The sequence below is a fragment of the Anastrepha obliqua genome, chromosome 4 (genome assembly GCF_027943255.1).
Source record: "Anastrepha obliqua isolate idAnaObli1 chromosome 4, idAnaObli1_1.0, whole genome shotgun sequence".
Classification (NCBI taxonomy): Eukaryota; Metazoa; Arthropoda; class Insecta; order Diptera; family Tephritidae; genus Anastrepha; species Anastrepha obliqua.
Genome location: NC_072895.1, coordinates 79,460,464 through 79,748,821, shown reverse-complemented (window position 1 = coordinate 79,748,821; position 288,358 = coordinate 79,460,464). Strand labels below are relative to the sequence as shown.

The 288,358-nt window shown below is 36.0% G+C and overlaps 11 protein-coding genes, 3 long non-coding RNA genes and 8 other non-coding genes across 39 annotated transcripts; 15 read left to right on the top strand and 7 right to left on the bottom strand.

The window, feature by feature from the left end:
* Positions 1–6,059: 6,059 nt before the first annotated feature.
* LOC129244717 (protein windbeutel) lies at positions 6,060–7,716 on the bottom strand. The gene has a single exon (XM_054882512.1). It carries the CDS (start codon positions 7,465–7,467, stop codon positions 6,673–6,675), a length of 795 nt encoding a protein of 264 aa, XP_054738487.1. The 5' UTR covers positions 7,468–7,716; the 3' UTR covers positions 6,060–6,672.
* A 48,877-nt stretch (positions 7,717–56,593) lies between these two features.
* On the bottom strand, positions 56,594–168,487 carry LOC129246226 (protein 4.1 homolog). Of its 8 annotated transcripts, none has more exons than XM_054884863.1 (18): positions 168,443–168,487; positions 167,971–168,108; positions 167,610–167,905; positions 100,323–100,371; positions 79,415–79,620; positions 78,889–79,334; positions 78,669–78,821; positions 78,248–78,606; positions 78,051–78,178; positions 77,297–77,434; positions 71,277–71,451; positions 71,159–71,211; positions 67,540–70,548; positions 64,668–64,880; positions 64,260–64,370; positions 63,840–63,998; positions 57,501–57,611; positions 56,594–57,425 (listed from the first exon to the last, which is right to left on the bottom strand). In XM_054884863.1, exons 5-18 carry the CDS (start codon positions 79,553–79,555, stop codon positions 57,360–57,362), a joined length of 5,262 nt encoding a protein of 1,753 aa, XP_054740838.1. In that variant the 5' UTR covers positions 79,556–79,620; positions 100,323–100,371; positions 167,610–167,905; positions 167,971–168,108; positions 168,443–168,487; the 3' UTR covers positions 56,594–57,359. The 8 variants fall into 8 exon arrangements, with proteins under 8 accessions (XP_054740838.1, XP_054740842.1, XP_054740839.1 ...); XM_054884867.1 differs by having other exon boundaries at positions 167,610–167,791; XM_054884864.1 differs by having other exon boundaries at positions 168,041–168,108.
* Positions 168,488–172,575: 4,088 nt separating this feature from the next.
* Positions 172,576–181,784, bottom strand: LOC129244933 (polyadenylate-binding protein-interacting protein 1). 2 transcript variants are annotated; one of them, XM_054882847.1, is made up of 2 exons: positions 181,650–181,784; positions 172,576–175,455 (listed from the first exon to the last, which is right to left on the bottom strand). In XM_054882847.1, the coding sequence occupies exon 2, from the start codon at positions 175,341–175,343 to the stop codon at positions 173,784–173,786; it is 1,560 nt and encodes a 519-aa protein (XP_054738822.1). In that variant the 5' UTR covers positions 175,344–175,455; positions 181,650–181,784; the 3' UTR covers positions 172,576–173,783. The 2 variants fall into 2 exon arrangements, with proteins under 2 accessions (XP_054738822.1, XP_054738823.1); XM_054882848.1 differs by lacking the exon at positions 181,650–181,784 and adding an exon at positions 181,074–181,507.
* Positions 181,785–184,898: 3,114 nt separating this feature from the next.
* On the top strand, positions 184,899–186,467 carry LOC129245793 (proteasomal ubiquitin receptor ADRM1 homolog). The gene is made up of 5 exons (XM_054884183.1): positions 184,899–185,009; positions 185,064–185,278; positions 185,336–185,661; positions 185,723–185,895; positions 185,962–186,467. The coding sequence occupies exons 2-5, from the start codon at positions 185,087–185,089 to the stop codon at positions 186,396–186,398; spliced, it is 1,128 nt and encodes a 375-aa protein (XP_054740158.1). The 5' UTR covers positions 184,899–185,009; positions 185,064–185,086; the 3' UTR covers positions 186,399–186,467.
* Positions 186,468–187,408: 941 nt separating this feature from the next.
* LOC129243906 (anaphase-promoting complex subunit 5) lies at positions 187,409–190,066 on the bottom strand. The gene is made up of 3 exons (XM_054881344.1): positions 189,342–190,066; positions 188,849–189,279; positions 187,409–188,792 (listed from the first exon to the last, which is right to left on the bottom strand). Exons 1-3 carry the CDS (start codon positions 189,844–189,846, stop codon positions 187,452–187,454), a joined length of 2,277 nt encoding a protein of 758 aa, XP_054737319.1. The 5' UTR covers positions 189,847–190,066; the 3' UTR covers positions 187,409–187,451.
* Positions 190,067–192,574: 2,508 nt separating this feature from the next.
* LOC129243902 (protein argonaute-2) lies at positions 192,575–225,585 on the top strand. 6 transcript variants are annotated; one of them, XM_054881337.1, is made up of 11 exons: positions 192,576–193,286; positions 193,356–194,340; positions 208,406–208,597; positions 215,736–215,810; positions 218,921–219,697; positions 219,770–219,992; positions 220,069–220,480; positions 221,943–222,282; positions 222,339–223,024; positions 223,083–223,252; positions 224,146–225,585. In XM_054881337.1, the coding sequence occupies exons 3-11, from the start codon at positions 208,471–208,473 to the stop codon at positions 224,282–224,284; spliced, it is 2,949 nt and encodes a 982-aa protein (XP_054737312.1). In that variant the 5' UTR covers positions 192,576–193,286; positions 193,356–194,340; positions 208,406–208,470; the 3' UTR covers positions 224,285–225,585. The 6 variants fall into 6 exon arrangements, with proteins under 6 accessions (XP_054737315.1, XP_054737312.1, XP_054737311.1 ...); XM_054881336.1 differs by having other exon boundaries at positions 192,576–193,303; XM_054881335.1 differs by having other exon boundaries at positions 192,576–194,340.
* On the bottom strand, positions 207,595–207,797 carry LOC129243904 (uncharacterized). The gene has a single exon (XM_054881343.1). The coding sequence runs from the start codon at positions 207,795–207,797 to the stop codon at positions 207,615–207,617; it is 183 nt and encodes a 60-aa protein (XP_054737318.1). The 3' UTR covers positions 207,595–207,614.
* On the bottom strand, positions 207,879–209,343 carry LOC129243903 (39S ribosomal protein L53, mitochondrial). Its single transcript, XM_054881342.1, has 3 exons — positions 209,127–209,343; positions 208,131–208,258; positions 207,879–208,063 (listed from the first exon to the last, which is right to left on the bottom strand). Exons 1-3 carry the CDS (start codon positions 209,270–209,272, stop codon positions 207,879–207,881), a joined length of 459 nt encoding a protein of 152 aa, XP_054737317.1. The 5' UTR covers positions 209,273–209,343.
* Positions 225,586–230,202: 4,617 nt separating the features above from the next.
* LOC129243905 (uncharacterized) lies at positions 230,203–233,676 on the top strand. The gene is made up of 2 exons (XR_008582354.1): positions 230,203–230,635; positions 230,678–233,676. It is a non-coding gene; the product is annotated as an uncharacterized LOC129243905 (long non-coding RNA).
* Positions 233,677–236,354: 2,678 nt separating this feature from the next.
* On the top strand, positions 236,355–236,426 carry Trnaq-uug (transfer RNA glutamine (anticodon UUG)). Its single transcript has one exon. It is a non-coding gene; the product is annotated as a tRNA-Gln (tRNA).
* Positions 236,427–239,481: 3,055 nt separating this feature from the next.
* Trnaq-uug (transfer RNA glutamine (anticodon UUG)) lies at positions 239,482–239,553 on the top strand. Its single transcript has one exon. It is a non-coding gene; the product is annotated as a tRNA-Gln (tRNA).
* Positions 239,554–241,292: 1,739 nt separating this feature from the next.
* LOC129246086 (borealin-like) lies at positions 241,293–243,203 on the bottom strand. 2 transcript variants are annotated; one of them, XM_054884622.1, is made up of 4 exons: positions 242,756–243,203; positions 242,586–242,694; positions 241,946–242,363; positions 241,293–241,883 (listed from the first exon to the last, which is right to left on the bottom strand). In XM_054884622.1, the coding sequence occupies exons 1-4, from the start codon at positions 242,975–242,977 to the stop codon at positions 241,691–241,693; spliced, it is 942 nt and encodes a 313-aa protein (XP_054740597.1). In that variant the 5' UTR covers positions 242,978–243,203; the 3' UTR covers positions 241,293–241,690. The 2 variants fall into 2 exon arrangements, with proteins under 2 accessions (XP_054740597.1, XP_054740596.1); XM_054884621.1 differs by having other exon boundaries at positions 241,946–242,375; positions 242,756–243,201.
* A 4,503-nt stretch (positions 243,204–247,706) lies between these two features.
* On the top strand, positions 247,707–252,990 carry LOC129245600 (H/ACA ribonucleoprotein complex subunit 4). The gene is made up of 6 exons (XM_054883867.1): positions 247,707–247,840; positions 247,982–248,350; positions 248,415–248,666; positions 248,905–249,179; positions 251,911–252,330; positions 252,428–252,990. Exons 1-6 carry the CDS (start codon positions 247,828–247,830, stop codon positions 252,644–252,646), a joined length of 1,548 nt encoding a protein of 515 aa, XP_054739842.1. The 5' UTR covers positions 247,707–247,827; the 3' UTR covers positions 252,647–252,990.
* On the top strand, positions 249,453–249,588 carry LOC129246620 (small nucleolar RNA snoR639/H1). The gene has a single exon (XR_008582490.1). It is a non-coding gene; the product is annotated as a small nucleolar RNA snoR639/H1 (small nucleolar RNA).
* LOC129246619 (small nucleolar RNA snoR639/H1) lies at positions 251,695–251,833 on the top strand. Its single transcript, XR_008582489.1, has one exon. It is a non-coding gene; the product is annotated as a small nucleolar RNA snoR639/H1 (small nucleolar RNA).
* Positions 252,991–253,426: 436 nt separating the features above from the next.
* LOC129246624 (small nucleolar RNA Me28S-Gm1083) lies at positions 253,427–253,514 on the top strand. The gene has a single exon (XR_008582493.1). It is a non-coding gene; the product is annotated as a small nucleolar RNA Me28S-Gm1083 (small nucleolar RNA).
* Positions 253,515–253,680: 166 nt separating this feature from the next.
* On the top strand, positions 253,681–253,765 carry LOC129246627 (small nucleolar RNA Me28S-Gm1083). Its single transcript, XR_008582496.1, has one exon. It is a non-coding gene; the product is annotated as a small nucleolar RNA Me28S-Gm1083 (small nucleolar RNA).
* Positions 253,766–253,948: 183 nt separating this feature from the next.
* Positions 253,949–254,033, top strand: LOC129246625 (small nucleolar RNA Me28S-Gm1083). Its single transcript, XR_008582494.1, has one exon. It is a non-coding gene; the product is annotated as a small nucleolar RNA Me28S-Gm1083 (small nucleolar RNA).
* Positions 254,034–255,912: 1,879 nt separating this feature from the next.
* LOC129246626 (small nucleolar RNA Me28S-Gm1083) lies at positions 255,913–256,000 on the top strand. Its single transcript, XR_008582495.1, has one exon. It is a non-coding gene; the product is annotated as a small nucleolar RNA Me28S-Gm1083 (small nucleolar RNA).
* LOC129245598 (uncharacterized) lies at positions 255,934–257,572 on the top strand. Its single transcript, XR_008582418.1, has 3 exons — positions 255,934–256,116; positions 256,987–257,064; positions 257,268–257,572. It is a non-coding gene; the product is annotated as an uncharacterized LOC129245598 (long non-coding RNA).
* Positions 257,573–257,578: 6 nt separating this feature from the next.
* Positions 257,579–258,349, top strand: LOC129245599 (uncharacterized). The gene is made up of 2 exons (XR_008582419.1): positions 257,579–257,916; positions 258,120–258,349. It is a non-coding gene; the product is annotated as an uncharacterized LOC129245599 (long non-coding RNA).
* Positions 258,350–259,889: 1,540 nt separating this feature from the next.
* On the top strand, positions 259,890–287,438 carry LOC129245597 (uncharacterized). 4 transcript variants are annotated; one of them, XM_054883863.1, is made up of 9 exons: positions 259,890–259,983; positions 275,805–278,365; positions 279,445–279,503; positions 279,575–279,735; positions 279,810–281,019; positions 282,650–284,532; positions 284,653–286,928; positions 287,025–287,145; positions 287,219–287,438. In XM_054883863.1, the coding sequence occupies exons 2-9, from the start codon at positions 275,829–275,831 to the stop codon at positions 287,381–287,383; spliced, it is 8,412 nt and encodes a 2,803-aa protein (XP_054739838.1). In that variant the 5' UTR covers positions 259,890–259,983; positions 275,805–275,828; the 3' UTR covers positions 287,384–287,438. The 4 variants fall into 4 exon arrangements, with proteins under 4 accessions (XP_054739838.1, XP_054739841.1, XP_054739839.1 ...); XM_054883866.1 differs by lacking the exon at positions 259,890–259,983 and adding an exon at positions 259,997–260,160; XM_054883864.1 differs by lacking the exon at positions 259,890–259,983 and adding an exon at positions 269,433–269,495.
* Positions 287,439–288,358: the final 920 nt, after the last annotated feature.

The following is a 288,358-nucleotide window of genomic DNA, read 5'->3' as shown; positions in this document are numbered from 1 at the left end:
ACTTGGAATACACCGCACTGGTCGGGTAATCTGAACTTGAGTTTAAAGAGGGGATCCTCGCAGAATACTTCGCCGCCAATCACCTGCTTCTTGGACTCTCCTCTATACAGCTTCGTGTCCATCGTGAACAAGTTCCTCAAGCTCTGTCTCTAGATGCTGCACCCGGCTCACTTTCCTCTTCATGGAATGTGAGTGGAGAATGTCTCGCTCAGACTAAGCGAGGGGTACATCAATCAATTATGAGGGAGATGAACCCAAAGTTTCGGAGGATACTTGAATGTCGGTAAGTGAGGCCAAATCTCTAGCCTGAGCCTCGCCACGCGCAGCGACTGGTTTGTTTGTGATGCTCACAGACACAAAGGAGTGGTTCGAAGTGCTCCACTAATTCCAATGAAATCAGGCCTTTGAATTCTTTCCAGCTTCTTCAAAGACGTTGTCTGCTCCAGCGAGTTTCACCAGACTAATGGATTAGAATAACTTTAGGCGAAAAACCTCATTTTTACCAATTCCGCCCTTGCTTTCTTACAAGACAAATATTGATTTCTTATCTTCTCCTAAATGTTGGGTTTCCACGCTAACTTTATGTCAAGTATTAGATTTGGGTATTTTCCCTTCCCAGAACCCCTATTGTAGGAAGTTAGGCTCTGGACATTTTATATTTCCTCGTGAATAAGACGAGCTCCGCAAGATTGGTTCCGCCCCGCAGTTTATCCAGATACTTAATGATCTAATATAGGGACTCTTCCATATCTTTTACATCGTCCACAGGGTAGATTCTGCGTTTACAGTTATCTTGTTGTGTATGTGACAAACGCCTTAAACGGAATTCGACTCCATATGCGCATGTCAATTCTCCGAAAGGCTTTCAGTAAGAAGAGACTTATTGGCCTGCAATTCTATGGAAACACGTGTGAGCTTTTGCCTGCTTTGAGTAAACAACTTAGCCATATATTTATACATATCTAGGTATCTGTAATATTTTATATTACCCTCCACCGATCCTAATGAAGGCACTTTAGGCCCCTTCTTTTAAAACCATGTAATACAAATTACCATTCGGAAGTGCACGGATTCGAAACGACGGGACGAAACACCAAATGATGGAAAAGGTTTTCCTAACATTAGTCGCCCCTCGACAAGCAATGGCAAACCTCCGAGTGTATTTCCTCTTTGAAAAAGCTTCTCATGCCATTCGGAGACGGCATAAAACTGTAAGTACCACCATTTTATTGGAAAACATCAAGACGCACACCACAAATAGGAGGAGGAACTCAGCCAAACGCCCAATAAAAGGTGTAAGCACCAATTATATATAAAAATATTTATATAATAATGCAAATAATACAAATTAACAACTTAATGAACGATTTCAGTTCTTATGCCAAAATGACGATATCATTTTCATTCCAATACTTTTGATATATCAGACCCGCATTTTATCTCCAGGAAAGCAATGCTATCCCCTCTCAGTAAATTATTGACAATGGTATATTTTTAGCTTTTCAGCTGAGTTTAATAATAATAAAATATGACATTTTTCTCTGAAATATATCCCATAAAAATGTCATGAATTGACATTAAAAGGCGATGCCGATTTCACACCCCAAATTAAACCAAATCCTTCTCCATATATTTTTTCGAGCCCAAAGAAAATCTTCGTTTTTGTGCGCAAACCCAGCAGACTTTCAGAGTTATAGCCATTGTGTTAAATCGCACCCTGTCAAGTTCTTCTGCATTTTGAATAGCTCTATAACCGTCTTAAGAATATCGGTCGAGCTGCACATAGCTTGGTAGATTTTTATACTTGTTAGCTGACGCTATTTTAAATTAAAAATGTATGTAAACGTACATATTTTTAAAGCGCCGAAGCTGTTTGGTTTCATTTGGTATGATGCAAAACTTATTCAACTACTTAAAAGGACATTATTCCATATTTGTCCAAATTGGGGAGATCTTCTTCGAGCATGAAAAACTTGGAAAGCCACAAGTTAATAATAATTGAGTACCTGCAGTGTACCCAATGGCCGACACTTCGACCTAAAATACCTTTTTTGTCCACAATCTCAAGTTACTTGACATGCATTCCTCTCGTATTTTACTTCCTATACGAAGCTCAAGCTAATGCTTTAATAGGTTTGGTTTTCTTATTTTGTGCGCACATTTATTATCCGGTATTGCTGAAATAAGCACACCCGACACTGCTAATATATCGCACCCTAAATACAAAAGGGTCACAACTCAAAATTTTCTACACTCGAGCTTGACTTGTTTACAGTAGCACAGAAAACAAACTATGTGACATATCACGCTGAATTTTGCCATGTAAGCTTATAACAGTCCTACCAAAAAACAAAAAAATTATTTTTCATTCTCATTTCGTTCATATTTGAGCGAAGGTACATTTTGAGTTGTAACCCTTTTGTATTTAGGGTGCGATATGTATATACATACATGCACATATGAACTTCCCCAGAGAAACAAATTTCACGTATTTTATTACATGAAATATAATTCTTAATATAATATTAAATAGAAATAAATAATTCAAATATACTAAATTACTATTAATAAATTGTACTTTATAAGTAAAACAGAGCATGCAATGTTTTGACATTTGTATATCACAATTACTACATGCAACTCTCACGAGTATGAGTAAATATGTCTCCAGTAACTCCATCCGGTTAACGAATTTCGATTATTAGTGTATAACACTTCATATTTGTCTTCTTTTCTTTTACCGTTGCAAACAAACTCATTATCCGAAACATATTTCAGGGCATAACTTCCGTTTGACGTGCAGGTACAGGGTGAACGTCTGCCTGTAAAACATAAAGTTCCCAATGTAAGAGATTGCATACTTTGAGGCGCGATATTTTTCATAATTGGAAGTGGTAAACTGTATTATAAATTTTGACTAGTATATTCTGAGCAACAGAATTCGTTTAAAAATATTTCTGAATTGTTAGGTTGGTGAAAATTATTTAAGAAAAATATTTGCTGCTCTAATAAATTACGTATATATTCATGTAAGTATATTTTAGTTGATCCATTTTCGCCTTCGTAGATCAATAATGATTTTAATAAATTCAGCTTTATGCAAAATTAGATTCGGGTTTGGCTAATGCTGAACCATTCACGTGTTCTACAATCCATCACACGCATAGGAACACTTCTAAATATGTTTTTATCATTTTCTTTAATATTCCACTCAATTCTAATTGAATATTTCCCTATTTTTTGTATTGTTTCATATAAACAAAGCACCTACATGCACGCTTGCATACATACATACATCAGTATTTTACTGGAATAATTCTTTTTCACTTTTCCGAAATTTTTTTATATGAAGAAGAAGCACAAGGTCGCCACCAAGTTGTCAACAACTCGCTGTAAAACTTTAGGACCCTCCATTTGTGGAGCCAATAACCTGCACAAAGATTCAGTAGCTCCTGTGGCTAGGTCATGCCATCCGAAAGTATTCGGTACGATACCAGCTGGTTTTAGCTGAGGAAGAGAAAGACCTCGTTTTCGTTGAAAACATCAGGTGGAGAAGAACTCGGCTTCTCTTTGTTTCTCCAACTGGCGCCGGTTAGCACAAGAAAAAAGCGACTTGTGCGCTAAGCGGAGTTCTCGCAGGGATATTTTTAGTTTATTAAATAGTCAGAAGTCATATAAAACTAAATCAGGTGAATACGGCGGCCTTGGAACAATAGTTTTTTGGTAAGGGTACGAATCAATGTTGCGCGAAGTGAAAATTTATCTTCTTAATAAAATTTGTTTCATAAACAACCAAAAAAATCTCAAAATGAAGATATTTAAAAACAATTCCATGCCAAAAAATGTTTAGTGAAGATACATATTTGGCAGTACTTGAAGGCTCTTCTATTGCCTGGTTTTCATTATGTACTTAGTTGCTCTGCGAACTTCTCATTTTTGTCAATTATTAGATATCTACAAATCGCTCGTTTTCTTCAATGGCGACATGACCCAAAACAATAGCTAAGTTGCAGAAATGTCCACTGTGAGAAAATTAACTGATGGATTAGGTTATAGTGGTAGTCAGTCTGTACAGCCAACTCACTTAGACCTCACAGGTCCGTTGTGATACCACTGTGCGACACGGGAACCTCATTTATTTTTCTTCGTAGAAACATTTTGAGCAGGAATGGTTCCATCCCCACGCCAGACAGTTCTGTAAGCGAATTGAAAAAGTATTTACATAGACAACCTGCTCTGATTTTAGCTAAGGCTGAACAATTGCAAGTGCTCAACGGTTTCTTCCTCTTCATCTTCTTTATCTCTACAACTTCTACAATATTCATGGGAGAAAACTCCTAGTCTCAAGGAATGCCTGCCGAATTGCTAACGGTTATACAATCCATGATCTTCGAGATATCCTCTCTTGAGAAGCTAATCAGTTCCTTTGTCTTTTTCTTGTTTATTTGCGGCTATTCGACCTTTGGCCTCTTGCATAATGACCATGACCTTTTGGCCTCCTTTAAATGAACTGATATGTAAAAAAATAACATACATATGTATCTATTAACAGCACCTCATTAGATGAAAATATCTTAAATTTTACTTAGGATGGAAGAGTAAATTGCAAGGGTGGCAAAGTAACTTTGAAGCGAGTTTTCTCAATATTTTATTTTTTTTTTATTATGACTAACATTATAGTCGTATACATGTGTATGTATATTGTATATTTCATTTGTCTCGTAATCGGTGTTACGCCACTTTAAATAAAAAAATATGTCAAAACATTTTCACTCATATACATATATTATGATTTAGATTCAGTGCCAGAAGACTCTGCACGAAATAGGTTAAAAAAGATGGTCCAGCTTCACAAACACTGATTAAAATTTTCAGGGCAACTGTTTTAAATTGAAATAAAATGGACAATTCTTTCTTCAAATTCGAAAAATTTTAATGCTAAGGTACAATTTATAAAATTTAATCATTTTCGCCCAAAACATGACATTAATTCATCAATTTTTTCTATCTAAAATACATTCATATTTTTAAAATACAATCAATTGTTTTTGTGTAATAAATAAAATAGAATTTTTTGTATTAATCTTCCAAAAACAAATTTGCAGTGCAAAAATTATGCAAATTATGTTGGCCGAGCTCCTTCTCCTATTTGTGGTGTGCATCTTGATGTTTCTCCACAAATGGAGGGACCTACAGTTTCAAGCCGACTCCGAACGGCAGATATTTTTATGAGGAGCTTTTTCATGGCAGAAATACACTCGGAGGTTTGCCATTGCCTGCCGAGGGGCGACCGCTATTGGAGAAATGTTTTTTTTTTATTAATTTTGGTTTCACCGAGATTCGAACCAATGTTCTCTCTGTGAATTCCGAATGGTAATCACGCACCAACCCATTCGCTTACGGCGGCCAAATGCTCAATTACTAGCTATTCCTTCTCCTTGTATTTTCTTCATATCGCTAATAATAATTACCGTAAACAAACCAAAAATACTGAAATATTTCACCAAAATAGTTTCTGTGAAGAAAAACCTTTCAAAGCAGTATTGACAGCTGATTGTCAATTTCGCAGGTAATCTGCCATATGTGAACGGGTAGATTAGTTTTGTGGATTTATTGGTAATTAATGCATATTTGAACGTAATTTGAGATAATGAAGATGGCTTCGCTTGGCACATTTTTGACAATGTTTATCTGGCAACACTGCCAAGACATTGAATGAGATATCTCACCACAAACTGCCAAACAATAACATAGAAATTATAATGACAGTACTACTAACATTACAAAAAAACCAATTGATCCATATACCTGGGAATTTGTAATATTATAACAATTTTAAAATTTACTATATTTTAAATTTCGAATTATTATATTGCTTTTATTTGTTACATTATTTTTATTCGTTTTACTATTTTATTGTTTTTGTATATTATATTTATTATATTATATTATTTTAGCCAATAATTTGTGTGTCAATTTCACTCACAATCACTCGCTTATTTTACTGTAGTTTGGCAATAATTTCAGAAGTAATTTTCTCAAACGCTTCAATGGGCTATAGAGACATATATGCATAATATGTATGTACATATGTATGTAAAATAACTTGGATATGTTTAATTTTTAATGAAGGGTAGCCAACAGAAAAGTAACCAAAAACATTTCGTCTACTTATTTATTTATGTATGTATGTTCATATGTATGTGTGATGTTTCCATGCGCACCGTTTATTGCCGAATTGTTGGCCTTTTTGTTGACGTTGTCAATTGGGAATATCGAAAACTGGTTGCCATAGCGAAATGGTAAAAAGTTCCAAGTTTGTAGCACAACAAACAAAAGGAATAAAGAATATTTTTTTATATACATACAACTACTTAATAATTTATGTATTTATTGAAGCAGATATAAATTTGAACAACGTATTATATAATATACTACAAATGTATGTGTTAGCTAACGGATTATAATCGAAGAGCATATTGCCGCTTGCAGTGCAGAATTGTATTATTATTGCCTCTTTTGTCCCGCCACTCACTTTCACATCTTCACTATTGCATGCAGTTGGTCGTACACACACCTATACATTCTCGTCCATATGTATGTGTTTCACTTCAATTAATTTTCATAAACTTGATGTCACTCTCGCTACTTTCTGACTTACAAAGGCCCGTTTCAGAGTTCTTCATTTCTCGTCACCTTCGTCAGCTTGGTCACTCGAAATGCTTCCAGTATATTAAGTCTTTGCTGAAGCTCCAACTTCTTTGCATCCGTCACCTTACCCGCTTTCAGACGTTGCAGCCGCTTTGTCTCGTCCTCCACGTACTCATAGCCTTTCTCATTGATTTTCCGCATGAAAATGAGATATACTTTCGCGCTCACCTTTGCACTTTCACTGCTTAGCTCCTGCTTTAGTTTTTCCGCTTGTTCTATCAATTGTAACTGCTCTGCATCCTCTTTATTGGCATATTTCTTAACCAGTTCCTCAAAATCTTTCAAGCAACCATCACGTCCAATATACAACTCCGTATTCTGCGTAACAAAATTCTTCAAATTATCTAATGTCACATCCAAGTAAGCAGGGAAGCGCTCAAAGTTGTCCACATTGCCATCCTTGAAGAGCAAAATGCCGGGGAAGCTCTTGTCGTCCACATTAAACCTTAGGCCCAGCTCTTTATTTTCATTCTCACCGTAATCTTTGATGCCGACAGTGGCCACCAGTAGTTCCTTGGTGACTGTGTTCGCCACCTTTGAGAATGCCGCAAAAGCCTCGTGTTTTTCGCCATATGGAAAGGCAATGTCGAATTTGACTAGTGCATAGGGAAAACGCTCGATTATCTTATCGAAGCTCAGCACATCCAACTCCACGCAACCGGTGCAGGAACTGCCCTCAGCTGGCGACGCCCAAACGATAAGCAAAACAGTGGCAAGAAGATGGGCGAAATTCAGGTACTTTGTTGACGTTTGCATGTTTAATTAAAGTTATTTTTCCTATTACTCTGTAAAATTAATTCTAGTATATTCTGTATTTTATATACAGCAGAAGTGGAGCCGCTAAACTGCTGCCGTGCTCTTGTTACCCTGTCACCGCCGGCGAATTTTTCTTACTGAATAAACACACACTAGAAAAGAAAGGCGGATTAAACTGTTGCTATAACTACAACACAGCTGCGCTCACTAACTTCCCAAACGCCCTTCATAGCGCCTATCTACACTCCCGCTAACTCTATACATTGCTAGACGTAGCACACTCTTTCGGGAGTCAGTCGACAGCTTTTTATTTAAATTGACTTTTAATTCACGTATCTTTCTCTGACGCAGATCAACTTGTATGTCCATCGTTTGGCTTCTGCTAGTTCATCTGCGATATTGACTCTTTTTTAAATGTATGTATGTGCTTTAACTGTGTATTAATTTACCGCCGCTTCTCTGCAAAAAAACCAGCATTAAAGTTGAATGACTTCTAGCCAATGTTGATTTCCACGTCAGTATCTAGAACCTGGAGACCATAAACACACAAAGCATAACACTTGTATTTGCTTGGAGATAATTTACTGAGCAGAAATATAGTAGTGAGCCTCTCTGCGGGTATTTAGCGCTGAGCATTTTGGTGCTCTCTTAACTCGCTCTTAGTGATCGTATCAAAGTTTAGTAGAACTGAAAATTTTGTTTACTGTTCTTAGCCTGATTGCCCTTGGCTTATGGAAATGGACATGCTAAATAAGCCATACTTGTTTCTCTTATATTTGCTGATTGAATGTCGTTCATATTGGTTACTTTTTCCACGTGGTGCATGGTTTGTGGTTCATTTCATAAAAAAATAAAATGCAAATAAAAAACTATAATCATAATCGACGAATAATTGCGTTATAGATATTTAAGTATTGGACATATAACGCTTACAACGCGTGTTTATTTATGTAGCTGTTTTAGCCGATTGAGGCATCTGTCAAACCAGCGGTCCATATTTCTTATATTAGCACGCATTTTTAGGCATTTTTTCACTTCAGTCTGCAGAAAATGATATTACAGACTAATTTACTTAAATAAATCTGGCAAATTTTATTGACGTTGAACGTCGTTTACGTTACAATAATTATTACACAATCGCGCAAATCGTACTAGAGGTGCAATAAATGCATAATTAGCCGTATTATTAGAAAGGTTAAATAAACGATTAGTTCTTACGCTATAAAGTACGCCAAATGAGAAGTATGAGAAATATTTTCATCTAGCATGTAATGATTGCAAGTCAATTAATTTACGTCGACTTATATAAGGCACAGAATAACCTTGCCAGCTCGCTTCAATCAATACTATTTTTGCAAAAAAGTCATGTACCTTTCCGATTTTCCTCGAATGAACCTCATAGCAAGGGTTCCATATTAAAAAACAGCACTTAAGGCGAGATCGTATAAAATCAACAGAGGAGAGTTTCAAAGTTTGAGTTTCGTTAAAATCAGTAGAATTTCTTCTGATGAAACCATCCATTGCAAATGCATTAAAAACCACATAATCAATATTTTTGGTGAATGAAAGTTTAGTATAAAAAATTACACCAAAATCGTTCATTTCCCACTTCCGACTTAAGATGCAGTTGTTTAATTAAATTATTGTTTAATTTAATCAAAGGTCAAAGGAAGGGCTTGACAGATAAAAGTACAAATATATGGTATTACTGCTCAAACTTCGGCATAATAAATGTTTTGAGAAAGGAGTATTTTTCACAGGTAACTTGAGTGTAGATTTGGCCAATATACTTATACACTTTGGTGAAAAATTGAGTCAATGCTGTTTAATGATATAAAAATCATTTATAGCGAATCAGCCCATTATAGCGAAAATGTTAAATTTGGTATACAAATTTTTTATATGACTATTATAAGTATGATTATATGTATAATTGGCATTGGTATAGCCTTTATTGGGTGTTTGACCTCCTATTTGTAATGTGCATCTTGATGTTTTTGCACAAATGGGGGGACTTGCAGTTTTAAGCAGACTCCGAACGGCACATGGTTTTTGTTAGGAGCTTTGTTATGGCAGAAATACACTCGATTTGCCATTGCCTCCGAGCTCGAGCTTAAGCACTTCCAAATAGCAGTAACGCGCCAACCGATTCGGCTACGGTTAAAGAGAACATTTGTACATTCCTTAATATATAGAAGTATTAAAACATTTTATCAGTTTTAAAAGTTTAATTTAACTGCTAATTATAATAAAACCGACAGACTCACGTCAATTTGAAGCTAGGAAAACAAAATATAATTACTAAACCAGTAGACCGTTACAAAAAATATATATATATAAAATAATTCATACCTACATATATTAATTAGGAGAAAATAATTTATTTCAGCTTAACATTTTTTATTCAGAGGCTATTCACTTTATTATTAAAAGCTCATTTAGCCTATAATACTTTCACATGGAGTGCTTCTAGATAAATATTGAAAATAATTTGGAATTTTATCAAATATTCTGTTTTGCTGCAGTATATTCCGAAAAAGTATTCAATGCTCAAAAGTTAATTTTTAATTGCAGCTGCCTTGAAATAGATATTAAGGGGGTTAAATAATATGGTTCTTCAAGCATACAATTTTTAATTTTTTATTTAACCAAATCCATACATAATTGACAAATCTATGGTTCACGCTGGCCATTTGGTCCTCCATGGAACCATTGGAAATAACAGTAATAATATACTTCACGTGGAACTCTAGAATTTATGATACTATAGCTCATATAAGATGGAAAATTGTTCGGATATTTCGAAATTTTCTTTTGAAAAATTTATAAAACTTACTTAGTTCTAAAAATTTAAAAATTAGCACAATTAAAATAAAGTACAATAAAAGTAATACAAAGTATGAACCCTTCAATGCAGTGCAATTATGAAGAAGAAACAGCTGTGAAATATTGAACCATTGCCGTTTTGTTTATAAACGTCAAAAGTTTTTTACAGTGCCATGAAATTCTCCTAATTTGGTCTGAAGTTGATCTTCACTATTTGGAAAAACTCGTATTAAACTACATTTAGCATTTATATTATCTTTAAGAGCTTATAAAAAAAATTATTGTGAAAAAAGTCTTGCGGTATTTTTATTGAATTTTCAATTGTTCATAAAATTGGTTATAATAATGCGATTTAAGTCAAATATGCGCCGTTTTGTTCGATGACGAGTTCCCAACGAGATGCCAACTTCATATTGCCCCTCTTATAGAAGCTCGCTTCCCTATTGTCAAAAAACTCGGAGAGCCAATTTTCACAGGACTCTCTTGTGGACAACTTCCGACTACCAAGCTCGTTCGCCATGGACAGAAATAGGTGGTAATCACTTGGTGCGAGATCCGGACTATACGGTGGATGCAAAAGAACCTCCCATCCGAGCTCCCGGAGCTTCTGGCGCGTCACCAAAGATATGTGTGGCCTGGCGTTGTCCTGATGGAAGACAATTCGGCCTCTGTTGATCAAAGATGGCCTCTTCTGCATGAGGGCTGCATTCAAGCGGTCCAGTTGTTGGCAGTGCAGGTCCGAATTGAGCGTTTGGCCATAGGGGAGCAGCTCATAGTGGAGGATTCCCTGCCAATCCCACCAAACACACAGAAGAACCTTCCTGGCCGTCAATCCAGGCTTGGGCACCGTCTGGGCAGCTTCACCGCTTTTCGACCACGACCGTTTGCGCTTCACGTTGTCGTAAGTGACCCACTTTTCATCGCCAGTCACCATCCGCTTCAAAAACGGGTCGATTTTGTTGCGATTCAGAACCGATTCGCATGCATCCATACGGGCAAAAATGTTTTCTTGCGTCAAATCGTGTGGCACCCATACATCGAGCTTCTTTTTGAATCCAAGCTTCTTCAAATGGTTTATAACGGTTTGATGACTTATGCCCAGCTCTTGGCCGATGCTACGGCTGCTACTATGCCGGTCTCTTTCGATCAATTCAGCGATTTTATCGCAATTTTCGACGACAGGCCTTCCGGACCGTGGCGCACCTTCGATCACCTCTGCACCAGAACGAAAACGTTGAAACCATCGTTGTGCGGTGAAATGGAAACTGTATCGGGTCCATAAACTGCACAAATTTTATTGGCAGCATGAGATGCATTTTTGCCTTTATCGTAGTAGTACTGTAAAATATGCTGTATTTTCTCTTTATTTTGCTCCATGTTTGCGACGCTATAACTCACGAACGACTAAAAGCAAACAACAATTAATCAAACACGTGTTAGCACGTGAAAAGAGCTTTCCAAAAAGCTCTAGCGTGAACCGATGCGACGAATACAACTAGAACTACGCGCTTGGAAAGACAAGTTTGCGGAAATACCGCAAGACTTTTTTGACAACCTTTATATGTGTTGATAATTTTAAGCGAATATTTCTCTTCCGTGGTGGTCAACAGAGTTTGATGCTTATTTTTAAAAATATGAAATATATTAAGTTTCTAAAGATGATGGAAGGCTAAAATGTGCCACACAAATTTTTCGCCGAAAGTTTCAGTAAGGGTCTTACCAGACACAAATATTATGCGATGAAGGACAAAAGTACGCCGTTAATTAGGTCTAATAAAACATGGTAATATGTTTCGAATTTGCTAAAAACTTTCGTTTACATAAGAAGTTCTCAAGTTTCAGTGACAAGTGAGTCGCAAAGTGACCAAAAAAATTTAATAAAAAACAAACTTAAATTAATTTTTTTATTTATTAAGCTACGAAATGTAAAAAGATTCTCAAAACCTATACTGTTATTGCTGCATATGTTGGAAAGTTTGTGCAAAAGCAAAACGGCGGTCAATTAGTCAGCAAATGATACACATTTAGAATCAATATTTCCAATACTCCTGGAAAAAGTTGTTTCATGGGCGCAGCTATTTATTCGATGATGGATTTATCCCAGCTATTGTCTGCCAATTGTGATTCACTTGTTTTTGGTCTACAGTAAGCAAACGCAATGCACGGCACCCATTTTGAGCAGAGCTTCTCATAATCAAATGCTCCTGCAATATAAAGCCAACACGTTCCTTTAATATCTTTACGATATCACTTTTCAATAACTTAATTCGATTTTGTGGATTTTTAGACGTGAGTATTCTATAAGACTGAACATACTCTCGTCAGCCGATTATTTGCATTTAATTAAAATCTTGAGTTACTTTCTCTCTATTATTAAACGCGAGACATATGTGCATATTAGGGCGGGTCAATTTAAAAATCGCTCATTGCTCTGTGAAAATCGTATTTTAGGGATCAAAATAAGAAACTTTGCCAAAGGAACCATACCTCTAAAACGAATTCTGATGTCCCCCAATTTGGGTCGAACGAAAAATCCCACTTTGACCCATTTAGAGTGCTCCAATCGAGTCCAAATGTATGAGCGACCCCCACTAACTTTGGACGGCCGATCCACAGATGCCAGTGGCACACTCCCTGGGGTTCCCCATACAATCATTTCAAAATATCACCATTTTTGGCCTTTACATAAGAAAAGAAACTAGAAAGTTCGACCCAAATTGGGGGACATCAGAATTCGTTTTAGAGGTATGGTTCCTTCGGCAAAGTTTCTTATTTTGATCACTAGAATATGATTTTCACAGAGCAATGGGCGATTTTTTTGCCTCCCCACAAATCAACCCGGCCTAGTGCATATGTATTACAATATTTTGACTAATTTTTTTTTATTTAGAAAAGTATAGTTCGTTCTACAATAAAAGCCATATAACTTAAAGTTTCTAACCTTTTATAAGTTTGTAACCAAATTTAAAATTTCAAACTCTTTTTCAAAATTTCGTATATTTTGTCGCCCATTCTGATTTGGTATTATAAGTACAATTTTTTTTTGTGCTGACGGCCTTTTGCATTTTCTCCATATAAAATCAGTTTCTAGGATTGTCTGACATCGCAAACAAAAAAATATTTAAAAAAATCACCCCGAGTTTTGAGCTACTTTAAACTGCCTCAATATAACCTCAAAAATAAAACTGCATACCCAGAATTTTTCTAAAAAATGCTACTAAATAGTTTGAAATCTTTGTTTTAATTCTGGCTAAAGAGTTTGAAATTTTAATGAAAATGTTTCCATATTTTAGAATTTTGTACAAATTTTGAAATTTTGAGTTGTATGGTTTTTGTTGTAGAATGAAATATATTTTAACAAAAATTAATATATAAATTATTATAAAAAAAATATAAGAAAAAAAAACCAGTTAAAAATTTTCAATATAACGACCGCCGTAGCCGAATGGGTTGGTGCGTGACTACCATTCGGAAGTTCACAGCTTCGTGTACCCGTGCATAAAACACCAAATGTTAGAAAAAGAAAAATCTGCCATTCGGGGTCGGCTTAAAATTGTAGATTCCTCCATTTGTAGAAAATATAATATTAGGATGCACAGTACAAATAAGAGGAGGCGCTCGGTCAAACACCAAATAAAATACACTCGCCAATAATATATATATATGTATTGTATATACATATGTGTATATTGGAAAAAAGTGCCAATAAACTCTACAAATAGATAAGGTTAGGTTTATTGTAAAAAAACTCATGGAAGTTCTTGAGAAGGAACTATTACAATAATTACATCAATCCAATAATATGGTCCTTTTTAAAATCGAAAAACTACAACGTAATTCTGCTACCGAAGGACAAAATGAACTGCGTAAAAACAACTACTTAAAGATTTTTACCTGACTGCACACATACATAATTGTATCCTCAAAAAAAAAACTAATAGTTTTGGCCATTTTGCGGTTATAAAGAATGATTTGTTATTTTACTATTCATTAGACGTAATTGTCATGGCCAAATTGTTGTAGTTGTAGTCAAAATTCATATATACTAAATAAGTGGTATGTACTTAGCAAATTGTCAAACTTTTTTAATAATGCATGAACACCTGAAGCGCGTTATTATCGTCCCCACCTTCTCCAGCCCTCGAAAACCCAATGTTGACTGCGTAATGAAAGAGTTCCATGTCAACGTTGTAGCATTGTATACATAGAGCCCAAAATGTAGTTCATTTGTTTCATTTATTTGTCCTGTTCGTAGCAAGTTTTGGCGTTGTTTTAGTGTTTCGATATTGTTTTTTTTTTTTTTTGTTTTGAAATTCTATATTTAACTTATTTTTATGCGGTCCTTTTTAAGTATCGTTCATGTATAAACCTCATACCGTCCTTGTCCTAAATCCGCACTACCCATCCACTTTGTTATTATCTATAAATAATAATGTGTGCGTGCTTTACTCAACTGTCCATCTCACACCCACCTGCCGACTAACAACTGTCATTGAGCGACTAACGAACGTACAAGTCTTGTGACACAAAAAAACTATTATCATTAGCTGCAATGTTCGAATCTTTCGGACCTCCTACCAAGTGATTAGTTACACAAAACGGATATTAAAATTAGGTGACGAAGTTCTAGGACTCGAGCTTTTATGTCCAAGGTTAGTGTAAATGATTATGTGTACGTATTGATAGATGGGTGTATCAGCCTATTACTCTAAACATCCTCTATTCCAATCTAGCAGATATACTATACATTACTAATGCATTGGAGTATGTATTACAAGTTTGTCCATATAACTGGGGCTTGCTATAGCACAGCAGTACTCAGATATGACAGAAGTAGATATTTTCAGATATGAATGTGCACATATATTTTTCCATGCCTCTGTGATAGCCGTGAATTATTTTTATAAAAAATTATTTTTTTAATTTGTATATTAACAAAATAGTTTAGAAAATTGATTAAGGGGTATTGATAAAAGTACAATCAACTCCTTTTTACACGATAGATAAGTTCCTTAGAAATATGTGGTAAATTTGGGAAAATGTTCCACAACTTTCAAAAATGGTGTAAGATGAAAAACACTCTAAATATTTTCCCGAAAAGCCTTGCAATAGAAGTAATAATTAAATCTATATTACATACAACAAAAACAATGATTTTGTATTACAAAAAAATTGAAATTAGGGTGCAGTGAAAATTTAATCCATAAGTACAAAATATATAAAAATTCCGATTGAAATTACCATAGGAATAAAATCAATTATGCATAACTAACGCTACTTGATAACAAGGGCTCACGTTTATTACGGACTGTACCAAAAATGCTGCAATCAGTAAATATGTCAGATATGTCCAGCCTATCTGTCGAGTTTTATTCACATTATTAACGGTTTCTATGGGTGTTTTCGTTGTAACAAAATCTTTTATTACCGACTGTTTTTTGCTGCTCGAGTTGCTTACACAAGGTGGGCAAAATTAATCACCCTATCGGAAAATTTATTATATTATATAATTTTTGCAAATAGTGTATTTGACACTTGTCATACAAACAGAAAAGCAATGGAGCGCGAAAGGTCAAAGAAATATTTCAATCACTCAAGGCTATTTATTTTATTCAGTAAAATAATACGCTCACCACATTTCATTCATTCCACCATCAAAATTAAAATTAAATATTTTGTTACATGAATAACTTTCGTAAAGATAAAAAAGGAAACATTTTGCGCTACAGAATTTTGTGTTGGTGTTTTTTTCTTTTTTATTCTTATTTGAAAGGTATGCAGTATGTCAAGAATGAGTTTTGACATAGAAAATAAATTCAATTTTTCGACTTCAATACCAACATATCTTTGACTTATTGTTTGCACTGATTCATATTTATTCACAGCATTTAACGGCAATTAATAAAAAAAACTTGAATTTTTTTGGAAAAACAATAACTAAAGCTTACTTTTCCAATTCCTTTAGAAAGTGTTGCGCGCTTAACTTCGATTTACCGTTATCTCTGTTTTGCCGTGATCACTTTGATGCTTTCGTTTTATCACTCAGTAAAAAATTTTTACTTACTTCACTCGGACTTCAAATTTAAAAGCTGAGATTTTAAAAAGCTTGGCAAAAGAGTATCCTTTGATATTCCTCAATTATTATATTATAGGGATTGCCAATGACAGATGTTACAGGTGAACGGATTGCGCTATCGAGAGATGATTAACGATTTTTTATGTATGGAATTGGATGGTATTGATCTGGGCAACGTTTATTTTCAACAAGACGGCGCTACGTGCCACACAAGCAACGAAACCATTGATCTTTTACGGGAAAAGTTTGCGGACCGTGTTATCTCTCGAAGAGGTGATCACAATTGGCCACCAAGATCTTGTGTTTTAACACCTTGTGACTTTTTTCCTTGGGGTCACGAGAAAGAGAAGGTCTACGCCAACAGCCCAGGGTCGATTCAAGACTTCAAAGATGGAATTCATGAGGCTATCGAGGACAAAGGGCAAACACTTTGCAATTCGGTTATGGAAAATTTCATGAAAAGGGTATTGTCCTGTAAGCGTGGTCATGGTGGTAATTTGCCTGATGTTATTTTCCACTATTAACGGCATACCTTCTTCTACATAACGAAATAAAAATCCGATAATTTATATTAGAAAATAGCATTTTTCTTTGAATATCAAAATAACACCTCTTATTGGAAAACCTTTTAAAAAGAATGCTATTTTGGGCATTGAAGTCGAATAGTTGAATTTATTTCCTATGTCAAAATTCATTCTTGACGTACTGTATGTCTCTTGACGTACTGTATGTCTCTCATTAATCAACGCAAAACTAAAAACTTAAATAGTAAATTTACCTTTATCTTTACTTTTTATTTTTCGCATATTTATTTTTATTTTTATCTTTGCCTTTTCTTTTTCTCCATCTACGTATTAAACTTAATCTAAATTTTTACTCGTTTCTTTAATTCAGCATCAATATTAAAGCATACATTTAGGAGGAAGCACACATGTTTTGTATTAGTATTATTGTGTTTTTTTTTTGTTAAATTAATTCGAAATTTGACTGCACTTCTTCTCTGTAGCATCAAATTACCTTTCGAAGAATATATATATTAATTTTTTACACCTTAGAAATATATTATATTTTAGCGGCAAACGCGGTGAAAGCATTGCTGTTTACATATAAAATAATCAAGAATGATAGAACAAAATATTGCGCCTTTCGAATTCGCTGTGCCGTCAGCTCTGCAGATAATCTAACAGAAGGAAAAAAAAATTACTTAGTTGTGAAGAGGAAGACTAAGCGAAAGCAATAGAAACTGCTAGATACAAAAACTTATATATACACACACACAATCTCTAGCCACGGCGTAATCGGCAAGAAAAAATCATTTGAAGGTATTTTTAGAATTCATGTTTTCACACTTTAACACGCGACAATTCTTTTTTAATGGTTTGCTTAATTTAAAAATCATAAATCTTAAAATCGCAATATTTCCATTCAAAAATATTCTTACTCGGCTTCACCAAAGCTGTTTTTTCATTATTGCTACGAGGCTGTGGATTTCAAATCCTGAATCTGTCAAGGCTGTTATCGGTAGAAGTAACTACAAAGAGATAATACTCGATTGCTGTAATTCTGTGAAATGGATGGTAATCACATTTTACCAGTTGTACTATTTATCATCATCTTGTATGTTTCTATTTATATGTCTAACCATTCCTATATTTTTTCTAGGTTTATTTTAATCTTAGTTTCAATTATACAATTAAATTTAAAAGTAAAGAATTATTAGAATTGACTTAGGTTTAGGAACAACTGAGTACACTCATAAACGCTCGATCCCTACATTACTTGCAAATTTATCTATTTTGTGAATAATTGAAACTCGAAAAATTCGAAAATAATGCCGTAGCAGAATAAAATTTTAGATTCAGAGTTAAGTTAAGTTCCATTGCATTAATATTTCTAGAGCAATTATTGAGTTTAACTCTAAAAAAATTAAAAACGTTTATAACTGCGACAAATAAATGAAATATGTAAAGCAATCAATTTATAGAAATAGAACTTCATGATTTTCTTACTGCGAACACAATTGACTTCTCTGAGACGTTTGGCATTTCCACACAATTTCTTGATGTGAGTGCTCTATACGCGAACGGAGCGTTTACGATTCGCTTGCAGGTAATTTAGCACATTTTAGCGCAATACTATGCGCGGAATTATCATAAGACAAAACTTAAATATTTTTGCCTTTATTCAATACATTTACATACAACTAAAAACTATTTCATTTGTAATACAACAGTTTATAAAGCGATGATAATACTAAATAAAAATTAAAAACTAAAAACTTTAAGCCAAAAATTCGAATGTTTCTGTACTACATTCGGTATTCCATCATTTCCACTCAAGGGGTTAAAGAACATAAAATAATATTGAAGACTAATTAACAAGAAAAACAATAATTGTTATTGTAATCAAATCTTAACAATTATAACAATTTATAATAATATTTCATATGCAGAATTTAAAATTTTATTATAGGAACCTCTGTTTTGAAGTAATACTTCAAAATATTTTATCATAAGAAATAATTTGTCAGCTTGAAGGATTTTTGTTTGATATATTTTTATTTTAGAAAAGTAAACATTTATAAGTGCTAAGAACAAAGCATCGGTCTTGTCCTGATTTTCTACTTCCCGGTAAATATTTTTTTCGTACTCGAAACGCTCTTCGTCCAAATATTTTGTAAAAGCTTTGCTATTCTTGGGGAAGAGGGAAACCCGGCCCCACTTCTTTTTTTTTTTTGTTTTTTTGTGTGACTATTTACATAGCCGTGGATGATGAACCAAATAAGATTTCAATACAATAGTTACGTCACATCTGAACTATACAAAATAAGCATTTGAAACACAGGTAAATCAATTATTGCAGTTGCTACTCATATCTTGATTTTGTATACAGGTATGTCCAATGCATGCATATGTACGAGTATGTTGTATAAAATAATTGACTTTCCACTTTGGAAGTTCCAACCAGATGATGTATTATAAGAAACTGAAAAGTCTTACAGATACAGCTCATTTAATAAATAAATAAAAAAACAATAACACTACCACATTCAAACAAGAAACATCTCTTCATTTTCTTTGTTTATCTGCAGATATGACGTCATCGGTTGTCGAAATCGTGAAAAATTAAGTAGCTGTTTGCTGAAGGACCTCCCTCTTGTATTCTGTACACGGCCTAATGCGCATTGCGGTAGAATAAATGTATTCTAATAAGTTGGAAACGAGTAAAGGGCCTCATGGATTGCATTTCTTAGAGACCCCAATGTTATTAGTACGTTTCTGACTATTCGTGGCCGACAGTAAATATTATAAAAAGTTCTTATTTCTTCGCTTAAAGTTAAGTGAAACTGCGTAATTTGCTCCACATGTTAGCTGCATAATGTCTTAAAACTTGAGCGTACACGTACATATGTGTCACTGTGACTCTCCCAAATCAATCAATGGATCGCGCCGCCGTAGATCGTACATTGTTAATTTAACTAACTGCATAGATGATTGCCGAAAATTGAACAATTTCCTCGGACTAGCAACGCAGTTGAAGAGAAAAATAAAAAAACCAAGCCTTGAACGGAGTGACCGCATGGTTCGGGGTGCGCAAACTGCGAATCGAAGACTAGCATGTGTGCCGTGCATGAATTTTTAATTGACTCCAAGGCCATTCGACCACCACAGCACCAACGCCGCATCTGCTACAAATGCCACCTTCCAAATTCTATAACTACATACGAACTGGCTCAAGCCAGCACCATTGACGTATGGTGTCCATCTATATATGCATGCATGTGAGTGCTGGGCATTACAACCAATACAAAATTTCCAATTCACTGTAATTTTCTTCTTCCACTCCGCCCACATACAATTCTGCCTTCAAACACAATTTTTGGTAACCATGAAAGTAATTTCGGCTAAAACACATACAATTTGGCGAAATAGAGCATTGGTGGGGGCGCGAGGAAGTGGGCCACGAAAATAATGTAATACACGTTAATCACCACGAATTTCACCCACTTCACACTGGCGTCGACATGACAGGTGCAACTTCTCGTGCGTGTGCATTAACGCGGAAGGACAATTTTTCGGACAATTGCAAATGACAACATACACTCGCACATTTACCATGTCCACAATTCCTAATACGCATATGGAAGCCTATTCTCAACCCTTCGTACAAACCCCAGGTACAAAGTGCGTATGCAAACAAACACGCATTTTTCGACAGTGGACAATCAGTTTAGTCCTCCCCGTTAGTTTTGTTGTCAACTATTGTCACTGCCTTTGTGCAATGTCCTTCATTTGCCTTTCCACTCTGCATTCGGGGCAATTAAGTGGCCAATTGTCATTAGCGGTACACAATTGCAAAGCAATCAGAAATAAAAGATAAATAGACATATGAATATGGGTATGCATGTATGACCGTGCACGCACACAATTTACACAAACTCTTGCATACACACATACATTAATGTACGTAGTATTTGCATTTGCGTATGTCGTTAAATTCGCTGCTCATTCGCTTGTAAGTTTGGTACAATCATCAAATGACATTTTGGCCGACAAACAGACGGACTCACGCAGTAAAATCGTTCGCGCTCTATTAACCACACATCGTTCACTTGCCTATTCAACCGACTACCTGTTCATTTGTCCATTTGAACACATACCTACATACATACACACCTACATATATTCTTCTAACCCTCTCCATCATCCCATTGTGGGTTCACTTAGGTTGATTTGACCGCGCGTGCAATAAATGTTTTTTATTTAATTTTTTCAGTTTTTTTTTTTTGGGGGGGGGGGGGGGGGGGGGGGGGAGATAGCAATTGTGGTTGCTTATACGCCTGCGGAACTTCAAAAGAGATGCGGTCGAAAGTCAATATTATTTGCGCGCGGTCTTATATTTGTGTGTCCAACACATACATATATCCATTCTTATCAATTCAAGTACATCTCAAACAACATCAATTTCGCTAAAATTATTTAGATAATTTTCGGAAATTATTTTCGCTACTATGATGTATTTATTTCTGTATATGTAATGTACTTTTACCTACTTACATGTGGTAAGGTTAACAGTGATTGTATGTAGGAGTAATTTGTAACAGAATTGAATAGAATGATCAGCACTAAATTTCATAATTCCTTACTATTAATAAAGTCTTTGAATTGACAGAGGTTAGACTATCTTAAATTATTGGGCTAGGGAAAAATGCTCCAAGTATTTTATGAAGACGGCATATGGCATCTTGCCATGCGTCTACAGAAAAACAAATTTAATTCAGCCTTCTCTATTCAGACTCAAATCAGATATTTAAGGTTTCAAACTGTCGGATATTCTTGTACAGAAAGTTAAATTTAATTTTCTTCAAAAGGGGAGAGTAATCGATACTCCCAGAAATTATACTAACTACAAAAGATCAAAAGAGAATGGATCTTTTGCGTTCAAGTGTTTCTAGGTAAATCAATAAAATCAAGAACGATGCAATGGTCAAGGTGCTGAAAAGTTGAATGAATAAAGAGCAAATCTAAAAAATCCCTTAATTGCACGGGGAGTGAAATTATCAACCAAAGAGTGTTTATTGGATTAATATGAATCGATCCATGATAAAAAATAGAGTGGAAACTGATTAATGCGAGCTTAAGAAGAGATGAAGTATCGGTGGTATACATCGTCGAAAGCCTTAGAGGAATCAGTATAGATTGTATTAAGGGATTGTGGTTAAAATGTGATGTTTACAATTATGTACAAAATAACTTTTTTCAACAGAGAATTCAATAATTCACTAGGTTCTATCAAGGTTACCTTTTTTATCATCTATCACATTATCGGCGATTGCAATTATTGTTGAAGTTGGTGATTGTTCGCGTTTGTTATTTGTGTGTCACATTTCTTCACTTAATTTCAGTTTTTTTTTCGAATTTTGATCTTCTTCGCCTTCTTCGAGCAGTCATATCTCTCTCTCGCAACTGCAGTGTTGCCTAGTTTTGGATATAAAAAACACTAAAATGCTCATTTAAAGAAAATGAAGTACCCAATTTTGATGAAATTACTTAAAGAACTTTGTATGTGTGACATATTGTAGTGCGCGGTTTTTAAAATAAATGTGTTATGGTCAAATGCGTTATGTATTGAAAAAACTGAGTTTTATAAATCCATCCTTGTATATAAAACTTATGTTCAGAGAATTTCTTTAAGAAAAAGGCTGAAAAACTCGTTCTTGCTATATTTGAGGTTATGTACCAAGATAAGGCACTGCTTTTCCAGAAAGGTTGTTATGGTTGCTCTAGTATTATCTGCAATTTTTTTCCTTTTTTTTTCTATGAATACACTTCTATGCATTTAATTAGTATTCAGTGGATTCAAAGGCTTTTTTTTAATTTATAAAACTGTTTTAAATGTTAAGATGAGTTTAGAGTAGAAGATCCAATATTCTTGCATAACCTCAAAAGGAGAAAAACATTTGATTTGCACTTTCAAAATCAAATTCTATAAAAATCAACCAATTTTTAATAACACTGAATCTCTCAGCATACCCTTTAAATGCAAGAGTGGCCTCTTTTAGCCGTTTTTTTTTTAATTAGTAGTAGTAGTAATATAGCACTGAAATCTCTCAGCATACCCTTTAAATGCAAGAGTGGCCTCTTTTAGCCGTTTTTTTAATTAGTAGTAGTAGTAATATATTTATTTATTCAATACATAAAATATATTTAACAATATTGGAAATTCATATAAATTCAATTTTAAACTAAGTAACTTCATTCACAATTAGTTCTCTATACTTCAAACAATTACAAATGTATTTATAAAGAACAAAAAAATTATTTCCTCTTAAAATATTATACTTAATACCTGCGGTAGATCTAAAACTTTCTCACCAAAACACTTTACACGATTATTTACATAAATAGGACACACATCGATAAAACGGAACGCATCTTCAAAAACATTTAAGCTGCAAACAGTACAAGTTAACGATGTAGCATTGGTAAAAGCTCTCGCATTAAGCTTTAGTAAACCGCCTCTAGCTCTAATAATCAAGTTCATAGCCTACGCCGAAAGCGAATAGAAATGCGAATAAAAATAATGTGTCAATGCCTTTTGAGCACCTTCAGCGAAGGCTACCAGTTCCTCCTAACCAATTTATCCATTAATACGGGCAATCTAATCTTAATAGACGAGGGGCAAAAATTTAGGGGGATCCATATCTACACCATTGTATATTTTAGTCCACTTCTTAACCCAATGCAATCCCTGCCTTACTGCTTATTTAATCAAGATGCAAGGGAGTCTGCTTGCCGGTAGACTAAGACTCCGTGCAATAAAAGTCATATGGGTATAGAGAATATTGAAAAACTGCGGTAACAATCCTGTTTTCTAGGTGGACCTGCTTCAAACTGTATGGCGTGTTTGGAGGTAGAAAATTAAATTTTTTAGAAATATCGCAGAAGTTTCTCTATTGGCTCATATTTATCAACGCCTCATATCTGAACACCGTAAAACATTATCGACCTGGACGCAGCGTAGAAAATTTTCGAAAATATTTATGTATTCCAGCCACGCAGCATTTATTGCAAGTTTTGCCTCAAAAAGTTTTTTATCTAAATGTTTATAGTTTAACATAATACCAAGATAATTACATTCATTGACGATTTCAATGGGAACACTACCGTAAATCCAATGACAGCCAGCAGGAATTCATTACATACATTCTCTGAAAACCATAACTTTAGATTTAATCAGGTCTACGTTTAGACCCCACTGCGTGCAGCGTAAAGTTCAGTAATCGTTTTTTGAATTGGCACATGAAAAATCTACAAAGAACACAAAAGTTTCCTTTTTTACACAAAAATTGAGATGGACGATACTAGTCAAATTGAACAAATTATCTGTAGTAGAGTAATTCTTATGAAAACCCGCTTGAAATTGACTTAAAACATTATTAGATTCTAACCACGCATTTTTTTAATTAAACGATTTTTTTAAACTTACAATTTTGGTAGCTTTAAATTAAAAATTAGAACAAACACCAAACTCAAAAATTTTCGCATTTTGGATATAACAAAGCACTAAATTTATCGAGAAGAGCAAAAGGCAACACTGCACAACTACACTAATGTGACGTCACACACCCTCTGATGGGCGCAATCTTGTTTGCATCATTCTTATAGCTGATGTACTAACTGTAGCTCCTATGAGCTTTTATTACAAGGTGAAGTCCAAAATACACAAGACTAGCGTCAAAAATGTTTTTGATGGCGCCATCTATTTAATGAGTAAGTGTGTTAGAAGTTACATCCCTAGCTGACTTCCAGTGAAAGCTTGGTGGCATTCGGCTCAGTGGAGGCGAAGTTAATGCTTCTAAAGTGTCAGTATGTTTGTGTCATCGGTAAGAAAATGGTTTTCGAACAAAGAGCTAATATTAAACTTTGTTTTAAAATCGGAAAAACGTTTACCGAAACATTTGAATTAATGAAAAAAGTGTATAGTGATAATTGTCTATCTCGTGCCAGAGTTCATGAGTGGTTTACACGTTTCAGAGATGGTTGTGAGGACATAAGTGACAATGAACATACGGGCCGCCCAAAATCCGTAATCACCGAAAACTTCATCGAAATTGTTCGTCAATTTATCAAAAATTAAACGAAATCATCCTTGTGATTCATGGAATCGGAGTTGAATATCTCCAAAACATCAATTTATCGCATTTTAACTGATCATTTGGGCTTACGAAAGGTCTTGCCCGTTTCATTCCGCTCAAGTTAACTGAGGACCAAAAATTTCTCAGAATTCAACATTCGAAAGAACTCATTAAAAAGGCGAGAAAAGACGAGAACTTCCTTTATAACATTGTAATTTGTGACGAAACGTGTGTTTCGAATATAAGCCTGAAACTAAGCGTCAAAGTGCCGAATGGAAAGACCCAGACGAGCCACCACTCAAAAAATCGCGTTTGAAGTAATTAAAAATCAAATCGATGCTCATTTGTTTTTATGATTCCAAAGGAATTGTCCACAAAGAGTTCGTGCCAATAGGCCAAACCGTCAATGCAATTTGCTATCTTGGAGTTTTGTTTGTTGCATCGCATTCGTTCATAAGGTTCGCCATGAAGTAGAAGCATCAAACGACGATGAAGATCTGTTGCAAAACGCAAAAAATACGAGAAACGTTCTGAATTCGTCCGATATGCAGAATTTATTCAACAAGTACAAGTGACGAGTACGCTGCACAATCAATGAGGGGCCTTGCGAGGGAGCTTAATGTTTCTGAGGGTCTTATCCGTGGAGTTTTTCATGAATATCTTCGATTTAAATCCTAGTTTAAGCGCGGAAAACAGTTTATGTCGGAGCAAACACGAGAACAGCGAACACCGATCAAAACGCCTTATAAATAAAATTAAACACCCTGAAGCGCCTGAGATGTTATGGTTTTTTTTTTTTTGACGAAAAAAATACTTAACATCTGCGGTAAATCTAAAACCAACACCAAAAAACCAACCGTAGAAATGACAATGGTTACATTCCAATGCTACAGAGATTCCTGTTGTCATCCCCACGAAGTTTCTAGGCACTGTTATTCCCTTAGGTGTTGTGAATAACAAAGGCAAGTCATGCCACCATATTTTTTTATTCAAGAATATTCGAGGTTCTGGAAACAATAATGAAATCCTGGATAAAGCCATATTTCAGCAAGACTCTGCTCCTTCACACAAAACGATGGTGACACAAGTTTCGATGGCTGAAAACTTCCATGACTACATAACAACGGACATATTTATGGCTGCCTAACTCACCAGACGTTAATCCCCTGGATTCCTACGTATTGAATGCAGTTGAGCGTGAAACCAATGAGCATCTTCATAATACCATTTCTTCTATGAAGGCTGGAATTAATTCCGTTGTGCTAAAATGAATATGGAGCATGATTCGTGCAAGCTATCGTTTTCGGACCCGGATCGAGAAAATTATTGCTGCTAATAGAATTGAGTAAAAAATGCGTTTCATTCAATTTGGTTTAAAATAAAAGCTAATTCATCAAGACACACACCACAAATATGATGAGGAGCTCGGCAAAACACCTAACAGAAGTATACGCGCCAATTATTTATTAATTTTATAGTTTTTTTTTAGAATTCGATGCGTTTTGGTAAAACATTTACTAAGTTTATCACACAAATCAATCACAACTCTTTGTTTGAAACTCATTTTTCGACCGCTGTACAAAACATATGTATGTAACACATGGGCTGAAAAGTTCCGGGTCTAACACATAGATGGCACTAGTTTTATTGCATTCTCCTCTTTTTCAGTTTGTCAAAACAATGGGAAAACAATTCCGTGCTTTAATTTTACACTGTTTCAAAAATAACGTTCAAACGATGCAATGGCTTGAAAAGTGTAATGGGGACTCCGTTCTATCCGAAACAACAATAAAACGATGGTTTGCTGACTTCAGACGTGGACGTACAGACACCGATAATACACAACCCAGTGGACGTTCAAATGAGGCGGTAACACAAGAAAACATACAAAAAAATCCACAAAATCGAATGAACGAAAAGTGAAGTTGCGTGAGTTAGCTAACATCGTAAAAATATCAAATATTTGACTATGAGAAAGTGGGTGATGCGTTTGCTCACCATCGACCAAAAACAAGAACGACTTGATTATTCAAAGCAATGGCAAAGCTAAATGAATTGAACTTCAAATTTCTCCCAGATCCACCGCTTTCACTAGATTTGGCGCCCCGCGACTACTGGCCGAAAAAAATGCTCGCTGGTAAGAAATGCTCGAATGAAGAGGTTATCGCTGAAACTGAAACCTATTTGAAGCAAAAGATAAATCGTTCTACAATAGTGGTATTGAAATGTATTTGGTTTGTTAGGCCCGGGAATTTTCGGCCCATGTGTTATGTATCTACTAACAAACATGAGCCAATATCCAAATGATGTAAAACTTACTTCACACAATGACAATGCTGAACTAGTATAGCGGGTTCAAAAATTGTTCAAAGGTAAATGTGCACGAGCAACGCAAACGCAATTCTTCCTTCCTTTTTATCTACTTTATGAAAGCCTTTGGCAAAAAATAGAAATGACACTGCCTGCAGGGACTCCCGATGACCGAATCATTCAATCTGCGTGAAAGCCTATTGTCAAAGGAATGCGAAGAGAAGAAGAAAAGTGAAGGAGGAACAGCACCCACTGACGAGAGCTACTTGATTTTACGTATTAGAAGGTCTAACAAAAATTACCAAATTGTGTTTTTCCCACAGTTCATTTTAGAATAATAAGCCAATTGTACAAATATATTTTCTAAGTTTTGGCATACTAAATTACCAATTCAATAACTACATTTTTTTCCTGTACACTTCTAATAATGGGCGTGCAATATACCTATGAATGTACAAACGAGTACACATACATATGGCCTATAAACCGAATCAATAAAATAACAGTTTTGGAAATAAACTCTTAAAATTTAAATTTACATGCAAGGAAAGAGAAGCTCATAAGTAGATTTGTACGTTTGTATGTGTGTATGAATACTTGAAGAGCTTCAGTGATATTTTATGACAGTATTCGATAGAAATGTGTGCTTTCGTATTGTATATATGGATGTGTGCGCTTTTAAAATTGCGTGTTGCACAATTGACCGCAACCTCAAATGCGTGTCGATGGACTTGCAACTCCGGCGCATTTAAAATGAAAAGGACTACAAAAATAAAAAGTTTATATGAATAAAGGTGTAAAGCATTGCGAGGGTAGATACAAATTTATATAACAAAGTCCGATTAATATAATTACACCTTACGAGAAGGGTGACGCCCGAAAAGTAAAATATGGAGCAGTGGTAACAAAAAAACAAAAAAAAAAATCCAAATAATAAAGAGGGGAACCGAAAGGGATTTTAAATATTCATAGACAAATTACTAACATTGTTTAATGTATTGTAAGACAGCGGAGGTAGTTCTATGCCCGGACATATGGGTCAGTAGTGCCAAAAAATGTCATTGTAAGGGATTCGATACAATTTTATTCCAAATACACACAAATACACAAATTACAATGAAAGTGAAAACAAACTTGAGAATGACTACATTGAACGGCAGGTAAAATTATAACCCTTAAAATTCCACTCGTACGGGAAATTTAATTACATACAAACCGGAAAGAGTTACAAATAATTTTATGCTTTCAGATATTTGTGTACATATTTACATCAAAAATAAAATAAATAATTGGCGCTTACATCCTTTTTGGGTATTTCGCCGAGCTCCTCCTCCCATTTGTGATATATATCTTAATATTTTCCACATAAAGAGTGGCCTTTAGTTTTAAACCGATTGGTTTATGCGGAGCTTTTTCTTGGCGGAAATACACTCGGAGGTTTATCATTGCCTGCCGAGAGCGACCACTATTAGAAAAAAACTTGTTCTATCATTTTGGAGTTTCATGCACGAAGATTCGAACTTACGTACATTCAAATGGTAGTCACGCACCAACCAATTCGGCTAAAAAACACAATTTTATGATTTTATTATTCAGTATAGTCTCCCTGAACTGCAATACACTTGTTCCAACGAGATTCCAATTTATGAATTCCATCCCTGTAGTGAGAATCTGGAAGGGCTGCAAAATACGCTTCCATAGTTGTTATGATCTCATCATTTGATGAAAAATGCTTTCCACGCATGCATTTTTTTAGGTCTGGAAACAGATGGAAATCGCTAGGGGCAAATCTGGTGAATATGGTGGGGGCTCTAACAATTCGAACTTTAATTTGTGGATTTTAGCTATTGTCAAAATGCTCTTGTGACACGGTGCATTGTCCTGATGAAAAATATTTTTTCTTTTGCAATCTGGGTCTTTTTTCATAAATTTTTCCTTTAGCTAGTTTAAAAGGTTACAATAAAATTCCGAATTAATTGTCTTACCAGTTTGCAAGAAATCTCCAAACAAAATTTCTGATGCTAAAACCTTCTTGGCTGATTTCGGAGCCGAAGATCCAGGTCACACCACTCTTTAGCCTCTTGTTTTGATTTAGGAATAAAGTCTCATCCATACAGGCTCTCAAAGGACCAAGTCTCATCCATAGTCGACGCACAAAATCCACTTTATCCTTTCGAAAGCGCTCTTGTTGCTGGTTGCTGACAAAGTCGCATTACGAATGTGTTTTTGTTCCATTGTTAGCAAATGCGGCACACAGCTTTCTTAAACCTAATGCTTCAGTCAAAATATTACTTACATTGCCCAATGGGGTGCATATGACTTCTACTCAATCTCTTTCAGTCACTCCACAAATTTCCAATACGTCATCCTGTATTTTTCCACGATTTCTGGTGCTGTTGTTGTTGCTATTTTTGGACTCCTTGACGTGGATCGTCTTCAAGGCGGGTACGACCACATTTACCCAAGCCATCTTTCTAGTGCACTGATTGATGGCGAAAAATCCTTATACACTTTGAACATTCGTTCATAAATTTACTTGGTTTTTAAACCTTTCAAAAATAAAAATTCAATCACTGCATACTGATACTTGATATTTTCATTGCAGAAAATTCTGTGACACGTAACAAAATAAATTTAGGCTAGTAGCAACGGCCTCTCTTATCGAATCGCAAAACTTATTGAGCAACCTGGTATAATCAGCACTTTGCAGTAAATGCGAATGTATGATACTAGGAATAAAAGTAATAGCTTTTATTAACTGTGCAATTGTTAAAAGGAAAACAATTCACTGTACAAAGCTTCAGCAAACAAACACTGACCTCAAACACCATCGCAAATACATCCCTCTACCTTAGACTACAAAAACAACATAAAGACTTTGCTTGGTAAGTTAGGTCGCCAAACAGAATCCCCCTTGCAATAACACTCATTATATTATGGCAGATATTGAAAATTATTGCAAAAACTGGCCCACTAACAACATCCCCATATTTACCATCAAGCGGCTGGTACAACAAGATGACCTACCGAATCGAATTTTATTGACCACATTCGATTAAGAGGAAGGTGGTGGTGAGCTTTTCATATTTTTATATTTGCTTGAATGATGATTTGAATTTATTGAAAGGGTCTTAACTAAAATAAGAAAAACGGAATTGTAGCATTCCTTACAAATTGGCAATAAACGCATTTTCAGTGATAACCCATTGAGTAGCCTGCATTTAGAATTTTATCTTTCTAAAGCCTATCAGTAAGATTATCGCACATTTAACGACTATTTACCCTTTAGTTTTCGGTTATCACTTACAAAACCAAATCAATTGGCGTTATTGCCATTTTTATGTGAATTTAGCGATTCCAATCATTTAGTGTGCTTAGGAAAACGTAAAGACGGGAGAGGACGGCGAGAATTTCGGTTAAGGCAAATACAGTAGAGGCAATTTCGTCGAAGTACCAATTTGCATGACCAGCCTGATATTTGATTCTGCGCGCGTTACGCATTTTAGGCTAATCGAAATATGCAGCCACTTATTTTTTATGATACCTGTTATTATCTGTATCCTTCCATTGTGTTTTATTGCGAAAAAAGGATGCAGTTTTTATTACAAATGAGTTTTGAACTTTCACTTGTGAGAAGAATTTTAATTGTGTGCGGAATATATGGGGTGATTTTTTTAACTGCATGAGAACTAAAATTATCGATAACTTTGGTTTGACAGCTGAGAATGGCAAACTGTGTTGACATTTCTGTTCAGCAAGGTTTGGCAAGTCAATGAGTTGCCTAACGCCAGAACAACGATTACAAATTCTGGAATTTTACTTAAAAATAAATAAAAACAAAAAATCTGTTCGCGAAGTTCATAGAGCAGCGGTGGCAGCATTGGTTCTTATTTCAATCATCATAAATCAGGAAAGAGCTGCCATTACCTTGAATGGCGAGCGCTATCGGCCCATGCTAACTGAATTATTGTTCCAAAAATTAATCAGCAATTTCCCATACAGCGCGCTTTACAATCGATTTATTTCAATATTCAAGTCACCATTGACGCCATACTGTCAGTTTTATTGGAAAAATAAGTGAAAAGTTGGACTGAGAGAATGAACCATGCAACTCGTATCTACGAGGGATATATGCCGGAAATCCTATTCGAGAAATAAATGTTACAAAATAGTCTTCCAGATTATAATTTAAAAAAATTGATGCCAACGATATTTCAGTTTATGTTATCATTTTAAGCTCTGAAGCTCTGAAGCTCTTAAAAAAACACCCGATAAAATAAATAGTTCTCTTTGCTGTTAAAATAACTTTTGTTTACCTGTGTTTATATATAATATGTATTTTATTACAGAGCTATGTAAACCGAGCCATGGAGAGGAAGGCCATCGGGGACATCTCGTCCAGGTTCGTAGCTCTCGCGGAGAATCAATGCTGTAGTGTAATTATCAAAAAAAAGTTATTTAAATATTAACAATTTAAAGTAACTTTATTGAATTTTTGACGGTTTTAATTATAAAATATCTTTGGGAATTTAAAGGTGTCTAAAACCTTCAAATTGCCACACGATTAAATATTTTTAACTAAAGTCGCCCCCCGGTGCTCCTAATATTAGACTCTTAGAAAGATTTTTAATTGATAGCTAATTATTTTTAAATTAAAGTAATAGTCCTAAAAATAAACAGCATGATATCCACTAATTCTGGATATGTGAGATATCAAACGCCTGCTGATTTTTACATTTTTAAGCGAATCTATTATTCAATTAAGTTATTTGAAGCGCATCTAATTTTAGAAGTTCACTGCGGTTTATATTAAGAAATTACGTTATTTCGCATGTGTGTTTGTACTTATACATTGTTATTTTTATAAAACTCTTTATTGGCCTAGTACTCGAAGAATGTATAAATTTTATGTATACATTTTCTACCGATAAACTTCAAAAAAAGGATGTACAAAATTTAAAATATTAGAAGAATTTCAAGAGGGAGGGAATCTGATTTTTACCCCTGTGTCCTGATTTTCTCTTGGCGTCAATAAAAAATCAACGACATAAACCATTCTAACCCGCTTCAGAAATAATAAGTAATAATTCAGCAGGTTTTTTTATGTAATGTAAAAATAAAACATGGCATCTCTGTTATATAAAAGTTGAAATTACTCAAATTTTGTACAAATAGTGAAACCAAACCAGGAAACAACACGACGCAGGTAATATTTTGAAAAATGAACGGTGCCATGCCCACTTTTAGGTAAATGCGGATATCTCGCTAACGACTTACTAAAGTTTCCATCCGCCTGCTTGATGTTGCAAGCTATAGCTTGTCTAGATGTTCGTTTAACTGTGAGGAAATTGCCTGAGACAAGGCTTGTGGAATCCGTCCACGTATACAAGACCCTCTACTCTCTTTTTTTTTTTTGTTTTTGTAGGATAACTAGCAAGTACATCACTCAGACAACATTAAGTCCATTTTACTGCACTCGGGTTCCCTTTTAAATTTTCTTTAGATCAACCCGACCTCCGAATAAATCTGAGTTTATTTTGAGGTGCCAAGGAGCCAAGGAAGTCGCTTCTTAATATATCAGTGCCAAATGCCTCAAGCCTGATTCGAGCAAGGCGGGACAGACCCACACAAAGTGGTCCGCCATCTCATCCTCCACTCCACATGTTGGGCAGAGTGCATTATCTGAGATGCCTACCTTTTCCATGTGCTTCGCACATAATATTATTGTCTACCAACATAATTCAGCCACAATTTACAGGATTCAATCACCCCTGAAATGGTTGGACGGCTGTCTAAGGTCATGAACTCAGCTTTGCTGTCGCTGCAGACACATCCAGATCTGGCTCTCCACCTGTTTTCCACAAAAAAGTTCATTGTTTTTTGAATAGCATACACCTCCGCTTGAAAAACAGATGCGTACATTCCAAGAGCAAAGTGTAGTTTTGTCCCGCTGGATTCATAGACGTAGACACCAGAGCCGGGACCGTGTTAGGTCCCGAAGCCATCCGTGAAATGCGAAAGCAGTGTTTGCCGGGCTCATTTTCAGAGTTTGTCCACAATTGGCAGCAACACATTGTATCTCTTTTGAAGTACGACTCCTGAAGGCATGGAGTCAAGCGGTATGGAGAGAACCGTTGGATCGAGGTCCATGCCTTCACTGTTGTCCAAAGCGGAATAACTCATTACTCTAGAGACAAGGAAGAGGTACACCCCATTCAACTCTTTCTGTGAACAAATGGCTTATATTACGAACACTTCGAAGAATACGCTTTGGATTTTTTGGGGATTAGATTATCCCATATGTTATGTTATCGGCTTCGGCTATCGATAAAAGTGAAACAATTACAGGTTAACCCTTAGCTTTTGCAATAAACAGTGTAAAAAGAAAAACCAATTTTCTTTTACAATTCTTTTAACTTTGTTCGTTCGTTTCAAGTGATTGATAAAAGCATTGCGAACGTAATCTACTATTGTAGAAAATTGTATGGAATGAACATAGAAGAACTATATTATTATTAATATTTTGTTTTCAGATACTTCTCATATAAGCAATTAAAAAACTAATAAAACTTACTTATTTGATTTGTTTCTTTGAATAGTCTCCATCCGTTTTAGGCAAGAAATATTCGTTCGGGATTAGTAGCTTAAAGTTGCTCTTGCTCAGATCTCTTTTCCATATTGTCATTTCAGCAAGTACTTCTGGAGATCTGTCAATAAGAAATTGTTCATAAAACTAAAGAATTTTCAGGTACTTCATCGACATCAAAAGACTCATGTTAAAGAGCACCTCGAACTCTTTAAGAATATGTTCTCGATTGGTGAACCTTTCTTCAAGACCGGTCATGCAGAAGCCCAGAAATAAACTGAATATGGTTACGCGGATGAAGTTATTGCCTGAACATTTTTCCTGGCATATTCCTTGCTCCGTCATACATGTGATTGTCCACTTTCGATTCCCATTTCATCGCCACATTTTAATTTTTTTGGGTGGAGGAAAACCAACGAAAGCGAGGATGCCAACAAAAAGCAATATTGTTCAATAGTTTCAATATCTGTGGCATCATTTACCATGAATATTAGAGAACGACCGAGCTTCGGTAACAAAATCTGATTTCGGCCAAAAAAGAGCGGAACTTTGGCTAAACATTTCTATAAATTTGTGTTCAAAAATTTTATAAAATTTTAATTTTTGTAACATTTTTTGAATTCTGGTATCAAAATGCACTGTTTTTTTAAATCGCTTTGAAATATCGTTACTGCTCCATCCATACCAGCAGAAAGTGGCACTAGCAAATGAAAATGCCGATAAGCTAATGTTCCTACATTACAATATAAAATTACCTATTCAACTATTAAAATAAGCCTTTTTTGTTATTTTTACAAAAAAAAATTATATGTTGGGAGCTTATGTACCGATTTGCATTTCTATCAATAAAAACACTGGGTTTTTAAAAAATGAATTACCTGTTTAATACTGGCCCTTTAAAATGTTCTTTTCGGTTTCGCTTCGGCTCCGACTGAAATTGGTCGAAGTTCGTTTCGGTTCCGTTCGACCTTGAGAAACGATGGTGCATATGTTTCTGCAGGTCGAACGAACAACTTCCTTGTTGGCGTCCAGGAGCGGCTACGGGCACTGGCATTCCTTGAGCGGTTTAAGCTCGCCGAACAGGGTTGGATCTTGCCCTACGGCAACACACCGCCCTAATTCAGTGTAGTGATTGAAGTATCCGGCACTGCCTATATGGACATATAAATAATAATTTAGTTTTTGTGGCGGCGCCAATGGACGACACTTCGATCTAAAAGATCTTTTGTGTACATACATATATATGGGCATATATTCACAAGGTGAATACACTCATATAATTCTAAAATATAAAAAAATCGGAATATTATGGCTTTATCAGAAAGCCCAAAAGCATATCCGATTTTATTCACATTGCATCCACCTTTCAGTTCCTTAAAAAAGTGTATGCCAAAGGCTTTTCTAACCACACGCATCAGACTAATTACATATATTTTATGGTGCGTTATAGACTAGCATAAGAAAAAAATTAGTTTTGTTTTAAATCCTACTATTCTGGTGTGCACCAAATTTTATCTTTTTTGGACAATATTTTCTGTCAAGAACTGAAAAATAAACGACAAATGAAAACTGTAGAGTTTTGTTGCAAGATAGAGTCCTAGTGTGTGGCTAATACCCCCACGGTAGTTTTTAAGACTCCAAGGGAGTTCTTTTTCTTCCGGTCCTCAAACTCTCGTGGGACATATGGCATCAACCACGCCGTCTCACCATCTTGAGTGATTTTTGGTAATGTATTTACTTTAATCCCCTTCGAATATTAGTCTTCAGGTTTCCATTGGTCTACCAGTTCCTTTCACGGAATGCATTTATCGTCTTTGCGTAGAGTATGACACATCCAACAGGAGCACTTCAGCACATCGACTGGCTCCATTCTTAGAAAATCAGAATTTGCTATCGGGTTGGGCTAAAAAATACTGAAAATTTTCCTCTGAAAGTGATTTAAGAAAAGTTGGGAGCTCGAAGAGATGGATTTGATCACTTGTCATGTGCGTAAAACAGAGCCGATACCACGTTGAATCTATAAAACCTCAATTTTGTGTGAGCGTTAGGGTTGTTATTGCGCGACACAAAAGAGAGTATACCAAAGGCGACTCTTGCCTTGCCAATGCGATATTTTACATCTTCATCCGTACCACCAAAAGCTGGTAGGATTTTTAATTGCTTAACACTTCCCACTGAAGCATGCGAAATATTTGCAATTGCTTCTCAATTGCTAGATAAATTTAAAATTTTTGTTTTCTTCAGTTAATTTTTAAGCCTGCAGTGATTGCACTTTCTCTTCTGCCTCGACCACGCTGTTCAATTCCGGTATTTTGTGTGCCAGGAAGCAAACGTCAATAGCATAATCGAGATGTTGAAAATAGCCAAGGCGCTGGTACGACAATATTTGTGTTTTTGTTTTTCAGTAAAATATTGAATATTTCAGACCACCCAACCCAACCCAAGATAGGAGATATTGTCCAAGCATGGTCAGAAGTCGAAACATCACATCAGCGAACGTACCACTCGCCACTGAAATATGCATATTTTGTACTATGGCATATGTGAATGAGTGCTGATCTGTCATTCGAACACCGACAGCCGCCCGTAAACAATCGAATTTAACCAAAGATGTAAGTAAATCGTAAAAATATTAAAATATGTGACCTGGTCTATGAAAAGGTACCTTACGTGTCAAAAAACCATTTTTCACTTTTTTGTTGATTCGAATAGTGTGTCATAATTTGTTTAAAAGTTTCTTAGAAGTAAAAAAAAAGAAAAGTACAAATACGAAAAAGACTGATTTTTTTGTCGTGATACAAATGAGAATAACGAATACAATAATTTGTGCAAATTAAAAACTGAACCATTCTTGGACAGTCTGAGGTGTAATGAATACGATACTGAAGTCTATTCGAACTAACATCATCGTCTTCATCCTTTTTAGGAAAATATTTACTGCAAACTGTATTTTGTGAACAAAAGACTAACAGAAATGATTACATAAACGTAGTAACAGAAAAGCCACGAAGTAGAATTAGGAGACGTAACGCATCTGTCAACTGTAAAATTGTCAATTTGACATCATATTCGTAGTCAGTGGCTTTAAAAACCTTTACAAACATGTGTCACTTATTTATAGTTATTGTTGCTATTTGGAAAACTTAAATTATTTTTTGTTGGAGCGCCATCTTGGATATGTCATTTAAATATTTTCAAATTTGACACCAGAATCGTATTCAGAACTTCGAAAAATTTTTGTCACCGGGTCTTATAAGTTTTTTTTGGCATGGATGTCGGTACAAAAGCTAACTTATTTTTTAAACGATTTCTGCGATTTGCATTAACTTTTTCTTATTTATTTATATATAAAAAAAATGTTTTTCACTGCTTCTGTGATTTTATTGATACTGTGATCTATACCGAAGAAAATAAGCCAAACCGGATTGAAAAAAAGTTACAAGGGTTTTTAGAAGTTTAAACTTTAATTGCTGTTTCCTCGAAAACTTGTTTTCGCACGTAAGGTACCTTTTCGTAGACCAGACCACATATGTTTATTTATTAATAACTTTATTATAGGACGAATTTTAATAAAGTCCACCCCACCCAAAAAGATGTCATGGTATGGGCAACAAAGACTGCAATTAGCAGTCCTGGGCAATAACATAGGGAAATAAGTACCTATGAATTTGAAGAGAAAGTGGAGAATTTTTAATTTTATATGTAAGTTGTTGTGGATTTCTTTTGTATTCTTTAGTATTTAAGTGTTTATAGATGACGAAACATTTTTATGTGATAAATGCTACAAGTGACCATTAATGAAGGATGGGATAAAAATGCATTTGCATGAGTATTATCTTTTTATTTCACCTTGAGTATAGTACAAAGGCTTGCCACTTCAGTTAAAAAATATTTTAGATACTATTTACAATAAGTTCCCGGTGTTTGTCAATAGATGTCGCCAGCAGTGTGTGCTAGTCGATTCTAACATAACCTAAACGTCATAAACCAAGCTTAGACATATAGTTAACAAACTGCTTCGACACATTAGTGATTTTGTTTTGGTATCATATACTTTTGGTTTTTGATAATGTCTGATTTTGTGCCGAATAACGTCATTTGCGAGAAGTGTTGATTTTCCTCTTTCATTCGAGTGTATGCTTTGGGAATGATTCAGAAACATGGGACTTGGGTTCCTTATAAGTTAAAACCAAGGGATGTTGAACGTCGTTTTTTCGCTTGTGAACAACTGCTCCAGCGGCAAAAAAGGAAGGGTTTTCTTCATCGCATCGTGACGGCTGGACTGCCTGGTCATGCTTGTACGTCGTCGCCTCGGCCGAATTTTCACGCTGCGAAGGTTATGCTATGTATTTGGTGGGACCAAGTTGGTGTTATTTATTATGAACTGTTAAAATCAAGCGAAACCATCATTGGGGATCGGTATCGACTTCAATTGATGCGATTGAGCCGAGCACTGCGCGAGAAGCGGCTGCAATACGCGGAGAGGCATGAAAAAGTGATTCTACAGCATGACAACGCTCGGCCTCATGTTGCCAAACCCGTTGAAACCGACCGCAAACACTGAAATGGGAAACCCTTCTCCACCCGCCATATTCTCCAGATATTGCGCCGTCCGATTATCACCTGTTCCGATCGATAGCACATGGTCTAGCTGACCAGCAGTTCCATTCATATGAAGACATGAAAAAATGGCTTGATCCGTGGATAGTCTCAAAAAATGAACAGTTTTACCGCGACGGTATACGAGATCTACCAGAAAGATGGGGAAAAAGTAGTAGCCAGCGATAGGCAACAGTTTCAATGATTCACTTGTAACCATTTTTTTCAAAAAAACAGCGAGAAATTAGTTGCGCAACTAATATAATTCAAGTTTCGAGAAAAATGCAATAAGGAATGTCTTATTTGGTCTCTTCTTGTTTGGTCGTTTCAGGAATATGCATGAGAAAGTTTGTAAATAAACTAGAATAACTAACCATTTACGTATTTACGTTGTGTTTGGGAGTGCCAAAGGATTGCTCTCTTCTCTTAGCTGCCTCCGCACAAGAAAACCAAAGTCGGATCTATAGTTATATTTTAGATGTATTTAATATATTAAATTTTACAACAGTGTTAACAGTTCCAAGTCATTATGACCTAAAAATAGAATACGATCCAAAGCATTGTGGAACTTGGAAACTATTTTGAATGGAAAATGAGTTACGATCCGTTTTGCATTCGTTGGTTTGTCTGCGATTCAACTTATACGATTAACGTATCACGTAATTTTCTTTCGTATGGTTGTTGATGATTCGACCCCAGTTTTATAAGTTGTTCACATCAAAAACGACTAATGGCATTTAATCGCTCGTTATATGTAGCCAATTGATGTGGCTATACTGCGAATTATCGCTTAACTCCGATATGAGCAAAAATCAAACAATCAGCCAGTAAAATGCCACATTTGCACCTAAGCTCAAGTAATTCCAATTTTTTTTACAGTTTTCTTTGCCCTTAACAAACGCACTACAAAAATCAGGCGAAAGGAAATGGCATTCACTTTGGCGGGAAAATCTAAAAGGCATTGATTTGATGGATGGGAAACTTATGCCCTGGTAAAGAGAATTCTTTTCGAAGGGTGATTATTTGGTACAATTTATTTGCATCAGAGAGGGGAACAGTGTTGAAAGCACTTGTGCTCCTTCGTATAACAGTTAACAACGAACAAATTTCCATAAACACATCCCTTAGTACTACGCAGGCGTGAGAATCGACAAACTCTTCAAGTTTCTCTATTAATGAGCGATTTCAAAAACGGGGGTGTTGATTTGAAAGTCATGCGTGCTTTGTTTCCTTTCTGATTTTCTAGTTACAATTCCATACCAAAGGGATGAGTTTGTTTACTAACAAAGATTTCGTATGTGGAAATGGAAAGGATACAAACGTAAATAAAACTTACCCCGTTCAATTGGTTGTACGAAGTTACAAGTATAAAATATGCTAATGCCTACATACATACACTCATTCATACATGCGTACGTACGTAGCAACTTGTTGCTTGGCGCCAAATGACCGCTTCACCTAAGTGCTGGCAGTGAGTAATTTCAATGAAATTTTCAAAACTAGGTGAAGGTTAATAATACATATGGACAATGTGCATTTGTAAATGTACGCGCATGTATTTGTTGAGAATTTCAGATTTGATTCAGTCATTTACGAGTCCTATTTTATTAAAATATGTTTAAAAAAAATACGGGTTTGTCTGTATACTCAAACTAAATGTGAAAATATACAGTTTTCTATGTACATACATACATATTTTAGGCATCCTTCTCTACTCCGACTACATTCCTGGAATGGCACCGTATCCTAACTCAGCCTGCCTCTACTCTCAATAGACAAAATGCGATTGTAATAGTATATATGGTATACACTTTTATGTGTGTATGTGTATGTATTTATATACCATACATATGGCATGTCAATTTGCAAAAAAGTTCAGCTACATAATGCGTATAAAAGCGTTTTAAAATATATAGAAGGAAGTATGTATGAAGAATTAAAATAAGTGTGCATTGGCAGCTTGAGGCTACGATTCCTCCGTTTCCCGTGCTATACACTGGGGAATTGGTTTGGTTTGGAGTCACTGCATTTGCATGCTTCTCACAAAATGGAGCAATCGTGCAATTATTCTGGCAATCGAAATCGTAAATCTAATCGCAATTACTTGTCCGCTGATGGACATGCAAATGTTCCTTGACGACTGTTACACATTCCCAATCATTTTATCGCCCTGGAGCTCCACCATCGCAGGGTTGTCGCTGTGGTAAATGTTTTGCCAACTTTTCGCCGTTTTTCGCGCAACCCCTACTCCGCTGCCGCATCATGCGATTCGTCATCGGTGGTATTTTATATTTATTTCTCATTTTTGTTTTTATAAATATTGTACTTACAGCACTTAAGCAATTTCTGTCAATTCCTCCAGGCAGACATATACCACACATCACACATGCACATATGTACCTATATACGAACAAGGTGCCAGGGGAAGAGAAACGGGTTGCAAGTGACCAAGGCTGACGATGGAAAAATTGCATTGCAATGTTTTGAAGTCATCTTTTTTATCGTTTTACGGTGCACTTTTTGCTGTTTTCCAACCGCTTTCCACCCTCTCGGCGGCATTTAAAGTGGAAAATCGAATATTTTTTTGTTTTGTTGCTGCAATTTTATTGTCATTGCTTGTCGCTGATTTTACAGTTGCTCGAGTTTTGTTTTTGTTTTGCTCTTGCTGTATTTTTTTTGAGTTTTTTAAGTGTTTTTTTTACTTCAGTGCAGTGTTATTCTTGCGTGCCAGCGCCAACTTGTGTGTTGTGCGCAACCACCACCCTTCACAACCACGGCCACGATTTCAGTTTTAGTTTTTAATTTTTCAATTACAGGTAATTTCGCAGAATTGGCAGTTTCATGCAAGTTTGGCGTCCGGTGTCTAGTGACTAGTGACCATCGTTGTGTCGTTGCTCTGATGAGCTTTTAGCCGCTGCAACTCCCACTCGGTAAATACAAAAACATTTAAGCGAAAATTGTTTCAAATTGCACATCAGTGCAATTTTACTCAATATTGAAAACGTTTTAGTGGTCTTTGATTCTAATTTAATTACTTTTAATAGTAACCTGGTTCACAATGTTTTATTGATGGCATTAAACATGTGATGAAATCAGTAAAATTCCGTAATTAAGTAAGTTATATTATAGGGTGTATTTTTTTTAATTTAAGGAAAAAAATTGATTTCATGTTTTAACTTATGTAAAAGGTTTTCCAATAAGAGGTGTTATTTTGATATTCAAAGAAAAATGTAATTTTTTAATATAAATGCGATGTTCTCGTAAGAAGTGAACTGCTCTCCAATAAAGGCTGTTTGCATTGATCGGAACAGATGGTAATCCGAAGCGGCAATGTCTGGGGAATACGGCGGGTGGGGCAAGATTTCTCAATTCAGTCCCTCTAAATATTTCTGAACCAATTTCTCACCATGTGGCATGGCGTTATCATATAGCAAAATCAGTTTGCCATGTCTACCGTCCCATTCCGGCAGCATTAGCTGCAGTCGATTACGATCATCAGTGATGGTTTCAGATGGTTTAAGGAGTTCACGCTTCAAACGAATGTCAACTACTGCGATCGAGACCACACTTATACACCTTCAAATCACTAGTATATTATTAGAGCGAACACAAAAATAATATCTGCAGCGACACCTCTTTTATGAGGATGGAAACTAATTCCCATACCCAATATTAAAAAGATCGCAATAAATAAATGGATAATAAAACAACAAAAGTTATGTCCGAAGGGGAATCTCGGAACTAATATAGTTTATATTTTTTGTTTGTTTATTTTATTTAAAATCCGATTCCTCTAAATTAATCACCCTTTATGTCTAAAGGCCCTTGAAGAGGCTCACTTCCGTCATGGCATACTACTAATAGACCCTACCTCAGGGCGCAGATGTTCAGCAGCAGATTATAGCGGGCACTTACAGCGAATACCTCTCTGGACGACAGCTGCACTAAGGCTTCCACATCATCGCAAGTGGCTCGTAAAAATATTTGCGTGCAAGCAAGCCACAAAATTAAAAATTTCGCTCATAAAATGCAGAAAGAACCTCAATAACGGCATCGAAATTCGTTTGTCACTTCTAGTGCGATAAAAATACTGAAATACCTAGTTACTATGTACTTCTATGTAGCTTTGAATGTTGCTAACTAATAGCATGAAATGCATTTGCAATCTCGCTTTCCATAAACTGAACCGCAAGGGATTCCTGCTCTAATATGTATTCCTTCACATATTCCTACACATGCATGTATGTATGTATGTGCGCGGGTCTAAAAAAGAAAAATGCAATCACACGCGTAACCACTAAAGCCCTTAAGGTTAGTGGTTTCGTGCATTGACGGCTAGAGCCAACTTTTTCCATTGCTGTTTTGATTGTTGCAAATTGTTAAAATTGCAATTCGTGACCCGTACCGAAGGAAGAAAAATTACTCTGGCACAAGCGACATTGTAACTAGTGCGATAAAATAATTAAAAACCGCAAACCATATCGTAATGAATAGTCATGCGGCTGTATACGTATTTATGTACTTTTATGTGAATAACTGTATATATATATTGTATTTACGTACATATATAATTGGCGCATTCATGCTTTGTTAGATGTTTGGCTGAGTTCCTCTTCCAATTTGCGGTGTGCGGCTTGGTGTTGCTCCACATGCGGGTAATACAATTTTGTACAAGTACGAGTACATAGGTACATTCAAGTATACACACATACAGTGTGATTAGTAATTCTATACAATCAATGCAGAGGTTTATATAATTGCAGCATACTTTTTAATGCAAAGGATTTCTCGCAATGCTCAAAACTGTATCATGACTTTTTCCAGCGATTAATTAACCGAAATTTTAACGATTCTGGTCAAAGTAATTCCAAATGTTCATCTAATCTAAGCAAGTTATTTTAAGGCTTTTTAAAAATTTTAGCACATTCTGGTGTTTATTGTTACATAATTTATATGAATGTACGGCAATACCACCAATTCTGCCTAGTGCAGGACATTGACAAAGAATGTCAGTTTCCATTCCACAAAATCAGCTGATGATGGCCTCTGAAAAACCAATTTTGTTTAAGTGATATTTTTGGCGACAGTATCCTGTAAAGTAAGCAGTTAAAAGTTTTAAGTGGACTCTGCTGGCGAAAGTAGTTTATTACAAATTCTTCTGGCCGGCGTTAGGAATTGTTTCGCTAATCCCTGGCCGATAAAATCTCGTAAGTGTCCAACAAATTTCTTCTGCTTTCCTCCCACTTTTTGAGAAATTCTTTAATGTGACCATTAGTAAGTCCACAGAAAGGCTCAGGACCAATTAGAAGCATTCAGAAGATATTGGGGGTAAGATAATTGCATACGCCGTAATTGCACTCCTTCCAAGATTGTGTGATCTGCTACAAAAAAGATCTCTCAATAGATTGTTCATGTGGTGTACTATGAGTGAACCCGTAGAAAATGGTCAAAGGTCATTGTTAGCCGTGCCTTAGAAAACTCTATATGCGAACCTTCCAGTAGATCTGCCAGTACAAATACTCGTATGTTATATCACAAGCAGTGCGTAATAAACATGGCTACAGTCAAGATAAGATCCTAACTAGTATTTCGGAGCTTTCCGAAATGGTGGAATATGCACTCCCGCATCCAATTGCAATCACATCGCTCACGACCATCATACCCCAAGGAAAGAGTAGGAACGAGATATTATAAGACAAGTTCATCCGTGCATACCACGATAAATTAAAGCTCGAACATCTGGTTAAATCTTTTATTTTTTGGATACCCGAATATTGTAGTGAAGATTATATCACTTCATTCACTCTTTGTCAGACGGTGATAACATCCCTAACAAAACAGTCGACAACCTCCGATACAGCCACAAAATGCCAGTGATAGCTGAGTCACTTCCCCCAAAAGCTTCATTGGAGTGGAATTGTATGAACAAACGAGACTCAGCACCAAACTTCCTACCGAGCTTAGAAGCTCGGAATCTACTTATTTTTGTTAAATTTGATTTATGTAGATAATTCTTTAATAAATCGGAAGATATCCGCACTATGGATGTATTTAAGTTTGTGATCAGGATAAGTTCTCCATACGACATTAAAATCGGTTTTAAACCTGATTCCATCCCGCTGCAACATAACCTAACCTAAGCAAGTATTTGAAATTGAATATATAATTTTGCTGTGTTTAATGAATAAGAAGGGTTCGAAGTAATACATACGTATTTACATATGGATGTGTGTAACTCGAGACAAATGCAGATTTTATTTTTGCTTTAACAAAAAACAAAAAACGAGAATCGGTTCGAGATAGCGGCTCCAACAGTTACAGATTGACTTGCGGAAAATATTATCAGTAGGTTTAGAATTAAAGGATTGCTCTAGAAACTGCATGTAGATAAGAAGGACCTGGAAGATCAACATAGAGTATTGTAATAAGTGTTAGAACCAAACGCAGGAGGCTAGACAAATAAGTACGAGCAACGCGACGAGAAAAATAGGGAGAAGCTGTATCGAGATTCATTGTTTCACTCATAGAATAACAATATGGGCATACTGGTGACGGCAATTTTTTCGAAAACTTCGCACAATCCTATCCGACCACATCAGTAATATCCAGGGAAAAATGAAAAACATTACACACCATAAAATTAACTTTTTTGTTTGTTATTAGCTTTTAAATACATTTTTACGGAAAGAAAAGTTTAAAAATGTTTATTTTTATCATATTTTAACAAAACAACATTTACTCAGAATCCCATTTTATTCACCAATACCCGTAGTGCACAAAGGCAACCGATGAATGTCGCAAACCAGGCTTTTGGAAGCCAAGCATCCAGCATGTGTTTTTTTGTCCTTCTTTCGATCACATACCGCGCATCTCCACGCTGAATCGAAGGTAACTTTTTCAAGGTCACCTATTTCTGGGTTGGAGTCAATTTCTAAGATGCTCTTCATGATCATTTGCAGCTCTTTCCGAAGAAATTGCCCTTCCAATCTCTCGCGTAGATGAGCAATCAGTATTTTCAAAACGATAATCGCAGAAGTGGATTCCCGTGTGCCATTGACCTTGAGTTTCCACATAATGCGGGAATTGACAGCTGCGTGATCGAGCATCCCAAAGAAAATCCGCATCGGCCACCTGTGCGTTTTTCGAGCCACTGAGTAGGCGTGGCACAATTGATCGAAGGTATCCGCCCCTCCTTTCGTATCATTATAGTGGAAAATGATATTTGGCTTTCCATCCGTTATCTGTTCGGTATGGAGATAAGTCGAAGTCAGCAAGACGATTTTGTTCTTTTTTGGTGTATGGGAAAGTAAAGTTACGTCTTTGGTGTGATAAAACTTTGTTTCAGGAGGATATTTAATCGCTATCTTCATCTCCATGGGAATTTATCTTTTATTTTTCCTGATTGTTCCAGTCACAGACATACATATTAAAAGGATGACCGAGCATTATGGTCGGCAGAGGGACCGTGGTAAACCAATACATTTTTACGTGAAAATAGATGACAGCAAAAGCAACACGCAGTAATAAAAAAAAAGTCTTTTTCATTTCTCGCGTGTAGATGCAAGTTTTTTTTAGTCAATATAATTCAATTTTTTATTTATGTGTATTTGAGACATAAAAATAGTTTATAGAGATGAAACTAAGTTTGCAAGTCGTATGTTTATATAATAACTAAAAACCCACGTTTTATTGTATAATATAAATGAAGTATACTAGATTTATGTAGTAAACAATATCATATAAAAATAAAATAAACAATCAAGATTCAACAATTATTAGAACCGAAAGATTTTTTTAATTAACAAAATATCAAAAACTTACCTTTATTTGGTTTATTGACACTGCAAACAAGTCGATTTAAACAAAAAAAAATCTATGTCGAGCAACGATTGCGGCCACACTGGGGTAACTAGTTACCCCATGTCGATAAAACTGATGCTCACCATGCCGCTACGCATTTTTCCCACTTCTTATGTAATGGAGTTAAATCTCACACTCGTTAACTATTGACAGATGTCGTTACTTGTATCAATTTTTAAATTATTAGACCCGTTATTCCACTTTCTTGAGCCTGGGGTAACTATTTACCCCTGTGGCCGGTAAGGGTTAACATACATATGTGGAAAACTTACGCAAGAATAAGACTTGCGTTCCAGAAGATTTCCGATACAATAATATGAAACTGGCATAGACTCGATGGGTCAAATGCTTGGAACGTACACACACAAACGCAGTACTCGACGCTGGCCCTACGCATACTTATTTGACATTTTGGACGTAGCTGCCCTAGCAACACGCATTATATATGCGACCCTAAAAATGGAGGCTCGGCGTGAAAGCTTACATTCGCTGTTCAAGAAGCTTGTGCAAAAAAAATTAGATCTTCGGCATTGTGAGCGGATTATTAATCAAAACAACTGTTGCCTTTGTTTTTGGCACTTTGTTTCTCCCTTGATTTATGATCACCATTAATTCGAAAAGTTATGAAATAACATTTATAATATCCATCCAGCATATGAAGTAAAATAAATTCTTCGAAAATTTATTTTTTTTTTTTTGTCGGCACAGACTAGCAAATACAGCACTCAGACCCAATGAAGTCCATTGTATTGCACTCGAGTTCCCTTTTTAATTTTCTTTTAATCTACCCGACCTCCAAAGAACTCTAAGTAGATCTTGTGGTGCCATCAGTGCCAAAGCCCTCAAGCCTGATTCGAGCGAAGGCCGGCAGATGCACCGAAATTGGTCCGCCGTCTCATCCACCTCTTCACATGCTAGGCAGAGTGCAGTGTCTGAGATGCCTACCTTTTCCATGTACTTCGCCCATAAAAAGTGGCGCGTCATCAGTCCAACCAGCCGCCTATTATCCCTACTACTTAGTGATAGGAGGATCTGCGACAGTCGGTCGGACATGACAGGTAACATCAGTTTTGTGAAAAATCATTGATAAAAATCTAAAAAATCGACACAAAATCAATCCATGGGTAGAACCCTTTGGGGAGCTTGCCACTTATAATCACCTGATAGCAAAGGAAATCCTCGCCTTCCAAAATATATTTTCGCACAATGGCACCAATCGCCCTGTTCATGTTTGCTTTTAAGGGTTCGAATTGCCATAAATCCTATTGCACACAAAATAAAACTGACATTGTTAATATAGGGCCGAATTGGAGAGCGGGTTGGTAGAGTTATGAATGTGTATCCACTGGTCAGCAGGTGAAGGAAGGTCTGTCGTTCTAGCGTGTGGCAACGGCGCGTCATAATCCAATAAAAAAGTAATATGTGCAACTTGTAAAAGACCATGAAAGTTGCAAATGCACACGACAAGTATAAAAAAGTATTTGCGTTATATTATATGTACTCGAGTGTCTAGTTATGTATGTGTGTATATGCATACAAACACTACTCACCGAGGCTTAATGGAGCGGTCACCAGTGCAGAATTTTATTCCGCCCCTCTTCAATTATAACTATTGGAGTAGTTGCACTTTACTTTTTGTTTTACCCTTGATGCAGCGACCGTCGGCATTATAAAATATTCACGAACCAAAATCATTTTGCGAATTTGTGACTCGATTGCGACATACGGCTATAACCACAATAACAGCTATAATCTAATAGCCACAGCAGTAATATGAACATGAACAACAACAATCAAATAAAGTGCTAAAAACTTAGTATTTTGTAGGAAGTTCTGGCATTTTATACTGTGCAAAGTGTTGACATGCAAGACGCCGCACAAACTTGAGTGTGTTTATAAGTTTATAAGTAACAACATTTGTGAGGTCGAACTTTTTGCAATCATAACACAAATAAATGTTGACAATCCCAATGCCCCCCAGTAAATAAGTTCGATAAACCCAAATATGAACCTGTCATAAGTACATTGCCCGTTTCTTGCATGGCTTTGAATTAGTAGTCAACTGGCGTTAATGTTTTTGTATACTTGGTTTGGGAGACTGAAATTTGTATTAATTCAGATTATATAAGGGCAAGTTCGAAAAACATGTCTAAGGGAGAGACTGTCAATGAATTATTTAAAGAAGCTGCGGGAGGTGCGGGTGATCAATTTAGAGGTATTGGATTTTAAATTAAAATAAAATAACGACAATTCAAATTGGGCAGTCTCTGTTATTGTGTACAACCATTCAAGATGTTGGCCGCAACTGCCTCGTAATTCGGTCATCTGTAAACACCAATTTTGGTCGGTATCTTGTGAATAACTTTAGTAATGTTGCCATCCAATTATCCACAAGTAAAAGTACAAAGGTGTGATATCAAACGATCTTCTTAGCCAATCCACTGGTCCGAAACGAGAGATAAATTGCTCACCGAAACGACGACGCAGTAAATCCATTGATTCACGGGCTGTATGGCACGTAGCGCCGTCTTGTGGGAACCAAATGTTGTTTCAATTTCCGGGGTCAAAACGTATTTTATCATGGCGCGATAGCGTTCGCCATTCACTGTTACATTGGCGCCAGCCACGCCTTTGAAGAAATATGGGCCGATGATTCCTCCTTCAGTGGATGTAATGCCTGTTGTTGAATGGGTTGCTCTTCAGAGCAAGTATGGCAATTTTGCTTAATGACGTAGCCATTAAGCAAAACTGGGCTGAATCGCTGAATAAAATTCGCGTCCCAACGCGCGCGATGAACTCTTTTCACAGAGCGTCGACATTTCGTAACATGGTAGAATTGTACAAATTGTAAGCGTTGCTGAGGCGTAAGTCTTTCTATGATGAAATGTCAATGAATACTAAAAAAACTTATGTATTTAGTTTGACAGAAGTCACGCGTGATCGCCAAACAAAAAACCGCTACTGGAAAAAGTAAGTCCAATCTGATCACTCTCTACTTTGGACCCCAGATGCGAACGAATTCACTTCTTATTCAAAAAAAGTCCAAAAGATTAGAGAGCTTGTTACATCACTGAGATATCGTGATTGGGAGATCTGGGCGAAATTTCGAGACCTATAGCGACATCAATTTCAGTCGTAAAGAGTAACCCGCCGGCACAATGGGAACACCTTTATAAAATAGCAAACAGGCCTCTCGGTGTGAATTAGAGAATGAGTCCGTTTGCTATGAGTATCGAGTACTTCTCTCTGATACTATTATATGATGCTTCTAACGAGTACAGATATCGAATAATAAAAGGATAATATATACATATGTGTATGTGTACAATATATAATTGACAGCTACAACTTTTGTTACATATTTGGCCGAGTTTCTCCTACTAATTGTGTGCCTTGTTGTTGTTCCACAAATAAAGGGACCTACAGTTTTATGCCACCTCCGAATGACAGATATTTTTTACGAAGAGCTTTTTCACACCAGATATATTATACATTCGGACGTTTGCCAACGCCTGCCGAAAGCGACCTACGCATCGAGGTCCAACCGAATTACACACAAACCCATTCGTATTTTTTGATTGATTTTCATTTAAAGAAGTTATTTAAACCTCAAAACTTGTGAACAACTAAAACTATTTTTTTTCTTGTGTTATTATTCAGTTTATTATCAATTTATTTGTTATTTTGTAAATAATTAAGCTTCCCATGTATACAAGTGTAAATGTGAAAAAATTCTTTTGTAATCTTTTTTATGCGCAACAAGAAATCGTCAATGAAATTGCAGTCCAAAACTTCTAATGTACAAAGCAAGTACGATAAGTAGATATAAGAATAATTATATGATGATTTAGTAGATTTAAAAAAGTTGTTTTATTGGTGCCACGTAAACCACTTCCGTTTTAGAAAACAATTTTTTCCATTGATGCCAATTGCTACAGACCTGATTGAGTCTAAAATGGTAAAGCTAATAGGGCATGGATGAGAATGTTGCTGGTTAACCCCTAATAGAATTTCCGCCAAGTTGCGGAATTAGCGAGTTTTAGGATAAAACATCAAATATAGAGCTTTATTTTTATAAATTCAAAAAAAAAATGTATTAAAAAAAGCAAGCGTTCCATTATTTGTAATACGATTTTATTCATGCGGCTATCTCGGGTGACTTCGCACTTGGGCATTCTGTTAGCCCTCTTCTCCTAGACATTGGTGATGGTTTCTATCTTATAAATGGTTTGCTCGATATTCACCTTAAGGACCTGAATCACTAATGGGTTGTTCGCAAAACATCGAGCCTTCACAGCACCCCACAACACCACTTGGCCACCCCAAAGTCTAACACAAGATCCGCGGTGGCCAATTGACATCGGCGATTAGCGAACAACACGCCCAAAAGGTCGATTGAGGCATGGATGAAATGGCACCCTAGATGCAGCAGCTTTGCTTATTAACATAGTCGCCGAGATGAAAATGCGCTTGGTCAAAAAAGTTTATTTAAATTTTTTTTTCAATACTAACATGACTTTAGAATTAAGTTTGCAATATTTCCCAACGTCGTTCAAGCGTAAACCGATTCATTTCGTTCCCCGGAGGTATGATACTGACTTTTGGTCAAGACTTCCACTGGGAAAAAGCTGTTACTGCCAAATGCATAGAATGAAAAAAAAAACAAAAACAATATATACCGTCCATTCTAACTTCAATTTATGTATTTTCTACACAGATTAGAGGTTCTTCGTTAAAAAGTGCAGTTTGAATTCCAGAATTTTCTGGATGAAATTTTCAAAAAAGAAAGTCAAGTTATTCAGTATATCCGGACACCACTGTATATTGTTTTCCCAATTTGGTGGTTTGAATGTCAAAATTTTAGTCAAAATTTAAACAAAACAAACGAAACAAAAATCAAATAACTTTAGCATTCAAAATACCAAATCGCAAGAGAAAAAATCAAAAAAATTTAACTGTTCACCACATCTAGGGGCTCACTATATAGTGCGTTCTGTACCTATATCCGGATACCACTGTATTTTGTTTTCCCAATTTAGTGGTTTGAATGTCAAAATTTTAGTCAAAATTTAAACAAAACAAACGAAACAGCAACAGAAAACAAATAACTTTGGCCTTCAAAATACCAAATCGCAAGAGAAAAAATCATTTGATCTAATACCTTCACCATATATGAATTCGCCTTGAGCTAAGCCGTTCGCAGAGTTTTCGAGTTCAACTCCTTTTGATAGAAATATGTATAGCCACTTGCTCATCTACAAAATATAACATTTATAATATTTTACTTTAACTTCAAGTCTTCGATGTTTTTCGACACTTTTTGGCCTGCAACTTTTTCGAAATTTTCTTCGACCAAAAATTGGTTTAGTCTTTAAAATTTCGATATTTCAAGGTTTTGGCTTATCTCTGCTATATTCTTCTTGGAAAGATCGGTGCATCCTCTTAGGCCACGTAATTGGTGAAATATCAATAGGGTCTTGGAAAATTAAGATGGCCACAAATAATGGCAATCTGCTCTTTCTGGTAAAGCTCTAATATTCGGAAAAATTGTGTTTTGTTAATTGATTTTTACTTTTAAGGGACTCTTTTATGTGGACCACCCTTCAAGTAGACAAATATGAATGTATAGAGTATACTATCAAAATTTAATAGCATCCAAACACTACCTTTTTTATTTGTTAAGTATTGCGGCCTTTGTTGGTTACTTGTATTCTGCAACAAGAAATAACAAGGCAATTTTCATTTTTTATCAAAACCCATGCACAGAATGACTTTTTTTCAACTGAATACCCTTGTTGCGCATTTTTTACATTAACAATTTCAGGCTATTAAATATATTTAGTTCGTATTGTAAATTTCACTTTTATTTTTTTGTTACAGTGCAACACATTCCCACATACATACACATATAAATATATATAATATGTGCCACCAATGATTTCCTTCTTTTAAATAAATACTCGTATGCACATATTTATACATGTGTATGTATGTATGTATGTAGAAGTGTGTAAAATCTCTTAACTCTAAAGATGCAGAAAATATCCCACCACATTTTGAACAATTAATAATAATACAAAAACTAACTGTTTTTCGAAAAATCTTTACAATGAACACATATATATTTTTTTTAAGACATTACTCACACACGTCTCCTCTTAATGTTAATATTTTTATGTTCATTTTTAAGCCTCACATTTTTGCTGCGGACGATTTACTCGTACTTTCTAAGCGCGTTTCAAAAGCCACATCGCGTATTTTTTGTAAGCAAATATTTTGAGAGCTTCGTTCTACTTTTCAATTTACACACATACACAGGTAATGTAGGTGATATTCATCTACAAATACAATCAAAATGGATGTATGTATATTTAATTCAAATTTATTCAATGCAATTTTATAAAGGACAAAAGTATTCCTTGTAAGGCGTTTTTTATTTGGTGTAAGTGTATGCATGTAAGTGTAAGGGTGTTAGGGTATTCAAGTTTTTTTTATTAATTTACCATATTATTTTTAATCCGTTGACTTACGTATAAATGTACACACATACATACATGAATTTATTATGAGTTAACTATTTTTAATAGAGACACGAAGGTGTTATACTATAACAATTTGTAATAAAATGGTGGATGTTATAAACTCGCTATGTAATATACATATGCACGTACAAACATATTTCAAAATTTGTTTGTTTTTTTTGCAAACGACCATAGGTTAAAATGCATTTGAGAGTTAAATTAAGAATGAACACACAAATGTACACACGCCACTAAGTTATCATTTAGCTAAAGTTCAATCCCTCTGTAAGTAAATCATTCAATGATTTTAATTTTTATACTACATTTTTCTCCGAATATACTAACAAACAAATTAGAAGCATTTATTTTTTCTTTAGAAAAGCAAACTATCAAAATAATATACCATTTTGATAAAAAAAGTTCCCGAAACAACCGCCAGGTGACGCTCTATGTAAACTGATTTAAGTTCTGTGTTTTTCCTTTTTGTGCGTTTGTCACATCTGTGAACATCGAACATTCCTACCGATATTTTATCTCCATTGCTGGAATTTTTCAAAAGTTACGCCATCTTGAGTAAATCTAAAAATGGATTTGAATTTTCAACAACGAGTTTATATAAAATTTTGCATAAAACATGGGTTCAACGGTGCGAAAAGAGAAAGGTTAGGAAACTGTTTCGGTAATGATACTCTAAAGAACACAAGCGCTTACGATGTTTGGCTGGAGGGCTTATGAACATGTCAAAAGAGATCGTGTGTCCATCTAGGGTGACGAACGTAGTGGCAGTCTGTCGACATCGAAAATTAATGAAAACATCAATAAAGTCAAAGAAAGATTAATCAATAGCCCCAAGTTAACCATCTGAGAGCTGGCAGATGAGTTGAACATTGCTTGTCGATTCATTCAGGACATTGCAGTCAATGATTTGGGTTTGCGCTGAGTTGCTGCAAAGTTTTTCTCAAAGGACCTGAAATTCATAGAAAACAGAGACCGCGGTGATATCGTCGAAGACACTATTCCGACCCAACATTCAGCAAATGCATCGTACCTAATTTTGCGATCAGTGGACGACGTGAGCATATGTGTGTGTGTGTGACTGTACATGCAACAAAACGGTAGTTACTATGTAAATTTTCGAATATAAGAAAAATCATGAAAAATTTATTTCAGTTCTCGTATATTAAAAAATTTTGCATTCAACTCCCATTATGAATATTTTTTTTTTCATCAAGCAGAGCTAAAGAAAATTTCTTATACTTTTTCTTAAAAATTTAATAGATATCAAAATTGTATACAAATATCTACGTGCTTGTTAATTGGTTTTGTTTGTATGTAATAAGTAATTGTTTATAGCTGCCATAATTATGAATATTTTTAGACATATATATGTATATGTTAATTCACATTGTTGTTATTATTGTGTATTCACTGTTATTGTATTTTTTTCTTCAATGTTGTCAAATAAAAATTTTTATTTTAATATTAACTATTTTAACTTTTTTGGAAATATAACAAGCGAAAATAATTTTTCATAAACAGAAATTAAAATGAAAAACTAATATACAATATTAAAATTTTCAAAATGCGTAGAGAACAGAGTGGCGGCACGGGTAAAGTGTAAGGGTGTAATTTTTTTGTACTTTTTATTTAATTCATTGAATTTAAATGCATGTACTAGAAACCCCAAAAAATTTATATTTGTGCAGTATGTGTCGTGCATCTCCGAAACCACTTCAATAAATTCAACCAAACTTTAGTACATCAGATACAGTTTTTATTTTTCTTTCCACGCTTTTAGAAATTACGGCAATCAACTACAAAATTGAAATTTTATATCAGTCGCCTATGCAAGTCACAACTCTTGTAAACATTGAAATATATCGGGTGTCGGGTGTTTAGCTGTGTAAGAATTATCGATATCGAGACCTATGATTTGCCAGCTGTGTTAGCATTTCTGTTCGGCAAGGTTTGCCCAGTAATCATGAATCGTTTAAAGCCAGAACATTAATTGGTTCACGAAGTTCATAGAACGAAGTGTTGAATGTCGATTCACCGTCGTTTCCCTATAAAATATAGCTCGTGAAGGAATTGAAACCACATGGCCATCGTTTTCGTCGCATTTTCGCTGATTGAGCTCATTCATATTTATTACTCAGATTTATTGGAAAAAATAGTCAAAAATTAGACTGATCGAATGAACCATGTAGGTGCGACGGTCATAAGCCGGATATCACATTAAAAAAAATAAATGCATTAAATTATTTGCCAGATTATAACTCATCGAAAATATTCACCCTTTAAATATTTCTGTTTTGTATTATCATTTCAAGATTCCATGCTGCTACAAAACACCCCAAACATTTATGATTACTACGCAAGTTTTCAAAGAATTCAATATTTTACAAGTGATGTTGGCAGACAAAACCATCTTGGCCATGTTGTTGTTGAAGCAGCAAAAACATTCCTCATACATGTACGTGGAGTGCTGCTGGAGTGACAGTCCTTGGCCGGATATATAATAAATCCTGGTCATTCCGGTAACGTAGCACCGACTGTCACCATCATGGTCCTCTTCGACTTTGATTCACCACGAGAAGCCCACTGTCGCGACTTTTTCTTAACCACTGGATTTTATCGATTATTTCTTGCGTCGCGATTTCAAACGGGCAGCCGCAATTCTGATACAACGGCAACGCAATTGAGTGAGCCACTAATATCTAGTGAGCTAACGAAATAATAATTTTTGTTTTTCGTTTTTACGAAAATACTGGCAGGCTTTTGCATCAAACTGCTGTGACAAATCTGTAAAAAAATTTGTTTGTAATAAATATTTTGAATGATGCTTCTTGATAATAAAAATGTTGAATTTACGAAACAGCGCCACTTGTTCGAATTTTAGTCGCACTCCCCCTTTTAGGAAAAGTGTAAATGTTAAAGTAAATAATTTGAAATATTTTCTCTTAAGCCTTCTTTTCAGCAATTTTACAAAACAAATTTTAAAAATATTCGATAAAGAAAAATATTAAAATTTCATCACGAACTATAAGTTTTGGTGCGCCTGTACTGCTACCTTCATAACTTTAATCGTTTTAAAACTAAAAAGAAGATTAAAGTATTAAAGAATAATAAATATACATACAGTGAAATCGCGATAGTTCGTACACCGTTAATTTGATAATCTCAATAATTCGTAGCAATCCGTAGGACTCTTGAAAACGTCGCGCTAATTCGTGAATTTTCATACATTTTAAGCCTCTTTTTAATTCACATTTTTTGACAGTGCAAGTTATGTTCAAACTCTTATAAGTGGTTATGCGAAGCAAAATTCTACACAGCTGTGTTTCGAGAAAATAAATCATAGTAGCCACATCATTAGTTGGGTCCATCGTGAAAATGGCAACCAAGCCTGCTCTCAAATCTTTCAAACACAAGGCATTATTTCTTCTATGCATTGGTAATGGAAAAATCAAAAAATCATAAATCAATCAAAAATCATAACTTACTTCAATTCCACAAAAGAGAGTTCATAATGCAAGCCCAGGTAACGCAATTTTCTTAATTTGACTTCGCTAAATTTAAATCCCCCAATTCTAAAACCTAATTAATTCGTAAAATATTACTAGTCCCTCGGAATTACGAATTATCGGGACTCCACTGTATTAAAAAACTTAACTGTGCAAACGCAAACTAAAATGAAACCAAGAAAACAATTTTTTATACAAATATGTGATTGTTTTATTTAAATTTCATACAGTTCGTAGTGTTTTTTACTTTAGAAGTTGGTTTGTGTGCGAATCGTAAAGTGGCTGCGAAATATTTGACATTTTCACATAATTAGAGCCCAAATTCAATCGCATCGTTATCAGTACACACTCACATATGTATGTAAGTATGTATTCTCCTTAACTCTTTCCACTTTTGATTACCGTTTATTTATGTATATACTGACGTACGTATTTAATTATATTTGTATTATAATGCATATACAATATTAACTTGCTTCTACATATTTGTAGTTAATTACACAAAGTAAAAATCAACATTTTAAAGATAATAATAATAAAAGCATTTAATTTATTTTAACTTAAGTTGTTAGTTCAAATTTTGCATTTACTTTATTTTATATTCACTTTTATTATTTTCTTTTTAATCGTAATTGTGTTTTACTTGCGCTTGGCTTAAATATAAATTTTTAAAAAATTTATGTAAATAAAAAAATATTATTTTTTCATTTGCTTATCGATTTCTTTTAAAATAGCATGAAAATAGCTTTTCTCTTGTCAAAGGCTTGCTTTTATGTGTATACATTTGTATGTGTGGGCTGATGTTCGTTTAACATTTTGTATGTGTGCGGGTGCTTTTAATTTAAATTATACATATATATCGGATATTTATGTTATATACTATTTATATTGGATGTGCTTTGTGTTTACATAGACAGGGCCCGAAGGGTCCGCCGGTGTTCAGAGAATGATTTTACTGTGTCTGTTGCTGTATTTCAATCTTTTCCACTGTCATGTCTGGATTCATAGCTGTCGCTTCCTAGTAATTGCGAATAATGAAAAAAACCGCATTAAAATTGTTGCAGATCGATATCAAAATATTCCCAAAACTAACCTGAATTGCCTCAGCCAAGGCTTTGTCATGATCAATTGGATCGCCGTCTGATTGTATGGTGATCTTCTGCTCGACTCGTGTTTCCACTATGCCATCACGTTCGGTCTTGTACTGCAAGCAGAAATTTGTAAAATATACGTACGTATTTACATTCGATTATTTTATATGTTATGATGCTTTTTTATAAATATTCATATTTAAATAACACCAACCGCAAGGGCTTCGAATATGAAATACCAAATTTCAGCAAAGATGAGTAACTATTCAGTAGTTAAATTTTTCAGACCCCCCTTTTAAGGGGTTACATGGGTTTCGTCGGGTAAAAAAAACCTATTTTCAATTTTTTTTTTCTATGTAAAAAATTATTTATTTAATTCAAACTTTTTTCTGTCTTATAAATACTTATTTAAAGAATAATTTCTGAAATTTTCAAAAAAAAAATTAAAACTCCCCCATTGTGACGTCATTTTCGGTGACCCCTCGAAACAAAGGTGCGTCCGCGTTGTAAGCATAACTCCTGACAGGCTCTTCAAAAATGAAAAAACAAAAATAAGTGCTTTAGTTAAGACCATAAACTCGGCCTTGAACGAAGGAAAGAAAAAAAAAGTAAAAATTGGAATTTTGGCAGACATTTTTCCAAAAACATGAAGGATTTGGAAACAATTCAACTCCTTTCCCCGGCTCTAGCCAGAAGCAGGATCCGATATTATAGATCCTACTTCTTAATAAATATGGATGATCTAGACGCTTTAGGTATTAATAACCTTTTAGGCTTTATCCAAAGCTCAGCATGGTTCAATTTGGAAAGGGAAATGTAGCCCAGCCCCTATGGCTCACAACGCACCCTTTTTGTGAGCATAGGAACAGCGATGCGGCTGCCAAACCTACCTACCTACGTAGATGAACAGAAATCATTAGTTAAAGCTAAAATAATCATTATTTATGGCAGGCTTAGTCGATTGGATGATAACTCTTTGGTTTTTACAGTATGGCTCATTTCAATAGATTTGTAACCCAAAAAGAATAACTCAATACACATATGAAATTAAGCTATACTTAGACCAGAGAGCTCGATGTCCTGTGAATATAAGATCTCTGTCACGAGTCCGTAGACATTTCTATTTATGGGTACCCATGCAGTCTTAATCAATAATAGATGCCATACAATGCAAAATCCAGAACCGGATAATGATTTGAGGCTAAAAAAAAGCCTTGCCTTATTGCCATCTGTCTTATTCACATCAGCGTGGCTTCACTAATAACACTTTGGCGCAATTTTCATATTGTGATGCTACAACTACATAAACTAATTAGAAGTGGTAGTATGCATGCAAACCCCAAGAGAACTAACCCCATCTCAGTACAATTTTTTTCCAGTGAATTAAAGTACACATTTTTTATTCAAAAACGCTTTTAGTTTTCTTGAAATATTATTTATAAATCGACTTCAAATGTGATAACTATCTTTAGAGATATATAATAAAATTTAGCAAACAATTTTCGGCAAAATATATTAACCCCTATGTCCTACCTGGTGGGTCTTTTTGACCCCCTTTCTTAAAGACCTCACATGGAAACTAGTTAAAAAGAGCACCTAGAGTGTAGAAATGTGCAACAAAAATTTCAAGCGGACAATTTTCCTAACAGTCACCAAAGATGACAAACTTCTATGAAGTAAAGAAGATGCGTAAATCGCGTCAGTGCTAATACTTCAATACCATAGCTTCGTATTGCTCAATAATGTTACTCAGATGCAGGGTTGGTCAGTGACTTTTTTCTAATGATTTTCGCAAGTATCTCTTCTTCACGTTGTCCATAGTACACAGTTTTTGATCATCAACAAACAGTAATCAATATTAAAATTAATAAATTACTCGAACGTAAGTTCAAAACGTTTTACCCATTATAGGCATAAATTTGAATAAAATATTAGTTTCGGAAGAAATAAATCAATTATTTTCACGGTAGATGGCTGTAGTGATTGATATTTCGTGAAGTATCGATCAAACAATTTAAGGGGTTACATGGGTTTCGTGGCTTCAAAAAATCGAATTTTATTTTTTTAGCTTATTAATTTCTACAACATCTCAAGAATATTATCCTTAATTTTCAAGTCGATCCGAATAATAGTTTCGGAGATACAGCCTTCGAAATGTGTGCGCTCCAAGCCATTTTTATTGTTACTCAAAATTTTAAACGCGTTTTTCTCGGAACCGTGTTTTCAAAGTCGGTTGTCAAATTTTCTCGAAAACTACTCAACCGATCTTGATGAAATTTTACACAGATGTTTGAAATAATATACAATTTACTCGTGCTTGAACGAAGGATTGTTTTTTTTTCAATTACAACTATTTAAAAAAAACAAAATGTCAATGTTAGGTTTGACAAAAGTTTTCATTTTTTTGCAAAAATGTCTGCCAAAATTCCAATTTTTACTTTTTTTTCTTTCCTTCCTGCTCGATACTTCTTACTCGAGAGTAAGCTCGAGCATATCGAGTTTTCTTTTTTTTGAGTAATTTGAGCGATGATTGTTTTGATAGTTTTGACTTTTAAGTAAACTCCTTTTTAAATCTTTATTCATTAAAGTCACTGTAAAGCTAAAGATATGCTGACAAATAAAATTTAAAATTTTTGTTTAGCTACTCGGATTATTCAAAAGCTCAAAAATTTCCAGCAAACATTTGAACAGTTAAGCAATAAACGAAATTCGAGCCCGTATAAAGTCGTTTATCTAGAGCTATAATTTATATCTGAAAAAATAAAATGGTATCGCATCTAGAAACTCCAGGAAACATAAAAAATTTCAATTGATGTGTATCGGCAAATTTTACAGATCAGTTTCCTAGTACATGAAATAGGCTTACTAAACACACTTTTCTCCATCTATAAATTTAATATAAAAATAGTTTTTTGGAAATTAATATTCTTTAAACCTCACATACTTCAAATATAAATATTTACAAAAACTTTTTATGGCCCATAACCAGTTTATATACACATAACTACAAAAGATTTGTACACTAGAACTTAAAACAACTAAACAACTAAATGTCTACATAAGATGCTTTATGTTTATTCACAAGAACTATTTATTTACAATATAATCATAATGAAATATTATATTAACGTAAAAATAAGTTCGGGCGGAAGCGAACATTTTTTCCCCAATGCGTACACATACTTATATGTATTTATTTGTGCTAGGAATGTCACCCACGGCATTAAGTACCGAAAACCCTCAGAGTAGTTGACTTAAATTCCAACATAATTAATAAATTTTTCTCAACTTAATGTGTAGGGAATGATATGGTGTAAAATCATATTGAAAGGAAGTACTCATTAATCCGCTAATTTTCGCATCCCTAGTACAAGGTGGCTCAAAATTTATAGGAAGATGTTATAATTTTTGCAAATCGTGTCATACGTCAAACATGTGTCACACTTGTGAACTAGACAACTGCAATATACAAACCGATAAGCACTGGCGCACTACATCCCGCAAAAGCGGAATAATTGTGTTGATTTTTGACCAATAATTATTGGTCCGTGGAGTTGGCGCAGCGTGAATATAGACGTCAATTTCCTATTCGTGTCACGCCAACTGGAGAAACATTCCATGCTCGACTCGAGAGTTAAGCCACACCAGACCTTGCCGGAAAAATAACGAAGCATCCACGAGACGATGGGCCACGCAATTGCGCGCCACCAGCGCATCAGTTAATGCCTGCTGACTATCAGTCGCCTGTGAATTAGTGCCAACAAGGCATCCACAATCCCAAGTGTGACGCAAATCATCATAAGCGACGAGACGCATTTCTACTTAAGTGGTTACATCAATAAGCAAAATATTCACTTCTGGGGCATTGAAAATCCGCGTATGATGCATAAAGAACCAATACATCTACTCAAAGCCACTGTATAGTGCGGCGTTCAAGCGGGAAGAGTGATGGGGCTTGGTGAACTTGCGGTTCACATAAACAGCAAAGGTCACAACGAATAATGTAAAGAACGCATTTACTGGTCGGGTAATGTCCAATTTTGGCGATTTGGTATGGCCAAAAAGATCGCCCAATTTAACCATCCCATACTTCTTTCTTTGAGGCTACTTGAAGTCGAGTGTTTATGCCAAGAGGCCTCAGACAAACGTAGCCCTTAAGTAGAATATTTGACAGGTATGCAAAGTTATGAAAACTGCGATAAAACGGGCACAAACATGTATCAACATGAGCGGCAGCCACTTGACAGATATCATCTTTTCCACTTAACAGAAGTAAAAATTTGAAAACTAGAATTTTGATTCGTCAGCTATGCGAATGGCAAATTTCTGCACAGTTTTTCAACAAATCGAATTTCGTTTTCATACCAATCCTACATAAGTATGAACATAATATTTCCTATTGCCTACAACTCTGGAAAACTTTCACTAGTGACACAAATTTCTGGTTCGATTGCGAAACACTTTGCTGCTCATGTGGGGCAGGGCCACCTGTTTTTAGAGGGTGTTAGCGTAAAAGTCGATCGCGTCGTTTTGTTATGGCCAATGCTAGCTGACTCTAATCGAGCTGGAAGATGATTTAAACTAGAAATGCAGGCGATCACGATTGGCACTTCCCAGAGCAATACCGGGTAGATGCGTGCGAAAATACTAAAATTCCATAAGATATATAATATACCACGGGGGAGAGAATTCAAAACGTGTGGCCAACATCAGATCGTTAACCGGCTCTCAACGACTTTGAAGGAATCAGTTGATTTGCTGACATAACATAAACACACGACAAAACTGAGATTGTGTTGGTGATATAGGAAAAAATCAACGCAATCTGCGCTCATGTTACTTCGCTGACGTTGGAATGACTGATTGGAAGAGCGTAAGAATACGTGTGAAATGAGAGGGCACAATTCCGCCGACAAAACCACTGTGACGTAACAGCCATTGTTACTCTCATAATTTCATTTCGTATGGCCAAAACTTGGTTATATTCTACCACTTTTGTATGTATGTATTATCGAAACCAAAATCTAATCATCCAAATGAAAGTGGCTTCAAGAGCCTAGACTAAACAAACCTCGTTAAGTTCGGTCAAACGTGAAAGTTTTGCTCACTTTAATTTCTTACCAGAAGATCGTGTAATCGCTAAGGAATATTCTCCCGAAATTATGCGCCGTTCGCTACTTCTCGCTACCACGCAAAACAACCCTGAGTTGGGAAACAACTAATCATTAAGAGAGTTGGGCTTTCAAGTTGATTTCTGAGACTTAGTTTTTCGTTTGATGATGAAAGTTATTCCTTCTGTTCACCAGTTCTTTGTTTTTGTAAGTCATTGTTGAACAATCTCGTGCCTACAAAAGAAGTGTATGGAATAAAGCAAAGGCCATAGTAAATGAGCGATCACAACTCTGTTGCAGAATCTCATATGACGTGGCAGTAGAAATTAGTCGCACAATTTTGCTTCGGATGACCAAAACTTGTAATATTATCCTTCGATATATACAATTTTGTTTAAGTTGCTCTTAGGCACAGAAAGGCGAAACGCCGAGCAATGAGAGATGCGAATATCAAATTATCTCCTCTCTGCCGCCCTTAAATTTTTTTATTGTTCGTTGTATACCTATTTTTTAAATATTTTTTTTATTTTTATACATACATACATAATTGGCGCTTACACCCTTTTTGTGTGTTTTGCCGAGCTTCTCCTCCCATTTGTGGAGTGCGTATTGATGTTGTTCCACAATTGGGGGGGCCTGCAGTTTTAAGCCGACTCCGAACGGAAGATATTTTTTATGAGGAGCAGAGAAATACACTCGGAGGTTTGTCATTGCCTGCCGAAGGGCTACCGCTATGAGAAAAAACTTTTTCTTCATTTTTGTGTTTCACGGAGTTTCGAATCTACGTTCTCCGAATGTAATCACGGTCCAACCCACTCCATTTTGCCAGCGCTTTAATTTCTTTCACAAATATTCAGAAAATGAGAACTTATGCACTATTTAAGAAAATTATTTAAACAATTTCTTACAAGGATCCTATTTAAATTTTGGGGGATTTTAGGATCCCTTAAATAAGTTTCTTTTTTTCATAAAGCATAGGATATAATTTTTTTGACACTCAAATACAATTCAACGGTAATTTTCAAAGTGTTGGCGGCACGTGTAAATATTAAATTAAAAAAATATATAAAATAGGTGTCCAATTTTTTTGGCTATAAAACCAATTTAGGGATTTTTTTTTATCTGGGCCACCCTACTGCATAAATACATAATTATGGTGTGTACGCATTGGGTGTAAGCATCGATTTGCCGGCACATCGAGAATTTCATTTTATTTTCATTTAAACTTACGGTAATAGTTTCAACAGTTCGCGTTTTGCTGCTGAGTGTTTGTGTTGACACAATCTCGCCATGTCCCGAGTAGCCAGGTGTATCTTCGCCTAATATGACGCGGGTCTGTTCAACATGTGGGCCGGTAGTAGTGGTGCTGGTTCCAATCAGAGGCGATGGCTATGAAAAAGTTACCGAAATTTGCTCAGTATTGAAACAGTTAAATTTTTGAACACAACTATACTTTTATGGATGCTTTGCGATTAATGTACTTTTACAATTACTGTATTCAACACATACTCAAATGCTAACTAATGAAATGTAAATAGTATGTGAGTGCACACAGGTGTAAATATATATGATATATATGTATTTATGTACGTATGTATGCGTGTATGTAAATATATGATCAATGAGTTCCTTTGATGATTTGGCACAAACCTTGTAGCTGGTCGAGGTACGCACCACACTGGACCCGTCGTATGGGCCATCGATGGGCGTGCCCGAGTCACCAGAGCTAGTCGATGAAATACTGTCTCCACGGTCTCGGAACTACGTTTTTGCGGTTATTGCGTTGCAATGGTTTTTTTTTTTAATTATTTTGCAAACACATTCCAAACACAGGTCGGTTTATTAGTATCATTTCATACAACAGAACAGTTAATGCAATTTACGAGTACGGCAATCAACACAGACGATTTAAGACGCAAAGGATTATATATAAATAAATACAATGCAAATAAAGTAAATAAAGATTTTTAAATTTAATATGAAAGTAAGAAATTAAGTAAATCATGCAGGTAAAACCTTAACATGCAACGCTACTGCTTGTCGCGCCACGCTCCTTACCTGATCGCCACTAGTTACTGTCGCTGTGGTTTTTACTTCCTGCGTGACGACGCGCTGCTCCTGCTTGTTAGGGTCGTGGGTCCGCGTTGTCGCCACCGTCTTCTCTTCGAGCTGTTCGGTTTTGGCCTTCTTGCCCAAATCTTCGTGTGTTGTGGCTGTGCGGGTGGTTACAGCAGTGGCAGTTACATAGGCACCGCTCACATCGGCGTCAGCCTGGTTAGTTAATGGGGTTTTCAATTGTTTGATGCATAATTCAACATAAGAACATAACAAAGGATATGAAAGCAAATCAGGATTGAAATGAAGAATGCAAATAAAATGTAATAAATGTTATAAGTAAAATGTTACTGAACGAAAATTTGTCTTAGTTGAAAATTTAACGAACAGCAAAGCACTGTAGTTCGAGAAGTATGTACAATATAAATGCGAAAAATTTGTTTTTGAAAAAATGCAATGGTGAATCCGCGCATACAAAGTCATCAAATGTATTATAATTCTTAATTCTATATTTTTCTATATTAGATTACACACCCAGATGAATATATGAAACTCAAATTGTCAAACTGGCACTGCTCCCAATTACATAAGAAGCCCTCAATTGTCTTTCTTCGGGAAGTTTAGTTCAACTTCCACAATACGGAATTTAACCCATGCGACCCCAACGTTGACTGAGAACAATTTTGCATGCTTATAAGTTAACCGGCAGCGTTATTTTTGTCAGTAGCTTTGGCAGCCATATGTGGCATGAAGTTTCCTTAAATAAGAACTCATTTGTGACACTGCAGCAGTGCTAGTTCTGTGCGAGTTCAAAAGTTTAATAACAGTTTTTATATATAATCTTATTTAATTGAAGTCTCTTAATTTTAACGGCGACCTCCATTTTGTCAGATTGGCTTCAGTCTTCGAGATAACGGCATTTGAACATCATAAATATCGAAATCGAGAACCAGTTAAATATTCGACGCATAACAATTACCCGATACATTTTAATATATTTTTTCTTTTTCGTTTAACAAATTTGCTTTAAAATTTAATTCCGCTAAAATTTTCAACAGGACTGTTTTTTAAAATAATCTCAGTTATTTCTGAAAAACACGTAGTTCGAATCACTTAAGCATGAGATGTAGGGTTATTCCGAAACCCATAAAAATTTTCAAATATTTCTTTTCAAATTGGGGCCAATGTGAGAAAACAGAACAGAAACGGAACGCCATTCAATTGGGAAGACCCCAATGTAGTACAATAAATTTTTACAATATTTGCCAAAAAAATGAAATGGTCATCAGCAAGTCTTGAATAAAACATTCATTGAAGGAAATATTGCTTCGCGCACCCTCAGTGGAGGTGGCGATTTGATATTTTGAGCAGACACTTTTGCGATAAATGTAATCCGATTGTAAGTTAAATAAAAATTCTAAGCCAAAGCAAAAAAAAAACCAGCAAGGGTCGAAAGGGTTAATGCGATACCAGTTGTTAAAAAAAATTTTGTAATTGTACCCTAAATACTGAAAGTGAGTCCTAATATTTTTCTCACCTTGTGATTGTTTAGAAAGCATGATTTTTAAAGGGTTATTATTAGTTATTCTCCCAAAAAGGGTGTTTTTTATGTTTTCACGTTTAAGCTACATTTTGTAAGTTTTCTTTTCGGCACGAGTACACTTGCACCACTCTTTAACTTATGAGGTAAAATCTTTTATTCTATGTATTGTAAGTATACGTAGAGGAGGTAGTAAATTTTACACCATTCATTTATTTTAGTTTTACAGACGTTTTTGTATTGTAATGGTTAGATATTTAAATAAAATAACCTAAATTAATTACTATTACAGAAAATTATAATTATTAATTATTATTACAGAAAAATCAAAAACTTTGTGTTTTTCTCTGAAAAATGGGTAGTTTATATTAACAGTCCTCTTAATAAAAACAAACAATGGTGATATGCAAAATCAAGAGAGTGTAGAATTTACTACCACCTCTTAAATTAAAATATGAGCTAAGATTGTATTGATTTTTTTCGTATACCACCACAAAAATCTCAGTGTTTTCTTACACAAACCGTTCTCATAATTGCGGTGCGCCAGCCAATCAGCGCATTCCTTCAAAATCGCTGAGTGCCGGTTAACAGTCTGATGTTGACCACACCTCTGCTTCTGTACATCGTGACAAAATTGGGCTGCCTGAATATTTTAGGCAACCATGGTGCAGATATGCCCATAAATTTTAACGAAATGCAATTTTTTTGATCACAAAAGTATTAACATTAATGTAAAGTATTTGGAAAATATACATCTATAAAAAACACCCTTTGCATTAGAGCTCCTTAAAATTATGCAATATTTGGACTTGCATCAACAATGAATAATGACCTCGAATACTTCAAGTAATTCCATAAATGTAGTTAAATGAAATCGAATCGAAGCTGCAAAAGTTAAACAACAAAAACAAAATCAAAAATCATGCGGTATACTTACATACTAACATTTTTTTCTAAATTACTAATTTATGGTTTACGATTTACGATTTGGAACTTACTTACTCCAGTTCTATTTAAAGCTGTACCACAAAGAGGGACGTTAAAGGGTATAATATTCAAGACTTTGAATAGAAATTAAAATGTGTAAGTAACTCAAAATCTAAGCCAACTATTGGTACAGTTCTAATATTCATTACTTACGAATGCGAAAATAGATATGTAAGTAAATAAATCTTAAGCTTCACGAAAGTATGATTTTTCTACCAATTCAGGCAATTACTCTAAAACATTCGACTCAACTCAAATTCTGCAGTGAACTTGTAACATTTTCAAATTCTGTGAAACTACTAAAAGTGCTCCACACTTGCTACAATACGTTTATGCTTAGAGGCTAACCTTGTGTTCCTGCGTTGAATAGGTGACCTCGCCTGTACCCAAATTCCGCACTTCCTCCTCCACATTGTGTGTCACACCGTCATCGTTCTTGGTTAGCACTTGTTTTGTGGTTGTCTTCACCACCGTCGGTGTACCATATTTGCCTGTTTGTTTTGTTGTTGTGGTAGTTACCGTTGTACCCTCAGTTTGTTTGGGGCTATTCAGAACCATATCCTTAACAGTCTCACTGCCATATTGCTGTGTCATTTCATCCTCGGAGCTGGCCTCCGAGTCGCGGCGTAATGCATTTTTGCCCATGTGTTTTACGCCCTCGAAAAATTGCTCACGTGTGATTGGAACGGTCTCGGTAGTTGTGCTTACTTGCGCCTCTTTGCCGAAGTGCGATGGATCGATTTGGGCATAATTGAGAATTAGTTTGCCTGTTACGGGGTCGCGTACTGCTGTGGCTGGATCGATGTCACCTGTATTTGGATCGATGTCACCATATTCGCTCTTTATACGTCCTGTCACCGGATCGATCTCGCCTGTCAATGTCATTGTTTGTGTGACGGTGGTGCGTGCTCCCGCGAAGCGTGGATCATTTGGATCAACCTGTACAATTTCACCTGTTACTGGATCTATCATAGTATAAACATAGACAGTTTTATTGAAGAACTTGAGAATTCGACCAGAGACTGGATCGATTTCGCAAGTCGCTGGATCGATTTCTTCAGGTCGGCCACGCTCATCGGTCTTGGAAATGAGCAGTACTCGAACAATGACAATTTTGCCCGTTTTGGGATCAACACGCCCGACTTTCGTGTATACATCGCCGGATTCGGGATCAACTTGGGTGGTGGCGTAGAGCGGTTCGCCGGTAGTTTTGTCAACCTCTCCGGTAGCAGTATATATCTTGCCCGAGGATGGTTCGATTTTTGTGGTGTTGGGGTCGAGTTTGTTTTGTTTCTTGATTTCGTTCGTTTTCGGATCGAGATAACCGTAAATAGTGATAACGTAACCGGTCTTCGGATCCACACTGCTGGAAATGTATTGCGATTCCTTTGTGTTCGGATCACTAGCCCCGGTGGGCATCCAAATTTGGTTAGATTTTGGATCGACAATAATTTCCTTGTCCTTCGCCGTGCTGACTTGAGCGATAGGTGCTTTCGTTTTTGGATCGACGCGTTGTTGTACAATACGTAAGGATATAATGCGTGCATAATCTTTATCAGGCTTATTGTTCTTCGGGTTTATTTGGTTCTTAAGCACAATTTGTCCAGTGGCCGGATCAATTTTGATATCACGCGTAACAGTTTTGCCTGATTTTGGATCAGTAAACGTGATTGTGTGTTTAACCAAATCAATTTGCCCATACTTTGTGTCAATCTTTCCAGCTTTAGGATCGAACTGACCACCGGAAGTCTCAACAAGTGCGGTTTTCGGGTCGATAATGTTCTTCTTAGAATCGTATTTACCAGCGAGTGAAGTAACCTCGACAATAGGATCGATTTGTTGGCCCACTTCAATAATGCGACCTTGTGTATTATCCACTTTACCAGTTTTAGGGTCTGTGACCCCTAAGAGGGTGAGCTGTCCTGTTGCTGGGTCAACCTTGACATTCTTAGTCACTACAATTTTGCCTGTCTTGGGGTCAATTGACTTCAACTCACCCGTTCTAGTATTTATTTCCCCATATTTGGTATCAAGCAGACCAGAATCGACATTTAGTACGCCAAGGGAACGTTCAACTTCACCATTAACAGTATCAACTTTACCAGTTGCCGGATCAATGCGACTTGTGATAACAGTAAGTTCCACCACTGGATTGTCTTGTGGTGTGATACAAATAATTTGTCCCAAGCTCTCATCCAAGCGGCCAGTATTAGGATCTGCAACACCAGACACCAGATGCACGTTTCCAGTTTTTGGATCTACTTCTCCTTGGTAGATTTCATTTTTACCGGTCTTTGTATTCAAAGCTAATAGAGTGCCTTTTTTGGGATCAATTTGACCATACTTGCTATCGATTAGGCCAGTCTGAGGATCAAGTATGCCAGTGGAGTGTTCAATGGCGCCATTTTCAGCATCAACGCGCTTTGTATTTGGATCGAATTTGGATGTAATTACCATAATCTTGACACGCTTCTTCTTGGGTTTTGGTGCAGCGGCTCCACTAGCAGCGCCAGCAGCTAACCCACTGGCAGCTTTTTTGGGAGAAACTGGTGTGCTACCCTTGCCCTTACCAGCAGCCGCTACACTAGCAGCCGCTACACCATCTGTGCTACCAGGAAAACCTTTTCCAGACCCAGCACCTGCCACAGCTGCTGGTTCCCTATTGTAACGTTCAGATTCGAGGAAAGCAGCAGTGGGATCGACCAGCGGCTTATAACTGCCTGGAGCACCTGAAGTGTAACCAACCGCCTGACCTTTGGTTGGCGAATAAGAACGCTTTTGCGCATCTGACAATGGCGAAGCTGCTGCATCAACGGCACTGCCTTGCAACTTAGCACGCGTCGTGGGTGATAGATTGCCATCTTTAAGTAGTTTTGCACGGCTTGTAGGTGATAACTGGCCTTTGTTTATTTTTTCACGTGTGCGTGGTGATAATTGCCCGCTCTTCAGCTTCTCTGCGGTCTTCTTGAGTGTATCATCATGGCCAGGTGCATAATTGAATGCAATTGCGGTTTTCTTTTGCTCAGCGGTGGGCGACAACTGTCCATCCCCATCTTGACCAGCGCGCTTACCACTCTGAGGGTCCTGGTCATAACGGAAGCCGCCAGGAATGTAAGACTTACGCGTGGGACTTGTTTCAGCAGTACCTTCTGAATATTCATAAGGTCTAGTGTAACCGGGTTGACGCGAAGCACGGTTCTTATCATCATTGACTTGATTATTGGGTCCACTAAGCTCTAGATCAGCGTAGACCAACTCACCACTCTTACCATCCTTATTTTTGCCGGATTTTTCCTTCGCTTCCTTCGTCGGAGATGCGCTCTTGCTCTTGCGACCGGACGAGAAGAGACCACCACCCTAACGTGTCGATTTATAAAACATATTTCGGGAGCAAAATGTGCGAGTGTTCATTTGTTTTGGTTTTTTCGCGCATATGTTGGTTCATAAATGTTTCCAATTATAGAAAGAAATAAAAAGGAAAAAATAAAAATGGGGATAAATAAAAAGCTACCGACAATCAGGTGAATAATTTAAAACTTAATTAAAAACTTAGGGTACACTACCGAAATACATACAAAGTATATACATATAATACATACTTAAAGAAAACTCTCTAAATACTATACTTAACTTAAGAGAAAGAATCAAAATTTTTGTGGATAGGGGACAAGAAGCTACAAATGAAAATCTTAAGAATTTGGGAGACATCTTGGAGACATCTATGCAGCATACATATGCAAATGGACCACAGTACGCCACATCACACATCGGATGGAGTGTATTTAGAACAATCGAGCAATGCACACGTCACGCATTCTTGGAGGATCTTTTAACATTATTATATTTTCGGTGGAAGAACAGGTCGGTATGTACTCGTATGCTACACTATACTAGTTCTTATTTACATAGGTACGTCAATATACGAGTAAGTTGATATACTCAGCTGTTTACATAAGTGAATACTTACGCGAGTTTTACCGGATTTATCCGACTTGTTAGAGTCATTCAAATCTTCATTGCCTAAATAAGGAATGGGAGATGTTATATTTTTAACTTTAGCAACTTGATTCAATTGCTAAACTCACCGTTAATGCCCTCAGCGGTGGCACCAGCAGCACTCTTAGCTGCCTTCTCTTTCGCAGCTTTCTCCTTGGCGGCCTTCTCTTTGGCCTCCTTTTCTTTCTTCTCACGTTCCTTGCGTTCTTTCTCCTCCTTTTCTTGTTGTTTCTTCTTCAATTTGGCCTCCTTTTCGGCGTCAGCCTTTTATTTAACAAAAATGCAAAAAATTGATTAGAATCAAAAGTTGTAAAATATACTTTCTAATAGACAAAAATAACTGTAAAAGCGAGACAAGTTTTCAACAAAGCTGAGCTCAAGTCATTACTGTTCAAGCGTTTGCATGCTTATAGCTAATTCATATTAGTACCTAAATATGTATAAGTGTAAATATACAAATAAAAGCTTAGAGCCAAGAGGCCTTAGAAAGCAGCTGGGTAAATTCACCTTTGTAATAATTAGATTTGTCATTTCAATATCGGAGCGTTCGGATTCACGGCTTGCTGCTTTCTTAAGCCAACAAAAGCAATTGGTGTACAAGTAAGTATGTATGTAAAAATATGCATTTCAATCGTTTTAAGTAATACGAATGTGGTTTGTAAATCTATTTAGTCTATAGATTCTCAAAAATTATAAACAGCGATTACGATCGTATAATACAAAGTTTCAAAAACATTTCCACAAATTAATATTTTGTTATCCCGCAAAGTGTACATACACACATATATAAGTAAATAAGGTAAGACGTTTTGGAAAGTAAAATAATGAAGCGAAAAATACACAAAGATGAAAGGCGTTAAAGTGAACAAATATATGTAGTGGTGTACGAGTAAATGAGCAATATCGGTAAAGTACATATTTACTGAGACATTTAAATGCAATGTATGTACGTATGTATACATGTACGTGAGTGTATTTTTTGTATGTTTTCCTTTTACGAAACAAATTTCGCAGCGCCAATATTAGGACATTTTAGCCAATTATATATTTTTATATTAACATTAGCATATATTTGAAATTTTTTCGAAACTTATAGTGGGCAACAAAATGAATGGGACGAAAATCAGAAATTCAAAATTTTAATGGTCATTAGGTCACCTATGATAGATAATTTACTTAGCAGCCATTTAGAATTTCACATTGGTATTGAACAAGCAAATTGAATCTTAATAACAAAATAATGTAAGCGAGTAATATCAAATATTTATATATCTTTTGCGCATATACATACATATATGTATGTATAAATTTACTTATGTATATGGAAATCGAATTTTTTCGAGTGCTCTGAATCAAACTTTCATGCATCTCTACTAAGGCATTTATCATTGAACCGGTTTGTAAATCTTCGAATTTTAAATGACAACCCCACAAAAGTGGGATTTCCAGCAGTTTTCAATACCGATATTTGTCGACGTTAGCCTTGCACTTAGCACCGACTAGCTCGTGATCAACCACTGTTCACAGGAAACTCTGCTCCATTTCTGTCCTCCAAGGTCTAATTCAAAGATTTTTGATTCAACCACCGGTTCTACGTTAGCGAAACGTTAATTGTAATCTGTACCAGATTTTTTATACATTTTTTTATAAAAAGTAATAAAGCGAAGATCATCATTTCTAATATGATTCGAATTAAAAAAAAAACATCTATTGCACCGTGCGACCAAAACTGAAAAAAAATTAATATATTCGCAGAACAAGGGGATTGTATTGGTTCAGTTTTTCTTTGCGACGTCAGGATTTTTATTTTTAAAAAGACTTTGCAAGATTTAAGTATTTCAAAATATTATTTCAAACAATCAACGCAATATACAATAATAATATTAGTGGCATAACATTTAAAAAAACAAATTCTCTGAAACTTAAAAAAGTCAAAATTTAAATTTTTTAAAGAAAAAAATTATTGGTGCGCAAGAACTAATAAGTATTGAAAATGTCCTTTTAAAACTTTATCCCTGTATGTCCTGGAAAGACTGTATATATAAGACTACTACCACATTATCGAATTTCCCCCTTCTAACTTTATAAATTTATCATAAAAATTTTAAAAAATTCTCTCTATAAACCAAATAATGCATGGCAATGTATGAGAAACATAAAAGATTTAATCAACAAAAGTGTAAATCAACGTGCTGCTGAAACCAGAGGTCAAATGAAGTAATACTGCAATTTCAGAATTACCATTACAGTGTGTGAAGACTATGCCCCTTAAATATATACATTTTTTTATGTGTAAAATTAACTGCCGCACGGTGGTATATTTACATATATACAGATGCAGCTAATTATACTCGTATGGAATATGACAAACGGAATAAAATCCGAATAAAAAAACCAAGATCAAAGAGGTGTTTTAAAGTACGAACAAATACAGAAAAGTTTTACAAATGATGGATACTAATCTAGAATATAATAATATATCATCCACAAGTCTAGATCCCTGTTTGTACAAGCCTATCCAGTTTGTGAGAAACACGCTGCGAACTTCACGCTTTAGAAGAAATTGTAACATAAAAAATCATATTCATGTAAAATAATAATTTTTAATAATAATTTATTTTTTGAATAAGCACAATGATTCATGCTATAACTGCCTGGTAAATTTATCACTTTATTTTCAGAGCATTTGCTTGCATTTTCACCTAAGATAGATATTTAAAACATTCGTTTCCTTAGAATCTCCATTAAGAGACTCAGGAAGAGTTGATGTAAATAATAAAGCAAAAACTGCGATTATCGGATTCTCGAAAACCTGCAATTTGTGCAGTTCGGGACTTAAATACACAGTTTTCTCGGAACTCGAAATTTAGAGTCCTGGTATTAAATGCCTTTCAATTTCGCAATCTGATAAAACTTTAATTTTCTGTACCAAAAACTTCATAGAATATCATTTTTTTTGTTTCGGAACTCAGCATCATTATAAAATAAGATTTTAGAAAAATTGTCATACTTTTTATCGCTTTCATTATTTTATTATGAATAATAGCAGGATGAGAATTTATGCTACAATTATTGGGCATTAATATAGTTAAGCATAAGCAAGCACATTAAGAATAAGAAATATTCAGAAAATCAAATTAAAACAAAAAAGTTAATTAATATAAATTAATTATTTTCCTCCTTAAGAAATCACTTATCTGTTGAGAAATGTATCAAGAACTCCAAATAATCGGAACCTTAAACGCCAAGCGTAGAATTTTAAATTTTCAATACATATTTAGAGAAGAAAAAGAGAATGGGCACTGCAGTAAGTAAGCGACCCTAACATCAATAAAATCCTAATGAAGATCGGATGAACGGGTATGTTACAGAAATCGGTGCAAATGGCACTACCCAATGATGTGTCCAAAAGACGGATGCACATGTAAAAGATATATGAATTTTTTCGATGTGACCACTATTTTTTAAAACTCAATACTTCGATGAAAAGTAAACATTAATGTTTTCAATACGTAAATCTATTTTGTGCGTCCTTAATCTATATAGAGTTTGCCAGTAACGCAAAAATTATAGCCTACAACCCTAGAGCCCTGAACGGAATGAGATCGAGTAAAGGGGAATCCAACCTGGCAATATTCACTGGTATGAATGATTAAGAAATACGGATTATGCCAAATCCGTAAACCCTTATGTTTTAGAAAATTTTGCAATGATTACTTCAGAAATTTTTACACATAAACGATAGCACTCAGTATTTTTAATTTTTTCTGTTTTTTTTTTAATTTTTATTTTATTCTTTTTGGTATTTTCATGCAATGAGAGCGGAAATCGACGTTAAATCCTATAATTACTTAGAGAGTCCCTATATTTTGTTTTAGAATTATTATGCACATATTGACATAAAAGAGACGTAAGTAATTATTTCCAATCAAAATTCTGTGCTATATATTTCAAAAATCGACAAGCTGGTATTCTGGAAGGCTGCTAGTCTACTATTGCCAATTGTTTCTGAGACTCACACCGCATTTTCAATAAATTTCAATATAAAACTGTTAGACTCAAACATTAAAAATACCACCTTGATCAAAAAGTTCTCGGAACAACCGACAGGTGACGTTCTAAGTCAACAGATTTGACTACTTTTTTCTGTTGGTAAGTGCCACATCTGTGATTAACATTCCTACCAAAATTGTATCACTATTACCTGACATTTGTAAAAGTTAAGCCGTCTAAAGTAAATCTAACTCTGAACGTGTTTTCGATATGGTTTTCGTGACGAAAGTAGTGGCAGGTGATGCTGAGCTCGAAAAATTTAACATATATGTACATATATACCTTCTGTTCCCTGCTGCCCGACAGGATATCACCCTGAAATAGGTGCGCTTATCAGAGATAAAACCCGTTTGGTTGTAGGTGACTTCAATGCGCTCTACGATCTCTGGCATTCAAGCCTGCAAAACGATCGGTGGGGACAGCTTTTGGCAGAACAGATCCCTCCAGGATAATGCGTAACTGCAGCAGCTCGCCTGACCTAATAATTGCTAGTGCTGGCCTGATCAATGGCATAACTTGGCGACCTATGCTATCTCTGGCATTGAACCATCTACCTATTATCGTCTCAATTGAAAGGCCTGCCGGCTTTGGGTTCGCGAATCACCGTTTCTACATTAACTTTGACAAAGTTAATTAATTGGGCCGGCTTTGCAGAATTTACCGAGGACAATTTCGCTGTTCTTGCCATCCCCACCGATGTGATCGTAGGCGAAGGCGCATTCCGCAAGGTAATCATTGTTGCTATGGCGCGCTTAATTTCAGCTGGAAAGATCAGGGTCAAATATTCCAATTTTCTAGGTAAAGCCGCCGTCCTAGCAAACGAGCGTGACCACCTACGCCAAGCCGATCCAGGGTATCTCCAGTGGACCAAATGGGCGGAGCACTTCAAGACCCGCAATTTCAACTCTGGTATGAAGGTCCCTATCGAACCCGATGAAGCACAACGACAAGGTGGTAATCACTTTTTTTGGTTGTACTTCGTCTGACTCGAAGATATGCGCGAACTTCTTTAGCCGATAATTCATTTTGAATCATCCGGTCGTCAGGTAAAACTGCCGTGTCTCCAGACGGCTGCACATACTGGCAAACAACTGTGCATCGTTTACTTTCTCCAGCGATGAGGTTCAGATAGTAATCAATAAAGCAATAGCTTCAAGACATTGGCCCCGACGGATTTAACTGCTGATGCTGGAAAACCTGGATCTATTGGGAGTAGGATATCTGAGAAAGGTATTCAACCTGACCAGTGGAAAGCAGGAAGTGTGGTCCCACTATTGAAATATGTGAAACCCGTCAGCCGAGGGGAGTCTTATCGTCCGATAACAATCCTTTCCCTTAAACTTAGAAATCTAAAGCAAATGTTTAATTGTTCTATCACTCGTACTCATGCTCGAATTAAACCACCCTCAAACAGATCAGTACTACTGTGCCATTGTCATTGTAGAGTTGCATATGCTAACAAAAACTTTTGTCAATTCGGCATCTAAGCTTGATGACTTCATCACGAGACTATTAAATTCAAATGAATATTGCTTTATAGGATAACTGGAATTTGGAAGAGATTAAAGGATGTTAGCTTCTTTAAGAAATATTAATTATTATCAAATCTTTTACCAACATAAGAAAAATTAATCTCTCTGCACCGTCCGCCTACAAAACACTCCTATATGGGCGCTACTCTTCCACAGAAATGGTTGCGAAAACTGCTTGCAACTGGCTTAAATATACTGCAAAAACAAATTATTTATCCTTATGAACAAATTGGACACCAAACATAAACGAAGAACAAATTTCCAATTTTTTTTCTTTTTTAAAACAACACCAAACACAAGCTTATCGTAGTTTTCGAAAGCTTTGGAGGACAGCAAAATTCCTGAACGAACAAAGACACTTAAAGCTCAGATCGAAAAAATACATATTAACTAAGTAAAATAGATAAATAAATACGTAAGGCTCTTAATTAAAAACTGAATTGAAGAAAAATATTGTAAATACGAGCGTAACTATAATAATATAGGTAGAAGAATAGAAATTGGCTGTTGAAAATGAAATTAACCTGATCTTTGCCAAGATAGGCGACGGCCGAGGCAGACTCGCCGGCTGCCACATCAGCACCGGTATGGGTCGAATAATCACCTTCGAGTGAACTCTGCGAAGAGGCGGAAGCTGTACCAGTGCTCGATTCACGTTTTAACTACGATTTGGGGTTATTTGGATCAAATAATTGTTGTTTTGTTTTTTGGTTTTTGTTGTTTGTGTTTTGTGGTTTGTGCATATTATCAATTGTTTAGTTGGTTAATCATGGTTAAATGTATATGAAGTATATGAAAAATTAGAAGAAAAAAAATTACGCAGACGCATTTGCCAAAAGCGTTCATTTCAGAAATATTTTTAATTTTTAAATTATTATTATTATAAATTTTGTTTTTTGAAGCACATTGAATATTTGTTCATCGTTTTTTAGAGTTTTACATACATAGTTATAGAAGGATGTGGGTGTTAGAAAATTAGGTGTGGTAGTGCACACATTTTTGGTTTTTGGAAATTTTCGCAAAATTATATGTTTTTTTACATTACATTTACGGTGTGTTCGATTTTTGTTGATGTTTTGTTGTTGTTAGTAAAATTGGTTAATTTTGTGAGGAATTAATTACAGAAAGAAAACAAACCGAGAAAAAGGAAGGAAAATAAATTTGTCAGTTAATTTTAAAGAAAATCAAAAACAAAACATATCTTTTAGAAAATTAAATTTCAAACGAAATGATTCCCTTAAAGATGGGAGATTTTCGCAAAAAGAACTCAAAATATACCTTTTCCTTTTTATCCTTCTTTAATGGACTGCGACTACGTGGTGAGTCGAAATCGGGAATGTGCTCTGGTGGATGTCCCATGGTGTGACGTTTCTGAGCATCTTTCTCCTTTTCGGCCATTGCGAGAGCTTAAATTGTAAACACATTTGAGTGCGTGGTATTCTAATTAGCCCTAGCATTATTTCACCCCATCTTACCGTCCATGCTTCGCGATGTCAAACGTCTGCCCGACAAACTACGATCGAACTTCGGCGCTGTGCGATCGATTGGATTTCGTTTGCTTTCGTACAAAGTACGCCCCGAGTATCTGTACTTCGACCCGAAGCGTGGGAACAATGACGTCTTAGTCGGTGGTTCAGGGGTCATCAGACGGAAGAATGTATGGTGCTCCACACATGACTTCCACAATTTCTTAGCGGCTTGATGATTGGCTAATTTAAAGCCAATTGTCGATTCATACTGCTCAAACTCACCGGGGCGTATTTTGATGTAAAAGTGATGACGCTTGTAAGAAATCTTGAGGATTTTCGGCCATGCGAAGCGATTGATGCGTAGTCTATATGGGAAAGCAAATTCCTCAAACATAAACTTAAACGAATTTCGGCAAAGGGTACTCACTTATCGCGGTACACAAGCAAGCCTGATGCGCAAACCCCCAACATAATGTCAACGCCCTCCGAGTCCTTTGCTGGGTGCAAATCAACGCCATACATAGCCAGCTTTTTAGCATTTTCCAAATAATGCAATTCTGCTTCAGCAGGTGCTTGACCCCTAGACACAAATACATACATATTATTGAATTGATTATGTATGTATGTATGTATGTTCAAATACAAACTTGTGAGTCTTGTGCAAATCCATAACCTTATCCTCCAACTCTGGAGTTTGGTTGGGTGCTATTTTGAAGTCCTTCAAATAACGGCGATCTGGCATCTCTTTCGGATCATAGTCACCCATCTCCGATTGCACCAGATATGAGCCGAGCAGAGCGTGTGTGACGAATGTGCACGGCAAACGACCTTCGAGGATATCATTGCGTACTTGCAGGCATAACTGGTAGCGCGTGATGTCCTCTTGTAGCTGCGAAGGTTCTGGTGGGTAAAATTTCACAGCAAACTGCAGCACCCATGGATCGCTACGGAAAAACTTTGAAACTGGTTTATCCAAATCCAACCAGGTTCGTGGATCTGAGGGCGTTTCATAAGTCAAACCGAAGTAGTCTTTTTCCACAATATTGAGGCCAGCACAAATGGTATTGATCAGATCGCGACCCTTAGCTTTTCGCTGCATGTGAAAAAATGCACAGAAAGAAGTGCGAATTTCAAAAATTTAAACAATAGCAATAAAATTGGTTTTTTACTCACATCGATCGTGACGTCAAGCAAAGAGCCATCGAGCAAAGTGACACGCGCCAGTCCAGCTTTTCCGGTCGTATTCGCCTTTTTGCTCTTCGTAGGCGTATCAGCCTCGGTTCCAGCGGTGGCAGTTTTCGTTTCCGCTGGCATTTTTTTAGTATTCTATTTTACTGATTTTAAACTATTTTGGATGTTTTACGTTGTTATAGATCGATCTGCAATAAGGAAAAATAGGAGTATTTTAATAAAGTAAAAATAAATTATTTTATACATACATGTGTACCTATGTACTTATACATACATACATGCAATAATAGATATAATAAATTCCGATCTATCAACAAGCAGCCATTTAGCTTGGAATTAAATTAGGGTTGATTAACGTTCTTTTGAAAAAAATTATAAATTATCAAGCGTCTAAAAGAGTAGCATCTTATAGCTACACACGAACATACATGCATACATACACATACATGTATTCTGAAATGACATTAATGAAATTTTAAATGGCAAAACGCGTACTCGAGCCACATGAGTTAATATCTGTCATCTCCAAACTTGATGATACGAGGCGCGATCAAAATGTTCTTGGGAAAAGAAATAAGTGCCGAGACAAGTTTTTTTATTGTTGTTCGCCTTTTAATACGACAAACTACACAAATTGTTTTCCCACCATTTAAAAATTTGTGTTTCAAAAGACCCAAAAATAATTTTTGATGATGTCAGCTGCCGCGTGAATCTTCACTTTGCGCGTGGTTCGATTATTAAGCAATTTTTCTCGCACTAATAAAACAAAACAGTTGCGTCCAAGTCAACCAAAACAAAATTATGTTGATTAGAACGAACTCTTAGAAGATGAACTTATCACGCTTATGGAGGAAAAAACAAAGCATTATGACAGTGACGGAGTTGAAACTACAAATTAAGGAAATTTGGAATGAAATTTATAAAGGGTTTTCCAATAATAGGTGTTATGAATGAATGGATTGCGCCATCGAGAGATGATTAACGATTTTTTATGGCCGGATTTGGACGGTATTGATCTGGACAACGTTTATTTTCAACAAGGCGGCGCTACGTGCCACACAAGCAACGAAACCATTGATCTTTTACGGGAAAAGTTTCCGGGCCGTGTTATCTCTCGAAGAGGTGATCACAATTGACCACCGAGATCTTGTGATTTAACTCCTTCTGACTTTTTTTTAGGGCCTCGTGAAAGAGAAGGTCTACGCCAACAGCCCAGGGTCGATTCAAGATGGAATTCGTAAGGCTATCGAGGACATAGGGCAGCCACTTTGCAATTCGGTTATGGAAAATTTCATGAAAAGGATATTGTCCTGTAAGCGTGGTCGTGATGGTCATTTGCCTGATGTTATTTTCCACTATTAACGGTATACCTTCTTATTTATAATGAAATAAACATCCGATCATTTATATTAAAAAATAGCATTTTTCTTAGAATATCAAAATAACACCCCTTATTGAAAAACCATTTAGTAATCTTCTGCAAAAATTATTGGAACCAATGTCCGACCGCATATTTGAATGAAACGGTTTACATATTGACTTAATTTCACCTACTTCATGATTTTCATAGAGAAACTAACTAACTAACTAAAAACTAACGTGAAGCGTAACGAAGTATCACTGAACATTTTGTATTATATATGAATGAAAGTTAATACCTATTTTTCAACATCGAGACACATCTTCTTTAAAGCAGTGGTTGTAGTGACCTTTATAAAACTGTAGGCGAGATAGTATATCGGTCGATTTTACCATTTTTCTATATTGTTTTCTGTGTACAAGTAGGAGTGTATGCATAGGTTAAGTTGAACTGGTTGGCTTGTAAGCACGCATAGACCGGTTCGATCCATAGCGATGAGTGTATATAGTTATAAGTACAGTAAGTTTTGTAAAATGGGTTGGCATGGAAGTAATTTCACATTCTCCGATTATATTATGGCTTTCCTCTAATAATTGTTGGTTGTCACTTGAAAGCAGCTTAAAGATTTTAAAAGCAAATTGTTATTGTTCCTGATCCTCCTCTAATCCAAACTCCTCTCTTCCTTTTTCTGCCTGTTCGGTTCTTCTCCCTCCTTTTCGTCTATATGGTATTGCAATGGACGAATTTGACTCTTTGTCCAGCTAGGCTCTTACACGAGCAGATATTTACCTGTGACCTAACTGTTACTGAAGTATCTGCTTGTATTTTTCCCAATAATACCAATCGAAAATGTTGCGGTTACATTAAGACAGGAATTTAGAGGCACTGTTTCGTTTATCAAGGAACCAGCATTAACACCGCCTTGAAATACAACGGAGAATATCTCTTTCCAAGAGGAGCTACTTTGGACTAGGTAGGCAATTGAGTAGTAAGGGACGTTACAACGACGAACAAAACTAACACTGGAGTGGAGTATTTCAGAGAAAAATTCTGCGGAAGGTTGTTGGACCGTTGCAGGCATAACCTTGGAGCCAACAGCTTCGTTGGTTCATGTCGTCCGAGTGGATACAAATGCTCCGGCTCTGAAAGTATTCCATGCGGTACCAGCTGGTGGTAGCAGAGGGAGAGGAAGGCTTCCTCTACATTGGAAAGATCAGTTTGAGAAGGACTTGGACTATTGTGAAAATCAAGAAGAAGAAGAATGTGTTTAATTCCGATATTACAAGTAAAAAACTGGATGAAGCTATGAAAGAAAAGCGGTAGAAACATTGCAAATAAATTTTATTAGATATTAATAACACTGTACAACTTAAAAAAATAACAAGGTTCCGATATTGGATTTTGGTACACAAGGCAAAAGAAAATATATGCTTATGGGCAATTTGAAAGTTTACGGCTTATTTTTATTACATTCTTAAGATAAATCGGCATAGAAAACTGTATGATCCTAACATTTGGGATATACGTTGCACTTCGCAATCCTATGTAAAACACAGTGGCTAACATTTTGATGGATCATTTTATCCCCCTAACTCCTCAATAGATGGGCTTTGGTTTATAAAACAACTCCTCTCTTGTGGAAAAAGATAAAAAATACTCGAAATTTTTTCAAGTGACATTGCACGTCAATCATATTTGTCACTTGTGAACTAGACAGCTGCAGGTTAAAATAAAGATTTCCATAACGCGAAATCATACTCAAAGTTATTCAAAAACAAAATTTTATGAATAATTTTGCGTCAACTTGATAGATTGATTATACTATACTATTATAGTTTTTTTTTTCAATTTTATCAAAGACATGACCGCAGAGAACTGTTTGGTCCTATTTTAGGTATTAAGAATCGAACTTCATCACTAGTTTCCTAAGCTTTCTGCACACCTTCATAGATTTTTTTTTTAATATTGCCTTGTAAAGTATTGTTTGAGCACGCATCGTTCTGACCTTGTATTTACTTTATATTATTTTATAATTTTACTTTATATATTTATTTATTCTGAGATCCAAGCGGCGATTAAATCTCTTGGTCGGGTTTTCACTAGTTCCATTTGATATGCGTGCTAGGGCATAGTAACATACCACGGAATCGTAAGGCAGACAAATTATCGAGAAAGGGCACTACCACTCGCCTCCGTCTTGGTATACCACTCTCAACCTACAAAATGTGTGATACAAATAGCATTGTCACTTCAGCCAACACGAAATGGGTTGATAGTCTGGCATGTAACGCTACAAAAAGAATTTGGCAAAATGGGACGTCAAGCGATCAAAGGCGCTATTTAATCAGTCAAGGAAAAACGCCTCTATGTTAGCTGCTTTGATCACAGGCCACTATCTCCTAGGTTAACATGCTCAAAGATTGAGCGTATATCATTTCGACTATTGCAGAAGCTGCAAGAATGAGTAGGAGGAACAGTCAGGTAAACTGCTACTGTGGTATCACAATGGATGGGCAACAGTCTAACTGAGTTGGTTTATAGACCGACTGCCACTTCATCTATCATTCTGAAGATTGGCAAATTTATGTTAATAATATACTCGCATCACTGGAAAATGTCCTTAGAAATACACTTTTTGTATCACCGTAATGATCATTTAGGCCTTCAAGTTCCCACAGAGTCAGACGAACATGGAGAAAGATTTAAGCAGATTAGCGCTTCTTTAGAACATCGGTATTCTGGGGAAAAAATGCAATCGCTGTCCGCTGATTCATATTGGAATTTAGTTACCGTACTAGTCAGTGGCGGCGCTAGGCGTCGGCGACGTCGGCCAGCGCCGACGGCCTCGCAGAAAAACGAGTTACCTATTTAATTTCGTTTCGCCAATCATCCTGGCTTCGCCCTAATGAGCCTTCTCACACACACTGCCCGACACGATATCTGTATTGGGTGAAAATGTTTGTAAGTAATGTGTGTGGCATTTATCATTTATTTAGTTATACCTACGTGCAAAAGATCTTAATTTAGCATATATACAAACATTATGTGTGTGTGTGCTCTTCATTATGAGCGTCCGATGCCAATATCGTATTATCGGGTAAGGTGAAAACGCTCGATTTCGCGACCGGCGCACGAGACTCTGGACGGGGAATCCCGTCTGTGAGAGTAATTTTCTTCATACGGCAACTTGCAGACTCGCAAGCGCAAAGTTTCTTTTTATTGTATTGTAAATTCATCACCCCGACGTTCTTATGCACAGTTCTAGTGGATAAAAGTTTACCGTTATTTGTTATTAATTTCATACCTAATGTTAAGGTAAGTCAGCATCAACTTTTTAACGACTTTAACGATAGTATATCACAACCCAAGGCCAGAAAGTTGGATTTCCTGACAAGTGTGGATATCCAACTTTCTGGCAATTTTGTAGACTTAGTTAAGTGTTATCAACTCATCCAATACATTTTAGAAAATAATTTAGATGAAATATTATATATCCAAATGTTTATATTACAATTAGAATCATGCTCACAGTTCCGGTCAGCACAGCTTCCGCTGAGAAAAGCTTCTCAAAGTTGAAATTGATAAAAACCTATTTGAGAAGCACAATGAGCCAAGATAGACTATCCGCGTTATCAGTTCTGAGAATCGAAGCTGAAATAGCGACTAGACTTAAATACTACAAAATCCTGAAAATCCAGTGAGACTAAAAGCCGATAAGTTCGACTATTTTAATTTCTGTGTGTAATTTTTTTTTATCATCATTTTATTAACAATAAAACTCGTTATACTCATAAATTATTTTATAATTTGGCTCACTTAATTTTACGGTTTTTTTCACTGCGAAGTAAGAGGCCTCGCGAAGTTGATGTCGCCGACGCACACATTTGCTCTAGCGCCGCCACTGGTACTAGTAATGCAGCTCTGTCCCATATCCGAACTACGGTGAAACCGTCCTCTGCATGTATTTTTTTTTTTGCGACTATAATGCGACCGTTATTATTTTACTGATTTTATTTTATGACTTACAAAAAAATATTACTCTTTATTCAAAAGTTATAATTGCAAGAAGTTGTTTTGACAGATGGCAGCCAATGTAAGGACATCACTCACTTTAAACATTATTTCGAAATTTTCTTTGCGCAACAATTTTGTATACCACTTATTCCCTTACATTTTCTACAGACTTATTGAATGGACCTCGTAGAAGCTTTACTCGTACATACTCGTGCTTGATTGCTTCCCTTTTTCGAGACCATACAACTCGACAGCCAAGTGGCATTTATGTATGTAGCACAGAAGTAGATAGTAAAGATGACGAGCAGCTGATAATGTAAAAACTGTCATCTTTGACAGTGAAAGTGAGTGGCAAAATATGATTCATTTTTAAGGGAAACGGAGGGGCTTGTACTCGTACTAAAGTGCTCGATTTACAGTTGTGTCATTGAAGTAATTGATGGAGTAATTGCCTAGCAGCTGAGGCTTCAATAACGCCATTGACTGCTTGTACACTCGTATTGGCAACAAAAGTGATTACGCAAAAGTTTGAAACATCTGCAGCCAAGAAGAAAGAAACGCCTCAACAGACGGTTGGCAGACATTTATGCAACTGTACAGTATACACCTACGTAAGCGTGTGTGTAAACAGAAGTAGACACGAACAGCAACAAGTTGGCTAACGTAACGAATTCAATTTTCATGATGGGTTCCTTCTCAGTGTTCTGTAATAAATCTACTTCTATTATGCATACACACTTAACTTGATGTTGCCTCCGCGTTGTATGTACAATAAGCTTTGTTCATCAATGTGACAAAAACTCATGAAATAGTTTATACAAAACTTACTTCGATTAATAAGGGTTTTATTTAATTATTAAGGTATGTAAAGCATAGTAAATACTAAGGTCGCGTTTCACTTGAAACGGCTGTCAAAGTCCATACAAATTGTATTGCCGTGAAATATGTATGAAATTTTCTATATATCATATTTCACGGCAAGTGGTACTCAGTTCATGCCGTGCAATCACCGCACATCATGTCAGCACGGTTTTTTCACACCTATTTAAAATGCACTTGTCATTTAAAACTGAGCGAAAACTGACAGTTCGTTTGCGAGTGAAATGCCTGATACATCTTTAAGCGAAATGTCTTCGTAAAGGGTGTATTTTAAGTAAATCTTCTTTATATTTTTTGACAATACAAATGTATGTTGCTGACGTAATTTCAGATTCAATGAGAGTATTCTCAAACTTGGTATGCGTGCAAACGCGCATAGGACCCGTGGTGAAAAAAAACAGGTGTGGCCAATATAATACCGTTAGCCGGCTCTCAGCAAATTTGAAAAAAAACTGCTGATTAGTTGACGTAACGACTGATTGAGCGAGTGCGTGAATACGTGTGAAATATTCTGCTCACGAGTCCCCAGTGACGTGACAGCCGAAGTTACTCGCTCAATTTCGTTGTTCACCATAACTGAAGCCCAAACCTAGGTTACCAGGTCATCTTTGCATAAAACCTTGACTGGTTTGGATTTTCGTTTATTGATTACAAATGCAGTTCTGTACAATTTTATGGATCTGCCGAACTGATCGAGCTGTTCGTAATTACTCGTATTAAAAACTTTTCCAAGCAGAAATTCACTCGGATATTTGCTATTTCTTGCCTAGCACTCCAGTTCTCTACCGACCAGCTATTGGTTGTGAACAAAAGAACATCAAAATTGGACTCAACTTGATTAGCACAAAATTCATTTACACAGTCGAGTGAAAACTCATTACTTTCTGTAACTGCAAGAACTCGTACCTAAGAAGAAGAAAAGTTGAACGCATCAGTGAAGACTGCTTTCGACGACAGATTGAGGACAGCTGACGCTAATGCATGGAATAGTAGCAGTTAAATAGCAACATGCGCCCAATTACCGTTCTGGATATTGTAGTAGGTTAAATTCCTACTTATCCAGAATTGAGTTTAGTATGTCAACTTATGCCCGGCCTATTAAGGGCATATATTTAGGCACACCGCATTCACATACCCCAACAAACCCACTCACCTAGCACCCCTCTCCCTGTGGACCAAACCTGTCGAAACAGCACATTTTCTGAGCCTACCGTTAGATGAGTTAGACGAAGACGATCGGTGACTACACCGCACTGGCATTGTTTAGTAAACTGCTACAACAACGACAGCAGCCAACATGGACTTGAGCTAATTCGAATAACTGCTATTGAAAAGCACTTTTCGTTAACAGGCGACTGCATTTTCCAGAAGAATTATATGCCTTGTCGCCGTGTCAGAACCATGGGTTTAAATTTTTAGTAGAATATTATTTTGTCATAAACTGCGACTTGTACTTTGGACTGGGCACGTAGAAGTATCCCAAGACCCGGTTAGCGCGCTTTGTTAGACTTTTTGATACGAGATTATATGAAATTTAATCATTTTTTATGCAACGATGTTACATGAAAGAGCGCTTTGGATACAGGTGATCTCAGATGTGGGCATTTTTCGACGACCAGCTAAGAGTGTGTTTACTTATGTATCTGTACGAGTATAATGCCAGAGAGGGCCCTCGAGAGAACAAAGAAACAGACAGAATATTTGCACTCAGATTTGGCTAAAATGGAGAATTTTGCATCAATTAAAAAGGAATTACTTAAAATTAGCTGCAAGCTAATGTTGTACTTATATATGTATTATATTTTCCATTATACGCTATTTTTCTTGTTTACAAAAGGGTCCACCTTAATGTGCATAATTGTGTACCTACGAAAATTCAATAGTTATATAAAAAGTCTACTTTGATTGTCAATTACGACGTGACTATGCTTTAAATTCACAGATATAGCAAACAAAGCCCTACCTAAGAAAGAATCATCAATATTGAATTTAAGAGCATTTCCGCTCAGAAGAAAAATGTCCAGTGGACACTCAAGAAAATATATGTTTTTTCGTTATTTTTCACATAAAACATTTCCAAATTCATTTTAAAAATATAATATCCTGTCACATATACATATTTGCATATCGTTACAGAGGTGAATATGTAGATATGTATATATGTATATACTTAGTCTTGCCATAAATTCTGTGACAACTTTTAGAATGTGTACGGCGGGAACGAATTCGCAGAAAAAAGTTCCGTTATCTCTACTTTTGTTCATATATGTACTTTGTTTACTCGTAAATTATACTCAGTTTCGTGCCAAATTTGTTAACAGTTAGGAGTGCGGAGCTAAGGAAAATCACATGGCAGTGATTGCATTTCAAAAGTGTGGTAAAAGTGCAAGTGAGATTTACAAATTGCTGGAAAAACTTAATATTTCGACAATGTCAGGCAGAAAAGGAAGTGGTCGTCCTCGCATCGTTCAAACCGTGAAGTCATAAAAGCTGTTGGAGAAAGAATTCTCAGAAATCGCCTTAGAAAGCAGAAAATCATGTCCAGGGAAATGAATGTATCGACCAGATTCATATCAACACTAATTAGAGATGATGTCCACATGAAAGCCTTCCGTCGCTCAACTGGTCATCTTTTGACAACGCGCTTAAAGAAAATTAGACTCGACGGATACAAGTAGCTTCTTCGGAGCCACACGGTCAACGGCCATGAAAATGTTCTTTTCCCAGATGAGAAAATTTACACTGTTGAAAAAGTTTTTAATGAGCAAAGCGACAAAATCTATGTTAAAACTTCTAAAGATGCAAAAAATGTTGTTCCAAGGTTTCAGCGTAGCCACCATCCAGCCTCCGTAATGGTTTGGTGGGGAGACTCTTTTAAAGACGTTACACCTCGTCATTTTTGCGAAAAAGGGGTTAAGACCAAGGCAAAAGCTTACCAGAAGAATGTCTTACAAGGCGAGGGTGAAGCAGTTGAGCAGTACTCTCTTTAATGGAGAGCATTAGTTCTTTCAGCAAGATTTCGCTACAGCCCATAAGGCAAAAACCACCCAGCAGTGGCTAAAAACAATATTTCTGGGTTCTTAGCCACAGAAGATTGACTGTCTAGAAAGTCCAGTTTGTGGTCAGAATTGAAGAACACAGCCTTTCGAAGACCTCAAAAAAATGTTTGAAGAGCCTCAAACAATATTTGGGTCAAGCAGCGACGTCAATATCCATGCAAACTGTGCGTGCTGCAGTAGCTGAATGGCTTAATCGTTTGAAGGCTTGTGTTCTATAACAAAGTTCAGGTTGAGTCTTTTATATGGAAGAAAATGCTCACCATCGTAAAAGCTGTAAAAGTGCATACCCAGACGTTTTTTTTTTGTGAATTTTGAATAAAGTTTGGAAGTTGTTAAACTGATTTTATTTTTTTTATTATAAGCTGGTAGATAATTCCATGGCATTTAGTTTTTGAATATGATGTTCGGCATATGTACATATCGCACCCTAAATACAAAAGGGTCACAACTCAAAATGTACCATTTGCTCAAATATGAACGAGACGTTATCAATAAAACGGTCCGCGGATGACATATGGCAAAAATAAATTTTTTGTTTTTTGGTAGGACTGTTATAAGCTTACATGGCCAATTTCAGCGTGATATGTCACATAGTTTGTTTTCTGTGCTACTGTAAACAAGTCAAGCTCGAGTGTGGAAAATTTTGAGTTGTGACCCTTTTGTATTATATTTAGGGTGCGATATATCCGCCACGGCTACGAGTTACATTGGCCAATCAATCAGTTGACCACTTTTTTACAGATTAATTATTTGGCCGGTATGGCGTCAATCGTGGCTTGAATATTGCAATTAAGTGCGCTGTATGGTAAGTTGCAGCGTCTTGTTGGAATCAAATAGAAACTTTTGGAAACAAAATTAAGTCGACATGGCTCGATAGCGCTCGCCATTCACCGTAACGGCAGCTGCTTCCTCATTTCTAAAGATATAAGGGCCGATGATGCCTGCCAGTGCTCTATGAGCTTCGTGAACAGATTTATTATTTTTTTTTTTTTCGAATAAATATCCACAATTTGGAAGCGTTGTTCTGGCGTTAAACGATTCATGATAGTTTGCCAAACCTTACTGAACAGAAATGTCAATTCAGTTTGTCATTCTCATCTGTCAAACCTTCGATACCGATATCGATTGTTTTCATGCAGCTAAAAAAAAATCCGATATAATAGCGAATCTGAAAAGTATGAAATTATGATTGCACAGAGCAACCTGTCGTGTCCTGAATGTATGCGCTCGTAAAACTTTTGGTAATTTTCCACATGGTGTCATAGCGTCGGTAGGTCAAGCCACACTGTCGCGTGTTTCTTATGTATTTCGAGTATTTAGCGTTTTTTTTAATTCAGATATATACCTATGTATGCAGATACATGAATTTCTCCCCTCTGTTTTAAAAGCATTTTCATTGTTTTTTTAATTAAATTGTAGTCTATTGCCGATTTGCTTCTTTCACTGCTTTCATCCTGCAACGTTTTGAATTTCCTTATACATATATATGTATGCATACAAGTACTTAGCAAACTTTCACCGATATTGCAACATTACCAGTGTGTCCATTTTAGTTGGCGCCAGACGCCGGTCTGGCTGTCAATTTGCAAACTTTCCTGACCCAATGATTACATTTTCCGTTTAAACTACATGTATCGGCCAGCGAAATGTGCGCTTCGAAAAACAGGATCTAACAACACATTTTACATCTTTATGCCAACTTGAACACACAACTTTTAACCTACATCTATACACATGCATGTATGTATGTGTGTTGCAAACAGGCGCAGATCTAGAAGGAGGCATTGGTGGATATCTTTGCGATGGCATCTTGAATTTCTGTAATGAATAACCACAGTGGGGCAATTCAATGGTACTTTTAAAACCATACATTCGTGATTTTACATTATTCATCGTTCGTGTTTAGACCTTCCCTTAAAAAATGCAGAACTGGGTGTACCACTCGAATACTCACTTAGTATATAAATATGGCTTATTAAAAATAGTATTATTATTATTAATTTAAAGCTTAAAAGAGTCGTGCTGAAGATATCACTCCACTTTTTAGTTGAGGGCGGTAGCCATAGTTGCCAGCTAGGTTTTTTAGACACTAGATTTAGTGATTTTTAAAATTAAAATGCCACAAAAACATGATTAGTGATGCATATGATGTAAATTGTCAGCGGATTCTCTAGATTCTTTCTTAAAATTTTTCTTTCCATGCTAGCAATTAGCGCGCTGTCAGCAACTTTAAGAATCCATACCTCTCATCCATACATTAAATCCATACATTAAGATTGGTCGGATAAGGGTCTTGTACATAAACTGGCAGAAGTTTAGGGAGGCGTTGCGGGACCTTGACGTTGCGCCACCAAGACTTCGAAAAAAACAGGTAATTGAGGCGGCTGTTGAGAAACTCAACGCTGCCCTAACCGAATGTTTTGAGTCAGCCTGTCCAATTCGACCTCTCCCTAGCCGGACTCCCGTTCCTTGGTGGAATCGAGAGCTCCAGATGTTGAGGCGTGAGTCGAGAAAACTTCTAAACCGGGCCCTCAAGACTAACCTTGCAGAGGACTGGGAGCGATACCGTGATGCTCAGAAGAACTACAAGAGGCTTATTCGGGAATCGAAAAGAGCCTCATTTAGGGAATTCTGCAGCGGTATTGAATCTCTGAGTGACACGGCGAAATTGGTTAGGATTCTGAAAAGGGACCCAACTGCAAGGCTGGGGTCACTTAGGAAATCTGATGGCTCCTTCACGGAGCGGAAAAGTGAGTCACTCAGCTTGTTGATGGAATCTCACTTTCCTGGTAATCAGATAAGCATCAGCCGGCAACAGCCCTTACTGATAGAGGCAGTTGTCAGAGCTGTTACACCTTCTCGGCATGACTGGTTCGTTGCCAGATCTGTGGTGAATGAGGCCACCATTCGATTTGCCATCAAATCTTTTGGCGGCTACAAGTCGCCCGGACCAGATGGCATATATCCTGCCGGGTGCGTAGACCGGGTGCTAGTAAATTGGATTCGTTCGATGCTGGCCCAAAGAATCGTTTCGGTGCGAGCAGAGGAAGATCTGCTGGTGTCATCTGCGGTTAATAGAGGCTGCCCCGAAGGCGGTGTGCTGTCTCCATTGCTCTGGTGCATGGTAATCGATCCTCTGCTCACCACCTTAAACGATTCGGGAGTCTACGCACAAGCATATGCGGACGATGTTGCTTGTTTGGTAACAGGCCCTTCGCTTATGAACATCTGCAGGAAAGTGCAGAAAACTCTGGATCGGATTGACACTTTGTGTCTTGGAGAAATCCTCGATAGTAAGCTCCTATGGAAATCACAAAACACTGACAGCTTTCTGGCAGTGCAAAGGTGTCTTTGGGAAAACGTGGAGTCTCTCTCCCAGCAAGGTCCCATGGATCTACACGGCTATGATAAGACCCATTATCACCTATGCATCAGTGGTCTGGATGAGTAGACTCTCTCTAGTGGGAGTCAGGAGGACCTTATCGAGACTAAAACGCACTGTGGCCATCTGTTGTACCGCAGCTTTTCCGACTACTTCAGGCCCGGCACTAGATGCTCTGATTGGTTTACCACCACTTGATGCTTTCATCCAAGGAGAGGCCTTGAAGGCCATCCGCAGACTGAAACACAGTGGGAACTGGTACGGAACACAGAGAAGGCATGGACATCGATCCAACGATTCTCTCCATGCCCCTTGACTTCATGCCATCAAGAGTCGTACTTGAAAAGAGATACAGTGTAGTGCTACCAGAGGCTCAGTTGTGGGGAGACTCAGAAAATGAGACCGGCAAACACTGTTTTCGCATTTTTACGGATGGCTCCAGGACCGAGCATTGCTCCGGCTCTGGGGTCTACGTGGAATCCAGCGGGACAAAACTGCACTTTGCTCTTGGAATGCATGCATCTGTGTTTCAAGCGGAGGTGTATACAGTTCAAGAAGCGATGTACTTTGTTGTGGAAAAACGATAGAGAGGCAGATCTATATGTGTCTGCAGCGACAGCCAAGCTGCGCTTATGGCCTTAGACAGCCCTCCAACCACATCAGGGGTAGTGAAGTCCTGTAAATCCAGACTGAACTATGTCGGTAGACATAATAGCCTGATGCTAACATGGGTCCCGGGACACGTGGGTATCGTGGGTAACGAGACCTCTGACTCCTTAGCTAAGATGGGCTCTGAGGCCAACTTCTTTGGCCCAGAGCCCGCTTTGCCACTCCCTTCTGCGGCCATCACGGCCACGGTTAGCAAATGGGTAACTACCACCCACAAGCAAGCTTGGCAGGCTGAGAGAGGCTGCAGATGGACAAAACTGATGTTACCTGTCATGTCCGATCGACTGTCGCAAACCCTTCTGTCATTAAGCAGAGGGGAGTGCAGACGGCTGGTTGGACTGATGACGGGCCACTTTCTGTGGGCAAAGCACATGGAAAGGTTGGGCATCTCAGACAGTGTAATCTGCCCGCCTTCGCTCGAATCAGGTTTGAGGTCTTTGGCACTGATGTGTTAAGAAGCGACCATCTTGGCTCCTTGGCACCACAAGATCTACTCAGATTTCTTCGGAGATCGGGTAGATTTAAAGAAAATTAAAAGGGAATCCAAGAGTAGTACAATGGACTCAATTAATGTCTGAGTGCTGCACTTGCTAGTTGTCCCGACAAAAAAAAAAAAACAAAAAACGTAGTTAACTTTGCAGTTTTACACAAGAAGCGGGACTAAACAAGTCAAGGTGGGCATAGTACGTTTTGTTGGCGGCGTTGATGTGATCTCTGAACGCAGAAGTTGAATCATAGCTACATGCGAACATAACTCCCAAATACTTAAAATGCTGCACTGCTTCAAAAGTACAAGCTCGATTTCAGTACACATTTGGTTTTGCTCTCGTTTACAAACAGACCAATACCGTTCGCAATTTTGTTAATTTTTAAAAAGGTTTCTTCTAAATCGTTCGTCTTCCTCGAGAGAATAGCGGTACCAGAACATAGAAACATATAAGGAAATGAAACTTCTTATAAGCTTGCCAGGAAGGTGTTGTCTGAATTAGTCTCACAGATCGCCTACCCGGTTATCGGCATCCCTTCAAGGATTTGATTTATTTGTGTTTACCGGCAATTTGAATTTTGATGAATAAAATTTACCAAAAAGGATTATTACCGTTAGCTGCGAAGATATTTGGAAGAAATAGCCAACCTTGGATTTTACAAGAAGGCATCTAAGAAGAAGGTGTGTAGAGTGGATACAGCAAAATATTATTTAAATGTAGGATCGACCTTCATCACAGTAGCTTTATGCAAAAACTATTGGACATGTTTGAGCAATAGTTAAGCAAACACAAATATGGCGCTCAAACAGTTATGAAAGCAAATGCGATGGATTTGGAGCCGATTACCTCTGCAACTAGCGCATAAATTAACACGAAGTATAACTCGAAGATGTGAAGCCATTATAGCTAATGGTGGTGACTATACATTTTATTGAATCGAATTTGGCAAGAAGTTTCTAAGTTATGGCGGTCACGCTTCTATTAGACAGACTGTAAATACCACATTTAAACCACCAACAACAAGCTTTTGGTTATCAGCGTGAAAAAGTGGAAAAAAGAAAATATTTTCTATTGAAAAGATTCGAATGCTTGTTACACATCATAAAAAAATAAAACATGTGAAAATGCGAACATGCGAACATGATGGTATAAAGATGTTCTGTTTTTCTCACGAGACGCAACCGTAAAACTGCTATAAGCAAAAGTGAAAACAAAAGTATCACCAAACAGTAGCAAAGCCATGAACATTCCGTTTAACCACCCCGGATGTGCCGCTAGATGCATGTGCACATATATGTGAGTGTGTTTGTAATTCATTTATATTTGGCGCTAGATTCTATGATGTAATCAACCCACTCAAAATTGCGCTCCCATTCACGTCTGATCTAAGTACGAGTCATTCCATTCCGTCATCCATGTGCCAATTTCTATCTCGAGAATGTTTGCTAAATTGTGTTTACGACTTTATGCGTCGTCTAATTTACGAGCTGCAGTAGTGCGCATGCGAAAACCATAAACCTACTCACCCTCGTAAAAGTCAATACACTGTAGCTGATTTGGCGCCATCAACGTCGCCAATGCGTGGCAAAATGTATTAAAAAAAATGTTGAGTCGGCAATTGACCTTACATACACACATAAATAAAGGGATTCCGTTTAAAAAATACAATGAAATTTAAAGCTACACTTATTTCAATCACTTTATTACAGCGCCACTACAATGTTGAAAACTCCGGAGATCTAATTTTACTCGTATTACATAAAAAATCGTAAACCCCATTAATTTGTTGCTATCCAAGTTATAGCCGGGAGCAATAAAAATTACCTCTTTTCCTACATAATTTATTTGGATTTATGCTCTGGAAAAAGATATACATACATACATACTCGTACATTAATAAATATGTAAAGCGATGAAACTTTGAAGGGCTTTCTGCCAAAATTTCAGTCTTTTGAATTATGGCAAACGAGCGATATACTGAAAGCGTGAAGTAATAGTAGTGGAATATGTGTAGATGAAATATTTCTCCGAACTTCGGACAGGTCTCTCTATCCCCAAACTGGGGTTTGATTGTCGTGCGAGGGCAATCTTGTCAAATAGGCAGAATTGGATTGAGGGGAAAATTTACACCGCAGCTTGCACCTCTGTCTTCACTGACGGCTCCAAGATGGGAACGAGATTTGGAGCAGGGTTTTCTCTAAATCAGCCAATTTATCTATCTCCTTAAAATTGCCGAATACTGCTAGTGTATTTCAGGCAGAGGTCTTTGCCTGCAAAATGTTTAGGGAATGTGGGAGCAAGGGAGATATTAACATTTTCTCCGATAGTCAAGCCGCGCTGACGACGCCATGGTGCAGAACCAAACTAGTAAACTCCTGTAAAGAGGTGATCAAATCTCTTGGGTGTGCAGGTAGCATTTATCTGATCTGGGTTCCAAAACATAGTAGCATAGAGAGAAATGAAACTACTGATGAGCTTGCCAGAAAAGATACTGAATTGGTCTCAGAGACTTCCCCCACCCGCTCATTGGCATCCCCCTGACAGTTGTTAAAAGTTGTTGTCATAACTTATTTCTCAGGAAACGCAGAATAGATGGAGCTTCATTTCTTCATGTACTATTTCGAAAACCCTTTGACCCCAGTACAATAGACGCAGACTCAGAAACTCCTGGGGACTCAATGCCATTCAGTTTTCAAACTCGTAGCTGTGTTTACCAGTCACTGGACAATCGGCCCACACGCAAAAAATCTAGGTTCACCAATTAACCCTCATTGCAGAAACTGTGGGGACCTTTGAAAGAAAGAAACTGTTGAGCACTTTCTCTGTAAATGTCCGGGCTTGGAAGCTAGACGACTAAAGTCACTGAGTGCTGCTTTCTTCGACAGCCTGGAACAGTGCGCCAACATAAATCCCATCAGTCTCCTCCATTACATCAACAGCTCTGGCTGGCTCCAGATATCTTCCTGTTGGAGGTCTCATAATGGTATCAAAACGGAGCTTTAGTGCTACTTGGCGAGTGCCAGAGAGATACTTCAACCATTTCACCTACTTGCCTATACATATGTAGATGTGGTATCATACTATTACGAGAAGCAACCTCACACATTTATTTTAGCGCCTCCGTGTCTCATCATCCTAGAAACGTGCTCCGAACCAAATTGATTCTTTAGAGCCAAAAAGCGCAATTTTTGTACGCCATTTTTGGGTTCAAGTCATTTATGGCCTTTAACGAATATTCAATTATGGCCTTAAACGAATGGTCTGCAAAAGTTTTGGCTGCAAGAAAGGAACTTTTTCTAGGTTTTTACCAGAAATTTTAGCCTAAATAATTATTTTGTATTTTATGGATCAATTTAAAGTACTTTTTTGATAAAATGTGTGATCAAAACAATGTATAAACACTTATCAGCATCTTAACTATTTTATTTTATTTTATTTTATTTTATTTTATTTTATTTTATTTTATTTTATTTTATTTTATTTTATTTTATTTTATTTTATTTTATTTTATTTTATTTTATTTTATTTTATTTTATTTTATTTTATTTTATTTTATTTTATTTTATTTTATTTTATTTGAAAAGGGTTTTATTACCTTAAAAACAGTCCGTTATTTGGTGCAGTCGATACTTTGAGGTTAAACGCAGTAGACGGGCTAGTTTACAGGAGTAGCAGCCCTTGGTCTGAAAAAGCCCGAGTAATTCCGGTACGTAAAACCGGCTGTCATGGGAATTAGTCTATACCTACTTTATTGTTGCCAGGTTGCCGAGAAGCAAATAATGCCTCCGCCGTTTCCCTCAACATTTGCACTACTTTTGATGTCAACATTTTTTTTTTTTTTTTTTTTTTTTTTTTTTGCCTCCTTTATTAATTACACCTGTCGTATGACACTAAGTAATTCTTTCTGCAGCTTGGATTTTATAACATTAATCATTATCAATATTACATTTGGGTTAAGTTGTTGTGTGAGTTTACAAGTGTAGGTATGTGCATAGCTTTAAATTATTCTAGTTATCAGCTGAGTTGGGGTTGGTCGTTTGAGCCGCCTAGAGTTTGCCCTTTCTGCTGTTGGGAGTTGTCGCATGTCATTATTGGAATGGTTCATTAAACGGACAATATGATTTGTGCTGCGTTTGCGGATGATTTCTGCTATTGTTTCGATGTTGAGATCGCGATGAATGTCTTCGTTTGGGATGTACCAAGGTGCATTGGTTATAGTTCTGAGTATTTTTGATTGTAGTCGTTGAATAATGTTAATGTTACTTTTGCTTGCAGTACCCCAGATTTCTATGCCGTATGCCCAGATTGGCACAATCACAGTTTTGTATATAAGTATTTTATTCAGCAATGACAGTTTCGAACGCCTGCCAAGTAGCCAATATAGTTGTCGGAATCTGTTTTTTACCTCATTTCTTTTCATCGTAATATGTTCTTTCCAGAGAAGTTTGGAGTCAATAGTCATTCCAAGGTATTTTGCTTTGGTGTCTATTGGGATTTGTGAGTGGTTTATTGTCAGATTCTTGTGTCTTACTTTCTTGTTGGAATAAACTACATGAATTGTTTTGCCGCTATTGATTTGTATACCCCAAGCATTAAACCATGTTAGTGTTTTGTTCAAAATTTGTTGTAACTTGTTTGTTGCTGCTTCTAAGGTTTTATGAGTTGCCAATAGGACAGTGTCATCTGCAAAAGTTGCTATCATGTCGATACTTGCAGGCAGGGGAATATCAGCTGTGTACAGCACATATAGTACAGGCCCTAGTACACTGCCCTGAGGTACACCGGCTTCCATGAGTTGAATATTAGAGTATTTGTCTCTATATTTCACATAAAAGAATCTGTTTGCTAAATAGCTTTTCATTAACAAATAGTAGTCGAGTGGAAGATACTGTTTAAGTTTAAATATTAAACCCTTGTGCCACACGCTGTCGAAAGCTTTCGCTACATCAAGATACACAGCAACACATGTATTTCTTTTGTCAATTTCTGATAATATTTTATTTGTTACTCTATGTACCTGTTCTATTGTTGAGTGTTTTTTACGAAATCCAAATTGGTGTGAGGGAAATAAGTTTCGGGCCTGTAGAATGGGGTCAAGGCGGTCAAGTATAAGCTTCTCAAAAAGTTTAGATAATGATGGTAATAAACTAATTGGTCTGTATGAAGAAGCTTCAGAGGCATCTTTATTGGGTTTGGGTATTGCGATGATTTCAGCAACCTTCCAAGGCAGTGGAAAATACTTCATTCGTAATGCTGAGTTAAATACATTTCTTAAGTACAGAGTTGCTTTGTCAGGTAACTCCTTTAGAATCCTTCCTGTGATTCCGTCATATCCTGGGGATTTATTTACGTCAATTTTTGTCTCAATTGCTATACGAATTTCTTTTGAAGTTATTTTCTTAATTGGTATGTTTATGTTATTTGTGAGGTGGGCATGAAATTCAGAATTGTCAATGTCTTGGTTGTTATGTTGATTTGTAAATGTTTTTTTAAAATGATCAGCGAGTATATTTGCTTTTTCTTTTGGTGTTTTCGCCCAAGAATTTGTACTTGTCCTTAGAGGGGGTTGGTGCATAACTGCGTTTTCGATGTCAACATGACTGAAGGATAAACGGGTTCACTGAAAACTGCTTCCCAGATTTTAAGCGTTTTGATGCTAGAGAATTCTAAACTTCACTTTGTTGGATATCCAGATTGGCTTCTAAAGCATTTGGGAAGTTGTTTACATAGCAAAAGCCACATATATGAATATTATAAGAAGAAGAATTTTATTCACTTAATTCTAGAATTTTTATTTAAAAAAGGAACTATGTACTTATGTGTCAGTGTTCATATGGAGCTTTCCATCCAACCAATAGGTTCATTCCGTCATTCAGCACGATACCAAGATCGTGTACCTAAATTCATTGTTTGTAGACGATATTAGTTTAGGTTACGGTAGCTTCCATTCTAAATGAGGGAATGCCACTTTTTTAGACTCAAACTTTCCCTCTAATTCTCAATGTGGCCACTTCACCTCTATGTAATAAAACCGCAAATATTGTGAACGGCTACGGATTCAAAGTCTGCCAGGCATCCAAAGAAGTAAGAATTTTAATAGCGATGCGCCTTTTTCCAAAAGAAGAAAAAGTGTTCAACACACTCCACTTCTGCCGCAAACATTATTGCCATTAAGTAGTGCCCGGTGATGATACCAAATACTGCACTAATGGATTGTTGGTCGAAGAACTAATGGAATGTCGGTTGACTAGCCTCGATATGTTTCCAACAATTCTGGGTCAAACCTGACTAGTTAACTTACAATTTACAATTGTTGACCTGTGCGCGATGAACCGACCTAATCCAGAGCTTGCTTAAGAAAATGATCAGCTTCAGTTCGTTGTCGAATGTTTCGTTGTGCTGGCTGAACTTCCTTACTGTGAGACGAAAAATCCCCTTCTTGCCCACTCTGGCATTGCAGTCGCCAAGCACGATTGTTATGTCTTGGCGGGGGTAGCGCTCATAGGAACTTTTCGGGCGCTCATAGAAGCAATATTTTGGTCGCATCGTCTTTATATTCCATCTGGGCGTGGAAACATCACGCTTTGATGCGGATTATTACGAGTGAATGAAAGTACTTGGCGACGAAGTTTCTCTCCCACTACAAATCCGACACCAATTTTGCGTTTTTTTTATATAGTAGCTAAAATAGATGTCGCAAGGTCCACGCCCGGGAGTTGTGACGTGCTTGAACCGTCTGCACAAGGATCATCCTGAACACTCTCTACTGAATGGCGATCAGAGACTTTCCCGACTTGCGTGGACATCAGCCCATGGAACCTAAACTTAGGATGACTTACTAGCTCGAACTAATTGCCAATTTTTGATTTTTAAATGCATGCCAAGATGTAGATCATGCAACAGACATAGTATAGGCATCAGGCATTGAAATTGCATATACATACACACATGTAGATGAACGTATATACATACGTACATATGCATGTAAGAATATGTGATTTTTACTTGTCAAACTATGTTGTCAAATTAAATTACTCACTTGTAAAAGTATTCTAGTTTTTGTGGACACAGGCCTAAAATTTCGCCAACTGAAAAAGAAGAAAAACAAAAAAACATTTATTAGTGAGTGATCACGAAATTCTCTAAGATAAAATAATTTTATTATTTCATACACCAGTTAAATGAATAATTCAATTCAATGATTGTATGTACACATTCGCATGCATAGACACACACACTTATGCGCATATATTCTATTCATATACATACAAACTGTGTGGAATTATATATACATACACATACGTTGATATATGTATTTAAAAGCAGCTATTTATTGCCATTTTAACTCAAGTACATGATGCTGACGCTGTGCGCGAATGCCGGTTTCTACGTACAACTGACTATCTCTTAAAGCAGTGATGACGTGTTGCCGGCATATGATGTCATGATGTTAAGCAAAATACACATCCAGATCATTCAACATGGTTTAACGCTGGCTTGTTCTCGGGCATGCATGTGTAAGTAGGTACGTAAAAATCTAATTGCCTCACCACTAAGCAAAAGTAGCTAAAACCGAGAATAAAAACAATATTTTTAAACTCTGGTCGAGCTCGAAATTACGATTTCGTATTGCAGTCTGTGTCGAAGCATCCGCTTCTCTCTGTAACTTTTATGCGTGCCCTAATTCTCTGCCCGTTAATTCTCCTGGTTTCCCCCATAAACTTTAAATATTACTTATAAAGACACATGCACGTATTCGGCAGCCCTCCTTTGTTTTAATCAGTTCAAAGTCTTGAAAATCTCTAAATTACATTAAAAAGACTACTAGCTATATCATTTAGTTTATTACAATTAAATATTTTTTTGTATTTCTCTTATTTAAAAATCAAGCCTTCTGTGTATAGTCCTCTGCGCCATATGGCAAATATCATTTCTGCCGCTATGGTGAGCAAGCCGAAAATAGCCATTCAAAGAAGTCTCAGCTGAGCTTTATTTCATGTGTCTGATACCTTTTGTTTAAAATTTTTGTATGCCAAATGAAAATTTGTGAAGTTCAACTCTGTTTATTCTGCTGCCAAGTGGCCATTAGAAGCGATGTTATTTCGGAAACCTGCATTATTTCTTTACTGAAAATTGCACTTTTGATATTTACATTACAAGCAAACACCCTCTATTCCAAGAAAAACTGAACTTTTTTATGAATAAAAAAAACGTATAGTGCCATCTTTTGGAAAATATTCGTATTTGCTAAACTATTTCCATTTTGGCATACTGTGAAAATAGCTACTGCGTCATGTTGGTTACTATTATTTGTAGTACAGTCGGAAAATGATCGATCAGCTGAAAAAGCCCGATTAATTTTTGTATAAAATTTGAAAAATCTTAAAAGCAGAAGAAGGGAAGAGAGTTACGAAGAATTCTTGGAGGTGTAAGAAAATGAATACTTTGAAGCAGAGGTGGGCCATCAATGTCACTCTAATAAGAGAGCAAACTCATCAATTAATTATTGACAAATGCGATGAGTAAAATGCGATAGAACCAGAAAACCTTAATGATTTTAGTGCAAATTAACCTGCCCTGTATACTCTAAAGTATTATACTCCGCGTTTGTTCGATCCAAATTACACTAGATTATCCTGCTTTTATTTGGAGATCTTATCAAACTTGTGCGTTTCGCAATCCGAATCCCGTATCCATCATACGGATCTCACTGCCGATTCATTAGTCTTTTCCCATTAAGTAAGAGAGGCTCTTTTCAGTCAGAGTCATTTATCTTTGATCTCATTAATGACAGCAGGGCAGTAACCCTGCTAATATGGAAGGAATACAGTTTATTGTTCTTTGCAGAAATTGTCGATGTTTTGAAGATTTTTCGCGTTGGGTCCAGTACAATTTCAGAAAAGGCAAACAGAGGGACTCCACAGGGAGGAGTGTTCTCTCCTCTTCTATGGAAACTAGTGATGAATCAAATTCTCCGATACTTGGAGGAGTTGAATTAAAACTTTAAACATCGACTAAATTATGGAGATTTAATGCAGAAGAAAATGCAGAACAAAGTGCAAAGAAAGCTTCTAATGCCTTATACGCATGCAGGAAAATGCTCGATAAAACATAGGGATTGTATCCTCGATTCACATATTGCATATACATGGCATACATATAATACTCTATGGTTCGCTAGTGTGGTGGATGGCGTATGATAAATTGACGCAAATTAAAATATTGGAAAGCGTGGAAAGGATTGCAGAAATATGTGTAACCGGCGCTATGAGCACAATTCCAACAGCGGCAATGGAAAAACTTCTCGACTGGCATCCAATCAAATTAGTAGTAAGAATTCTCACAAAGGTTTTTTGGTCACAGTAACATACATGTGAGGTCTGGTTTTGTAATAGAACAGAGTGGTTGGCAGAAGGGTTTAGAATCCGATCGCACGCACACAATTTCTTTACAGATGGATCAAAAATGACGGAAGAAGTAAGAGCAGCTGTCTTCCCCCTGCAGTTTGATCTCCAAAAGCCTTTTAGGCTTCCTAATCCCTGCACAATATTTCAAGCTGAGATCTATGCCTATTTCCTTTCTGAAAACGGAACTAAATTATTGGAATTTACTCCCCACGAAACTCGCACAAACATCTTCATCGATAGTCAAGCTGCTGTTAAAGCAATAATGACTGTAATGAATCTTTGAGAAAGGACAGGTCACAACTTACTGGATACCAAGACACAAGGTAATAGAGGGAATTGAGAGAGTTGACGACCTTGCTAAGACAGGCACCCGCTTGACTAGGATGTGTACGGCGAACAGTTTTAATGACGGAATTAGACGAGGAACTAACTCTGGAAGCACAGTCTATCTGGGAAGCCTCGACCGCCCACAGGATTACCAAAATAATACTATGGACTTGCAACACAAAATTAGCTAACTTTATTTTATCATTGCCAAGGAAGGCATATAAAATATTGGTTTGGAGTACTGACGGGACATTGTCTCACTCCATATCACGCAGTTAAAATGGGATTGGTCCAGAACGACGCGTGCACTTTTGCGAAGAAAAAATGGGTACGTTAAAACACCTCCTTTGCCACTGTCTTGCTCTAAGCAGAACTCGTTGCAACTGCCTGGGATCGGTATATTTTTCATCTCTGAAGGATATTGCTGACAAAATTTTAAACTGTTTATTCAAACATGTCTCACGAACTGTGTTTAACACCACATGAACAACACTGGTAAAACACACTTGTGATCTATGCGAGATCTATTCAAATTAGCTAGATATACCTAACCTAACCTAGTTTTATATATTATAAATTTGTTAAAATTCAATTTAAACTTGTACATATTTTGTAACACTGCTTACGTAAGTAATTTAATTTTACTACACTTTTTTCACTTTTTCTTAAATATTCTGGATACTCGTATTGTGGTAATTAATTTATCTCTTAAATGTCTGTTTAAATAGAGAAATAAAATTTAACCTTCACATTATTCCTGTCGTTTATTCCTGTCAATTAAGAATTTCTGGTATGGCCTCCAAGTAACAGGACATATTCCAACCTACAGCGCACAAATACAGAAAACAGCATTTTCGGGGCATTAGAGTCCGTCAAATTTTAGCTATTCCGTTGTACAAAACTCGTTATACAAAACCTACTACAGAATTTTTGAGACATTAAAGTGCCTATAAATCGAAAAATGACTGTCGAAAATTGCAACTAAATCTTTGGATTCTTTGGTAGATTAAAGTACAAGATTAGATATGTTATAAGTATGAAAACCATTAAGGATTTTTGAAAAAGTGGCAAGATATCGTTTTTTAATATTAAAAAAAAAAGTCTTAATTTGTGACACCATAAACAACTTTGTCTACATCTGCTTGAAGCCTACATACGTCAGTTGAGTTATCTATAACTGGACCCATTTTTAAGTCATCAACATATAACAGACAATTAGTAAATGACAAGCAATTGCGAATGCCGTCGATAAATAACACAAAGAGGAGGAGACCTAAAATACCTCACTGAGGTCTACCAGAAAAGGCTATCAATGTTTCAGAGAATATACGTACCAGTGACCAAGTTTAACCACACTACACCTTTCGCATAAATACGATTTCGCCCACTGTAGGAAGACAGAGTGAAACCCACTAGCCCTTTCTAGTGCGCTGAACCGCACCCCTGACTACGCAATGATTATTTATATAATAAAATGTTGTGAGAGACTCTATCGAATGCTTTGAACAAATCCGTACACAAATATGCAAGTGGCGCAAACGATTTCAATCACAGAAACTGACAGACGCCGATAATGTCAAGAATTGTGAGTGAATTATTGACAGCAATGCAATTTTTTTGTTTTCATTTACAACATTCACCTTATTCAATTTATTTGGCTAACTGCAGCTATTAATTATTCCTGAAACTGCATTAGCATAAGGAAAGCGTCATGAAACGATTGAAGCCATTCGTTCTAAAGCAATATTCCTAAAAAGCGAATAGTTACCTTGTTTTACAAGTATGAATCGGAAAAGGGTGGAAAGTGCGCCCTTCGCTATTCGAAGCAAACAGCGAATATCTTGATTAATGAAAAAATATTTGTCACAGGTTGTTTTTTTTAATAGAGGGTGTACATAACCGCACACATATCGCTACATAAATATGTATTAAATTATTTTCTGCAGTTTATGGACTACTGCTGAAAAATGAATTTAATTGACTTAATTCGTTGATGACATAAGCGTGCAACAACAAATCCAATGAGAAATAAACAAACTAAACGTATTTTGCCGGCAATACATATTTATGTACATATGTATAAATACGCAAGCAAAAACATACTTATGAATGTATGTGTGTATAAAAAGTTGATTTGCAATCAAACAACATTCACAATGCAAAGCTCTGTACTCACATACGTAAAAATATTTAAACCATGCGAAAATAAACAAAAGTGAATTTTGCCTACTAAACATTACAACCTTGAGAGCTGCTATCCATAAAAGTCCATGAGAGGAAAGTAAGTATTTTGCGTGCAATTGTTTTGCTTGTAGAAACAAATTGAGAAACTTTGCCTTTCTCTAAAAGTATAAATAAACTTCTTATTTAGTTTTTATCTATTTTTAGCTTTGTATAAAAATTCAGGGGCGAGGTAATTTTACGCATTATGACTCCCCGCGAAAGTGGTGCTGATAACAGGCCTTTTTATACCAAAACGTACACTTAAATGGCATTCATACCCTGCAAGAAAAATTAAAGAAATGAAAGAGTCTATTATTGTCAGTCAGTATTATCTATCTTTTTATGAAAATGGCTTATTTAAGAACAACATATCGCAAAATTCGTGATTTTTTTTGTGGAAATAATCGTTTGAATGAGTCGCCAATTTAATGGTTAGTCAAGAAACTGGCTCTGTCGTGGATAGAAAAAGGACCAATAGAAGGCAGACCTAAAATATTCTGTTGAGAATATTGCTGCTGTAACGCCAAGTATTGCTGGATAACCTTCAACATCGATATCTCGACGTACCCAACAATTAGACGTTCATGAACCGACTATCTGGCGGATTTTACCTGCAGACGTGTTGAGCCGTATTTTGAATAAAAATAGTGAAACCTGAAAGAATCTAAATTTTTACAAGTTTTATTTTAAAACAACACTATTTTAGAAATACCTTTACTTCAGTAGTCGAGAAAAACAACTTCAAAGTTTTCAGTTTGGAATGAAAGTAAATGAAAAGGAAAAGTAAAGTAAAGTATTTTCAGTAAAGTAAAAGTAAAGTATTTTCATCTAATGAAAGACTGTCAATTGCAGCATAAAAATAGTGTCGGTGGTAATTTTTGCATACTTATTAAAAAAAATTGTTTTCGAATTATGACACTATGAAGTGAATGAGCGATTTGTATACTTTTTTATAAGTGTGGCTTTCATATTTCAGAGAATCCCTCTCCCGTGGCAAAGCTCGAGTCAATAACACAGCCGAATAGAAAATATGTGCACTTGTATAACCTAATTGCTAATATTTTCAAAATTATACCTATTTATTTACGAATTGAGTGAGGTTAAGGTTTTCAGACTTTTTGACGTGATAACGTCTTATAATTCGATTTAACAGGCTGCACGCACGAAAAAATGTGTCGTTACCTTGCTCATTACTGTTCATTGCCGTTACCTTGCTCATACTAGTGTTACCTTGCTCATTACTGTTCATATGTAGTTACCTTGCTCATATGTAGTTACCTTGCTCATATGTAGTTACCTTGCTCATATTAGTGTTACCTTGCTCATATGTAGTTACCTTGCTCATATGTAGTTACCTTGCTCATATGTAGTTACCTTGCTCATATGTAGTTACCTTGCTCATATGTAGTTACCTTGCTCATATTAGTGTTACCTTGCTCATATGTAGTTACCTTGCTCATATGTAGTTACCTTGCTCATATTAGTGTTACCTTGCTCATATGTAGTTACCTTGCTCATATGTAGTTACCTTGCTCATATGTAGTTACCTTGCTCATATGTAGTTACCTTGCTCATTGCATTGAATGAACTGCAAGCGAAAGAGCGGAAGGAACGACAAAGCAAACAAAGCAAACGAACGGCAACGTTCGACATCTTGCTCTCCCCTACTTAAGTGAGCGTATATATGTATGTATGTATATGCGCATATGTACATATATAAATTCACGTATTTGTATTGGCATATGCCTTCTTATTGATTATTATTATTTTGATTTACTTGAGAATTTCAAATAAAACCAAGTTTGTTAATAATACCTGTTGTTTTAATGTTATTATTATTATTTTTTTATTATATCTGAAGGAAAAAATGTATGGTAATATTTACCATATCTATACTAATATTATAAAGAGGAAAACTTTGTTTGTTTGGTTGTAATGAATAGGCTCAAAAACTACTGGACCGATTTTAAAAATTCTTTCACCATTCGAAAGCTACATCACGAGTAACATGGATTATATTTTATTTTGGAAATAGGGCTCGAGATATAGGTCAAAACGTGGACCCGGGTAACCTTCGGATGTGTATGTACAATATGGGTATCAAATGAAAGCTGTTGATAAGTGCTTTAATACGGGGTAATTTTCATACCTATTGATGACTAGGGTCTGGAAATATATGCCAAAACGTGGACCCGCCGTGTCTTTGCACCGAATTAAACCAAACTTACACACATTGTTAAGTAGGTATTGAAGATGATTTCCGTATAGTTTGAATACCTATTGGTAGATAGGGTCTCGAGATATAGGTCAAAACGTTGACCCGGGTAACCTTCGGATGTGTATGTACAATATGGGTATCAAATGGAAGCTGTTGGTGAATGCTTTAGTTCAGAGTATTTCCATCCGCTCCGTGACTAGGGTCTCGAGATAGAGACCAAAACGTGGACCCTAGAATGTGTTTGTACAATATGGATATCAAATGAAAGCTGTTGATAAGTGCTTTAATAGGGGGTAATTTTCATACCTATTGATGACTAGGGTCTGGAAATATATGCCAAAACGTGGACCCGCCGGGTCTTTGCACCGAATTAAACCAAACTTACACACATTGTTAAGGAGGTATTGAAGATGGTTTCCGTATTGTTTGGGTACATATTGGTAGATATGGTCTCGAGATATAGGTCAAAACGTGGACCCGGGTAACCTTTGGTTGTGTATGTACAATATGGGTATCAAATGAAAGCTGTTGATAAGTGCTTTAATACGGGGTAATTTGTTATGTTATGTTATGTTATGTTATGTTATGTTATGTTATGTTATGTTATGTTATGTTATGTTATGTTATGTTATGTTATGTTATGTTATGTTATGTTATGTTATGTTATGTTATGTTATGTTATGTTATGTTATGTTATGTTATGTTATGTTATGTTATGTTATGTTATGTTATGTTATGTTATGTTATGTTATGTTATGTTATGTTATGTTATGTTATGTTATGTTATGTTATGTTATGTTATGTTATGTTATGTTATGTTATGTTATGTTATGTTATGTTATGTTATGTTATGTTATGTTATGTTATGTTATGTTATGTTATGTTATGTTATGTTATGTTGTGTTGTGTTGTGTTGTGTTGTGTTGTGTTGTGTTATGTCATGTTATGTTATGTTATGTTATGTTATGTTATGTTATGTTATGTTATGTTATGTTATGTTATGTTATGTTATGTTATGTTATGTTATGTTATGTTATGTTATGTTATGTTATGTTATGTTATGTTATGTTATGTTATGTTATGTTATGTTATGTTATGTTATGTTATGTTATGTTAAAGTATATGTTATGTTAATGTTAACTCATTCTCTATATCCATACAAAATATGTATCAAACAAATAAAATTAAAATTTTCTTTTGAAAAATGCAACCATTCAATCAGTATTTTCTTATGACGTTATCACGTTAAACTATCGTCAGTAAACCGACTTTGCAGACAACCTCTTTTTTTATTTTTATTATTTTTTTTCTTTTTTTAAGAATGCAGAAAACTTTAAGAATGGCTTGCCAAAATTTCAAGTCGGCCGCAGCAAAATTTACGAAGCTATGAGTATTTGAGTGTCAGTTGCTTGTTACTACACCTGCTCAACTTAAAACTATTTTTCTGAAACCATTTATTTTTCAAGTCCGTCTACGGCATAACTCAAAATCTGGATCCATTGAATTCAAATTTTTCACAGCACCTCTTCACATAACTCACTAGGTATCTTTGGGAGATTTTTTGTTTTCAATTATTGTTAATCTTATTATTATTCATCTTACTTTAAAAAACATAGCCGATTTTTTTTAGCGAAAATATCTTTTTGCCTCCCAAGTCTAAGAAAATTTTAAATTTATCGAGAAACTTCTCCTTTAACAAATTAATTTTAATTTTTTTTATTTCAGACCGTTTTGATTTCAAATAATGATGTACACTGGAACACAACTTTTTGTTGAAACACCTCCGGAGTTTCACTGTGGCATGCTCAACTTTAAGGCACTCTCTGGTCTAAAATTTAAAAAAATCGATTTTTTTCATGTTGTGATAGTTTATACTTTCAAAAATATACATACTTGCAAATTTTTATATTGAAATTCGTTGTAGTTTAGACGTTACAGTCTTTAAAACGAGTTGGCGTAATTCTTAAAAAGTATTGAACCGATTGATTCGATTTTGCCTTTTTTCTCCGGATTAAATTTACCTCTTTAAGCTGGTAAACAAAAAACCAGATTTCCCAGAATTTCTATAGTACAAAACATTTTTAGAATAATTGCCTTGTTTGAAAGAATACACAAAAACAACAGTTAAATTTGTGACTGAAACAGCAGATTGCATAAAAGTGGGCAATACTTCGTATGCAGTGTCCTTTCCACTGGGGGGAAACTCAAACAATAGTAAATTTCATCAAACCTATCCTGTATGTATGTATGTGTATTTTATTTTTAATTTAATATACAATTCATACACACTTACTTTCACAATTTACTGAATTGTATAGAATTCCAACAGTGTACGTGTCATTCATAAGTAAATCATTCATTTTATTTGTATGACATCATCCACTGCTTTTCATTATCAACTCTGCTTGGCAGTACATACATACCAACAAAAGTGATATGTATATGCATATAGATAAAAATGTATGTAAGGCGTAAAAGAATGATAAGAAAAGCATAGCTGCCTTTCGCGTTGCCACTAATTGAAAATGAATAATAAAATTCAATGTCAAGTGGACTTCTACATCTCCATGTACATATGCATGTAATTATGTAACTGTTAAAAAGTTATGTTGAAAAAGCTACCTCGAGAAAATTGAAAAATAGCATTGCTAATATCTCAAAAATTATAGCACACAAAATTATTTATAATGATTAAAGTCAAACTATCTAACTATTGTTTGTTGTTCTGTATTAGGCGTAATTCTGTCCACTAAGCCGAGCCAGATAGTACATTAGGTATGTATGGTATTATATGTATGTAACATGCCCTAACAAAACAAACACATTCTTTTTGTTTTTTTTTGTTCAGAATTCATCAACGTAATTTCCATCAAGAATAACGCAATCATTCCACCGCCACTCTAACATTTCAATACCACTTTTGTAGAAACATTTATCTTTTGCCTCAAAATCCTCGGAATACCCTATTTTTTCTTGAAAAATAGAAAGTAAGTCCTCCAACTGATGTTCGTGATGGACTATATTCAATATACCTAAGATTTTCTTTCTAAGCAGAAGTTCCGCGATATGTAAAGATGAATTTTCATTCTCTTCAGGATTCTCACGACTATCTGTTTTGGATTGGGATGATTGATATCATCATAAACTGAAGGAAAATAAAAAGACACGTCTGTGACAAGTCTGTGTAAAGAGAGATGGCCCCACTGGCGCGTATCGAAGTTATGTTTAGTTAGTAGCATCTCTTGGAAAGACGCACACAAAGCTTCAGCCTGGTCGATCAATTTCTTTGTATTTTGCATTCGTTTGAATCGAGGAAGCCAAGTGATTTTCCTTTCCCATGACGACAACGCACCAGCTCACGCTTCAGAAGTTGTAGTCACAAAATTTATGAAAACAGGGTTCCAACTCGTTTTACATCTCTTATGTTCTTCATCGGATCCCTATGGGTTCCCTCGCATCACTCGGACTACTATTTGTTCCCCAATTTGAAGAATGGCTGACGGGAAAATTATTTTATTCAAACGAGAAGGTAATTGCAGAAACGAATGGCTATTTTTCAGACTCCGAAAAATCTTATTTGTCGGAAGGGATCAACAAACCAAAGCAGCGTTGAACGAAAGGTGTAAGCCTAAAAGGAAACTATTTCGAAAAATAAAAAAGGTTTACCTTAGTCAATTAAGTAATTTTAATTTTTGCACAGATTTTTCAAGCGACTCTCGCTAGTTTTCTCATATTCTCTTTTGCTAAAACTTTTAACTCACATTTTTTTATAACTTTGAAGCAAACTTTAAACACAACGTATTACCTTTCAGTAATCTTTGTAATAAATATAGGGTGTTTCGTTTAAGGGCAGAACAACGCTTCCAAATTGTGGAAATTTACTTTTAAAAAATCTGTTCGCGAAGTTGATAGAACCCTTCGTCCATTTTACGTGCTTTGTACACGCTGGCAGCATCATCGGTACTTACTTCAGTCGAAATGAAGAAAGAGCTGCCGTTATGGTGAAGGAGAGCGCTATTGATCCATGGTGACAGAATTTTTGTTTCCACAAATTACTCACCTATACATAAATTCCACAAATTACTCGCCTAGAAGTCCCTATGATTTATGTTCAAAATATTTCGTGAAAAATACACGATTGCTGCCAGCTGAATGCTAACTAAATTTACATATTTTTCACAAATACATACCTTTCTACATAACTCCATAATCTAAGTCATAAAAGTATCGGTGCAAATAAATGTAATTAACAGTTAGTATTAATCAATTTTATTACATCTATGGACATGTGCACGCTTATATGCATATGTACGTGACTCATTAGAACGGCAGCATTGAGTAATTTATGTATTTTGTTCTATACTTTTCACCGACCGATCGCTTCCAAACGATCGCTGGCCCAAAATTGAATGATTGTGACTCTACTTGTAGATCATTACTTACTTAACGACGACAATTCTCGCTAAATTTGTGAGTCTATACTCCTGTCCACATATGTAGGTATATATATACATACATACACTCGATAACTCGGATTAACGGGCATAATGGAATTGAGACGTAAAATTCACTTATGGTCTTAAATGACAAGTGAAAAAGAAATTAAAATACTCGTCAATTTCGTATTAAGTTGAGATACATAAGTAAATTGTTGTTGTATATTTTTATTGTGATCAAATTAAGCAGTGAAACTCCAAACATAACAGGACAATATTAGCCACAATTATTATTAATTTATCCAAGAAATCATTATGAAATTTATTAAAAATAAAAATAAATAATCTTTTATATAGTTTTCCATCAAATTCAAGCAACAATTTGATATTTCAACATTTTACTTCCACAATAAACGAAGCAACTGTTGGCTGTCAAAAGCAAATTCAGACATTCAATAAATTTTATTTTATTCGCAGACGTCCATTAGGTTCACCATTGGCATCTTTCCATAATTGCTTTCAATTAATGAACTCGAACAGTGAAAAATGACAACGATGTACTTATATGACAATGCGTATGTATGTACATACCTAGTAAATACCTCGCATGATATAGGCAATTAATACTAGGAATGCCGGTCCCAGGTTCCCGAAATTTCGGAATATCTGGATCGCCTCTGTTTTTTAAGTACCGAAAAAACGGGATTAGGTGGTGATTTATTAATTTTTTCAACGAAATTTTATTGAAAAAAGTTCACATTAATCCAAATTACAAAAATTTATGTATGTGTTTTATATATGTATGTATATATGTATGTGTTTTCCTCCATGCAACGAATGCTCGAAATTTGTTTTTAAATTGGGATAAAAAATGAGTATGAGTTTGTTTTCATTTTCAATTTTTGTTTTATGCTTTTAAGAGTATGATTTGGATCTTGCTTAGTTTAAAATGAATAATTTTATGTTTTGGAACCTTTTCATATGACCGATGTTGCCAAACCTAAAATAAAGTATTATTATAATATTATTGTTAGAAGGCCATTACGCACTGCGACCAGAGCTGATCTATTGTGAAAGGCCTATTTTGTAACCCTAGAGTTTTGGGCTTTTTAAAAATTTTAGCACAGTTTTGGGTTTTTTGTTCCAAAGATTGCATGGAGATACTACGATACCACCAAGGTGGTGAAGTCTTTGTCTGCCCAACGCAGGACATTCACAAAGCACATGTTCTGAGCTTTCTATGTCCATTTCGCAAAAGCGGCAGACATTGGTCTCGGATAGACCAATATTATTTAGATGGTACCTCAGGCTGCAGTGACCTGTGAGGTATCCTGTTAAAAGACGCAGATCTACTCTGTTTAGTGAGAGAAGTTTGTCAGATATTCCTTTGTTAGGACTTAGGAATAGTTTGGCTTGACGCTGACCGGCACAGTTTAGCCAGTGTGCGGCAAGTTTTCTTTCTTCCCATTTCCTAAGGAATTCATTAATGTAGCCTTTTGTCAGTCCACAGAAAGGCTCAGGACCAGTAAGTTGCATATTTGCTCCTTGTTTTGCAAGGTCATCAGCCATTTCATTTCCCTCATATCCTTCATGTCCCGGAATCCAGCATAGTGTTACAATGTTGAGGTTTCCTAACGTGTTTAGAAGGCTTAGGCAATCATTTACCAATTTAGAGGTGATGGTTGTTGATAGAAGGGCTTTTAGAGCCGCTTGGCTATCTGAAAGTATGTAGATGTGAGTACCTCTCATTTTCCTTCTAAGGCATTCTCTCACACATATTTCAATGGCATGTATTTCTGCCTGGAATATTGTTGGGTAGGATCCCATCGGAATCGATTTTTTGAATTTGAGCCCATTGATTCCTGCCCCTGTTCTACCATTTTCCAATTTGGACCCATCAGTAAACCATAGCTGGGAGCCAGGTTTGAAAGTGATAGAGTTAGTTCTCCAGTCTGTTCGTTCATTAATTACATAGTAAATATGCTCCGGGAGGAATTCCGGTTTCCGTAGAATACATTAAAAATATCCTGAAATCCCGATATCAATAATAACCGCTTATATTTGCATCTCTGCTGTAAACAGGCATACATATTTATGTAAATACTTGCATGCCAAATCAATTTTATTGCAGATTGAGAATGAAAAGCTGCAATAACAACAAACAGCCTGCCAATAATGTATAAAAACAATGTTTCTTAAGGTTGCCCATTTCGGAATACTACAGATTCGTAGAAATGTACAAAAGCAAAAATAGAGGAATATGAATTTTTGCACACAATTAGTTTTTTTTTTCTTCTCCCCCTTAACTTCGATACCAATGACCCAATTATTCCAAGGATCCTCTGTAATGATTTTCGAAAGGCTCTGCAAAATACTGTGGCACAGATTATTACGTATTGTTGCTTTTTCGAACAGTTTTTCCATATGAATTATTCATGTAAAACCTTCACTACTTTTTTCTGAATTTCTCTGCCTGATAAACCTTTGAAAACAAAAAATGTAATTACTGCACGATAATCGATTATTTTCAATGTAAAAAATACACTGGCTTGTTAACTTCAAATTGCTAGCAAACAAATAATGAAATGGCAGATCGAAATAAAATCTTTTGTGTGGTCAAATTAAAGATGCCGAAGACTGAAGTTTCACAAAAGCGAGCATAGCAAGTGAATTGGAAACGACAAAATTTATGTGGGTGATAAAATTGAGCTTTGAACCAAAAAAAAACCTAAATCTTTAATCAAATCATATCTTGCGTATTATGGAGGTTGAATTAGTTTTAAAGGTTTTTTTCGAAGATTTGGGGCTTTATTGTGAAAAAACGGTATAAAATATTTTATTCGAAGTATTGGCCATCGCTAGCTACAACTTTCGCCCATCTTTCGGGCAATTTCCGGATGCCGTTTCTCTAAAATTCTGGCCGCTGCTTGGCTATCCATGACTCAACCCATATTTTGGTAGCCTCGTACGGGGAGAACCGCTGGTCCGCCAAATCGAGACTCATATGCCGGAACAAATGATAATCGGAGGGAGCTATGTCTGGACTATACGGCGGGTGGGGTAACACTTCCCAGCCAAGCGTTCCAAGGTATTTTTTGACAGGTTGAGCAACATGCGGCCGAGCGTTGTCATGTTGCAAAATAACCTTGTCGTGCCTTTTTACCGTTTCCGGCCGTTTTTCTTTCAATGCCCGGCTTAAACGCATCAATTGCAGTCGGTAACGATCCCCCGTGATTGTTTCGCCCGGTTGGAGCAGCTCAAAATATACGACGCCGACCTGATCCCACCAAATGCAGAGCATGATTTTCTTGCCGTGAATATTCTGCTTGGCCGTCGACGTTGATGCGTGGCCGGGCAAACCCCATGATTTTTTGCGTTTTGGGTTATCGTAGTGGATCCATTTTTCGTCGCCAGTCACCACCCGATGCAAAAAACCCTTCCGATTTTGTCGCTCGATCAGCAATTCGCACGTAAAAAATCGCCGTTCGACGTCGCGCAGCTTCAAATCGTACGGGACCCAATGTCCTTGCTTTTGGATCATTCCCATCGCTTTTAGACGCTTGCAAACGGTTGATTTATCAACGCCCAAGGATTCAGCAAGCTCTTCTTGGGTTTGGAACGAGTCCTCGTTTACCAATTCCCCCAATTCCGCGTCCTCGAACTTTTTGGGCTGGCCAAGACGCTCCTTGTCTTCGGTGTGAAAATCACCACTTTTGAATCGTCGAAACCAGTACTCACATGTTGAAATCGACGGAGTATGGTCTGGGTAGTCCTCCTGCAGCAATTCACGGGCTTGGGCTGTATTTTTTTTCAAATTGAAGCAGAAAAGCAAAGCTTCCCGCAAATTGCGTTTCCACGGCACGAAAGTTGACATACTCGGAGCACGAAAACACTGCGTTGTTTATACTTCAGCGAAATGACAGATACTGATAAACAAAGCCTAGGGATGAGGCTTTGTCATGAATATATATTCAGTATTGCCAACGCGATAAAGTGATAAATAGCGCCATCTGTATGTCACCTTTAAAACTAGTTCAACCTCCTATATTAATATGAAAAGAAGTACTAAGGGTTTTTGAAACTTAGAATATGTGATTTTATGACATTTTTCAATGTTAAGAAATTGATTAATCATAAGGCACTAGGAAAATAAATTATTCAGCTGAAACTGTTGGACGGCAGAGTCACTAGAATTTCTTATTTCAGCATAAACTTTTAGATTATCCGGATAAAGAAGAAAGTTTGCATAGTAAAAAAAAAAACACGCAGATATCATTAATAAGCAAAACAAATAACAAAGATCCTAAAATACCACCCTGAGGTAAACCAGAGGTGGTCATAAACTGATTCGAAGAAATCCCATCGGTAAATGCTGAGCTGCTTTTCTTTATTAAATAAGATTGAATCCATTCAAGGAAAGTCAAAAGAAAACAAAGACATGCCAACTTAGGTAGTTACTAAAATCGTATTGGTGATTTTATCGTATGCTTTAGAGAAGTCCATATAGGTAGATCGCGTAGATTTGGAATCCACGCTGAAAGCCTGCGTGGCAATCTTCAGAAAAAACTGACAAGTTAGATAACGTGGATCTTGCAGCTAGAAAACCATGCTGGCCAGGACTAATCAGACGGTTTATGCTAAAATAAACCTTGTGTTTGACAACACATTCAAATAGTTTAGAGATAGCAGATAATTTATTATAAAATTGGTCTGTAATTCGTTGGTCTAAAGAACAACAAAGCCGCGGGCGCCGACGGACTGCCGGCTGAGCTATTCAAACATGGCGACGAGGAGCTGGTAAGGTGCATGCATCAGCTCCTATGCAGAATATGGTCGGATGAAAGCATGCCTGCCGATTGGAATTTAAGTGTGCTCTGCCCAATCCATAAGAAGGGCGATCCTGCAATTTGTGCCAATTACCGCGGGATTAGTCTTCTAAATATCGCCTATAAGGTTCTAGCGAGCGTATTGTGTGAAAGGCTGAAACCCACCGTCAACCAACTGATTGGACCTTATCAGTGTGGCTTCAGACCTGGAAAGTCTACCATCGACCAAATATTCTCAATACGCCAAATCTTGGAAAAGACCCATGAAAGGAGAATCGACACACACCATCTTTTCGTCGACTTCAAAGCTGCATTCGACAGTACGGAAAGGAGTTACCTGTATGCCGCTATTTTATTAAAAATTTGATATCCACATTAGAATGGTTATTCTCTGCCCAAAGGTACACTTTAAGGTCCTATCGAACCACATTCTGGTTGACCGCACCAGTTACATTAACGAAGTAAAATATGTATGTGTGAATATGAGCTACATACAGGTAAATATGTATATGTATCCTGTACCCTGTAGTACATTCAGTGTCCAAATTTAAACCCAATCGACAGTATATTCAGAGAAGCTTTATGAATTTATATACCTATAATATTTCTGTACATACATACGTACTCGTATGTAGGTATATTAGTTTTATAACAATTGAATTTACTACTTATGTAGACACAAAATTCAATTTTCTATAGGTCTCAAGAGGCTGTTTCTGTTCTCTTGCTGACACTCTCACTATTCCAAATGAATGTTTGCGAATTGATGACGCCACCACAACAATTTAGTTTTTTTTGTTAATAACAAAACGAACAAGCAAAGCGAGAACCAAGGCCAAAATGATAGAAGATCAACGAATTTAGATTCGTGCAAACGGGTGTGTTCCAGCCAATCGAAAAACAAAAATTACGATTACGCTCTAAAATAGCATTGAGTGGTAAATTTAGATACAGCGCACAGCAGCAGCCATATCATTTATTAAACAACAGAAACTTGAAATGTTATAAACATGTAAAACTGTAAAAATGGCTTCATCTGAAATTTTCAAAAACTGGATACAAACATAGAAAATCTCAAGTGCGGTTAGCGGGCACCTCTTTCGGGCCTTTTGTATTTCTTAGTCAACCATTCTCTAAATTCTTTTTCTTTATTTGTAACTTAACCCTTTCGGGATATTGTTGCCATATGGCAACAGTAAACTTTAAAAGGCCGTCAACACTCTCTTGTAAAAAATATCAACTTTTTTGTTATATTACATATTTTCAAAAATTGAAGTTTAATGGTTAAACAGAAATAAAATAAATAATAACCGCCCATTATTTATCGGTAATACAACATTTTTAAAGAAAGCCTTCTGGCATATAGCACTTCACTCTGAAATTTGTATTTTGCATTTTTAGATTTTTGAGGCATTTTGGGCAAATGTTTTCAACAATTTTTGAATAAAGTATATAGAAAAATGTTCAATCTGTCATTTGGCATATAAATATTTTTTCGCTCGCAGCTTTAAAAGCTGTGCTAATTTTTAAAACTAAGCTTGTTGCCATATGGCAACAAATTTCTCGTAAGATGTTAACTTGCATTAGATTGCAGAAGAAGTTTATTTGCAATTGAAACCAATACAAAACATTTGTTGCCATATGGCAACATTAAAAAAAAGCACTTAACAAAAAAAAAAAATTATTTTTATTGTTATTGGTCCTAAAATAAATACTCAGACAAAAATTTGGATTTTTTGGATGGCGCAATAAAAAGATGTAGCGAAAGGGTTAACGAAGAAGCAAGCATTACAAATACACGTACACCAATGGAATGAAATTTGGATAAAATACGTCACTTTTTCGTTGAATCTTTAATTAACTCTTTTCTTAGTTTAATATTAAATAAGATTTGGCGAATTTGGCAACGAGTAGCAAATCGTACAAATAAGTCTTTTTATTTTTTTCTTTTTAATGATGAAAACTTTTTTTAATAATAATAAATAATAGTACAAAATAAGCATACTTTTAACTGTTACAGAATTGATAAAAGAAAAACACAATAACTCGAACCAGCTGAGGTGAGTAAGTAGAAGCTTAAGCATCGGGTCTTGAAAAATTTTGTGATATCCGTAATATATCTTGTATGTATGAAGGTCGTTTGAAAAATCCGTGCAAAAATAAGAACTACTTAATTGTTTAGGGTAAACTTTTCTTATTTTGCGACATAGTTTTCTTTTAGGCTCATACATTTCGCCCAAAGCTGTTAAATAGCTCCTGGTGACGCTCAAGCATGTATGTCGTGCAGCTTATATTATGTGTGCGTGTTGGGTGCTTGACGCTAATATCTAAAATTTTTGATTTTCATCATTCAAAAGCCGACAACAAGTATGTGTGACACGAAGCAAGTACGAGTGTCACCCGACACACACACATATAAGCCTGCTGAACATGCATGCATGAGCGTCACCAGGAACTAATAGTTTGCTGATCCCTTTCGAACAATAGGATTTTTCCAGGTCTGAAAAATAGCCACTCGCGTCTGCAATCACCTTTGAATAAAATCTTTTTCCCGCCAGCCATTCGTTCTAATTGGGGAGCAAATACTTGTACGAGGAAGCCACAAAAAATTGTCAAAAACGAGCACAATTTTTGAAGGAGTTTAAACTTACACTTTATTATACTAAATTGAATGGGCTATAAAACTGCATTCTTAGAAGAGTTTTTAAGTTTCTGATTAAACAATTTTAAATTTGTATTTACAGGGATTTTGTTAATATGAACTATTTATATTTTTATAAAAAATTTACGAAAAAAACTTAGCATACGAAATAATACAAATATTAATTTATAAAATAAGTAGTCGCAAAAATACAGTATTTCCTACAGACTATGAAAAACACATTAATGCTAAATAATTTAATCAAGAATAAATTAAACTTATAATTTACTAATTTCATTGCAATGAATGAAAGAAAAAGCTACCATTTCTTATAATTTGTAGAGAAAGATTATTAGAAAATACTAACAACAACAATTCATTTAGAGCCAATTTAAAGTGGTGCGTGACTAACATTCGGAATTCACAGAGAGAACGTCGGTTCGAATCTCGGTGAAAACACCAAAATTACAATAAGAAAAACATTTTTCTAATAGCGGTCGCCCCTAAAAAAAAAAATACAAAACCTAATTGAAGTATACGCGCCAGTTATTTATTTATTTTATTTATGCTACCAAAACCATTTTTTCATCATTGGTCAAATCAATTCCTAAGTACGATTCGGTTGTTGAGAATTCCCAGAACCAACTGCATAAGAACAGATTTGAATCAGTTCGTAACTAGGATGTCTATAATCTATCCCCTTACAAGTAAAAAAAAAAAACGATTTAAATATGAACGGCAAATGCTCCCTACGCTATCAATCGCGCTTCACGAAGTTCAAAATAAATTCTGAACTTAACGATTATTTTCGATGTTTACGTAAAAATTTTAATAAACTTTCAAATGCTTTTGATATTACCGATTTGATTTTTTTTAATTCAGAAAAGTATAATATTTTATTTTATCTATTTATGTACATATGCCAGCCCGACCATGAGTTTTCTCTAGCTATGATATTTGAAATATTAGTCTCTTTCAGCAAACGCGAATGCCACTGTGACCGCGGCCGCAACCGCAAGATTACAGCGCTGTCTGGATGGCTCATGGACATCGGTCATTTAGTTCCACGGTTGGCACAGAAACAAACAAAATGTTCGACAACTAAAGAATTCGTCTATAATTTAATAAAAGTACTTCGAAAGCTGATGCGTTTCTGGATATTTTACCCAAATAAATGTTGAAATGAGCCACACATTAAAATTACTTGCACTTGTACATCTGTGATAGCAAAAAATAAACTTAGAAATCGCTACATAGGTACATATGTACTTATATAGTATATGTATGTAGAAATGATGGATGCGGGTCTTGACTTTCGTCAATACCAACCAGGCTGAATTTTTGAATTTGTTCTTCTCATATTTTTAGGTTTTCCACTATCGGTAAAAATATTATATTATATTGTATTAAATTAGTATACACAAATGCGTCATAATCTACGCAAAAAATATATGTATACATACATGTATACATACATATGTATTATACGCTTACAAGTCCATACGTAAGTATTACATTGATAAGTATGTTCATACTAATATGACACAATTCATAGAGCGAAATAAATGCAAATTATGCAAAAAGAAATTGCAAGCAAAAAACTATAATAAAACTATTTTCAAAGGAAATAGAACGGCGCCAAGATGGTGGGTGGAATTAATATTGGGTGAAATAAATATGAATATAATCGCATTTCCTCTCGCACAGCGGCTTAGTTCGCGCATAATACAACATATATGCGGGGAATTCTTTAATATGAAGAAAAAAGCAGCCGAAAGTCATCGTATCTTGGTGGAAGTTTATGGTGAGCATGCTCTAGCTGAGCGAACGTGCCAGAAGTGGTTTGCACGCTTTAAAAGTGGTGATTTTGGCCGCGCCGCCAAAGTTCATGGATACCGAATTGGAGGAATTGCTCGATCAAGATCCGGCTCAAACGCAAGAAGAGGTTGCAAAAACTTTGGGAGTTGATCAATCAACCATTTCCAAACGTTTAAAAGCCATGGGAATGATCCGAAATTCAAATTTCGAAAAAAAACCGCACGAACTTATTCATAGACCATTACTTACATACATACATCTTAAAAGCGCCGCACTACAACTACAAACATTCAGTTAAGATTTCATATGGAGTACATATTTAATCATGCGGTAATAAGATACTAGACAAGGTTGTTGTATGCTACTTAGCACTTTCGCTCTTTAACAATAGCCGTTTAAGCAGGCAGTCAAATTATTCCCGATTATGGGTGGCATTTTGGCCACAGAAGCATCTAGACTACGTAAAATCCTAACAAAAAATCATTATTCCTCCGGATACCTCCAAAAACCGTTGGACTATCGTGAGTGAAGAAACATTAAAGTTGCTAATGGACACACACTTTCCAAGCAACGTATCGCTTAACATATTAGTGAAAATATAATCATTGAAAATATAATCACTGAAACTAGGATAACCCGAGCAGTGAACACTTTTAAACTATTGAAATCACCGGGTGCAGACGGATTCTTTCCGGCTCAAATAGAAAACTCCTTCTACTGAAGGGTGTTTTTTTAGAGGTTAGGTTTTCAAGTTGGCACTACTTTTTTCGTAGATGGTCTTTTTGACAGCTGTCACTTGATTTATGCTCAGTTTGGTTTGCCATTTCATAATGAATAGACTTACACCTGAACAACGTTTGCAAATCGTGCAAATTTATTACGAAAATTATGGTTCGGTTCGCGCGACGCATCGAAGAAAATGTTGTTCAGCGATGAAGCTCACTTTTGGTTGAATGGGTATGTCAATAAGCAAAATTGTCGCATTTGGAGTGAACATAATCCACAAGCCATTGCTGAGACGTTGTTACATCCTCAAAAAGTCACTGTTTGGTGTGCTCTATGGGCAGAGGGAATCATTGGTCCATATTTCTTTAAAAATGAAGCCGGCCATAATGTTACAGTCAATGGAGAGCGCTATATAGTAGAGCGAGACGATTGACGTCTTGGAAGAGAATATTCGGCGCGTTATTGCTGACATACGGCCCCAATTGCTGCAAAAAGTGGTCGAAAATTGGGCCTCTCGGCTGGAATTTATTCGAGCCAGCCGCGGCGGCCACTTGCCCGAAATCATTTTTAAAACATAATGGCAAACCCTTATCTTTATAATAAAGCTAAATTCTTGGCCATAACATTAAATTATATACGTTTTATTTCATCTTGAAAACCTAACCTCTAAAAAAAACACGGTTATTATGGAGTGGTTAAATTTCATATTGAAAGCTGCTTTCAAGCTCAAATGCGTTCCATTCTTATGGAAAGAAGTAAAAGTTGTTTTCATTCCTGAGGCAGGAAAAAGCTTACACATAACAACACCCAAGGATTTTAGGTGAAATAACCTAGCCTCATTTTTACTAAAAGCATTCAAAAAAATCTTAGAATAGTATATTAAAGGTAAAATCAACCCCACCCGGCTTAGCATCTCGCAACATGCGTACTGTGAAGGAATATCCACAGAAACAGCACTTCACTCACTTTTTACAGAAATTGAAAAGTCAATCTAAAGGGTGGTTAAATTTCAAAGGCCGATGTTGACTGTGAACCACATCTAAAAGTCAAGTTTTTTTCTCCATTTCATTTGACATTTTTCAATTTCAGACTTACTCAATTTGAACCATGGAAAGATACATAATCGAGCAATGCGTTAAAGTTATTCAGGCGTATTATGAAAACGGGCGTTCAAATCAAAATGTATATCGCGCACTTCGTGATTTTTTCAGTCAATTTAATCGTCCAAATGTGCGTACAATCGGAAAAATTGTGGCCGGTCAGGCAGTTACTGTGAATAGTGTTCGCTATCGTGAGATGATAACGAACTTTTTATGGCTCGAATTGGAAGATATGAATGTGGACGATATGTGGTTTCAACAGGACGCTGCCACTTGTCACACAGCTAACGAAACAATGGCTCTTTGCGCGAAAAATTTGATGGCCGAATAATCTCACGTCGCGGCGATGTCAATTGGCTGCCAAGATCATGTGATTTGACACCGTTGGACTTCTTTCTTTGGAGTTATTTGAAAGAAAAGGTGTACGTCGATAAGCTAGCAACAACTCAAGAGCTAAAGGATGAGATAATTCGGCACATTAACGGCATAGAACCTCAATTATGCCTCAACGTCATCGAAAATTTGGACCAGCGGATGAAGGTGTGCCGCCGAGGCCGCGGCGGCCATTTGACCGATATTTTGTTTCATACGTAATTGAGGTATGGCTCAATATTATCATAATAAAGAGAAATGATAATAATGTCCTAAAAAAATTGTATTTTATTCCAAATCAACACCGGCCCTTGAAACTTAACCACCCTTTATAATAAAAAATACACACTGGTAGCCTTCCTTGATATCGAGGCCGCACATCCTACTGGATACCATAATAAAGGCACTGATTTCAGGATCTCTGAGGCTCTGGTTGAGTCCATCTAAATCATGATCATGAGCAAATTTGTGATTGCAACCCCAGGCGCCTCGAAGATCAGGAAAAGAGTCAGTAGGAAAACACCTCAAGGCGGAATGCTATCTCCTCTCCTCTGGGTGCTGGCAATAAACTTCTTGCTAAAGAGCCTACAGGAGGGTGGGCAGCACATCATAGCCTATACAGAAGATGTTGCGATTGTAGTAGGAGGGAAATTTCCCCAATACACTTTGTGAAATCATGCAAGATTTACTAAACATGGTTGAAATCTAGTCAAAAGCAAATGGTCTAAGCGTCAACCCTAACAAAACTGAACTCATCTTATTTAACATAGGAAACATGGAATTCCAGAAATAAATCCTTCGACACTAGGTGCTACGGCACTGTCATTTAGTGGCAAGTCAGTGCTCAGATTAAGAAAAATCGATCTACCCAGAATAAACCGTAGAGGACACTCGTCAGTTTTAGAAAAATTCTCCTGCACTCCTGGTACAACGGATTTCTGTAAGACCAAGGATATTAACTTAAATAAATCCTCCGGCGTTTCCTTCGAAACATAGCCAATAACAATAAAAAATAAAATAAAGAACTCGTTTCTAAAAATTGTGTGCTAGATGGCGGCCGTCGACCGTTGAATGTCTTCATCATCTGCTGTTGCTGTTGCTGTTTTTGCTGTTGCCAGTCCTCGGCCGGATATTAATCGTGGTCGTCCCAGTAACGTAGAACCGACTATCGTGGGAAGAATATCTGCAAAAAGCTTTCCTTTCATAGTCAGTTGCAATTTTCTATACAGAAGCTAAATCAGGCGGATACGAGGAGTGGTTGTTAGAGAGAATGTCATTCTGCCTCAAAACGTCCGTTAATAAAGTTGAACAAAGAGCTGGTGCATTATCGCGCAACAAGCGTCAACTTCCATTTTCATAATATTCGGGTGGCACAAGACGAATTCGCGTTAGTAAACGCTTCATAACACCGAGTTCGAACACAACATTAACCATTTGGTAATAGTCCGAAAACTTGTGTGCCAGACCTTGTATGTATACATCGCTTATAAGCTTAAGTCTAGTGTACTAATCCCGAGAAAATAAAGAATTCCTTGTTGTAGTTTTATAGTGTGTGTTATTTCATCCGGCAGATATGTGAAATAATTTGTATTGCCTTTTTTTACATACTTACAATATTCACTTTCATATGCTAATGTTACGTGTCTATGGTCTCATTTTAAATACCCTCAAATTGAGGTCAACATAAATGAAGGAAGAAATATAATAGAATTACAATGATTTAATATTCTTTCGCAAATAAGTGCATGTATGTATGTGTGTGTGTGTGAAAATTAAATGTTTCGTATTTTACTACTTATCGAACGTCAATGCATTGAAAAATCACGCTCAAGTTACAAGCTGCGGTTTGTTTAACCACAGCCGGCACTGACTGTTTCTATTGACGTCTTCCCTAGCATTGTAAATAGCTACATACGTATATATGTATATTTACATATAGATAAGCTTACTTTATGCATATGACAAATATATTCATTGTAAAATAATAATGATTCAGCGACATCGGAATGCTGAGGAGTTAAACATACATTCATACACACATACCTACATATATATTTACGTACATATTATCTACATAGCCCCAGTAATATGTGCCAATAATCTTACACAAATAAAACTATAAAATTATTAAAAAAAAAATATAAAAAGTGGATCATCGACTGGTTTCGTTTTAAATTTTATATTATCCTGATACTAACAGCCACATATCTCGCTGTCAAAAACTCAGTATTACATCTACGTGACACAAAATATTGAAAACTTACTTCCAAATTGGAATATCAGCCGAGATCATGCTTAACCCACGGGCTGTAAACGTAAGTTTATCCTCAATATCTCAACTCAACCGGGCTGCTGGTGCCGATATTATGCGCATGATCCCGAGAGAAACAGCTACCAACAACTTAACTTTAGTCGGTCTTACCAGTGGAGAATTCTGCTTAAAGGTCTGCGCTTATTATCCACATATAAGTTGCAATTAACTCAGATGACAAAAGACTTCTCTGCATGGGCTTTGGGGCAGCCGGAATATGCTCAAACTAACATTTTTTCGGATGAACCTCATTTTAATCTCGGCGGCTACATTAACAACCAGAATAACTTACACGTAGTCGTAGAGAAGAAAATGCATCCTCAACATGAGAATATTTGGTAGAGTGTTTGGGTCAGTGGTATTATTAGCCCATTTTGCTTCAAGAATGAAGGCTTGTTGCGCTCAACGAGAACACCACAGAAACCTGCTAACCAATTGTTTTGACATCGCCTTGAAGAATTTTACATAAATGAGCTCCAGTTTTAGCAAAGTGGCGATAATTCCTCCAACAATTCATCTTTTAGCACAATTTTCGGTAACTCAGGCCAACCGAAATTCTCAGTACACAGTCAAATAACATTTTTGAGAATGATCCAGCTCCAGATATTCTGGCTTAAAAGTGGAAAAATTACTATTTTTGGTTTAATTATATTTATAAAGGACGTAGCAATATCTCAGAGTACAGCTTGTAACCTTCTATGCAAATCTCAATATGTAAGAAAAATCTTCATTTAGTTTGAGATATCGTCTGTTCAATTTACAGATTCGTATAAAGGAGAACCTACAAAGTAGCTACTAAGTAAACACTGTAAATTCGACAGAGGATATCTCAGAGAAAATAAACAATAAAATTAGAAATAAAAGGGGATTTAAAAGGGAATGAGTTGTTTTGAGATACTGTTATGGCATTTAAAAAAACTAGTATTCGCCTAGTGTTTGAAATTCAAACAGTTCTATCTCTGTCTTTGACTCTTTATTTTCCTTTCACCCCTCTCTCTATCTCCAGGTTTGTTTCTGCTTCTATTCTGTTATTAATCTTTAGCTTTATTTTGTTTGCTTTATCTTTATCTATATCTTCACTGTTATCATTATTATTTTCCTTATCTACATATTCACATTTTCACGGCCGCGGTAGCCGAATGCCTTGGTGCGTGACTACCATTCGGTAGCACACAGGCTCGAAGCCTCGGGCATGAAATGCCAAATGATAAAAATATATTAGTTTCTTTTTTTTAAAAGCGGTCTACCCTCAGCAGGCAAAGGCGAACCTTCGCGAGTACTATATTTGTGCAAAGGAAAAGTTTCTCATAAAAAACTCATCTGTGTTCGGGAACGGCGTAGAAATTTGGGTACTTCCATTTATGGAACAACATCAAGATGAAGGCCACAAATTGGAGAGGAAGCTTGACTAAAGACATAAAATAGATAGATACGTTCACAAAACATTCGTGTAAAAATAGAATTAGAGGAAAACAATATCAAAAAATTCTTTTTAGAGTTCACTTAAAAATTTAATTCGTGCCTACACATTCTAATTCATTAAATATATTATAAAAAATAAATTATTAAACGGCGAGAGCAAAATCTACCGAGTCTCAGATACTTTTCCTGGAACTAATTTAAATGCTTCGTACGTGCGTCGAAAACTCTCACTCTATTAACTTTATTAGATTCAAGAAAGATGCATAAAATATTGAAATTCGTGCATGGTAAAAGAAAATTAGGTGTGTGTACATTTTCCTCTTCTTCATAGATTTTGTCCTTACATTACCGCCATCCTTGACTTTATCCTTTTCTTCATCTACATATTCACCTCTACCTTCATCCCTCTATTAATCTTAATTTAAATTTTATTCTTAAACCGCTGCTTAGTTTCTTTAATTCACGTGTCTTTAATTCACGTGTCTTTGACTCAGTATTAAGGCCCTCTGAAGAATTTTCGTACAGTTTTTGATTCTGAAAGTCGCCAAATGATGTGGGCCTTTGTAGTCGTGTAATCAGAAATTTTGCTATTGCCAGTTAACCTCCGCGGTTACATTTTTTGTGGATCAATATTTAGCGACCATTCTCTTTGTCTAGCAAAAAAAATTATTAAAAACTATTAAACGTTCTTTTATAACTTTTTTGAAAGAAATCAGGAGCTCACCCTTTATATAATATACTAAAATTATATATGGTGGGAGGCACCCACATTTTTCTAGGGGCACAACAATGCCCACTTGCATACAAATTTTACGTAAACAAAAATAATATATTCTATTCACTCAACAAGTGCAACGAACCGAGCAAAAAAACTACCAGCTACATAACGAAGTGCAGCAAATACTGAATTGATTTTGCTGAAGGAGACCTTTGTGTATGTGCATAGGTTTGTGTGTACATATCTATGTATTTATGCATTATATATTTTTCCAACGCTGACATCATCATCAAAAACAAAGCCAGAGTCTAGTGATTGTGCATCGAAAAATTGTATTGTATGAGAAAATAAAAAATCGGATCCAAACAATGAAAATATTTCAATGGTATCGAAATCGTTTTCAGTAGTACCGAAATATTCTCCATTTCAAATATTCTATACATATGTTACACGTACAGTATACGAGGTATGACAATTAAATAAACAGGCTGACACTGTAGAGCATTTTATTTTGATTTTATAATACTTACTTTGTGCCCTGAATAAATCCTAACAGTGTTTCAAGCGAATTTTTATTCTGCGAAGCAGTGCTGGAAATCTTTTTTTCTTAGTTCCAGCGGCTCAACAGACTCAAACCCCTTTACTTTTAATGCTCTATTGTTACACTAAAATATTTCAGGTGAAAACAAAATCAGCCCAACGCGAACGAACATTGCTTTACAACAGCATTGAATTCGGGAGCGATTTCGGAATAAGCAGTTGGGGCTTGCTGGCGGTTGGCGTACTTTTTCTACGAGTATATCAGCATCAGTCTCGTTATTTTATAGCCAAACCTCGTATAGATATGTGTAAGTATGTGCCCAATTGACAAAGCAGATCACCTTACATGAGGAGGTCGAATTTAAAATTTTATATTATTGCTATGCCGAAATATTAAGTAATGGTCGATAGAAATGCCATGGAGTAGATTCCTTAGTTTAGTAAATAACATTGGAAACAGAAATTCCAAAACGACGTACATACATATGCAAGCCTACAAATATTTGCTGAACAAAGTAGCTTCCGAAATGTTGCAATGTTGCAATTTCAGCTTGTAATTGTTTTCACTGAAGACAGCCAACGCCCGCCGTTTGACTCAACTACATATGCATATGTACCTATATGTGCATTAGGGTGCCTCACCAGGTACATAAAATTTATTATATTGATATTTGAAGCCTACCGCCAGAATGTTTTGCAAAAATATTAAGATTTACATCAAATGGAGTCACAAGCTGCAAAAGTCATTAAAAAATCAAAATAGTTGGTTGTGATGTGGAATCAGCGGTATAAGGTGTACAAAAATGTTGATGACTTTCCCGAGCGCGGCTTGAAGCAAGTGACGACAAAACAGCAGGATAAGGTGATCGTCCAACGTTTTAAGCGGGACCCTTCTTTGCGACTACACCAAGCACGATCAGTTCTTGTTAAATAGGGAATAGATGTGAGTATCAACACCATCGAACGTCGACTGAAGGAGGCGAACATATCCGACCGTCCGAAATCATCAAAACCACTGCTCTCAGAAAAGCACATTGAGTAACAACAAAACAAGAAAATGGCGTCACAGTATTGGGCTGGCCTTTCCAGTCCCCAGACGCCAACCCCATTGAAAATGTGTGGGGAACTATGAAAACGCATCTTGCCGCAAGGCACCAAAATCTATTCCTGTTTGACGACGAGCTACGCAGAAAAGCTGGTTCAAAGCATGAAGAAGATGCCAGGCTATACTCGACAACGATGAAGGCTACGCGGTTTATTGAGTAATTGCGACTCGTAGTTTTTTACATACTTTCATGTAAAAAAGAATTTAAATATATATCTGTTGTAATATATGAATATTCAACATTATAACAATACTGTATTTAATGTTGTTTTGATACCCCTGGCGCCATCTCTCGGGAATTACATGCGTGCGCCCACCAATACACATTGTACAGCAGAGACTATGATGTAGTTATAACAACAAATATAATTATTATGCATGACTTTGTGACAATAAAGATCATTCAATCGTTGACCAGTGAATAGAGCGCATCGTCACTTTGTTTAAAGGCAGATCCCAATTTGTAGCTATTACAACAATATCTTTTATACTTCATGAATTATCGTGGTTCCTTTTTTCTAACACAGACTGTATGCACCCTAATGCGTATGGTTCACATTCTCACTCAAATGTTTGCACGTTTAGCTTTAATCTACGCACTGTACACGTAGAAGCTCCGAAGAAAAGCTTGTAATTGAGGAATGTCCAGCCAGCCTGTATGCCCGTCTATACGTAAAGGCAAGTGGCATTTACTTACATGCATACCCGTACTCATTCCAATACATGAATATATGTGCAGATGTATTTGTTGGCACGTCTTCGGCACTCCTCCAAGTTATTTACGTCCGGCGGTGGACTGACTGGCTGACGTTCAAACGATGAGCAAAAAGGCCAAAGAAATATTGAGAATTTGAAAGAGGTCGAGGTGAAAACTATGAAGAATTCTCTATAATTTTATTTGTTGCGTATTCTATGTGATATTTTCACACTTGAGCGCGTTAATAATACTCATGCGGGCGAACATCTAAGTGCCTACACTGGCGGCAAGCAAACCAACCCAGTTATGAGGAAAGGGAGATAAGCAAAGGGGACGAGTAAAAGGAAGACGTACGCTGCAGTATGTAAGTGTTCGGATGCAAAGTGAAAATATTATTTATTTACATGCAACCCTGTAGAGAATCGCACTTTCCCCAAAAGCTCAGTTAATTTAGACTTAACCTAACGCAACTGAACACAATGTGTACGGGACACGTACTAGTGCGGGGTAGTGCAGCGGCATAATATTACATTTCAATATAAAATACATAAAATTTAGGTTAAAAAATTAAATAATTTTTAGTTTATGGAGATTTAACTGAATAACTAAATTTGCGCGCAAAATTCCTGCGCCCGGCACGATTCCACCGCGAAATATACCCGCACACAATGACAGAAATAAGAAATTGACAACGTTTACTCAACACAACAACTCCATTTACGGCTTTTCATTTTTCACACATATTCATATACCACACACACATTTCGCCTTCTACGATCGAATGCATGGCAAATCCGATCTTTTCACCGCTCTCAATTTACCTAAGGCCGAAATTTAAAAATCTAAAATCTGCAGATTTCTTAAGTTGAGTTTTAAGTGGCCACTACCTCAGCTTTCCATATAACAGGTTAAGCAAAATATTGAGTTAAGTTACGTAAATTATGTATTTCAAAAGAAAAAACAACGTTCTCATCAATGGTTCTCCCCATTTGGTGATGTTAACCGACTTTCTGTAACCAAAGCTCGAAAAGCGATGCATTCGAGTGGTGCTTCCAACAAGATAGCACCACATCTTAAACAAGCGACCCAACGCTCAAAGTTGTAGGTAAATTTTGACGTCTGAGTCTTCTGATGGCGAGGGTTCATCAATTGGCCTCCGCGATCATGAGCCTTGACACACCTCGATTATTTTCTTTAGAGCTGCGTCAAGTCCTTCAATAATTAAGGCCGTGACACTGGTACAATGTGCTGCGATACTGGAGATGATATCTACGTTTTCACTCACATCCAGGCGACGATAAAATCCCTCACAAAGCAGTCGACATCCTACAACGTAATTATGAAATTCCACACATCTCTTAAAGAGATAGCTAAGTCATTTTATCCAAATGTGACAGGGAGTGGAATTGTAAGGCCAATGAACCGGCGAGGCTCGACACCAAACTTCCTATCGAGCGCTGAGACACTGGCATACCTTGGCCCTTAAGCCATAGCAAGTTTATTACTTTTAAGAAATTTATGGGAATAGTGAACGAAAGATGGCGTATCGAACCCACCTACAGAATTCAATACTAAACTCACAACCTACCTACTAAGCAAAAATAATCATAGCCTTGGCGCATTATATTGAGGAACTTCTTAAAAGACAGCCACGTCTAGAGGCTAGACGCGCAGACGCTTGATTTGCTGTCTAGATGAAGAAAAGGAATAGACGATTTTGCACTAAGAAAATCAGGGATCTTCAAAAGTTGTTGATCAGTTCACTTTGATTTTAAGGGAGAACAGAACAAGTACCGCATGCAGCATCACAATGGGCTATGAGCCTGGGTATGTTTCATAGTGGACAACCGCTAATGTAAAGTCACCACCTCCACCACTTTGGATAAACTCGAGGCCAACACTAGAAACGCTATTGCCGGAATAATGCCACACATATTCGACAAAGCCATCAAAAATTAGACCGCCTAATTGAGGCACTGCCAGCACCGCCAAAGCGGCATGAATGTAGCTTCAAAACAAAGCCATAACCAATTTAAGATCTCTCACGTTTTTTTAATTCATTTTCCTATCGTTCTTATCTGATCACCCTACATTTTTTTTACATATTTTCAACAAGTTTTCATTACGACTAGAGAAACAGCTTTTAATCTGGAGTGGGGCCCTTGAGACTCCTGGCATCTTCTGTGAAAAATCAACTCAATTTTTTATTAGTTTATATTCGGTTTCGATTGCTTTCATTTCAATTACTTTAAACAGAATTAGTTTACTAATGTGGAACTAGTTTCTACATGGTACGGTCCCAATTTTTATTGCTGGATGTTTATTCACACACACTCATACACATAGTCGTACATAGTGACTATAGTGGTATACCATTTTAAAAAATTCCGTTAAAGTGTCGCATAGGAAATTAACAAAGAGAAAATTGAGAATAATGAAGAATATAATTACATCACAAAAGATTTATTGACTGGAGGTTCTACATGTAACATGTAGAGCTTACGCATTCAATTGAACTTTATGATGTGAATTCCATTGTATTGGAGAGGTTAATAGAGCTCGCTGACTCGACCCGCAGCTAGCCTTACTCAGAGTCAATGATATTTTTAATTCATATTTTATAACAGTTTTTTCTATTAATTAAATTGAGTTATATTATATTTAGGTGAGAAATTCAATTTGTATGCTGCACTTCATACAAGTATATGTAAATGGGTATTGGTTTACATGTGGAAATGTGTACATACATACTTAAGTAAATAAATAAAGTAATACAAATTTATATAAAATCCTTTGCCCCGTGCATCACATAAATGTTCTTGTTTTTAGGTCAGCAATAAAATATTTGCATATCATTTTCACTAATAACCCTCAGCTGAGGTGTGTCAAATGGTCATGATGATAAATGCACGAAGCACAATATGGAGGAGAAAGGTGGCGGAGCGTGAGTTTAGTCCTTGCAATTCTGATTGCGAATGGTCTGAGAAACTTTTACATGCTGTCATTTACAGACGCGCATACATACACGTAATAAATGGTGACAATTTAATTTAATTAAATTAGCACAGTGTGACTAATTAACGGGAGCCATTCACTTTCAAAATTGTATTTTGTTTTTGGCTGTTGAAAACATCGGACACAAATGTATGAAATCATCTGGAATTACCGCACATTTAGCACCGCGACCTTTGCGCCCAGCTAAGTCAATTTAAGTCAAATCAACATTTTCCGACTTCGTCACGCGTCGCATCCGACTTTCATTGGGAGCATAGCGGATATATAATATGTGCACGCTTATACATACATACATCAGCATTTCCGTTTCAATGAAGTTAATACAAATGCATATAATTAAATGAAATACCATGGCGGATAATTGCACACAAAAAACAAAAACAAAACATACTTCAATGTTTAATCTCAAATGCAATTTGCAATGCCTGAAGGTTTTTGATATACTTCAAGTTTAAAAATGTACCAAATAATCAGCTCAATTTTATCATTCGAGCATAATGCGTTAAAAATATTTATGTAATTATATTTCATAATAAAGTGCTTTTCATTTCACTGTATTTTCGATTTACATTCTAGCAACGGTCGCAATATAAAACGTCAATTTATGTAGAAATAAATATATTACATTTTATATCATTACCTAGAAACAAAAAAGTTAAAAAACGTAATAAAAAATATTTGTTTTTTGGAAATTATAAAATAAATAAAAATATTTTTTAAATCAATTTTGGTATTGGAAACTAAGGTGGTACATTGGGGTGGGAACTGACATTTTTTTTCTTTTTTACGGTTGATGCCGAATGCATTATCAAAGCTGCCATCACAGCAAAAACTGCCCCCAGGAGGCAAAACCATACTCTATAAGATCCGACTATAATCGCTAAAGATATGACGAAAAATGTAGAAAGACAACCTCTACATTCGAACAAAACAAAATTTTCGTAACTGCGGTGCAGAATTATTTTAAACTCAGGGGTATATGGCGAACTTTTTTTCTGGTAAGATGGTACAGTTTAATGTATCTTCTAACCATCCCCAATCCCTCTTGGGACATAGGGCATCACCCACGCCTGCGCGTCATCTTGAGCGATTCTGGGCAATGTGCTTTAATTCACTCCAGCTCTTCCCGATGTTCCTAGCTTCCCTCTCAACTGTTCGTTTCCAACTTTCCCTTGGCCTATCAGGCTTGAGACCAGCAATCGTAAAAGGTATACAGTTTTCTTTTCGCACAATGCATTTTTCCTCTTTGCGTAGATTAGGACAAATCTAACTCCAATTTTGGCGGTTCATAAGCACTGCACCACCCTAAGGTATTAAACCAAATCATTGAAAATAATAGTCTCCTCTCTTTTTGAACTTTTCAAATTAAAGTATTTTGGACACATCAGACTTAGTTGCATACATCTCGGTCACTACTTTTTGATGTCGTTATATGCACATATCTCTAAATGGTTCATATTTAAAACAACACCTTTGTTATTATTATGGGGCGCCACAATTTGTGGAACTTTCAAATGAGACAGTTTGGAAAAAATTATGTCATTTTTGGCGAGGTCATCAACACACCCCTTACTAACATGTAATTCTCGCCAGCGCCAGTGATGTCAACGCAGACACGCAATTTCCAAACAGTAGTCACGTAGTGGCGTGCAAAAGATGCATCGGAAAATAAACTGAATGCGGCAGTTAAAAAAATGTAATCAGTAAATTACTTTTCGTTGTACAGAACCTTTTATTCGGCGAAACAATATACTTACATGTCCGGAAATGGTATTATATTTGTAGATGTATATGTAATTAACGTTAATAGATACCTGTGCTAAAAATAATCATCGTTTGCAGAAAAAACAATTGTGGGAGATTCACTATTTTTAAAACAAAGGTGGAAACGGTGCAAGGTACAGATCTTAGTCATCACTCACAAAATTCCGGTGCGTAGTACCCAACTAAAAACTGACTTTTGGCCAACCGAAATGAATACTGAAATTCAACCATGTTTAAATATTTGAACCGAAATAAAACTGAATGGTTATAACTAAATAACTAAAAAATAAGGAATAAATATTATTTTAGGAAAAAAAGGAATCCATTTTTTTTGCATAAAAATTTGCGCATTTAGTTTGAAACTGTTTTATGGTCTAGCCCCTGGGTGATGCTACAACTACTAATATGCCGCTCAACAGAGATTATTTTTCTGATTTTATCGAAATTATCGACATTTCCTTTAACATCCCCTGAAAATTTATGAATTAGTTATATTAATAAGGCATTGCCATTCTGTGAAATAAATATGATATTTGGATGTAAATAAGTTTAGTCTTTAGTCATTTTGCTGAGTATATTTTATAGGGTGTTTTTTTTAGAGGTTAGGTTTTCAAGTTGGCACTACTTTTTTCGTAGATGGTCTTTTTGACAGCTGTCACTTGATTTATGCTCAGTTTGGTTTGCCATTTCATAATGAATAGACTTACACCTGAACAACGTTTGCAAATCGTGCAAATTTATTACGAAAATAATGGTTCGGTTCGCGCGACGCATCGAAGAAAATTTTGTTCAGCGATGAAGCTTACTTTTGGTTGAATGGGTATGTCAATAAGCAAAATTGTCGCATTTGGAGTGAACATAATCCACAAGCCATTGCTGAGACGCCGTTACATCCTCAAAAAGTCACTGTTTGGTGTGCTCTATGGGCAGAGGGAATCATTGGTCCATATTTCTTTAAAAATGAAGCCGGCCATAATGTTACAGTCAATGGAGAGCGCTATAGAGCCATGATTAATGACTTTTTCGTGCCTGAATTGGACGATGTTGATGTGGACGACCTTTGGTTCCAACAAGACGGCGCTACATGCCATACAGCCAACGCAACAATCGATTTATTGAAGGAAACTTTTGGTGAGCGCATTATCTCGCGCCGTGGACCTGTGGCGTGGCCTCCAAGATCGTGCGATATAACACCGACTATTTCTTGTGGGGCTATGTGAAGTCGCTTGTCTACGCAGATAAGCCCGAGACGATTGACGTCTTGGAAGAGAATATTCGGCGCGTTATTGCTGACATACGGCCCCCAATTGCTGCAAAAAGTGGTCGAAAATTGGGCCTCTCGGCTGGAATTTATTCGAGCCAGCTGCGGCGGCCACTTGCCCGAAATCATTTTTAAAACATAATGGCAAACCCTTATCTTTATAATAAAGCTAAATTCTTGGCCATAACATTAAATTATATACGTTTTATTTCATCTTGAAAACCTAACCTCTAAAAAAACACCCTATATAACACAAATAGCACAAACGATTTCAATCGCGTAGAGAAACGCTTGGTAACCATAAAATACCAGAGTGCCTGCAAAATGAATTATTTCCAGAAAATATCGAGCAAATGAGTGATTTGAAATGATAGAAAATCGTATAGTATGCACATTTTCATTTTATGAGACCGAGCCCGATTTAACTATAAAACAACAATTTAAATTGGTATTATTTAAATGTCTATGATTCGACCTCAATTAGAATCCATCTTCAGCACTGAAAAATATGAATACATATTTCAACTTTTTTCACATTAAAACTTAAAACCACACACACAACTTACACTCTTGGATGTGTCCAGTCTATTAATTATACATCAGGATGATATTAGTCTTTTCCTTTACACTTAGGACTAAGACCTGTGGAACTCTCAAACAAAAATATTACTGTCTCAAGATTGAGTAACAGAAGAACAACTACAAATTAATACAAGAACGCAAAAGGCACTTTTCCTGTAAAAACGTGAGTTGGCTTGTTCCCAAAATATTGCTATGCTTGGGTGTAAAATACTCACACTTTCTGTGTCTTCATTGGCTCTACAATGAGGCGGAAGATCAATTCACAACTATTAAAATGTATTCAATAGAGGATATTTACTTGCATTTTCAAATATTTACAAAGTAGACAACTTTCATTGTTTTCACAAATATATGCATAAATTTATTTGGTTTCGCCGCTTTCTATTTTTTGTTGATAAATGCAACTCAGCTGATCGTTTCACACTTTTCATGAACTTTCCAGAAGAAAAACTTTGGACTAAATCCTGTAACTTCTGACTAGGAAGAGTTGCTCAGTTTATCTCTGAAAAGTGTTTCCATTTGCATGTATTTTGAGCAAAGGAATGGCTTCCTGTAAGTTCTGACTAAATCCAATAAACCGGACTCATAAGGAAAAGACTATATAAATTAACAATTTAGCGAAAAAATTAACATAAACATGAAGATGTAAACAGATCGTATGCGAAAATCATGGAAGTGCGGCACTTCTCAAGTAACTTTTGGCCAAGCTTTTAGGTGTTCGTAAGCTCAAAATTTCAAGATTTTTGCCACACAAATGGCAGTCGAAGCAAAAGATATTTGGTGCCATGAGACTATTCTATTGCCGAAACTGTATTTAGCAATCAAGGAAAAGCGTCATTCATTTCATCCTAAGCAATCTTTCTTATAGCCCATTTGATTTAAAAACGTCATAAATCAAAAAATCAAAAATTCGAGCAAAATTGAACCCGTTTTTTCAATTTACTATGTTTCCAGTGCTATTTTAAACTCCAGTTAAATTACAATTACTTATTCGTACTTTAAATTTAAACTAAGATTAAAGTGCAAAACTGTTTTTTAGTGAGACCTAAAGACCGCTTTGGCTTGGGCTGTTTCTTAGAGTTGCTCTGTTTTCATTTTCATTACCCAGAAAAGTTGATTCTTTTTATTTTTTTTATTTAAACATTCCACGCAATTACTTGAAAAATGAGAACACAAAGTAAAACGAGATTCATAAAAATATCCTAGGAAGCAATAATTCATAATTCACAATTCACAAGTAAAGTGAGCTTTTGTTAGAATTAAGTAAATTTTAACTAGAACACAAAAAACAGACCGAATGCTGAATGCGTTCAATTGAATTTTTTGCAACCAATGCCGACGAGACAGCAAACAGCAGTTAGTTCAACTCAGTTTAATTCAGCCTGATTGGGCGTTTAACTGAAGTTTAAATTACATTTAAATTGTACTGAATAATTGCATATTGATTTTAAAGGGCAAACAAAGCCCAACTAGCACGGAAGAGCCGGCCCTACGTAAAAGTAAAAAGCCCCTGAGATCTCAGAACATAAAAAAAGAACTGGTTTATGTTGTTGTTTTAGCAGGTATTCGGAGAATGGTGTTGAGATGACAAGTTCATGACTGGATAAAAATCCGTGTCATTCGGGTAACGTCGAACTCACTGTCGTTAGAATAGTTGTCTAAAAAAATTTTTGAGTACGACATTCTTCCAGCAAACGAACGATAGGTATATTAATCGTTGTTGTTGCAGTTCATCAAGGCCTGCCAATACTAAGATTAGACTAAGGAAACAAACTGTTTCGAAGGATTGGGTCCAAGCGTGTTACCTGAAAAGCTTAAGGGGGCATGTGAATAGGCGGTTAATATCGTGCGGGTTAATTGTTACAATATCCCGAACGTAATTGTTCCACAGTAACCCGGGTCTCATAAAGTAACCTAAACTCTTCGTCTACAAAGGGTGGTGGTTGGACTCCAAATAACAGCAATTAGGGTTTGGGAGTTGAGGAAGGTGGTGAGAGTCTAAGGATGAATGTCGTTTAATGTCCGTCTATAAGCTCTATGGTCTAGTAATGGTTCATACGGAGGCAGGAATTGCTTGCAGTTCATCTTACTGTGCTCTTTACCCGGGAGCATGCAAGAATCGCTGTGGGAATGTCGCAGGGAAGACATTAGGAGGCATCCCGTGGCTGTCCTAATGGGAATATTCTGACAAGTTTGAAAGTTGGATTTAATTAATCCTCTTGTCGTATGCTGAATATGGATTAATGAAAAATATTTATCACAAAATGTGCAGTTTTTTCTATTTTCTAAAGTTTTTTCACCCTAAATTATTTGAACAAATCACGTGCGAATATGCCGCTTTGATACTAGTATTAACTTTATTACGAGTATTTCGTTACGTTGGCCAATAAATTCGCATATACAAAGCCAAGACACGCAATACTTATATAGATAAAGCTAATGAAATAACGTTTATTCTGCTAGACAATTTTTTATGCGCTATTTCAAATCACAGCTAATTGTTAATCAATAATGAAATATCTATGTGTGTGTTCGCATATATATCGAAACTCCCCATGCAGCAATAACCCCGCCCATGTATGTACATATGTGGGCATATAAGTATGTATGCGAGTATACATGTATGTGTGTATATGCACATATTCTGTCCTTAAATACTAGAAGTACGAAAGGACTTGTGATTCGTTCTGTGCGTGTTAACAAACTCAAATTTCAAAGGAAAAACATGAAAACGCAAACGTTGTGGGAACCGTAAATGGGTCAATCAATAAAGCAGCGCATGGCAGACTTCTTTCTATTTTATGGAAATATAAAGTAAACATACTAAAGAATTGCGCACATTTGTGTGCTTACAAAAAACACAAAAACAAACAAAGCATGCAGTACTCCAAATAGTTTGCTATGTAATTTATTATGACTGTGAACGAAATAGCAGACATAGAAGCCAAATTCCCCAAAGTTTTTCAGTTGCAACACACCCATCTGCGCACAAGTGTCAAGCAGAGCAAGTCCACTACTCAGTCACCTACTAAACATTACACTTCGCCAAGCACTGTGGGGCTTTGCCCTTAGTACTATTAAAAGAAAATCATTCTAAATCGCACAGCTACTAAAAATATGTAAATTTTCTATTAAATGCGAATGCAGGGGTGCATAGTACAAAATATTTTTGGAATTTTCTTTTACTCACACATGTACATACACTGAGCTCATGGAACAAGCAGAGAAATTGAGGCTAGCGAAAAAATTCTTATCCACTACTATTACAGGCCAAACTAACTAGTTCTGTTTCATCTAGTTCAAAACTACAGAAAATGGATTTGTTGAAATTTTTTGAAATAGTTGTTTAAATGAAAAGAGATCATGCTACTACATTGAATACGGTAATGTAATGGCTTTAATAGAAGGCTTATTAAAGCCATTACATTAGTCTGATTCTCCAGTTGAGAAATTTGTTTGACTTTGAATTGAATTGACTTTGATTCTCCAATTGGTCCCAAACATATAGTATTCCTAAGATACTTTATTCCTTTAAAATATTTTTTTTACATCCTCGTCCACTCCGCTCGGGAGTATAGAGCCTCGACAAGACTCTTCCATCGTACACAGTTCTGGGCTGTCCCATGTGATGTCGGCATCTGACCTCTGCTCGCTTACGAGATCCAGTCCAGTACCATCCTCGTGAATTGTTGACAGGCCGGGCGTCCATCAAAACTTTCGGAGAGAAAATTGCGCAAAGTAACCACCCTTGTGAAGACTAATCCACGACAGGTAGCAAGGCAAATCGCAAAGAACATAGCAGAAAAGTTCCATAAGCAGATATGTCCGGATACAGTTGGAAAATACTTATAAAGCCTGGATTTCGCGGCAGGGTCGCACCAAAAAAGCCTTTCATTTCAAGAGTAAATCGACTTAAACGGATAGCCTTTGTAATGAAGCAATAAAATAAGTTTTCCTGAGTTTTGGAGTGGAGCAAATTCTGGCTTTTTGGTATAAAAGGCCGCAAGATTGTGTGGCGAAAACCGAGAACAGCACTCGAAACATGGTGCCTACGGTAAAGCACGGCGGTGGAGGTGCGATGGTGTGGTCTGTTTGTCAAGCTCGGGCGTTGATAAAACGCGCTTTATAGAATCGATAATAAAGAAATAAGATTATCTTGAGTGCAAATAAACGTGGTCTGGGTGAAAGATTTATTTTCCAACACGACAGCGACCCCGAACCACACGGCAGAGAATGTTAAACTCTGCTTGCTCTATAATGTTCCAAAACAATAACATACACCCCCATAATCACCATACCGAAACCCCATAGAACACTTATGGAATGTACTCGAAAAGAAAATCCAGCGTCGTACTATAACCAGCAAAGAAATGCTAAAACATGTCCTTAAAGAAGGAAAGGCAGCAGGTCCACAATAACTGCAAAATTAATTGGGTCAATGGAAAATCGTCTTCTAGAGGTCATAAGAAGACATGAATATCCGACCAGCTATTGAATTCCTGAATTTCTATAATATTATTGTCCTTCCTTGCATTAAATTATATTTTTCTTTAATGTAATATCATTTTGAATTCAATTAAGTTATTGATGATGAATTTTATGTGAGAGTTATTAAATAAAAAACTGTAAGAATCTTGAATGAATAATTCAGAGTTTTAAGTTTTCTGTCATATGCATAGTCTGAGTGGTGCTTTATGTGATTTGTGTAATTCCAACAAAAGCAAAGAAAACAAAAATTGGATTAATTTAGTAAATTGTATGCATATGTACATAGTTTTAATGTCTCGCCATCCTGCCCAGATTAGCATCAAAAACTGAAAGTTGCATTCAAGATGCAAGCATTTTCGCACAAAGTACTACTTGTACACATTTGCTACAGCATCTACAAAATAAAGTCTTTCATTCCTTCAGTGATCCCGGAACATAATAGCGTGAGAAAAGTATAGCAAAATATTTACCTAAATACCCACATACTTGTGCATTCCTACATTATTCCACTTACATACAAATATGTAAGTTAACCCAAACCAAGTTAACAAACTCTTTACTTCTTATATTTTTCATTTATTCTTTTTAATTAAATTGCTTATTCAAAGTTCACACTGATTTCTGCAATAAGCTTATAATGCAAGTACAGTAGGTTCTGTTTTTATGCGGTTTTGAAATAGTGCGGTTTTTTTTTTAAATTGCAAAATGCATGTTGACCTATCGCGAATTGTACATATAAACAAGATTCTAAACCAGCTAAGCAAAAACTCATCACAGATTACATCAGAAATGCTAACCCTACAAGTATGGAACCGCCTGCATCACCATCTAGATCAGACGTGTACATTTCCTCAAGTGACGAAAGTGATTTTACGCCAAATCCTAAACGAACGCACAACATGTGGGTATTAACTGATTCTATTTCTGACGTAAATTTATTTTTCGATTCTGACGTTTCTTAAATAAAGATATAATTTTCAAAAATACATACAATATTTTGTTTATGCGATTTTATTTAATTATTTCAGATTCATGCGGTTTTAGCACTTTTGAAACGTATCTATAGTTTTACTATAGAATTGGTAGCTTTTTTTAGACTGTTTTTTTTTTATGCTGTTTCTTGCGGAACGTATCTACCGCATAAAAACAGAATCTACTGTATTATAAAATTGCTTATTTAAGTTCCTAGAATTAAGTCTCGCCACTATTTTTATTAATATAAATTAAGTAGTTTACTTGTTTAAGCGGCTTTTTGGTTTAAGAACTGTGAATGAATAAAGTGCGGTCAGTTGGACCGATAACAACAAATTTTTTTAGAACTTGTATTTTTCAAGTTCTTAACTTGTACGAGGGGTGCATTTTGTATGTCGGGATTTGGCAACCCTGGTGTTGCAATCTGGCAACTGACAGCTGTATCGCAAAGTTTGACATTTTTTACATCATCTTTTACGTACTCAGAACGTTTTGAAATACCAGCGCTATTTGTGTTGGTTACAGTTACTTAAAAGATTTATCTCGGTCTAAAAATGGAATTAAATCGTGAACATTTTCGTGCGATTATTTTTTACAACTTTCGACGTGAATTAACTCAGCAACATTGCATGGATGAACTTAATTCATTTTTTGGCGATGAAGCTCCATCAAGGACCAGTGTTTATCGATGGTATGGTGAATTCAATCGTGGTCGTAGTTCACTCCAAGACGAATTTCGTGAAGGTCGTCCAAAATCAGTTGTTGTTCCGAAAACCATTGATGCTGTGCGCGAACTGATATTGCAAGATCGTCATGTGATCTATCGTGAGATTGAGACAATCTTAGGCATTAGTGGGACCAGCATACATTCAATATTGCATAAACATTTGACTGTCAAAAAAATGTGTTCGCGTTGGATCCCACACAATTTGTCAATCGCTCAAAAAAAGGCTCGTGTCGATTGGTCGAAGGAAATGCTCAAAAAATACGATCGCGGGGCTTCGAAATACGTCTGTGACATCGGGACAGGTGATGAATCATGGATTTCCGCGTATGATCCCGAAAGTAAACAGCAGTCGACTGTATGGGTGTTTCAAGATGAGCCAAATCCAACAAAAGTTGTTCGCGCACGAAGCACTTCCAAGCAAAAGGTCGCCTGTTTTTTCGGAGAAACTGGACATGTCGCAACCGTACCACTAGAACAACGCACAACAGTAAATTCTGAGTGGTACTCGTACACAACCATTTGTTTGCCAGTTGTCTTCCAAGAAATTAGGAAAATTAATCGCCAAAGACGGATCACTCTTCACCAGGACAATGCGAGCTCTCACACATCGGCTCAAACAACTGCATTTTTGAGCACCCAAAACATCGAATTAATGGGCCATCCGCCGTATAGTCCTGACTTGGCACCGAATGACTTCTTTTTATTCCCGTACGTAAAAAACAAAATGAGAGGTCAACGTTTTTCGACACCTGAAGAAGCGGTTGCGGCATTCAGAATGCATGTTTTGGAGGTACCTCATTCAGAGTGGCAAAAGTGCTGCGACAATTGGTTCAAACGCATGCAAAAGTGTATAGATCTTCATGGAGAATATTTTGAAAAACAATAAAGTGATTTTCGATGATTAAAATTTGTTTTTGTTCTCTAATCCCGACATATAAAAGGCACCCCTCGTATAAGCGCTTTTACATATAAAAACCCCAAATCCACTTTGCAAATGCTGATAAGTGAGTTCCGTTCTATTTATGCGCTCGTCCGCAGGCTTTTGTGGATCACTACATGCATGCCACTTACTGCTCATAGCGATTATGCATTTGCACACACAAACGAGCAAGAAGTCTTTGCAAAAACTTGCAAATGTTTGGTAGCTGTAGTTCAAGATAAACCAGTTCTAAAGTATTACGCCAGACGGAACAAAATGCTCGAATGTTCAACAGATTCTGCGTTGCTGAGACGCTCTGCTGACCAACTGGGAAAGTAATTGGCAAAGCTGAGCCTCACACATTGTTCGTAAATATAGTAAGAACCTGTGTAGAGATACAGTTCTCACTTGCGTGCGCATTATCGCCAAGAGTCTACAGCTTACTTTGAAAGTCCCGCACATTTCCTCAACCCCACTCCCACTGTTCCTCAGTCCGTTCAATATTGACAGCTGAGCAACATGAAAAGGCAGCACATCATGAAAGGCCATTGAAGAGTCAATTTGCTGATGGCTGATGGATGACTGTCAATTTTCACATCAAAGCGGTTCAATGAATAGTTTAGACGGCATTTAAGTCACTACTACAAATACTTTGCTGCCAAAGCGAGGACAGGCGTTTGTCTTTCGAAAGTTACTCCAATTAGTGCGCACACATACTCGAGATTCGAGTGATGCTTGAAAATTAAATGTTTTGCTGTTTGACGTTAGTTTGTCGCCAACGTAACTGAGTTCGTTTTCGCCACCCAGTACCCCCTACATGGATTATAAGTCGAGTTGGTACTGTAAAAATTACTTATTCTTTATAAAAAGCAAACTCCATATTCTGCTTCTTGAGTGGTTGGCTCAATTGCTGACATTATGACTTTCTTCCCTTTGTTTAAAAGTTCTTTATGTTATTCGTTTTATTGGTACTTGTGCGCTTAAACATTGTTTATTCTGCTTCCAAGTGGCCCTTAAAAGAGATGTTATCTGAGAAACAAGCATAATTTCCTTGTTGAAAATTGCACTTTTATTTGTTTTGCAAATAAACACATACACACTCTAGCAAAAAGTAAGCTTTATATGCGTACAAAAAGTACTTATGGCGCAATCTTTTGAAAAACTACACTGATTGACAAAAATGAACCTTTAATATGTCACTTACACTTTTTTGGTAGTCTCAAATTTATTTTGACTCGCAAAGGTGGAAAACGGGCTTAGAAAAAAGTTTTTTATTAAAGGAACCTTGCATTTTATAAAAAAAGTGAGACTTTAGTTGAACACAACTTAAAACTATGATTTTTAAAACAAAAAATCATGATTTTCTTCCAGACTTCAGACTGGTATCTTACAAGCGTCCAACAAAAATCTCCCAACATACGAGAACCCCAACTGCCCTGGTGTTGGTATCGTTTTTTCGTGCTGATAATATCCTGATGGAACCTTTCTCGGGAAAGAAGTCGAGGTGGGAGAATGGAATGGATTTTGAGTAACATAATATAGCCCAAGACCCGTGTGTCGAAAGTAGTTCCTCTATTTAGTGCCGGGATGAAGCAAATTCTATTTCTTCAGATTCTCATAGTTCAAAATGCTCTTTCGACAATTCTAAGTTGCAGACCAGAACAGCTTGAGTTAGGAACTGAGGTTCCTTACTAGCATGATCCAAGAATTTCATCTTTAATTGCACTAAATGAACGTAAGTCGGTGACATCGTATTCTGTGTCATTTGCCCCATTAGGCACTTGTATTTCAGAATCTACACTTACGTATTTCACGGTAGGCTTCGACGCCTTATTCGTTCTATTTATATATACAATATTAGTCAAGCAAAAATAGCAACCAAATACGTGATTGTTGTTGTTGTAATAGTTCACTAGGTCTAACCAATCTAACGGTAGGCCGTAGAAACATGCTGCTCCGACGGGTGCGGTCCAGAGAGAGAGAGAGGGGTTTCAGGTGAAAGAGGTTTGAGAGGTCATGTGAATAGGTGGTTAGTATCGTGTGGGGTACCTTCACATGTCGGTCAAATACGTGGTCTACAGGCTCTATGCAAAGCAGGGGTTTTCCGAAAGCCATGCATATGTACATATATAGCGTTCCTTTTCCCAACCTTTTAGATTTATTACACATATTCTACAGCATATATGCGGCCGCCGTAGACGAATGCGTTAGTGCGTGACTACCGCTCGAATCTCCATGCATGAAACACCCAAATGACAGAAAAAGTTTTTTCTAATAGCGGTCGCCCTTAGAGCAAACCTCCGAGTGTATTTCTGCCATGAAAAAGCTCCTCATAAAAAAAACATAAAAAACAAACAAAACAAGGACATACAGCCCGCGATAAACGATAGAACATAAACCAGTTTTGACTATTTTTGTTTTTGAATATTCAAATTGCAAAGGGTTCAGTTCCACGATAGACCCGTTCTAAACTTTTCCACCTGCGGTAGGCTCATCACGGGCATCTTCTTCCTTCCTTCTTTTAGCAAATCAACTAGCAAAGTGAAATAATGAATAATGAAATCATGTTAGGAGCCACACAAAATAGAAAAAGTCTGTTCCCATAGCAGTCGATTCCACGTTACCGGAACTACCCGGATTTATATCCGTCTAAGCAGCGTTCCCAGTAATTGTACAAGGTGGCGCAAAACTAACCTTGCGATGTTTTTTGGCTGTAATTTAAAAAAAAATGAAAAACTTTGATTCTTCTTGTGGATTATTTTTATTTGGTCTTTTAATTTTTTTTACATCAAGTCGAGAATATGATGTCATGTAAATGGCCGCCGTCACAGTTGATTGCCATTTGAGCCCTTTTTATGGCATTTTCCATCACTTTGGCCAAAACTTCCGGCGATAGGTCCTCACATTCTTGACGGATATTGTCTTTAAGAGCTGCAAGAGTCTGAGGCTTGTTGACATAAACCAGCGACTTTAAAAAGCCCCACCAAAAGGAGTCTGGAGCGGTCAAATCAGGTGATCTTGCTGGCCAGTGCAAATCGCCAAAACGGGAGATTAGGCGCCCGGGAAATACATCCTTCAACATATCGGTTGTGGCACGTGCAGTGTGTGCCGTTGCACCGTCCTGTTGGAACCACATGTTTTCCAATCCCAATTCATCAAGTTGCGGCAAAAAGAACTCGTTGATCATTGCTCTGTAGCGCTCACCATTCACAGTAACCGTTTGGCCCGCGACGTCTTCGAAGAAAAAAGGTCCGATGACTCCTCCAGCGAAAACAGCACACCATACAGTGACTTTGAGCGGGTGTAATGGCTCTTCGTGGGTTACACGCGGATTTTCAGTGTCCCAGAAGCGTAAATTTTGCTTATTTACGTACCCGCTAAGATGGAAATGGGCCTCATCACTCATGATTATTTTTGATGAAAAATCATCTTCCTCTTGGTGGTGATTAAGGATGGCTTGAGCGTATGTTAGATGCGATTGGCGGTCAGCAGCTAACAGCTGATGCACCGTCTGGACTTTGTACGGAAACATCTTCAAATCTTGTACCAAAATTCGCTGTAAAGACCGTCGACTGATACCCATTTGCGTGGCACGTCGTCTGGTCGATGTCGACGGCGCTTCCATGACATCCTCGGCTACAGCAGCAATATTCTCTGCAGAACGGCTACTCCGGTGTCTGCCACGCCTGGCAGCATCTCGTGTTGTGCCAGTCTCTTCGAGGCGAGCGGCTGAACGTCGCAGTGTTTCACCAGTAGGCGTTGGACGGCGAGGAAATCTGCGACGAAATTCACGTTGTGCCAAAGTGACCGACAGCAATATTCCGCATTCTAGAGCAGTGTAGCGTAACATTGTTTATTAACGTGTATTTTGCATGTGTTTACTACACAAATGTCAAAACAGAACTAGCATTAGGGGCCAATCGCAAAATTTATAGCATTTTCTGATAGGAGGATTACTTTAGCGCCACCTGTTATAAGGAATGTTATTGCTGATACAACAACAACAATATAAAAGGCCTGTGCACCACTTGTTTTCTCCAGCGATGATGTTTGAGTGATAATCAGGATGGCGCAAATCTTTAAATTGCTCTCGACTGTATTTGTTGCTAGTTAAACATCTGAGCTCTCCATCAGACAAAATCAAACAAACTCTTCTTCGATAACTCTAGATTTCTAGGTTTTCTTTTTTTTTGCCATTCACGCGCCATCTGAGGCCGGCAGTAAATTCTCTATACCAAACTCACCCTTGGGAATAAATGCACCTGGGAGCATTGAGCAGGCCCAAAGGTGCGCTGAGAGCAGAAATAAATTGAAATTTCGTCAGTCACCGAGATGATGGTTTATCAAATATTTGAATGGTCAATCATTCTCATTATTTTCTTAATTTACAAAAAGCCTTTTGAATTTAAATTCACTACGAAATTTCAATTTTCAAAGTACAAAATTAATGTAAATAATACATTTCGTAATTTAATTTTGTGCTAACGTCCGAATGTATACGGCGGAAGAAAAAACAGTAGGCCACCTTTAGTAGATTCGCCTTGTTTCACACTATCAAGATTGATAAGACATCAATTCCATTGGTAAATATCTTTAAGTTATAGGGGATTATGTGCTGTAGGTAGGTTGCTCAATTCGTTCTGATATCCAATTGCTATCGTAAATAGAATACTGAAGTAAGGTCTTGAAGCCGCTAAAGCAAATAAAAGACTGGTACTATAAGGGAAATTTACTTTCTAGTCTTAAACTGCGACGGTGGTCATCGAGGACTAATAAGATACTGTGTTCGTATCTACTGACTTCGCAAGGCCACGAGGGAATGTCTGATTATAACTTACAGATGAGACTTATATCTAAATAAATAAAAATTAATAAATAATTGGCACGTACATTTCTGTTAGGTGTTTGACCGAGCTCCTACTCCTATTTGTGGCGTGCGTCATCATTTTGTTCCACAAATGGAAGGACCTACAATTATAAATCGACTCCGAATGGCAGATATTTTTATGAGCAGCTTTTTTCATGGGAGGTTTGCCATTATTGGGTAGTATCATTACCGCTGAAGATAGTGCGAAACTAGTCGTTATCGTCAGAAAAAATTAAGCGAACGTCGCGTATACACAGCTCCGATCTATTTGGTCGTCGAACATCCTCTGCGTTATAAAATTACAGATTTTTAAGGGGGGGGGTAGGGTTTAACGCTAAAAAAATAACACTTTTTTTGTGAATTTTTTACAGAAATATGGCTTAAGATACTTTAATAAAATCAGTTGCATGTTATTGTACATCTTTTCAATAAGTTTTTAAAAAATATTAATAATAAAATATTGACAAATAAGCCCATGACAGAGTTTTTTTGGAGATATGTTTTTCGAGAGGTGCTCTGCGGTGCCAATCGGCATTCGTCGTAGAATCATCTGAAACTAAAAAAGTCGAATTTTTCAGTTAAAGTATGACGTAATGCTCCCCCCTACATTAATAACATTTTTTTTTTCATTTTTGTAGTTTTGGTGGCAAAAACACGTAAAACGAGCATTTTTGGCGAAAAATTTCGCCATATTTGTAAGTGAAAAACAACCTTAAAAAAAAAATAATAAAAAAAAAACAGTGTAGGGGGGAAGTATTTTTGATTTAGAAAGCGTGTGCCAAATTTGAAAAGAATCGGTTGAATAGTTTCGGAGTTGTGATTGGCACCGACTTTTAAGAAGTCGTTTCGGGAAAAACGCGTTTGAAAAAATGACTCTGAGAAATTATCGATGCTCCGCATTCGAGGTAGAGTGCCTACAAAGGCTATAACTTTGAGAGTTCTGCTCCGATCCACTTAAAATTTTGACACAACATTCTTGAAATGATTTACTATAAGATGAGTGAAGAAAAAAAATTTCGATTTTGTGACCCTACCCCCCCCCTTAAGTCAAATGTGCCATCAGTACTCTTGTATGGATCAAAAACCTGGCTCACAAGCACTTGGATTGAAAACAAAATTCAAAGCTGTGTGCCCGAACACCATAAGTAACGACGAAATAACATGGTAGCTAAAATGGTAAAACTGCCAAAGTGGAGGTGGATTGGGCATACCCTTCGCAAGGACGCAAATGAAATCTGTCGGTAAGCTCTGGATTGGAATCCACAAGGTGTTCGCAAGGTTGGCTCTCCAAAAATATCTTGGAGGAGGACGGTCTAGCAGGAAGTTAAAACGTGGCAGAAACAGGAACCGATGATAATACATATCGTTAGAAGCTTCTTATTCTAGCCGCTTTTTATTCTAGTCGCTGAATTTGAAACCAAAAGTATGCCGAGAGATTTATATTCTCACCCAACTTTGCGAATCTCAATTTATGATTTGTGATGAATGGCTCAGTAGAAGTAATCAAAAATATATGTACGTATATATGTATATACATATATGTGTATACAAACAAAAATCGCAACATCTAAACCAGCTGTCACACTGTGGCTGTAGCTTATTGTCTTTTCTTTGTTTTCATGGCACCATGTTGCGTGCATTCGACTCCAATTGCAATCACAACGCCAACAAACACAGAATTACAGGCAATGAAGCATACTGAAACAATCAAAGTTTTATATAAACAAATAAACAACAACCAAAGGAATATGCAACAAATACTATGTATATTTGTATACATATATGAATACATGTATGTAAACGTATGCACATCAAAACATGTGCAACAACAACAACAACTAATAAAAACAAACAATATCAACTATACTGGTTGCATCCGAAGTAGGACACATCTTTGCTGCAACATCAACAAGTCATCTATACACACAACAAACTTTAAATAGTGTGTGTGTGTGTGGCCAAAGTTGTTGCTGCACATGACACACATAGCTCTGAATGCGAGCCGAAGTGATGACGAATATTTCTTATTTTTGTATCTTTCATTAAAAAATAAGATGATATGTGCATGTGTATGTAGGTATGTATGAGTGTATATTCACTTTGGCGGGATGCTTGGAATATTCGGAAGATTCAGAAAATCCAGAAAATATCACGATGGGCCCATCGACCGATTGTTCATATTTAAAGCAGATGAAATTCTTTGCGAGGAAAAATGGTGTAGTAGAATTTAGCGTAAATGTTTAGTTGCGGGAAACTGACAGCTCATTTTTCAATAGTAATCCAAGTGTCAAAACACAAATAAATTCAAAAACTCATCGAAAAGTGTTAGGGAGTAAGTTACGTAATGGTTTCGGTAACTATGCAGCTACTTACCATTACAAAGGTCTATAAAATTAATATTTTTGTTTTTTTAATGTTTTGAAACAGAACTGGTTTCCGGTGTATTCTTGTGCCATAAAAATGGTTCTGAGTTTCAAAAGTGCCCACCACATCATGGTCTTGAGAAAATGAGTTTTTGGATGTTTTCCCTATCCTACATACATACCAGTATCGGTCTATACATACAGGGTTTGATTGAAAAGTAATGAACCTTCCCGCGCGGAGCGTTTGCCAAGCGATCAACCGAATCGGCTGGTGGGGGAAAATGCTCGTTGCACCTTCCCCTTCCACTAGAAACCGGTCCCAGTTCGCTGGCAACAGCGGTGCAGTCAACATCGCTCCGCGCGTGAAAGCAGTTTTAAAAGTGTGTTAGGATTTTGCAGTGACGAAAATGCAGCGATCGTTGAAGCAACGTTACTCGATCAAATTTTGCGTAAAGCTAAATAAAACGAGTACCGAAACCATTGGGCTACTCAAGGAGGCTTACGGGGACCAATCTCTGTCCAGTGCAAGAAAGAGAGTGCGAAGTGGCACACGAGCCAGTCGCCACGACCCAAGAAGGCACGCATGTCGAAATCCAAGGTCAAAACCATGCTAATCATCTTTTTCGACTCTCGAGGCATCGTCCACAAGGAGTTTGTACCTCCAGGAAGCAGTGTAAACGCGGCATTTTTCAAAGAAGTGCTCTTTCGGCTGAAAAACCGCGTCGCCCGGGTTCGGCCCGACCTCGTCAACAATTGGACCCTTCATCACGACAATACGCCGGCGCACACCGCGTTCCTCTGCACCTCTGCATTGGTCAAGATGGGGGTTCCGGTGCTTCCCCACCCTCCCTACAGCCCAGACCTGTCCCCTACGGACTTCTTCTTGTTCCCGCGCCTAAAAAAAAAGCTGAAGGGGAGGCGTTTCGACTCCATCGAGGCGATCCAAAAAACTGTGACAGCCGAATTGAACGCGATTCCGACGGATGAGTTTAAAAAATGTTTCCTGCAGTGTATTGCCGCTCAAGCGGTGTATTGACGCTCAAGGGTCCTATTTTGAAGAATATTAGTTGTATAAGCCAAAAGGTTTAATAAAACTGCTTGAAAAAATAAGGCTCATTACTTTTCAATCAAACCCTGTATGTGTGGAAATTTCCAAAAAAAAAAGAAACTTTTTTAAAAAAAGAAATCCATTATTTTCGCGGTAGATGGCTGTAGTGGTCGATATCTCGTAAGGTGTCGATCAAACAATTCAAAGTTTATGCTCGTTGTCAAGGTGATATTTCACACTAAAAAAATTATTTTGCTGTTTTTTGTTTGTTCTATTCAGTTGTGAGTTACATTGTGTTGACAATGGAAGTGCACAAATAGAAAATTCACGTTATAGTTTGTCCTGATAAAGGAGAAAATGCGGCCTGGATTGCATTTGTGAATGATGTAGCGGGCTTTGGTTTCAGCAGAATAACTAGCATGCCATGCGGCGTATCTCAACTTTTTTCGTAACAGGTAATCAGCAATCATGGCGATGACAACTGACCGCATTTTGATCGTTTAGACTTGTTTGTGAGCTCCTTTGAAAAGTCATACATTTTTAGTTGTTAACTTGGCTGACAGAAGGTCCCACTGCGTAACTTTCACCCTAGCATTCAGATCCCACATGATCCTTATACAGGTACATATATGTACACATATGTATCCATACATACACTCGAGTATGTATGTATGTGATTTCACTAGTTTTGAAAGCTGAGTTTGTGTGCTTGCCCAACCACAGGTAACTGGACACAAATGCTTGCCAATAATTAGCACTGCAACACTTGGCCGCAATTTCTGACTGATTGACAGCTGATTGGCGCACTCTAGCCAGTGTATACCCGAATGCAGTACTCGTATATTTACACAGAAAATAAATATCTATCAAATGTAAAAAAACAATCTCTATGGGCACTATATATAGAGTGTTGATGTGGTATGCCATTCGACATATAAGTACTTCAACCATCAGACTCTATATTCTCTAAGCCAAAAAGCAACAAATTCCAGTTATGCATATAAACGTTCGGTACAAACTGCGTTACACGCAAATCCAACACATGGCCCCTTTCGGTATGGGTGTGTGTGTGTGTATGGGGAAGACGGCCGCTCTCTACATAGTCTGCGGATCGCCAGTCACAATAATTACATTTCACCTCATTCAAAATATATTCCCCATGTTGAGTACGGCGCACTGCCATAAAAGCAGTTATCGCATTCATTGTCGTTGTTTTGTGTTGGATTAATTTGTTTGTTTGCTTTATTGGCAAGTTCGTTATGTGCGGATTTCTGACCAAAACTCACTTACTACCATACTAAGTACAACAAGTAACCAAGTGTACGAGCGTGAAAGCCATGGCCAACGACGAAAAGCAACTATCTAAAGAGCTTATAAACGGGAATGGCCAACTAACTGATAGCCAACAGTTATAATGGGAAAAAGGCACAGAAATCTGGTTGTATTCATAGAATACTTTGCTATAAATATATTTCAAAGCACTCCTCAGAACATCAACTTGACAAGCAACCACCCTATCAACTGCCAGCTGGAGCAGGCCTATAGCAAAGCCACGACATTTCGACGCCTCGACACGCGTTGGTAAGCACACCTAACAAAAGTACATACGCACAAACCCACATACGAGCGCATACTTACCTACATAACTATCTGCATACTCAGGTACATTATGTACAATAGAAAGCTGTTACGGTCGGTGTCAGTGCACTTTCGTGGTAACAAATTATGTTGTGGCTAAATCGAGGCGTAGCTGCATGCTTGGATTGTATTGGTGTAGTTGTGGATTACTTGTCTTTGGTAACACCATATTTGCCATACTCATCTACCCTGTAGGGAAAATCGAAGCTAACCTTAAAACGGCTAGTGGTGCTTTATATTAAATCCATAATTCAAATCATTGCGATTAGATACACTAATTCCAAGCCTATGAAAATAGATACAATAAATTTAACTTCTGATCGACCTGGGAAAGCCTGTTAAGCAAGGTCCGAGTATTTTATCCAAGCTTACCAGAAAGGCAGTGTTACTTCTAAAGCCTTCTTAAGTAGAACTACAACCCAAAGCAAATGATAGCATGCCAACATATTTAAAAGTGTTGGCCATTTTTTTTAAATATTCATTATTTTTGTATAAAAGTATAGCTGACTGTGTAACAAAAATAGTATAAATCAAAGTTTCAAATTTTATACAAAATTAGAAAAATCCCACAAACTTTGCATCCCACTTCCACGCATGTTAATTAGAGTTTCTAGAAAGATTTTGATATGCAGTTTTGTCGCTATAAAAACCTCCGTTGATATTTATGACTCTATTACCTATTTGATGGTATTGCACATTTTGTCTAGATACAAAAAAATTTCGTGCATCAAATCGAAATGTTGATGTAAATCGTTTTGTCGCGGGGTGTATTCCTTTGAAACTATTTTGAGATATTTTACAACGTTGTATTTATTTTATTTATATACTCGCATAGTTTAGCTATTTTTAATAAACTTTATTCAATATTGATACGGAAATTTCATCTTTATGTTACACGAGCTATGCCCTAAAAATATGGTAACTTTTCATTATTCTCGTAAAGTATCATATTTATTTACTCATCAATACCGATTTTGCCTCCTTTACTGTAATCCCCTTCAAATGCAACACAACTGCGCCAAAACCTTTTCCTATCCTCGAACTACGTCTGACCCGGCTTTATCTCCACAATTGTGGCAAATCTCCACAATCGACTGCACGTTGCCTTTGAAATTATAAAAGTCACCTGATACATATCAAAATTCTTAATTTTGTTTCGAAATGGAATTCCACATTATTTTGAAGCTAAACAAAATGGCGGCACAACTCCAACAAATGTGTCAAATTCTAAAGTCAGTTTCTTTTATGGAAAAAGAAAAAAGCGCAATCTGATCATGGCTCTATTATGTAACTAGCAGCGTACCCGTTCGAAACTAGTGGATTTCCCTACAGGGTCCCTACATGGATACACGTCAATATATGTATGTATGCGTTAAACTAGATATACTACACTTTTGTATGTGGGAACAAATTATGTATGTGTATATGTATGTTTGGTACTATAAACATGGACATTGGCAATGCGGCCAGCAGAGACGCTTTATGCTTTTTATGCTTCAGCTCAGAAATTATTCAAGCGGTTTGAATAAATATGGCTCCGTTTGATGGATAATGGGGAAAGAGTAGCTGTAATGGGAGGGTGTAGGAAACATGTTGGTTGGTTTGAACGTCCACACATACATATGTATGTATGTATACCTGTACAGCAACAGCAAGTCATCAAAATATAATTAAAGTGAAACGCGTATGATTAGGAAAGCTTTATTGCTTCACATTTGAAAATTTACCATAATTAAGGGAATACTTCTGTATATAATGTAATTGTTATAGCAACATAAACATTCCATGCTGTCAATGCTGCTGAACTGACAGTACTTGGCCGGATATAAATCCAGGTCGTTCCTGTAACGTAAAGCCGACCGTGGTAGTATGCTTCGCCTTGAAAAATATTAGGAGCTTTTTGATTCTAGTTTTGTCGCATAGGCAAATCGACTTAAGCTTTATTAAATAACTCAATTTGGCAACAATTAAAACAAGGCTGGCAATGTGCTTTTACTTACGGCATTTTTGTATTGAAAATTTCACAACAATATTTGGTGTATCAAAATTTGTTCTATCAAGGCTTTGCTGTATTGTATTATCGTATAAAATATAACTCTCATACTCAATGGGAGTATAATCTCAATTTCTAATAAATGATTGTAAAGTTGCATCTACGTAAAATATAGGGATATCAACGCCGGAACCCCAGAGCCTTTTTTCCAATTCTGCAGTAGTTTATTCCTATCCCGGAATCGTTGAGTATAATTTTTTACATCAGATGCAATTAGTAAAATTTTTATCACAATAATTCTCGTTTTTGAAAAAAGAAAAGTTTTATTTGCAACATTAGTTGAGCTTGCCGCACCTTTTTTATAAAACAGTTGAATTTGTAGTTGGCAGAGGGAGAGTTGTGTTTTTGGAGTGCGAAAAAAATAGAGGCTAAAAATAACTGAACCACAACAACAGCCACAGGAGATAGTCTGATGAATAATTTGCATATTGAGAGTCATAGAATATGCGAGTAATTTTAATTATGAAAATTGATATTTCTTCTAACGGTCGTGATACAGGCAGAAAGCATTTCGTTTTCCATCAACAATACAGCCAAAAAGTGTTAAAGCAGAACGGTGCTGCAAATCTGCTGGTTTTATTAAGTAAAACACTCTCAAAGGTTTAAATTTTTTAAGATTCCACTTTAATCCAAATATGCGGCAATTTAAAGGTATATCATAGATAGCCCCTAAGGGATTGAAATTTTGAAAGCTTCAACGAATTTATTTCTAAGAATGCCAAGTTCAACGTAATCTGGATGATTTTTTTTTAATTTTTGCAAATATGTCGGCATACAAATTCCGTTAGTATTACAATAACCACGCCAAAATATATCGGTTTTTGTCCAATTGATTGTTGTGTATTCTTATAGAAGGGAGACCGGTTGGGGAGAATCACTGGAAGAAATGAATGCTAAGATGTCGCTGACACAAACTTCAGGTCCAATAGCATCATAACTGTAGTGCCTCTTCAAAGATAGGAAACCTCGCGACCAGTTAGAGGTGGAATGAATCCTGAGCACAGTATTGGTTGCTAATTTAATCAAACTTTCATTGAAATAACAGATGAGTAATGGAATCCACAACCGGAGTAGCTAAACAAAAATCTGCCACACGACATCTCATGCAAGTTTTATCGCAATCGAATGATTGGCCTTGACATGTACGTACATATAATATATGGGATAGACAAACAAACGGGCATTCGTTTTTATTTACGTACCTACTCACTTTTATTAGATAATAAGATTCAAACTTAATCAGCTATTAAACGATTTTTTAACAGCTTTCTTAAAATTGGAGCAAAGTTGTAAAGTTGTAAGTCGAATTCAAGTACTTATCTTAATTTTAACGCCTTTTATGTGTATCCAGCTAAGGTAGCAAACTTTATAGGCATTGCTAAGTAAAATATGTATGTAATTTTTATCTCGCTAATTAAAAATTTACAGCAGCCAAATGATTTTTTGCTATCATAACTTTCATAAACACTTTTGTGGCACAATACATATAAGAGGCAAGCTGAGTGAATGCCCAATTACCATAGATCATTTCCATGGCCAATATTCAAGTGTATAGATCGCGAAAAATATTTAAATGCAAATGAAAATGAGAATGATAGTGAAAAAATTAAAATGATTGTATAAGACAATTGAAATTGTAGTTTGCAGCTATTCGACAAAGTAACAATTTTAGACTTTATTTCGAAATCATAAATGTTAGCATTTTTTAATTTCTTCTTCGACATTGATTCACGTAATAAGATATATACATACATACATAATATATTCATACGTATGTACGAGGTGCGGTAATTAAGTTCCCGAAATCCTCACTTCATTTCATTTTTTTATTCAAGTCTACAAGTTACGAAAATCTTACAGACTAGAATATAAAAATTATGTAAGTGCTAAAAAGCTAGATACTAAATAAAGAAAAATGTATTTATTTGTAGCTGGGCAGCTGGCAACACTGCGCCGTTATGTCTGAAAAGCTCTTTAGATTTCTTGGCATAAAAAAGAAACCGTCTAAGAATTATTCAATACTGACTTCTAGGCGTCACGGAGCGGTAGCCCCTATATGGTAATCAGCGACTTTTTCTTACTTCCAAGACCTCAAGGAAACTCTTAAAGGTGACGTACAGGAGATCTAGGAAACTGTAATGGCGGTGCTGAACTTCGGAGGTTTACCAAAGGTGCTCTCAATCAAGGGAATCGTGAACGCAACTTAACTGCCACACCTCGTATATATTTCACATTAAAGTAATACAGGTATGCATCTAAAACTCTTAAACTCTCTGCTAAATCTAAATAAATATCGGTAATGGATGTTCACTATTTGCTCAAGTAAAAAGGCTCGAAGCAATAAGCCATACAAATGCTTCACACTTCGTCAATTGCAGAAATTTACACCTTTCTAAAAATAAATCAATCAAATCTGTGCACCCGTAAAACTGAATTGTGCAAGTATGAAACTATGTGTATTTGATGTATGTATACACTTTCAGTTTAAAGTTAGACTGCATTAAACGATTTCCACATGAATGGAGTCTTGTGGAGTCTTTGAAGTAATGAGATTTGCTGTTACCTTTTCGGCCAAATTACTTGGCTATTTTCGGCTAATTTATTGATTTTTTTCTATTGGCATTCTCCTTTAACCAAATTCGACGCAACACAAATGCTAATATTCAGAAAAGATAGAAAATAAATAGAGTGTCTGTTGATGGTTACTCGTGTTGCCTTAACAAAACGTTTCCTGTCAAAGCGGAAACTAAAAATAACAACCCATGGCGCAGCCAAAAAATGCGTAAATATGTATTTATGTATGTATGTATATATATTAATGCGGGGAATATCTGTATCTGGAATCAATATAAATTCCGGTTCGGCTAATTTTCAATGAACTTCCGTCAACCAGTAACGATCTTGGGACTAAATTTTCTTAGAATCAGCAGCGATTCATTAAGCTGATGTTACTTAAATGAACTAGAAACGATTTAAGGTACCGTTTTAAGTTTGAAATAAATATTATATTGTAGCTTAGGATTTAGTGGTCTTGCCTATTGATTAATATTATTTTATTATTTATTTTCTTATTCATAGAAGGCAAATTAAATTTTTGCTGCAGTCTATAACCATTCCGCTAAGGCAAATTGAGCTTTTTATTCTGACGCTAACAAATACCACGGCGAAGGCCACTGTACAAGGAGAGTGCTCATAGTAATTTCCCATTATATGGGGAGTTAAACAGGGACACGCTTTATCAACATTGATATTCAACCTAGTCCTGCACACAGCAGTAACCGAAATAAATCTACGAAATACTGGGCTAAGAATTAACAGAGAGAAAACGAAGAGTATGTCCCGGTCCAGCTCCGGTTTGAGGCATGATGCTCTGCTGGTCGGAGTCTAGTGCACAAGAATTTACCTATCTGGGTGTCAAAATATCAGCCAATAAGGATACACCATTGACAGTAAATGATAAAGTTTTAGCACCAAATAAGTCTTACTTTTCTAATTTCAAACTGCTTAAGTCTAAATTATTATCTCGCCAACAAAAGTTAAGGATGTACTCGAACTATGGACACTAAAAACTACTGGCATTAATCAGCTAATGGTATTTGAAAGAAAAATATTGCCAAGAATATATGGAACTGTAAAGCTGCAAGACGGTACCTATCGAATTAGCAGAGCTGGAATTAAACGAAACTGTGATAAAATTTTTAATATCTCAGAGGAGAAGATGGCTCGAACACGTGCCCAAGGAGAGAACAACTTGAAAGTCTGTTGAATGCATTACGCCTTCTTGGAGGCCGAAGATGACGCCCCAATGGCTTCACTTTTTTTTAAAGGCGGAAGTTGACCTTGAAAAGCTAAACGTGCGGCGGAGAAAGGAGATAGCCAGACAGATGGCGCAAGGTTGTAAATGAAGCAATGGTTCACCAAGGACTATGATGCTAAGAAGAAGAAGAGGAAAATGTATAAATAATAATAAATAAATAAATAAATTTATATTGAATTATAAAATTTAATAGTTAGGTAGCAGCGCTAGCTGCCTGTGTTGTTGGCTGTTAATATTGTTTTAATTATTAAAATTTGTGTACAAATTTTTTATTTTATTATTTTTCTTTAAAGGTTCATAAGCTATGTCACAAGTATGGTATATATATACTCGTATATGGTATTATCTGTATACTCCGTTGCAAAGTGATTGAATCAGCACATATTTACAAGTTTTGACTATTTTTTTTAATTTCAATTATATTTTATAAAAATATATCCTTCTATGACAAAGCCCTTATTACCACAAGTTTTGCACTCTGTAAAAGATTTATAAAAATTCGAAAAATGTTCACCTAAATTTGTAATCAGAATTAAAAAAAAAACAATTGTGCACGCAGTTTTATAGCCTATTAAAGGCCCTATGCTACACGAGAAGATCAGGACAGCAGGAGGTAAGTAAATCTTAGTTCGCAAGCTTGAAGTGAATTCTAGTTGATTTTATGCATCCTCTCAAGATAACGAGTGAACACAATTTTTGTATATGGACGCAGTGGATTGGCCAACAAGATCATGTGATACCACACCTTTGTACTTTTACTTGTGGGAATACGTAAAGTCTAAATCCTATGTGGATAAACCAGCTTCGATTGAGGCATTGGATGCCAACATTACTAAAGTTATTCACGAGATACCGACCGAAGTACTCCGGCGAGTCATTCAAAATTCGTGTTGCCGGATGGCCGAAATACGGTACAGTTGCAGCCAACATTTGAAAGGGATTATGTTTTAAAAATAAATGTTATGGATGGTTCTGCACAAAAATAATAAAGATTGCCCAATCAATTTAAATTTTCGTTGATTTATTTCAATTCAAAATTCAATACCTCTAAATGCATCACCCTTTATTATAACTTAAGCCTTTTTTTAACTAAACAGAACTTTAATTTATTCAAAATCAATCGACATTCGAAAAAGTTATGAATAGACAAGGAAAAAAGAGTAGGCAAGTAAACAAGAAAACTTGAAGAGAAAACAAGGTGTGTCCCACGTCTGAGCTGAACATTTAACAAATATCTTTAGGTGTATATGTACGCCACTTATAGTAATCAAATAAAAGAAATAAATTAAATTTATTAAAAGCAGCACAGCAAATGAGTGACAAGAGACACAAAGTAGCGAAATCTTTATGAAGCAGAGATTCGAACTCAAACTGGGCTTAGAGCACTCTAAAGAGTGCGTTAAAAGAGTACCGAAATTCAGAAGAGATAAACAGATAGATGGAAGAGATAATCGAAAGAGAACTAAAGGGTGATCAGATAGGCAGCTTTTAGATCACTCATTTTTTGTCAAATTGACAATACCAAAATATCGTTTTCCTTCTCCAGCTTTGTGTGGCACGTTGAAAGGTTTGCATTCGTTCATATTAATATTGTTTACAAAAATTTAAACCAAGCGGAAGGAAATATGCGAATATAATCTTCTATACTATAAAGGTGAATGTCTGTACGTTGTCCGCGCATCACTACGAAACGACAACACCAAATGACGTAAAAATTTTTATACATTCATATTTTCACCCAATGAAGGTTATAGGCATGTTTTTATAATGGAACTCCCTTCCCACAGCCCCCAGGCCGCGCCACCACTCGCATTCGTCACTAATAATCGAATATTTGCTTAAATTTGATCTAAAAAATCTTAGTTTTTCCTATTTTCCACTATTTATAGCACACTCTAGACTTCATAATCCGCATAAGCTGTTCAACTATGACCCAAATGCAAAGTTCAAAAACGGTTTGAGATAGAAAATTAAAAAAAATAATTTTGCTTGATATTTTTCTGATTGGTTGTTTTGATTTTATTAAATGAGGCATAGCAACGGTTGCCGGGTATTGTAATATTATGGTTATTAATAAAAAATTATTTTCTATGAAATTATTTTTTTATATACATATCCTTTTATATACATATCCTAAATCCCTCAAAACTACTCCTACGCGAGCGGGGCCGCGGGTTAAAGCTAGTATTATAATATATTTAGAATAGAAATTAATAAAAATTGTCGAAGAATATTTTTTTCAGTTGTTATAAATTAACTTTAAGCCAGAATGAAGAGAATTATGTCTCACATACGAGCAAATATTGAATAAGTCGAGCTAAAATAGGTTAATATAAAAGGCTGTTTCGTATGTGCGTATGTACCTATGCATGAATGTATTAACTATTGGTATGTATGAATGTTCCACTGTAAATAAGTTGTGAGTAAAGATATCTCGTTTAACGGGTTTGAATTCGCATTTTGAGATTATTCATACCCACCCAGTTCGCATCCCGAGCGTTCAGAGCATTTTCATTCATTGACAGCGTCATTATTTAACTTGTTAGCAACATTTTAGTGGATGAAAATTAGTTGATAAAATCTGAATACATTTGATTTTAGTTTTACATAGGACAGTTAATGAAATACATATTTATGTGAACAGCTACTTTAGAATTTTTTACCTCTATGGAATTAATAAATTTTGCAGTTCAACAAATGTATGGCTTTATCAATGCTCTGCACCGAGTGGATATAACCTGGCAAGAAAGACTGGTCATGGAAATGAGCGATCACGCATGACAGTGTTCTTAAAAATTACGTATTTATTATATACTCGTAAGGACATAAGGAGCATTCCACCTATCCTTGAACTTTTGAATTTCAGAATATGTTGCTACTTATTAATTTTTTATTTATTTATGGCGTGTAGACATTTGAAGTGTGCCAAACGGTTTTGCAAAATTTCAATTTTTTGCAAGTTATTACTAATAAAATTTTTTAGTAATCGTTTTTCAAGAATTTTTATCTCGAAATCTATTGATCCTAAAAAAAAAAATTGTGAATAAGAGCTGTAGGGCATAATTGCAGTTGAGCAATACATTTTTGAAAATAACTAAATTTGAATTTTTTAAAAATACTTCAAATAATATTAAAAAAATGTTTCAAATAATATTTATTTAAAATATATTTCAAATAATTTTTTTTCTCGTTTTTTTACCTCAAACGCATAAACAAAAATTATAAAATCATATTGTTATTAATGTTAGAAGTATGCTTTACCTAAAGTAATGCTAAAAGTACAGACATTTTCTTGAGAAACTCAATTTTGAATGCTGGGCTATATGGGTCGCCTAACATGGCTTGCATAATACTGCCCGCAGGCTATTGAAAACAATGCTTACAAAACAGTGTCAGCACGCAAACAACGGATTTTCAACTAAAGCTAATAAGCGAAACGTTTTTTATAAGGGTTATTGTGAGCTCTTTTTTTTTGATAAATGGCCCGGTTCTTGTCATGGTAGGCCCGGTTATTTTCGGTTTCTGCTTTTAAGAAAATTAACGAAAGTGACAAGAGAAAAAAGTTGCGGTCTTACAGAAAGAAAGATATGCACCGTAACTAAGTAAATAAGTAGGGTATGGCGAATTCGTCGTTCCTTATTTCTTGTCAGAAGACCAGGCATGTGAAGGACACATCAGAGAAAGTTGCTCGAACGTTTGTATTTGCAAAATAGATTAAAAACTGTGCAATACTTTTGGAAATAGTTCATAGACTATGCAGTACAGAAATTTGTACGAAAACATACAGACCTCAAAATATAATAGTTTAATCGCCTGACTCAGATGGCTAATTTCCTATTATGTGTTAACTCCTACTTAAGATCGGTATAGGTATAGACGTGCACACATACATGTAAAGGGTGTTTTTTTAGAGGTTAAGTTTTCATGTTGGCACTACTTTTTTCGTAGATGGTCTTTTTGACAGCTGTCACTTGATTTATGCTCAGTTTGGTTTGCCATTTCATAATGAATAGACTTACACCGGAACAACGTTTGCAAATCGTGCAAATTTATTACGAAAATAATGGTTCGGTTCGCGCGACGCATCACAAGAAAATTTTGTTCAGCGATGAAGCTCACTTTTGGTTGAATGGGTATGTCAATAAGCAAAATTGTCGCATTTGGAGTGAACATAATCCACAAGCCATTGCTGAGACGCCATTACATCCTCAAAAAATTTGAGAGAAATAAAAGACCATATTGGAGAAGCTTGTTAAGTTTAATTTGGAATGGAAACACGCCCACCAACCATGTAACGGTAATTTTTATAACTGTTATAACTAAAGCAAAATTTCTCAAGCTAGGCACAAATGATTCTATTATAAACCGAAGTACGACGCAAGTAAAATTTAAAAAAATTGGGTATACCCAAAGCCATTCCACACCCAGTTTAGGGTATAGTTCTTTTTCCCCACCTCATATAGTTCTTTTTCTAAATTACAGTCTGCACGTCTGACATCTCATTGTCTCTAAGTTTGTTTGATTTAAAAAATTAAGAACCAGATTAAATTAAATTTTATTAAAATATGTGCGGATATATAAAGTTCCATCCGGCCCGAATTTAGCCCTCCTTATGTATTTAAATAAGCTTTTTCGCATAGTATTTGTAACCTACAAAAATATTAAATCGTTCGAATATAAACAAGTAATGCAGCAAAAATTATAGTTTTTTGGCGTCCGGATTTGAATGCTTGCAACTGTACGTAAGTAATTTTTCTATGCCAAGGTTTTACATACATACATATATACATATGTACATGTTAGCATATGCATATGAAAAGACAATTAGTAGAATAGTAAAGTGGGTCAAAACATAGATACGTATACGTATACATATGTACATATAATACATACATACATACGCAGTTTTCAAACAAGTTCGCCATGTGAAAATCTCAAAAGTTTATTATACCCATACATTCATATTTAGAGCCAACTTTATTCCGACCAGAAGAAATGCACTGCCATAACTCAAAGAACTGAAATATATATTTAGGCAGAGACGAGAAAAAAGTTATAGTAATAAAACTGCTTTGAGGTTTACAAATCTATCTAGATTACAATAAAAACAAAAATGTTGTTTAACAGTTTTTTAAAACATATTTTATAATCAAACCAGTCATGCTTTGAAACCAGATTTAAAAATTGGTAGAAGAGTTGAGCTGCATGGAAACTGTTCTTCAATATCGACTGTCTTCAAATGACATCCACAAAAAGAATAATAAAGTGAAACCATATTGAAAGAAAATCGTTCAAAATTAAACGAAGATGATGTCAAAGGCGAAAATAACAACACAGCAATTTTATTGTTTTGATCATGTCTACTTTTGCTCGCGCTCCGGACGCCCAGAAAGAGATACATTTGCGTTTATAAAATTAACAATTAAATACGCACGCAGGTATAAAAGACATATATGTATGTGTAAGTATGTATGTATGTGTATGCGAAAATTGGTTCCATAGTCGCAGGCGGGTGCCAATTATAAGAGCACAAGTGGTAAAAAGGCACGATTCAAGAGAAATAAGAGAGTTAAAGAGATCAAACGCAAAACAAAACAGAAACTGGAAACACGAAATGTGCAGCAGAGTATATGAAAAATAGCTAAAAGAAATAGGAAGGCGCGAAAACTGATACATATACAAATTATTCAAAACAACAAGAGAGTCGAAAAAAGTAGTGAGAAGCAATGTTCAAGAGGGAATAAGCAGACAATATCGAAGAAACTTAATGACAAAAGTCAAAAAGCTGCCCAACCTATATTATGTTCGCGGTTTCTCATACATAAATCTAGATATGCATGTGTATGTATGTATGAATGAATGTGTATGTGCATGTATGTAAGTACACATGAAAACCAATGGCAACCACTTTTGTTAGTCAGTTGGTTGTTGTGTTTCTTGATATTTCGCCGTCTCTTGACTTGTTTTTCATGATAGCATTGTTGTATTTTTTTTGTTATTCATTTGTTGCTCATCGAAGCATTCGACCGGTTCTTTGCGCATTTACTATTGATACTCGTATGCGTGTATTATGTATGTATGTATGCGTGAAAGTTTCTTGCGTTTGTTATTTTTGTTTTTTGTTATCAAAATGTGTAACAATGTCTATTAGTATATCCACACACACACACACACACTGCTATTGGTGTTAGCAACAAATAAATTAACCAAGCAACAACAGCTGCAGTCAACAGGCAACGAGTTCTTTCGCCCCATTACAAAAACAAGCAACAGCAACAAAGTCTTTCCTAAATAAAAGCGAATTGATGGATAAAACCACTGTAGGCCATCTCCCAAACATACAAGTAACCATATTCTTATGTGTATGCAATTATACATACATACACATATATGGGTGAGTAAAGTGCCAGCGCCTCGATATGTATGTATGTAAATGTTTATAGTCAAGTACACACATACATACATATATGAATATAACTATATGCATATACATCTATGTGCATATGGCTGTCTGTGTCCACTTTGGCTTTCATTGTATGAGTAACTATGAAGTCATAGTGAGACATTGCTGATTTTGTGGTCACGCTTTCGTTGCTGCCGTTCTATGTTGTAAGCTTTTTAGGAGCCACCTAGGGCGAGTGGCGGCGATTTAGCAGTCTGGCGGGCTAACGTGTTAGCGTAGGCGTCAGCATTGCAGTTCTCCAGCGCGTACACACTACCGAATTGCTCATAAATATGTGTGTATGAGTGGCGTACAACTTAAATTAGACTTTTTTTTTTCTTTTTTAAATAATAAAATTAAAAGCACGTTTTACTTTTCCTATAGATACTGAATGGGAGAAAAGCCAACCGTAACTAGGCAAGGCTACCCGAAAATTATTCCGCAGATTTTCCGTTTAAGTGCCTTCAAAAAAATAAATGTTCTCATGAAAACAAGCGGAATGTTCAGCACTTTGCATATATAAGTAAATGTACATACATATGCATATATACTTTCTGGCTCTCAAGCATACATTTTCTGTGTTTAAAGGCAACATTAAAACTAGTAGTCAATCGCAACTGTCGCAACTGTCAATCGTTAAAATCTGTCTGAATAAAGTTTGGTAAAAAAATTAAATTTTTCTCTAAAAAATCAAAAGGATTGTCCTCTTTTTTCTAATATAGGAACGATAAGATTGTTGTATCATCTATTTTATTAATTTATTTATGTAAATTATTAATTTTTTTTTGCTGTCACGCAAAGGGCCGAAACAAAAGCTTGCCAATGTGTCTGTTTTTTGGCTTTTGCCTTGATCTGGGACCATGTTAGGTAAATTTATGATTTTTTTATTTTTTTTTTTTTATTATTTCAATTTTCCTTTGATAGCACCGCCTTTTGTGGTAAGAACTTTTTTTTTAGAGATAGAAATATGTATACAGATAGTTTTGTATATAAATCAGGGCACATTGAACAGGTAATATGATAGAAGTAGATCAGCTGATTTGCTTTTTTTTAATTGTCAAATTGTTAAAATTACTCTAAATTTTTAATTTTTGCTAATGGCATTTCATCAAAATCAAAAATAAAATACATGATTTGTTGTTTAATTTTTTTTTTTTTGCTCTACTGTAATAATCTGCCAAATCTTCTGTCATGAATTTATTTTTTATACACTTTTTACACAATTTTTGTAGATCATTGCAAGCATTTTATATCAAATTCTCTATAACTCTACAACAGAAAAATATATTTTTCTACGCAGCAACAAATAACAGCCTTATTATAAAAAGAGCATAACTCTGGTTACTATGACATTTTTCCGCATTTATTTCAGAATAACATTAATGATAATTTTCGGAATATTTTTGATTTTCAGTCTAATGAGCACGCATGCATACGTACATATGTATGTATATGCATTTGAGCAGTTTGATTTTTAACTTACCTATTTGTCTGTTGCTTATCCTTTCGTTAACAGACACAACCACCACCAATGTTGATGTGAAGAAAATATAGCAAAATGGAATTTAATTCAACGGCCTTTTGGGTGGCAGGATATAGAGTGTTAGAGGGGTTGTCTGTTCTTCGTATTGCCGTACACGATTTACGTATTGTCGGTAGATATTACTGTTGCTCGATTCAATGGAAATAATAGAAAATTACAAATCAGACACTTTCGTTGTTTGTTGTTTTTTGTGTTTTTTTTTCAAGGCCTGCTTTCGGGCGCACTAGCTGGTAACACTTTAATATAAAATTAATTCGTTTTATTAAAACTATTGATTTATCGCAACAAATTTTGTTCTAACCTTTTGGCATGCAAAAATTTAGTAAAATTTGTGTTCCTTTTTCGTTAGCAACGCACACTTTCACACTTACTTCGTAATATAATTAACTGCCTCTTTCACTTTATGTTCACTAAGAAAATTGAATTTGTTTTTCAATTCCTACGAAAATTATGATATAAATAAAAGCATTACATACATACATACATACATACATACACAATCGTGCCTACGGAAGTATGTATTTAAGCAAAAACATTATATTTTAACATAAGACATTCCATAAATTTTAGCATAAGAAATATAAAACAATATAGCGCATATGTACATATACATATAGGTACATATATATACCCAAAGCCATGGATATATGTACATATGCGCATACATGTATGTATGTATCACTGAAAATTCATTCAGTTTTATTTTTCACGTATGTATGTAGCTGTTTGTATTCTTGAAAAAATATTTAGCGTAGAGCACCAAAGAATCTTACGGATATAAAATTCTAAAACACTAGTGAACGATACGAACAAGAGACTCGAACTGACTCAAATTGACTTTCTGTTGGCATCGATGCAACGGCAAATACACAAACGGGTGGTGGCGCAAGCACTCTCTCTCTCTGCTCAAAATTCTCTTCAATTGGTTGATTTGCCAGGGCGTCGGTTTAAAATTATTGAGAAACATTTTATGAAGGCACAGTTGATTTCACTTTGGCTTTAAATTAAAAATATTTTGACTCACATATAAGGATTTTTCAAAAATCTTCATACTTATACACGAGCCCCAGCTCCTTTTGAAATTTAAGGGGATAATAATTCAAAAAGTAATGTTTTTGCGCTTATAAATCTCAAATACTTAATACTCTTTTATTAAATGCGACTCTGTTACTCACAATGACACATCACTGTACGAATTGTTTAAAAAATAGTACACACGTACTCTCTTAAGGTAAGATTTTATTTTGTTAAGCATTGCTTGCGACATTTATATATAATATAACTCTATTCAATACAAGGGAGAAAAACTCCAGCGCGCGTAACCAACACACACACCGATATATTACTACAAGATTTCTCTGTTCAGCAATAATACTTATTTATTTCCTTCTACTTTTAATATTTTTCGGCAATACTCAGCCCTTGCATTTTATATTGATTCGGGTTCTGACCCCGAACCCCCACCCCCACCTTCAGTTTCGGTTTTTATTTTTACTCATGGGTCGCTCATCTAATTGGAATTTCAATTGTCTCTTCGAATTGCCTGTCAAACCTTGCACTCAATCATACTCTCAAAAAGAAACACTCGTCCACCTAACAGTAGCTTCTATTAAAAAAGAACTTTGGGAGCTACGTTGACTTTTCTTTGGAAAACAAACCATTTCGTCCGATCACAGAATTTTCCAATTCGGATCCATAAATTCATAGCGCCTTCACACACATTATGTTAAATTCCAAATAGCCGAATCTGTGGGGGAAACCCTAAAATTATTGGTGGGGCCACAACAAGAATGGCCCTGCAATCGCGGAATTGGTCTTCTGAACTTCACATAAAAAGTCCTATGGAGAATATTGGTCAAAATACTAAAGCCATCAATAAACTTATTGGACTTTACCTTGGAAAAGGCGTGTGAAAGGAGATGGGGCACCTGCTGGTGGTAGCACAGGAAGACGAAGGCCTGCCTTGGGCTAGAGCAAGTGGAGAACGAATTTGCTTCGCTTGATGCTTCAAACTGGCGCCGATTAGTACAAAAAACTACTAGCACACTTTTTAAACTCAGTCAAAATCGCTTAAGCGGTAATCGTTTTATCCACCATCTTGACAGCGTCGGCGGGGCCACCTCCCAGGCAAGTTTGAAGACATCTCTTCGACTACACTAACCCTTTTTTGGCGTTTGGCCAAGGTCCTCCTTGTGGCGTGCGTCTTTATGTTGTTCCACGAATGGAGAGACCTACAGTTTTAAGCCGACACCGAACAGATATTTTTTTATGAGGAGCTTTTTCATGGCAGAAATACATTCGGAGGTTTGCCATTATCTGCCGAGGGGCGACCGCTATTAGAAAAAAAACTGTTTCTTCATTCACGGAGATGTGATCCAACGTACTCCGAAATCCGAATGGTAGTCACGCACCAACCCATTCGGCTACGGCGGCCAGACAGTTCATAAACATTCATCGGGAGTCTCTTACCACCTTCCTAAACTCCCAACTCGCGAATGCCATCATCGGAACCACCAGAACGAAAAGCTTCAGAATCAAGCAGAACCGACCCCAAGATACTAACTACCTATTCACATGGCCTCTTAATCTTAAGCCCACTTATCTAACATCCATCTAACTTTTGATTCAACCCGTCGAAACAGAATTTTTCCTCGGCCCAAGGTTGGTATGTTAGTAGTATACCAAAGCCATTGTTGGCACCAACCCATTCGGAAGTGCGCGGGTTCAAATGTCCGGGTATGAAACACCAAATGATAGAAACAGTTTTACTCGGAAGGCGGCAGATGGGGTTCGGAGTTTGCTTCATACTGTAAGTCGCTCCATTTTGTGGAACAACAGCAAGACGCACGCCCAAAAAGGGTGCAAGCGCCAATTATACATACATATATACAGGGTGGGCCATGTAAAATTTGCTTTTTGAATCGGCTATAAAAAAAAAACATCAATATTTTTTCAAACTTTTTTTTTTTATTTTGAAGATTGAAAATAATTATGAATGAAAAATAATATCGTTCAAATGACTGCCACGACTGGCTTTACAGTAGGCCATTCGATCAACCCAATTTTTAAGCACATTTTGGATTGTTTGGGCTCCAATTTCATGAATGGCAACTTCGATCAATCGTCTCTGGATGGTTCGCATAGCATTTGTCCCACAAAAAATAGTCCAACGGGCCTAACTCACAGCTCCGAGGCGGCCAATTGATATCGGAATTTCGGCTGATTATTCGGTTTTCAAAAACGGTAGCCAAAAGTTCGAGTGTAACTTTGGCAGTGTGACAGGTTGCACCGTCCTGTTGAAACCAAATGTCGTCCATGTCATCCTCTTCAATTTTTGGAAACAACTCGTTGAGCATGTCACGGTAACGCTCGCCATTTACTGTAACCGCGGCTCCTCGCTCATTTTCGAAAAAAAAATGGCCCGATGATGCCGCCAGACCAAAAACCGCACCAAACAGTGACTCGTTGTGGATGCATTTGCTTCTCTACAGTAACGTGTGGATTTTCTGAGCCCCAAATCCGACAATTTTGCTCATTAACGTAGCCACCGATGTGAAAATCAGAAAAGAAGAAGATTCGCCACTTTGGAAATAGGTTTTCAATATTTCCCAATTTTGTTCAAGCATATAGCGTCCCATTTCGTAAATGTCAAACCTTTAAGTAAATTATGAACACATTTGACATGTCATTTGTGTTACCATTCTCAAAAAAATAGGTGGTTCAAAAAGCAAACGCTATATGGCCCACCCTGTACATGAACATACCAAAGCCATTACGTTCACAAACAAATAGATCAATTAATTTCATATTCTCGACAAGTCCGGATCTAAAAGTTTGGCAAAAATGTATAAATTTATGGACTTTTTCTAAGTTTTGTATACAAAATTAAAATTGAATTTATGTTAAGCAATGAGCTTTTGTAAACAAATAGTGGACATAAAAAGAAAAGCTGGTGAAAATACTTAGGTTTTGTCGCAGATCCGAGAAATCAATATAGGTATACTACTTCCACACCATATTATAACAAAAAACCTACTTTGGCTCCGGTATAGATTTTCTTCAAATCCATTTGGAATTTGGTGTGTTACAACACGCAACACGAAAAGATTTAGATAAAAATGTTAGCAATAGAAAACCCCCAAAATGGGGTAAGGGATACATGGGTGCAGTAGAGAAATTATGATGTATAAAATATAAAATTCATCCAATGTATTACCTATTATCTAAGTGTAAGTGTTCGCAAAGCTCTCTCACACACTTATACCTGTACAAGTTTTTTATATTCAGTGACCCCCGTAAAAATGCCCGCTTAAAATTTTCGCGACACATTTTGACCGACTAATTGCCGTTTTAGCGATGCTTAACTATTGCTGTCTTTATTACTGGTCAAAAATACTTATTTAAGTAGGAGTTAGAACGTTAAAATCTACTACAAAAATTCTACCAGTTTGAAAACAGAAATTTCATTTGAAATCGCACTTAATTGCACTTTCGGCCAAAAAGTTTGAGCTTCAACGCCGCATGAAAAAAGAAAAAAAATCTACCCTCTGAACTAGTACTGCCTTCGACAAAGTGGGCCTGATAGACATATTTATTTCATATTTATTAGCGTTTGCTCGTGTTGAGTAAACACTGTTGGACAATACATTGGGAATGTTTTTTTTTTGTTTTTCTTTTCAATGATCCATAAAAAAGGGTGTACCGAATGTAATTGAGTTATGTTCATTTGATTTCATTTTCAAAAACATAACTTAACTTACATCTCCAAACGAGTTTCTAAATCCAAAGATATCGGAACAGACAAAAACGACACATTATTGTTTTTTCTTTCATGCAATTTTTTTGTTTCGTTTTTTTGTTTTTATTTTACAACTAATTTAATATTTTTTTCACAATTTTCGTTTTTAAATTATTTTAACTTTTTTTCGCTTTAATTTTTTATAGCCATACATAGTCATTTTATAAAGAAAATAAGACGAGTTAAACATTTCAAATACTAAATCGAATTAATTTCGTTTACAATTCCAGTCAAAATTGTACAATATCATGCATAACTAAAATGCAAGAAATGAACCAACTGTGCATGCATCTAATTAATTTGACAGAAGATCGTGAACAAACAAAACGGAAATAAATGAGTTAAGTTGCTTATTATAAAATATAAAAAATTAAGTCATAGTGACGACGTGAGGGCGTGACGAAGAACGAACATAAACTCTTAGACGCCTATTCAAAACGGAAGCTCGGAAGGCAATAAAACAAAAATCGACCAATTAGTTCCGTTTGTTAACTAGCCCTCGGAGAGCTGAAATTACAGTTAATCATTCGCCGTTCGCTAATCAGTCTAGAGCAATTTCGAGGTATTAAGAGTTTATTATTAAGAACATGACTAATCGGATGATTAGGAAGTGAATGTAAATACTCGCTGAAAGACTAAAATTTAGTGACCTATTATAAATACATATTATGTATGTATATTTAAAACAAAGGATCCGAAAATATACGTATGAGACAAGAGATATTACCATGATATCCGAAAAAACAAGAAACCAAAACGCGAATTTGCTTCTAGATAAGTCTTTAATGTTCAGCTAAGGTTCTGAGTAATAGAATTTTTTTCAAATTTGAAAAAAATATTACATCTAAATTGAAAGCTACAACAAACATATTAGACAATCGCCAAATAACTAATAATTTATGCGTTTAATAATATCACATCCAAGATCGCTTTTGAATAATTTCACACAAAAGTAAAAGTAGTCTTTCACTATTCTACTATATGGTCCTTTCCCTTTTAAAATTCTAAATTAGTTATACTTAAGTTATTTTTTATTTCCTTTTTGATTTAGCATCACATGCGACAACTGTAATTTCAACCTAATTGTAAAGCAACCCCCAAAAAATTATCTAAAAAAGTCCAGAATCTCACAGCATTAATTTCACATAAAATGCCTTGAAATTGGATAGACACTTAATGATACATTGACAGGGTACTATACTTTTATATGCATACTGTTTCTTGCTGCATGAATTTCGAGTTTTTGGAATATGGTCAATATTTTTCCGCCTTTTATGCGTAACTACTCTACTGCCGTTGAACTGCTCTGCCTTTACCTATGTGTTGGCATTATTTTGCTTGCAAAACTCTTTGTAAGCTTTTTCAGTCTCCTCGTCCATTTCGGGATCCAAATCAACATCGAGATCAGCGTCTTCATCTGTAGAACCACTACCCGGCATCGCCGCTGCCCCGTCTGCTAAAAAGTCAGTTTCTTCTGCTGTAAGTTCACGCCCATCCGGTCCGTAAAAGATAGGCTCATCACTCATGCGCAACGGTTCGGGAGTTTTCGCCGCCGCTGTAGCCGCAGCCTCAACCTCTGCAGTTGGCGAATTCACTTTTCGACCCCAGTTGTTCTTCTGCAACGATATAACATTTGCCGCCAGCGGATATTTTCCCGGCCACTTAACATTCACAGCGTCCAAACGTTCTATAATTTCACGCATTTCAGTGGGACAGTCCGCAGTCAGATCATAGCCCGCCAATTTCAGTGTTAAGCAAATGCAACGGACATTGTCTGAGGACTCCTTCGACAGCAATTGCTTAAGTGAATACACTATATTTTCAGCAATTAGGTGGATACGAGTGTCATCACCGCGCAACTGCATATACAATTCGGCGAGGAAGAGAGCTGTTTCACGTACTTTTTGCTGCTGGTTACTCTGCATATACTGCAAAACCTCCTGCTGGTGGTAGTCCAGCTTACACTTGAGCAGCGTGTGGAAAAGCGAGTCTTTCTTTAAGTTGAGCATGTGCAAAAGGTTGTAGAGCTTGGCGCCCATGTAGCGGAAGTTGGGATTCTGTATAGATTCATTAAAAATGTCTTCCATGGCATTCGAGAGCACATATTGGTTATTCTCCATTCCCTCAAATATGGTAAGAAACCGCGTGGCAATTGTGTCAAATTGGCCAGGATTTTGATTAAGACATTGAATGACGGTCTGCAAATAGTCAAGTGCAATCATTTCCACATCTGACCCGGTATTACCACTGCCACCAGTTGAACTGGATGCACCGGCATTATTGTGTCGTTGGTAGCGGCCTTGTCCACCGTGATGCTGATTATGATGATGTTGCGACTGTTGATTATTATGATGCTTGTTATGTCTGGGATGGTGTTGATGTTGATGCTGTTGATGTTGTTGGTTGTAATAATTATTGGCAGTATTTTTACTCCCACTACTGCTGGCTCCAGCTCCTATCTTCAAGCGCTCCTGCACAGACGCAGTCAGTGAGGTGATTTGTTGACCGTATTGTTGCTGATTATGGCTAAGATTATGATTATGTTGGTAACCATTTGAGTAGCGTTGTAGACGCGCCGGTTGCTGCTGATATTGTTGATAGTTTTGCTGATTGTACTGTTGTTGATGACGTTCTAACCGCTCTTGAGCTCCAACCGCGGAGTTGCTACCGCTGCCACCGAAGCGCGGCACGAACTCTTTAGCGTACGGTGACAGTTTTGATGGCGACACAGTGCGTACATAAGCGTCAGTGGGATTCGCAGTTAGCGAATGCGACGTAGCGCCGTGTGTTGGTGTATTGCTGGCCGACTTTGGCTTTCGCAATGGTGTATAATCTTCATCCTCAGTAAATGGGGCACGACCCGGAGTTATATCCATAATATTTTATTTATGTCTTGGTGTTTAAAATATTAAGGTGGCTTACTCTAATATTCTATGGTTTATTCCTATGATTCGTTTAAACTTTGCAATTCGGTTCGTTGTAAAATTCCTGAAAAAAAAAACAAATGTATAAAATGGTAAAATACATTGCATAAATTTAACAAAACAAATTAAATAAATATAATTTACAAATATTAAAAAAGGCACCCTTTTATTAAAAACGAACAGCATTCCTCATAATTTTTCAGCATTCTAGCTGAAATGATCGGTCGGATTTAAATTCGAGCAACAGGACTGCCCGTTGGGGAGATTAAATCAGGGAATATAACATCTTTCTGTTAAGTGCTTGTGCAGTGTGGAAGGAATAGACGGTTTCTAACTGCGGAAGGTAGCGATAAGCCTATGAAATAGGCTTCTGCGACAAGTTGGGTCGAGGGAAAGGGGTGTCCAATTAGCGAGTTTAAGTGGGCATGTGAAGTGATGGTTCGTGTAGTGTTGGGTGTACCCGCACATGCTGCACATATGCTAAATATGTATAGTTCAATTCTAGATGAGTAGGAGTTCTCTGCAACATCCAGGAGTCTGCTACAATATCCCGAATGTAGTTGTGATAAAACTATTTCGTCTCTCTACTACACATCCAAAGAAGTAACAGTTTAGACAGCGATATCGCATTCTGGTAAGAACAGAGCAGTGGTAGAGGAAATGTTCAACGCTCTCCACCGCCGCGTTCCAGCAGCTCCGACAAAAAATATTTCAGGGAAACTCCATAAATTTTCATTAGACAGTGCCACCGGTGACGATACCAATCACCGACCAAATGGCGACATTTAAGACAGCCAAAATACTGTTATCAAGGCATATAATGTCCATCAAGCATTTCCTGCTGGGATGTTACCACAGGAACCAGGTACTTAACGGGGGCTGAACCACACCAAGCACGTTAAGAGGCATCTTGTTGTTGTTGCATCTGCAGGCATCTCTTCGACTTCACTGACGAGATCCAAAACCTAATATAACATCCACCGCATCCAGTACAGAGAGAGGCCATACCACCGTCGGCTGTAATCAGGACAGCTACGGTATGCGTTGAGACCAAGACAACCGGTGACTACATAGCACTGACAAGGTTTAGTAAACTGCTACAACACAACAACTCGAGTCATCTTGCCACAATTACGTTCAAGATATTGTAGCAGGTTAAGCTTCTACCTATCCAAAGCCGGCCCGATATTTCGATATCTTCGCCTTGGTTGTTGTTGTTGTTGTTTTAACAGTAATACCCTGTTCAACTAGCCCTGTCTAGTGAACAGTATATCTTCGCCCTGGTTCTTCCCATCTGTCACCTTGGCAATTAATCTTCTTATGCTATTTGAGATCTTTGTTCTAGCATTCTATTGGATTTTCGTCGACCTTATAAGTCGTCAGTAAATCATTTAGCTGTTGCTGCAAGTATTTCCTGACAAAACTTGCGTTTTTGCTTTACGCAATCGAATTCAGACTGCGCTTGGAAAGGTTTTAATTCGGACAGATACAGTTAAGAATGTCAGAGTGTGTTTTCATACGCGATAGTTTGAAGAATTGTTACAATCACGTTTTGTCATTGAAAACTTTTTGTCAAAAAAAATTGCGAAGAAAAATTGAGTGCTCAGTGAAAGTTCATTTTGAGGGGAAGATGCAAGTTTTTACTACATAGATTTTTACTTGTAAGAATTCGCCATTAAAAAAGAGCTTTTTATGAGTATTAATACAACAATAAACAAATAAAAATTAGTAGTGAAAAAGTTAAAATAGAAACAAGTTCACATAAAAATAGTATAACTTGCAATATTTCATTTTTTCTAGTTTTGTGCAATTGCGCGCCATGAAAACTTGCAAGTTCTTATAAGTTTTGCGTTCTTGCACCTTTTGTGATATTTGCCCCTCTTAGAGCGAATGTTTTGCAACGTCTCAGAAATTTCTTCATTCCTTTTTTCGGAAAAAATTCGAATGCAGACCTACAGGGTTTGATTGAAAAGTAATGAGCCTTATTTTTTAAGAAGTTTTATTAAACCTTTTGGCTTATACAACTATATATAATATATATATATATATATATAATTGACGCGTACACCCTTTCTGGGAGTTTGGCCGAACTCCTCCTCCTATTTGTGATGTGCGTTTTGATGTTGTTCCACAAATGGAGAGACCTACAGTTTCAAGCCGACTCCGAACGGCAGATATTTTTATGAGGAGCTTTTTCATGGCAGAAATACACTCGGAGGTTTGCCATTGCCTGCCGAGGGGCGACCGCTATTAGAAAAAGGTTTTTCTTAATTTTGGTGTTCCACCGAGATTCGAACCAACGTTCTCTCTGTGAATTTCGAATGGTAATCACGCACCAACCCATTCGGCTACGGCGGCCGCCATTATATTATACAACTAATATTCTTCAAAATAGGACCCCTGAGCGTCAATACACCGCTGGTAGCGGCCCTTCCACTGCAGGAAAAATTGTTAAACTCATCCGCCGGAATCGCGTTCAATTCGGCTGTCACAGTTTTTTGGATCGCCTCGATGGAGTCGAAACGCCTCCCCTTCAGCTTTCTTTTCACGCGCGGGAACAAGAAGAAGTCCGTAGGGGACAGGTGTGGGCTGTAGGGAGGGTGGGGAAGCACTGGAACCCCCATCTTGGCCAATGCAGAGGTGCAGAGGAACGCGGTGTGCGCCGGCGCATCGTCGTGATGAAGGGTCCAATTATTGACGAGGTCGGGCCGAACCCGGGCGACGCGGTTTTTCAGTCGAAGGAGTACTTCTTTGTAAAATGCCGCGGTTACAGTGCTTCCTGGAGGTACAACGGAGGTGGACGATGCCTCCAGAGTCGGAAAAGATGATCAGCATGGCCATCGCCACTGCAAAATCCTAACACACTTTTAATACAACTTTCACGCGCGGAGCGGTGTTGACTGCACCGCTGTTGCCAGCGAACTGGGACCGGTTTCTAGTGGAAGGGGAAGGTCCAACGATCATTTTCCCCCACCAGCCGATTCGGTTGACCGCTTGGCAGACGCTCCGCGCGGGAAGGATCATTACTTTTCAATCAAACCCTGTAAGATTAAATTAGTTTTTTTGTGACTTATGAAGTACATTTCTCGGAAGGTATCCGTTTAAAGGACACCATGTTTTGCTTATGCGAGGAATGTCAAGTTTACATCGTTTACATATCTTTGATGGTGTTGTACAATTTGGCCGATTCTTATAAGCCGCATAAAATTTCCTATTGCTGTATTTGGATTTGTGTTTTATTATTTTCGTTGGGTTCAGGTTTGTATGTAATTATACATAATAAGCATATACATACTTATAATAAAAGTAAAGACGGAGGAAAAGGACATCGAGCTAAAACAACAGTTTTGCTGTAAATGGATCAAGCGTGGTGGCGATCTCATAGTTGGAGATGCCTTTTCAGATTATGTCCGTCAAATAGAATACAAGGAGTTATGTGCTTATTTAGGAAGTCTCAAACGGAACAACCAGTAGTTATATTTCAGCTCAAAATGCATTAGTTTAATGAAGAATAATAGTTTATTGTAAAATAAAAGCTACCGGCTAGATTTTACAAAAAATAATAATAAAATCTTATAAAAGAGTAGGTAGAAGAGTAGAAGACCAAAGACAGAAGAGAGAAGTATTAGCACATCTCGTTCAATACGTACAGGGTGTTTTTTTAGCTGTATGTGAACTATCAAGAATGACAAACTGTGTGGACATTACTGTTTATTAAGGTTTGGCATCATGTCGTTTAACGCCAGAATAACGTTTTCAAATTGTGGAAATTTACTTTGAACAAAATAAAAATAAATCTGTTAGAGAAGTTCATAGAGCACTGGCCGCATCATCGGTCCTTATTTCTTTCGAAATAAGCGCTGTTGAGCATTGCTGACTGAATGATTGTTTACAAATATTAGTCAGCTAAACTTCGACAAAAAGCCTTTGCAATGTACTTAAATTACCTTGCGTCGGCAAGACTGTTTATTCTAATGAAAAAGAATGTTGCAGGATTACCAAAATTATTTATTTTCCTCAGACTTGAACAAAAAAATTATTTATTGCAGATTATTCCGTTCTTGGCGATAAGAAAATTGTTGTTCGCGCGGACTATTCCGCTCTAGGTGATAAGAGAGTTTTTATCCACGGATTAGTCCGTCGAATAGACCATGTAACTCGTAGACCCGGCGGACATATGCCGCACATCATATTCAAAAAATAAATTCCATGAAATTATCTACCAGATTAAAATAAAACAAATTATTTCCAACAATTTTTCTGTTTTGTATAGGGTGGGCCATGTAAAACTTGCTTTTTGAATCGGCTATAAAAAAAAAAACTTATCAATATTTTTTCAAACTTTTTTTTTATTTTGAAGATTGAATATTGTCATTTATGAATGAAAAATAATATCGTTCAAATGACTGCCACGAGTAGACCATTCGATCAACCCAATTTTTAAGCACATTTTCGATTGTTTGGGGTCCAATTTCATGAATGGCAAGTTCAATCAATCGTCTCTGGATGGTTCGCATAGCATTTGTCCCACAAAAAATAGTCCAACGGGCCTAACTCACAGCTCCGAGGCGGCCAATTGATAACGGAATTTCGGCTGATTATTCGGTTTTCAAAAACGGTAGCCAAAAGTTCGAGTGTAACTTTGGCAGTGTGACAAGTTGCACCGTCCTGTTGAAACCAAATGTCGTCCATGTCATCCTCTTCAATTTTTGGAAACAAAAACTCGTTAAGCATGTCACGGTAACGCTGGCCATTTACTGTAACCGCGGCTCCTCGCTCATTTTCGAAAAAAATGGCCCGATGATGCCGCCAGACCAAAAACCGCACCAAACAGTGACTCGTTGTGGATGCATTTGCTTCTCTACAGTAACGTGTGGATTTTCTGAGCCCCAAATCCGACAATTTTGCTTATTGACGTAGCCACCGATGTGAAAATGAGCTTCATCGGAAAAGAAGAAGAAGACTCACCACTTTGGAAATAGGTTTTCAATATTTCCCAATTTTGTTCAAGCGTATAGCGTCCCATTTCGTAAATGTCAAACCTTTAAGTAAATTATGAACACATTTGACATGTCATTTGTGTTACCATTCTCAAAAAAATAGGTGGTTCAAAAGCAAACGCTATATGGCCCACCCTGTATTATAATTTTAAGTTCTTAAAAAAACTTGTATGGAAGATAGCAAATCCAACAAACATAAAACTATGTTTTCGGCAACATTAGAAAGGTCATTTAACCTTTTAATCGAAATATAAAAGATTTCCACGAGTCGCATCCAAAACCCTCGAAATAATACAGGCCGAAATTTATCAATTCGAAAAACAATGTTAAAACAAATGAATATTAATTGATAGATTTTTTAATAATTTTTTAAAGCTCAATACTTAATAACTCGTCTTTATCTTAAAATCTTGTATATTCAATTATAGCTTATTTTAAAACTAATTTCTTATATATTATGTATTTAATCTTGGTAATGCCGCAAAATATCATAAATACTTTTCATTAATTAATTGATAGCCGAGGTCACACATATATTTAAAACCCAATGCTATTAATTTTAACACCGTCGCTCATTCCGCATTTCACTCCACTCTCACATCATATTTTTCTACACGTCGACGCCTTTAATGCTTCTCACCGATATCACTTTTTGCCGCTAAACAAAAATTATATGTCATACCTGCAAAGTCCTATTCACATAACTTTCGAAAATGTTATTTAACTTCCTCCAATTCTATATTTCATTGGCTGCTTCTGCCTCTTCGGCTTTTCGTCAACTTTTCTTTGCTACTTCAATGACGACCAACAGACACGCTGGCGGTCAGACGGGTGCACTCGTTTTTTGTTTTCTTCGTTCCTTTTTTTCAAATTTCTGATCTACTCATGCCTTTTCACTTTTCCATTTTTATTAATGCCTTGTGGACAGATTTAGATTGCGTTGTCAAATTTTAAATTTCACCCATGACCAACTAATTTAATAATTTTCAAAACTCCAAATATTTATATAATTTTCATGTATACAAGTACACCATCAACAATTATTCAACGTGATTTAATGGAAGATTTTTATCACCTCGAAACTATGTATAATATACTACCAGAAAAACCACTTCATCGGCTTTCCCTTTCCGAGTTTCCCATGTCTTACATTCGTTTTTGCTAGTTTTTCCATCCACGTTTGTACGATCACGGCGTGTGGAAATAAAACAAAAAAACTATGCTGATCCTTTGCAAGACTTTAATTAAAGCTACTTACCTATTTTTCCACGAATAAATCTTGAAAAATTGTTTAATTTATTCCTAAGTTTTCACGAAATATTAAATTGCTCAAGCTACAACGCACTATCAATTCGCCAACGACACTTCGCAAAGAAACAGAAAACAGAGATGAGGCAAAACTGCTTCTTCTTTCTTTGCATGTGGTTCACTTTTACAATAGTTGTGTTCACGTTCTTTTCCAATAACTTGCCAGCAGTTAGTTTCGAGAAATTTCAAATTTTTCAAGTAATTATTTTAAATTTTTTACTAATTATTTCAAAAAATACAATGTAAACACAAAATGCGCCACGAATACTAATTTTACCAAATAATGTCTGGCATTGCCTCCTACTGTACTTTTCTTTAGCCCATTTATAAAAAATGGCTAGATATCCCATATTATTTTAGTTTATGGAATTTATGATGGTAAAAATGTTCGGCATATTCGTGACAAATCACGAATATTGCTAAAACTACTGGCAACAATACCGAGTGAATGAGAACCAAACTTTCATGTTTTCTTCTTATGAATTGGTTGTTTTTTTACATAAACGTTATCTCTTTTTTTCCTTTTAAAAAAGTATGCGATAATTAAAATAACATCAAAGCTATTATAATAAACTTTTAGTTTAGCCGCATTGGATGATATTGCCATAGTATGGAAATAAAGTGAAGCAAGTTATGTTGCCATTAATGACTCAGAGGAAATATTATGAGATTTATTTGGACTTTAACGAAATTCGTAACAAAATATACATTTCCAAAGTCTCTTTTTTAAGCCTGGGACAGAAATGCAGCAGGTAATGTGTTGACGGGTACCCGCTGTCAAAATAAAAACACATTTAATAGTACGAAATTGCATAGAATTTCGGAGGAGACGGATTCCTTGCCGGCTATTTTTACGGCGGCAAAATACTTAGATTAATTTTTATTTTCTATTCCCTTTATTTTGAGTTAATATAATAATAATAATATTTATGCGACCAGCGTAGCCGAATCGATTGGTGAGTGACTACCACTCGGAATTCACAGAGAGAACGTTGGTTCGAATCTCGGTGAAACACCAAAATTAAGGAAAACACTTTTCTAATAGCGGTCGCTCCTCGGCAGGCGATGGCAAACCTCCGAATGTTTTTCTGCCATGAAAAAGCTCCTCATAAAAATATCTGTCGTTTGGAGTCGGCTTAAAACTTTAGGTGCCTCCATTTGTGGAACAACATAGAGACGCACACCACAAATAGGAGGAGTTCGGCCAAACACCCAAAAAGGGTGTGCGCGTCAATTATGTAGTATATATATATATATATATATATTGAGTTGATGTTATTGTTGTTGTAGCAGTATACTTAACCCTGTCAGTGTAGTGTAGATTACCGGTCGTCTTCGTCTAGTTCATCTAGTGGTAGGCCCAAGAAACTTGCGGTTTCGACAGGTTGGGTCCAGAGGGAGAAGAGTGTTAGATGAGTAGGTTTGATGGGCATGTGAAAAGATGGTTAGTGTCATGCGGAGAGCCTAAACATACTAGGCATATGTTTAGTATGTCGGGGTCAATTCTGGACAGATAGGAGTTTAACCTGCTACGTACTGTTTTTTGGTATGTTCCCTTACTGTAGAATAGATGTGTTGAGGTGCGTACGGCAACGTTTTTTCTCTAACTTCTAACTAAATTCTGTAAAAAATGCACGTAAAGAGCGACATACACGAGGAACATTGTTTCAAACTTAAGTTACAAACATGCAATGTTACAGTCACTGTTACCCGTGTATGGGCATGTTTGAAACAACGTTGAAGTTCCGGTTGAAGTTTTTAAAATTGTTGGATTTTGAGGCATGTTGGAGACAATGTCACTTGAAGAGTTTTTTTTTGTAATAAAAACATGAAAAACACATTTGGTTTTTTTTTTAATTTGGTTGTTGCCTAGATTTTGGTTGGTTATTTTTTTAACAAGTCACTAAAACAGAAACACAAACAAAGCAAGCGACTTGTGTTATGATAAGTTTGTGATTTTTATTTAGCAATCCAGTGATCGAACTCAAAGCAGTTACAAAGACGTTTATTTGAAGAAAAACGTAACAATTGATGCCAAAATTGAGATTTTTGAGTAAAGTCCCATTAAACAGGATAATAAAAATGGCAATTTCCTAATTAATATCAAAAGTTTCGTCGCAAATATCATCGGAAATTTCATCGCAGGTTTCACAAATGTGGAAATGAAAAGGAGATAGTTATTTTCTCAGTTTACATGACCCAGAAGCTCGAATATAAAGTTTCACAACTGCAGCAAGACTGAACATATAGCAAGCAATTATCATATACCACGCAGACCAGCTCTAAGGAGCGTGAACTGATTCTCACAACTGAATGCCCGACAAACAACAACTTGACGATAAGGAACTGCAAATGGTTGATCCCAGGTGCGTACCCTAGGCATGGGGGCAACGAACTCGATCATCCGCTCAGACTTGGTAAACGGTAATGTGGAACCATTGGTTGGCTACAAGCTCCTGCCAGCTACAGAAGAGGGAGTTACGATTTCCGGAAAGGTAGTTTGCGAGGTTATTACTGTAGATTTGCCAATTGAGCACTCAATTTTGCGGGTGAATACAATATTAACAGGCGTAACTCTCATGCTGATTCACTTTATAAAATATCTCTGAGTACCGCATAAGAACACAGTGTACAGTCCAGAAAGGTAACCCTAAGCCACCGTTAACAGATTCTGCCAAAATCTGAAGCAATCATATGGGCTAATGAGGAAGGAGGCTGTGGAACAAGTGAAGTGCGGCTTGGTGTTGTTGATGTTGTACCAGCATATACCCCGTACATGTATGGGAGTACTGTTGGAGTGATAATCCTTGGCCGGATATACATCTGGGTTGCTTCAGTAAAGTATAACCACCTGCCATGGGAGTCATGTGTGGTTCTTAAAATCTGCTAATGGGACGACAAATATAATCGTTGGAAGAAAACTGACAAAAATGAGAAAATACACGATATAATAAGCAAAATAATTCAGACTGATCCTTCGAAATAATTCAGACTGAAAAAGTGCAACATTTTTCAAGAGTCCCCTTCTTCCAATCAAATAAAAAACTATACATATATATGAATATACAAACCTTTTAAGTTTGAAGACGGTTCTTGTTATCCAATTTTTTATTGATAAATCGTGCGTGCAACTTGTACGTAAAAATGCAAAATTTTAATTTGAGTTGACACTGCATTACCGGCTAAGTAATCATAATCAGAGAACATATATTTTGACAATTGCTTTTGACAATTAAAATCTGCTCGTCATTCGTGAGAACTTGGAAAACTTACAAATTTACTTTGCCTATATATTTTTTTCATTTTAAAGGTAAATTGATAAATTTGATTGGCTAATTATCTTTGTAAATCGCAAAAATTTCAGTTTTGAAGCCAAAATAAAGAAAAATGTTTGGACGTCAAAGTGGTATTGGCGGAGGTAATACAAGCAACAGTTCCAATTTGGTAGAATTTCGAGCTGGGCGTATGAATATGATAGGTAAGATGGTACATCCAGATGCTCGAAAAGGCTTGGTATATCTTACGCAGAGTGAAGATGGTTTAATGCATTTCTGCTGGAAAGATCGTACCACAGGAAAGGTGGGTAAAAATCAAAATCTTTTGCATTCATTAAATTACTTGATTTAAATTCTGTAGGTTGAGGATGATTTGATAGTTTTCCCTGACGACTTTGAATTTAAACGAGTTGATCAATGCAAGACGGGCCGTGTTTATGTGTTAAAATTTAAGTCATCGTCACGTCGTATGTTTTTTTGGATGCAAGAACCCAAAATTGAAAAAGACGAAGAACTGTGCCGTCGCGTAAACGAACTAATGAATAATCCCCCTTCGCAACAACGTAATAATAGTGACAATGGTGATTTACAGTACATGTTGAACAACATGTCACAACAGCAACTAATGCAATTGTTTGGAGGTGTTGGGCAAATGGGAGGATTAACATCTCTATTGGGTTCAATGAAGTAATGAAATGAATTTATGGGATTGGTATTATCGATATTAATATATATTATATATCTTTAGTCGTACGGAAAGCAGTTCGCGCGGTCCGGCACGCAACGCCAGCAATACTACGGCAAGTAATTTACTCACACCAGAATCTAATACGGCACCTAAGACTCCTTCTGCACCCAAAGTGAAGGGCAACAATAGAAGTTCTGCTGGAGCTACAGCTTCCAATGTAAATACGTTACCTGGTAAGTTTTAGATAAATTAGTTCAAATATAAACTATAGTTTTCAATAATTCATTCTTTCAATACAGCATCATCTGCAAGCCGTTCACTGAATGTTGACTTATCGACTGCCATAACTGGTTCGGAGGCTATTAATCAATTAATTTCAGATCCAGATCGCGCAAAATTGCTATCGGTTCACCTACCTGAAAGTGAAGATGCCGATGAAAATAGAAAACAGCAGATCAAAGATACAATCGCATCGCCACAGTTTCAGCAAGCACTTTCGTTGTTTTCGAATGCACTTCAATCGGCACAACTAGGGCCCGTTGTCTCACAGTTTGAATTAACATCAGATGCCGTTGCTGCTGCATATGCAGGAAATTTAAAGGAGTTCGTTAAGGCATTGGAGAAAGAATTGCCGGCTGGCACAACTATGGAAAGTGCCAAAGCTAAAGAAGCGGAGAAAAATAAAGAACAATTAAAAACGAATGAAGATGAAGAAAACTCGCCTGATAAAAAATAGTAGTTGTTAACAAAACACGCGTCCATTATTTATACGAGACAGCAATAAAAATAAACTATTTTCCTTTAACTATTGCTACGTGCCTATGTATGTACATATATTATCATAGAACTTTTCTTGTAGGCAGCTTACCAAGTGCGGTCTGGGTGGGATTGTCCATTACAGTCGCCGGAACCATCTACAAGTATGGATTGTCCCAAAAGGGGAGGGATGTTAGATAAGTTGGCTTTACGGAACGAATGAAGAAATGACTAGTGTTAAGCAAGACATTGCACGAATATATGTTGAGCATGTCGGAGTAATTCTTAGATGGGTGGGATTTTAATCTGATACAAAACCCAGAACATAATTGTACCATTATTTCGGTGGTGCTTTGTCTCTGATTAGGGTGAAAAGTTTATGATTAGTTTACAAGTATTATATTGGGCAACGGTAAATTTTTGATATTCCTAAAGACCAATAATTAAAACCAATTTACCTAGCTCACGGCTCTAATTACTGCTTGGGTGTCTCAGTAAATCTTTATCTTCTTTTATAGTAGTTATACAAGTAGGCAATCAATCAACTGCTTCTTTGATTGTGGCTACCTCAGCTTAGAAGACACACCATGGCCCCTGCCTAAATCGGTAGATTTTGATAGTTGACGTTTTCAAGAACTGAAAGGAAAGAAGTCTTAGATGAGCTGGTTTGAGAGAAACATGGCTTCTTAATGGGACAGATTTCTATCGCCAAGTCGTTTACTAACTGCCTAGTCAAGTTCAAGGGAGCGCGGCCCGCGCAATAGTTTTCAAATTCCTTTTAATCTAGTTCAAAATGGATTTTTTTTTTGCTGCGACAGCATGAACAAATTTCTAAATACATTTCTGGGAAACGCTACTGGAGTGGCAGTCCTTGGCCCACATAAATTAAGCACTTTTCGGTAAGGGCATGACATATTCGTTTTTTCTTTAACTAATACTTACACATGTAGGTTTTACACAATGATTTCCATCAAAAGTAACACTTATGAACAATATTAAAAATTTTTAATTTAACAAAATAACGCCTAAATGTCTAAAAAACCATTCCAAGGTACTCCCTTGCTATGGGGTACTCCGAGTAATAGTGTTTAAATTTTGATGCATATTTGTTGCGCTGCTGCGGTTTTTTCAGTTCATGAAAGGTTTTTGCTAAATAAACAAATATATCAAGTACCTTAGCGTGAGCTTCTAATTTTTTAAAACAAGATATAGCTCGTTCCAATATGCTTATCCCTTTCATAACATTAATCATTTTGCGCTCCTCATTTTCACTGGCTGCTACCATGCAGCGTACAAATAAAAAATCCATTTTGGCGCGATCATAAATGCCGCCGTTCTCATAAATTTTCTCCATGCAGTTTTTAGCAGCTTGAAAAGCTTTTTTCGGCATTCTCATTTTAAGAAGAACTTGTGCCAGAACCATGTCGATAACTGCTTGCTCATATTCCATATAAGCCGATGTTGCCAGAACGGAAGCCCGAATGAGGAACTCCGCTGTTTCAGACGATACCCGATCTTCGCAAATCGTTGTGTACGCTTGAAGCACCAAAACACGCACTTGCGTCAAAACATCTAAGTTACAATTATAAAGTTGATGAATAACACGTCGTGCTGTATTGAAATATCGTTTAGCGATTAACACAGATGCAAGTTGTAGATTCCCCGCATTTTTATCCAGCAGAAACATTTGACTACATGCTTTGATTGCTTCCTGCCAGCGGCACCGATAAATACATTGTTGTATGACGATGTGGTATTCGCTAATCATCCAATTATTTGCGTTTGGGTAACGCGGAAAACGGCTACGGGCGTGATTTTGCACCACAGCGCTCATTTGAAGTTCTCCTTGAACATTCAACCACAATGCTAAGCTAGCGAGTACTTTACTAACACTCTCTGAATTACCGATATCGCCAAAGGCCCATGTTTTCTTCAATTGAAGGAGCAACTGAGCATACAACGATGAAATTTCGTGACGTCCATAGAGACACCAAAGCGCAGATCTTAAGGCTAGTGAATTGGACGCATGCTCTAGTATGGAGTTCTTGTTATTCAATTCGTCGCTCTTGAGTAGCAATTCGAAGAGATCCAAAGGCAAATACCCACACTGCACACCAAATTTCACAACATATTGGATTGCTAACGATAAAGATTGTACCAGACCAGGATCCTGAATGTCGGGCAGACTTTTTTCGAAGGGGTCGATCTTGTTGCTATTAAGTAAGCAGTACCACGAATTTGCTAAATCTAAACAACGTTTATCCCCACATTCTTGTGCCAACATAATGCATTCCTTTAGTGCGTTTAATGCCTCGCGACGATGGTCGAAGCAAGCATGCAATACTGCTAAGTTGACACTAAAGTACTGAAAACCCTGTAAGTAAAGAACTTAGTGTTAGAATTTTCATCTGGAGTTTTTTTAAAACTAACCTTTTGTTCACATTGAGTCATCATCTGCATAGGGCCTCGATCGAAGGCACGATGCAGGGCATCCATGGCACCGTAATAATCTCGTAACCTTAATTGATTCATGTAACCCAAAAAGTACGCTTGCGAATTGAGCGGGTTGTCCTGTATTATTTCAGTTAATTTATTTTGAAGCTCTATAGGCGGCAGCGCACGAAGCTCGTTGTTCTCTAGCAATTTACATTGTTGAGTTACGAAAAGATCCGCCTGTTTTGGGGACCATTTACTGTGGAGGTTTCGATCTTGGTGCACGGTATCTGTGTCTAATGCAGATCCTTCTAATGTGTTTCCAGGATCGTCCGCATTTCGTCCAAGAGGGCGCTGAAATGCATTATCCTGAGCATTGGACGCGGTGGCCCCTATTCTTCGCGGCCCAATCGCCAGTGAACGTACTCCTGTAATCAATCCGTTATTAATGTTTTATAAGATAAAGAGGTATACGTTTGCTTCGCCTAACCTTTTTCATAGTACAAGCAAATATTCTTATACAGAGCCATAATCTCCGGAAATGACAAGCGTTCCAAAATAACACATACACGTCGAATATATAGCCCCACAATACTAAATTGACTGACACCCAATTCTTCTGATAGAAGATTATCCCAATTCTGACGCTCAGCAAAGTCACAGAGCGTTGCAATGCCGAGAGTAAAAATATTGGACATAGCTTTTTCGAAACTTTCCAAATGCAAGACATTTATTTTATATCGTGGAGAAGTAAGTAAATTGTACAAGTCATTGTAGGTCATATCGGGGTACTGTATCAATTTTAGTAGTACCATACAAAAATTTCGCCGGGCCTGCAAGGGAAAGGCGATTCCTGCATCGGTAGCGGCGTTTTTTACTTTGAGATACTGCTGCACTAAAATCAAAACAGCAACTTTGTGAGGAGGAGGTGTCTCTATTCGGCTCGTATAAGTGGCATTACGCGGATCCAAAGCATCAAGCTCTTCATAGTGCATTCTAAACAAATTACGTTTCACCTCAAATTATCCTTGCAACAACTAATATATATCAGTCCAACAAAGTGGCAAATACACTTTAAAATTTAAAGTTTAAATAAACACACACAAACTTGATTATTTTCATATAAGGTTGCTCCCAAAAGTACTTTCCTAAATTTTTTAATGGTAAAGCAGTGCTGTCACTAATGTTGTCAATACGTGGTACTTTACGAGCAGTTCGATTTAGACCGACCGCGCACATACGATTCGCATTTCCGATTATCGGAACTTTTTCTCGCTTCCGACCAAGGCGAATTTATTATAGGTGACAGCAACCACATATAAGTAAAACCAAGGCGAATTTATTATAGGTGACAGCAACCACATATAAGTAAAACCCTACATGTATTTGTTGTTGCCTTTGGTACAAGCATCAAGTCAAAATACAATACAGTACGAATGTAAACATACCAATACATACAAACAAAGCATATCATTTTGACGTAAGCCATACCTACGGCGAAAAATTCAGCTGGGTGAATGCTGTCACCTTAATAAATCCACCTTGATTCCGACTATCTGAAGATATCTTCCCACAACAGTAATTTTCTCCCCCTTTCTCATGTTCGCATATAAAGTTTTGACAGCGAATTACCGCATTTGTAACTAATACAGTTTCAATTACCTTGCGAATTAAGCACAATTCGGTATCTCCCCTAATTAGTATCTGGATTTTATCGAATTTTGCTGTCAAACCGAAACGAAAGGTTGACCAAAGCAAAACTAACAAACGTTATTGAAACCAGAAAATGTTAAATTTTAATAATGGAAGCAAAAACAGATACTGTGAAAAAAATTATTATGTCGAGGAGATTTCTAAACTGCTTAATAACTGTGGAAGACCAAGATGTCTTCTAGGGAGGAGTTGCAGCTAATGAAGCAACTGCAACTTCCAGTTGCTCTGAAGATATCATTAACGTCTGAAAGATTTACCCGGAAGAAAGTATTATATTTCGAAGAGTTTATATGTACTTGTGAATATTTTTATAAAATATCTCATATTTCTCAATATTTTAAGAAGAGAGGCTTATGACCTTTCCTTTAAAAATTATTTTCAGACAAGCCGAAGATTTTTTTTTATAAATTCTGCGAATTATAAAACTAATAAGGACTTAACCTCAAAGGATAACAACGCCTTTAGAGTGGCCTGGCCGTGGCTCAAAATGCCAATTCGCTCATTCAGCAGGTTTCTGTCTAAGTTGATATCTGCACATAGCCCGGAACATTCTGAAAACTATCCATCGGCACATATCGCTTTGTTTTGTGGCGGTATTTCCAGCACCTATACCTTTAAGGCGGCCACCGTAGCCGAATGGGTTGGTGCGTAATTACCATTCGGAATTCACAGAGAAAACGTTAGTTTGAATCTCGGCGAAACTCCAAAATTGAGAAAAACGTTTTTCTAATAGCGGTCGCCCCTCGTCAGACAATGGCAACCCTCCGAATGTTTTTCTGCCATGAAAAAGCTCCTCATAAAAATATCTGCCGTTATCCTGAATTTCTTTCATCTCAAATTTAATAACCTTAGTGATATCATTCATAGGTAGCTTGGCAAGTGGGAGCTGCAGGCTCAACGATTCCATCAACAGGGTGCGCTCGGCTGATTGCTGAATAACTATGTCAAGCGGTGCGCGCTTGAGCATTACCTCCATCGCAGCTGTAGGGTAGGTAGGTGCGCATCGCTCACGTGATGTAATACTGCCAAATCTGCGCATGTATGTTTTTCTTTCCTTCGGGTTTGATAATAAATAAGCAATTACAAAAGGTTCGATATCGTCCATCATAAAAGCGAAATAGCGCATATTCAGACGTAACAGACGCTTTTGGCTTCAGGTTAAATCTTATGAGCTTTGATTTTATATTACCAAATTTCCCCACTCCCTATGTTACATTTTTCGATCTTTTTCTTGATTCTGCTTGCTGTACAATTTTTCACTAGCCCTGTCAGCTTCACAGTGAAAGTACGTTTACATATGCATTGTCTAGCAATAAATCCACAAAACTCATCTACCGTTTACATGTTGCAGATTACTTCAAAAATTGACAATAAGCTGTCAAGACTGTTTTGAAAGGTTTTTCTTCATAGAAATTGCTTTGGTGGAATATTATTTAGTTTTTACTTTGACGTTTCTCTTTACATTCATTACATAAAAATAATAATCGGTAACTCAAGGTTGTATTTAAAAAAGTATAGTAATAATCTAGGATTATTTTATAATTTTTGTAGAAATTTTGTATGGGTAATCTGGCTTTTTAATTACGGACGTATTTTATATGTGGGCGTATTATTATTGTTTAATCATAGCTGTCAAAAATTAACGATTGAGACTACTTTTCTATCAATCACCGCTAGCACTAAAGCAACCACTAGCAACATACAAATTTAGGTCTAATGTTCAAAATCAATTTGTTTTGATTAGCCGTTAGTAAGCTGCTGGGTTTGCAAACAGTTGTAATTTTTTTTAGTTACCTAAGTTTATGTATTAAAAATATTGCAAATCGACGAATATGTGTGGACGTCAGTGTGAAATTATCCAAATGCTATACAGGTTACCCTTACACAAACCAATTTGTAACGTCTATTCATATGATTAGGGAAGACAAATTCTCTGTTATCCCTCATTTCGTTTCGAATCATTTTATCTTTTCGTTTTCGTTTTTGCGTTTCCAATTTTGCTTTTTCTTGGTACATTCTTCCAGCTCTCGTTCACAACATCGTCGCATCGTCGCCGTTTAGTGTTTTGCATCTGTGTCTGTTTTCGCAGCCAATTTATGGCTGCACAGTTTTCAACTCGGCGCAATTTGTTTTTAACCATTGGTAATCATTGACGCAAATTCTGGCGGCAGAATTAAAGAAGGGAGTGCAGATTGCAATCAGATTAGTAAATTATTATAACAATAACAAGTGGTGCATTTGTATGCAAAAGTCTGTATGTATATTGTTTTTGTGAGCACCGCGAAATGCTCTTATCAGAAACAGCATAGCAAACAAATGACAAAGCGAGTGTACATATTGGTATAGTATGTATGTATGTAAATGAAAACCGGAGTACTGTAAAACAATAGCAACCAATTGTGCGGTCGAGAGTGTGGTCATTTTTTATATTATTTGTGCATATACTTACATATGTATGTATGCAAGTATTAGATTTGGTAGCGGTTACTTATATGTGTTGTTTATTATTGGTTAATGGCTTTACATTTGCAAAGCAGATTATTTATGAAAGTCTAAATCTGCAACTACTTGGATTGATTTGAATATAAATAAGAGGAAAAAGGAGAGGAATTGGACTGAACGAGAGAGCTTGTGTTTATATTGTACATACTTGTAGAAGCGGCTGCTCAAAAGCGAAAACACCAATAAAATATCCGAAGTGCAAGGCCTCAAAAAGATATTTGTAAATGAGCATTAAAAGTGAGTGCAAAAGGCACAAATAATATTAAAAAATACACATTTACTCCTACAGATGTTTTAATATCACCATATAATAGAAGATGTAAATTATTGGAGAAACTTGAAGTATCAGCTAAAACAGCAATACCAGCAAAAGTGAAAAGCCGAGACAGGAGCGAAGAAAGTCATCCCTCCACTCGTCTTCCTGCCCACCTGGCATTCAAAACACCCGCATGCCCTTTATGCTTATGTAGTTCGTTAGTCGCAAAGCTGATTGCTCGGTTCTCGCCCACCCCCTCCCCAGGTTGGATAGCCGGCTCGGCTACCTCTCTGGTACATTGCGTTGTATGTTGTTGGAGCAAATAAGCAGAAAAAGCAACTGAGTGCAGGAGGGGAGCTGCAAAGTCGTCTTTGCTGTCGCAGCTGCTGCCACCGCCATTCGCTCTGCTACCAGTGGGAATAAACGAGAAATTGCGTTTTATCGCTTGTGCTGATGAAATGTGCTTGTTTTCAGAAATTTCCAAAACTCGAAAATTGTCAAAAAGGTGTTTTAACAATTGGAATGAAACTATGAGAAATTATGATAAAAAACGCAGTTACATATGTTCATGTTTTTAATTAAAAATCACAAATTAAATCTGGAATGTACCTGTTATATACATATGTATATTGATAAAGAAATTTGAGAAAATGTCGCGCGTCTTTAATGTACCATACATAGTTTATGTACATGTTTAATGTTATGAAAATGTTGGCACACTTAAGAAACTTATGAAAATGCTTTAATAAAAACGCAACGCGAAGATTTAACAATAATAGTGAAACAAATTTGAAAGCGATTATTATAATCATCATAAAGTTACAATGCCTTCTTCAAATGAAAGAAAATAAAAAAAAGTTTGTAAAATGTTTTGTGAAAAACTCTAAAATTGTATCAAACAAATAAGTGAATTAACTTTTAACGGTGTAAATGAAAAACTGACAACAATTAAACTTCAAAATTGGCTCCTTGACATTCTGTGTAGGATTATCCCTCAATCACAGAAGCAATCGATAAGGTAAGCTGAGACGAAAGTGAGTAAAAAATATACACAATAAAGCATATAAATTCAGGGACACATTGGTCGGAAAAAACTGTAAATAACTAAAGCCTTGCCGAAGCGAGTTAATAATCTCTAAAAGGGCGACCGTGAAAAGTTAAATTGTTGCAGTATTCGCAGTATATGTACATATATATGTAGTACGTGCATGTAGTTCGTTCTATGTACACATATCCAGAAATATGTGTGCATGTACTTCAACGTACATGCATACACGCATATGTAAATAAAATTGAGAGTGGAGTACTATGGTATATGATTTTGGTTTGTTTTACAAGTTTTGGAGATAGTTGACTCAATTATTTTTATATAATCTATAGCCATGGTACAATATTTATACAATTATTATTAAAGCTTTGATAAGCAGTTAAAAGGGAATTTTTACACTCCTCTATATTAAATTGCGTGAAAAAGAGGAAAATATGAACGAAATAAATTAAAATGCATTTATAATCAAATTTTATTTGAAATATTACATCAACTAGTGATGTACTTAGTTAGTCCCAAGTAAAATTTTTTTGTATTTTCTGATAGGTATGTGGTGCTCTAGGCGATTTCTTATTCATTTTGGTCTAAATTTGAGTAGCGTGTTGGTTTGGTTAACGCTTTTATTAACATAGAAAGTAATAAAATAAAATCGAAATTAAAGAAAACTACTGGTGCATACATATGTACATACGTATGTATATTATAATTGTATGCCATCAGATGTGCAAACATATACATATATATGTATGTATACAGCTGTTAAAAATAAACTTCCTCAAATTTCCTTTAAATTTCAGATTTAAATTTTTATCAAAATAGTTTTAATGAACTCTACTTACGTAATATTACCATTGCATTCTGATGATGTAAGTAATTATTGCAGCACTTGACAAACCCTGCCGGCCGTCGTCGCTTTTCTCCTGTAACGGTAGGCAGTTTCGACAGGAAATTCCATTATAATCTTTGGTATTTGAACGATAAATTTCTTTATAGAACCCAAAATCAATATCTAAAAACTCTAAGATCTTGTCCAATTCTGTAAGAACTCGAAAAATCAATCAAAATGCAATCAAGCAAAAATGAGCTTGGGCTTGCGAGGCACATTAAAGTATGTATATCTTTTCAAAGTTCTGGACAAAAAATTCACTACAAGATTATAGATAAACGTTCTTGTTTCAAGAGTTTGTAAATAGATAAACTTACGAAGAGAATAGTAAGGTATATACATATATTTATTTATTTAGTTTTTACGGTCTTAAAACCTAATTTATACATTTATATACTAAGTAGTACAATAATAATATTTCTATGTGTATAGTAAAAAAAATTATAGTTTATAGTTATCAAGTTTTACAGCGTAATTTATAGTTTAACATAATTAATGAAATACAAGGGCCGACAGAAGTCTACATAGACCCCAAACACTTTGCTTAAAAATGTGTTTATGCAATTTCATTTGAAATCTCCTTCTAATCGACTTAAGTAAAATAAATCCATTCTCCAACATAAAACCACACAGCTATGCCAATATATGTATATACATACATATGTAATTAGCGCTTAAACCCTTTTTGGGTGTTTGGCCGAACTCCTCCTCCTATTTGTGGCGTGCGTTTTGATGTTGTTCCGCAAATGGAGGGATCTACAGTTTTAGGCCAACTCCGAATGGCAAATGGTTATTATGAGAAGCTTTTTCATGGCAGAAATATACTCGGAGGTTTGCCAATGCCTGCCGAAGGGCGACCGCTATGAGAAAAAACTTAATTTTGGTGTTTCACGGGGATTCGAACCTACGTTCGCCGAACGGTAGCCATGCACCAACCCATTCAGCTACGACGGTGCCAATAGTAAGATAGGGTCAGCAAAATTAAAGAAATTTACAACGAGAATAGTAAGGTTCAGCAAAATGAAGGGAACGTAAAGGTAAATCGAACGAATTTTCTTTGCACACTTTCCTTCTCAGCAGCATGAAAACTGTATCCGACGAAGGAATTTGAGGTCTTCTGCAAAGAATAAATCTGTCTTCACGAAAAATGGTTTCAAAAGCGGTAATGCGAATTTTATTTATAAAAAATCGATAAGGTATTGTACTGTACATCTGCACAGAAATATATTTGTGCATACATACACAGAGAAGCAAGTGCATGGTTAGAACGACTGCACTCGGGCAGGAAATCATTACGAAAATTTTAAGTTTTATAGTTAATTAAAAGTTGATTACAATTTTAAGAAAAGTTAAGACATTTTTTTTATTGTATTGTATTATTTTTATTTTTATTTTTATTTTTAAAGTTACAAATGCAATGAAGACGCGATTCGTTGCAACGACAGTCGGTTCTAGGCCACCGACACGAACGATTCGAATTTATTGGCGTGGGATGAGGTTGAGCGCACAAGATAGGGCTAGTTTACTGGGGTGGCCGCAAGTCTTGGTCGAGAGAAACCCGAGTCACTCCGAATGTTATGGAGATGGCTCGATCCGGACTCAAGACCTGGTCCACACTGTTTTGTGACCACATGTTGGTCTTCCCATTAGGCGGAACCTCCACCAGAACCGCGCCCCTCATTCCGAGAAACTTGAAGCCTCTACAATTTAACTGTAATGGGCTCTCAAGCTAGATTTCGAAAATAGCCAATTTTATGAACTGGCACGGAATTTTAATAGCTGGGGTCTAGGAACAAAACTGCACGATAATACCTCTGCAATGTACATGTAAGGATCGCGAGCGAAGCAGTGGTGGTGGCCTCGCGTTTATAGTCCGACATCGACCGCAGGAACATGCCTTAGAAATCCCAGGATTAAAATAAAGAAATATTCCGTCTGGGTTGCTACAACAGGAACTACACCTGTAGGCATTTGCTGCAAGCTGAGCCACCTCCCAGGCGAGTCAGGAGGCATCTCTTCAACTATACTCGCAAGATCCAGGACCAAACACAACTACAAATACTGGACCAGGCAGTTTATAGACAGGCATTAAACGACATTCATCAGGAGTCAGGTTCAGGGACTCCGAGGAGCAGGAGAGATTGGGCTGTGATGTTTCACAGAGGAACCGGCGCATTATGCGAAGTAGAGGCCGCAGAGTATGGTACATGTAACCGAAGTTGACTTTGGGTGGATCCGGCGTTGGCAAATATAGCAGAAATAAACTTCAGGTAGGTCCAGGATTAACCTCAAACTCAATGTTAGCCTTTCTGCATAATAGAGCTGGTCCTGCGACGATAGACGAGGGGGGAGGGGTAACGTACTGGGCAGGTCTAGTTTCGAGAAAAATCCGAGGCATTCCGGTACGGAGAACCGGCTGCCATCGGAATCATAAACATATATGTATGTATAGATATGTATATAAAATATGTATAAATCGTCCCCTTAGTATTAAAATAGCCTATAAATTTTTTGATGTTTTGAGAAAATGAATTTCAAACTTTTTGTCGAAAGTAGCTCTCACTCAAATCTCGTTATGTCTGTAAATATTTATTATTTTTTGACTGACATTTTGACCCACTTTGTGGAACTAGAATTTGACAAAATTTTGACCACATATAAAATCGGCGATGGAGAATCCAAAAATTCAATAAAAAAATAATAGCCTATGAGCACATAGGCTATTGTTATACTAAGGGGACGAAATATGGTTTCTTATATTTTGTTGGCTTCTTTTTTATAGCGAGCAAAAAATTTAAAACCGAGCAATGCGATTTACCTTGAATAAGCCGAATGGGTTGGTGCTTGACTACCATTCGGGAGAGCGTAGGTTCGAATCTCCGTGCAGGAAATAGCAAAATGAAAGAAAAAGTTGTTTCTAATAGCGGTCGCCTCTCGGCAGGCAATGGTAAACCTCCGAGTGTATTTCTGCCATAAAAGAGTTTCTCATAAAAACCATTTGCCATTCGGAGTCGGCTTAAAACTGTAGGTCCCTCCATTTGTGGAACAACATCGACAAAAATAGGAGAAGTGTACGCGCCAATTATTTATTTTTTAAACGATGTGATAGGGTCTACACAAGAGATGAAACGATTAGGCCTAAAATAGCAGGTTTTTTAATATTCTATGAAATTTGTGTTTAATATTAAAATAATCAGGTTCCCGGATTACATACGCGATACATAAATGAGAGATATTTCAATGAATCCACTTGTTGATGTTGATAATGCAACGACAAATTTTAATGGAAAAATTCACTGGGGTATGGCCCCAATATTATTAATCCTAACTCGGATAGTGATTTTTTACAAAAGTTCAAAAGTTATTAATAAAATATACTTAAAGTATTGCTCCTTTCTCTCACCAATTATACGAAAATGACTCCACTTACATAAGTGTGCAATTCTACTGTTTGTTCACTTATGGTTCTACTTTATATTTGAGTTGTACTAAACTTACGACCAGAATAGGAACTTGGAATTGTCCCTTACCAACAACGATGAATAAATTTGTGACGTAATAAGTTCTATGACTGCAGTTTGTTTACAACAGAGGTTTGCAAAAACTTAGATTGTATTGGTCATATACGTAAAATAAACGCAACCACTGCTCATTTTACCTCGTTGCCGTCTGAACATCGACTGATTGGAAAAACATAAGAAACATTTGAAATGAGCAGGCACAATTGTGCTGGCAATTCCCCTATGACGATTAGACAAAGTTACTCTCACAATTTTGATTCGGATGGTATGTAATAATAAAATGTAATATCGAATTTCGAATGCGTATTGCTGCCATAATTTTTGTACGAGTAAACCTCAGTAATCGTCGTTTAGGGATTTCCTCCAACTGTTATTAGCAGCCGATTGCGCAATTAAATTAGCTATTCCCCTTGTCTTTTCTTCATATCGTTAATAATAATTAAACAAACCAAAAACTCCAAAATATTCCGCCAAAGCAATTTCTCTGAAGAAAAGTATTAACAGCTGATTGCCAATTTTTGAGGTAATCTGCCATATGTGAACGAGTAGATTAATTTTGTGGATTTATTGGTAATTAATGCATATGTGAATGTGTTTTTAATAATCTCTCGGATATCAAGATTGTGTGCTAGTTAGAACGAAATCGGCCAAGTGCTGCAGTTTCTTGGAAGTCTGTTTTAAACATACAAAATTGATTTTGTTCGCACATTTTCGCACACACGCTCGAAGCTCATTACTTGAAAATTTTGGAACATGAGCCCAAAAATATCGAGGCTGTTTTTTGTCAGCACTTTTTTTTTTAGTTTTAGAAATTTTGTATACACAGTGCTAGCGTCGTTGGAAAACTAAGGAAATGCTGATTTATAAAATGGAAAATTTTTGTTTAGCTGCTCAAATTGTTCAAAAACTCTAAAATTTCGAACAAACATCTGAACAGTTGAGCAATGAACTAGTTTTAAGTGAGTATCGAACTACTCGCTCTGCCCGATACCCCGGTATCTAGAGATCTAACACATACATACCTATCCCGAGAAACCACTGTTCTCATATGCGTTACTAATGGTTTTATTAATACGTTTGATAACAGTTATTAGATGTGAAATTTTTTTACGTTGCCGATAAGAGTTATTTTGCCAACGTTTATCATATATTATATTATATAATTACAATAATTACAATATATACATATATATTATAATATTTTTGTTTAGTATCAATTCATTTAGTGTGTGCATTAAATACAAACTTAGTACAACACACAAGCTGCTCAGAATAGGTATGTAAACAAATGGATTTTCTATATGTAACTTTTTATTAGGTATATTAGGCATACATGGTCGTACTAGTATGTATTTACATAAGTAGGTATGTATGTGTATTTTGTTATTATTACGATGTTTTCAATTTTCGTTTCCCACGAAAATGACAAAAACAACAGAAACTAATCTCCATACATATAGTTATCTCTTTCAAATGACGTACCAACGTTATGCATCCTTTTCTCTGTTCTTTCGTTTGTCCTTACGGTTAAACGTACCGCTCTGAGCGCAATTATCCACACCAAGGCCGAGACAGGTATGGAATCACGTAAACCATTGTAGTTGGAGAAGGTTGCGTTATTTCTGTATTGGCGACTATATACAAATACAGTGTATGTATGTATAAACCTACATATGCCTACGTGTATGGAATTAAATTCTTTCTATATGTATCTTGTGCAAATACTAAGCAAACAGTTTTTGCCCTTTTATAACATCCCCTTTCAGTGACAATTCAACTTTCTCCGTCGGGATACATTTTTCTATTCGAATTTTCTCTTTGGCCGGACCATCGACAATTTTTTTTACTTGTCTGCTTAACTTTCTATTTATTCACTTTTATTATTGTCTGCCCTCCAAGTCTATGAAATGTTAAGTAAAAAAATACGCAGGATCACAGGGTATGCAAATATATGTATGTACATATCCACTCTGTATTTAATTTTGTATTCGTCCAGGCAAATTTCCTGCCTCCCAAGTTTGGTTAATTTAAGCAGTTAAGTCGTGGGGAAAGTGAAATTTCAAAACTGGCATAAAGTATTTTCAAATCGAACACCTTTCGGATTTATTGTAATTTGTCATCATTCAACTGTTATCCAAACTATGAGAATAAATAAATAATAAACACAATAAGAGAAATTTTGATTCTAAAACACACACATAACGAACGTATAATAATTTAACTATTCAATTTATCGGTAAAAATATACGTTTCTTCAGAATTTATTATACAAGATTTTGACGAGGTTAATGACTCTATTCTTGATGATGTGTTTCATCGGATTTCAGCCAAAACAATTTGATTAGAGAAATATTAGTTTGTCAAAAAATTGCTTTTAATCTAATATTTGTTTTTTACTATTTGCTTACTTGAATAATATAGTTTGTCAAAAAATTGCTTTTCATCTAATATTTGTTTTTTACTATTTGCTTACTTGAATAAAATATTGCCTTATATCCATATGAATGCATGCCATTATACAAAACTGTCCATTGCAATGGACAACGCATTATCGTGGTGAAGAAAGCAATAGGTGTTCTGGCTTCTTACAAAGTTTAAGACCCTAATTAACTGTTACACAGCTGATTTCTGCGTTTTCGCTTTTGACATTATTAATCGCAAAAAGTTAAGCTAAACACAATTTTTTTTTTGCAAAAATATGAAAATTTTCAATTTATATATGTAAGATGTAGATGCAGATTTTTTTCACTAATTCTCTAAGCCTAACAGAAAAGAATTGGATATATCGCGATGAGCAGAACTGGCTAAATGCTTGCCACATTCATGTATTTTTGATTGCTATGGAGTTATTTTTCAAAAGCTATCGAATTTTCATGTTCTTGTTGTTGTTGTTGTAGCAGCAGAAACATTCCCGATGCATGTACGAAAAATGCTGAACCGACTGACATGTTCTTCAAACCTTCTCCGTGGAAAAATACATATATGTACATATATACTGATTTTTATAATAAACAGTCCAGTAGTTTTTGAGTTCATCGAGGACATACAGATAAACATTCATTTTTATACATATATAAAGATTACAAAAATAACAAAAAAACCGTGTTTAAATTCGTCAGTAACGCTTTATTCTTAATACCGTTATTATTGCCAATATTTTTTTGTTGTTAAAATGTTCGGTTTCTTAACTTAACGATAAGCAAATAAAGATGAAAAATTTAGTTTAGATTAACTGCTTCGCCGTGAAATTTGCTATTTTGTCCAAATTAAAAAGATTGTTTTCATATATTAACCGAAATGAGGAAGACTAATAAAAAGGTTGAAGATTAAATTGTTTCATTGACTGAAAATGGTTACACATCTAGGGGAAGCACAACGCTGGGAAATTTGCCATCAAACTGTACTTACTGTTCTTAAGCGACAGAATATAAAGGCACCAAAGGTTACAAAAAGACTCGCCAATCTAAATTCGGACAGAGATGCGCAAGCAACAGAGCAATTATTGACTCATCCAGTAACTAAACAACCAAAAGCAGCTGCTCTAAAGATTAAAAACCCCCAGTACGCCGTCATCAAGTCTCAAAAGTCAGTATTATCTGACAAAAACGTGAAAGCGAGGATGAAATTCTGCAAAAATACGTTAAAGTCTGATGAGACCCGTATCAACCGATTTCAGTCGGATGGGAAGCATTATTATTGGCATCGACCGCATGAAAAGCTGCAAAAACATCAAGTAAAAAAAACGATGGCGGTGGTAGCCTTACCGTGTGGGGCTGCTTCACGAAGTTGCATATTGCTCCATTGGTACGAATATTCTGGATAATGAAAAAAGAAGACTATTTGAATATTTTAGAGACCAATTTGCAGGATTTTAATGACCTAAGCGCATATCCAACAGAAGTGGTTATGTAATATTTCAGAAAGACGAGGACCCGAAACATGCCGCGAAAAGTATTCAATAGTGGATAAAAAAATCTGGACTTCTTGCTTTTAAAATGGCCAGCACAGAGTCCTGATTTAAACCCAATTTTTGGGCTATTTTAAAGAAGCGACTAGCATCTTACGAAATGGTCCAAAAGACCATCGACGAGCTATGGTCAAAAGTTCAAAAAGAATGGCATGATTTTCCAAGACGTATAAGAAGCCTCATATGTATATTGAAAGTTATCGCCGAGTAAAATTAGCAAAATAGAATTTTTTGTTATTTTTGTAATATCTCTTTTATTTTTAAACATTTTATAAACTTGAGTTCATAGGTTTTATTTCTTAATCAATTATGCATTTTAACTGAAAATTTGGTAGCATTATTATGAAAAATGACTCTATAGCAATAAAAAAAAAATGCATGAATGTGGCACACATTCAGCCAGCTCTGCCCACCACTGTAAATAAAAACAAGTAAGGACGGCCGAAATTCAGTCCAGACACGCACATCGTAGTGAATTTTAATTTGGGCTGTGTATTCATTTTTGGAATCAAACAAACTCGTAGACAATGAGAGCTATAGTTGTAACATCAGACGGACAGACGGAAATTTAGTCTTAACACATAAAAGGTGGGTGTGGTTTTCATCCGATCTCAATAATACAGGGTGCATATGCTAGTCGAGGACATGCATATTGTGGGTATAACTTCCCAAAACCACTATTTTATATTTTTCAGATAAGACATGGTGGACTAAAACTTAACTCAAGAAATGAAGATACATGCAATTATTTTCGCTATATGTGAAAATCACACCGATTTAGAAATCTCTAATTTTCTTAAGTGCGCCACTTCATTCGTTCACAAGGTTGAATTGGAATACAGATTTGTTGCCAAACGCAAAAAACACGATGAACGTTCCAAAACTGTCCGATCTGCAGAATTTATTCAACAAAACAAGCGATCATTGGCAAGGACCCTTCAACATCAATGCGGCTACGGCGGCCGCTAAATAACAAAACACATTTCTATTACAATACCATTAATACATATTAATACCATCCTTACAAAACAAATTTGAAAGACAAACGATTTTACGTAGGAGTTGAATGATCTGGTTCTTCGGATTATTTATTTATTTTTTTTTTGTGGCTGTAAACTAGTGTTATCACTAGGGCAACCCAAAATATACTCTTAAAAACTTAAAGTGCTTAAAATATGCGATTAAATTCTAAATATATATGCTCCACCAACGCTCTTAAAATCCTTATACACGCCTTAAGATATGCTTTTAAATTCCGTATGCAATGTGTTTAATATCTATAGCACAGGGAATGGAATAAAATAGTGGATGACCGAACAATTTTTTCAAGCACCCGGGCAATATGTCTCATTGCACTTAAAAGCCAAGAGATAGGATTTAAAAGATAGAGAGGGACAGGTGCGGAGGGATTAAAAAAATGATTTCCTTATTAAAAAATTTCTGCAAAATTTCAAGATTTTTTAATCAAAATTAGAGAAGTTTCTAGTATGCAGGGTTATAACCCATTGAATTTCGGAATAATAAAGTACGAATTTAAAATGGCACAAAAACCACATTGTTTAAAAAAAAAATAATGCTTGGGGTGGAAACATGTATTCCTTTTCTCGCGCATTTATAATGCATTCTTAAATTCGAACTCAATCTTAAAGGGCACGCTCCATACACATACATATAGATATTACATGTACGTACGTATATACATATATATCTAAATTTGAACGTGTTTTTGGCGAAGATTCACTCTCATTCTCAATCTCACTTTCACTTGCCCTGTTAGTTTTTTGTACGAGTACTTAGTTGTTGCTTGAAAATGCTAGAATGTACACACCTAAATACATTAGCCATTACTTTTGTTCTCTTTGCTTTCTACACCAAACCACCAGCTACGGATACTTACTATCATTTCTGCAACCTGGATTGGAAATACCGTATTTGCCATGTCGGCGTTTTAGCTTGATTCCACTTGAAATAATTTGTGTTCTCTTCACATGCTTACATATTAAATAAAGAAATCTATAGCTTGCCATCGAAATAGATATACATATATATATATATATATATATATATTATATATATTATAAATTACATATAAATATACCAAATTCTTCGGTTCCCCTCGCTTTTAGCATGCATGGCCATGGTCATTCGTTCGTCCTGAGTAAAAAGACATACTCGACGACAAAACATGCCATATAAAATCCATGCCTGCATATGTACATAAGTAAGTACATAATAGTTTTGTTCCCAGATAAGTTGGTTAAAAAATGCGGAATTTAAAGATTTCTACCAATTTTGATTATGTATTTATTTTTTTAATGTTTTTTTCAAAGGATAGCTCGTTGTTTAACAAAAATCGTATAAATACGAATTTAAAATTTTTTATATTCAAATTCCATCACAGTTCCGAGGCTTTTATTTAGAATTTCTAGAAAACAAAAAAATTTCGCACATCTGTTATATTAAGAAACTGCGCAACAATGTAAGGAAAAAATGTATAAAAAATCAGTCGAATGTTTGAGAAACTTCAAACTTGCACTTTATTATACTAAAACTTAATGAACATACCAAAAACTTTCTAGAAAATCTAATTAAAAACGGTGGAATGAGTTTGTGGAATTTTTGTCATATTTGTATAAAATTAGCAAATTTGATTTTTATATGGTTTTGGTTAGACAATCTATGTACTTAAAAAAATAACGGTAACGTAGAACTAACTGCCGTGGAACGAGGATAAACTGGTCAAAATGTTGAGGTGCTAGCATTTTGTCGTGAGGCGTAAATATGTATAAACAATTTCACACCAATTTGATATATTTCCATAAGTGATGAATGCAAAGAAAATATACGAGCATGTAAACATTTCTGCAATTAGAATGTCGGCGGCCATTTTTAAAATAAATCCTTTTTATCAAACTCTACCAAATTTGGCGGACACTTTCTAACATCAAACCTGAAGCTTTAAGAAAGACGATTGAGCTGTAAGGGAAAGCTCTTGGAGTTATTGAAGAGACAGAACTAAAAAGTAAATTCCTTGAAAGAGGTCGTTGGCTTAGTGAAGAAATATGAATGGGATGCCTCAATGTGTGCAGCTCGTGCGATTTCAGTATTGACGGCTTAAGACATATAAATTTCACGAAGAAATTTAACCATCCCTACAAGTTTCTTTGCAATAAATACACCAACATATTTGAATTTAAATTACAAGAGAATCCTACGGCATTTGGAACTTCTTATATTCTCAATGGGGACTGCTGTAATGTACGTGTATGAACTCAAATGGTATAAGCTTTCTTAGCTTAGTTAGCTCAACAGTATTGAATTTTTGGCAAAATCTTTCAAATCTCACTTTGTGATGATATTGCTGACTCGTCTGTTTATGCCGGTGCATCTCAACGTTTAAGCTTGGGATCACTCCCCATAACTGAATCAGATATAATGATTACCATTTCGAGTCTAGATTCGTCTTTGAAGTGTGCTCTTGATCGTCTATGCTCTTATTTTGTGAAACATTGCAGTTAATCCATTTGTATAAATTATTTTCAATATTTTCCTATCTACTGATATAGTTAGCTGGAAAATGGTTTCTATCACTTTACTATATAAATATTAATGGGGCAGTAGAAAAATTTTCGCTTGTCATGTTCTTAATCAACAAGGGTCAAGGGTTCGTTAGTGATCGTTCCACTTTTTCAGAATCCTGTGTTCGAGCGCTTAAAAATCTTAGTCCGCGAATTGGAGAATATTGGTTTTCACTCTGTATTTCGAACTTAGTTAAAATACCTGCCGTTCGGAGCCTGTATGCCAGTAGAATTGAAAGAGTACAAAGAAAATTCTTCCGTTTTCCTTTTCAACCTCTTAAATTTTTTTGAACTCCTTCCATCGTATAGTGGACGCTGCTAATATCGCTGGAAACTAGAAGAACTGCCCTGATGTTCTTGAGCAGATAGGTTTCTATGTTTCTCACAGAATGTTGTTGCAAAAGCGAACTATTTTCCTTTGCTCCAATCTTTAGATCTCTTCGGGAGTTTATAATGTTTCAAAGATATTGAATATTGTTTTCCCTCGCCAAGATTTATATTTATGTCCGTTATTGTTTTGTTGTTTATTATTAAATTGTATATTCTGTGGGATGTGCTTCATAAACTGAATAAATTGATAATGAATAATGGTTCATTGTTTAGAATGTAATCTAGGCTGTAAAATTGTTTATGAAAAAAATAAATATATTTTGGAAGATTACATGGTATATGCTCTTGATTTTTATTGCTTGCGAACGTATTTATCATTCGAAATATTGAATACATTTTATAAAAATTCTATATTGGCAAATTGCTACAAAATCAAATGTTGCGTTCTGCGCTTTCAACTTCCTCTCCTTGGCGTATGAAAACATCATAACGTAATAATTTGTGTAAATTGTAACAATGTGAAAATAACGTGAACTGAACTATTGAAAATACTTGAAAATAATTAACAAAAAATCTACTAATTACCAAGGGGGTCGTTATACTTAGTATTTAATCACTGACTATTTGTACATATACTAGTATTGTTTTTTTAATTTAACATGTGGCGTAAAGTAAGCTAAAGCAATTTGTAAAAATAAGAATACAAATATGAAATTAGCTCATTATTTATTATTTTAAAATGCGTTTATGCCAACTTTTCCTTCTAATTTGTAGTGTGCATTTCGTTCTTTTTTTTTATTTTGCAGTTTTATATCGAAAGGCGGAGAGCTTTAAATTTTTCATAGTAGAAATAAAATTAAATGTTGCAAATGTAGTATTTCATGACATACTAGCTCTGAGAATTCTCCCCAAAGCTTTGTCTGCACATAACAAAACAAAAAATAAAAACATATTCGTTTATTTTAAAGTTCAACTGGCTTTATAGTAATAAATCTTGATAATATGAATGCTACCAAAATAGTAGCGCAAACAAAACAAAATGCAAACATATAAAAAGACTCCTCAGTGAAAATGTCTGTGAAAGCTGGGATATCTTGGTATATCTGCTCAATCACAGCTAATGTGCCCTTATGTTTTTTGGCCATTTTATCAATTATCTAGGAGCGAAGCTTTCTTTTTATAACGACCAAGTTTTTGTTGAAGTTACTGTTGTTTAGCGATTACTATTATTTCTTTTTGGTTCCTTTCTTGCCACTTGCAGCTAACTTTTGTTTTTCCCCTTTAGTTGCTACCTTGGACGTTATCTCTTCAACAGGCGCTAGTACCGAAATGTGTTTGTTAAGCAACTGTAATAATTCAAGTGTTGTCAAATTGTCGCTAATAAAGCGAATCTCTTTTACTTGTGCTTTTTCTGGAATCTCGAGAAAGGACCATTTAAGTTATTTTATCAAAATTAATATAAAAAAACGCAAACTGACCTTGTGCGGAGTCAATTAAAGTGAATTTTATATCCGATGGTTGTCGATTACAAACAACGTCCGTTTTTATTATGCAATTTGGATTTGTTTGAGATATTTTGGGTGCTGACAACAGTGATAGAAAATCCCTGTAATTAAGAAAACCTGTTAATAATTCAAAATACTTAATAAATAGAATAGATATTTGCATAGAAGTTTCTAGATATTTGTTCTATTGATTCGTTTTTGTGGTGAAACAATTTAATATTCTAGGCTCTATCTTATATTTTTAATAGATTATACGGATTAACTCTGCTATTGGAAAAATAAAGGCCTCAAGCTGACGCCGACACCGACAAAGATGTCCACGGAGCGTGAGCTTGCTCCAGGAGGACCAGCACAGCTCCATACACTACCCGTGGCTTACTCGGATCTCGGCGCTACACTGCAACTGAACACAGCTGTTCGAATAATTGGCAAAGTGTATGGTATGTATCATTTACCTATTGTACATATCGTCCCCTTAGTATTAAAATAGCCTATAAATTTTTTGATGTTTTGAGAAAATGAATTTCAAACTTTTTGTCTAAAGTAGCTCTCACTCAAATCTCGTTATGTCTGTAAATATTTATTATTTTTTGACTGACGTTTTGACCCACTTTGTGGAACTAGAATTTGAGAAAATTTTGACCACATATAAAATCGACGATGGAGAATCGAAAAATTCAATAAAAAAATAATAGCCTATGAGCACATAGGCTATTGTTATACTAAGGGGACGATATACTCTTAATATTTTCTTAATGCTTTTGCGTATGAAAAGGCTAACTTGCATAAAAGTGTGCACGAAAAACCACAATTTCTACTTACTTCGTAAAAAATATGACAGATTATCCTTCGTACTGCGCATGCCAGAATATCCAAGAGCATTTGATTTTGACAGTGGAATTTTTAAAACGGACATTCCTTCCCTTATCGAATGCTCTTGTTATGTATGCATGCATATTGCTTTCTTACCTTGTCGGCCTCACATTTTCCGTGAAGGGATCGAAAGTAATAGTTATTCTTTTGACACCTTTTAAATTAACACTTTTCAACTGCTTGCTTATCGCTGCTATAACTCCATTAGAACGCTTTAAAGCCCCACTGAAGTGTATAGACATATTGTATTAAATTTTAAAAATAATGTTTCGATATTTCCCTTTTTAATTTTGTAATGTTTTAAGTGCTTACTAGTTTGTATTAAAAATCATGACATTTATTTTCAATAAATGGCGGTGGTGCCAAGTGATTTAATACAGTGCTTTACATCCACACTTAAATAAAGGTGCATTCAGACATGGGAGTAAAGTGTTATCAAAAACGTTTGCTTTGTCGAGAGGAAGTTCTTTTCTTCTTTTCAACTTTTTTTCGGCAATCAGTTTCGAAAAGTTGCATAGATTAACTATAATATCAAAAAGCAAGCAAATGCAAAAATTTACTTCCAAATTGCTAGCGCTCCACCCATAATTTGTAGAATATTAGTAAATAATGCTTTTCATTAATAAAATACAAATTACATAAACAAATTTTTCAATTAACATGATTATATATATTCGTGTTCTCTCACCAATTTTAGCAATAAAATAGGATGCACTTAACATAAGTTGGCTTTAAATGTTCTTTTTACATTTATATTTTAATTATGACATTGATTGTAAAAATAAATTTATAAATGTACTGACTGTACGGTAGGTTCTTTATTTTCTGCTCAATAAATTCAGTAATCAGACCAGATTTTTTTGGAAAATTGTAAGTTTAATCATTTGGCAGAGTGTATGCAACGTTAGCTGTTTTACCGCCTAGTACTTTAGCTGCAGAATAAACTTTTCAGAGCTGAATCTCATTAAAAATAAATGGGAACGGTTGAAGGCATAATTATAATTAAATTTACAAGAAGAGTAAGCAGTTTAGAAATATTTTCCTAAGAATTATGAAATCAACAATAGCTTTGCAAATTGATAAAGAGAAGGACGATGATCGTCCTGATCTGATTGGGTTGAACGTTTTTATACCCGTGCGGTATAACGGTTGTATGTAACAGTAAAAGAAGATAGAGAATCGACGATATACCAAATTGCACAGAATGATAAGAGAAGTAGAATTAGCCAATTATGTGCACTATAACTTTAGCAAAAATATAATATATTTCGATGAAACTTAATATCCAAGATAGTTTGGTATTGAAAATGGGGGAAATGGGTCAATAATCACCTCCGAACCACCTCTCAAAAATCGATAACGGCTTAATATAATTCACCCAAACGTGATACCTCCTCATCTAAATCCAACATAAATATTGAGATCGTATAAAAAGTTGCGAAATCACGTTGAATACCTTCAGAGAGAGATTTTTTTTTTTTTGGCATTCAAGTACTCAGACAAAAAATGAAAAATACACTAAACTGAAAATTGTATTTGGTTTTAACACTTTGCCATCTAGTTAAGTACCACGCTTTAACAAGATAAAGTGCACTTTTAATAAGAGTATGTTTTAACATATTTAGATAGCTGATAATAATCAGTTGCTCATGTTGATTGTATTTATGGTAATTTAAATAATAATTTATTATCAAGAGACTTTATTTTGACCATGTCTAGGCGCCGTTGTCTTTTGATTCTTTTTCTCTTTGTTATTAATAATATAATATCTATATATAAATGTATAATATATATAATTTATATAATTTTAACTATGCACTAATTGCGAATACCCCTGTTGAAAACAGATATTAGTTTCAAAAGAAATGGGCAACACTTTTTCTGAGAATATCGAAATGTTTCGAAAAGCACGCATACCTGGACGGAAGTATTCGTATTTGTAAATGAGTGAACGCATACTTATGCAAGTCGTGTAGTGTGTAAAAGAGAAAAGTGCATAGATATGCGATATGCGTATATTTATTTCGCTCATACTCTTTGTTTCTGAAGTCGAAAATTGGTATGGTAGTGGCTGCGGAAAGTCGTGTGAAGAAAGAACGTTAAGAATCGTGAAAATTTTGTTTCGACTGCTGCTGCTGAAATTTTCAATCGAGTTTTTTGCATAATGGTTGGAGGGCAAAGTTAATAAAAGTAGTTAAAAAGTTTAGCGAATGTGATGAAAAAGTGTTTGCATATAAATTCGATCATTGGGGAGTTTTGAACGTGCAAAAAACGCAAATCGAAATCAGCAGAGCACATTTTCACGTCTTCAATCGTTCAGTGTTCGTGTGTGTTGAAGTCAAAAGGGACCCAGTCGGTAGCAGCAGCAGCCAAAATATAAAAACGGGAACAGGAAGTCCGCAGCTGTAGATTAGTAACGGATATTAATAACCTAAACCATAAATTCGCAGAAGTTGAACTTAAATTGTGTTCCGTTTTATTATTACCTGCCATTAAGGGTATAGCGCTAGACGCATTTCCACCACAGCCAATTCACCGTTACGAGCAATGCACAAGTGTGCCAGCTTCTCTTTATCAACAAAAAAGCAATTCAGAAAGCATTTTTACATACAATAAAACGAGATAACACGATTGTTGCTAAAACTGAAAAATATATACATATGTAAATACATATATATATCTAATGCATATTGTGCCTGAGATTGTGTTCTAGATTACTACAAATTCAACAGCGAAAATTGTAGTTTAACATAAACTTTAAACGCATGCAATAAAAAGGGGTGAATATAGAAATGAGGACATTCTGTTCTTTATAAACTCTACGTCATCACAAACTAATAATCTCTTTAAATACGGCCAAAAATGTGTGCTCTTTAAATTACATAGTTCAGGCAGCTAAACACTGAATCAACTTCGATAAGTAATATTAACTAAAGAGAAATATACGAATTCCAACATATAAGTGATAGCAAGAAGGCTGAAATATTTATTTAGCAATATAGAAATTGTGCAGAAGTTAATGTGAAATTATTAAAAAATACTAAAAAGTTTCTAATGAAGTATCAATAATAACAACTCAATACGAAAATAGAAGACTCATTTTAAATTTTATTGAAAATAATAAAGTAACAAGTCGAACTAAGTATAATTGCGATCTAAAAAAATGTACCCACACGGACAACGTAAGTTTTAAAGTTCACTATTGTTCCTGATGTATTATTGAAACATCCCATTAATAAAGTGTTTTTCTCATAGTATAAATAAATATGTCTAGTGGATGTTTATTTATGTTTGAACTTGTTTATGAATATGGGTTTATTTTGAAAGAGGACATTCAATTTCGGGATAAAGGATCCACCTTTTCAAATATACTTTTAACTGCCAGAAGTTAACTTTTCTAAATTTGTTAAACACACAACGCCATCTCCCTATAATCAGAGGCACTGATATCAATTGTTTACGTTTCATAAGAAAAGTCGCGCGATTATATATTATAAAAGTTGGTATTTTTTAAGAGGAGAGGCTCCAGCTGATCCAACGGTACCACCTTTGTCGCGAAATTCGGATGACCCCACTTCAAAATGTTCCTGAAGAGTTTCTTCATATACCATTAGGTATTCCATAAAACTATTTTTATGAGTTAAAAACTTCCAAAGACAGATTTGTGGAGCTTATAATAACAGATTGGCTTTATTAAGTGACGCCAAAACCTGTTTTGTAACATTTAGAAGGGGGTTTTTTTTTTGTTTTTATTTTTTTTTTTAATTCATAAGGGAAGCGTTATAACTTGCTCCAGTAATTTGTTCGATCGATAGACCTGTGAATTTTATTTCTGCGGTGTTTCATGCCTTCATTAAATGTTTCCTTTTGCGAAAGTAATTTTGCAAGGTGATCAAGGTTGCTACTGCTCGATGGACGAAAAACGGAAATCTGTCTTGACATCCTGGCAGAAGCGACGGTAACTGGAGAACCAATATAAGTGGTTGCCTGGTAATCTTGGTAGGCAGTGGACTAAACTTCAGACCTGTCAATACTGCCACCATCAGGGATGTCTCTTGATGTCTTCACAACGAAGCTACTATCCTCCCGGTTAAGAAGCATAATATGTTCAGTACACAATTCCTCCTTCTGGGATGCTACCGCAGGAAACACCCCTGCAGGCACTTGCTGAAAGCTAAGCTATCTCCCCGGAGTGAGAAAGCAGCTCTTCAACTGTACTGACGACATCCAGAATTGAACTCAACTGCTGTTTATAGACAGACATGAAACGACGTTCATCGGAAGTATCTTATCATCTTCATAAACTCCCGACTTCGAATGCCGTCATTGTCAACATTTTTCTAATAGCGGTCGCCACTCGGCAGGCAATGACAAACCACCGAGTGTATTTCCGCCATGAAAAAGCTCCTCATAAAAAAATATCTGGCGTCCGGAGTCTGCTTGAAACTGTAGGTCCCTCCATGTGTGGAACAACATCAAGACACACGCCAAAAATAGGAGGAGCTCGGCCAAACACCCAAAATGAGCGTACGCGCCAAATATATATAGGGTTTTTCAGTAAGAGCGCTTCAACTTTTGAACTTTTTTGAATAAAACACAAACGGTTTGACTTTTTTAACTAATTTTTTTTTTATTATCGAGTTTGAACATAAACATTTAAGTATGAAATTCGATTTCTTTTGCATGACCACCGCGTGCACGTTTTACGAAGTCCAATCGTTGAACCCAATTTTCGACCACTCTTTTGCATAAATCGGCCGAAATTCCAGCAATTTCGCGTTCAATATTGGCTCTGAGCTCACAAATCGTCGCCGGCTTGTTACTGTAGACCAATGACTTCACATAACCCCAAAACGGGACGGCTTGTTAAATGGACCGTAAAATGGCCGTAATGCTCTTAAAGTAGCAGCAACAGAACGATTATTTTCATAAAAAATTTGCACGATTTGCAATCGTTACTCAAGTGTGTAACGTTCCATGATGAAATGTATACTAATGAAGTTTACAAATGACAAGCAAAAAATAAAAAATATTGTGTCGTTCGGCCTCCCTATCGGAAAAAAGTTGAAGCGCACCTATTAAAAAACCCTATATATGTATATATAATATATATAACTAGCTTACCAGAATCGTGTGAAGCTACCCCGCATAACATTAACCACCTTCTCGTGAGCACTTAAACTTAGTTTATGTGTTACCATGTAAAACTAACGCGTCCACCCTATGATAATATTTTTAATCTATCTGGTACTAAACGATTTACCTCGAAATACCATATTGTTGATGATTGATATCAAATAAAGAACGTCAAAACATTTGCCAAAGGAATCTGAAGGGGCAATTGTTTTTTTTTTTTTTTTTTTTTTTTTTTTGCATTTTGATTGTCGTAAAGCCGCTTCAATTCAGATGCATTACTTGGAAGAGCGGAGGGTACAACAGATTCCGATCTCAAAATGCATATCTGTTCATTATCTAAATTAAGTATATTACACTAATTATGTATGTGTGAAATATGTGTACATATATTACGTTTAAGAGACATTATAAAAATCTGTTTTAAGAATCATTAAGGGGTTAGGCCACTCTAGGATTTTCAAAATATCGAAATTTTTTTTTTTTGCTTAAAAGATGCTTTAAACTCTTTAGAATATAAAACAAAAAGTCCTATGCGTGAAAAAAATGTTTATCTCTAATATTTCGCACTTTTGCGCGAGCGCCTCTGACGTCTCTGAACCGACTATTCAAATTTAAAGCTTGTTTATCTCAAAACGTGATTTTTCAAAACGGCAAGCAGCATAACACAAACAATTTTTAATATTTTCACTTGTAATTGTACAAGGATCTTTAGAACATTATTCCGCACTGAAATACGTACGGATTTTTTTATTAATTAATTAGAAAAATTTTTATAAACAATTAACGGTTCCATTTTAGACGAAAAATTCTACTTTTGACTTCAAACATCTGCAAAATACACAAATTTCAATATTTCTAAAATCCCGTACGTATTTCTACAGCTATACTCACGTCGATTGAGAAGAATGTTTTTAATTTGGTTTAGGTGGACATTTACGTCAGTTGTACTGCTTGCCGTGAAGTGCCTTTTTCGCAGGGCGCGTTCAGAGATTCACTCCAAAGGCGCCATTTTGTAATATTTTTCAATAAAAATATTTGTAATTATACTTAAATACATGCTTAATAATATACTTAAAAAGTTTTTTCCTGGCACCTTTCTTTCAATGTAAAAAAAATCCTTAAAAAACTGCTTTTTTACAGTAGCTAGAGTGGCGTAACCCCTTAAGAAAACAACCAGACTCAGTCTTATTATGAGCTTCGTTTTCGTTATTAAAATCATTAAAGCAACATTCTGAAGTTGTTAAGAAACGAAAATCTCGATGTATCCCAATAAAGCTGAGTATTGCGTTGTATAGTTAAAGGGATAAACTAATAGCTACTAATTCCATATCTATCTCTTATTTTATACTCACCTTTCCATTTCAATTTTGAGCATATTATGCTTTTTTTTTTTTGAATTTAAAGTTTTTTATTTTAAACATTTTTTTTTTTTTTAAGTGGAATATGGGAATGTCACTGATATTTAAATTTTTTATTATTCTTTCGTATTATTATGCACTTTTTATTTTTATTACTCAACCATTTATTATTTCGTTTTGTTTTTGTATTTTTCTTTATTTTTAATTATAGAGTCACAGTGGACACCTTCGCCACCGAGGCCTCAAAGCCCTTCTCAATCGCAAACCAACTACGATCCACACACATGTAAATTAAATAGAACATTTTTTTAAATTTTAGTTTTAAATTTAGTCACAAATTTCGTTGGCATATATTGCTTGCTCGTAATTATCATTTTCAGTAAATGCGTTTTATGATTCGTTTATTTAATTGAGCCTAAGCCTGTGTATTTTATTTACATACCTTTTTCCAGTATTTTGTTGTACTAATCGCATATTTCCGCACCTCGTTACATTGTTTGTACGTTACCATATTTGTATAACTTTTAAAACAGAAAAAGTGCATTGCCAAGAAGTTGAAATATGAGTGCTCTGCAGTGAAATAGTGGCAGATACTTCTCAAAGTTTTATAATAGCTTTTTGAAATGCAATTTGTATTTTAAACCTAGATGGCATTCTTTGTCGAATCAACGACAAGATTTTTTAAGTTTAAGTAGACTAAAATAGGTTTTATTTGTTTATTTAATATATAAGTTCAAAAACTAAAGAAATTAACTAATATGTAAATACAAAATAACGAAACACAAAAAATACAAATTTATTTTGCATCAGAGTCTTATATTCAATTAAAAAAGACGCAAATTGACGAAAATGGATCTTTTAGCGTATAAAAAATAAGAAGTGCTCTCTAGGATTAAGAAGAATCAAAAAGGAAATATTGGTCACATATTACAATTTTAAATTCCATAGATTTTGTATATCTCTAGCCTTCTTCGATTCGCTTCGTCCGTTAGCGAGTGGCGAATAGATGAAGCAACTGGTGTTAATAAAGATATGTTGGCAGACCTGGAAAAGAGCTGCCGAAAATGAAATTTTTATGGAAGTATTAGTAAGACTGCGTTCGGACACGGCTAATCGAGTTCTACAGTCAACTACAACATTGGGAAGAACGAGAACACAAAGTGTGTAGTCCAAGCCCGAGGAATTCGGTACTCCTCCCCCTTCTCCTTCCCCATTGACCTCTCGACCACAAGTTACGAGTTACCGCAACAAAAGTTGCCGCGTTTGAACACGTTTTAATGAGACGGTATTGAATATAGTAGGTTATACCAATTTTATGAGGTATAACCATACTCGCTAGTGGCGAATCTTGCTTTACATGCAAATTTCGTTAAGCAAGCAGATCTCAAACATAGCGAGCAGAGAAGCGGCGTATCGATGGGTTGTTGTTGTTGTAGCAGTATAAACATTCCCCATACTTACATACGGTGAATGCTGCTGGAGTGACAGTCCTTGGCCGGATATAAATCCGGGTCGTTTCGGTAACGTAGAACCGACTGTCGTGGAAGCTCATCTTTTTTATTGTTGTAACCGTATAAAAATCCGCCATAAGTGTCGTGAAATGCTGCTGGACTGACACTCCCTGGTCGGATATAAATCCGGGTCATACCCGTAGCATAGAACCGATTGTCGTGGAATTTACCTCGTATACGTCCCACACCATTCGTTTGAATTTCATAAATGGAATTTCGTATTATCTATTGAGTCTAAAAAGTCGTATTTTGTTATGCTGGTGGGTCAATTCTATCTTTTTGAGCGCATACTTTTGCTTCATCACAGGTCCCACTGTTGTCTGAAATCCTATCGTTTAACAGTTTGTCGAAATATTCATGCCCATCTTGCCATTATTTTGTCTTTCTCATTCAGTGTTAATCGTGTTTTATCTTTGAAGGATTGAAGCCATTTGTTTTTGTCTCCATATATTTTTTTCTTAGCTCTCTGTCTTTTCTTTTTGTTTTAATAGTAAATGGATATTTTATTGTCCAGTTGCCTTATTCTGGCGTACTTCTATTTTATTTATTTATTGATATACATATTTAGTCGTTGACGCTCTGAGTGGAATATTTTTTTCGACTGTGGTTGATTCTTAAATTCGGTTGTGTCCATTTCGAATCCCTTTGCCATATCGATATTCTTCAGGGTCTCGGTTTTCTTTTTTGCCCGCCTTTGTCCTTCGGTTAAAAATGTCACTGCTAATCTGTGTCTAACAATTGCACATACAAGAAAATTATTGGTTGTTGTTATTTTTGTTGCTGTAGCAACATAAATATTCCCCATAGCGACAATGGTATTGGTATCATATTTCGTTTTTACCATTACCGTGTTTATCAAAACATGGTAAAGGGTATTTCAAAAGGTGCGCCTAGAAAATGTTAAAAAAAAAAAAGACATGTAAAAATTTGGATTATTTCAGGCTTCACTAAAAATTACGTCATTTAAATGCCCATCACCAGGACGTCTATAAGCTGTCATAAGAGAATTAAAATTTTCAAGCATATTCTCACACATTATCGCATTGTGTTCAGCAATCTCGATCCGAATGTTGTGTTTCAGCTTTGGAATCATTTTCGGCTTATTCACATAGACTTTTTTTTTACAAAAAGCCCCACAAAAACAAGAACTAGGAACTGCTAAATTTGTAATGGTAGTCAATTGCCACTCCACGTCTACTGAAAAACATACTGACATTTCCCAGCGTTGTATTGTGTAAAATACTCATCAAACGGGTGCGTGAAATTTTTAGTTGTAGACATCAAGGGCGAGTTGTTATTCTTGAACTATATCGGCCATATTTTCGATGGTACGCAGCATACGACCAAGGGGTTGTGGTTGTTATCCACTAACGAGCTGGCCCAGTGAACTTTCTGTCGAAGTCAGTCGAGTAGCATGTTTTCTCATAAGCGCACTGCTTGAACTCACATTGGCTGGGCATACGTTTGCAAAATTTCTCAAAGTGGTTAAAGCGGAACGCAATTCATTGGACATTAACATACATATGTATATATAATATATAAAAAACAGAAATATTAAAATAACTGAATACAAAAAGCAAGGAATGCACTTTTTCGAAGCGCGCTCTTTCATAAAAACATTTATATCAAAACGCCCATGATGCTTGTTCTTTATAGAATCTTCTTTTGAATGCATTGTTGGTAGTAATGAAAACAACCCTACTACAAAGTACTTTTTACTAATCGCATTACTAAAGTAATTACATTATTACTAATCCTGACTTGCTTAGCTTAGATTCTGTTTCAGTAAATTTTTTATGTTTACTTTTTTCTTATGTTTACTTTTTTATGTACAATGAAGTGGGTATATTAATGTTAAGTTTATGTTTGTATTCTCTTACCACAGCACCACCAGCTACCGGTTCATCAGTGAATCCCACCGCCGTGACCAGTCCGAGTGCGCAAAATGTGGCCGTTGGGGGCGCAACTGTGGGGGGCGCTGGCGCTACAGGTCACTCCACACAAGCGGCTGCAGTCGCCTCACCCTTGGGAGCGGCAGCGGCTACTTCGCCTACCACCCAACCTGAACTGCCAGTATTCACGTGCCCCCGTCGGCCAAATTTGGGTCGAGAAGGTCGACCGATTGTTTTGCGCGCCAACCATTTTCAGGTGTCTATGCCGCGCGGCTATGTACATCACTATGATATCAACATTCAGCCGGATAAGTGTCCGCGGAAAGTGAATCGTGAAATTATCGAGACCATGGTGCATGCGTATAGCAAGATATTTGGAGTTTTGAAGCCAGTATTTGACGGGCGCAATAATTTGTATACACGTGACCCGCTTCCCATAGGCAACGATCGACTGGAATTGGAGGTAACACTTCCAGGCGAGGGAAAAGATCGTATTTTCCGCGTAACCATCAAATGGATGGCGCAAGTATCGCTTTTCAATCTAGAGGAAGCCTTGGAAGGACGCACGCGCCAAATACCGTACGATGCAATACTTGCTTTAGATGTGGTTATGCGGCATTTACCGAGCATGACATACACGCCTGTGGGTCGCAGTTTCTTCAGCTCACCCGATGGTTATTACCATCCACTGGGTGGCGGCCGTGAAGTTTGGTTTGGTTTCCATCAAAGCGTACGTCCCTCGCAATGGAAAATGATGCTAAACATTGATGGTATGTATTATTAACATATATTTTAATTACATCTATTATGTCGTATTTTTCTCAAATATTTTCGGAACTCAGTTTCGGCCACGGCTTTTTATAAAGCGCAGCCAGTTATTGATTTTATGTGTGAAGTACTTGATATCCGAGATATTAATGAGCAAAGGAAACCACTCACCGATTCGCAGCGTGTAAAATTCACCAAAGAAATTAAAGGATTGAAAATAGAAATCACCCACTGTGGAGCTATGCGTCGCAAATATCGTGTCTGCAATGTAACACGTCGTCCAGCACAAATGCAATCGTGAGTTGTTTAAGAACATATGTATATTATTTATTTTACGGAATATATCTAACATTATTTAAAAATATTACCACAGATTTCCACTTCAACTTGAAAATGGCCAGACTGTGGAGTGTACCGTGGCCAAATACTTCTTGGATAAATACCGCATGAAACTGCGATATCCCCATTTGCCCTGTCTACAAGTGGGGCAGGAACATAAGCACACTTACTTGCCTCTAGAAGTATGTAATATAGTCGCCGGTCAACGTTGTATCAAAAAACTGACTGACATGCAGACATCGACGATGATTAAAGCTACGGCTCGTTCAGCACCCGATCGTGAACGTGAAATCAATAACTTGGTTAAGCGTGCGGATTTCAACAACGATTCTTATGTTCAAGAATTCGGTTTAACTATTTCTAACTCTATGATGGAAGTGCGAGGACGTGTGTTACCACCACCCAAACTGCAATATGGGGGACGGGTATCAAGTATGACCGGCCAAGTAAGTTGACATGTAAACACTAAATGATAGAAAAGTGGTCGCCCCTCGACAAGCAATATCAACCTTAGAGTGTATTTATGCCATGAAAAACTCCTAATAAAATAAACATCGACCATTCGGAGTTGGCTTAAAACCAATTGTGGAGAAATATCAAGACGCAATCCACAAATAGGAGCTCGGCCAAACACCCAAAAAGGGTTTAAGCGCCAATTATATATATATATATATGCTCCAAAAATGACCCTTAACTGGATGTTTAACAGTTTGTTGAAGTTGTCGATTATTAGCAAAACACCAGGACCGACGTATGGAACTATTCGCCCAAAAGGAAGATTCACGCGGGAATATTACGTTTGTCCAATTCCGTTCTGAATTTGCCTTAGCCCATGCAAATCCTTTTTTCTATTTGTGATAACGAGCACAGCGCTTCTTTCAATGTGCTCCGGAATTTGAGGTTTTCTGCACGTAAACATCCTCGAATCGTGTCCTTGGATACACTAACACCACTTTTCCATAAAACTACTTCAACTTCATCCAACGCTAAGTTCGGCTTTATCACAAACAAATCAATGATCCTCTGATTTTGCTTTGGAGAGGTATATTTTTTGGACCTCATTCGACGAAGACATCAACGTTTTTAACTTGGGTATACCATGGCACCCTTTTATTAGGACCCTCTTCGACTTCTTCAAATATTTTGCTGCAGATACACATGACATTTTTAACCTATAGGGTGTTTACATAGGAACTCTTCTTCAAATCGTTTTTCTTGCGCGGAACTTATCGTTTAAAAACAACGTACGCTTTGTAAATTGCTCACAAAACTAACAAACTGCACAATGCGTATTGCGAAAATAATAATTCATAACGGAACTCTAAGTTTGAATTTTGCCGGTCACGCTTCTATTAGACAGACTGTATGCGAATGGATTACTGATATGTTTTATATGTTGCTTCATACAGCTGTGTACTTTTTGCTTTTGGTTTCATTAGCCCCCGCACAAAAACACAACTACAGTTTTATTTGTTTAGGTTTCAATTTTGTTTGTCTCACTGTAATGAGTAAAACGAACCAAAACAATACGTTTTCGCATGTGTTCTATAGGTGCATCTTTATTTTTTACAAACATGTTTCAAGTGCTTGAATTAATTAGATTATCTTCTAAAGCCCAGTTTTATTTATGATACTTGCAACGTCCATTTAGATGCGATGGCATAAACCCTTTAAAATTTTGAATTACACAAGACTTCCTCGAACTCTCCTCCACCTCAAGTAGAATAGTAAATTCCTAAGATGGAGGAGTCATAATCCAAATGTTCTCAATTCCACTTAGGTTCAGTTGTACGAATTTCTTCGTATTCGTAGCTTTTTTACGATGAGCTCAATGAAAGGGCTGAATATTTAATTCAAAATGTCTAATTTTTCCTAATGCCACTTTTATTTTTTTCTTTTCTTTAATAGCAACTTTTCCCACCCCAGAATAAGGTCAGTTTGGCTTCCCCAAATCAAGGTGTCTGGGACATGCGTGGAAAGCAGTTCTTCACTGGTGTGGAAATTCGCGTATGGGCAATTGCTTGTTTTGCACCTCAAAGAACCGTGCGTGAAGATGCTTTGCGTAATTTTACGCAGCAATTACAAAAAATTTCGAATGATGCCGGCATGCCCATAATTGGACAACCTTGTTTTTGTAAATACGCGACTGGCCCAGATCAGGTGGAACCTATGTTCAGATATCTGAAGAATTCATTTAACGCACTGCAATTGGTGGTGGTGGTGCTACCCGGAAAAACACCAGTCTATGGTAAGTACAACAAACAATATACATACAAAATTAAAATTAATCTTATTAATCTATAGCTGAGGTAAAACGTGTTGGCGACACCGTGTTGGGTATGGCCACACAATGCGTACAGGCAAAAAATGTTAATAAGACATCGCCGCAGACCTTGTCGAACCTTTGTCTGAAAATTAATGTGAAATTAGGAGGAATAAATTCCATATTGGTACCTTCAATTCGTCCGAAGGTCTTCAACGAACCCGTTATTTTCTTAGGCGCAGACGTGACTCATCCTCCAGCCGGTGATAATAAGAAGCCCTCTATTGCAGCGGTTGTTGGCTCAATGGATGCTCATCCGTCACGCTATGCGGCCACAGTACGAGTACAGCAGCATCGCCAAGAAATTATACAGGAATTAAGTAGTATGGTCCGCGAACTATTGATTATGTTTTATAAATCTACTGGCGGTTATAAGCCTCATCGTATCATTTTGTATCGCGACGGCGTCTCAGAAGGGCAATTCCCTCACGTATTGCAACATGAGTTGACTGCTATACGTGAGGCATGTATCAAACTGGAAGCAGAATACCGCCCTGGTATAACATTTATTGTTGTACAAAAAAGGCATCATACTCGCCTCTTCTGTGCTGAGAAAAAGGAACAGAGTGGAAAATCTGGAAATATACCAGCTGGTACCACAGTCGATGTTGGTATTACACATCCAACCGAGTTTGATTTCTATCTATGTAGCCACCAAGGAATACAAGTATGTTTTTCCCCAACATTTCTTTTATACCATTTATTAATCTAATTTATTTGCATAGGGTACAAGTCGGCCTTCACATTATCACGTTTTATGGGATGACAATCACTTTGATTCCGATGAACTACAGTGCTTAACATATCAACTGTGTCACACCTATGTGAGATGTACACGCTCCGTGTCGATACCAGCACCGGCTTACTACGCTCATCTTGTGGCATTCAGAGCCAGGTATTCAATATTAAACTTCTCTCATACTTCTCATATTTTGTAGTAAAATGTTATGTTGTTTCCGGGAGAAAGAACGTAAAATTAATGATTGTGCAATAGTTCTTTTGCCTACATACATATGTAACATTTAAAGTGGATAATATTTAAGGGGTACAGAATTAGAAAGTGATAAAAAAGCTCGAAAATTTGATAATTGTTTTATCCACCGTTTTTATCCGCGAACTGCTTCATCGATCGGAAAAGGAAATTCAAAAACTTCCCAATTCGGTTTGTTTTCCCCCGAAAAGCCACCATTGTATGCCAGAATATTCGTTTGTGTAAAAAGCAGTAGGATTTCCATAGACTCCAGAAAATCTGCATTGGGTGTTAGTGCCTGACGCCTTTTATAAATACAGTTAGTTACAAAATTAAGTATAGACTTCAGTTTCCTAAAAAAAAAATTCATCTCATATATTAGTAAGATTTCTACTTCGAGTCAGATATTAAAAAAAAATGTTAAAGAACTTTGTTTTCTAATTTTTAGTCTTATGAGTTCCCCTGACGACTGCATATTATGTGTGAATCCTAATTAGATTCAAGATCATGGTTGATCCTCGCACATAGCTCAGAAATTGGTTCATAGTGATACCAAGTGTTAGTATGGAGAGTTTATTTTATATTTTTTCTTTAATATACAGTTTGGATAATTTAAGTAGGCTGCTAATCTGCCACATTTTCTAGTGCGGAAAGTGATGCAGAACCTAAGCAGTTTATTCGTGTTTTGCTAAGTACAGGGCAGTGCAGAGTAGGTGTTTCAGAGTTCTTCTCGCGCTAACTTTGTTGTATATTGTGTTAATTTATTCCGATACAAATAGAAAATCCCATACAATTAATGTATTTATTTGTCCATTTAGATACCATTTAGTTGAAAAGGAACATGATTCAGGCGAAGGATCTCATCAAAGCGGTTGCTCAGAAGATCGCACACCTGGTGCGATGGCGCGCGCAATAACGGTACATGCGGACACAAAGAAAGTCATGTACTTTGCTTAAATCCATTTTACAAACATTCTTATGTTATATCATTAACACAAAAGTTTAGATTTTCCAGCCAGTAAAATATTGCTGGATCTCATTACGCATTTCCAATTCAATTTGTACTTTCTTCAAAAATTTTGGTCTGTGTTGTTTGGTACATTTGAATCAGAGATCATATTATAAAGAATAAGATCAATTCTAAGCAACTAAAAAAACCACTAAAACGAAATGGAGAATACGGATAGCGCTCAAAATACCTAAATGAATCCAATCAACATTTTACTGGTTTAAGTATCTAGAATTGCATCAAGGCAGTCTTAAGTAATGTGAATCTTCAGAAAAAAGGTAAAAATTAACCAAAAATGACTTTTAACATGGAACTCAAGCCATGCCTAAGCTATTAAATTACATCTTAAATTGTAATAAGCTTTTAGTAAGTTTAAGCTTCTTCCATATTTGTTATATTTGCTACAAAGTAATTCCTACTAATTTATTTTTAAATCTCCAATAGAAAAAAGGATAAGTATAAAAGTGTTAAAAAATCATTTCGGATTTATGTGAAATATATTCATATTAATAATACGATCCGCAAATATGAAAAATTCAATTGCCACTTATGGTATGCTTACTATGTACTCGAATGTGTAGCACAAATACGAACTGATTGCTTACATACCAGGATTTGATTTTCGAATTGTGTTATACAATATTTATATATATATTTTCATAGATTGAGCAATGTTTTAATTTCACTCTTGTTATCTTATTTTTTGAAAACGTGCATCCCCATAAAAAGAGTACATTTATATCTGAGGGATATGCAGATGTACATTTTTTATTAAACACGTAGAATATCGCTAATTGACTCAACTAAGAATCAACTACAAAATCATATTGCGCTCTACACAAAATAAACATGGTGGGATGGAAAAAAAACTGTACACAAATGTATACATAAATGTCAGCGTCATTACTTAATTTTGTATTGCCAAACCGCATATTTTATTACTACAATGATGAAAACAACGTGAAATATGTCAAATGCTAATGTTAAAAATTAGATTTGGCTTAAGATATTCGTACGCGCCTACTTGTGGACTAGTTAATATGTAAAGACCCCCCAATCTGAAGGGAGTAAATTCTTAATTTAATAACTATTTAAAGTACCAAATATAGTTGTCAGACTTTGGTCTATATGCCCTAGTAGGTTTGTACTCTCAAGTGCATCAGTCGCATTTCTTTTGCTTTCAACTCTGACAGACATACACACTATGTACTTCTTATAAATATATTAATAAGACAATAGCGCTGATGGATTGAGCAATTTTTATTATAAGGAGACCCTCCCAAAAAACCAGATATCTTAAACTTTCTCCAACAATTCAATTTCATCGGTATATAATTTAAACAATGTACTCAAATGTATTTATATTAAAAAATAGTACAATTATTGAAAGAAAAAATTAATTATGTTGATGCAGCAGCATTTAACTTCCGTTTTAAGTTTGCCACAATATGTCGTCATCCGTCTCCGCATTAGTACCTTCCCTGTGTAGTGCATGATAAGACACACACTCAAATTTACTCTGTAGGTAAAAACAACTCAAAAGTAAACAAAAAATCTTCAAAGTGTCGTCACTTACGATTGAACTTTAAGTTAGTTTAAGTATAGTTTTTAAGCACCTGGTCTAGCCAATTTTACAGCAATCAGGTGGAAAATTTTGATTTCTATAAGTAAATAATTGGAATTGCCTGTTTTACTTGCTTTTCAAGAATTGCATGAGACGAAAAAGAAACCAAATTTAGAAAAACTCAATCACGAGGCTCGTTGAAGATTTATTAGTAAATAAATTTGTACTCAAATCACACAAAATCTGGGCACTCATATGTATACTTATATTTTGATTTCATATTTATTAAAGTAAAACAAGTGCAAATGACAAGAAAACAACAATAACAACACACTTCGATTGAGTGGAATTATTTTACCAAATATATGTGGGTGGTAAAGCTGAAACTTTGTAAATATACATACAGTGAACTTTTGGCAAAAGAACTTAAATCGGCGTGACGACTGGGATTTACTACAATTTATAAAAGCACTAATCATTCATAGCTATTGAATTGAATTCCACTATGAAAGATTAAAGTTTAGTGATCCAAAAGTAAAAGTTGTTATACTAAAATAAACTCTTTTGTCATAGGTCCACCGGTACTTGTATAGTGGTTAAATTGTTTTATTTATATTCAAATTAGTCTAGTGTTGAAAGGCTTATAATTATTATTAATGTGCCAAAATTTTGTATATACATAAATATAAAATTAATTCCAATTTTAATTTTTCCAAACTGCGTTCAATTCAAATATAAATCGTTTGTTGCTTATGGCATTCTTTAAATGCGATGTTTTGTTGTTGTTGTTGTTTTTGACATATGTACTTTCACGTAATCTCTACAGTTAAATCTCGTAGGCCAAGAATCAAAATGCAGCCGTAGCATTGAAAATAAAAGTTACAAATTAAAGATATTTTTAGTAAATGCATTACACATACAGTTACTCAAACAACTGATCACATGTTTGAATACTCTGTATTGCAATAGTTTCAAAAACAAAACTACTTATCCGATTTTGTTCGTCAATCACTTGTTTTGTTGTGGTTGTGTTTCCTTTCAAATAAGTGTACAGGGAGAAACCGGTGTATTTTTATTCTCAAATAAGTTCGAGAACTGCTTTGTCTTTTCTTATACATATAGTATAATGCAACTTACCATGAATTGAAGTTAGGCTCAGAAAAATACAGAATCGATCTTGCAGTTCTTTCGCAGTGCTAAATACCCTCATATAGTAATAATAATAAGCTGAAGTAAAAAGAAATCTATTATTTTTGCATGAGATTGAACGCTTTATTTCGCAATGCGCTTTCTTTTTACTACACCTTATGTTTTGTGTAACCACCGTTGGCAACAGGCTCAATTTGTTGTATGACGTTTCGTGAACAAAAGTTTGTTTTAACATTTGTTCGACCTCGCAAGCTAACAGATAAGTTCAAATTGTTGTCTGCTGGTGCAGATCACGAAGAATTCACCACTTTTGGTATATGCTGAAGATTTTCTTTCGCCCACTTGAAAATTGGATACGGAATGGTTATATTTTTGTAAAGTTTTACACCGACACTTTTGCTGCCATTGCACGACCAGCTCTAAAATATTCGCAATGCAATAATTGTCTTATTAGTAGAACATAGAATCTTATAAGTATTTCTTTGCTACCATAGTTTGCATCATAGTTTCAAGTATATTAACTTTTCCTGTTGTTTATTACATTTACAGCCCCAAATAATAACACTCGCCATACGATGCTTGACGGTGTTTAAAGTGTTCCGAAGTCATTATGTTCTGCGGCAGTCCTTTACAGATTCTGTCGTACTAAACGCGTCACGCTCCGAGAAATCATAACGGGTCTTCTTCTGAAAGTTTCCTTTTTATTTTCTTGATAGATATATAGATTCAATTTCTTTGTAAGGATTACCTTCCGAAAAGAGCTTTTTAATCAAAACGGGTTTTTCTTTTGTGAATTGATTCTCTCGTTCCCCTATTAAAAAGAACTTTTCAATGAAATACTACCAATGCGTATAAGTGGAGCAACAACGTCGATTCCAGCAGAAATGCAAAAGTTTAAATATTAAAATGACCATATGGAGAGGGCCATTGAGTCGTCGTTTCATCACAACGAAAAAAAAATATCTATTTGTTTGTTTAAACTGCATTCGATGATATAGAATAATAAAACATAAATATTTTCTACATGCATTTATTTAAAATAAAAAAATTGGTTTGTTAAATTGCTCGCCCAGTGCACTTATTTTTAAGAAACATAACAAAAAAGCAAGCGTTTGACGAGCAAAGATCGAATAAGTAATTATGTTGTTGTAAGAATTTAAATACGGGTTATTCAAACACGTGGTCATATATATATATCAAATATATCGCATTAAGTCTTAGTTGTACAAACATTTATTGCCATGGGCGAAACTGGAGACAAAGCCGCTGGCCAATGGGCAATTATGAATGGCCTGGCAATAAAAGAGGTTTACATTTTTTTAATGACACAGCTTAAAGTTAACATTACGTTATTTATCTCTCTATTTAATTTAATTTTAACTAACTTTTGAGGATATGAGAAGCAAAACACGAAATAAAACCAAAATGTCATATTAAGAACTGGAAACAAATAATTAATACAATTACAAAAATCTATATCAACAACGTCGTAAGTTTAGTTAACAAAAAAACAAAAAAAAAACAAAAAAAAACTAAAAAAAAAGAAAAACCTTTTTAAAATTTAAGTAAGCTAATCAACTAGAGAGAGGGCAGAAAAGAAAACTCGAGCGTAAAGCTTAAAGTACGAACATGTATTTATAATTAGCAAAATCAATCTTACGACAAACCGAAAAAGTGATGTCAATGTTGCGATGATTTAATTTTTCTAAACAAGGGATTAATTATAAATTTTTTATTAAATATATATATATATACATATATATACATATATATATGTGTAACTGTAAAAACTTATTGTAATTACTTAAAAGCATTCAGAATATATTAAATATATAAATATAAATAAAAATTGCGTTTATATCAGCATCCCTAAATGTAATGCGAGAGCTTTCATAAAAATGAACAAATCAAGAAATTTCATAATTTCCACATATTCCTCCAATCGCTTTATTTAGCTACATTTATTTTCGTTCATCTTTAGTACACAGAATAATAGTGACGTTAGTGACCTTGCATATGATTTTGATTCTTCACAAAAAGCTACTAGCATTTAGTTTTCGAATTGTACACCCAAATGTTTGACAGCTGCTAACGCGATTTCGAAAATTCTTCTTGGGCCTATTGTTTGCGGCAAACGCTTACGTAAGGAAGTTGTGATTGATAAAACAAGTCAAATGCGTACACCACGAATTAAGAACCTTAAGAAGCCTTATCCAAAATTTCAGACCCCAAAATTGTGATATATCAATTTTTTTTTCATTGTTAAAGTTAGCCAAAAAATATTCCAAAGAATGAAAGTTTACATTTCTCTTGTATTTTATAAAGTAGCAATATTTTAACTAAATTTTAAACTTGTTTTCATTTTATAAAAAAAGGAAAAGAAATACCGAGTGAAAATGTCTGTTTTGTTATCGCAATTTAGAGCTGTATTCTGTAAAATAACAGAATACGTACTTGATTGCTACGAAAAATTGTAAAGTAAAAAAATGCTGCTCTGGTTTTTTAGTTGGTACAAAGCCATAGAATAACTTGAATCCTGCGCAGTTCAGAAACAAAATTATACCCTATTTTTTCTCCAAGTAAGAGCACCAACAAATTTTTTATTTTAACTGTACAAACATTTAGCCATTAACAAATTACTCTTTGGGGATCTATTAAAATATTCAGTTTGAAAGAAGCAGTCATACATACAAATTGGTTAATTCCCATTTGAAAATTATACCATTGTACCAGCAGAAAAATTAATCATCTTTGGAAATTTTAATTCAGCGGAGCAATAACAAATCAAAATTCTGAAAAAGTGCATGTCATAAACTGCACAAATATTTTTTTTAAGTAACTTGGCAGCTGAACCGCTTTACTTTGATGAAACATTTTCCACGCCAGTCGGTTCTACGTTACCGAAACGACCCGGATTTATATCCGGCCAAGGACTGTCACTCCTGCAGGATTTCCCGTATGTAAGTATGGGGAATCTTTATGCTGCTACAACAACAACTACTTTGATGAAACTTGTCCTTTTTTACATGACCGCACGCCTACAATATTAAATTTATGTTGAACAAACATTTTTTTTATATATATACATTTTTGCAGAAAATTCAAAATTTTCACAAAACGAAAATTGTTTGCATGTACAACATGCATACATACATATGTATGTGTATCGAAAAAATCTATCCGTACTTTCATGCGGTATGGATCTGTGAATATGCGATTAAAAATATCATGTCACTAAAGATAATTTATACGAGTTATGAGTCCGGCCGACTTAAAAAATGTAGTTTGAGAGAAAAAACGTAGTTAAAGTATTCGGTATGGCCTTTATTGGACTGAGAGCAGTAGCGCCAAATTTAGAAATATAAGTCTTTCGAACTGTTTTCCACCGTAATCTTCTGAACACGCAATTTTAAAGTGTTATGGCATCTTATAAGTAAATCAATTATTATTGTATTATTATTATTGTTTTTTTTTTTAATTACTACAGCCCTACTTTCCTAAGGAAAATACTTTTTGTACTATTCAAATAAAATGAGGGAAGTTTTATCAAAAAGGAATATATAAGTAGCAATAATAATTGTGGCAGGTAAAAAATTTGTAAGAAAATACAAAAATTACTTGCTGGCAGAAACGACAAAAATGCGTCTCAAAATACATACATGCATCCATAAATGGGCTCATGCACCGTCTGCGCGAACCTCGTTAAATTTTCTATTCAATTATAGCTTTAATGAACTGATTGCTAAAATGAATCGAAATAAACGCTATCAATTAGTAATCAGCCACCCTGTGGAATGCGAGGAATTGCGAAATTATGAAAACACAAAATGTTTTAATGCAATTGCAAAAGGTTTCTTAATGTGTATTGTTGGTGGGATTAAAAACTTAATCAATGATAAAAAAAAAGAAAAACGACGCGAAGTAGTATAAACTTTGATGTCACAAAATTATTTCAAATTTGCTATTATTAAGCTTTTAACGTGGAAAAAGAATGCTTTAAAGTACTTATATACATACATACATACATAGAATACATATGTTAACACACATTAGAAATGTAATCAACAAACATGTATACAAATATACACATATGTACATAAATATAATCATTTAGCGAAAGAGTGCACGCGGTACAGACGATTCACGAATTACACTGCGTCTTAAAAGTTTGCAAATACAACATATGTAGCATATTTGTTTTATGTTGACGAGTTTGAAAAAGTTTTTCGACACATACTGATGTATTTATGTACCTACACACATCTAACACTAATATTAACGAAATGTATTTATTTCGCCTTTACTTTAGCCTAAGAAAAACATTTAGATTTATACGCTTTGCGCAAATCTCTCATTCGCTCAAATTCTGGTATACTTAATGCAAAAACCTAAAATGTCAAACATCAAATTTATTCAATATTACAATGTAATTGCCTGCACTGACTGTGGCATGCAATCAATTTTGCAATTACGTATCATGGTCGCAAGACCAACCAAACTAACGGTATTTGTTAAAAGTTATAATTTCGTAATATTATCTTGCATTAATGTTTGCAAACATCTTAAGTTCAAAATAATAATTAATAAAATAAAAACACATTACAAAAAATTGCATCTCGACCACTTCTCGACCCTCTCAACCAAACTCTTTATGTATATCACAAAAATGTTTGACAAAAATTTTAAGAAATGTCAAATTGTGCAACTGTTTTTCATACGGTTTTTTCGCGTTTTTTTAGTATTTTGTCGCAGTAGAGAACAACTTAGATGGACAAAATTTTTTAGCAGTGGTTTTCTATAAAAGTGTTACGGTTCCAAAACGATAATTAGCAAGAAGAATTACATATCGGATAAATAATATTATTCTCATAGTAATAACTAGACATCGGATTCTTATGCAAGTGCATATTTTTGTTTAACATCACATGAAGTTCGCATCTAGGTAGAAACTCATCATAATGAAATATTCAATTTAAATAAAATAATAATCCGATAATCCGAAATAAAAATCCGATCCCTATTACTATCTCTATCTTATTACTAATAACTATTGCTAGCTTTGGGAATACAATTTTCCAAGTGTCTTATTAGGGATCTCTGCAATAAGTAACGAGAATCGGAAACCGCTGGCAATGCGTGAGTGCTTTTTGGCATAATGCTTTCTGGGCTTTTTCGAAGGCTGCACAGCTTCTATATTAGAAATTTTGATATCTTGTTGAATTATGTTCAATTTTTTCGAAACCTAAAATAATGTTTTTAATAAACCCTCAAACCGCTTGAAAAGTGTAAGTGCGTTCTCTGGAGTGAGCAATAATTTCAAGGTTGCCAAAAATTTAGCGGCAGTGTTTCCGTTGCTCTCTTGCTGATCTTTTTTATATCCAAGCATATACGGAATAGGAAAAAAACATTCGAGGAACCAAAAACTTAAAACCTACAAATTGTTAACTACAATTCTGTTAATTACCATTTTTTAAAAATAAACTTATGAGTAGATATATTTTGTCCATAGATCTTGTTCTAGATGAAATACTATGAGGCAAGCGATGTTTTTTTACTTAAAATTTATGATAAACCGTGTAAATACAAATTTTTTTAAGAGTTATGCTTATTGACATGAATATTTTGAAAAATTATTATATCCAAAACCTCGTTACGATGTGTGAATCTGTAGATTTTTTAATATCTGTAAAATGTACGATCTATGTATGTCGTCCATTTCAAATATCAAATATGACTATCGGACTTGCCACACTTGCGCGCACTTACATATGTAAATTTTTACGAATATGTATATGTACACACTGACATACATATGTACACCACAGGTGTATTTTTCGTAAATTTATGCCGGGAATAGAAATAATCTTAAATTAATTAATCATTTACGTATACAATAAATATTATATTTACACATTCATTCAAATATATGTACATACATACATGCATACAGACGCAAATAAGTAACATATTCGGAAACTTATGCTTATTCAAGAAGAGTAAACGTACGAGTATATGTATGTGCATGTATGTTAATACGTCTACGGAAATCTGTGAGTACTATTATAGTATACTATGTTTTCCACACTCACACATACATATGTAATGGATACAATTATGATTAATCATAAAAAATAACAATTTTAAAAGAAGAAAAGTACACAAAAACCAATAATTGTAATTGATATAAATGTATGTACTTAGTTTTAAAAGTAAAATAACAGACACATTTTTAGGTATGTTGGCATTTTCACACACACAAAAAGACATGATTTCACACATCCACATACATACATATTTGATGTATGAGTTGTGTGCTCGAACGAAATATGGGAATTCAGTAACTTTGGTGATCTTTTAAGCGTCAAAACACGACATAATCTTAAAAATAAAATACAAACTTCTTTATAACTGTAATTTTTAACGACTAAGTAACCAACACCACCACCACAAATAGATTGTTAAAAGCAAAATAAATAATCAAAAATACTTCATAAAATGCTTTGTCTAATTAAATTATTGTATTAATGGAGGAGGGATTTTTAAGCAGGTTCACATGTATCAATTATGAAACAGGAATCAAAATCAATAATAATAAAATAAATGTGAGATATTGTCTGATATTTGCAATTAATGTGAATGAAATAATTAATTTTCAACGGAATGAATAAATTCTAAAAATATAGTATGGTAAGTATTTATTTTATTTAATTTATGATTATTAACAATATGTTTTCCCCTTATCGATACTGGTCCATCTTATACGAGTATGATTTTTAATTGTTAATTTTTTTTTCTTTAATTTTGGTGCAATTTGCTTTTTTATTATTTACGATATTTGCTAAACTAGTTCATCATACAAAAGGTCTGACTTAGCTGTTTTACAATTACTAATTGCATAAAATTTATTTTCACATTTAATTACATACCTCATTTTCAATTAATAGATATCTATAAGTTTGGCATATTTAATATTATATAACACATGGGTTAAAAAGTCACGGGTCTAACAATTATGACATTTATGACACATTTGTACTATTTTAAATTTCTGGTACGATTGAAAGCGTATAAAATAGAGCTAGTCCAAGATTTGAAACCGGCCGATCTTCCAAAGCGTCATAATTTCAGTCGGTAAGCTCTTGAAAAACTCTCCGAAAATACGTATTTTGGGAGCCGTATTTTGTTCAGCGAATACGCTGAATGGCTACGTCAATATGCAAAATTGACGTATTTGGGCTGAAGAGCCAGCCGAAGCCATTCAAGAACAGCCATTACATCCATTGAAAACAATATTTGATGCGGCCTAGGGGCTCGTTTTTTTTCAAAGGCGAGGCTGGCGCCAATGTAACAGTGAACGGCGAATGTTATAGCGTGATCTCCACAGCATTTGGTTCAAACAAGACGGCGCTACTTGCTTTTTTTTCTTGTTCACTCCTCTCGGGAGCATAGGGCTTCGACAAGGCTCTTCCATCATACACGTTGTTTTTGCACCATCCCATGAGACGTCGGCATCTGCTAGTTCGCGCAACATCGACCGCGACCTCTGCGCCCTTGCGGGTTCCAATCCAGTGCCATACAGTCCGTAAAATAATGAATTTACTCCGTCGTCGTTTCGGTAGGCAATTTATCTCTCTTCTCGGACTAATGGATTGACCACCAAGATCGTTCAAATCACAGCTTTGGACTTTTTTGTGGGGGTATTAAAGTATAAATGTTTTGTGGATAAACCAGCTTCGATTGAGGCACTGGAAGCCCACATTACCGAAGTCCTCCAGCGAGTCATTGGTGTTTACGTATAGCCGAATTATGGCTTAGTTGTGGCCAACATTTGAAAGTAAATGTTATGAATGGTTCTACACAAAAATAATAAAGATTACCAAATCAATTTGAATTTTCGTTGTTTTATTTCGATTTAAAATCCGATACCTTTAAATTGATCGCAAACAGACAGTACAGACAAAAATATGCTTAAAATAAAGTAAGTTCGAAAGGGGCTGGGCGAAAGACTACAATTCAACAGGACAAGGTCATCGTTAAGAAAAACAAGCGTGATCCTTTAAGGTTCCCTCGAGCGATAACGCTAGAAATAAATGAGGAATAAAGCTTGAATATTTCCAGCAGACTTGTGCGAAGACACCTCAATGAAAATAAATTGTATGGGCGTTTCAGCAGAAGAAATCACTACTGTCAAAAAAAATATTCCAAGACACTTTTGTCTTTCACAAATGCCCATATAATCAGAGACATACAATTCTGGAAAAGAATACTTTTTACTCAAATATATATGATTGATCCGGATTTTAGTTCATCGTGAAAAAACCAAGAGAGGAATTCTCGGTACACAACAAAGACCGTAAAGCACGGGGGGATAACTTGAAAGTTTGGGGATCATTTTCTTGAAATGAAGTTGGATCGATAGTGCATATAAATAGCAATATGGATAGTTTGCTTTTCTTGATGTCTTCAAAAATTTGATGGGGCCATATTCCATCGAGTCCATGCCAATGAACTGGTTACTCTTGCATGATAACGACCCTAAGCATACCGGATAAGCGCTGAAAAATTGGCTTTACAAAGAAAACATTGCATTTCTGAATGGGCCAGCACATAGTCCCAATCTTAACCCCATTGTAAATCTGTGGAACGATATGAAGGTTAAGATTAGGCAAAAAAAAAAGGTCAATGAACTATGGCAAGGAGGGCAGGAAGCACGGTACACGGTGAGAGATGACAAAAGTTAACAGAAATACTAATTAAAACTGAAATAAAAAAATACATTTGCACAAAAATAACTGTTTTATTAGGTTATCGAGTAAAAATAATCATCATTATATGTTATTATGGGAAAGGGGGCTATCTGTTTAGCCTTAGCTGTATATGGTATGTAGGTAAGTACGAATGTAAATGTACATATAATCAAAAATAGCTCACTCCAATCCTATAAGGATACATATTTATGCATAAATACTATACTATACTATAATAACTTATAAATCCGACTTAAGGCAAACATGAATTTTCCTCTTAATAGCGTTTTAAATAAGCTACTATTAACTATGGATGACATTTCGTCCATCGAAATTACCATATATGGGATTTATTTCGTTGATATTGTATGTAAGTTAGTCAATGCCTTTTGTCTACAGAACTAAAAAGAGATAGTTTCCCTCGTCTACACTCAGTTCTGTTAACTTGCCGCTAGCTGCTGCTAACGTTGACTTCAGTGAGTGTGAGTTCATTGAGTTGAGTGAGAGTGAAAGAGATGAAATTGATGAAATAAGTAAAAGTTGAGAAAATAATTTTGTGGTTCTATGGTGTAATGGTTAGCACTCTGGACTTTGAATCCAGCGATCCGAGTTCAAATCTCGGTAGAACCTTGGGTGATTTACTCTCCTCCAAATTTTTGCTATCTTTCATTTACATACATAGTTGATTGAGAATTTATTTCTCTGGTTATTGTATGATTCAATTTTTTTACTATATATAAAGGGTGATTTTTTAAGAATTATAGAAAAGTTTTTCAAAAACACACACGTAAAATTCAGAAAAATACATGAAATTTGTATTTAAATCGATAGTACACACCACATAATTTAATGTTTGAAGATTATTTCATGCAAATGTTGACCACGATTGCGCTTCAAATGGTCCATCCGCTTAGTCCAATTTTGGCATACTCTTTCCAATGTTTCGGCCGGTATCTCCCATATAAATGCTATAATGTTGTCTTCCAATGCGTTAATCGAAGCAGGCTTGTCTGAATAGACATGAGCGTCAACATAACCCCACAAAAAATAATCTAAAGGCGTTATATCTCACGATCTGGGTGGCCAATTGACAGGTCCCGAACGTGAAATAAAAGGTTCACCGAACTCGCCTCTCAACAAGTCCATTGTTACGCGTGCTGCGTGGCATGTACTGAAACCATGTGTCATGCAAGTCAAGTTTTTGCATTTTGGGCAAAAAAAAAAGTTGGATATCATTTCACGGTACCGCTCAACAATCACAGTTACGTTACGATTCGCAGCATCTTTGAAGAAGTACGGTCCAATGATACCTCCAGCCCATAAACCGCACCAAACTGTGACCTTTTCTGGATACATTGGTAGCTTTTGCAATTCTTCTGGCTTATCTTCTCTCCAAAATCGACAATTCTGCTTATTTACGTACCCATTGATCCAAAAATGAGCTTCGTTGCTGAACATAATTTTTCGCGCGATAAACTTTCTTAACGGAACACGCATTTTTAAAATAAAATTCAATGATTTGCAAGCGTTGTTCGTTTGTAAGACGATTCATGGTTAAATTATAGACCAAACTGAAGATGTTTGACAGTGAAACAAAACACGAAACGTGCGTCAGCTGGTTAGACCAACTGTTTAAAAAGATAATAGCTAAAAAATCACCCGTTACATCGTTTCTTTATCCTTTTACGGTTAATCTATATTTCTAAGGTATACAGAATTATTACTAGGGTTGCATTTTATATTTCGCTCCCCATAATGAAAACAGCGGCCACCGTAGCCGAATGGGTTGGTGCGTGACTACCATTCGGGATTCATACATAGAACGTTGGTTGGAATCTCGGTGAGAAACCAAAATTAAGAAAAACATTTTTCTAATAGCGGTCGCCCCTCGGCAGGCAATGGCAAACCTCCTAGTGTTTTCTGCCATAAAAAAGCTCCTCATAAAAATAGCTGCCGTTCGGAGTCGGCTTGAAACTGTAGGTCCCTCTATTTGTGGAACAACATCAAGACGCACTCCACAAATAGGTGTACGCGCCACCCAAAAAGGGTGTACGCGCCAGTTATATACATATGTATATATATAATATATATATATGAAATAATGAAAACAATAAAATAATAATAATAATTACGCCTTTGCAACGCCTCGTGTAATGCGATATTTTGATCGAACAGTTATTATATTTTTTAACATAAACTTACATATAACCTGTACGAGCTTTATTCGTGTTGTTTTTTTTTTTTTGGAGTTGAAAAATACATCTCCTACACTACACCTAGACACTGTAAAATACTGATAAACCAAATTCCAACACGTGGCCGGCGATCCTTGCAGAATGAATTTCATGAAGGCCGTCCAAAACGGTTGTTGTGCCGGAAACAATCGATGCCGTATGGATTGTTAACGTAAGATTGTCATGTGACATATCGTGAGATTGAGGAATACATTCAATATTGCATGAACATTTGGTCGTCACAAAGATTTTTTCTCGTTTTATACGAAATAAATTGACAATTGCTCCAAAAAGGACTAGTGTCGATTGGTGTAAAGAAATTTTGAAGAAATTCAGCCGTGGTGATTGCAAGCACGTCTAAAATGTCGTAACAGGGGACGCATCTAGGTTAAATGCATATGAGCTAGAAACGAAAGAGCAATCGACCAAGACGAGCTTAATCCAGGAAAAGTTTTTCGTGGAAGAAGCATCTCAAAGCAAATGCTCGCCAGTTTTTTGGGAAAATGTGGTCATGTCGCAACTCTACCACTAGAGAAACTTACACAGTTATTTGTTTGCTACAAATTTTAGGCGAATTCTCTTCACCCGGCATGTGAAGGTACCCCGCACACTTCCAACCCCCAAAAAGATGTACTCCACCTAACACCCCTACCACATTTGACTACTGATTCAAAAACTTCACACAAATTTTAAAGTAAAGTAAATATAAAGTAAATATTTTCCAATTATTTTGGGTTATTCCATTTCAATAGAGAATTTGTCTTCAGTTGACTCCGAACGGCAGATATTTTTATGAGGAGCTTTTTCATGGAGCAATAACTTCACACAAATTTTAAAATAAAGTAAATATAAAGTAAATATTTTCCAATTATTTTGGGTTATTCCATTTCAGTAGAGAATTTGTCTTCAGTTGACTCCGAACGGCAGATATTTTTATGAGGAGCTTTTTCATGGAGCAATAACTTCACACAAATTTTAGAATAAAGTAAATATTTTCCAATTATTTTGGGTTATTCCATTTCAGTAGAGAATTTGTCTTCAGTTGACTCCGAACGGCAGATATTTTTATGAGGAGCTTTTTCATGGAGCAATAACTTCACACAAATTTTAAAATAAAGTAAATATAAAGTAAATATTTTCCAATTATTTTGGGTTATTCCATTTCAGTAGAGAATTTGTCTTCAGTTGATTTATTATTTATGAGGCTTGCTATTGTATAGAAAATCTCTGACTTCACTAGTTTATTATATTAGTTCATTTCCCAAAATTGCAGTATACATTAATTAAGACAATAAAGTATACAATGTATACATACTCGTATACCAGAGAATGTTAATGCAAATAACAAATAACAAAGAACTGTAAAGGTTAACAGAAAAATAAAGAAATGTTATTGGAAATGTTGTTGACGTTATCTGTTAAATACAACATTAAGATGAGTGTTATTAAATGGTTCTATGGTGTAATGGTTAGCACTCTGGACTTTGAATCCAGCGATCCGAGTTCAAATCTCGGTAGAACCTTGTGAGATATGATTATTTCACTTCTAATTCACATTTTGCAAAAAATTTAAATATTGTGCGTATTTTTCGAATCTTTTCTATTTTTACAAAAATTAGAAATTTTCATTTTTGTTGGAGCTTTTCTCTTATTTTTACGAATATGTGGACTTTTGAAAAGAAAAAAAAATAATTTTTTAGACTTACCACTTTTCATCTATCCAAGCACTCCACTTGAATATTAAGCACCTTTGGACTATTGCCGCTGGTTTTTATACAATGATGCTTGACCTGTCAGACTTCTTGCATTTTTACCATTGACTCTGCGTTCGTACGAAATGGAGTTATTAATTTTCATAATACGCATGTTTGGACAGACGAAAATTCCTATGAACTAATGGAATCTGGACATCAAATACATTTTTCTTTAGAGATTTGGATGGATATTGTAGGAGATAGATTTCAGGGTTCCGTTGTTTTGCTATACCGATTAACAGGCGCTGATTACTCAAACTTTCTGCAGAATACAATCGACGACATTATTCGGACCAAAAGCAACAAATATGGTTCTAGCATCACAATGATCCAGTTCGTTTTTCGATTGGTGTTAGAGAGTTTTTACTCCAAACTTTTCCACGTAGATGGGCCTGCAACATCGTCAGACTTAATCCCACTATATTTACTTCTTTGGGGCTATTTGAGGAGTTTAGTAATATGGTAATCCTGTAGACACCTTGAAGAGCTGAAGTTACGAATTAATAAAAAAATACAACAAAATCTAGCAACTGAGAGAGTTTTAGAAAAAGTTCGAATATATTTTAGACAAAGATTTCTTACTAAATGGAAATGAACGAGAGGCACTTTGAAGATCTCGTGAAACTTTGTTTTTTAGTTTTGCTTTGTGCGTTTGATCGTTGTTGTAAATAAGTAAATGATAGGAAATAAATGTTTCAGAAAATATGTAGTAACTTGTCATATATCCAAAACCATTCGTTTACGGAGCACTGTTTAATAATGCTTATTTTGGCTCATACAGTTACCCCTTTAAATATTTTACATTTCACACTTTTTTAAGACTCTGATTTTCGTATAAATATATTTATTATTAGGAATTAATTATTTGTCAATTCGCGTACCTGAGAGTTTTTTGAGCCAACAAAACGACGCTGCTTGCCATACAAGTGGCGCAGCAAAATGCTTAGCAATCAATTTCTACTTGGGTGATACTGAACCCGTAGATACAGCACGCTTCCTTGGCATACCGTTAGATGAGTTAAACAATGCGATGGGTGACTACACCGCACTAGCAGGGCTTAGTAAACTGCTACAACAACCCAAGGCCAACATTCGAGACACTATTGCCGAAATAACGCCGCACATATTAAGCGAAACAGAGGCGTGCATTTCAATGTGGTACTATACCATACTTAATGGCATAAATGTGGCTTCAAAATGAAACCAGATTCAATTTCATGGTATTTCACCATGGTTGATTTATTTAAATTCCATTTCCAATCGCTCTTTTATGGCCGCCACCCTATAGATTTGATTCAACAACATACAGGGAAATAAACGACAAAGCGTCATACGAGTATTTTATTCCAAACAGATCATCTGCGCATCGCACGATTGTTCCTCGTCACTTCTCTTTTGCTCCTCTCTAGAAAGCTATTTATATAAATTTTACCATTTTATTTTTATTTTTAGTACATCGAATTATTTTTATGACTAAAACGTTTATACAAAATATAATCAAACAAAACTTTAAAACATGTGCACATAAATACATATTTATTACTTTTTTAAGTTTTACAATTGTATCTAATTTTAAAAAACTATATAGCTCTAATCGTTTTATTAGTTAGTGGTTTAACAAAAGCCTTGTTCTGAGTGAATTCTGGTTTTCATAAATATTTTATACTCAAGGATATAAATCCTTTTGCGTTTATTTTCTTTTGAATTGCCAAAAGTTTGTTGTGCTATAATCTGCATACAATAAACAACATACATTATTTCCAAATTAACTTCGGTTTAACTAGAAAAATAAAAGCACGATATAAAATTTAATAATGTAATGTAAGTTTAATGTAAAATTATATTTTGTAGAGAAATTAAATTAATAAGAATTATAAAAAGCGACCAATAGATAGATTATACTGCCCTATTTCTGCACTGAGCTATCTGCCAGTTTCATAATCATATTTAAGTTATCGTGCAATGTTCGTATTTGGTTGAGTGTGTCTTGATCGATTGCATCGATTATGTCCGATTTCAAGTCATCCAGTTTCTTTGGGCGTAAAGAAAATACTCCATTCCGTGTAGGAATATTTACATTTGCGTATTTGTCCGGCATGCTGCAATAAAGAATAAATTTTAATTATGGAAAATATTAATTTCCCTCACTACTGGTAATTACACTTGCGCTACGACTGGACTTCCACATTTGGATAACACCACTTCGCCAGGTTTAGGCCAACGCAAAAATGCTGCCGCCGGCGATTGCACCGACGTTGTCGAAGGAAATTGTTGCCCACACAATTGCGACGTGCGATCAGCACTGAAGGCTTTGGAACGCGAAGCTGTCGGAGTACGCATTTTGCTGCGGGAAATATGTGTATCCATTACACTCGATGAACTTTTTGCGGATTTAACTGACGACACGTGCATTATGTCATCGCAAACTGAGCGACTACGACGCGGGCGTCGAGCACGAGCTGAACTTAACGGCCCGGGAGTACGACCACGCTGTGGCTGCTGTTTTACAGATGGCCGACTGTACGCAGTTAAGGTTGACGTCGAGGCGCCAATGTTACTGCCGCCATTTGCGCTATCCTCTGTAAGGTAACCTTTTACCAATTTTTGTTTTGTATGTAGTTTATTAGTGTATGAAAAATGTATGGCGAACGAGTGGTGGGTATGCGAATGTGCGAGATTTTTTAGATTGTACAAAAATGTGAAAGCGAAAGATATAAAAAGAAAACATTAAGATAAACAGAAACCGTCACCAAAGCAAAAATGCATTGTAAAATTGTATCCTTTCCAAAATTAAGAATTACCTTCATCGTTGGGGTTTAATTGTTTGGTAGATTTTTTTTTAAGAGTGCCGTTGTTACTGGTAGGTAAAGTATTAGCAAATTGTTTGCAATCTTCGAGCTTTGTCAAATTCTAGAATACCAAAATTCAAATTAAATCAATGCGTTACGAATTATTTACGTTCGGTACTTACGAAGGTCAGTAAATCACCCATTACCAATTGAAGAATACTCGAATCTGTGAGCATTAATAACATATCTAGTTTGTCTGCAATGGCTTTGATTTGCGTTTCGCCTTTTGCCTTCAAAGTGTGCATATAGCCATCGAAAGAAGCTTCGAACTCCCGCAATTTCTCTTCACAATGGGATGTCTCGCGAAACCGCTTAGTGGATTTGGAAACTTTAGTGCGCGGCATTATTCCTTTCTCCCGCCTTTTAGATTGGCAAACCACCTTATGATGTTTAATTTTTTACTGGAAACTTCCCGTTTACGCAAGAAATTGTGTAATGCAGTAAGTTATTTTAGCTCTATTTATATTGAATATGAATGAGACTAATATTTTCCTTAAGCGAATTTCACTAACTTTACTATTCTCTACAAAATCGGAATAATGCCATTTTGAATTTAATAAACTAACGTCAAAGAATTTTTCAGCTGAATTCAGCAAAAATATGCAGAGTTGCAATACGCCGATTATAGATGACAGGGTAGCCAACACTGAGTATTGTGCAAAGCAGCTATAGTAACCGTATTTGAACGCATTTCTTCTATTAATACGTTCACATATAAATAGATCCTAGTGGCCAGTGTGCTAATTAAGTTAGGGTTATATTGTATATATCTCCTATAAATAATAATCATATAAGTAGATGATCTACTTTTTCGTGCTTAACACCCAATCCGTAATTAAAAAGCTAGATTTCCCATACAAAATTTCTCTCCCAATCTGAGATTATAAAATAATCCTAGATAATAACCACGTTTTTTGACATTCAACCCCGTGTTTTCTGTGTAATAGATCATTATTTTTACGCGTATAAAGAAAAATATCAAAGTAAAAACTAAATAAAATGGATGCCGGCAAAGACAACAGGTTTGTTGACATAATTATAATAAAATGTTTGTTAGGTATTATTAACAATGCATTCATATAACAGAAAAATAGCGTGTGTTCATAAACGTGTGCGCTCTGATTACTTACTATAAAGTGAAATATCGAATTTCAAATGCGTATTGCTGCCATAATTTTTTGAAGCCTCAGTAAACGTCGTTAACGGATTTCCTTCAACTGTTTATTATTAGCAGTCAATTGCCTTTTTAAGCCCTTTTTGGCAGAATGTAAATAAGATTTAAAATTATGCCAAAGACATACAAAATCATAACCTATTGTATATATCAAAAGAAAAATAAGTTTTAAACTCCTAGATAAATACAAATGTATGTTAGGATAAGCCGCCGTGGCCGAATGGGTTGGTGCGTGACTACCATTCGGAATTCAGAGAGAGAACGTCGGTTCGAATCTCGGTGAAAGATCAAAAAATTAAGGAAAAGTTTTTTCTAATAGCGGTCGCCCCTCGGCAGGCAATGGCAAACCTCCGAGTGTACTTCTGGAATGAATGAAAATAAACCAAAAACTGCAAAATATTACAGCAAAGCAATTTCTCTGAAGAAAAACCTTTCAAAACAGCTCCTTGACGATTTTGGAGGTAATCTGCCATATGTGAACGGTAGCCCAGTTGCCTTATTGAGCTCAGGATAGAGCTGGGTTGCATGGCTGCATTTGGCAAAGATGTCTCAACCTTCTCCGCGCTATAACGCTGCATTCCAGGAGAAGGTGCACTGGAGTCTCCTGGGTTTGGTCGCAGAAACGCCAAGAGTCCGTAGACCAAATCCCGATCATGTGCAGATAACTTCGCAATCTGCAGTGGCCGGTGAGGATGCCCGTCACAATTCTCATATTATCCTTGGGGAGCGTTATGTTTAAACCTCTTTTGGCTGCACCCATCCAGTAAGGATTTCGTCAGGCGTAACCCCATGGTTTGGTGCCAGCAAACTTCCCTTAGCCCTAGCTCTTCACGCTTGAGCCTCTCCTTGATGGTGTGTTGCCCCATGGAAAAGAAGGGCTCTGGTCCTATTAGAGGCGAGGTCGCAGCCTCTATCGTTAATGCGTCCGCTACTTTGTTACCAGTAATACCCCCTGTCCTGGGACCCAAATTAGCCGGATGTAGTTGTGCATTCCTACTAGATTAAGTTCCTCGATACACTCAAGTACCAGTGAGGATCTGATCTCACAGGATGATAAGGCCATGAGTGCCGTCTGGCTGTCTCTCAGAATGGTGATTCGGTCATTGCGAATATTCCTGTCTAAGTTTATCTCTGCACATACACAGATGGCATACATCTCCGCTTGGAAGATGCGTGGAAAACTACCCATCGGCACAGATCGCTTGTTTCCAGGCCAGTAAGTTCCAGCGACTATGCCTCCTAAGGTCTTCGAGCCTCTGTGTACCAGTGCAGGGTACACTGATGGAGGTTTTTTTTTAAATGCAGGTCTCTCCAGTTCAACTTATTGTTCAGCTATATTCTTTACTTCTTTTCGAATTTGACCACCTTAGTGATATCATCTCTGGGTAGCTGGGTAAGTGCGAGCTGCAACTTTAGCACTTCCATGTTTTTAGATGACATCACTTTTCCTCTCCCGAAGCCTTCCCTGGTAATACTCAGGAGGGTGCGCATGGCTGATTGCTGAATGGCTATATGGAGCGATGTGAGCTCGAGCATCACCTCCATCGCAGCTGTTGGTCAGTCTGCATTGCTCCCGTGATGCACATGCATGCTAAGCGCTGAAGATTAGTTAGTGCTACCCGCACTGTCGAAAGAATGACTCTCGATGCCCAAGCAAAAAATATTACTTACCATAATTTTTGGCGAAAATTTTCAAAATCAATCCTTAAAATCTCTCGACAAAATGTTTGATATTTTTAAATGGTCAATTTCAATGAAACTACCCATCGAAATAGCAAATATAATGCAGTTGGCAATTCATGCTAAAAATATTTTAAGTCATATATTGTCAATATCTGTGAGGTAATGAGCTGCCATTTTGTATGCTTGAGAGCCATTTGTAGTTTTTCATCACTGACATTGTCAGCATATTTGATAATTTTAGTTTTCTAGACTGTGCATATCTCTTCTTCGTAAAAATGATTCACCCATAATCTGGGCGCCCTTCTTTCTTCTTCGTCGTATAAATCAAACAATGCTTTAAAAGAATCAAGTGCCTGAAGACAACTTATTGGTTACTTGACGACATTTTCATAATGACCATAACATAACATGGCAAAACCCACATTTTATATATTGTCAACGCATTCAATCCAATTTGACAATTGTTATAAAATGAACAATTGAGTGCCGAGACATTGAGTAAGTTAAAGCCACAGGTGATTGCTTTTGTAGTATAGAATATATATAACATGGTGCTTACAGGGCACAGTTTTGCAAAGACAATAGGAATATACTAATATATTCACAATACAAAAAAGTGCAGTTTTGCACATCTCACATCGTGTAAACTCCAACTAAGGAAGCGTCGCAGTGGAAATCTTGGAAATTCCTCGGTAGTTGACAAAATAATGATCAGCTCAAGGTGGATTTATTAAGGTGACAGCATTCACCCAGCTGAATGTTTCGCCGTAGGTATGGCTTACGTCAAAATGATATGCTTTGTTTGTATGTATTGGTATGTTTACATTCGTATGTTTAGATTTGATTACTGATTTTGACGTGATGCTTGGACCAAACGCAACAACAAATACATGTAGGGTTTTACTTATATGTGTTTGCTGTCACCTGTAATAAATTCGCCTTGGATCAGCTATTTAACAACTGGAATTTCTTGGTCAGGTGCGAAGGCTAATTCTAAAATATCAAAAAGTAACGGAAAACACGTAAGGGAATAATTTCTGTTGTCAAAGTTCTGTAAGATTGAATAGAAAATATGCACTATTAGGTGAATTTTAAACAATTAATTGAGATACACAAATTTCTTTTTTCTCTCCTTCTTTGTTTTTATTCTAAATTGTACTTGTGTATAATGAAATTATCATAAATCAGATGGTGAGAAAGAATTTTACCAAACGAACAGAAACAAATCAAAAAGGTCGTTCACATCAAAACATACACATATTTGCCGAACTGCTAACAGTATAAACACCAAAGTAACGAGCTCGTTAAGGTTGTATTCGTTAGTCGTTAACTCGGTAAACTTTTCTAAGTGTGAACGTCCTTTGTTCTCTTTTTTTTTTATATTTTATTTTGGTATCGAATCCTGTAAATCAGCTAATGTGTTATTTGCAGAAAGAATAATTATGCTTGGTGTTTTTTTAATATTGAAAGGTGTATAAACGCTTGAAATATGTAACAAGATCAATCAGCTGGAAAGCTAAGAATTCCGTTGAAATATTCTTTGCAGCATTATAGCTTGTTAAAACTTTATTCGGTGAATCAGAAATTTTACAAAAACAAATCAAGCGGCAGAAGTTAATGAATAACGAGTAAACTTTAAGAAACTCGGTGTGAAAACCCTTACCAATGTTCAGAAAATTGTTTTCAATATTACATCATTAAACATGGTACTCTGTTCCTATGTTATGTGTAATAGCGGTCAAAATCCATTTAAAATTCTTGGTGGTAAAATATGCGTGAAATTTCACAATAATAACGATGATAGCAACATTTTTCCAGCTGATTAAATTGCATTTGCTATTTAAAATTTCATAGAAAGTGACAATTCGTCGAATTTGAAAACTGTGTTCAAATTGAAATTCAGCAAGAATTTAAACTATCTGCCAAAATACAATGAAAATACCAAACCCAAATAAGAGAAAAGAGGTAGTTTTCTTCGTCTCAACCAACAATGGCACCATTTTTACACCGACTATGCAAGATTTTTTTTTTTAATTTAAAATTTTCCTGTTTTGATTCTTTTCAATTTGATTTCTTTGAGAATAGGTGCCAAATGTGGGCGAAAATAAAATGATGGAGGAAATTTCACAGCTGTGAATGGATGGTTCGTAACTTGGCTATCTAAAAATGGCCGCTCTATTTCCAGCACGTGTTTGAATAGGTGGTGTGAAACTGCAACCCTGTCTTTTGGCATTAGGCTATAACCTTTCTTTTACATTTTTGTATGCTGAACGTGTTGCTTTTTAAAACGTGTCTGGTTTCTGTTTTTTGGATTATAGTTTCATAGATTTAAAAATTATGGCAGAAATTGGTAAGAAATGTGTAAAGGCATTTGAGATTGGATCACTATTGTTTGAATTGGGGTTCTGAATTTTTGAAAAAAAGTTTAAAGTTTCTGTCAGCATAACATTAATTTTAAAATTGCCTCGTGGTATAATCAAACTAATTTCAGAAATCAAGAAGGAAAAGAAAAAGAAAAGGATCAAGGAAGAACCCATCGATGTGGACGACATCGGTGTATTGCAAAAAACAGGTGACTTTTCGGTGAAGCCGTCTGAGATATCGGCGAAATTAGATGCTTCGCAATGGCCATTATTGTTGAAAAATTTCGACAAGTTGAATGTGCGCACCAATCACTACACACCATTACCTCATGGGTCTTCTCCGCTTAGTAGAGATATTAAAGAATATATGAAATCTGGTTTTATCAATTTGGATAAACCATCTAACCCCAGTTCGCATGAAGTAGTCGCATGGATAAAAAAAATTTTAAAGGTTGAGAAAACTGGACATTCTGGAACATTGGATCCAAAAGTTACAGGTAGGTCTTTTGCATCGTGAATAAAAAGGTTTATTCATTAAAAAAATATTTCACTGTGTTTCAGGATGTCTCATTGTATGCATTGATCGTGCCACCCGCCTAGTTAAATCACAACAGAGTGCTGGTAAAGAATATGTTGCCATCTTTAAGTTACATTCTCCAGTAGAATCTGTGGCAAAAGTTCGTCAAGGTTTGGAAAAGTTACGTGGTGCCCTTTTCCAACGGCCACCATTGATTTCTGCAGTCAAACGACAATTGCGTGTACGTACAGTTTATGATAGCAAACTGTTGGACTACGACGAGGCTCGTAATATGGGTGAGTTGGGGTCACAAAGAATATTTGTCTTCAATTTTTTTTTTATCAATCTAAAAGCATTGATGAAAAGGATATTACCACTAATTTCAATATGAGTGGTGTTATTTTTCGCAATTGTTATTACATGAAAATGCTAAATTAAATGCTTTTGTGCATAAATGTTCAGAAGCACATTTCATTTTAAGTTTTATGTGGTTAAGACAAATTTTTTTTTCTTGTTTTGGCTCATATTCTAAAGGTGTTTTTTGGGTTAGCTGTGAGGCTGGGTCTTATATTCGAACCATGTGCGTGCATTTGGGCCTAGTTCTAGGCGTAGGAGGTCAAATGTTAGAGCTGAGGCGAGTGCGTTCTGGAATACAGTCTGAGCGTGATGGTATGGTCACAATGCACGATGTCTTGGATGCCATGTACCTGTATGAGAATCATAAAGATGAGTCCATGTTAAGACGAGTAATAAAACCACTAGAAGGCTTACTTGTTAACCACAAGCGCATCATAATGAAAGACAGTTCGGTAAGTATTTTAGTATATAATCTACGTATGACGAATATTGTAGACAGATTAATGATGTTATTCTAATTTGATATTGAATGTTGGTAGGGTAGGCTAGGTTAGGTTTGGCAGCCGCATCGCACATAGAGACAACGATGCCACTTAGACCACGAAAAGGGTCCGTTGTGAAGTAGGGTAGGCTAAGTTAAATATAATTTGCAACATATACAGTAGTACTCAGTGTATGATTTATAATTTCTTAACGATGTTTAGAGGCTATTGATACAATTTTCTACCCCATGACATAAGCCGGCAGAAAAAGAATTTTTAATTTTCTCTGTGACTATGATTGGGAACAATAACCTTATTCCGATGTGTGTATATTTTAAAGCGCGTTCATGCTTTAAAATAAAGATTTTTTCAGAATACAACCTTTGGTTGCTTAATAAATTTACTAGTACTACATATTTGATACTCAAACTTGTAAATGCAGACTTTAGCAGTGACTTGAATTTATTTAATAGTGTAACCAGAAGTGTATTCAAACAAATGTGTTTTGTAGTGAGAGCTCAAGAATGTGGCATTTTTATTGTGCGTTTTGGATTATTTTTGTTATTAATTTTTTGGGATTTTTTAATTAGATATAATAAAAAAACACCACCGATACAAATATGCGCGATGCAAAATAGTTCTTTAAACAGTTTTTCCATCGGCAGAAAAGAAAGTTCAAAACTTTTGTGAATTCTGGTGTGGCGTATGTGACAATTTCTAGTTTAAAACATATAAGCGAAGCGAACCCATAGTAACGGGCCTATAAGTCAAATTTAGCAGGAAAAATTCCCTCACAGCTTTTGCTTAACCGAAAATGTTAAGAAAAATTTTATGTTAGTCAATGGAAATTACATAAGCATCAACAAAGACTTAAATTAATAGTGTAATATTAATATCGTAATAACGTTACCGAAACGACCCGGATTTATATCCGGCCAGGGACTGTCACTCCAGCAGCATTCACCGTATATAAGTATGGGAAATGTCTACATCTAGTAAGTAATGAAAATATCTACTTCTCGAAGCTCCCCCAACCACCAGCGGGAGTTTCCCTTATCTCATACGCTGACGACTGCACGATAATGGCGTCGGGCAATGACATCGATGGCCTGTGTTCCAAAGTGAACAACTACCTCACCGACCTTTCTTGCTTTTTCACTGCGAAGAATCTCCAACTTTCCCCCACCAAGTCCACGGCGACCCTCTTTACCACCTGGACAAAGGAGGTCAAGCTGTCCCTTAAGGTAACAGTCGATGATACACCAATTCCGACGGTAAATAACCCCAAAATTTTGGGTGTAACCTTTGACAGCTTGCTCTCCTTCTCTGCGCATACAACCGCAATTGCCACAAAAGTCCAAAATCGCAACAAGGTCCTCAAATCGCTGGCCGGCAGCACTTGGGGCAAAGGCAAAGAACTGTTGCTCTCGACATTTAAGGCATTTGGCCGGCCGGTTCTTAACTATGCTGCGCTTGTCTGGTCGCCTGGAACTAGTGATTCGCAGTGGACAAAGCTACAGACTTGTCAAAATACCGCCATTCGGACAGCGACCGGGTGCCTCCTGATGTCACCCATCCAACACCTTCATAACGAGGCACAAATGCTCCCAGTTGTGGAGCACAACAAATTGCTCAGCAAGCAGTTCCTGCTTGGATGTTACCGCAGGTCTCATCCCTGCAGGCACCTGCTTGAGCCCGAGCTGCCTCCCAGGCACGTCAGGAGACACCTCCTAGACTACGCTGACGAAATCAAGGACAAAACTGACCGTAACCTACTGGACCGGACAGTATTTAGACAGTCAATAAACGACATTCATCGGGAGACCGTTACCACCTTCTTGAACTCCCGCCCTGTGAATGCCGTAATCGGAGTCCAACCACCACCTATTGCAGACGAAGAGCTCCAGCTTCCCCGTGAGGCTCGTGTAACACTGGCACAACTACGTTCTGGATATTGTAGCAGGTTAAACTCCTACATATCCAGAATCGACCCCGACATACCAAACACATGTCCGGCATGTGAAGGTACCCCGCACGACACTAACCGCCTCTTAACATGCCCCCTTAAACCGACTCATCTAACCCCCCTCTCCCTCTGGACCCAACCTGTCGAAGCAGCATGTTTCCTGGGCCTACCCCTAGATGAGCTGGACGAAGACGAACGATGATATGCCGACACTGACAGGGCTACCTATGCTGTTAACAACAACAACAACATGGGAAATGTTTATGCTGCTACAACAACAACAACTTAAATTAATATCTTCAGACAATACCGAGATTTTAACTGTCCAAGTATAAAAATTATTTCTCAAGTGTATAATACATTTTTTTAAATTATATATGTATGCATTTAAAGAAAAATCTTAAGGCAAGCACATCAATAAAAAACAAACGGCAAAATACACATGGCAGTTTTGACATAATAAGGATGCCACCTTTACTACGCACACATATTTCAATACACTTTGGTATGACCGATGTGACCCCATGATATAAGCCGGCAGGGAAAATATTTATTATCAGTTTTCCCTGTGACTATGATTGGGAACAGAAATACTTTTCCGACGTGTGTATGTGGCAATGACATATCTGCATTGCAACAAAGATTGATTCGGAGGACATTTGAACACTTTAGTTTCTTATAAGATCCTTAAAAAAATTCAGTTATTTTATAATCTGGAAATATCTGGTATTTCAGGTAAATGCCGTTTGTTATGGTGCTAAAATTATGTTACCCGGTGTATTACGTTACGAAGACGGCATTGAGATTGATCAAGAAATTGTTATCGTAACGACTAAGGGTGAGGCGATTTGTTTAGCTGTCGCACAGATGACTACAGCAACAATGGCGTCTTGTGACCACGGTGTCGTGGCTAAGATCAAACGAGTTATCATGGAGAGAGATACTTATCCGCGTAAATGGGGCTTAGGACCGAAGGCATCGGCAAAAAAAGCACTAATTGCAGCAGGAAAGTTAGACAAATATGGACGTCCAAATGAAAATACACCCAAGGAGTGGCTAACTGGATTCGTGGATTATAATGCGAAGAAACCAGAGGCAGCTGTAGCACAACAAACTACACCAATAAACGGTGCCAGCACAGAGGAGGGCAAGAAGGTAAGTTTAAATGCATTTAAGAAACTCGATAACACTAACTATAATTAGATTAATAATATAAAGTTTTGCCTAATTTTGTGTAACGTTTGACTTTTAGCGTAAGCTTAGTGCGTCCAGCCAAGATGAAAACACAATGGCAGCAGCTGAGGCTACGTCAGAGAAGAGGGAAAAGAAAAAGAAGAAGCACAAAGCGGACAAAGAGAGTGTCGAGGAAAGTGTGCTACCTGTTGCGGCTGAAGAAACAGAATCAACAGAAAAGTCAAAGAAAAAGAAGAAGAAAAAAGATAAAGACAAAGAGAAGGATAGCCAAGAGTAAATAATGTGTTTAAACTGCTCGATTCCTTTCTGCGGACGGGGTTTGCAATGCATTTCTTGGATTACTACTCTTATTGACGAGAATCTTAGGTTACTTTTTTATTTTCACTCTTTTTATGTAAAATGTGAAGTCGACTCAAAGGTGTTAATAGGTTATTGCATATTGTTGCATAACTTAACAACCGTCGACCCCAGTTCAAATACAATGTTTACAAATATTGTAGCTATAAGGAAAAAGAAAAGTCTGTTAATTGTAGACTTCACTATAAGTTTTGAAGCTGTAAAAATGTCATGGGACATTTAAGTAAGTGCAGATGCTAAAATATATGTAGTCTATAGAATGTATCGATTTGTTTTTGTTAACCAATCCCTTTTTTGAAGGGATTTTCGAATACTTCGTATTTAGGCAAAACAGAATGGCGTTGAGGTACGTATCTGCATTATTACACATAAATAGCCAAATGCATAAAAATTTTATTAAAATGAATATATAGGGATGTTCCGTAAATCGTACAATTTGGAAGTAGTGCCGTTTGAAAATTATTTCCGAATATTTGTAATCAAAGTTTATTTTGTTCAGTAATCACTGAAATGGGTTGAGTAAATTGCACTGATTTCAAATCGTACGATTTGCAGAACATGCTTGATAATCTTATTTGTTTTAGACATAAACTTCGCATCTCAAGTAGGCCAGACCAGGAAAATGTTAAGCTGCTGAGCTGACTAAAAATGGTAAGTTTCCCAAATAACTAAACTATTTACCATATTTTACCATATATATTTTAATGTGATGAATAATTAACTTTCGCCCCTAACTGAAAAAAATATTCATGTTGAATGCGATTGATTGGTCTTACTGAGTTGAATGATTATTATACATATGTACGTTTCATATACATTTATTCATATTACTAACAAAATATATATTTCTTTTTGCAGTTTAGAGCATCCAATTTGCTGGTTTACACGGTCTGCACTATTCTAGAAAAGTAAGTTTTTTTAAAGTAGTAAAGTATGAAATAATACACATATACGCACGTGATGAACAATTAACTTTCGCCCCTAACTGAAAAAAATATTCATGTTGAATGCGATTGATTGGTCTTACTGAAAAATGCTTTATAGTTTTTGTGCATCTTATTTTTTTTATTGTATTTTTGAAACAGTTGTTAACTTTGCTTCATTCTTTCTTTTTTAGGTCTATAGTTAAGGAAAAAGGAAACATTTCAATCGATCATTTGCCTGAATTTTTAAATAAAAATGTAAGTTTTAATTTAACAAATTTTTCGTTTTAAGTAAATTTTAAATGATGAACAATTAACTTTCGCCCCTAACTGAAAAAAATATTCATGTTGAATGCGATTGATTGGTCTTACTGAACTTAAACTTACAATACTTAATTTTTTTCTTCCTTCTTTATGATACTATAAAAATGCTCTCTAAATTTTCAGATATTCACTTTGTTATTTTGCGACCTCGAAGTTATTTTTAAAACGTAAGTAAGGATGCCATATATTGTCGTACACTCTATTATATTTGAATTTAAGGTATTATGTTTAACTTATTTATTCTTTAACCAATTACGCCCACCCATAGATCTGATTTGATTAAAGTTATACAGGCCAATTTACATATATAGGTCAGAGGTTGGCATTAGGAAAAAAAAATTAAAAAAAAAACTTATACACCAAAGGGTTTTGCCTTTGACATTATCTCTAAAATCATTTAAACTTTAATTTTCAACCAAAAGTAATGGAAGGGGTATTTTTTTCTTTTGGTAGAAATCTTTCTAAGTATAAATATTTTATATTGAAGAACTCTTAATAGAACAATACAATTTGTACAGAGTCTAGGCATTAAAAAATACAATCATTATCACTGGTAAATATTGTAAAATATTTCGTACAGTTTCAGTATGGACTTCTGTATTAGCAGCTTCTTTCCGCTCTTTGACGATAGCTTCAACTGAAATTTTGGAGTCCTTTTTAATACAACGAGTAATTTTTTTTTCTGCCAGGGGTGTGTTTTTGGACCTTCCGCTACTACCTGGTCTTTCTAGTTCACCGTTTTTCATGAATTTGGTAATAATATCCTGCACCATTGTGTCTTTTTTTTTAACAATTTCGGCTATTCCGCCAGTGTTTTTGTCTTGTCACCAATAAAATATCAAAACATTACAGTACAATCGTGATAGTCCGACATTTCTTAATCCGACACGTTCGGTAATCCGACAACCTCATAACGTCTATGGATGCAATTGGCATTATTTTATTTTGATCAGTCGTAGCAGAGCAGCAGAGGGAGATTGTGTTTTGTTTCCCGGTCACAACATATTTGTCATTAAATTTGAACGACGCCAGTTCTCTCGCGATTTCTGACGGTGTTGATGTGATTTTTTTCTGTCTTTTCGTGTCGTTATTTTCTGATTTGGTTTTACTTAGTGATGGCATCGACGTCAAACAAACGTAAACATACGACACTGATACAACATACAACAATGATAAATGGGCCATAATTCAGCGATACGAGCGTGGTGAAACACCTCTTTACCTAAGTGAGATCTACGGAGTCGGGCGAGCTACAATATATAACATTGATTAAATGGAACCTTCGGTAGTCCGAAATATTTGATAATCCGACAACGAGTCGGTCCCGTATGTGTCGGACTATCACGATTGGACTGTATTTAAAAAACCGCACAAATGGCTTTCAAAAGAGGAGTTACAGCATTTTTTTTTTAAGTATGCTACAATGAATTCATTTTTACAAATTGTATTAACTTATCAAAAAATATGTAAAAATGTTTGTGCATATACTTTTGGTTGCAATCTAAAAGCGCGTATGGTGTTAGTGGTAATGCTTAAGAATCCTTTTTTTTTATTTTTTTTTTTAATGTATGTACCAAATTTTTATAACAATTTTTTTATGCTAAAATCTCTAATTAAAATTTTATGTGTCAGTTTAAATGATAAATCGCTTTGGCGCTATTCTTTTAAATTTTGTATCGATTAGAATAGGTTATTTAAATTCTTTCTTTCTTTTGTTTCATGACGAACAATGCTTTCGCCCCTAACTGAAAAAATATTCATGTTGCATCCATCATAATTTATATGCATCTTATTTTTTTATTGCATATTTCAAACAAATATTAATTTTGCTTCATTCTTTCTTTTTTAGGTCTGTAGTTTAATGAAAAAGGAAACATTTCATTCGATCATTCGCTTAAAGATGTAAGTTCTAATTCAACTAATTTCGGTTTAAAGTAAATTTTAAATGATGAACAATTAACTTTCGCCCCTAACTGAAAAATAAATTCTGTTGAATGCGATTTGATTGGTCTTACTGAAGTTAATTTTGATCAATTGCATTGAAACCAACAAATTCAACTTAGTAATTATTATTATTAATTGCTTTTAGACATCATCCAGATGGAAGATATGCTTTGGGGAATTTATTTGATTATATGAATGGGTAAGTAAAATTTAAAAAAAAAAATTCTCAATATCTACCATTACGCGAAACAAAATTTTCCATTAGCGCGATATTTGATTCTACGTTACTGAAGGATTCAAAATTTATGGGGAATGTTTTATGCTGTTGAAACAACAAATTGTTTTATTTTATAGAACGGTGTGGCTTAACTTAAGCTTGCCATAGTAACTTTCGTCTGACTAAGCACGCTTATAATTTATATAGAAGATATTTTTTCTTTTGGGCAAATTTATAGTTTTTAAGATATGGGTTGTCGAAGCTTTTGTGGAACGTATTGAAAGTTGCAGAAATTGTTAAAATTCAACTATTTAGTGTAAAATATTAAGTCCCCAGTTGTATTTTATTTCTGTATGGTGTTGGTTATCACACTTGTTTATCAGACTACGAGCTTTTGGATTTGGGATATAAACGTAAAAAAAGTCATAGCAAATTTGGAAAGCATTACAAAATTAAAGATTTACAAACAAAACTACCATGAAATATAGCATGTAAAGAACTCGGCAACTAGGCAATCACATGAATTGTCAATATATAGAAGGGGGAATTTATTTGGACTACTTTCTATTTTTCATACACTTGTTACGTATGCGTATATGTATACCAGAGGCCTTGAATTCTACCAAAAATGGCACAATTAGAAAATGCAGGACAATTCATGCTTAACATCTACGATAGTAATGGATTAAAAACAATTTATATGATGAGAAAAGGATTCTGATCTATGTGCCATGATTCACATAAACCGCAACACAACTATCTAAATAGGTCCTACTGACTATTACGACTAACTACACTAAAATCTGTGAAGTTTATTCAATAAAATCTAATGAAAACTTTTTTCTTTAACAGCGCAAATAAAGTGCTCAACCCTATAGTTCACTGCACGTCATCTTAAAGAACGCTATGGATCTTTTGAAAGGAGCAGAGGTGAGTGCAATGTTTCGTTTTATTTGGTCAAATAATTTAATTTTGTGATGAAAAAAGGAAAGCTGAGTTTTGTGGCATGATTCACATAAACCGCAACAACCAATCCTCAAAAATAGGTCCTACTGATATTTAACTAACAAATGCTTGCTTTTCGATTGTAAATGAAACAAATTCATATTGAAAAATTATTATATTTTCAACAGATACACACCCGATATCTGGCCATACTTAACTCTAAGGATAATCGAAAATAAGGTTTGGCCATTCGAAGTAAAATTGTGAGAGTAACTTCGGCTGCCACGTCATCGGAGATTCAGCCTACTCATTTCACACGTCCGAAGAAACCGAAATGACATGAGCGGAGGGTGCTTCAATTTTTTGTCGTTAAGTATATGTTAGTTACGGCAGCCGCCGTAGCCGAATGGGTTGATGCGTGACTGAATCCAGAGAGAACGTAACTTAAAATCTCGATGAAACACCAAAACAAAGAAAAAGTTGTTTCTAGTAGCCCTCGGCAGGTACTGGCAAACCTTCGAGTGTATTTCTGCTATGAAATACATATGTGGCGTTCGGAATCGGCTTGACACTGTAGGTTCCTCCATTTGTGGAACAACATCAAGACGCACACCACAAATAGGAGGAGGAGTTCGGCCAAACACCCAAACGAATGTACGCGCCAAATTTATATACATATATACATTAGCTAATCAGCTGGCTCCTACAAAACCGCTGAGAGCCGGTTAACGGTCTGATGGTAACCCCACCTCGGGTCTGTGCATCGCGGTGCAATCCTATAGTTTGCTGCACGACGCCATTTTAAAAAACGCTATGATTGTGTTGAAAGGAACAAAGGTGAGCCCAAATTTTTAGTTTTATCTGATAAAATAATTTAATTTTGTGATGAAACAAGGAAAGCTGAGTTTTGTGGCATGATTCACAAAAACCGCAACAACCAATCCTCAAAAATAGGTCCTACTGATATTTAACTAACAAATGCTTGCCTTTCGATTGTAAATGAAACAAATTGATATTGAAAAATTATTCAATTTCCACAGATTACCTCTATATATGCTTGTCTGCATCCGGTACCTGATAATACATTGTGGGCCCGTTCTCCAAGAAATTAAGACTGCGCATGACGTCACATCTTTTGATGAATATAAGATGACCGCTCTGCTGGATGCGAAATCCTCAGTTATGTGAACGTCAAATATTATTATTTATTTATTTGAATATTATGTAATAAAATAAAAATTAAAAAAAAAAATTGGATCAGAAATCTTAATTAGCGCTTTAAAATTGCTGAAAACAAAATATTTCTCGCTAAATTGCAATGATTCTAGGTGAATGGGCTGGTAACTCTGTTTTTAACCGTCCCGGTCAGGCAGTCCTTCCTAATTTAACCTTTACACTCACATTTATTAATTTGATTAGGTATCGACTATGTACCCATAAACTCTACATAACCAAGAATTAATAATAAGTGTGGTGTCCTTTCACGTACTGGATGCAATTTGATCTTACGGTTTTTAGCCAAATGTAATGGCGGGTTTAAATCAGATAGGACACAAAGTCTATATATTAGTTGTGATTTAAACAATTCCATTTATCGACACTGATGTATTTGCCGTTCGAAGGCGGCTTAACCCTTTCAAAACGGATTTTTTTTAAGGGGAAAAAATATTTAACCATGAAAAGTTATTACTAGTGATCTAAATAGTATGTCCTCTTGTATAAATAAAGAAATTATTTCTAGGAATTGAGAAAATGTCCTGGGAAGACACTGTCCCACCCGTAATGAACACTCAGTAGATCTATAGTTGTCGTTTTTCCACTTACTGACCTAGCACGTGCTACGATTTAACTACGACTGCAAAACATGTGTAGAGAAAAATACAAAGTATAACGGGTCATACGGAGCATAATTGATGGTATATCTCGTAAAAAACTGATGGGAAGAAAATACATAGCGATGCAAAGAAATATTTGGCATTTAGTAAAACGAAAACACTCATTGGGACGTATGTATGTGTCCCGTTAGTATTGAAAGGGTTAAACTGTTGGTCCCTCCATTTGTGAACATCAAGACATACACCACAAATAGAAGGAGCTCGACGAAACACCCAAAAAGGGTGTAAGCACCAGTTATATGTATATATATATGTATGTATTATTATTGAGCCATAATGCGCTGCGATCTCTGATGTTTATTGTGAACGCAAGTTTTCGGAATTCTGAAAAATACAAAAATACACGGGCATTGCACCGAACAAGGCGAATAGAAAATATTAAAATGCTCCATTGGGATTCACGTACCCTATCTCACTGCTTGGCGCTTAATTTAAAATGGCGACGCTCGAGACGCCATTTCATTTTTCGTTCCGTTTTCATAATTCATATTCCGCCTCGTTCCACGTGGTAAAATTTCCCAGTATTTAGTTATCGACTTTCCTAAAATGCATAGCTCAATTGCCATTTGTACAGTATTTCTTTGACACGCGGCATAAGAATGCATTGAAATACAGCTGTACATTCTTGTTAAAGGTTTTACTTTTAATGTTATATTTTCCTTTCATGGAAGACGCGCTTGTTCATGCGTCATGTTTAAAAGAGCCTTAATTTTTTGCTTCATTGAAATAGTTTTACACGTTTTATGAGTATAAAATGATTCACAGTTTATATGACCAAATTCAAAACAACAGCATCTAAGCAGCAAATTATATTCGCCTTGACACGTAATGACGCCATTCCGTTTCATTTTACACTATTTCTTTTTCACCTCGCAGCTCAACGTCCTATCGCATTCTTTGTGAACCCACGCGAGATGGCAGACTAAATGCGTAATAACAACTTGAGTGATATCGTGTTTTAATAGTATACAAAAAATAACATAAATTAATCTTCAAAAAACTCGCACTGGTAAGTTTTAGTTGGATTTGCACTGTTAGCAGATCACCAAAAAAGAAAACAGTGCATTTGGCTAAATGTTTGGCCATTGATTATGCTTTTGCAAAGTACTATCGTGCACATTCGTACTTACATAGCTCTCGGTCCGCATACACACATTTGTGTAAGTATGTGTCGTCAGTGATTGCGGTGAGTTGGATAAGTTCTTGTTTTGACCGTTCGTACATCTTCGTTTTGTTTTTGTTTGTGATACATACATTTTTTTTGAAGTAGCTAACAATTATAGTTGAAAGTTGCTGATGTTTGAATTTTAATGTATCACTCTGTAAAAAAAAAATTGCATATTTAATATTTCTAAAGTGACTCAAAGACGGTAAGACATATTTTACATTGTCATAGACGTGAAGCCTGTGAGAAAGCTGAAACAAATATTGTTTAATTACCTACAATGAAATTGTATGTTGAAAAATATTTAAAAAACAACAAAAAAAAAAAAATAGTTGGAAAATTTCTCTTCAATTTCCTCTTATCAAATTTTCATTGAATTCTACACGTCAATATAAATAATTGAAATTACAAAAGTGTTACAAATTGACATGTAAGTTTGCATAACCGAGTAGCCATTTCCACAGGTCGTAAACGAAACTTTATTGCAATTACTAGAAAAATATATTAATCAGGCAATTTGACATATGTTTTGATATTTTACAGTGAACTATTTTTTTCAAGTCGTTCCAAAGGTTTATTTTTCAAAAAAATTAAGAAGACATCACGCTAACTAACCTTCCCTGTAAATGATGTATCCCGTTTTCGAAAGAAATCGATAAATTTGTGGATTATAATAACGTCATATCGATTCGATCCAAAATGCTCTGTTGACCGAGAAGGAGTGCTTCCAAAACGTATCTATTAAAGGTGGTGGCACTAGACTAACAACAACGTTGTGTATATTAGAATGTCTCGACAAAATAAAGTAGAAAAGAAAAGAACGAACTACGTGAACAGTCGACATACAATTTGAGATAACAGCATTCGACGATAATGCGAATAGAACGAGTTTCCGCCATTTCATTTTGTGCTGACATCCTAACATACATACTAAAGAAAAAAATCAGCTGGCCTACAGATATCAACTTTGATAGATTCGCCTTTTTCTGTAAGCATTAACCGACCAAATGTGGAATGGTGAGAAGAATGGCAAGCCAATTCGATTTGCCTGCTTGTTTGGCATCATAATCACGTTCATAAATCACTGAATTTCATGTCAAATACCATAAACTACTAGTACCTCTTTTTTCGTGCGAATGTGCATTTTTATAACTTCCGTCAGTGATGCCACACCGGCAGAGACACGAATTGGGTATTTTTTATGCAAAAATTGGAAATTTTAAGTTTCCACACCCCCATTGAGTTTTTCATTTATAAAATGTGCATTACCGAAGTTAGTAATGGGTACTCGGTTCTCCAGTAGGCCTTTATCACCCATATACACATACGTGCCATAAAAAAAGCAGAATCAGTCTAAACTATATAAGTAAAAAGTGGGTAACAAAAACAAGTTCATAAAAAAACAAACTGAATAAGTTAATGCAAAATAAAACTAACGATTAATAACGACTTTATGTGTTTATTTACATATCGCACCCTAAATACAAAAGGGTCACAACTCAAAATGTAGCTTCTGCTCAAATATGAACGAGACGTTATCAATAAAACGGTCCGCGGATGACATATGGCAAAAATAAATTTTTTGTTTTTTGGTAGGACTGTTATAAGCTTGCATGGCAAATTTCAGCGTGATATGTAACATAGTTTGTTGTCTGTGCTACTGTAAACAAGTCAAGCTCGAGTGTGGAAAATTTTGAGTTGTAACCCTTTTGTATTTAGGGTGCGATATGTATATATTTTAATGGCTTGCACCTGATGCAAAAAGAAGGCACTTCACTTATGGACATTAGTAGCCATGTTAGGCATTTATTTTTCAACTACCTTCAATACAAATTCAGATTTATAAAATAATAAAAATAAAAGATGAAATGCGCATTTTCAAGCTGCAAAGGCGGTATACAGTTTATTAAAATGAAATTCCCAAACTCCAATTTACACAATTTGGTGATTGTGCATTGATTTTAAACTGCCAGTAGAAATTTTCAGTAAATAATAAAAATTTTACTGGTAAATAATTACTGATTACTTCTATTTTTTCAGTAATCTGTAAAAGTTTACTGGTAATGCATATTAAATTACATTATCAGTAAAAATGTACCGTCCAAGTATGCGTGTCCAACAATGTATTCCAAATTCTGTGGAATATTACTGCTAGTAATATTATTTTTAATATTTATCTCGCCTCGCTTGCCTTGACATATTTTTTAAGAAAAATTTGTTTTCTTAAGCATTTATAACACAAGCTCTCAAAAACAAAAATTTTTATAGAGCGTCAGAATTTTATTATAAAGGGTCCACCATATAACTTTACGGAATTAAAAATGCTATAAAAAAGAAACTACTCAATATTTTTCCATATTTTATTTTGAAGTATAATCCTTCCGGTTAATGATGGAATACAACTTCATTCATGTGGCTGCCTCGGCTAGCCATGCACCATCCCATACGATCGGTCCAATTTTTCAACACATTTTCCATTGGCTGTGGCTGTATTTCAGCTATGACATCGCGTATGTTGGTTTTCAATGCATCAATTGTTGCTGGTTTGTTGGCATAACACTGGTCTTGGACGGCACCCCAAAGATAATAATCCCACGGCGTTGGTTTGTCAATAAGCAACCCAGTTTCTCTTACTTTTTTCGCAAAGTAACGCACTCTCACATGCTGGAGTTTCGCATCAACCACATAAAATAATTCTACTATGACCCTATTAGTTTTTATTTTCAGTTATCGCAAGTAATCTAGCATGATCACAAGTTTTTCTATTTTTGTATTTCTGAAAATGCATTAATTTTGCAGAAATTTAAAAAATCATGCGTCTGAAAATCAAATAGGTTTGCTTTTTTTACTTTTCGTTCGTCAGATAAAACAAGATGGCGTAGAACACGCTCAAAAATTCCACTTCTTTCATTTGCTTGTTCATACGTGATCTGAAGCCCGTTTCTGTATGAAATCTAAAAAAATTGTCGATTAATATGACGCACCATCGATTGGAACAAATCGCTCGATTGGTCGAGAAAAAGTATCGTAACGTAAACACATAAAAAAAGAAATCAGCTGGTCTGCTGCAGCCTGGTCCAGTCGACCAGGAATATGTGAAATTGAAACAACAATAGTCTATGGCAACATTGAGAAAAGTAAGTATGAAAACCAAAATGTGTATACAGAAATTTCAAGATTGATAAATAATTATTTATACTTTTCCAGAAATGTGCAATCGTTTCGTTTTGTACTAAACACGGAGGAATTAGGCCGACGTTTGTATATGGGAAACCAGCATATTAAAGTTCCGTATGCTAATTGAATAGTCTGTCAGTTGCGCATAGGATGGTTGCTTGGAGGCTCGGATGTCCGTTATAGCCGTTGCTAGTCACTTCGTTCAGAAATCTTGAGAATGTCAGTCAACGAAGAGCCGTGCGAAATATGTACTATTAAAAAACCACTTATGTTTATCATATTAAAAATGTAGTTAAACAATACCTCCACTTAAATACATGGTTTGATTGAAAAGTATGAGCCTTCCCGCGCGGAGCGTCTGCCAAGCGATCAACCGAATCGGCTGGTGGGGGAAAATGATCGTTGGACCTTCCCCTTTCACTAGAAACCGGTCCCAGTTCGCTGGCAACAGCGGTGCAGCCAACATCGCTCCGCGCGTGAAAGCTGTTTTAAAAGTGTATTAGGATTTTGCAGTGGCGAAAATGCAGCGGTAGTTGGAGTAACGTTACTCAATCAAATTTTGCGTAAAGCTAAACAGTTTGTACCTCTAGGAAGCACTGTAAACGCGGCATTTTACAAAGAAGTGCTCCTTCGGCTGAAAAACCGCGACGCCCGGGTTCGGCTCGACCTCGTCAACAATTGGACCCTTTCATCACGACAATGCGCCGGCGCACACCGCCTTCCTCTGCACCCCTGCATTGGCCAAGATGGGGGTGCCGGTGCTTCCCCACCCTCCCTACAGCCCAGACCTGTCCCCTCCGGGGACAAGAAAGTTGAAGGGGAGGCGCCTGAAAAGAAAGCTGAAGGGGAGGCGTTTCGACTCCAACGAGGCGATCCAAAAAACTGTGACAGCCGAATTGAATGCGATTCCGGCAGATGAGTTTTAAAAAAACATAATAAGTATAGATAAAAAATGCTTTTATGTAGACCTACAGTTTTAAGCCGAAATACACTCGGAGGTTTGCCATTGCCTGCCAAGGAGCAACTGCTATTAGAAAAAACGTTTTCTTCATTTTGGTCTTTCACCGATATTTGAACCTACGTTTGCTCTGAATTCCGAATGGTACTCACGCACCAACACATTCGGCCACTGAGACCGTTTGGGTCACCCAACATAAACGGATTAAATGGGAAGAGCATTTGAAGACCTGCAACTTCACCACTGGAGTGAGGTGGCTGTGGTCCACCGTAAGGTCCTTGTCGAACCCGACGAAGCACAACAACAGGGTGCATATTACCTACAATGGTTAAATTTCGTCGGACCCGAAGAGATGCGCGAACTACTTTAGCCGGCAATTCATACTGCATCTTCCGGCCGACAGATTCAAGCGTCGTACCACCAGACGGCTGCACAAACTTCCGAACAATAGTTCGCCGCTTGCTTTCTCCACTCATGAAGTCAAGGGGGCCATCAACAAAATGAAATCATCAAAAGCCATTGACCCTGACGGACATAACATGCGGATGCTGAAAAAGCTGGGTAGCTATTCTGCTAAACTTCGAGCTTGTTATTGAAATTTTACTACATATAAACTATGGAGATTGTGGAGGAAATACAATAACTGCAGTCAGACAAACTTTGTCGTTGTTGTAACAGCAAAAACACGTCCATATATATTGTGTGGATTATTTCCGAATTCGCTGTGTCGTCAGAACCCATGAATAAACGAATAAAGGGAAGTAGAATTACTTGCTTATGAAGAGGAAAGGTAGGTGAGAGTTATAGAAACGACCAAACAAAAGAAATTATACGCACACACACACTTTCTTGCCACGGCGTCTTCCGCATAAAAACGCAAAAAACAGTATTTGTTGGAGGCTTATATTCATTTGTGCTTTTACAATTTAACACACGGCTCCTTTGTCTGTATTAGTTGGTTTAGTTTAAATCTCACCACAGAATTTTCATAAACATGTAGTTTTCTCCTCCTTTTTTTTTATATTGGAAAGGGGTCTGATGTCAGACTTGTCAAAATCGCGAAAAATAAAGTAACAGTTTTGGGAATACACTACCATTAGTAACCAATTCGCTTTGGTGACAACCTAGATGGCGATAGGGATGTTATAATAGGCCTCTTCTATTCGCCATTTCCCGGCTCGCTATCTCTATGCTCGATTAACTTGACGAAAATTTTGCATGCGAAAGCAACAACAAAGTTATAAGATTCGCCGCCAGCGAGTATGGTTATACCTCCTTAAACTGGTATAACTCACTATCTTACAAACACTTGCAATGTAAGACAGCTCTATTCCAGCGTTGCCAATATATGTTAATTTATACCAGTTGCTTCATCTATTCGGCACTTGCTAACGCTTGGCAAAAAAAAGAGGCCTAATATATGAAAAGGACTTTGTAGAAGCAGAGAAGACATACATGATGTCACAACTGGAAACGAAGAGGACAAATGAGGCACTAAGCAGTGCTGTGATAAATAACAAAACATCAAACGAAGAGGAATCTGATGAAATTGATGGAGGAAAGTTTGAAAAAGGCACCAAATTATCTGAGAAGAAGAAAACTGAAAAAAAGTAATGTTGAGATAGCAGACGTCACAGAAATTAACAAAATGAAAGAAGAAATCAAACAAACCTAAATCACCGAATCATCAGCTGAATTGAAAATGGATAAAAATAAGTTTGAAGCCGCCAAATCTGATTTGCAATCCGACAACTCGGATAATGCTAGTGACAAATTTTAAAGCGATGGATCTACTACTTTGCAAAAGGACAACGAAGCAAAATCAACAAAATCAAAGGCTTCAGATGTCATTGATGAAACCAACAGTAAGTGCAGCAGTAGCAGCAATTTGTTACAAGAGACACAAGTCATCGAAAAAATAGGTACAGGCAGCATTTGTATCCTCTTCGTGATGCATTTGATGAGCCAGAAAATGATGAGAGCGAGAGTAGCGGCGCCATTTAGTAGCACCGCTGGTGAAGAAAAAGGATCTGCTACCAGATCCAGAAATTATGATAGTTATTAAGTACAAGCAGAGTATAAGCAGAGGTGCACGCGCATAGGGTATTCAGTCTTAGGTGAAGAGCGTGAACGTGTAAACGAAAAGTAGTAAATTAAATTGTTAAAGTAAGTAAATTGTGTTGCCATTAAATCAACAATCCACTGATCGAACGTAGAGGAATTATTGTGAAAGATTTATTTGGATTTTAACGTAAGTAAATTGCAGCAACAGTAAAGATATGAGATAATTATTTATGAAATATTAAAAAAATAAAGCGGAAAAATATAATTGATCGATTTTTATTTATATGTGATGGCTATTTACATATATCGTCCCCTTAGTATAACAATAGCCTATGTGCTCATGGGCTATTATTTTTTTATTGAATTTTTGGATTCTCCATCGTCGATTTTATACGTGGTCAAAATTTTGTCAAATTTTAGTTCCACAAAGTGGGTCAAAACGTCAGTCAAAAAATAATAAATATTAACAGACATAACGAGATTTGAGTGAGAGCTACTTTCGACAAAAAGTTTGAAATTCATTTTCTCAAAACATCAAAAAATTTATAGGCTTTTTTAATACTAATGGGACGATATCAAGTTTGAATTGTAACTAAAAATTACATAAATTGTAATTTTTTCTGAGCATTGCCGAATATTTCCTCCAGCGTGACTATCATATGGTCAGCCAAAGGACTTTGGACTTCTTCGTGTTGCAATCACAACCGCTGTGTTGCACGATTTTTAATATTATCAAGTGTGATGTCAAATTCTGGAAGCATCATGGAATTAAAATCGTTCTAACTGTTCAAAGCTCCGCCACTGTTATGGAAAATTTAGAAAAAAAAATTTTTGTTTGTACAGTTGCTCAATTTTTTTTCTTTGTTATTTTCAATAGTAAATTTACATTAGTATCGAAGTTATCAAGGAAAATATTTTTGGCAAACTTCATAATTTTTATTTATGTATTCACCTTCACCTCCCTATCTATGCTATAAAGGTGAATATCTTGTACGTTGTCCGCGCATCACTACGAAACGTCAACATCAAATGACGTAAAAATTTGTACACATTCATATTTTCACCCAATGAAGGTTATAGGCATATTTTTATGATGGAACTCCCTTCCCACAGCCCCAGGCCGCGCCACCACTCTCATTCGTCACTTATAATCGAATATTTGCTTAAATTGAATCTAAAAAATCTTAGGTTTTCGTATTTCCCACTATTTATAGCACACTCTAGACTTCATAATCCGCATAAGCTGTTCAACTATGACCCAAATGCAAAGTTCAAAAACGGTTTGAGATAGAAAATTAATAAAAATAATTTTGCTTGATGCATAGCAACGGATGCCTGGTATTGTAATATTATGGTTATTAATAAAAAAATTTTTTCTACGAAATTATTGTTTGTAATTCTTTTATATACATATCCTAAATCCCTCAAAACTACTCCTACGCGAGCGGGGCCGCGGGTCAAAGCTAGTATAAAATAAATTTCGAACATTTGAAAAGTATCAGCTAAGTTGCAATACTGCCGATTTTGCAATATTTGCGATATTCAGACAATTAATAATAATACTCATGCAAAGGTGCTGATTTTGGAAGTTTGTCTAATACAGATGTCATATGTATATAAAAGTGGTTTTACCTATAAAAAAGGTGCATTAAATATCCCATTTTATAGATAAAATGTTCAAAAAGCTAAACACCTGAATATACGAGTAATATTACTGAATCAATATCAATATTTCCGTACCTTTTGTGATATTATATTTTTAAACTGGGTAGTGGGGATTGCAGCTCAAAGTTGTGAGGTTATGGTTCTTTAATCCCAAGGTGTATTTTTCTCTTACTTTATTCATTTTAAATATTCCAAAAGTTCCAAGCATAGATGAATAATTCGGAATATTTCAAACGCCTTGCTTTTCCTCTGCCAACTGAATGCATAAGCATGTACATCAGCGTATATGGTACCTAAATAATATACCTAACATATGTATGTATATACAACGCATGAATCTGAAAACCCATACATACGAATATGGAGTAATAGATATTTATGTATGTACATATATGTTTTCGTGTGTTACACAAACTTTTTAAACAACGGAAAGATAATACAATGCATCTATTCTCTTTTTAAACTAAACTCTTGAAAATGTATGAGAAAATACTAATGAACATGCTTAACATAGGTAACGTATGGAACAGTCATATTTGTTTATTTATTTTAAAGTTTTCAGAATTGAATTTTTATAGAGCAATTAGAACAATTTAAAATAATTAATTAAATAATAAAAATTAATTAATTTAAATAAATAATAAATTTAGCCGGATATGCATACATACATATGTCCATGTATGCAAACGTACACTCCTAGGTATACTATCTAGTTGAAAACACATTTATTTATGTGGAATTTTGCAATTTTTTGCTGCTATGAGTCATAGTTTTGGTTTTTGTAACAAACTATTTCTGATATTTATCCTTAAATATAATAACTTTTCCTCCAAATCCTAATACTGGAAACTGTGAACGAGTAATACAGAAGCTAATTAAAGAATGTGAAATCAAAATACCGTAATATGAACACAATTCTATTCAAATCTATTTCCATTCGCCCAGCGTTGCATTAAGAATTGGTCTTCTAGAAGGAAATGGAACATTATTAATCGATAAAATAGGGGTATTTATACCAAACTCTTTTTGTTATTATCAAAAGTAAAAAAAATAAATTTAAAGAATAAAAGTTACGGAATTAATGAGCTTGGCGTGAATCACTGAAAGAGTTAATTGCAAACGTGAAAATTCGCAAACAATTGTTTACGATTAAGTTTCTTCCATAAAGTTAAAATCTGAGAAGAACTAGTTTTGCGTAATTGCTCTTGTTGAATTATTAATTTATTTGAATGTACCAATAATTGGTATGTATGTATTTCTGTTCATTTGTTTTTTTTTTTTTTTAATTTTTTTTAATTTCGATACCGCACTCTGATTATTTCCCATTATTTTCTTTAGAAGCATGTGGTGTATTTACAGCAACAACATAATTGTAGCGATACCTACTACACGAGGTATCAGCGCGTTTCGCATGCTCGTCCATTTGGTGAACTTTCTGTCAACCTACACACGAAACAAGTATAAATTGAAACACAAGTGAAAAGACGTAAAGGTATTACGATCATACGGGAGTTCTTTTATATACAATGATATTTTTTACTTAGAAATCCAACAATTAAGTGAAAAAATGTGCATAATTTGAGGGGAAGAATATGTAAATGCAATTCTCGTCGTGCATGTGATAAATAATGCAGTAATAAGCCGGTGATTGGCAACCGCGAGCAACTGCTTACATACTTCGGAATCTGTGTACATGCTGTTATGTGAAAGTGTGTGTGTCAATGGTGGCGGCATTCAGTTCTTAGTTAATCGACTAGCAATAGTGTCAACATCTGAGTTTACCACGTTGATTAGCTTCTGTTGGATTTTGGTGTCTAGATAGAAGCAGTGGTTGTGGGTGAGTGTGCTTGTAATATCGATGTTTGAATATGTAAAAGAAAGATGAATACTTAAAAATGGATTTTATTTTCCTGATACATGCAGCTGTTTGTGTCAATTTCATGGTTTCGGTGGATTTTTTTTTAGTCAACATCCCGAATTGTTTCTACGCATTTTCTTTCGATAATTTTTAGGATCTGGTTCGGTGAAAAAATATCGAATGTGATAGGGCTGCCAAATCCCAAATATAAATATTTAAATTTTTAACGGTTGTCTAAGGCGTCTTGCCGTATTGTATTTACATTAGGATCGCTTCAATTGAAAGCCGTGGCTATGATGGCAGATATTTGTTCTACGAACATGACATGTTTTTTGGTGAGGGGTGCTTACAATTGAGATTGTTATTTTTTGTTGTTGTTTTTTGGAACACTGAAATTTGTTTTTCTTTTCGATTGGCAACACTGATTGAGGTATACAAGTACAGTTTGCCTCATACACTTTTCATATGAAAATATTTCACAAGGAAAAATGTATAGTAAAAACCGTATTCTATTTTTCCGCCATTTATGAAAAAAAAAACAATTTATTTAAAGTGATTTATGTAGAAAAAATAGCAATTAAAAAAAATATGTTACATTCATATCAACAAAATAAAAGATCAAATAAATCTATGTACATGCTTATTTTCATGGTGATATACATAATATTTGGCGTGAACACCTACAGCATCTATTACCAATTGAAACCTGCTGGGCATACATGAAATCGTTTTTTTAAGCCATACTTGTGTGGACTCTTCTCGTTCCAATTTGCTGCACCGTATCAAGTCGCTTTTGGTCCCTTCCTTTTTCAAATACGGCCACAATTTTTCAATTGGGAGTATCTACCACTTTTGAGCAATTCTTTGAGGGATCCTAATCTTGGTATAATTTAAGTGAATATTTATTTCGATTTTCTATATCAGTGAGCCTAAGTTTTTGTGTACTTCTTTTAAAATTTGTCACGCAAAATGTCTAAATAGATTTCTTTTGTCATGTTGTCTTCAATAATTTTATTTTCACCAACACCTTTGCTATAAAAAAACCCCGTACTATCACATACACCCTACCAAATTTCGCTATGGGAATAAAAACCTTTTTTAAGGCTTTTAGAGGCTTTATCTAAACTCTGTTGGGTAGAGCTATATAACATAGCATTATTTTTTGTCTCATCACAAAGGAAAACATTATCCCGAAGTTCCTCTGAGTGCGAAACTTGAGTTAAAGCAAAATAAAGTACTTTGCAATGTTAGCTTGCGATAGTAATGACTTTTTCTACTTGACAAGGCGCATTCATTAAGGGGTTACATGGGTTTCGTTGGTTCAAAAAATCGATTTATTTTTTTTTGGCTTATTAATTTCTACAACATCTCAGGAATATTATCCTAAATTTTCAAGTCGATCCGAAAAATAAATTCGGAGATACAGCCTTTAGAATGTATGCGCTCCAAGCCACTTTTTTATTGTTACTCAAAACTTTAAACTCGTTTTTCTCGGAACCGTGTTTTCAAAGTCGGTTGTCAAATATTCTCGAAAACTAGTCAACCGATCTTGATGAAATTTTACACAGGTGTTCGAAATACAATTTACTCGTGCTTGAAGGATTTTTTTTTTTCAATTACAACTATTTAAAAAAACAAAATGTCAAGCAAATTTGACCGAAATTTTCATGTTTTTGGAAAAATGTCTGTCAAAATTCCAATTTTTACTTTTTTTCTTTCCTTCGTTCAAGTACGAGTTTAAGGTCTTAACTAAAACACTTATTTTTGTTTTTTCATTTTTGATGAGCCTGTCAGGAGTTATGCTGACAACGCGGACGCACCTTTTTTTCGAGGGGTCACCGGAAATGACGTCACAATCGAGGAGTTTTAATTTTTTTTTTTTTAATTTCAGATATTATTCTTTAAACATGTATCTATAAGACAGAAAAAAGTTTGAATTAAATAAATAAATTTTACATAGAAAAAAAAAATATTGAAAATAGGCCTTTTTTTACCCGACGAAACCCATGTAACCCCTTAAAGGTGGTGGCACTAGACCAACAACAATGTTTTGTACGTTTGATTTTCCAAGCAAAATATTGGCAAATCAGAAAACAAAGAATGAATTCGCCTTGTTCCATTCTGACCTGACAGCCAAATGGATACGGCTGCGGCTAACATCCTTAAGACTTCATTGTTGACCTTTCCATTCTTGGTGTGAGCACTTTTGTCTACCACTGAAGTGTTTTAACTATAACTGATTCTCGTTTTCTACGCGATTTATAATGTACATTGTTCTTGCATTAGTAGAAAATTTTCAGACATTTGTTTTGCTGATTTACCTTTATGGTAATTATAATTGCATAATATTTACACTCAGCATTATTGCAGAAAATATTTCTTATTGATGCCAATTTTGAGACAACGCAAAATATGGCGCAATTTGAGTTTTGTTGTTGTTTTTCCATATTGCACATTGAAATAACTATTTTTGTTTACAGGATCAAAGTGTTCTGCTACAAAAAAAGGATGACAAAAAAATATGCGATAATCGAATCTACTAAGAAAATAATAGGTCTCTTCTATTCGCTCAGTCGACGAAAAATTTGAATATGAAAGTAACAACAAAGTTATCGAGAAAGATTCGTCGCTAGAGAGTGCAAGAGCTCTGTTTGTCCTTGTTACTCAGGAAGTCGTCACGATTGCACGAGCGATATTTCTCATCGTCTAAAATCTCTGTTAGCCAAGACTTAGACATAATTTTACATTGCTTAAATACAAATTCTCACACCAGCAATAGGTGTTTCTGGTTAGCCTAACTGCACTAAACTTAGAAAACATAAAGAGTTGAAGATTTCAGTTTCCTAAGCTATGTATTTTACGTCAATCGAGAGCCGTGAGAGAATCATGCCGTCACATAATTTTCTTTAAATATTTTGAATAATATTCCTCCGATGTAATCTATCATACAAAATAGAATGCATTCTATCTCCGAGTGCATTTCTGCCATGAAAAAGCTCCTCATAAAAAACTATTTGCCGTTTGGAGTCGGTTTGAAACTGTAGGTCTCTCCATTTGTGGAACAACATCAAGACGTACGCAACAAATAGGAGGAGAAGCTCTGCCAAACACCTAACAAAAGTATTCGCGTGAATTATTATTATTATTTTTTAAGCAATGTGAAGGCGTGTTGCATGACTCTAACCACCTACTAACATGTCCCATTAATCCTACTCACCTAACATCCCTTTCCCTCTGGACCCAACATGTCGAAACAGCACGTTTTCTGGCCCTCCGGTTAAATAAAGATGATTGGGCGACTACACCGCACTGGCAGGGTTTAGTAAACTGCTACAACAACCTCAACAGCAAATCAAACAAATAAGCAAATCAAAACATTGTAAACATGGACTATCTCTAGATCTAAATTCTAAATCTGCCTACGATATATCATATCTGTAGCCCGTTTTCGTAACTATTCTCGATCAAGTTCTCTATTGAAATCATAGATGACTAGATGGGAAACTCTTTTTCTCGTGAGAGCGCTGAAAAATGTGCATTTTTTATAACATTTGCCAATATTGCCACACCGGTAGAAACATGAATTGGGGGAGGTAGGGTTTAGCGCTAAAAAAAACACTTTTTTTGTGAATTTTTTACAGAAATATGGCTTAAGATACTTTAATAAAATCAGTTACATGTTATTGTACATCTTTTCAATAAGTTTTTAAAAAATATTAATAATAAAATATTGACAAATAAGCCCATGACAAGTTTTTTTGGAGATATGTTTTTCGAGAGGTGCTCTGCGGTGCCAATCGGCATTCGTCGTAGAATCATCTGAAACTAAAAAAGTCGAATTTTTCAGTTAAAGTATGACGTAATGCTCCCCCCTACATTAATAAAATTTTTTTTTTCATTTTTGTATATTAGTTTTGGTGGCAAAAAAACGTAAAACGAGCATTTTTGGCGAAAAATTTCGCCATATTTGTAAGTGAAAAACAACCTTAAAAAACAAAAAATAAAAAAAAAAAACAGTGTAGGGGGGAGGTATTTTTGATTTAGAAACCGTGTGCCAAATTTGAAAAGAATCGGTTGAATAGTTTCGGAGTTGTGATTGGCACCGGCTTTTAAGAAGTCGTTTCGGGAAAAACGCGTTTGAAAAAATGACTCTGAGAAATTATCGATGCTCCGCATTCGAGGTAGAGTGCCTACAAAGGCTATAACTTTGAGAGTTATGCTCCGAACCACTTAAAATTTTGACACAACATTCTTGAAATGATTTACTATAAGATGAGTGAAGAAAAAAAATTTCGATTTTGTGACCCTACCCCCCCCCCTTAATATAACACAGAAAGTGGGTAACAAAAAAATTCTCAAACAACGAACAGAAAAAAATGAGTCGAATTGATCGACAATCATGGTAGTCTACTGACGTGTTCCATTCCATTTTAGTTCGAATACTCGATTGAAAGAGTTCTGTAGCCAAATGAAATGAAATATTATCGATCATTATTCGCACTTGGCTTTGGGGTGGTCACAACATACATTCATTTATTTCAATATTTCCACTATTAGATTTGATTAAAATCACCGGAACGCTATTATTTCCACTTCGAATAAAAATTCCCCCTTCAATATATATAATGTAAGCAACGAAATATGTAGACAAAGCACACATTTTTGACACAAGTGCCCAAGGTGAATTAATCAGCTGATCTACTGATATCAGCTTCTATAGACACACCTTGCTTTCAAGTAAACTTATTTTCACTAATATTTTGCTTTTCAAAAAGTTTGTTTTGGTTTCTATCTACCAAATTAACCTATGTGTGACTGCGGCGGCTGCCGTAGGCGAATGGGTTGGTACGTGAATACCATTCGGAATTCAGAGAGAACGTAGGCTTGAATATCGGTGAAATACTAAAATTAAGAAAAGGTTTTTTCTAGTAGCGGTCGCCCCTCGGCAAGCAATGGCAAACCTCTGAGTGTATTTCTTCGTTCTTCGTTCTTGACTAATTCTTACTGGACTTTTACACAAACAAACCTTTCGCTTTGTTTTACTTAAAAGATTCTCTAGTCAAGTGATAGCTTTGAACCCTGTCATAATATTAAAAAAAACAGAACGAAGCCTGAAATTAAGAAACCAACAAAATTCTTCCAAATATAACAATGCGCTACCTGAATTTTTAAAGCGCATGAAGCAAAGGTGATTTAAGCTGAAATGAGTGGTGCCATAACCGTAACCATAGCAATCAGCTGTTCTGATCAAAGATGTGGGCATCACTGTAATCGATTTTAGGTGCCGCATCATGGCCATAACCGTAGTCGTGTGCATCTATAGCCGTATGTATGTGAGAGCTGCTTGGTGGTGAAAACTCCAAAGTGAGGCGTGAGTAGGCTTTTTCAACCAAATTTATGATGAATCGGCTTCTTTTATGAAGGAATTTCGCAACTTCGCGAAGTTATGTAAAAAAAAAGTTTTTGCTACCATTTTTACTAAAAAGGTATTTAATTTTTCCACTTTTTCACCCTTCTTAAACGCGACATTTTGAAAAGGAGCGTCAGAATTCTAATGTCACAAGTGAGCAAAACTTTAATAATTGAATCATGGTTCTGGTTACGGCTATGGCTATGGCCCCGCCAACTGAAATTCCTGAAGTAAATTTCTCCTCCTCACCTGCTCTTCCTCTCTGATGTTGGGGAATCTGAGCTGTATTTAAATTTAATAACCTTTTGATTTTGCTATTTGAAATCTTTTGACAGTTAATAAAACCCAACTCTCAATACTCTTAAATTGTTTTTAACTAAAATTTTGCTCAGATGTTTAATTTAAACTTTGGTTATTGAATCGGGATAGATGGAAAAATGATTCTTATTTGTAACTTGAAAGCTTCATTTTGTCACAATCTCCACAAATTGCAAAGATTTCACTAATTATATATGTTTTTTATTTTTTTCCAGTTAATTGTTGCATACGGCTTCGTAATGAAGTTGACAAAGCATCAGTTGAAGATAATTCCACTCATTCAGCGCAAATACAATGTGTCTATCGGCTTTTTAAAGTCAAATTTGGCCAATATTGAAAAATTCCTTTGGTATGCCTTGAGTCCTCGATTGGTTATAAAACGCATTGCTATTCGAAAAGGCAGCAAACAACGCGTCATATTGAACTATTATCATTTGAGGCGAGTGTTATTTGATCAAGCGGAGCGCAAGGTAATAAAAACTCGGAGGCGAAATGTACAGCAATGGTCCCGACAGATGGTTTGCTACTTGCGTAGAAAATATGGTGTTAAGGAACATATTGAAATCACATCGTGTGCGGATAATATAGACATAATAGATAAAGCAACTGAAGGAACTTCTAGAGGTGGAAGCATGGCTCCAGAAGAAGTAAGCAAGCAATTGAAAGAGCAACTGGAACTACTCCGCAGCGGAAAACGGACAGTGCCACTCATAGAAAGTGAATCAAAATCTGCTGAAAATGAGATCACCGAGACAGATAGATCGAGGTGTGATTCATCAGATAAAACTTCTAACTGCGCGGCATCCTATACATCAGCTTGTGTTGCTGAATGCAATAAAAAAGATATGACGGACTCCAGTGAATGTAGTCATGTCGCAACAGAAGTATTAAATAAGGCTGATAGCGTTGTCCAAAGCACATTGGAAAGGACACCAGAAAAACAAATTATAGGAAGGGTCGAAACTCGATTAAAGCAACCAAAGCATAGCTATAAGACAGATAGGAATATTGATGCTGATGGTGAGACTGTGGAACTGCCTTCATCTGATTGCCCAATAATGATGCCCCATTTAGAAAAATTGCAGCCAAGTGCACCTACGACAACATCAAAATCACTAAGTGGGAATAGTAATTTTTTGGATATGCTTATGAATAAAGTTCGCGGAAAAAATATCTTAACTGAGGTTCCCACCAACACAAATGCTATTCAACCCTTATCTGGGGGTGACAGGACCCCGGAAAGAAGTTTTGATAAAACGCATGATAACAACGAACATTTTACAGACTCAGGCGAAGAGTTTTTTGGTTTCGATGAGACAGAGCGTTTGCCCGGTATGATGCTTACTCCACTTGTGCCATTTTCGGCTCAATCCAAGGGCAACGCAAACGTCGCCTTTGTTAGCGAATCGCTAAATGAGTTTATGCGTGAAAACTTGCTAGAAAGTAGCGGTTGTGTAGCTGACAACATTGAAGGTGGCGCTGGGCGCAAGCATCGGCAGGCTACTTTGGACGGATTGGTCACTCCCGAGTGCGTGCCACCGCGTATGGAGATGCCTCTGGTTCCCGAAAGTTTGCAGAAGCTACGAACTGTAGCAGAGAGACGCCAGTATCTTCAGAAATTCAACCGAAATCATAAATTAGCAATTATCAATAACGAAGCGGCCATTTGTAGGGAGCTACAAAGGAAAATACGACACCAAAAATCAAAAAGCGTGTCGCAGCAGTTGTTACAGGCGCCAAATTCACAAATGCCATTTACACGGCAAGGCTGGCAAGCGGCTTCATTCGTTACCACGGAATTCAACCATTATTATTACCAAACCTTAGATGTGAGGGATGGGCAGGAGCGTCTGTGTGTGCGACTTCCTGGAGTGCGTGGCAACAACGAAGAACGCAACAAGCAATCATATTATAGTCGTGTGCCGAGCAATCTCTTAACGAGTAAATGCAATAGCGATAATTGTAGTGATGCTTTAGTATGGCGCGATTTGAAACCAGTTAAAACTGAACCAGATAAAAAGAAGTTGAATAAGTCACCATTGCCAAGCGTTTTCAAACCTTGCCCACTATCACACAAGCCTTTCCAAAAACCTTTGGACGATGAGACAGCGCCACTGCTGCTAGCTGGCGGAAGTATGGCCGTGGTACGCATGCCAGTTGTGGAGTTGGAAGTTTTTCCAGCCCTCGGAAAGCCGCTGCATGAAGTGGCTAAAAGGTACCTTGAGTACATACTTCCACACTGCGACATAACGCGTGAGTGGGCGGAGTTCAGTGTGTCTACATTGCAGCAATCTACAGAGTGTAAGAAAAAAGAAAATACAGCGGATCAAACAAATGATAAAGTAAAGTTGTCCAGCGAGTCATCTGAATCATTTTCGTTCCCCATTCCATATCAAAATGATCGGAGCCACATTTTGGTGCGTCGTGTAGTTGATCGCTCAGAGAAACTGGACGAGACATTCGAGACTGCAACATCACCTGTAGAAGATTTTTCCTTTCGTGCAAACATTGATGAAAGCGATGATGTATTAGTGGAGTGTGCAGATGTGCTTAGTGAAATGATAAATAGTGTTGCCATAAGCTGCAGTGAGAACTCGTTCATAAAGTCAGATCCAGACGAATGGCCAGTCGGGAATGATGTTGCCGATATTAAACAAGAAAAGGTATCTGAAATATTGAATGCTAAAGACGATAAAATTTGCAACAATAGACCAGCGCTGGATGACTCAAAGATGGGTAACCAAGCTGTTGCGAACAAGAAGCAGAATCGACTTCTGTAAGTAAAAATATCAATACGAATATTAAATAATTAGCAAGGGCAAAGCTTCACTTATACTACATACATATATGCATATACAGTTGCGAGCGAAATAATAGCAGTTCTTTAAATAACATTTTAGCTACCATTGCAGTTTTACTATTTCGAACATTTTTTAAGGGGGGGGGGGTAAGGGATAAACGCTAAAAAAAAACACTTTTTTCATGAATTTATTGTAGCGAAACGGTTCAAGTCAGTTTATTAAAAGTTGTTGCATATTATAAAGTAACATTTCAAGAATATTTGATAAAATTTTCATGTAAAAATATTGCAAAATGAGCGAATGAGAGCACATTTACGTAGACGTCTTTTCAAAAATACATTTTGCAGTAGTCAGCATATCTCAGCGTAGAATCATCTGAAATCAAAAAAATCGAATAATTTAGTTAAAGTATGAGTTAAACTTCCCCCCAACGTTTATTTTGACGATTTATTTTCATTTTCAGCCATTTGGTAGTCGTTTGAAGTAAAAAGTGATTTTTGACGAAAAAATGCCGCCATTTTGTAGGTGTAAAACCACCTTAATATAAAAAAAAATGGCGAAAAAAAAACGTATGGGGGAGGTTTTTTATATGTAAAATATGTGTGCAAAATTTCAAAAGGATCGGTTGAGTAGTTTTCAAATGCCAATGACTACGCACTTTAAAAAAAAAGGTTCGAGAAAACCGCGTTTAAAGTTTGTAACGGACTACGCGCGCAACTGCTGCGTCTCGGCAGATGTTTGAGGCGGCTCGGCTTTATGCTCTATAACTTAAAAAGTTTTGCTCGGATTGACTTAAAATTTTAACGCGGTATTTTTGAAATGTTTTACTACAATAACATGCAAAAAAAAAATCGATTTTTATCCCTTACCCGCCCCTTAAATATTTCTTTTTGCTAATGCGTTTATCAACACTAGTAATGAATTAGAAATCGTTGAGTATTTTCAATAAGAATGGTTTCTAAATTTGAAGATTGTGATAATATGTTTGTGATAATATTAAAATAGTTTTTAGTTTATCTTATTCCAAAAACTTAATTGTATAAATTTTTTTCAGACTTGAACTACGTCGTCTAAACGCAACAATAATTGATGCAGCTGTAAAAGCGGAAAAAGGTAACTCCATTGAGCATGAAGTATATCGTCCTTTGATTTTTAATTTATGTTTTTAATATTTTTTGTTTTAGGAGTGAAGCCTTGCACAAAAGAATACTGTGCGCTTGGTTGTGTCTGTAAAAGTCTTGCAGATGACTATCCTCTACGCCAACATTGCGGTAAATCTAGATGCGTCATAGAATGTGCATGCAAATCATCAAACCAGTCTCGGATAATGCGCCTGGAAACAGACGTAAGTTTTATTTAGTGAAAGAAGATCTTGTATCCAGTCTTAAATTAAATAAATATTTTTATGTAACACATTAGGGACGTTCAATCACCACCGAAGACGCATTTATGCTACGTAGACAAGCTACTGCACGGCTGGCTCGTATGGAGAAAGAATTTACATCCACAATTGTTTTAACTGAAAACGAAACTCTGCTCATCAATGAATCACAATATGATAAGAAGCGTCGATGTACGAAAGCTCCAAAACGATACGAAGACTTTGCCGATGCCGACGACGACTATATAGGACGATCTACAGCGAATACCCCACCAAAGAAAACCCAAAATGCTGCAGTAGTGTCAATTGAGGCGGCAACGGAATCATCCTTAAATTCTGGTTTCTCAGAGACATCTACTGAGCTACGCGAACCTATATACGTCAAAGACAAAGTATTGGAAAAACTCAAGCATTGCACTGTTCCATTGGTTCGCTTTGAAGGTGCACAAAATATGGCTGTATGGTGTATGGTTCATGAGTTATACAAATGCTATTGTGGTGGTCGCGCTACAGAAGGAAAACCGCTCGTCATCGAAAAGGATACTGGCAACCACGCAATTGCTTGTAGCGACCAAACAAATTTAGGAAAGAAGCAAAGTGCACTTGCAGATGATGAATACGTAGTTACATCAACAAAGGCACGTTACTCGTTTGAGAAATTGGAAGAAGAGCCAGAGGAAGACGAAGAAGAGGAGGAAGAAGAGATCCGTGAAGAAAATGAAAATATTAGAAAAAGAACCGAAAATAGAAGAAATGCTGATCGAAAGTCTCAAGGCAGTAGTTTAAAATATATTAGCACAGATGACGAAGAGAGTGGAAGTGACAAGAGAGATGAGCCATTGGAGGATCCACTAGGCTCGGACTTTGATGTTGAAAGCTGCCAAGCAAAGAGACCGAAGGTGCTAACAAAACGTCCAGAAAGGCGGGGTCGTCCAAGTGAGATGACTTTCATTAATAAATATTTCAACACTGCATCGGACGGATGCCGTCGAGCAGTTGTAGTTCCTCGAAAAACATATTTACGTATGAACCGTAAACGGCGTGCGGAAGTTCAAGATTTCATAGCGAAGCACGAAAACAAACAATCTATGTTGTTGTTGAACGAACACATTTTGCGCTCAGTTTATTACCACAAACACGAAGTGGAGAAGCAACGCAAGGAAGCGGCACAGGACTCATTGTTACTCAGTAAAAAACGAAAACTAACAGAAGGGGAAAATTCAGAAAAAGAAGATGAGCCAATTAAAGGTAATATTTACAACCTTTCCTATTATGTACCGGTAACAAAAAAAGTTTCGAGGCAAGTAAAGAATTTTACACTCATTTCGTAATGTGGCCAGAAAATTTTGGTGAATACTACTAAAGTAACAGTTTCTAGTCAAATATAGGTGTATAAGCTTAAATCCGCGGTTTTTTAGTAAAAAAACCCATTTTTTTTTTATAGAAAGCAAAAAAATAATTTATTCAAAGTATTTGCCCTCGCTAGCTATACATTTTTCCCATCTCTCGGGCAATTTGTGTATACCACGCCAAAAGAATTCTTCATCTTTCGAGGCGAACCACTCGTCAAGCCATTTCCGGACGTCTTCGTACGAATCGAAGTGCTGTTCGGCGAGCGCGTGACCCATCGATGAAAACAGATGATAGTCCGAAGGGGCCAGGTCTGGTGAATAAGCGGGATGAGGTAGCACCTCCCAATTGATTGTCTCCAAGTAGTTTTGGACCATTCTTGATGTGTGCGATGGGGCGTTGTCGTGGAGGAAAATCAGCTTCTCATGTCTTTGTTCATAACGAGGCCTTTTTTCACGCAAAGCACGGCGCAATTTGATGGGTTGTTGGTGGTAGCGATGAGAATTAACAGTTTCACCAGGTTTCAACAGCTCATAGTAAACGACACCCTGCTGATCCCACCAAACGCACAGCATCGTCTTGCGTCCAAAGCGATTAGGTCTTGATGAAGAAGTTGATGGTTGGCCGGGATCGACCCATGATTTTTTTCGTTTAGGATTCTCAAAGTATATCCACTTTTCATCGCTAGTCACCACAAGATGCAGGAACGACTTTCTTTTATGCCTAGCCAGCAAGATTTCGCATGTGTTTTGGCGTCGCTCCATCTGTCTATCGTTCAATTCATGGGGTACCCATTTTCCGACTTTTTGGACCTTTCCCATGGCACGTAAACGCATGGAAATGGCTGTTTGAGTGACACCTAACTGCTCGGCAAGCATTTTTTGCGATTGGGTATCGTTCTCATCCAAAAGAGCCTGCAATTCATGGTCCTCAACTTTTCTGGGCCGATTTTCACGCTTCTTGTCACTCAAGTCAAAATGGCCGTCTTTGAACCGACGAAACCAGTCTCTGCAAGTTGCTTCCGATAATGCACTGTCACCATGGGCCTCCACAAGCATTCGATGCGATTCGGCAGCCGATTTCTTCAAATTAAAGCAAAAAAGTAGAGCTTCTCGCATATGCTCTTTTTTTGGCACAAAATTAGACATGATTACGCAAGGAAAAAAGTGTGTTGCTGTATGAAATCACTGATGATGTGCAGTGATTGATGTAAACAGGTGTCGAACCCATGCAAAAAAATATGGCATTTCTATGGTAACTTGATATGCTCACTAACGCCATCTACGAGCAATCAGCGGATTTAAGCTTATACACCTTAAATCCGCGTCAGTGAGTAAAATTATTCACTGACAATTGTATTGAATACAATTAATTATCAGTGATTTTTGTTAAAATAGTATTAGGGAGGAACAACTATAAACCAGCAGATGTGTGGTTATATTGAATTATTTTACAATACTTTTATTAACTCGTATTGAAATTGCTTAACATTACGCTTTTGATTATAAATATTTTCTACCGCTTTTAGAATCTATCACAGAACCGGTGGCGAAGAAGCCCTTGAATGACGAAGATCGGAGAATTTTAGAATTAACTGATGAAGATTCATGTCAGTCATCTCTTTCGTCGTTACTGTCAACATCCTCAAGTAAACCAGCATCTGATAGACGATTGCGTAAAAGAAGCCACCGGCAGCAACGAAATGTGCCAGATGGCAATAGCATTGTACATAATACCCCCGAATTCGTCAAAAGCACTATTCTGGAAGAAGATAGTAATGATATGGCTGATGCCGCAACCTCTGTCAAGTCCACCAAGGTGGAGACTCTTGAGCCAGCCGTCAATAGTATAGAGCAAGGAAAGAAATTATCGGACATTGAAAATTCGAGCAATGACAATGAGCTTACACTCATCGATGCAGAGCCGTCATCATTAACTGTTTCCGGTCATAAAGGTGAAGGCGAGAGTGTTACAGACTTCAGTTCTGCGGCCTCTGAATGCTCAGCCGCACTATCTCTAAATATGCAACCAACGTCTTCCTTTTCACATTCACGAATAGATTTCTTCAAAGATGTGGTGCGTAGCATGAACAGCTTAGTGAACAAAAAGATGCAGGATATTGGCTTAGCTTTGAAACGTGAGAGTAAAGTGATTCCTGCTCCGAATGATGAAATATTGTGCATCATTAAATGGTCCAACTTTTTGGATGCCTTTATCGAAGGATTTGTTTTCATATGGGAAGTAAAACTTCGGGATGAACAAACTTTCTTTGCAGCCACCATTAGTAATATGATGCCTATGGTATTGGACGCTGTAGGTGTGGTAAATATCGCAGCCCTACCAATGAAGCAGCTACCGCTACTAGGTCGCATGCTGCTGCAACGCTGCCGCAGCCCTCAAACTTGCGATCTGGCTATTGTGATGCAGGGTCGCTTGAAGTATTGGCTTGTTAAGGGTTTCTTACGCGCAGATAAGTCTAGTGCTTGTGCAAAGCCAACGCCAAAGTCTCACCCGTTACTTACGCGTAAAATTAATGTCCTATCTACTTTACTAGCGAAACAGCACATCCGAGAACTTAATAAAAAAGTTACTCAGAAACAAAAAGAACAACATCCAGATACATCGGAGGAGGATAAAAAGAGCACAACAATTTCAACTCAAAGCGCTAGTCCAGAGCAACATTCCCTTTTGAGGCAGCAGCTCTTACCACCGGTACATCGTGAACAAAAAACTATATCTGCGAGCAACAGTAGGAATAGCAATACGAATACTCGCGCCATGCAAAAGACAAAACCAGTTGCAACTGGGAGGAAAAGGACACTGGAAAACAAACATCAACCAGCGATAGTCCGTTGTCCAGTAACATCTAGCACATCGACTCATAGTGCATTGGTTGCAAAGGATAAATCAAAAGCGCACACCGGATTGTCAATGTTGCAGGAGTTGATTAACAATAGCGAGTATTCGGACATGAAGACGAACATTGCACTTCGCAAAGTTACTTCAGCTGATGTTGATGATTTGCATGGATTGGACGTCACAACGGGTCCACATCGTTGGCTTGTACTTGAGCTCTACAAAGATTTTTCACACATATATGTCCCAGATTTTCGAGAACTACTGTCGCTCGATCGTATACAGAAAGTCATGGCATTCAGTAGACAAAAGCAAAAAATAGTCAAATTGCAATTTTTCCTAAATGCCGCTTTCGATGCGTTCGTAACACCGTCTTCTCAACGTAAAATCTACTTTGGTCCGTTAAAACTGAATATGCCTCCGCCATTGCTGATTTTATTACAAAGCGTCGACGGCAGGATGATGCTGCGGGAATCATATCAGCAAATGCACAATATACGAGGGGATTCAGGCGAGAGTACAACAGGTTTTTGGATGGTACGAAAGAATGGACAGGTAAATATTTTTAAACGTTTTTAATTATTACAGCCATATAAATTTCTATGAGTATTCTTCTTTTTTTTACCGAGAAAGCTTGTTCAAAACTTCACTCATGTATTTTAAATAAATTTTAAGCTCGATTTGCAATTGACTGATAGTACTGAAGAGGCCTTGCATGGTGAGAAGCAGTTATTTGGCGAATTGAAGCAGATCAAAGCAACACAACAAAACAATGCCTATGAATCTGATGATGACGATTGCATGATTGTAGATAATGTTGAGCCCCAGTTGCCGTTTTCCCCACTTGTACCACTGTCACAACCCAGTATTACAGTGAAGCCCCTTGCGGAACTACAATCAAAACCCAATCAGGCGACATTGTCGCGCCAACTTACTAATTTTACTATACAAAAAAGTTCCAATTCCAATCGCTTGCAAATAACAAATGTGGGAACTACAGCGGAGGTGCTCACCTCCCAGTTACAAAAGCTACCAAATACTACTGATGGAAATTTGCTAACTAGCACGCAAATGCCGATAAAATTGCCACTAAATACTCAGATAGCACCGTTATCTAACGCACCCCCTGGCCAACAAATAACGTCACTAGTTGACAATCAACCTACGCCTATTTTGTGTGGCCTTCCACCTAACGCTGTTATCACAGGCGTAACACCGGCGCCACAGGAAGCGCCGTACGCCACTACAATTTTCATTTCCAATCTTGGTTCAACAGCCCCAACTGCCGGCAGTGGTGTACAGCTTTTGGATAAACAAGTAGCATCCATTACACAGCCAACATCACACATTTGCCCCGCCCCCATTCTTTCGAAACCCCTTACCAATAGCAGGTTTCTTACACCGGATGTCCGTGTTACTACTACCGTAAATTCTGTTTTTGGTGATGCAGTTTCCACACCTGTATTGACAACAGTGAGCAACATAAATTCCAATATTTTCTCATCGCCAATAGCTGAGCTTCAGAACGAAGCATTAGACAAGAACGAATTGTTGCTAAGCACTGCGAGAAGTCAATCGACAACAGAAGTCGCTGCAAATGTCGAAACAACAACAACAGTCTCCACTGTTAGAGAGCGGCAGCAATTATCGGCAAGTGATACAAATGCACCCAATACTTCCTCAGCCGATTGGAAACGGTTTCTGTTGGATGAACATTCTAAAACATCAACTATTGGTTCTACAACAATTACGAAAATGGTTGAAAAACACGAATCGACCGTTCAGAATTTATTACCTGTCAATCCGCTGGAAATCCCGACGAGCCTTGAAGAAGATGAATTTGAGCCAGCTGCATCGATTGTTTTTAAACAGCATGCGTCGCAAACTTCGCCTGAAGCGAATGATTCACGATCTTTAGCCCCAAAAGTTAGCGTGGGAAAGAATGGTTCAAATTCTTACCCTACAAAAAGTATGCTTAATACATCTACTACTGTAATTTCAATAACAGCAGCTACAGCAACGGCAACGGCAAGCACACTTACTACCACGACAATAGAGGCGAACACAAAAACTGTGCCAATGACATTATCACAACCTGTAACAACGACCCAAATTTCGTCTTCTTCAAAAACAGATACAGTAGCAGCAAAATCACAAGCTATGGCTCTACCGCTTCGTAATTTGCCAACTAAAGTGGGACAAAACACGTTCAAACAAATTATTGCGAAATCTACTTCGCTTCCGTATGGATCATCGGCGAAGATAACCAAAACTAATGCAGCTGCCACAAATTCATCCGTTATATCGAAAACATCAAAAATAACGATTTCGAAGGTTAATACGTTGAACAAATCTTGCATTCAACAGTTTAAAATGCCGTCCCAGCCTTTGAAGCTACCTACGACGCAATCTTCCGGTTCTCGTCTATCGTTACCGGCTTCATCTCGTATCTCTGCAACCAAAACAACGATGTCACCAATGACAAATATCAGTAGTCCTGCCCCTAAGCCGTTAATAAACGTTCGACCAGCAGTTTCATTACCACAACGCATGGGCACTGGAAGCCCCACAACGCAACGTCGCAGCGATTCTGCACTTTTCGGCCCGGGTATGGTCAGTAAGAAAGTAGGTGACATAATTACGGCAAGAACGGGACCAACTCAATATAATGTTCCGCAAAAATCCAATGTGGCTGCAAGTACATCTAGGGTATCTTGTAAAGCAAAAGCTGAGCCATCAAAGTCTACAGCACCTAATAATAGCAATACCACATTTAAATCGGGAGAATCTAAATCTGAAGAGCAGTATGGTATTTTTTGTTCTGGTGCTGGCGACAGTTCTCCAAGATTTTGGGCAAAACGCGTAAAAAATGCTTTTATCATCAAGGTACCAGGCCTAAGAAGCGTGGTGCATCGTCCAGATTTGGAAAGCGTAGGCACATATCTTAATCAGTGAGTAAAGTCGTTATATTCTTTTTGACCATTGTAAAAAAAACTACTGCATGCATATTAATGGCTAATAAAAAAATTTTATTTCAATTTTTGAAGGCATCTCCTGTGGCAGAGTCCCGCCATGAAATCAAAACTTCCGATTAAGTGGAAGTTTGTGCCATCAGATCAATTAAATCTACCAATTAAGATGTTAACAACTAATAAGGATGGAAGAACTGTAAGTATAGCGATTAGCAACTCATTTGTAATGATATAATCTACTGGCAATTATTTTATAATCGACGTTTTAGACGGAGAAAGTTCTTGTGCGACGCGTAAAAGTGGCAGAAAGCGCTGCACCTGCGCCAAAAGTCACATCGCCCCGCCCTGTCTGTAAATTTTTAAAGGATGTGGCGAATGCTGCAGCTTCTACGCCGGATACTAAATGTAGCGAACCAATTTTAATCGAAGATTAAAGATAAGGGTCTCGTCTTATATTAAAATAGTTAAATAAATATGCATAATATTATATATTTATATTTGTTTTTATTTCTACTTTCCACACAATCGAATCTCACCATTAAATTATAATAATTATTATTTTGAATTTACTTAAATTTATGATAGTATTAAACTTAGGTTTTGCTTGGTTTTTCTGAAATAATTGTAGTCGCCTTATACTGTTAAAGTAGTCACATACGATTTGTTAAAATAATTATTTTTAAGGTTTAATTTTTCCATTGTTATTCTTTTTTAATATTATATATTGTTCGTAAGGGAGACATATATGAACTGCTTTATGAGATGGTTAAGATATTAATTTGCTTATTTCAATACGAGTTCACGTAAATGGGTGTAAATGCACAAAACAGAAGCGATATGTGGGTTATTAAAATGGTCTGTAAAATATAATAAATATTTAACTTAAACAAAATTAAACGTAGCAAAACTCTTTTCTATACGTTGGGTGTAACGTCTATTGGCGTAACTCAAACTGTTAATTTCAAAATGTCATAACTTTTTTTTTTAAAATCGTACAATAATTTAAAAAAATGGGTTTTAAAGCTAAAGAGTTGTACTATGCGACCTTTTCGTCGAAAATTGAAAAAAAAAAATTTCTATCCCAAAAAAAATTATCAAAAATGGCTAAAATGGCCATTTTTTGACCTTTTAGGCTTCATTTACCAAAAATCCTGACGTGATGGAGCATTTTGAAGGTCAGATTCGTTTTCAGCGCATAAAAAACTACAAGAAACAAGTACAGCCATTCTAGAAACTGAAAAAAGTTAAATTTCGCAGGCCTGTGTAATTTTTAGTGCTATGAACCGCACAACACTTGTCACTGTCACTTTTTTGATGTGGCAATTTTAAAAGAATAAGCTGATTTACTGATGCAACGGGATGCGGCAGCGGTTTTTTTACGACAAAACTGAGATAGTTATTTTTTACGC

Coding starts and splice junctions, on each gene's coding strand:
- LOC129244717 (XM_054882512.1), bottom strand. CDS start 7,467: ATGCAAACGTCAACAAAGTACCTGAATTTCGCCCATCTTCTTGCCACT.
- LOC129246226 (XM_054884863.1), bottom strand. CDS start 79,555: ATGCCAGCGGAAACGAAAACTGCCACCGCTGGAACCGAGGCTGATACG. Junction 78,179..78,247: donor GACATCGCGAAGCATGGACG/GTAAGATGGGGT, acceptor TTACAATTTAAG/CTCTCGCAATGGCCGAAAAG. Junction 71,452..77,296: donor CCTATCTTGGCAAAGATCAG/GTTAATTTCATT, acceptor GTTAAATAAAAG/GCTGACGCCGAAAAGGAGGC.
- LOC129244933 (XM_054882847.1), bottom strand. CDS start 175,343: ATGGATATAACTCCGGGTCGTGCCCCATTTACTGAGGATGAAGATTAT.
- LOC129245793 (XM_054884183.1), top strand. CDS start 185,087: ATGTTTGGACGTCAAAGTGGTATTGGCGGAGGTAATACAAGCAACAGT. Junction 185,279..185,335: donor AAGATCGTACCACAGGAAAG/GTGGGTAAAAAT, acceptor TAAATTCTGTAG/GTTGAGGATGATTTGATAGT. Junction 185,662..185,722: donor TCTCTATTGGGTTCAATGAA/GTAATGAAATGA, acceptor ATATATCTTTAG/TCGTACGGAAAGCAGTTCGC.
- LOC129243906 (XM_054881344.1), bottom strand. CDS start 189,846: ATGCACTATGAAGAGCTTGATGCTTTGGATCCGCGTAATGCCACTTAT. Junction 189,280..189,341: donor TTGCTTGTACTATGAAAAAG/GTTAGGCGAAGC, acceptor GATTGATTACAG/GAGTACGTTCACTGGCGATT. Junction 188,793..188,848: donor TGACTCAATGTGAACAAAAG/GTTAGTTTTAAA, acceptor CTTTACTTACAG/GGTTTTCAGTACTTTAGTGT.
- LOC129243904 (XM_054881343.1), bottom strand. CDS start 207,797: ATGGCCAAAAAACATAAGGGCACATTAGCTGTGATTGAGCAGATATAC.
- LOC129243902 (XM_054881337.1), top strand. CDS start 208,471: ATGTCCACGGAGCGTGAGCTTGCTCCAGGAGGACCAGCACAGCTCCAT. Junction 219,993..220,068: donor CGTCCAGCACAAATGCAATC/GTGAGTTGTTTA, acceptor ATATTACCACAG/ATTTCCACTTCAACTTGAAA. Junction 223,025..223,082: donor GTAGCCACCAAGGAATACAA/GTATGTTTTTCC, acceptor TTATTTGCATAG/GGTACAAGTCGGCCTTCACA.
- LOC129243903 (XM_054881342.1), bottom strand. CDS start 209,272: ATGTCTATACACTTCAGTGGGGCTTTAAAGCGTTCTAATGGAGTTATA. Junction 208,259..209,126: donor GAAAATGTGAGGCCGACAAG/GTAAGAAAGCAA, acceptor TCTTAATTACAG/GGATTTTCTATCACTGTTGT. Junction 208,064..208,130: donor TTTAATTGACTCCGCACAAG/GTCAGTTTGCGT, acceptor TCGAGATTCCAG/AAAAAGCACAAGTAAAAGAG.
- LOC129246086 (XM_054884621.1), bottom strand. CDS start 242,977: ATGCCGCGCACTAAAGTTTCCAAATCCACTAAGCGGTTTCGCGAGACA. Junction 242,695..242,755: donor TGGGTGATTTACTGACCTTC/GTAAGTACCGAA, acceptor TTGGTATTCTAG/AATTTGACAAAGCTCGAAGA. Junction 242,376..242,585: donor ATTAAACCCCAACGATGAAG/GTAATTCTTAAT, acceptor AATTGGTAAAAG/GTTACCTTACAGAGGATAGC.
- LOC129245600 (XM_054883867.1), top strand. Junction 249,180..251,910: donor TCATAATGAAAGACAGTTCG/GTAAGTATTTTA, acceptor CTGGTATTTCAG/GTAAATGCCGTTTGTTATGG. Junction 252,331..252,427: donor GCACAGAGGAGGGCAAGAAG/GTAAGTTTAAAT, acceptor TTTGACTTTTAG/CGTAAGCTTAGTGCGTCCAG.
- LOC129245597 (XM_054883863.1), top strand. CDS start 275,829: ATGAAGTTGACAAAGCATCAGTTGAAGATAATTCCACTCATTCAGCGC. Junction 278,366..279,444: donor AAGAAGCAGAATCGACTTCT/GTAAGTAAAAAT, acceptor AATTTTTTTCAG/ACTTGAACTACGTCGTCTAA. Junction 279,504..279,574: donor AGCTGTAAAAGCGGAAAAAG/GTAACTCCATTG, acceptor TTTTTGTTTTAG/GAGTGAAGCCTTGCACAAAA.